We start from the raw sequence: 250,351 nt of genomic DNA on the forward strand, positions 1-250,351 counted from the left end.
AGGCAGGGCCAGGTGGTGCAGCCCTCCCTGAAACTGTGGAGACGGGGGGGTCACCAGCTGCCTTGCCGAAGGGGGACCCCATGGCATTTACACCGACCTCAACAGGGTCATTGGATAGTGCGAGGCTAAAGATGCGTCTGGCCCGCATGAACAGGGAGCGGGAGGATAGAAGGGAAGGAGAAACCCGTGAAGCTGCAGAAAGGTCTCAGAGAGCTGAGCACGAGCAACAGCTCGCAATGCGCAGGCTCGAGCTGGAATTCCAGTTGGAGACGGCCGTTAGGCTGCGTAAAATGGACCTAGAGTCTGGCCAGTTACAAACTGTGGCAGCGATCTCCCCTGCTCCTGTTCTTTCTCCAATTGAGGCAGCACCGGCCTCTACTGCCAGTAGCGGTACACCCACCTCCACTATCTCTACAGCACCACCAGGTAAATCCAATTTGTTCAAACACATTGAACTCCCTCCCTTTCGGGAGTCAGAGGTAGATGAATTTTTCACGACTTTTGAGCGTCTTGCTGGCGTTCTAAATTGGCCAAAGCAGAATTGGACCACCTTACTGCAGTGTAAACTAACCGGTAGAGCACAACATGTAATGGCATCCTTGCCTCTTGCCGACAGCCTCGATTACGAGATATGTAAGACTGCTGTTCTCCGTGCCTACGAACTGGTGCCTGAGGCATATAGGCAAAAGTTTAGAAGCCGTCCGGGCTTTAGGAAAAGTTCCACTGATACTTTTGTAGAGTTTGCCAGGGAGAAGGGAGTCCTGTTCGATAAATGGTGTGCTGCTTGCAACGTTAGTGATTTTGCAGCAATCAGAGAGTTAGTCCTGCTAGAGGAGTTCAAGAAATGTGTTCCGGAACGGTGTGTTGTCCATCTTAACGAAAAGAAGGTCTCTCTGATTGCTGAAGCAGCGGTGTTCGCTGACGAGTACATGTTAACCCATAAGGATGTGTTTGGGACACCTCGTGGTAAGGGTCCTTCTGTGTCTGGTGCACGCCCAGATAACCGCACCTCTCCTGTGCGCACTAGGGAGGAGCGAGAATGTTACTATTGCCACGCTAAGGGTCATGTTGCGAAGGATTGTTTTCAGTTGAAAAGGAAGAATGGTGGTTCCCCCAGACCTGCTAATCCAAAAGCTATGGGTTTTGTCAGGACAGTTCCTGAGCAGCAGGCGCCCAACAGCCCTGTTCGTACTTACAGTGATGGTTTCAAGCCGTTCACCTTTGAGGGCATAGTGTCTTTGGTTGGAGAATCCAGCACTAGAAAGTCAATTCGTGTTTTGAGAGACACTGGGGCAGACCAGTCATTCCTGTTGACCGATGTGTTGCCTCTGTCAGATGCATCGTTTTCTGGATCATACAGTATCGCTCAGGGAATTGATATGAGTTTCATTAAGGTTCCACTACACCATGTGCTCCTTGACACAAAACTGGTTTCTGGCTGTTTTAAAGTAGCTGTGCGCCCTGCGTTGCCTGTTCCTGGTATAGACCTAATAATGGGCAACGACATTGCTGGTGACAAGGTATGTCCAGTGTTAGAGGTTACTGAACACCCTGAGGCCCAGGCTATGCCATGTGGCTCAGAAACCGGTCCAGTTATCTTCCCTGCCTGTGTGCTTACACGTGCACAGAAACACAAGTGGGGTGAGCCTGTTGACTTGTCAGACTCCATCTTGGCCACTCCGCTTTCTACTGATGTTCTTTCCCAAGGTCCAACTGGTCAGGCAAAGGCAAAATTTGAGAAGTCAGTACATATGCCGTCCATTAAGCTTCCAGTTTCTCGTAAACAGATAATTGCTGCACAGAAAACCGATCCCTCTCTAGACCATTGCTTCAACTTGGCTATTTCTCCTGTGGCTGCCAAGGGTAAGCCAATAGCTTACTTTGTTGAAGATGACTTGCTAATGAGGAGGTGGTCGTTGCCTGCTGCAGCCGGCGTGGATTGGGGTGTGGTGACTCAGGTGGTTGTGCCTACCCCCTTTCGCCACCAAGTGCTGTCACTGGCACACGAGACCCCTTGGTCTGGTCACTTAGGAATCACTAAGACCTACAACAAGGTGTTGAAACATTTCTTCTGGCCTAAGTTGAGGACCTCTGTTGCCCAGTTTTGTAAAACCTGTCATGTCTGTCAGATAACAGGTAAACCTAACCAAACCATCCCCGCAGCTCCTCTCTGTCCTATCCCAGTAATGGGCGAACCTTTCAGTCACGTCATAGTGGATTGTGTTGGACCACTACCCAAGTCCCGTAGTGGAAATCAGTATCTCCTGACTCTAATGTGTACGGCCACCCGATTTCCCGAGGCTATTCCTCTTCGCACTATTACTGCGAAAGCAGTTGTTAAGGCCATGACGAAGTTTTTCTCTACTTTTGGTTTTCCCAAAGTGGTCCAGAGTGACCAAGGTACTAATTTCCTGTCCCGTGTGTTCAAACAAGTTCTAGGGTCTCTCGGAATTGAGCACAGAGTCTCTTCCGCTTACCACCCTGAGTCACAAGGGGCACTAGAACGTTGGCATCAGACATTAAAGTCAGTACTGAGGAAATATTGTTTGGAAGTGGGTAGTGCTTGGGATGAGGGTGTGCCTTTTGCCTTGCTGGCACTACGAGAGGCTGTTCAGGAGTCACTGGGCTTCAGCCCCTCAGAGCTGGTTTTTGGTCACACAGTGCGAGGTCCACTTCAAGTTCTGAAAGAGCAAATCCTGTCTCCTGACAAATTCACTAAGGCTACGAACATGTTGAAATATGTGAGCCAGTTTAGGGAGCGCTTACGTAGGGCTTGCTCTCTAGCTAAAGAAGCACTTGCCACCACCCAGAGTACTATGAAGAAGCGCTATGATAGGAGTGCTGTTGCACGATCCTTTTGTGTTGGAGATCAAGTGTTGGTCTTACTGCCTATTCCAGGTTCTGCATTGTCCGCTCGCTTCTCAGGTCCCTACTCGGTGGTGGAGAAGTTGAGTGACACCGATTATGTTATCTCTACTCCTGAACGCAGGCGCAGCACCCGTGTTTGTCACATCAACATGCTCAAGTTGTACCATGCCAGAACTCCAGATCCATCTGAGAGTGGTGTTCCACTTGTTTCAGCTGTAGCTTCAGTTTCCACTGTGTTTAACACTGCTCCAGATGATGATGGTCTTAAGCTTAGATATGCACCTCAGCAGTGTGCCAGGCTGGCTAATTCAGAAATATTGGCAGACCTGTCTTCCCATCTTGCCCACTTGCCTGTAGAACAACGTGCGGATGTTACTCAGTTAATTACAGAGTATTCGATGCTCTTTAATGACACCCCTACTCGCACCTCAGTGATAGAGCATGACATAGTTGTGAGTAATCCTACACCCATTCGACAGCATCCGTACCGTGTCAACGCCACCAAGCGGGCAGCCATGAAGAAGGAAGTACAGTATCTGTTAAGTAATGGTCTAGCAAGACAGAGTTCCAGTCCGTGGAGTTCACCTTGCTTATTGGTGCCAAAATCTGATGGTACTCCTAGGTTCTGCACTGACTTTCGCAAGGTCAATGCAGTCACAGTACCAGACTCCTATCCTCTCCCACGGATGGAGGACTGTATTGATAATGTTGGCTCAGCTCAGTTTGTGAGCAAGCTTGATCTGCTGAAAGGTTATTGGCAAGTCCCCCTAACAGCCCGTGCCTCAGAGATATCTGCGTTTGTCACTCCCGACGATTTCCTGCAGTATGATGTGTTAGCTTTTGGCATGCGAAATGCTCCAGCCACTTTTCAGAGGTTAGTTAACACTGTGTTATCTGGTATTCCCCACTGTAATGCTTACTTGGATGACTTGGTCATCTATACAGACACCTGGTCAGAACACATCCACATCCTGAGGATGGTGTTTGACAGGTTGAGAGAAGCTACGTTAACTGTGAATCTGGCCAAATGTGAATTTGGAAAAGCCACGGTTACTTATCTGGGTAAGGAGGTTGGCTTGGGAAAAGTGCGTCCTGTGCATGCAAAGGTAATGGCTATTATCGATTACCCGGCCCCAACCAACAAGCGTGAGTTACGCCGATTCGTTGGAATGTCAGGCTACTATAGATCCTTCTGTCGTAACTTTTCCTCGGTTATGGCTCCTTTAACCAGCTTGCTTAGTGCTACTAGACAGTTTGTCTGGTCCTCGGAGTGTCAGCATGCCTTTGAAACGGCCAAAGCGTTACTATGCAGTGCTCCTGTTCTCGCTGCCCCAGACTTTGCCCTACCCTTCAAAATAGAGGTAGATGCAAGTGCCTTGGGGGCTGGGGCTGTATTGCTTCAAGAAAGTGCTGATGGAATTGATCATCCCGTCTGTTTCTTCTCTCGTAAGTTTACTAAGCCGCAGTTGAATTATTCCACCATCGAGAAGGAAGCGCTGGCCTTATTGTTGGCATTGCAGCACTTTGAAGTGTATGTTGGGTCCAGCTCTATACCGGTGGTTATATACACTGACCACAACCCATTGGTTTTCCTGGCCAGAATGTATAATCAGAACCAGCGGTTAATGAGGTGGGCCCTCATTATCCAAAACTATAACCTAGAAATTAAGCATAAGAAGGGCGTAGAGAATGTTCTGGCCGATGCGTTGTCGCGTGCATAAGTGTACGTTTTTGTTTTGTTTGGTAAGTTTATTTGTATATATATAACTAAGGTAAGAACAAACTTAGTGTAAGTTCGTTCTTGTTGGTGGGCGTGTTACGTTCCACTATGGTTGCTACTGTGGTTTTCTCCTGTCTATCTCTCCCCTCTGTCACTCACTACAGGTCTGAAGTCACCAACCCATCAGCTGTCCATCAAACTGTTACCTGGCCCCGCCTTCATCCAATCACCACCATCTGCTGCCTATAAAAGGCTGGGTTCCACCTCAGCTCACTCTCTCACCAACATTTCACCTGTATACAGCTATATGCCCAGAGCTAACCAGAAGCTACTGAAATTGTTATACAGTTAAACCTGCTATGTGTATGCTGCTGCCTTGGGACAGGAAAGACAGAGGCCTCTGTACATAGCCATCACGTAGGAAGAACATTGTTAAGCACACTAGGTAAGGGGTGTTTGCCACCTATGTATTTTGACACTGGTCATTGTTAGTGTAGTTAGGTAGGCAGTCTTTTGTTTTGTACTAGTTACGATTTAGTCAGGTAGTTAAGCTGTCCTTTGTTCCCTAGCTGTTTTGTTTGTTATTTTGGCAACACCCGAGTCCCCTGGTAGTGGCTTACTTTTGTTTTGGTTACATCTTATGCCCTGTGCATACTTCCATGTACATATTGTAAATAAGACTGTTGCAGAGTAAAAGCACCTAGCACCTTTTGCTCAACCATTGTTTCGCCTCCATTATTTGCACACCCTTGCTCAACAATCCGTTTTTCCATCCTGTGTTACAAACCCAGACCTAGACCCTAAAGGGTTTTCGTAACAACATCAAATGCATAGAAATAGTAATCTAGGATCACAGGTAAACCATAACCTATCACCAGTCTAATGGTATAACAGAAAAATCTATAATCTGTTCATTGAAACTATACACACTATGCCAGGTCTACAAATGACCTGGCATCTGTCTACATAACATGCTGTCTAAATTACAGTTTAACCTTTACATAAGCCTGCAAGGTCGCTACGGCAAGTGCTGCAGCTACGGGCTACATGTTTTAATCAACACAGTCATAATTGAGATGAATTATCTAACTTCTTACCGGTTCTTCTTACCAGAGAATTTTGATGTAACCATATCAGTAAGTGATGACTCAACAGCTGCTATGAGATAGTGTGTGTGTGTGTGTGTGTGTGTGTGTGTGTGTGTGGGTGTGGGTGTGGGTGTGGGTGTGGGTGTGGGTGTGGGTGTGGGTGTGGGTGTGGGTGTGGGTGTGGGTGTGGGTGTGGGTGTGGGTGTGGGTGTGGGTGTGGGTGTTGGGGTTAGAGTTAGGATTTGGCATTTAGAGGTCAGGTTTAGGGGTTGGGGGTATAGTTTTCCCATTTTTTACTTAGTTGTGTGGTGATGTTACACACCGAAAAATAGCTGTTGTTTGGCAATTTTCAGCAATTTTCAATGCCGTCCTAAAATGTTGAGGTCCTCACACGTATAGTACAAACGTGCATGTGTGTGTGTGTGTGTGTGTGTGTGTGTGTGTGTGTGTGTGTGTGTGTGTGTGTGTGTGTGTGTGTGTGTGTGTGTGTGTGTGTGTGTGTGTGTGTGTGTGTGTGTGTGTGTGGGTGGGTGGGTGTTGGGGTTGAGTTAGGATTTGGCATTTAGAGGTCAGGTTTAGGGGTTGGGGGTATAGTTTTCCCATTTTTTACTTAGTTGTGTGGTGATGTTACACACCGAAAAATAGCTGTTGTTTGGCAATTTTCAGCAATTTTCAATGCCGTCCTAAAATGTTGAGGTCCTCACACGTATAGTACAAACGTGCGTGTGTGTGTGTGTGTGTGTGTGTGTGTGTGTGTGTGTGTGTGTGTGTGTGTGTGTGTGTGTGTGTGTGTGTGTGTGTGTGTGTGTGTGTGTGTGTGTGTGTGTGTGTGTGTGTGTGTGTGTGTGTGTGTGTGTGTGTGTGTGTGTGTGTGTGTGTGTGTGTGTGTGTGTGTGTGTGTGTGTGTGTGTGTGTGTGTGTGTGTGTGTGTGTGTGTGTGTGTGTGTGTGTGTGTGTGTGTGTGTGTGTGTGTGTGTGTGTGTGTGTGTGTGTGTGTGTGTGTGTGTGTGTGTGTGTGTGTGTGTGTGTGTGTGTGTGTGTGTGTGTGTGTGAGTGAGTGAGTGAGAGAGAGAGAGGTAGGGGAGGTGGTCTTTGTTTCCACTTCCTGTTGTCTGTTTGAGCTGACAACCACACACACTCTTATAATAAGCTCTGATCTTTTGTGCCACCACCACTACAAACCCTCTACATTTATACATAGAGGTTATGTAAAACCACCTAGGCAAGGCAAGCCATGCAGTTCTATATTTGTATTGCACATTTCAACAACAAGGCAATTCAATGTGCTTTACACAGAACATCAAGCAAAGGAAACACAATTATACAATGACATTAGGATGCATAAAACTAAATAGGCTACGTAAAAAAGTAACAGATACAGTTACAGTGCAGATGAGAAAGAAAAAGAAAAGTATCTCAGTCAAAGGCAGCGGAAAACAGAAAGGTCTTTAGTTGTGTTTTAGAAGAAATAAGAGTAGCAGCAGACTTGGGAATTTGCTTCATCTCTCTCTCAGCTAGGGGGTCCTTGGACTGAAAAACGTTGAAGACCCCTGATCTAGAACATTTCATTTTGGACATAATGTGAGACCACACGTAATGTTATGAAAGTGCCCCATCTTGTGATAACGCAGAGGTACTACCACCTATAACTCTATGGCACATTAGACTGAGAGTGAGAGTACATATTGCTTCAGTCATCAAATCAATTTCTCTAGGCCTACTTTTTGCATTTTAATGGATGAAATTGTACCCATCATAAAGCAAGCCTGATAAAAGTATAAAACTCACAAAATTCACCAGAACACAGGAAATTACATCTACTCTGTTTAAAAGTTTCGCAAACTACTACAACACCAGAAGGAGCACCCCCCCCCCACCAAAAATAACCTACATAGCCTCAAGACTATCATAGAATAGATGTATTTTATCGAGTCAGCAATATTTTAATGTTGGCAGTTGTGACTAATATTAAAATCCCCATTATGCTGCTTGACATTTTTTTCACAATTTAATTTCAAATATATAGTTACAATTATCTAGTTTATTCATAGAGTTATAACAAGTTTATTGCACTTTTAGGATTTTATCTCGTCATCGGTCCGTCCCATAGAGTTATAAAATATCTAGAGGGCGGACTGCCCCACCCCCAGCTATTCATTTCAATGAAAGTTGCTCACTGGCGTTTGAAGCACCCAGAAGAACGCTTAACTTCTGCATTTGGGCACCAAATATGGGTGCCCAAATGCGTATGTCCCGAGCACCGAGCAGGCGCACTAGAGTTTTAAGCGGTGGAGGCATGCGCAGTGGCGTTTTAGATGCAGAAGTATTGCAATCCCAGATTTGACCACCAGGCGACGGCAGCTTCACTGTTCTACCGTGGCTCTGGGGGCTTGGTCCGTCCTCGATAAACTTCCCCACTGTTTCCTGTTAGCAGCAGCGGTCCGACGGAAGCTCAAACCTGCTGTGTAATCGTGTGCAAAGAAAGAAGCCTTGGGTTTTTGTCGTCAGCAAATATAGTATTTAATACATCAAACATGCCTGATTATTTAGGCGGTGATCAGAGGAAGGTGAAAGAAAAAGAGGAGAAAGAAGATGGACCCATCAGAGGTACGTCTTAAGGAATGTAATTTCTCTAATAAACTAAACGTCAACATTGTTAGCTACTAGCCAGCTAGCTAACTAACTAACTAACTAGCGTTTAAGGTGATTGATTCGAGGTGTAACAGCCACAGGCCAACAGTTAGTGATATTATACACTAACTTTATGTTGTGTTTGGGCTTTAATAACGTTTAATAACACAATTACGTTGGTATTGTGTACAACCATTGGTGTGAAACACCTATGTTTTGATGCCACTTATCTTATGTCATTCATGGTGGTTAACACGTAAAATAATTTACATAACATTAAGCAACAGAAATGCTTTAATCTACCCCCCCCCCCCGTGCATTCCCATAGCAAACACTAATTTAAGAATAAAACAATACACAAAGCCAACGCACTCTGGGAGGTCTACCCCATATTTCCATCTACAAGTACCTAATTTTTATGTTCAGACGATCCCGGATTGGACTTTTTTATATAGTTATTAATATATAGTATATATATATAGTAAATTAACTAGATCGACCAGCTGTTGACTCTTTTGTGAGATTTCAGACTAATTTTTGTATTTTCTCTCCATCTTCAAAACAGCTTTGGATGAGGGAGACATTGCCTTGTTGAAAACCTATGTAAGTATAGTGACCTATATCTGAAGACGTTAAAAAATCATTACGAAGTTTTAAATTCCCAATTGAGTCGCTTTTAATTTCACGTTTGTCTTTTGTCTACAGGGCCAAAGCACATACTCCAGACAGATTAAACAAGTGGAGGATGACATTCAGAATTTGCTCAAAAAGATCAATGAGCTGACAGGTATGTGGTTTTAATTGCATGACAAGTAGGGATGCAACAGTTAATCGATTATAAAAAGTAATCGATAATATAATAGAGTAATTGATAAATATTTTGGGCATGTCATTATAGGCGATATGATTATTGTTAAGAAAATAATTAATAGTTGCAGCCCTAATGACAAGCAATCTGCTGTGTCTAAAGAGTGTTATTCACTGTCATGTTGTGGTTTCTTTTTTAGGCATCAAGGAATCGGACACAGGCCTGGCCCCTCCCGCACTATGGGATCTGGCAGCTGACAAACAGACCCTTCAGAGTGAGCAGCCTCTGCAAGTGGCAAGGTATAGAGAATAACCTAAAGCCTGATTTATTCATTTGTTTTAGATTTTAGTTCATCAACTTGAGTGATGTAGACAATTGTGTGTATTTTTTATGATAACTAAACGGCATGTGGTGAATTCTGTGCAATTGAAGCTGTTTATGTTTGTGAACAGATGCACAAAGATCATCAATGCGGACTCGGAGGACCCGAAGTACATCATCAATGTGAAGCAGTTTGCCAAGTTTGTGGTAGACCTGAGTGACCAGGTGGCCCCTACTGACATCGAGGAGGGCATGAGAGTTGGGTAAGGCTGAAGTGGCAGAGAGATGGCGTTATGCTTTAACCACATGAACGCTTGCATCTCTTTTCTGAGCATTTCATAATTGATTAACATTCTGTGAAAATAACCCATCTACAAGCTCACAATGCATCGTGTTGTGAGCTTGTAGCTTGGCTATTTTCAGCAAAGAGATGTGGTGTAGAGAAGGGAAAAAAAAGAGGGCACCAAGTATAGACTCATGGGGGACCCCGGTCAACTTAAGTATTTGGATCAAGTGGTTAAATGAATATAACGTTATTTGATATTAGCGTTTGGGCTTAAGTATTAGTCTATTGGCAGCTGAAATAATAATGAAAGTTCAAATAATGACCAAATGTATTTCTCTTCCAGTGTTGACAGAAATAAGTACCAGATCCACATTCCCCTGCCTCCTAAGATCGATCCAACTGTAACAATGATGCAGGTGATGAAGAATCCCTTATGAAGAATTCCCTGTCGCCTCAATGTACAACATGTTGTTTAGACAGATGCTAGGTCCATTGTTTACTTTGTATCCTAGTTTCTTTGAGGCACGACTACATTGTTCTCTCTGCACTCTACTTATGTGACTATTTACCTTGTTTATTGACTAGAGTGCATGCTTACTCTGCTTAGTCCGATCTTGCACTTATGTCGATCTGGAGCGTCGACTAAATGCCTAAACATATTGTGTCATTATAATTGGCTCATATAATGGGCTTATCTTGTAGCATTTGGTATTTTGACAATTATAATGATGGAAGAAAAAGTAACCACAGTCACCCTGGTGACCCTATTTTGGGTCTTCATAGGCTAGAATGTTTAAATGGTGGATACGGCCAATCCACAAGTTCACAACTTGTGAACTTGCAGATGGATTATTTTCACTATATTATATATATTTTTTCACTTAACTGGTTAAAATAGTAGCATCTGGAATTTTGGTTATTATAATTTGTATTCTTTTTATATTAACACTCGTCAAATAATGTGTCTCCATATGTTACAGGTGGAGGAAAAGCCTGATGTGACTTATAGTGATGTGGGTGGATGCAAAGAGCAGATTGAAAAGCTCAGAGAGGTGGTGGAGACTCCTTTGCTCCATGTAAGTATTGAACAATAGTCTTCACCCCCACACTCCTCACAGTTACATTATATCCATACATTGTTCAGTGTCCATCGTCTTTCTGCATAGCAGTTCTTGTCTATTTAAATATATATTATTTTCGCTGTCAGGTGCTAGGTTTGTTTACTTGACCACTTTTCCTGTTGTTGGCCGAATATAGTTCATGCTGCTTACTCAGATCTTTCACTTAACAAGTCACTCTGGATAAAAGTGTCTACTAAATTACAAAAGTATTAATTTCAAACCCCTTATGTTATTGAGAGTAGATTGAGAATCTGTCTAGGCCCCATTGACCTTAACCCATTGAGACCTGAAGCCGATTCTACATGTCTCCTAAATCTCAACAGTATTCTCAAAAACGTATGTTTCTATATCAGTGGTGCTCAAACTTTTTCATGTCAAGGACCCCCAAAATTATATGTATTTGGCCACCGACCCCCATCAAAATATTTTGTTCCAGGGACCCCCCAGAAGCAAAGATTTGAGTTAAAAATGTTCGCTTTAAATATATATATTCAAAGATTTGCACACATTTTCACGATTTTTCAAAAATAGCAGATCTACAAGCTCGTAGCGCGGCACTCGGTGCCGCGCTATGAGCTTGTATATCTGCTATTTTTGAATAGCCCAAAGTGTAAAATAATGCTTTTTAGCTCAAATCTAAAAATGACACAGTTCCAGGTCTTAATGGGTTAACAGAGCAGGGAAAAGATGCCGTCATGTGTCCCCCGCCCCCCCCCCTCATCAAGACTTTTTTTTTTACACATCTTGTGGGAAATATTGCAAACTATGCACCATGACCAAAATGTCTTTCCCATTTCCCCCTTGTAGCCGGAGAGATTTGTGAACCTGGGCATTGAGCCTCCTAAGGGTGTGCTACTCTTCGGACCCCCTGGCACAGGGAAGACCCTCTGTGCGCGAGCCGTGGCCAACCGCACTGATGCCTGCTTCATCAGAGTCATCGGATCCGAGCTGGTCCAGAAGTACGTGGGAGAGGTGAGGCTTTTGCACACACATACAGAGTATAGTTGACAACGGTGTAAGCGGTGGCTTTTTGAATAAACTTTGTTTGACGTTGTCTAATTAAATATTTTCTTTGCAGGGAGCCAGAATGGTGCGTGAGCTCTTTGAAATGGCCAGGACCAAGAAGGCTTGCCTTATCTTCTTTGATGAAATTGACGCAATTGGAGGTAGCATTTTCTTCAGTTTTATTTCTAATATATCTAATCTAATCGTATAACCACGTCTTCTAAGCAGTCTTCATTGGAGCATACACTGAATTGTACTTTATTCCTTCATTTAGGTATTTTATAAAACAGCTCAGTGTTGTTGTAGTGTCCCCATTCCTCTTGTGTCAAACCCATAATTATCATGGGAAGCAGACAGAATTATCCCATGACAACCCTGACATTTTCAGAAATTGTAAACCTGTATCTAGTGTCTAGTAATGGAGACAGAAAGACCATTTGCATGAGGCTGTTTGTCACAGCGGTCAAAACCGTGTATATAGAAACACATAATCTCTTCTGGATATACTTCCTGTGTTGCTCATAGTCTTCCGTCATCTATGAAAATGACAGGTGCCCGTTTTGACGATGGTGCTGGTGGGGATAACGAGGTCCAGAGGACCATGCTGGAGCTAATCAACCAGCTGGACGGCTTTGACCCACGTGGCAACATCAAGGTGCTGATGGCCACCAACAGGCCTGACACCCTGGACCCGGCCCTCATGAGGCCTGGCCGTCTGGACAGAAAGATTGAGTTCAGCCTGCCGGACCTGGAGGTGGGTGCCGTTAGAGTAGGACATGGTGGCCCATAAAAAATTTATTATAGACTTTTGACTGAACAGGGACAGAATCAAATAACGTTGCCTTCGTACTCTATGATAAATACAGTAAATGGGATACCATTATATTGGATTTGTTCAATTTACTTGAGGAAATGTACAATGTAATAATGATTATTTTATGGGTTACTGCTAGGTAATGGCAGAGTCTCTGCATACATTTAAGAACCTCTCCTACCATCAGTTGTACAAAAATGGGACATCATTTCCAAAGTGGGTTTTATTTTTATTTCAACACAATGGTTTTGTGTTTCAGGGCCGCACACACATTTTCAAGATCCACGCTCGCTCTATGAGTGTGGAGAGAGACATCCGCTTTGAGCTGCTGGCTCGTCTCTGCCCTAACAGCACAGGTAAGGAAGAGAACGGCACTGTAGAGGAACTGATGTATCCATGACTTCACTTTGGCCACAAGGGCGCAGCACCATATTGTTTAACCCATTAAGACCGGGAACGCATCCGTGTCATTTTAGAATGCTTTGGCTATTCAAAAATAGCAGATACACAAGCTCATAGCGCGGCACCGAGTGTCGCGCTATGAGAGCTTGTAGATCTGCTATTTATTTATTTTTACGTGAATTTTTTTTCAAATCTTTGAATATATTTTTTTTCAAAAAACTGTTAGGATTTAGATTGTTTTTTGTTGAATCGGCCTCAGGTCTTAACCCATTGAGACCTGAAGCCGATTCTACATGTCTCCTAAATCTCAACAGTATTCTGAAAAACGTATGTTTCTATATCAGTGGTGCTCAATCTTTTTCATGTCAAGGACCCCCAAAATTATATGTATTTGGCCGCGGACCCCCATCAAAATATTTTGTTCCAGAGACCCCCCAGAAGCAAAGATTTTAGTTAAAAAAATTCGCTTTAAAAGTATTTATATTCAAAGATTTGCACACATTTTCATGATTTTTCAAAAATAGCAGATCTACAAGCTCGTAGCGCGGCACTCGGTGCCGCGCTATGAGCTTGTATATCTGCTATTTTTGAATAGCTAAAGTGTAAAATAATGCTTTTTAGCTCAAATAAAAAAATGACACAGTTCCAGGTCTTAATGGGTTAATGGGTTAAGTTGCAGAAATGCCTTATGCATACATTGCACTGGGAATGAGTTTCAAGTTTTCACTATAATGCACATCTACACACCAAAGTTCACACATGCTATGCATACAACAAACAGGGTCTTGTATTATCATGACCTGTATTTGCCCCATACATTTTTGTGTCCATGTGTATTCCTTTCAAACACCAGGCAGTATGTGTTCTACGTTATAATATATTATGATTTGTGTTCAGGTGCTGAAATCCGCAGCGTGTGCACAGAGGCCGGCATGTTTGCCATCCGTGCTCGCAGGAAGATCGCCACAGAGAAGGACTTCCTGGAGGCAGTGAACAAGGTCATCAAGTCCTACGCCAAGTTCAGCGCCACCCCCAGATACATGACCTACAACTAAGCTCCTGCGTTAGGCTTTGTCTTTATTTCAATTGAGCTGAAACAATATTCTGTCTCTTTTGTCGTTCTTGCTCTGCTCATTTAACAAATAAAGTGTATTCTATGTGTGATCTTTACATCAAAAAAATGTTGTATGATTTTGTTAATTAGCACTAATGTGTATTTTCAAATATAAAACCATGTTGGTTTATATACATTTACAGCACACATAAAGCATCAATAATAGAAAGATTTTGACAGCACTACAGAAGCAATGAATAGTGTTGCACAGCACAGTGACTAACAGCAGTGCGTTTGTAATACATCTTTACTAATAAAGTTAAAAGATGTGCATTAACAAAGATGTTGGATATTTCTCCATGGCCTTCATTCCTGAGTGTTGTGTGGTATTGATTGACATCAACCTGTTATTATCCCTATATTTGCAAATCGTATAACCACATGTAGAATTTGGGGCCCAATAATGGAACACTAATGGATCACACAAGAAAGCTTGACAGTAAAAGAAAAGATTACCATTATGGAACAAGAATGCGACTGCAATTTGCCTGTTCTATTCTGGAGACTGGGTGGAATAGACCATATTCACACGGCGGCCATATTGGAATTTAACATTGAAAGTGCCACCCTGTTGCCATGGCAACCGGGGTGGCACTTCATTGACTTAATAGCAACATGGCCGCCGTGTGAATATGGTCTATAGAGGATTTTGCATTGGTTTAGCAATAGGCTACATCGGGTCGGCAACCTTTTTTGACATTGCCATGTTTTTATTTTCTTGATAGTCGGTGTGCCATAACATGTTTAATTATGACACATAAAAATGTTATATCTCCAAACAGATTTTGATCGTCCATATACAGAACCTTTATTTATCTCCTTTAGAAATATCAGGATGTAATGATCATTAGACTCGGAGCAATAACCCACCTATCTCACAGACTCCCTCTCCAGTCAGAGTTTGAATGAATGTAGAATTATGTGCAGGATGTAATTTGCATACAGATCTGAGGGGACTTTATTTAACTGACTTAAAAATATTTAATTTGAAAAGAAAAATCCTTTCTCACACTTATGCCAGTGATCTCCCTCCCCTGGCGGTGCGTAAGGTTGCCCACCCCTGGGCTACATCCTTCCAGCCTCCAGGACTATGGTCAAGATGAGGATGTTGTGATTTACATATTGGGAAGCAGGAGTAAAGTACCAAAAGTAGAAAGTACTCATTATGTACTCACCTCTTCAGGAAACACTACCCTTCCTCCCTGCCTGACCTACTTGTTGTTAACTAGTTGTACGAACGCTTGTTTTCTATTGCTGTATTGTTTATTGGATTATTGGATTGTTTATTGGATCTTGTTTAGTCGATATACTTATTTGTTTTAGCTCATGCTCATTTGATTTAGCTATTTTGTCTCATCTGTTTAAGGAAATAGGTAGCTGATATATTGCACTTTTACCTTAGCGCTAGGTATACTCTTGGTTGCTTGTTTATGCAGAAAATGCACTAAAGACTTCTGGTGATTAGTAGTTTTCGTTCCCTACCTATGTTGAATACACTTATTGTAAGTCGCTTTGGATAAAAGCGTCTGCTAAATGACTGTAATGTAATGTAATGTAATTATGCAGAATGTCCCTTTTCACAAGTTTTAAAATGTATAAAAAAAACTTAGAAAAATAGCAGATCTACAAGCTCATTATGTGTTGCATCGCAACACATTATGAGCTTGTAGATCTGCTATTTTCAAATGGCTGAAATGTATGTGGGGCTGAAGTGGTCAATGTATGTTTTGTAATAATCAAAATCTATGAAGTAAATCATTGTAGTGGAGTAAAAAGTACAATATTTGCCTCTGAGATGTAGTGGAGTAGAAGTAAAAGTACTGAAAATTGGAAATACTCCAGTAAAGTAAAAAAATACCTCAAAATTGTACTTATAAGTACAGTACTTGAATAAATGTACTTAGTTACTTTACACCAGTGAGGCAGACTCCGGTTAGGTTTAGAGACGGCGCACTCCGTGAGGGTAAACGAAGGTACACCGGTAGTGACGTTAGCGTGAGTGACGTCAGTTACCCGCGTTTGTTGAAGGAAACAACACAGCGGTTTGGCGGGACTTCTGTAGGAAGACTTCTGATCGGTAAAGTAACGTAAAATAAAAATCAATATGGGTTGATGTATGAATTATTGTTGTTGGCCAACGCTTAGGAAAGCTAGAGATGTGACTTGTATAAAATACAGTACCATGGAATACTGACAGGAGGCACCTTTACTGTCATGGTGGTGGAGTAGCTTCCCAGATCCCCTAACGAACAGCATAGTGCTTATTGTTTTCTTGCGGATGATTATGAGAGGAGTGCAACTCAATGTACTGTATTTCAATAAATGTATTCTATCGTTGTGAGTGACGTCGTGTAACCAAAATTGGTTACAGGATAGGTGGCCACTTAGCTGTAGAATACAACTCTCGTAGACGTATTTATGATTCTGACGTTTTCAATCTACGAGAGTTGTAGGGTTCGACCCCCATGGACACGGGGACTTTCAGCACTATACTCCGTAGACACTCCAAACATGTACAAATTGAAAATAAAGGTGCTTACCCCCACGCCCCAAATGTTACCTCTCGCTACGGGGTAGTAGTTTAATGTAATAATCCATATCTTTCAATAAAGAAGTGTTTTAATTCCGTCCGTGGCCGAACGCCATTTTTTCACCCTCGTTTACTTCCTGTTTACATTGAGTGTAATTCCGGGTTTCACCAGATGGGCGCGTCACTACTGCCCATTGGGAACTTCCGACAGAATCAGCCACAGACGGCATTAAAACACTTCTTTATTGAAAGATATGGATTATTACATTAAACTACTACCCCGTAGTGAGAGTTAACATTTGGGGCCTGGGGTTAAGCACCTTTATTTTCAATTTGTACATCTTTGGAGTGTCTACGGGGTATAGTGCTGAAAGTCCCTGTGTCCATGGGGGGTGAACCCTACAACTCTAGTAGATTGAAAACGTCAGAATCATAAATACGTCTACGAGAGTTGTATTCTACAGCTAGGTGGCCACTAGGGACATCTGGGCACCTCGATGTAAAATTGGCTATTATGTCCAAAATGTTAAAAAATATATATATATTTGAAAAATTGTCTTAAGTAATGTTAAGTATACATGATGTGAACATGCCGGTGCATCATTATCAGACAAAATGTTATCCTTCAACTTCTTGTTTATGCTCCAAAATGACTCTATATACAGGTTTTGTTTTTAACAAGTGTAGAGATATTAGACCTTAATTTTCTAATGTTTAAGCATGTCCTAATCATGTATACATTACTTAAGACCATTTTTCAATAAAAAAATAAACATTTTGGACAAAATAGCCAATTTTACATCGAGGTGCCCAGATGTCCCTAGTGCCCACCTATCCGGTTACCCCAAAAATCTAGTCTAGCAACCATCAGTCCCATGCCACCCTACCAACCAATGACACAGATTGCATATTGTTTAAACATTATGTCATTAGTTAAGGACATATGCCACCTGCAAGCGATTCTGTTTTATGTTGGTTATTTTTTGTGCCAATCGATTTTCTTTTCCACTGGAAACGTATACTTGGGATCGATTTTGACATTTGAAAGTTAGACTCGATCAAATACATCTATGATAGTCTTGATCCAAGGCTAGCATGGGACCTTTTTTATGGCTGTAGTTTTACAGGAGGGGAATTTGATTAGCATGTACAGACAATACTGTTCACCATTGACACACATACCCAGTACTTTTCATTGGATTATAGCTGCAGCTGTAATGACCTTGGTGAAAGTGGAGAGACCACAATACTGTTGGGAACAAATGTGATTGACGCCTCTTGCTAGGAAGGCCAATGTCATGTTCAGTCAATGCATCGTTTTCACAAACGTGGCATAAACTGTTAATAAACTGACAAAGTGACAATACTGTTGACCATTGACAGTACTGTACCCAAATTGATTGACAGTGCTGTACCCAAATGCTTTGAATCAAACATACCCACTATTAATTTGATTAGCTGCCTACAGCTGACTGAGACAAGACTGTTGGCTGACTTGGCTCACGCAATTTTCGAATGCTTCTTCAGTGGTGGAAAACATACTCGCATGTTTTACTTACTGTAACTAAAAATATCAATACTGCAATGTAGAAACACTCTGTTACAAGTAAAAGTCATGAATTCAAAATGTACTTGAGCAAAAATGAGCCAAAATCTACATACTGTAGATATACTGATAATAGCTGAAGTGGTTAGTGTATATTTTGTAATCATAATCAAAATCAACAAAGTAACTAGTAACTAAAGTTTTCAAATACATACAGTGGAGTGAAAATACAATATTTGCCTCTGAGATGTAGTGGAGTAGAAGTAAGAGTATTACAAATTGGAAATACTCCAGTAAAGTAAAACATACCTCAAAATTGTACTTCAGTACTTGAGTACAAGTACTTAGTTACTTTCCACCACTGTGCTTCTTCCTAACATTTGAAGATTGTGGAACAATTGTGTGTCTTGACAGACTATGCTGTGACAGTGACACTTTGTGAAAAGGGCCTATTAGTGTTTATTCACAATGCTACCTGCTATCTTTCCACATCCAAGCCAGTTTATTCTACATGGCTTTCTTCCAGATGATTTATATAACACAAGCAAGGGGTATTTTTTTTACATAGCAAATTAATCTATTCAATCCGGGAACGCATCTCTGTCATTTTAGATTTGAGCCATAACCATTATTTTATACTTTGGCTATTCAAAAATTGCAGATCTAGAAGCTCATAGCTGCTAATTTTGAACATCTGTGCAAATCTTTTAACTCTTTCAGTGCCAAGAGTATTTTCATAAAGTACTCCCCCAGTGCCAGCAATTTGCGTTTTTTTGTTGTTGTAATTTTTCATTCAAATAAATGATCTGATTGGGTTTTTAAACCCATAATATAGTTCTACCAGTAGAGAGCAACAAATCGACACATTGATGACCTCGCTGGCTCACTCACCCCCTCCCAAACAGGCTCACGTCATATCCGGTCATAACCGGATGTTGACATTTTCGACAATCGTTGATTGGGCTAAATTACGATGCGATACACGACTACGATGACTGATCGTCACCCAGACCAAAGAGAGTAGACGTGGACCTCTCCGTTCGCTTTTTATACCGTGTGAAAAACCGTGACTTTCCCTATTCTGGCCGAAAATCAATTTTTACATCCGGCTCCGGGTCAGTCTGAAGGAGTCAGGAAGCGAAAGTGATCATGAAAAATAAACAGAATAGCGCGACCACAGTCAAAAGTAAAAACTCGGGATTTCTCGTGCTGGCACTGAGGGTACTCGGGGAAAAACTCGGGATATCTCGGGGCGTGGCACTGAGAGAGTTAATACATATCTTTTTAAACAACATTTTTAATTCAAATCTTTGCTTCTGGGGGTCCCTGGAACAACATATTTTTATGGGGGTCCGTGGCCAAATGCATATAATTTTGGGGGTCCTTGACATGGGAAAGTTGATATAGCAACATACTGTTAGGATAATGGATTTAGAAAATCTTTTTAGATATGTATTTGGCCGTGAACCCCCATCTCAAAATTAATTGTTCCAGGGACCCCCAGAAATAAATATACTATAATATAAACAAACATTTGTACAATATTTATGGAATAAATGACTTGATTGCAATTTTAGGTAATAATACCATGCTGACATTTTGACATAATGGCTTGTAAATGTGTGCTCTAATCACCGTTGTGTTGCCCCACCATTAGACACAATGCAGTTCAACAACAGCAGAAGAAAGAAGTTGATTGCAAATCATCAGACAGAGCTCTATGGACATTGTCTACAATTCTATGGGCAGCCGCCTTTAGAAAACATTTCACTCAGCGAGTTTGAGACATTTGCTGTTGAAAGACTGAAATGTAAGAGCCACTTGACATGCCTGACTTAACGTTTGAAATGTGTTCTCAGAATGATACTAAGACCAATTATAGGGTTAGGCAATGTGGTTCTTGGACTTCATGTGCCCAGCCTGCGAAAAATATTTATGATGTATGACTCTGAATTTGGGCAAGGTTTCAGTCCGAACTGAGCTCCATTGAATTCCATTCTGCAATTCAATATTACAAAAAGTATAGAACATCTGTGAAAAACGTGTAGGTACCTCCGTTACCTGCTGGGAGTGCCGGACACACTCACTCACTCACCCTAGACGGCTAGCCTCCTAAGGAGCCACACTGTAAAAAAAGGCAAAATGTTCCTTGAAGCCCATTTTATATTCCATAGATGAAACATGTTAGCTTAAAGATCAGTTCTTGTCGGCAAGTGACATGGTTTAGCGATGAAAATTAAGCTTTACAATGCCTAATCAGACTTTTGTGATGAAATGTAAAGTAAGCTTTATAATGCTTTTTGTGATGAAATGTAAAGTAAGCTTTACAAATATGCCTAATCAGACTTTTGATGTCATTGTAGTGTTGAAGACTGTTGAGAATTTGGGAGTGAGCTATGTGAAATCAACTGAGCAGTACACAAAGAAGCTGGATGCTGAGCTGAAAAACCTCAACTTTCCCTACAGAACAGAGGCTGTGAGTATAGTAATTACAGTAATTATGTCCACAATACATCACATACATTATAGACAGAGCCGGTAAATGTAATGTCGAGTCTATGATTGCATACCATCTTTTATCAATTACGGACAATAACTCCAATAAAAATCCACCAGGATGATCGAAAACCTCAAAGTGGACCAAGTGAATATGAAAAACGAAGAAAAGACCATATCTCCCATTTCATACTCAGACTCGCCTACTGCCAAACGTAAGTGGAATTTTATTTTCTCAAAGTTGTAGTAGCAACATTTTTTGTAATGCTTTAATGGTGTGCACCGAAAACTAGCCCATTTACAAGCTGACAACATGAAGACATAGTATACGTATTATGGTTTACGGTTCTCAATTTGCCTTGACTGATTTCAGGCATTTGGATTCCACAGAGGCCAGGCCAGCATGTCTTTCTCTTGGCTTGTTGTGTGTCGGTTTCAGGCACCGAAAATAGCGGATCTACAAGCTCACAACACGTATATGAGTTTGTAGATTGGCTATTTTCACAGAACGTGGAAAGTATAAACCAGGCACAGCCCTAACCCATGTGGTTGGCTGGTAAAGTCAAGACCTACCAAGACCTACCTACTACAGTAATAGGCTAAGGGTCTCGGATATTTCAGAAACCAAAGGCTTAACCCATTAAGACCTGATACAAATGTCTCCTAAATCCTAAAAAAACAACCTATGTTGCTATGTCAGTAGTGCTCAAACCTTTTGATGTCAAGGACCCCCAAAATTATATGTATTTGGCTGTCGACCCCCATCTCAAAACCTTTTGTTCCAGGGACCCCCAGGAGCAAAGATTTGAGTTTAAAAGGTTTGCTTTAAAAGCATATATATGTTCAAAGATTTGCGGCACAAAGTGACGTGCTATGAGCTTGTGTATCTGCTATTTTTTAATAGCCAAAGTATAAAATAATACTTTTTAGCTAAAATCTAAAATTACACTGATGCTTTCCCGTTAGGTTGAGCCTCAATCTGCCATTTCTTCAATTGGTTGGCTGCATGTAGAACAGCATAAACACATCTATACCCTATAGAATGTATAACGATAATACCAAAACAACCAAAATTTATATTCTTTTACATATTGCGCTAATTGTTTAGGATACAGAGTGCTGGTGTAGGGGGGACCCTTTCACACTGTTTCACAAATCACAGATTGGGACTTGGCCTAAAAAAATTCAGTCGGGATGTTAATTTTGTTGCTTTAGTTTAATCCCATACTATAAGTCTGGTTCATGAGATTGTTTGATATATGTCAACCGTTGATAAAGTGTTTGGTTCCAATCTGTTGTTAAAGGGAGGATCTCAGGCGATGGTTCATACAGCAAGAAGTTGACCTCTTCCGCTACCGTTTCAGTGACCTGACCTCGAAATACAAAAGTGAATTTCTGCACCGGAATAACCTGCAGTATGATACGGTGAGCCTGAGCCTTGTGAAATATAGACCGTGTGCATTGTGTTCCATAACATAATAAAATTAAATGGATACAGATTGCGATTTTTATTGCCAGGGTATGTTTGCACCTGCTAGGAATGCTGGGTGACTTTGGTATAATCGGTGTATAATAATAGCAATGTATGTACAATATAACATATGCAATGTACATATTGCACAGACTTAGATATATTTCATAATCTGTGGTGACGATGTATTAAATATTTATACATTACCTCAGCCCATCATGATTATAAATGGTGGGTTATTTAAGTACAGTAGTACATGATAGCTTTGCAGTCAATAGGTCTTCAAGGTATATGAATTGGCAATGATTAAAATGCCAATCTTTTTTCACTTTGGTGCAGGACCGGTTAATAAAAGAAAAATCCACACATCTAAAATCATTTGGAATCCTGGTTCCTCACCTCCTGGTTAAGCCTGATTAATACTTGCTGTACAACGGAGTATACATTAAGTAAAGTATAGATAAAATGTATGAAACATATCCTAAACAATATGATGCCTGATGTTATCCTGATGTCAGATTTAATCTACTGACTTGATTTATTTGGGAATGTTGATATTGTACTGAGATTACTTTCAGTATTTCAAATATTTGCCACCAGATGGAGCTGTCTGATCACAGTGTATGTGTTGGTTGGACATAACAATTAAGATAAAGATTTGTGACTAATATTAATCAATTTTTATCTAAGATACTTGAATTGGCACGATGTCAGATGCAATTAGGCCTGAACATTATTATTTTTTGCATCCAAATCAATTAGATTTTACACTGAGCAGTAAACCCATGGAAATATGATCCAAATCCCAAACAGGGTCTCCTTTTAGATGGTAGTTGACAGATTAACACTCGCCTTTTATTTTATTTTAGTGGTTGGATGATTCAGCTGTCCTGAGCAACATAAAACAAGCACAACAATGGTTGGTTCAATTTGTTGATTCAGACTGGAAGGGGAACAAAAATGATGTCCTCGACTCCGAAATAAATCTTGTTTTGGGGTCAACAGACTTCCAGACATTTATTTTCTTTTCAGTCAAACGGAGCTTTTCAAGTCCTGAATGAGCTGGATGTGCACAATGCACAGTCTGCACTGTTGACTCAATTTGTTGACCTTCTACGTCAGTGATTCTCAAACATTTTCATGTCAAGGACCTCCAGGTTGGTTTGTATTTGGCTGGGGACTCGTATCTGAAAAGATTTTGGGCTAGGGAACCCCATAAGAGAAGAGTTAAAAATGTTAAACTTTTAGTTTTTAGCAAGATTTTTCTAAAGGTTTTAAAAAAAAAGCCGATCTACAATCTCACAACACGTCGCATCGTGACGAGTTGTGAGCTTGTAGATATTTTGTAATAAGTCTAAAACAGGGTTAAAGTGGTAAGATTGATTTTGATTCTATATTATAAACTAATATTGCTCGCAAAGCCCTGAAACCCCCTCAAGGACCCCTGGGGTCCCCTGACCTCACTTTGAGAACCACTGCTCCACATTACACACAACCACATCACACATCATCGCCAGTGTCGACTCGAGCAGCACAAGGTCAAACCCAGAGCGCTCAGGAAAAAAAGATTCCACAATCCCAGAAGATCAGATAGCGGGGAAGTGACGGCACAAGAAAAGGGAAAGAGCTTAGTAGGTTTTTTTCCCCCCTCACTTCTTAATTGAGACAAGGTAGGTTAGATTGAGATGGGGGGGCAGATAGCAGAAGGGAATCTGATTAGGGAGGCGAGGAGGATGTGACGTACTTTGTGAAGAGAGTCGTTTTTAGGTTACAATGGAGGACTCAGTTGGGCATGGTCTCCAAGTCCATTTATTTTCTGCCTGTGTAGGTTTCTGAGCCTGACATTCGCCATTCGAAACTGTGTAAAACAAAAAGTGGGTGAAATATTTTTTCTTACAAGCTCATATCGTTTGTAGTGTGGTGTGGTAGTGTACAAAATTCCCTATATATTACATTTATTGTCTTTATTCATTTAGTGCAGGAGTGCTTTCAGGCACCCTGTAGTTATTCTGAGGACCCAATTTTCACTTTAGTTGAGGCTCCTGTTTGGGCACTCCCAGTAAAAGAGGACCCCAGTTGTTGTTTACAGTTGTGCTTCCCATATGCAGCTACACACACATGCACTTAAGAATGCGTTCTTGACAAAATACCATTCATCACAGTGTATGTTTGTGTCTGCCAACTACAATTCTACATAAAAACCCATAAACTGTCATCAAGTGCATGCATGCTCTCTGACCGGAGCCCTGTGGTGGGCATAGCTTCAACCCCTCTGAGCATACAGTCCTCTTTTAAAATCTACAATTTTCCACAGGTAGCTTTGTGAACTTGAAGATCGGCTATTTTCTTTTTTTATGTAGGACAAATTTGAATTTTTGGGGAAATTCCTTTCGCCTATAATGTCATGCCCCAAACTATAAAAATCCTGAATTTATAAAACACAAGCCTGACAGTGTGTTACGCAACTGTCTTATTATCATTATTATTATTTTTATTACGGGTTGAAATTGGTTAAAATAAGCTAGTGTGTTCAGTATTCGGCAAAATGCTGACATGAACATAGCTACGTTGAAGTCCAATCACTTTCAAGTGTTGCAGCCATTGGAAAATCACTCTTTTCATTTTTCTTTAGCTTTAATGCAGCTCATCAGTTTGACAGAATGTGTGTACATCAATAATGCCACATGATCACCATTGGCATCAAAGTTTAATGTATTTACACAAGTTCTCCCTTTGCAGTCCGTCGTGGAATTTCATCAACTTGATCAATGTCTCCCCAGATTAGTGCAGATGAAAAGGGAACCCTGGTGGATAAACTCGTCAAATCCAGCTTCGCTGTCAGTGGAGCCAATGTGGAGGAGCAAGACTTCTACAAAGTGAGTTACTGATCTCTCTTCTGCATTAACGAAAGTTATGGAAGTCACTCACAGTTCATAGAAACTTGTTTTAACACATCGAAATCCCTCCACATAGTACTTGTAGTTTTAACCCATTTAGACCTCAGACCTTCTCACACGTTCAAGAATTTTCAAAAATGTTCCAAAATGTACAAGCTCGCAGCGTGGCACGAAGTGACACCCTGTGAGCTTGTAGATCTGCTATTTTTGAATAGCCAACGCAAAAATCTAAAAAGACAGATGCTTTCCCGTTTTTAATGGGATAAAAAAGAACACTCCCAGCGTTAAATTAAGACTGATTTCTTTGTGTGTGTACCGGTATGCATATATCCATACAGTTAGGTTAGTATGCTTATTGAAATGTCTTCATTAACACTCCTCATCTTGTTCCAAAAATATAGGTTCCTTTTCAAGATGCTTTGGATCTAGTAAGGACCAGGAAGGTCTACCTGAAAGCAGGCTATGCGTACATTCCTCAGCAGGACATTGTCACCATTGTTCTCAATGACTTCCGCACAAGACTGTCTAAAGCTCTTGCAGTAAGTGACCCTATCACTGCATTACCTCTAATTACATTTTTGTTGTTTTGTTTTTTTTTGTGGGGGGGGGGGGGGGGGGGATTATAGTGGGCTTATTTGCGCCCTGACTGTCTGGTGCGTTGTCCTGAATATACTTAACCCATTGAGACCTGAAGCCGATTCTACATGTCTCCTAAATCTCAACAGTTTTCTGAAAAACGTATGTTTCTATATCAGTGGTGCTCAATCTTTTTCATGTCCAGGACCCCCAAAATGATATGTATTTGGCCGCGGACCCCCATCAAAATATTTTGTTCCAGGGACCCCCCAGAAGCAAAGATTTTAGTTAAACATTTTCGCTTTAAAAATATCTATATTCAAAGATTTGCGCACATTTTTCACGATTTTTCAAAAATAGCAGATCTACAAGCTCGTAGCGCGGCACTCGGTGCCGCGCTATGAGCTTGTATATCTGCTATTTTTGAATAGCTCAAAGTGTAAAATAATGCTTTTTAGCTCAAATCTAAAAATGACACAGTTCCAGGTCTTAATGGGTTAACATGAACTATAAAAGAAAGTGGGCCGCACTCCGAAAAAGTCAGTTTATTTCTTTTTTAATCATCCATTTTATGTCGTTCACAGCCACAAAACCTTTTAGGCCAGCGTGTGTCACTGACGAAGGCCGGTGGCATAAAATGGATGCTTACTTTTTCTGAGTGTGACAGTCTTGCTTTGATTGTTCTCTAGATTTTATAGTGTGAAAACATGTTTGGCCAATACACAAAAATAACATTTTGTCGGGAAATGTATTTACAGTATTTCTTACTGTTTACTGATATCTTATCTTCCCAGAAACATTCCATATTGTAGCATAAACATCTAGGAGTTGATCCATGTCATCAATGGATTTCTCGCTGTTTCAGAAAAGTTATGCCATGTTCGAGCAGTGAGGCTGTGACTATTGGCACCATGAAACCCTTTAGACTGTATAAAAGCTACATTTGCATAACAATAACGCAAAAGTGATTGTGTACAAACTGCAACCATTACTGGAATAATTACTGGCAAATTTACAGGTTGGTCTGCTAGTGACTAGTGCTAGTGACAGTCTACCTGCAGTTTTGTGAAAAATGGTTGGCTCCCTTTTCTACAATTTTGTTTACTCGAGGAAAGTAATTGCTGTACATCGGATGACGTAGACCATGACATTAAGAGTGTTTATGATTAATAATAGGGCCGTTGGGTAGTACCATTGCAGCAGAATGAGTCGCAGTCCTTTTGTTATGAATATTCATTGGAATATCTTCTTAAAATATTTTGGTAAACTTTGGTAAAGTTATATGTGAAGAGTGGAGTTCTCAGCTGTTGTAGAAGTGTTCATTTACATAAAAGACACAATGTTACCACAAAGAAGGCACACTTATACACTATGTGAACGCTAACGTGCAGCCATGGAGATTAGATTGCAAGGAACAAGTAGTAAAAGCGGCATGTAATTTTTTTTTAAATGATTTTAATTCAAATGTTGTCCAATCTGTATGGTAGAGTATGTTAATACAATATAACTTATACAATTGGGGTGATTGTAATTCATCTCCCTGCTCTCTTCTATTGAGACATTTAGATCGTGTCAAAGGTCATATCTCACCTAGACACAGGATCTGACTTGAATTCTGACCTGGTGGTCAAGATCCAATTTATCCCCTGAGCAAGCAGGCAGGCTCCATTAGCTCAACGATAAAATGTCCAGGAAACCGGGTTCAGATCCGGGGTAGAAGAGGAAAGTTACATAGTGCAGCTTTAAATGAGAATGAGCCAGGAATGGGTAATATATATAGATATAGAAGAATGAATGAATGAATGAATGAATGAATCAGCCAATTTAGGGATAGGGCTTTAGGTTGATTAAGCCCTTAATGCGTAGTTCTTGGCATCTCTTGCCAAAAAGATTGTATTTGCACACATCTGTCAAAAGGATAATGACACACAAAAGCCCGAGATCTTAATTCTACATATTGTCCTTTAATAATGTTTACTTTATACATGTCTGCCTCCATACTAGAGTAATAAAAAGAAACCTCAACATATGAACAAAGCAGCACATACTGTAGCAAATCACAAACACAAAATTACACATATTGCACATTACACAACCAGGGATAAGAACACCACAAAGCTATTGCATAACCCCTGCAGTCTCAAGCAACATTATTAAAAATGTAATTGCGGTAGGCAATTAAATGGTTGAGGTTACCTTGGGGTAACCTACATCGTCTACCAGAAGGTAAGAGCTCATACTTAAGAACATATTCTCTGTGCTAGCCTGAGTGCTGACTGCTCAAGCATTGACTGGAGGGGGTCTGGTGCTCATTCTGTTCAGTCTGTACTCTGTGCCAGACGAACAAGGCAAACCTACTGTACAGTGGGCATGCTATGTGTTACATCCCATACCTCATTATTAGGCCTGAAACTATTGATTATTTTCTTAGTGATTATTCTATTGATGGCTTTTTGAATCAAGAGCACTTATTTTTTTGTACATCAACGATCAATCGATGCAAAAAGTCTTAATTTAAAAAAATATATATATGTATACACACACACACACATATACACAAATCCACAGACACGCTGCCTGTAGGCAGCCATAGCTGCGGTGTCCACACCGCAGCTATGGATTCATCTATATATATATATATACACACACACACATAGATGCAGTATTTGATGCATTGTGAGCTTGTAGATCGGCTGTTTTTGGTATTTAAAAGTTGATTATTTTATTAAAATATATCTGTTAACCCATTGAGAACTGGAACGCATCTGTGTCACTTTAGATTTATTTGGCTATTCAAAAATAGCAGATATACAAGCTCATAGCACGGCACTCGAGCTTGTAGATCTGCTATTTTTGAAAAATCTTGAAAAATGTTTTTTTTTTTTTTTTTTCAAAAAACTGTTAGGATTTAGGAAACATTTTTAAGAATCGTCTCAGGTCTTAATGGGTTAAATCGATTTGTTCGATTAGCTTTTGGCACCCCATACTGACTATGCTCTATAATACAGCCTTGTAGAATAAAAAAAAAAGGTATCCTTCTCTGATCCATGCACCCTGACTCTGTGTAAAAAAAAGTATAATCTCTGCTTCCAGCTAAAGCTGTTCTTCAAGTGAACATACTTTTAGGAGCAGACCTGATCACTGGACTATGATCCCCCAGTGATGTAGTATCCAGAGCCATCCTCTCAGACTTTCCTCACATTTTAATACATAAAACCAGAAAAAGCACAAATCTTGTCTCCTCGGCACAGAAAGGTTTGAGAACTACTGCTTCAGAAGGCATTTGTAGAATCAGCCTCAGATCTTAACCCATTTAGAGGCCCATTAAAAAAAATGGTATTAAAAAATGTAAAAATAATTCCTGTTGCCATATACATATGATATGATATATTGCACTTTTACCTTAGCGCTAGGTATACTCTTGGTTGCTTGTTTTTGCAGATAATGCACTAAAGACTTCTGGTGATTAGTAGTTTTCGTTCCCTACCTATGTTGAATGCACTTATTGTAAGTCGCTTTGATAAAAGCGTCTGCTAAATGACTGTAATGTAATATACATAGCAACATCTAAAATGACACTGATGCTTTACTGGTTTTAAAGGTATAACAACATATTGGCTTTCTTAATGGGTTAAGACCAGATAGTTGGCATCACATCAATACATTCTGATCACGTCACTGCACACAACTTTATTTCAATGAAACGAGCTGAAGGACTTTATTGCTGTTGTTGTGCAGTAGACACACTATTATCCATCTGATTTGTTTGCCACTAATCTGTGGCTGTTCAACGTAACTTGTCCCTTTTTGGTTCTTACCAAAGCCACACTAGAGGAAAGGGCTTTAGCTGCATGGGGAAGGTTAACAATGCAAAGCATTTCGGTTGGCAGGCCAGATGGAGAGACACTGTTGGATCAACCAGTGAATCTGAAGTGATGAATTCAGTCTAACTTCCTTGTTTTTAAGAGTTCACTGTTATAGCAGTCAGACATCATCTATTCCATAGGTTTTGATGAAGCGTTGTTTCATTATTTACACTTAGAGTGTTCTTGAAAAGAAATATTTGCAGCACCTGAGACGGGAATTTAGACCTGGTTATTTCTATTTTTACTACTATAAAACTGTTGAAGTTAGGAAGTTAAAAAAAAAAAAAAAAAAAATATATATATATATATATATATATATATATATATATATATATATATATATATATATATATATATATATATATATATATATATGTATATGTATATGTATATGTATATATATGTATATATATATATATACACACACACAGTGTATATATATATATATTCTATAAATGTCATTTCAGGATGGGTAGTGAACCGTACCAGCCAAGATGTTGCTATCTTTTAATGCTCTTGTACCATACTCAAATGGGTAGATTAATTTGTCATTTACTTTGGGCACCGGTACATACCAAGACTTACTAGTTTCTGTATGTTAATGTTGAAATGGATTACTTATTGGAAAATGCCTCCTACAACATGGTGTTATTCTATTTGATGGTTAACCCTTTAAGACCGGGAAAGCGTCATTTTAAGATTTATTTTGGCTATTAAAAAATAGCAGATCTACAAGCTCATAGCGCGGCATCGAGTGCCACGCCATGAACTTGTAGATCAGCTATTTTTTGAAAAATCGTGAACATTTTTGCAAATCTTTGAATATATATATATTTTTAAAGTGAACATTTTTAACTCAAATCTTTGCTTCTGGGGGATTTTACTAAATGTCTTCTAAATCCTAAACAGTTTTTTTTTTAAATTATGTTGCTATTTATCAGTGGTTCTTAAACTTTTTCATGTCATGGACCACCTAAATTATATGCATTAGTCCGCGGACCCCCGTCTGAAAATATTTTTTGTTTTTTTTCCTAAAGAATAGCAGATCAAGCTCATAGCGTGGCACTCGGTGCCGCACTATGAGCTTGTAGATCTGCTATTTTTTGAATAGCCAAAGAAATCTTGAAATGACACACAGATGCGTTCCCGGTCTTAATGGGTTAAGAGTTGAGCTGTGTATCCACCAGTGAAGGTAAAATCAAAACATTAAGCCTGCACACTCCCAAGGAGAGGTGAATACCCCCCCCCCCCTTCTTTTAACCATGTGAATATGACAGCTGGTAGCTTGGCAGAAGCTGTCCTATTTGTGGGAATACTTGCAGTGGAAACCGTCTATCATACATACTTGTATTGCACTGAATAACCCAACTCTGTGGGGAAGGACAAATCGGTTATGAATAAAACCCCCAGTAAATGAAATGCAACTATTGTGGACAATGCTAAGGTGCCCGGGTAGCACAGCCTGGGGCAAAGTACCTGTTCACCATCGCAGTCTAGATGTTCCAATCCACTGCAGTGCAATGCATCCACCTTGGCCGAGTGTTTATATACAAACCCAATTGGCTTTAGACCTGTCACAATCCTATATTAAAATTGTCTAATGGGAGGGAGAGAGGGTGGGCGGACCACAGCCACTATGACTCAGTCATAACCATAAACAAACCCCAATACGCCCATATGCAAGAATTTCTCTATGACTCAGACATAACCATAAACAAATCCCAATACGCCCATATGCAAGAATATCTCTATGACTCAGACATAACCATAAACAAACCCCAATACGCCCATATGCAAGAAGGTCACTATGACTCAGACATAACCATAAACAAACCCGACACCCCCATATATATAGGCGCATATGGAGATCCGGTTGGCCGTAGCCACAGATCCGACTGCTCTGCCCATATATGGTCATGTACATAATATGGAAGCGACCGACTTCCAGAGCTTGTGGCCATTTCCACTATTTTTAAAAGTATTTCAAATTGTAAAATGATCAAATATGGCCTATTTTGGCCATAGTAGGCTACATTGTTTGTTTTGATTGTTGGTACCGGTCATTGTGAGTCGTTTCTTTGTATATTCAATTTATTTCTCATATCTGCACTGTGCAATGTTTGTTCAAAAAGCCTAAAAGGCAAACACAAATGTAATTTTTATTTATATATTCCTATGTTCATTGCCCAAAAAAAAGCGACTCTTCTGCAGCAGCCTGGGGCTCATCACCGGCAGGTGAGCCAGTAGGCAACAATAGCAGTGCAACACAGAGATGTGTGGGGAGTCGTGCTAATTGGCATAACGACTAAATTGGGAGAAGAGAGGGGGACGATAATTGGCTACTCTAAAATTCCCCACTTTGTTGGAGAACAGTGAGGCCACCGAGAGAACACAGCGTTTGTTTGACGTAGAGTTGACGTAGAGTTGAGCAACGTATCCACCAGTGAAAGTGAAATCAACACATTTATTATGCCAACACACTTCCCAAGGAGAGGTGAAGGCCTTCTTTCTTTTTTAACCATGTGAACAACATGACAGCTGCTAGCTTGGCAGACGGCGACCCTGTCCTATTTTTAGGAATGCGTACGGTAGCTCCTATCATCATACACTTATATTTCACTGAATTTCGCAGGGTGGGATGGACAAATAAATAACTTATTTGAATAAAACCCCACAAACTGAAATGCAACTTTTGTGGCCATGACCCTCGTATGCTCTGATGGTGCTGAGTTAACGCGAAGAAGCCAGGCAGGAACCTTGTATCTCCATATTTCATCTTTTTTTATGGTTGCCCTATTTATTATATACTTTGTTACATGCCAGTGTTGCTTAAAAGTAGCAAAAATAGCAGATAATAGCTCATTAGCCAATTTTGATACATGAGGATAAAGTTGAAACTGTGGGTGTGTGTGTTGTGTATGAGTGTCTCTGTGTTTAACAACAAAGATGAGAGAAAAGTTTGCACTCTTGTTAATCAACTGTCCCAAAAAGTATTCCCGTCAGGTGCGTAAAGCCAAACAAAAGACTAACAAAGGGTTTGTCCACAAAGGCTCGGCAGATGCAAAAATATGTGTTTTGTTAATTATCCATATTTGTGAATTTGTAAATTGGATCATGCTGTTTTTCTAGTGATTAACAATGGTGATGTTCTTTAATATTAGATTATTCATAAGATGTCTTTTTGATCTGTGTGTGTGTTCTGAGCACTGCAACATGAAGGATCCTCTGATTGGCTATCATGTCCCTAGGACACTGGTATAGTCTTTACTTTTCTTGGCAGACTGAGGAGGATTTTTGTAATGAAACCTGTATCTGCTCCCACCTACCCTGGCCTGTACACCCTTTTTGGTAGCACTTGCTATGCTCGTGTGTGAGCACTCCTTTTTGTCTGTCTGTGTTCCTAGATAATGCCCAAATATAGACATGTCTGACGTCGCAGTACTCAGAAAAACGACTAATGCACATCCTCCGTTCCTTGGTGCTGAGCTAAACTGTAAGAACAGTAACATAAGAACAAAGCGGGGCTAGCAACTCACTTTATTAATGCTCCAAAGGTTATTTATTTATAACAAACAACAAAGTTTTTCAAGTAAAAACAGGAAATGACATCTTTTTATACAAAAATTAATAAATTGGTTTGCACTGCAGCCCCACCTTGTGATCAGGGCCGTTACCAAGACTTACATGATTTCTTTATAAACATTTCATATATGACAACAATTCAAACATTTTTTAGAAAGAAAAATATATTAAAACCACCTAGCTGAGAGAGAGACAAAATAGGGACCCCCCCCCCACTATATATATTGAATTAGATTGTGTTGCAGATTACATTTATTCTTAGATTTTAGAGTACTGTAGGTTCATAGACTTGTTCCAATATGTTGGATTCATGTTAAACTGCATTTTCAGACGGTTAACCTTTGAAACCCTCAATATTTAGTCAACTTGACCGTTAGCTTTTTCTTTTTCCCTCTACGGCAACTTGTAGATCTGCTATTTTCTGCTAATGTTCCCCATCACACACAGATTTTGGCGGACCCCCTGTAGTTACTCTGAGGACTCCCTGGGGGTCCCGGACCCCCTGTTGAAGACCCATGGTACATACGTTAACTTACTTGCTACTGGTGAATGGTGTCCTACTTTAACCACTAACACCTTAAATACTTTGTTTGGAAAATATTTTTTCGCCAGGTTAAAAGAGGTTAATTCCAGAGTGAGTGACACTGTCTGCTTTAAGCATGTATTTTATCCCATTGTTATCTTATATCTTGGCCTTGGATTCCTTGCACTACGCAGACAGCTAATGTACAGGTCTGAAAAGGCGGTGGGCGCCAATTTAAATTATGGCAATAGAAAGCTGCATGAATCATGCTCATCCCTGTTGGCAATGCAAGCTTACTGTTAATTTTCTTGTCACAGACTCGGTTGCATAATATATGCTCCACTACCCAAGAAAACATGATGGAATTCTGTGATGGGGTGAGGTGGAAAAAAAAAAGTCACTTGTGGAATAATGAGACTGAGTGCATAAGCCACTGTCTAGGTTAGCCAGACATTGTTAGGAGTTGCCTATGCAAAAATGACAAAATTGCAGTATGTTATGACAACCAGACAGTGTCTTTTTCAGATGAGACTTAAGATTGGCTTGTAGTTTTGCTCTTATGGAAATCAATGATAGATGCCCCAATTTGACAGATTTAATTAGTCAATTGGGCCAAGTTTATATCCAGTTATTTTATTATTTAACCACCTAAGCCTACGAATATTGCAGATCTAAAAGCTCACAACCTTTTGCGACGTGCTATTCTTGCTTTTTTTTTTTACTCTTTGAACATTTGCACCTATAAGTATCATGCCCAAAACAGCTAGGACGCCAGGTTGAAAGTGGTTAATAGCACTGACACTTTAATAGCACTGACACTTTAATAGCACTGACACTTTAATAGCACTGACACTTTAAATAAATGGAAAACGGGAAGAGATTCTATATTTTTGGACCCTAGTCAACATTGTGAATGCGTCTCGCAAATCACCACTTCACCAAGTCGGTGTCATTAAATCTTGCACCGAATATCAACAGAATAAGCTGCCTGCTGGGAATAAGTTGTTTACTGGCAGCACTGACTCCTGATTCAAAACTGAAATTGTCAATACACTAATTAACCACACCAACGCTAATGCATGCTCATTAACCACACCAATGCTCAACACACCAGCATAAATATACAAACTGATCAGGAAAGTTGCTGGATTTGTAAAAAAGGAAAGGTGATGATATTATCACCTCGTTGTCTTATATCATGTTTTATGAAATGACTGCTGAAATCCAATGCAAGTCAGTGACGGCAGTACCGTAGTGAAATTGAATGGGATTTATTTTATTTGATCAAAACCTGACTTTTCAGGATTTAAAAAAAAAAAGTTTAATGACACTGGATAAATGTGATGAATATGGTCATTATGTGATCAATGTCCTATATACTGCATCATATGACGCTATTTTTGAAAATGTTGAAAGATTTCTGGGATAAGGAAAGGGTTCAGACTTGATTTCATTTCATTGACGTACTGTAGTTACACTACTGGGATGAATTATTTGTTGATTTGCTCATTGAAATGCAGAACAAATACCTTTTTCCTTAACGCTGTGCAAAGTGTGCATGCCAAGAATGAGAAAAATAACTGTTCTGATGGTTAAATATGCATTGGTTGCACTGGGAGAGCGGTCGTCACATTGAGGAAAATATTCCCACTCGTCGGTGGCATTGATGAGGTCGCTCCTTGTGAGCAGCCTGTGCTTTTCCCTCAAGACACTGACTTGGTTATGGATTTATTCATTCTCAATACACTGTAGATTGTGAATTCTAATTATTTGTCTTTGCCTCATGGAAAGAGGACAATGTTGAAATATTAACCACATGAACTCTAACATCCCTATCCTGGGCATGTCAATAATCATGGGCAATAATAATAGGCAAACACGTGACGAAAATAGGATAAATGTATTCTTCAAGATTGTATAATTTGCCTCTGTATTGGGAAATTAGTGCGCACCAAGTATTCTGTATAATGGTATATATTGCAGTAATGTGTGCTTGTCATAAAATCCAAAGGCACACTTGCTGATGCCTTACGGCACAGCAGTGTGCCTCGCCACCCCTTTTGGGAACCACTGTGTTACAGAGTATGTTAAAGTTGTAGTGAAATTAAAAATATGTTTTTCACACTTTTAGAGCATATCCGTGGCGTGGTCATCATATGGGCATACCTAGTCTGGGAGACTTCGGCTCAGAGCCTGGACAGCAGAGGCGCGGCCACTGCGTTCTGATTCAAATCAATAGCTAATGAAGAAAAGGGGGCGGGATCCACATGCAGTGGGTGTTGCATGTAAATGGGAGCGACGGGAAGCAATTTCTCCTTGAGAAATTGCGGCCGCCATTGTTGTGTACTGCTGTTTGCCTCTCGTCGGACTGTTTAGACGAGTTGCACAGCTCTCAGACCGGTAAGAGGCGTGTCCGCTCAGATTCTGAGCGTAAGTTACATCCCGCCCACAAATACCAGGGTTCTGGCCCAGAAGTTTCCTCCCCCCTCCCGTTTGTATGCGAGAGCTGGCGAAAACTTCTGGGAACTCAGATTAGGGCATACCTAACAATAGATGCCAAAATAATTGAAAAAACACAATTTTTGTGTATTTTTATATCAAAAGTCCCTAAAAAAAAAAAACTGTTCTCTCCTCCGCGTCATCAGTGCCCATACCCTAGGTGGGGTTGGTGAAAGGGCCTTTCTGTGTGGAGTTTGCATGTTCTCCCCGTGTCTCCTAGGGTAGTTAATACCCTCACAAAAACATGCAGTAATCCTGGTCACTATACTGCCTCCCCCTGGTCAGCCAGGGCGCCTGATGGAGGGGAAAGGAACTGGTTGGAATAACGTGTTCCTTCCACGCGCTACGTCTAACCAGGGAACCTCCCCCCTGTCGGGTGATAAGAAGCGGCCTGCTTGCTCCTCATGCATTGAAGGAGGCATGAGCTTCAGCTTGGGCTCTCCCTAGGCTGGCAGAGGGAGAGTAGCGCCCAGGATTACATAGGCAATTGGCACTGGGTGAAAAAATATGGGTTACAAAATCGTAGGATAAAAATTATAGTAAAAAAAAAAAAAGTCCCTAAAAAGCCAATCTTAACTCTTTGACTGCGGACGACGCGATAACGCGTCAAGTGCTACTTTGTCCAGTTGGCCGTCGACGCGCTGGACGCGCGTTCATTGTTTAATCTCTGATTGCGCTATGCTGCTTAATATTCAATGTTATTCTCGAGTTCCACTTACTTCACGGACATCTGCATCCGGTTTCATGACCTGGATTCCGTTTCCGGTTTTTGATTCTTTTCCCCAGTCATTTTCGTCCAAAATAGGTAAATAAACGGTCTTTCACACGGTATGACGGACAAACGGACAGTTTCTCTTCTATAATCTATGGTCTGGGTGACGATCAGTCATCGCCGTCGTGTATCACGACGGCATTTTGGCGATCAAAACAATCTGGGACGACGTCACTTCCGTTTTCATGTTTTTCCCTGTCTAATCTATCAAGAAGGCTGAGAGAGACCCAACGACCTGATCAAGCAGTCATGTGCTGCAATCTAGTGGCGGATTTGTGCTGGGTCTTTACATTATGTCCCCTTAAATTATTTTCATGAGAAAAATTAAAAATATAAAAATAAAAAAACACGAAAATTGCTGGCACTGGGGGAGTACTTTATGAAAATACTCTGGCAGTCAAAGAGTTAATTACCTCCTGTAAACGAAAACGTGCTGCGTGATGACATAACGCAGCTTTCATGAATATAAATGAATCTTGATTACATGCACCTGTTTGATTCCCATAGCTGCACGTTCTTCAAACACAGCTCATTTTAATTACAGAGCTACTCCGTTTTGAATCTCATTCAAGATGACATCCAGACGGTGTATTACTCATTTTAAACTTAATCTGCACACTAAAATATATATCTGAAAACATTATAGGTTAGAAATAAGCCACGTAGTAGCAAACGTGCTTAACTGGTCGTCTCTCTCTCACTTGTAAACAAACACTAGCCCTGGTGCGCACGGCTGAAATGATTGAGATTCCAACGTCCCATAGCCTGAAGAGATGGGACCTTCTGATTGGTTGAGAGTCGGTTGAGACGACGTTTCAGACTGAATCTTCAAAATAAAATGACCGAAAATGTCAATGCACTGCATCTTTAACCCATTAAGACCTGAGGCCGACTCTGCAAATGAATTCTAAATCAGTAATTCTCTACAAGTTCATACATAAAGCCCATAACTTCCTGGTTAACGTATTTTGGTAAATCGCCTGTATCTCGCCTCCTGTGTTTTACAATGTATTTTTTGGCGAGACATGCTATTTGCAACGGGCTATAACAAGCAAAAAAGGTGGTCGCGATGCCATTTTTTTTTCTTTCGCGGAAACACAGTGAAACCGCCCGTGATTAGCAACGATCAGGGGACCGATCATACTGGAGATAAATATTCTGTGACTACTTGAAAAGGTAGGAAAATTGCTGGCAGTGGATGATTTTATTTATGTATTTATTCCTGCAGTGAATAAGTTAATGGGTTATGCCTCTGATGTACAGCAGCATCATGTGTTTTCAAACATTCTTTTGAAGGCAAATTATTTATTGAACAATCTGTGGTGGCACTTTTGTCTTCACTGCAAAATAACTGCAGCTGTAAGCGCGAAGGTCCCTTTCAGCGTATGACCGGTCTACGTAGTTTTGTAACATAAAGATGAAACGGGAAGACACTATATTATAGTGTTTCAGTTAGGGCCTTTGTCCAGACGACAGCCACTGTAAAAGACTTGCACACTGTATAACATGCCTACCAAACTGATTGGGAACTCACTAGAAACCCGAGGAGTCAGCGATACATGCAGGAAATGAATATCCACGCCGACCACAATCCTTTTTGCGCCAATAACTGCTTGTGACTCGTCTAACCTTGAGTCTCTACAGTCCATTAGACTCTCATCATCTGCCAACATGTGGAAACAGCAGACAGCCATTATGAAAAGTGTTGAAATATCCCCCCTGCGGGATATAACCTTCACCGTCTGATAAACCACTGGTTCTCAAACAGACAGACCCTCAGACAGGGTTGCCAGATCTGCTTATCTTAATTTCCCCACAAGATTTTATTTGAAAATAGCCGATCTACAAGCTCACAACGCGTCGCGAGCTTGTAGATCGGCTATTTTCAAATAGCTGATGTACATGTTAACCCATTGATACCTGGAATGCATCTGTGTCACTTTAGATTTCTTTAGGCTATTCAAAAATAGCAGATATACAAGCTCATAGCGCGGCACCGAGTGCCGCGCTATGAACTTGTAGATCTGCTATTTTTGAAAAATCGAGGAAAAAAAAAAATTGGGGTTTTTTTTCAATTTTATTTTTGGATTTAGAAGACATTTCTAGAATCTTCTCAGGTCTTAATGGGTTAAAGTACTCATGTGGCCCATAGTCGCTTCTTTTGGGCTGGTTTTCCTAGACCTGGTTGCTTGTTTCTCTCACAGAATCTGGCAACACTGCCCCCAGCTCGAAATGTATTTGGCCACGGACGGGTGTAGGGTTAAAGCGGTTAAACTGATAGTGACGCTATACTAACAAATGTTGCTGGTGACCCCCTGGAACCCCCCCCCCCCCCCCAAGGACCACCAGGGGCCCCTGGACCCCACTTTGAGAACTTTGAAGTTAAACGCACACAAAAAAACACATGGAAACTGATCCAGCAAATCAGATTTGAACCACATTCCTAGGTGGTTTGAAAGGCAATAAAAAAATGTTATACTTCATTGTATGACAGTGTCACTCGCCGAAAATAGCCGATCTACAAGTTCACAACACGTTGCCCTGCGATGCGTTGTGAGCTTGTCGAGCTGCTATATTCGGCTATTACTGATCTGATCACTTGCAAATAACAGTCGATAAAGACCTAATGAAGATCAGCTTTGAGAAACAAACACATTTGCATGCAGTCTGACTCTGAACAAAGTCATTTTGGTTACTTGCCCAAGTGACTGGTAGACAAAATGTGAGTGGTTGTTTACCACCTTGAAGTAGGTTAAATGTTGTATGTATGTTTTTTTTTTTTTTTTTTTTGCAAGTATAAAACATTTCTCCTCTTTGATGTACTGCAAAACATAATTTAATTCAAGGTTCACTGTGTTTAACTACATTCCACCCCTCTTTTCTTCTCTTGTATGATGTAAATTAAACATTAATAATTCATAGCATAGGCCTATGAAAAATAGCATATTTAGCATATTTGTGCGAGTGAACAACAGTGTGCACACATTTAGTGATCTACAGTATGTATCCCTTAACAATTTGAACTCCAGTGCGTATCTCCACAGTTTGATGGGCTTTAATGCCAACTCGACAATTATTATTTTCAGATCAATGAGCATCTGAAAAGGACTCGGTTGTCACCTGTGGCTTGGCAAGTAGCCGACATCACCAAAGATGGTGCCCCAGAATTATTGATACACTTAATAAAGATGAACTAATGTGGAGATACTGTACAAGTTTACCATAGCGGAGCCTGCTCGGTGGTCGAATAATCGTTATTAACCAGGTTAAATCACATGGAGATTTCCATCTCTTTTATTTCAAGTTGGCCCTGGGGCCTTTACTGCAAAGCCCTGCTTCACACGTGCACAGTTACACACATTCACTCCTGGGAGCTGCCCAGTTCCAACCACGGTCTGATACTGTTGGCCACTGAGCAGCTCCACTGGAGCAGTGGAGGTTAGGTGCCTTGCTCAAGGGCACTTCAGCAGTGGGTGTTGGCGAGTCATTGTCCACAGTGCCCAACCCGATTGTTCCTGCCGGTCCAGGGGATTGAACCCGGGGACCTTTTTCAGCCACAAGCACGCTCAATAGTGCAATGGTTATTAGGTTCAGGTTGTGGATCAGTTATTTCTGGCAAGTGAACACCATCGTATTGCGGAGTATAAATAAAGGCTTTATATTAGTCTACTGTATGAACTTGCACTATGTGCTTTGAATTAGTCTAATAGGTATGAATTAACTGGGCTTCAACGTTTTTCAGGCTAAGGACCCCTTAGATCAGGGGTTCTCAACCTTTTCAGGCCGCGACCCCCAAAATAATGATATTATTTCCCGCGACCCCCCGCATGCACGCGCACATTTTTTTTTGCGGTTCTGGGCGGATTGGGTATGTTTTTTCCCGGTTTTTGGTTACTTTATTTCGGTTTTAGGGTTAGGTTATTTAATTATAATAGCTTATTTGATAATTATTAGGGTTAGGGTTCCTAATGTTAATAATGAAATATTTTTATCTTGAATTTAGTAAATTAACTGATAAAACATGAATTAATAATAACATAAAAAAATATTTTGTTATAAACTTTTTTCATTTTTTTTTTCACATTCACCAAAAAATCTGGCAACCCCCCCCAAATTATTTGGCAACCCCCCTGGGAGTCGCGACCCCCAGGTTGAGAACCACTGCCTTAGATGAGAGAGAGAGATGAAGCTACCTATTGGATTCATTTTATCACATTGAGTGCCAGAGGTTTTTTAAAACGGAGTACAGCCAGTGCCAGCGTGTTTTTTTATTTTTATTTTTTTACCCTTTTCAAGTAGTCACAAAATATTTTCCATGATCACCGTCCTCACGGTGATCCCCTCATTACACACACAGGGGTCTCAAATCCGTTCCATAGTTGCAGCCAGTTGAAAATACATAGTAAAAAAGACAAGTACACAGGAGCCGAGATACAGGCTTTTAAAGTAATAAGTTAACCAGGAAGTGGATAGGAGTCTAAATCTTCGAAAAATGACATCTCCTGGTGCTGTGAAGGAAAAAAAATTTTTTTTGTTGAAAAAATAATAATATATATTTTTTAAATGGCCATAGCCGTTTTTGACACTCAATGGTTGGATTATGAAAGACGTCCAGGGCCGCGAAAATAGCCGATCTACAAGCTCACAACGCGTCTGCGACGCGTTGTGAGCTTGTAGATCTGCTATTTTTGGCTAATGTTCCACCCAGAATAGGGATGCGAGGGTTCAAGTGGTTAACCCATTGATACCTGGAACGCTTCTGTGTCACTTTAGATGCCTTTGGCTATTCAAAAATAGCAGATATACAAGCTCATAGCGCGGCACCGAGTGCCGCGCTATGAACTTGTAGATCTGCTATTTTTGAATTTTTTTTTTCCAAAAACTGTTAGGATTTTGATTTTTTTTAAAGAATCGCCTCAGGTCTTAAAGGGTTAATGTAAAAATAAAGGCCCTATCACACAAAGATTTGGCGGCCCCCCCTGCAGTATCTCTGAGGACCCCCCCTAGGGGTCCCGGACCCCCTGTTGAAGAATTAATCAATGAGACTAAGTTCTTTCTTTTGTCCCAATGGAAAGCTTACCCTCTGGGTCCAGTCGTTATTTGGTGGTAATAGACCTCACACACCTGCCTTGTTTCAGTATCAATTCATATCTTCCACTGCTCGCTCATTTTTTCCCAAACGAAATTGTTGTTTTTTGTGCATTCTGTGACTGTCCTATGTCTGTGTAGCACTTTGGAACTCATGTCTAGAGAAGTGCTATATAAATAAAGTTATTATTACTGTGGAATAGGTTGGTCATCCTCTCCAAGCTGAAAAAGAAACATTGTTGAGCTCAGCCTCTCTCCCATTTTCTGGCAATTACTCGGATCACTAACTGCTGGAATGGTATAACGTTCCAAAAAGTGTGCCATGCCATTGTATCAGTTGTGTTTATTATAATGGCCATTCAGTTCTTATGGACAGCAAAAAGGGGACATCACAGGAAATGTGTCATTAAGCCATTCATTCCGGGAAAGCATCTGTGTCATTTTAAGATTTCTTTGGCTATTCAAAAAATAGCAGATCTACAAGCTCATAGCGCAGCACCGAGTGCCGCGCTAGAAAATCTTGAAAATGTGTGCAAATCTTTGAATATATATGTTTTTGAGTGAGCATTTGTAACTCAGGTCTTTGCTTATGGGGGTCCCTGGAACAAAATATTTTACAAATGTTCGCTTTAAAAATGTATATATTCAAAGATTTGCTCAAATTTTAAAGATTTTTCAAAAATAGCTTGAGCTTGTATATCTGCTATTTTTGAATAGCCAAAGAAATGTAAAATGACAGATGCGTTGATTGATTGCTTGAATATTTTATTAGGCAAACATTTTAAACGGCACAATTACATTTATAATACTTTGTATAAAAGGTCCATCCAAAAAAGTCCTTGCGGTCTTGTTTCCATTAGGGTCCTTGGTATTCAATTCATAGGATTGAATGGCTTAAATGGGCGTGAAATTGAAAGCAGCTTCTCCATATGACTGGATTTCTGTTCCTGGCCACTTTAATGTGAAGAGACAAATATCTTTAGCTTTAGATGCCCATCACGTTTATGTTCTGGTGTCGAGCAGCAGTCATATTCATTAAGGAACTGGCAGATTAAACAAAACAATTACAGCTAAACGAGGAGGGATGTCCACACAATGCCTTTTTAAAGACACAGTACGTGATGTTTGCCACTTAAGCCCATAGACCGTAAAAAATATGGACGACGTCACCCATTGGTTTCTACAGACCGTAAATGAAGCCGATTGTTCAGGAACGTACAATCCGCCATCTTTCGTATATACCATTGGGCACGGAGGAACTTAAACGCTATTGCTTGAGACCAGACATGTGACAAGGGAACCGGAAAACAATCCCCAAAGAATGCTATTGGTTGGGTAGCTTGTCAATCAAGAGCGGGGGCGGGGAATGAATGCTATTGGTTGTGTAGGTTGTCAATCAAATCATCCCGCCCCTCCTGGAGCATAGCCTACTTTATCGTCAAATATATAGTATTTATGACAATTTTGATTAAGGTAAGAAAATCTAGTCTAAAGTTCGTCAAAAACCCATCCGCTTACAATGAGAGAATATTCTTTCTGACACCTGCAGGCCACCTACAGGCCATTCATATGAACTGTCTCTCTTCCGTATCGGCCTCATTGTAAATATGACTGGCCCCTTGCTTAAGCCCTATGTACTTCGTCGTACAAGGAATAGCAAACGTAGTGGTGGAAAAAGTACTACAATTCTTTACTTAAGTAAAAGTACCAATACTGCAATATAAAAATACTCTGTTACAAGTAAAAGTCCAGAATTAAAAATGTACTCGAGTAAAAGAACAAAAGTATTGGCATCAAAATGTACTTAAAGTACCAAAAGTAAAAGTACTAAATATTTGAAAATAGCCGATCTACAAGCTCACAACGCGTCGCGATGCGACGCGTTGTGAGCTTGTAGATCTGCTATTTTCAAATAGCCTAGGTATAAAATGGGGCTAAAGTGGTTAATGTATGTTTCATTATATCATAGTTTATATCTGAAAAGTAACTAGTAACTAAAGTTTTCAAATAATTGTAGTGGAGTAAAAGTACAATATTTGCCTCTGAGATGTAGTGGAGTAGAAGTAAAAGTATTGGAAATTGGAAATACTCAAGTAAAGTACAAATACCTCAAAATTGTACTTAAGTACAGTACTTAAGTAAATGTACTTAGTTACTTTCCACCACTGAACGTAGGCGATCTACAAGCTGACATCACATCGCGATGCATTGTGAGCTTGTAGATCTGCTATTTTCACCATTTTTGAAAATGTCTGACTTATTTCTATCATTGTTATTTTGCCTATTATGACATTTCCAAAATAGGGAGGGATTCATCCCTCCCTGAATGCATGCTTTTTTTTTCTTCACAAAATGTTCTTGTTTTGTTTTGTCTCTTTGTTTGCTAAGCCTTATTCAGGAGATCTTGTACATAAATACAACCGCACAAATTATATCCCGGTCGTTTTCTTCTTACCATTTCAAACCATAGCATCCTGGTTTGGTAGTGTTGTTACCAGTGGTGTAAAGTAACTAAGTACATTTACTTAAGTACTGTACTTAAGTACAATTTTGAGGTATTTGTACTTTACTTGAGTATTTCCAATTTCCAATACTTTTACTTCTACTCCACTACATCTCAGAGGCAAATATTGTACTTTTACTCCACTACAATTACTTGAAAACTTTAGTTACTAGTTACTTTTCAGATATAAATTATGATATAATGAAACATACATTAAACCACTTCACATCGCGATTTCATAGCCTATTTCATACATAGGCTATTTGAAAATAGCCGATCTACAAGCTCACAACGCGTCGCATCGCGACGCGTTGTGAGCTTGTAGATCTGCTATTTTCAAATATTTAGTACTTTTACTTTTGGTACTTCGAGTACATTTTGATGCCAATACTTTTGTACTTTTACTCAAGTACATTTTTAATTCTGGACTTTTACTTGTAACAGAGTATTTTTATATTGCAGTATTGGTACTTTTACTTAAGTAAAGAATTTGAGTACTTTTTCCACCACTGGTTGTTACTTATAATGTCAAAGCAATTTGAACTTTTGAAATGTCAAGAGAAATGGCACCGTTTTTGGGTGAATATCCAATATCCCCTCGATTCACCATTTGCTGTATGTCATCTCTGTACTCGCTCTCTCCGCATGTCCTGTCTCTCTCCATTAGAAATGCCCCCCCAATATTACTTATCTCATTGAGTGCCTTTCACGTGTTTCACGTGTTTTACCGCTATGGTGCAACGTGCCAATCACGTGCTTCACGTGTTTTTGAAAAAATAATTAAAAAAAATGTTTTTTTTGGGGGGGGGAAAAATGTTCAGAACCCAAGATATCATTATCAGAAGATTTGCAGCTCCACCCACCCCTTGTTTAACTTATAACTGAAAAAGGCTGCATCTCACTTCCTAAGCACTTCGAAAAAAATCACACTGGCCAGAAATAGCCAGAAATAAATCTGGCACTCAGTGAGTTAAAACATATTACGGCCTACTAGGCTGACCACAATTGGTATATAGGGTTACATCTGAGGAAGGTGGTGTACCATGTACCGTAACTAGGTAATTAGGGTTAGGATCCTTTTTTTTAGGATTTTAACGATTCCGGTTCCTTAACGATTCCCTCGTAACGGTCCGATTCCTTAACGGTTCCCTTTAATGATTCATATAGGGGGCTCCGAATGGACCCTAACAGGTCTGTAACTCTGAGAGTGTACAAATGGAACTAAATGGACCCTAACAGGTCTGTAACTCTGAGAGTGTACAAATGGAACCAAATGGACCCTTACGGGTCCATTTGGTTCCATTCGTACACTCTCAGAGTTATGGTGGTCCTTGAAATTAAAACGTTTGAGAACCACTAGTATTGTACCGTAATTGTATAGCAGACGTGAAGTCCACATAGCCAGCTCTGACAGTGTGATAAAACCGGTTCTCTGAAACTGTTCCAAATGTGATGGAACCGATTGCTTGTTCCTCAATGTTGGATCTGGTTCCTTCCTGATTCTTCTGGATCCCAACCCTGTCACTGATGCTAAATGGAATCACAGTCAATCACTGTTTCACCTGGGCGGATTACCTTGCAATACTTTCACCTGGTTTATTTGATCCATTCATTCCCTTTGCTGTTTATGCCGGTCTCTTTATCAACAAAAGTCCACAACAAGAGAGTATGTTTCAGAAATGTACCGTTTAGATTACACCTTTCTTATGCGATTCATCATTTCCTATGGAAACCCAGCTATTCTGTTGTGGTTCACGTCCTCGACCATATTTGCCTCTACCCCGATTAATCTTTTTTTTACGATGATCTTGTTGCTGTGCTTAACAGCACTTAGCACTTTCTGTCGAGCTTTTTTTCCCTTCATTTTGACTTTATTGAGCGATGGTGGAAAAAAATTACTTATATCTATATCTTAGAATAGATAATATCTATTTTTTTTACACAAAACAAACAGAACAGCATACGCAGAGGGGGGGGGCATGAGGAGGCATGAGCTTCAGCTTGGGCTCTCCCTAGGTTGGCAGAGGGAGAGTAGCGCCCAGGATTACATAGGCAATTGGCACTGGGTGAAAAATATGGGTTACAAAATCGTGGGATAAAAATGTATCTTAAAAAAATAATAATACAAATAAAATAAAAAGCATCCCTTCCTCCCTCCCTCCCTCCCCTCTCCCACAAAGAAAAATACATAAATAAGTAAATAAATGGAAAAAGAACAAGCGACAAGAAAGAAAATAAATTACACACAGAAGACATCAACAACAACATTGACATAACCGGACAATGGAGAAAAAAACAGAACTCTCCATTGTGCTCGTTTGAACATTTGTCACAGTTCAAGCTTATATTCCTGTTAGTCAAGCTGACTAGGATAGAAATGCTTTGTGTGTGCACAACCCCGCTGAAGGTGTTCGTTCGGCCGTGACCGGCTTTTACTCAAGTTATCTATTGTAGCATTGAGGTACTGAATCGTTCTACTGAAATGTTCACTTGCCTTTTTATAAATGGTCTGTCGTCTTGTGGCACCATTTTACATCACTCATGTAATGCTTGTCTTTTCTTTTTTTCTCCCCTTTTTCTTTCAGTTGACAGCCCGCTCTCTGCCAGCTGTGCAGTCTGATGAACGACTCCAGCCTCTGCTTAACCACCTCAGGTAATTGCCAATATTAGCATGTGCTTCCCCTTCGTCTGCGTTATTTTGTTAATGTTGACGATGGTCTATGTCCACTGTCAAACGGTCATGTCATGCAGTGACACAAGCTGAAAGACGACGTGCCCGTTGTCGAAGTACTTACTGTAGTCTAGTGCCCATTATCATAGTACTTGGACGACAGTATATGACGTCAGTACTATGACCATATTGATGGGATCTCCATGCATGGCCATAAAGAGGCACAGACAGATACTGCAATTTGTGGAATTATCTCCATATATGAGGATTTGTCGATTTATAGATATTTTTGGAGATCTGCTGATCCGACCGACTTCACACCGAGTACGGCACTCCCTTGGGACCAGCCAAGGGCAATTTTGTTTTGAAAATGCCAGGTTGAAAGTGTTTAAAAATCTGGACACATCGGCTGCATAATTGCAGATACCCACTTTTAAAAAATCTAATAATGGCTGATATATCGGCCAAACCAATATATCATTTTGGCTTTAAAATCTAGTTGTGCATTTAAATGGCCTGACTGAGGCATTGGCCTTGTTCAACACCAGTCATCTCTTAGATATTCTATGCACAGGCTGAGCACAGAAACAGGCTGATTGCCGGAGTCTGTTGCTCTGTAATGAAGACCAAAACATTTATTTTGATAGGCCTTGTCATGCTGTCTGAATGAGGTTTTTTTTTGCAGTAGAAACTCAAGAAAAATGTCAGCCATTCGTTTCAGGGTGCTACATTCTTAACACATTGAATGCCAGTCGCGTAGATCTACGCGAACCTATTTAAAGCCGCAGCGTGCCAGTCGCGTAGATCTACGCGAACCGCCGATTCCCATTGAAATTGCCCCAGGTGCACTTTCCGATTTTTTTTGATCCATTTCCGTTTCCGGTTTCCGGTCGGAAACAGAATTATTCGGGTTCCGTTTTTTTCGATCGTATCCGCTTCCTGTCTGGGATCCTGTTTAAAACTCGATTTTCTCGGTTGTTGTTTTTCTCCTCGCTGATCACTGTTTAGCGTTGATCCACTGTATCTTCAAGATGGCGGCTCGGATTTGGAAACTATTTTCGCTGGCCGTTTCTCACAGATCCGCTGTGTGTTTAGAACCAAATGAACGCGCACTTTTAACTTATTTAGCGAGGTCTGTGGCGACATGAAAAAAACAATAAAACGCTGGCACTGGTGAGTACATTATGAGATTAAACTCTGGCATGGAATGTGTTAATACAGTTGCTCTCAGCCGACTGGCAATGTGCACCCAATAAGAAAATGTGACCCTCATTCTTCTACCAGTCACACTTTGCTCAAAACACGTTTTGATTCATGCTCACTCACTGGAAAGTCTTCATTTTTAGTTTTGCACTCTAAATTGAATCAAATTCACCAAGTTGCATTTCATAAGTGAAAGTACCGTAGTTGCGTACAAATTGGCCTTGTTCCTTTTTTAACCTTTTTTAAGACGGGGAACGCATCTGTGTCATTTTAAGATTTCTTTGGCTATTCAAAAATAGCAGATACACAAGTTCATAGCGCGGCAACGAGTGCAGCGCTATGAACTTGTAGATCTGCTATTTTTTGGAAAATAGTGAAAATTTTGGCAAATCTTTGAATATATCTTTTTTTAAAGAGAACATTTTTAACTCATTTTTAACAAAATATTTTGAGATGGGGGTCCACGACCAAATACATTAAAAAAACCTTTTAAAAAAACTGTTAGGATTTAGAAGACATTTGTAGAATCCCCCAGAAGCAAAGATTTGACTAAACAGTTCTGTATCCAAGTTCTTTTCCAAAACCTGAAACATTCATATACTGTGTCTGTATAATATGTACAAGAAAAGCAGACACAGGATTTACATTGGTAAGAGATACCAATTGTGATATCATGTAATGTATGGATCATTAAATGACTTAAGTATCCAAATACATTTGTAAATAGAATATTTAATATTTGCTCTATTAATTCCTGTCCATGATTACTGGCTAGAGAAATAGTGTTCCACTTTTGCCGGCTCTTTAACCATACAACTCTGTGCTTTATCATTGATATTATAATAGCTCTCGTCGTCTTAACCGCTGTGTCACGCTGGTTTCGGTTGTTCGACACCACTCCACCACGAGCTGCTTAAATTTGCATTAACCTTTTTATGGTTACCGGTGCGGGGATGTTAAGCTTGTGCGCGTGTGCTCAATATCACATTATTTACGGTGTATTAAGGGACCTGACATGCGCACTGTTTTATACGTGTGTGTGTGTGTGTGTGTGTGTGTGTGTGTGTGTGCTTTTCACATTTTTGTGAGTATGGCAACTTTCAGTATGAAAGCTGTGCATTCGTTTATACACGAGGCCCCTGGGGAAGATGGTGTGAACTTCCATGAGTGTTACACTCTCGTGGTGAAACTGTCAAGTGAAAAGAGTGTACCATTGTGTATTAGAGGAGACATGTGGTTGTCTAACTTGTCTACACCCTCCTCTCTCTGTCTGTCTCTCTGCTTCATGGGTGACTTTTGGAAAAACGGTCTCTTTGTCACTTTTTAATGGTTGTCACCAACTTTAACACATTAACTGCCAAGACCGTAGTCCTACGGGCCGTTAAATCCAACTGTTAAGTGCCGAGACCGTAGCCCTACGGGCTGCGGTCTTTTCGCGCATGCGCGGTCCGGGTGCACTTTCGGAATTTTTTTGATCCACTTCCGTTTCCGGTTTGATGACAGGAAATAGAATTATTTGGGATCCGGTTTTCACGATCACGCCCGCCCTCGTTCTACAGACGAAACTGAAACTCAATTCTCTTCCTGTAGTTTTTTCTCCTCGCATTTCACTGTTTAACGTAATCCGCTCTAACTCAAACATGGATGCCCCGTTTGACACGTGGTTTTCACTGGGAGATACAGGGAGATCGCGCGGATGTAAACAGACTGTGTAGCGCTCAATCTTAAGGATTTTAACAAGATCTATGGCGACATGAAAAAAACAAAAAAACAACAAAAACACCTTGGCACTGGTGAGTACATTATGAGATTAGCCCTTGGCAGTGGATGTGTTAATGGGACAGCCTCTGTCACAGGGATTTGCCTCTAGTTTCAGCAATTTCCCTCAACAGCTTTGCAATTAAATCCTGACTGTCAACAGAGGACTTTGGTGTTCTTCTACAGTGTTGCCTGTTGTGGCTTTTCAACCGTTAGGCCATGTAATGTAGTCCGGTGTCAAAATTGCAAGCATTTTGGATATCTGAGATAGATTCCTCTAATAATATCTATTGATTCGTTTCTGTCATTCATTTTATCAGTGACTGTAGTAAAATAAAATAAAACCATTTGGACACTATCCTCATGCAAATGGACCCAAAAGCCATTCCAGGTTTGAAATTGTGTGAATTCACATTCAAAGACACAATCGTCGTGTATTTCTTTGTTGCCTCTGCCTTGTACAGTTGAGTGCTGTTTTTCATGTCTTTCTTAAGCCTAATTTCTGTGACAGTGACATACAACTACATATAAATATCTTTCTCACTGTTTATGAAATGGAGCTTAATGCACACTGGAAATATGGTGGACTGGTGGTAGCCTGGATCTGACCAGAAATGGCAGAATTGTAGTTGATTACATGTTACGTTATTTTTACCTTGCATTTTCACTTCTAGCCATGCCTATGTGGGCCAGGACTACAGCATCCAGAAGAGTGTGGGGAAAATCTCCTTGGAACAAATTGATGGGGTGAGTTTATGTTGACAGCTGAATCCTAGAATAAATACTTTAATTCTCTTCTCTAATGCCACTTAGGCGTCGGAGAGATTCTAAAAGTCCAGTTCACTTCAAAATTGGGGTTATATCGGTGTTAGGAATGTACAGTGGCATGTAGTACCCATTTAGTATGAATAGATTGATTACATTGTACAAGCATCTTACTCCCAACTTGTGGTACTGACGGTACCGGTTCACATTATACTTTCTACTAAATAAGAACTTTGACTGCTTCTCTTAAACCCAATGTACTAAGTTCACCAGAGTCCCCCAGGGGTCTGTATGGGCCCCCCTCCTTTTTTTCCTCTACAGCAGGGTTCACTTCTCAGACTTAAAAAAAGAAGAATATATATATAAACACACACACACAATATACATGTTTGACCTTTATTTATACAGGTGAAATCCCATTGAGATTCAAGATCTCTTTTACGAGGGAGCCCTGTTTTGAGACCAGGACCCCATTGTATGGTGGAAATATTTTGGCACACTTGATTTATAGTAACTGTTCACCCCAGAATAAGGACTCAGAATAGGGACTCAGAATAGGGACTCACAACGTGTCGCTTCGTGCCGCGTTGTGAGCTTTCAGATCTGCTATTTTCACTAGTTTGGGTCCCGGGAAAACGTCTTAATTTCTCTTTTGGGTCTTCAGCTAAAAAGTTTGGGAACCACTGCTTTAACCAATTTAATCGGGGAACGCATCTGTGTCATTTGAGATTTTAGCTAAGGACTTGTGCGATCGTTTCAAAACTAAAGGTTATAGTGATAAAGTGCTGAGTGTTAACGTACAGAGAGCTCGAGAGAAAGAGAGGTCTAGCTTGTTAACTCCAAAACCTGCTCGTGCAGGGGAGTCAAAGATAGTTTTGTCCACTACCTATTCCCCTTTGTGCATTGATATTAAGAATTCTGTGAAAAAATACTGGTATGTGTTATCGAGTGATCCTAATGTGGGTCATGTTTTCAAGGAGCCCCCCATCTTTGCACACAAACGTGCCAAAAATGTGAGGGACTCTCTAGTGAGGGCAGACTGTTATGTTCCACCACAGCATTTTATGTCAGATTTGCCTACGGGCAACTTTCCGTGTTACAACTGTGTTCATTGCAATGCAATGATCAGAGGGAATCATGTATTGCATCCACATTCAGGAAAAAAGATTGATGTTAAAAGCATCATCACCTGTAAAACTAAGTTTGTGGTCTATCTGCTAAAATGCCCTTGTGGCCTTTGTTATGTGGGTAAAACCAAAAGAGAACTTAAAGTTAGAATTTCAGAACATAAAAGTAATATTAGAAACAAGGATGAAAAATCACCTGTTGCTAGACATTTTAATGCGGTGGGACATGAAGTCTGTGCTTTAAGGTTTCAGGGTATTGAGGCAATATTGCCCTTAAAAAGAGGTGGGGATCGTGAAAAACTTCTATTGCAACGAGAGGCATGGTGGATACACTCTCTCCAAACAGAACACCCTAAAGGTCTAAATGAAGAACTTTTACTAGGTTGTTTCTTATAGTATTTATTGTGTGTAAAACAGACAGAGCATACCACTTGAGAGTGAAATTAGTTTATTTTGTAGAGCAATGAATTGATGATGTGACAATGAATGATTAATACCTCTTTTTCAAGTGACACTGTGTATACTTCGGTATTTAAAAAATGTGTTTTACATTTTTTATAAATGTGCAAGTCTTGAATGAAATCTGAGTTTGTCTTTATGAAGGAGTACTGAGGGACTCGCACAGACTAAGGTTGTAAAACTGCCGCTTTACTGCAAAAAAATTGTGCTCTAGGTAATAATTATTTTCCTTTCTTGCCTTTCTTTTTTTCTATATATGTATTTTCTGTTTTATGGTGACCCTTTGTGTTAAAAAATGACTGTCTTATTTTGTTGTTACCCGGACCGCTCTGTGCGTTGCACCAAGGTCCCTTTATAAGTGACACAAAAACAGTGTGATGTCATTATACGCTGAAGAAGGCCTCTGTGCCGAAACGTCCGGTTTGACGCTGTTGCTGGGGAGCTATGACCTAAATAAATAAGAGCCTAAATGGACTTAAGTGAGTGCTGGCATTCCTTTCTATGAACTTTATCTGCCTGAGCCGTGCACCCTGTACTTTGGTACTTCGAAAACTCGTCTCATGAGTGCTTGCTTCCTTCCTTTTCAAGATTTTAGCTATAACCATCATTTTGTACTTTGGCTATTCAAAAATAGCAGATCTACAAGCTCATAGCGCGGCACCGAGTGCCGCGCTATGAGCTTGTAGATCTGCTATTTTTTTGAAAAATCTTGTCATATCATTTTGAGCACCACTGATATAGACACATAAGTTTTTTCAGAAACCAGTTGGGATTTAGAAGACATTTGTAGATAGGGTTGAATGGGTTTAAGTGGTCTGAAGACTAGAAAAGCGCTGTCTAAAATGCAGTCTATTTACCATTCCTGTTGCTTTGTGCTCCAGTCTCCTCACGTGTGGCTCGTTTGCCGTCTTTCAGCTCGCGGTCAAGTCCTACCCGCTGTGTATGAGGCAGCTCCACCAGGCCCTGAGAGAGAACCACCATCTCCGTCATGGCGGCCGCATGCAGTACGGCCTCTACCTGAAAGGCATCGGCCTCACGCTGGACCAAGCGCTGCAGTTCTGGAGATCGGAGTTTGTCAAGGGCAAAGTGGACGCAGACAAGGTAACGGCGGTAGCATTGATACCGTAATGATTCCTTTTACCTTTTTTCAGTGGTGGAAAGTAACTAAGTACATTTACTTAAGTACTGTACTTAAGTACAATTTTGAGGTATTTGTACTTTACTTGAGTATTTCCAATTTCCAATACTTTTACTTCTACTCCACTACATCTCAGAGGCAAATATTGTACTTTTACTCCACTACATTTACTTGAAAACTTTAGTTACTAGTTACTTTTCAGATATAAATTATGATATAATGAAACATACACTAACCACTTTAGCCCTATTTTAAACCTAGGCTATTTGAAAATAGCAGATCTACAAGCTCACAACGCGTCGCGATGCGACGCGTTGTGAGCTTGTAGATCGGCTATTTTCAAATATTTAGTACTTTTACTTTTGGTACTTTAAGTACATTTTGATGCCAATACTTTTGTACTTTTACTCAAGTAATTTTTTTATTCTGGACTTTTACTTGTAACAAAGTATTTTTATATTGCAGTATTGGTACTTTTACTTAAGTAAAGAATTTGAGTACTTTTTCCACCACTGCCTTTTTTAGATCTTGAAACCTTTTTTTTGGGGGGGGACATCCAGGAGGGGGGGGGGGACGTCCAGATTCTACGAAACTCCTGTGTGTGTGTGTGTGTGTGTGTGTGTAATGAGGGGATCACCGTGAGGACGGTGATCACGGAAAATAGTTTGTGACTACTTGAAAAGGTAAAAAAAAACGTTAAAAACGCTGGCACTGGCTGTACCCTGTTTTAACACATTGGGTGCCAGCATTTTATAATAACAGATTGCGTTCGGTGCCGAAATCTCACCGTTGAGCTGCGCAGCGCTGTTTAAGCTGTAGACTCCACGACGTGCATTCCATGTGAAAAAAAGCATGCCTCCATTTTGCCCGATGGTCCTGGCTAACGCCTGGAACGATAACATCTCTCACGCGAGTAACAATGGCGGGGCGATCGTGCATACAAAATGAGTCGTTTTCCCCAGCGTAAAAAGTTTCGGAGTTAAAGGGGTTTTAGAGAAGGAGATAGAACGGAAGCGGATGGGAGCCATGTTTTTTGACACGGTGATCCATCTGGCCTATCCTTCTCAGAATCACCACGGGTGATCCCAGAGCTGCTCCAGCCCCTCCCGTGTGGGAAAAAAACAAAAAGACACCAAACACGGTTCAGACCGTGTTTGGCACCAAAGCGCTACTATGTGAATACACGGTTCAGACCGTGTTCGGCACCCGATGTGTTAAAAAACCTCTGGCACTCAATGTGTTAAGCGTGCCGAGAGAACGGTGTAGTGCCTCATAGAAACTAGGATACCAGGTTAACAATGAACCTAGCATCTGTCTTAATAACATGCTATGTAAATAGCATGCTTAACATTTGAGGTCAAGAAAAACAATACTACGAAATAACACCAGAAGTGGCAAGAAAGGATAAAAGGAGAGTGAAGTGCTAGGGGGTGAGGTGGAATCTGAAGAGTGAGTCTGCGGTTCTGACTCAATGGGGAGTTTATACTACTGTGTGGAGGCCAGCAGGGAGAAGAGTCTAGGACGTGTAAAGAGTTGTCCAGGTTGTTTAAGGGAAGGCTTGTACAGCATTGCTGTGTTAGCTGATCTAATCGAGCGGAAAGGGTTGTAGGATTAGATCAAGGTATGGGGTGCTATGCCTTTGGTTGCCTTGTAGGCTTTTTAGTTTTGTACTCAGTGCAGGCAGAAACAGGGATTCAATGAAGGCAGCGGAAAGGTTTGGCACACTATACTGTATATCTCAATATGTAATGGGCAGATTATCATGAAACTTGAGTGTATTCAAGCTCTCCATGGTATGAACCCCAAGCATTTGAGTCAGCCCATGAACGTACCTCTAGTGTCACCATCTCAACGTCGCACACAAGATATCTCATAGTCTCACAGTAGCCAGCCGATTCTATCCATCAACGTGTGGGTCACAACTATTGAAAAGCTACCGAGCCAAAGAAGATTCCCTGGACTTTGTCTGGTAAAACCCGGACATGTTGACTTTCAGATCTTCCATCATAAGATGTTTGGTCTGACCCCGTGAGACTATAGCTCAGAATGTAATAGGCAGATTGCAGTATGAACCCTACTGACTTTGGTGACATGGCGCCATCCTTTGGCCAAAATGTCTGGTTGGCTGTAGGCTGTATGTGGAAAATTTGATATGGGCTTACTCCTGTTGGAATTTGAGCTAAGAACTGGACCATATTAAAGTAAATAAAATAATTCTTGTACCAAATAAATGCATTTAATGAAGAGTGGCTGCTTTGAGTGATTTTAAAAATAATCACTTGACAAAAGTTGTCTGTTTTGGGAGAGTAAGCATCCAATGACGATAACGGTATCTGCCTATGATATCCCTATAGAGAAATGAATTAGTACTTCTTAAAGTTTACATTTGTAATATCAAGTTGATTGTGTCATGTGGTGTCTGGGTTGGTTGGAACACACAATCATTCAAAGTGCTGCATTTGTCTTTTATCGTGTCTACTTCCAAGTAAATTTCACAGACTCAGCAGCCGTATGAGGCAGTATCTGTCCATCTACCAGAACTTACAGTTTTTCTTGTCATATACTATCCCATTACTCTTACTGGATAAAAGCCTCACGGCAAATCCTCTGGCAGTCATGCAACGACACTCTTCAAAGTGTCCCATTTCCAGGGTGACTGGGCTCCCTCTGTCTACCCTCCCATGTGTAACTGGAATGGGCAGCAAGCAAACGTCCAGCACCGAGTTCCCATCACGGACTGCTGTGCTGACCAGTGATGGAAAAAGTACTTACATTTTTTACTTAAGTAAAAGTATCAATACTGCAATGTAGAAGTACTCTGTTACAAGTAAAAGTCAGGAATTTAAAATGTACTTGCGTAAAAGTACAAAAGTATTGGTATCAAAATGTACTTAAAGTACCAAAAGTAAAAGTACTAAAATGTTTGAAAATAGCAGATCTACAAGCTCACAACGCGTCGCATCGCAACGCGTTGTGAGCTTGTAGATCGGCTATTTTCAAATAGCCTAGGTATGAAATAAGATTAAAGTGGTTAATGTATGTTTTATAATGTCATAGGCTAATTTATATTTGCAAAGTAACTAGTAACTAAAGTTTTCAAATAATTGTAGTGGAGTAAAAGTACAATATTTGGCTCTGAGATGTAGTGGAGTAAAAGTAAAAGTATAGACAATTGGAAATACTCCGGTAAAGTAAAAGTACCTCAAAATTGTACTTAGGTACAGTACCTGAGTACATGTACTTAGTTACTTTACACCACTGCTGTGCTGACCAGAGCAGAGCTCTCAACGTTGATGTATGTGTTGTGTCAGCGACTGCACTTTGTGGCAGGCTGAACAAAGCCTAGCCATTAGTATGCGGCAGGCAGACGGAAAAAGATGGGGGGCAGCGATGCTGAAAGGGAGGCCTGGGGGGGGGGGGAGACACGTAATATTAGACTAGAGAGGGAGAGAGCGAGAAAATAGATGAAATCAACTTGATCTATCCATGTTTCTTTCTGTGGAGGCTAGCCTATTCATTTTGGACGAGTGTCTACTTCCACGACTTGTGAGTTTAGCACATATTGCCTTTGGGTAGGTCTTCTTTTAAACGGCTTGTTTTCCTGAGGTTAAGTTGAGGTTAATTCTCCTGCAACTGACACTTCTCTATTTACGTTCAGCACTAGTGGTGCAACTGGTAGTCAAACTAATCGATTTAATCCATTATAATACAAAATTGTAATGCATTTAAAAAATATATATTTCTAACTATACTGTAGCAAAAATGCAGATCTAAAGCTCACAATGCTATTTTTTGTGTGACACCTAACCGTATGTACCACGAAGTAGAAAATAGGACTTAATGATTAATCAGACCGATCGATTTAGTCAACACATTTTTTTTTTTTAAACTTTCACTTTGATTTGTTGTATAAAAACAGAAATATATACAAAGAAATGCACCTCGATTATTTGATTAATCAAAAAAGTAATTGATTGTATTGATTGAGCTTATAAGGAAGGAAGTGCATACATTATAAGTAAGATGCTTCTAAAAATGTCTAAATCAGCTTTCTGAAAAACATGTTGCTATATCAGTGGTTCTCAAACTCAATGTCCCAAGACCCCCAAAATTATGTATATATTTGGCCGCGGACCCTCATCTCAAAATATTTAGTTCCAGGGACCCCCAGAAGGAAAGATTTGAGTTAAAAAATGTTCACTTTAAAAATATATATTCAAAGATTTGTCACAAATGTGCACGATATTTCAAAAATAGCAGATCTACAAGCTCATAGCGTGACACGAAGTGACGCGCTATGAGCTTGTAGATCTGCTATTTTTGAATAGCCAAAGTATGAAATAATAGTTAAAAGTGTGTAATATCTAAAATGACACCGTCACCGATGCTTTCACGGTTTTAATGGGTTAATACACATTCATTTCAATCAACTTTATTTAATGTAACTTAAAAATGTACTATTAGTTCAAAATCCATTGCAATAGTAGAGATCCACAGCTCTGAGAATTTGGATCTCCAGATCCCCCCCCAAAAGTACAAATTCAGTGAGACTGTAGGTAGAATAAACACAGGAGCAGTTTCTGCTGATGCGTGCTGTGGTTGCCCACAAAGTGCCCCTAAACATAAGGCCTAAGTAGGGGAACAGACTGCTTACCTCGTTGTATTGTCCTGATTTTTAAAGTGAACGTGCCAAGCACAGTTCTCCTCTGAGAAATGCACACTTTCATCACAGCAGTGTTGTGATAACACAGGTGCAGCCCTACTGGCCTGATTTTTTTATTATTTGTATTTGAGGAATACGTAAATTATTTAGTCATGTCATGCGTATCTTCAATAGTAAACTAAGCAGGGAATCTTAAGAAGAGAGAGCACGGTACCCCAGTGTGTGAACATGTGTAACGTCAGCTATGTACCAGAGCTCTCTTATCTTCTAGATATCAAAGTCGGGTTGTAACATTCGCAGAACTCCTACTGTGGGGAGTCAGGGACCTCCGTGGGTGAAAACTACGCATCTTAAACACTGACTAGCGTACTAAAACCTTGTGCACCTCTAGTGTGTTCTAATATTCTCTTTGCTAATTTGGTGTAAATGAAATATGGCAACCCATTTTTTTCCAGGGTTATTGAAATATGACATGTATTCTGCCGCACTTCATTATGTTGGCATATCTATTGGCAAAGTAATATCAACCCCCACGCCTATTGGCAGAGTAATATCAACCCCCACCTGGGCTTCACCCATTAAAACCAGGAAAGCAACACTGTCATTTTCGATTTTTAGCTATAGCAACATACGTTTTTCAGAAAACTTTTAAAAGATTTAGAACAGTGGTTCTCAAAAATAGCAGATATACAAGCTCACAGCGGCTCACTTCGTGCCATGCTGCGAGCTTGTACATCTACTATTTTTGAACATTTTTGAAAAATCTTGAAAGTGTTTGAAAAAATGTTTAATAATTTCGATCCTCTCTTCTGGGGGTCCCTGGCTGGCACTAAACATTTTCAGATGGGGTGTCCATCGCCAAATATATATCAATTTGGGGGTCCTTGGCACGAAAAAGTTTGAGAACTACTGATTTAGAAGGTATTTTGTAGAATCGGTCTCAGGTCTTCACTCATTCAGTGCCAAAAATATTTCTGGCTATATCACCCCTGTGCCAAGGCCAAAAATACATTGTTAAAAAAAAGGGCTTAGGAGCCGAGATACAGCCTTTTTCAGTAAGAAGTTAAACATGAATTGAATGGAGCAGCAAATCATCATATCTTGGGTTCTGAACCTTAAAAAAAATAAAAATAAAAAACGTCTCAGACATCATTGGCACTCTGGGCTTATGAAAAACGTGACGCCTGCGACGTCATTGGCACTGAATGAGTTAATGGGTCAAGAGATCTTCTGACTTCCTCGGTAGCTTCCTCAGAGGTTTTTGTCCTTCTAATGCTTTGACAGCACTTATTTGGGCACCTTTGTATTTGGGCACAATACAAAGGTGAAATACATTTGACTTTCCTGCAGAACTGCTTACAATAATACTTTGACTGACATTGTATGTATGCATCGATTCCGAGCCAACAATATGTTTTGTTTTGCTAGAGAGTGTGCACCGGTACAAAATAGGATGTTTTGGGTGAACTATGCAGATAGATGGACCATTGCAGCACACAATTATGCATTCTTGTTATCTAAATGTCACATGTGACAACTGTGAGGTATAAGGCATCTATTAACCCATTGAGACCTGAAGCCGATTCTACATGTCTCCTAAATCTCAACAGTTTTCTGAAAAACCTATGTTTCTATATCAGTGGTGCTCAATCTTTTTCATGTCAAGAACCCCCAAAATTATATGTATTTGGCCGCGGACCCCCATCAAAATATCTTGTTCCAGGGACCCCCCAGAAGCAAAGAATAGAGTTAAAAATGTTCGCTTTAAAAATATTTATATTCAAATATTTTCACACATTTTCACGATTTTTCAAAAATAGCAGATCTACAAGCTCGTAGCGCGGCACTCGGTGCCGCGCTATGAGCTTGTATATCTGCTATTTTTGAATAGCCCAAAGTGTAAAATAATGCTTTTTAGCTCAAATCTAAAAATGACACAGTTCCAGGTCTTAAAGGGTTAAGAAGGCAAATGTAGCACAGACACCAGAGCAGAAAGGTGAGAAAAGAATGTACTTCTCTGATCAGTTACTGCGGGTATCCACAAGATGATAGAACATCTATTTCAGCTTTTAAATGGACAACTGTAATAAGACCAGATCATTTTACAACCCACTAAAGGTAGCTACCTTTCTAAAATACTGACACACAGTGTTAATACAATAAGCAGGTCTCAGGTTTTTTCCCCCCAGCCCAGTAGGTTAAGTCCCACAACACAACCCATGGCATGGTAATACACAAACTGCAGTGGGATGGACACTGCTCTCTACTGGTCTGGTACAATGGTTGTTTGTTTTCTCCCTCGATTTCAACTAGAATTAAGCAGTGTTGTCTATGATTAACCCATTCAATCCGCATCTGTGTCATTTTAAGATTCAAACATAGCAGATATACAAGCCAAACTTGTAGATCTGCTATTCTTGAAAAATCGTGAAAATGTGTGCAAATCTTTGAATATATATATATTTTTTAAAGCGAACATTTGTAACTCAAATCCTTGCTTCTGGTGGTCCCTGGAACAAACATTTTGAGATGGGGGGGGGGGGGGCGGTCCATGGGCTAGATACATATCTAAAAATGTTTTCTAAATCCTAACATTATTTGTTGATGCTTCTGTGTGTCTGAATTACTTTGTTTTAACCATGTTCAGCACTTTGGTCGGCTTTTGGCTGTTGAAAATGTGCTATACAAATAAAGTTTGATTTGATAACTGTATGTTTCTATATCAGTGGTGCTCCAACTTTTCCATCTCAAGGACACCCCAAAATGATATGTATTTGGCTGCGGACCCCCATCTCAAAATATGTTGTTCCAGGGACCCCCAGAAGCACAGATCGGAGTTAAAAATGTTGGCTTTAAAGGCCAGACCGCACCAATGCAACTCCTTGCAACTGCCATTGGGGATAATGGTTGCAAGGAGTTGCATTGGTGTGGACTGGCCTTTAAACATACACTGTATATAAATATTCAAAGATTTTCACACATTTTTCTCGATTTTCTCAAAGAAAATTGCAGATCTACAAGCTTGTATATCTGCTATTTTTGAATAGCAGATATCTTAAAGTGACACAGATGCGTTCCCGGTCTTAATGGAAGGAATCAGCCTGAGAAACTAGACTAGGGCTCTGCCTGCTTGAATCAAATGTGACCGTCTGTCTGCTATAGCTACATTTCCAGACTGAACTCTTCCTCGATTGAACCGCTACGTTCTTCTCACTAAATTATTCCAGTCACTTAGCAGCTCTAATCTCCGTTTCCATCTTGCTGTGTCTCTAATGCCTCTGTTGAAACATTAGTTTTGGGGCGCTTGTTTTGCAGTGTGCTGTTGATATATTTCTCATAGCTAAAGGAGAAGACAGGCTAGACTCTGTGCTCCATTAGTAAGAGGCCATTCTCAAAGAAGGAGCCCTATACTGGAAAAAAATACATCTTTATATATCTTGGTGGTAAACTGGTCCCTGGGCTAAGCAAAATGATAGCCTGAGAATGCAGAATATACGTGTATGTAGGAGTAATGTATAGCATTTTTAGAAATGCTATTAGTCCATTACTGCTGATGAATTACTAGTAATGTATATATACCGGTATGTAAAAACAGCCTGTATTTAATAAAAATGTAAAGTAGGCCACCCTGCACTGAATGCTTTTGTGATTCACAAAACCCACCCACCACAGTCTGTAATCTTATGTGGTTTATTATAGTTCCCATAACGGTATGCTTTTGTGAGACTGGATATAAACATCCAGTTACTATGAATAAGTAATATCCTATTACTGTGAACATTTAGGATCAAACTATATACTCACTTTTATATGCCATGGAAAACGTGTTTTTTAATGTGTCCGTTTTCCTTGTGGTGCAGCACCAAACAAGTTGACTTTATTTGGGTTACAGATTTAACAGTACTTTACCTTACATTCCTACAGGGTTTAAAAATGCCTGTAATGCTTATTAAAATGGAAAGTGTTTTTGCACATGAGATGGAGTGGGGCAAGAGCAACATCAGTGTCGGAGTTTCAGACTTTGCCTAAGGCTGTGCCCAGTTGACATGTGCACACACACACACACACACACACACACACAGACACACACGCACACACACACACATTCTGGCATCCATAATCCCTTTGAATTGTGTCCTAATTCTCTCTCGCCATTGCCTCAGGTTTGAACATATATCTTGGAGAGGGAGATGCTGCAGTGACGGAGCTCCATTAAGCAAATATTAGCACAGCTGTATCTTTCACCATTTGCATCCTCTGTGTTAATACTCAGCAATCCTCTTCATCTCAGCTACAGAATATCAAGTGATATCCAGGGATATGCCACACATTGCACATTGCATAGGTGTTACTTGTATATCGATCCTTTTAAATAAGTGGTTATCAAACTTTTTTGTGTCAAGGACCCCCATTTACAAAGATGTTGTGCCAGGGACCCCCCATGAGAGAAGATTTGTCGAAAGTTTTTGAAAATACTGTAGCATATCTACAAGCTCGGAGCGCTTCGCATCGTGACGCGTTGCGAGACTTGCCTGGAACCCCCTCAAGGACCCCTGGGCGTCCCGGACCCCACTCTGAGACCCAGGGCTTTAAATTACAGATTTCCCTGCCTTTGGATTTTAAAATGCATACATTTAATTTGTTACCTAAATATAGATGAAATATAGAGCTTAAGCTTGTAAATGTAAGACCGTTTGTAAGTATCAATTTTTCCCTTGTTAAGCAAGAAGTTCTAAATCTTGGTTGTTTTGGCTGCCTGGACAAAGGCAAGAATAATTTAAGTTAATATCTTCCCTATGTCGCACTCTTTTCCAAACTTTAATTATTATGGTATAATATGCAGTAAATTGTCAGTAGTGAAGCTCTTAAAATGATTTCAGTAGAGTGTGGGCTGATCTTAAATCTGGATTTAGCATCTTAAATGTGTAGACCCATCCGATAATTAATATTTGATTGGTTAGTTTTTATAGATGGTAATAATAGCCACGGTACAAGTAGTCACATTGTCAAGTTCAATTGTTTTATTGGAGTTTTGATGGCCTCTGTCAGTCGGGTTATTAATGCAGGAAAGCTGTAATTCACATTTCTTGATGGAACATATTAAATGTTCTCACCGTGAATGTTGAGTATTGTGACCAAAGTCAATGTTTTAAACACAAACCACAGATTTTTGCACATGGCTGTAATTTTCTAAATAATATTCACACGCACTGATGATTTGCATTTTTTGTGCTGTAGATACGGTTCAGTTTTTCTCTGAATAACATTATTTTCTTTTTTAATGAAAGGTCCTTTTATAGTTTCCCTGAATTCAAGTCCTATTGTAGCGTCATCTCAACCGATTTTAAAAAGAAAACCTGGTGGAAAGTAACTTTTAGCACATTTCAAGCACATTTCAACAAGGCAATTCAAAGTGCTTTTACACAAAAAGAGTATTAACTCATTCAGTGCCAATGACGTCGCAGACGTCACGTTTTTCATAAGCCCAGAGTGCCAATGACGTCTGAGCAGGGGCGGATATTTGCACTAGGCATACCACGCAGCTGCGTGGAGCCCCGAGGGAGGGGGGCCCCCACCTCCCCCCTAAAAAAAAAAAAAAAAAAAAAAAAAACTTTTTTTTTTTTTTTTTTTTTTTAATTTGTATTGATATGAAATCGCAATAAAATACAAAACAAACACAAACAACATACACAAACAAAAAAAGTATCAATACATCTACGCATCGTTTTGAAAGGAAACAGATTTCTGGGGGCCCCTTGACTAACGGGCCTATGGAACAATGTGTGTTCTCTTTCTCATCTTTGCAGAAGGTGGGTAAGTAATTAATCTAGTGCTGACAGTGGTGGAAAGTAACTAAGTAAAGTACATGTACTCAAGTACTGCTATTTGAAAATAGCCGATCTACAAGCTCACAAGTGACTACAGTAGCGGTCTTAACTGTAGGCAAGTTTAGGCAACCGCCTGGGGCCTCAAAAGTCAGGAGGCCTCATGAGTAGGGATGGTAGGCTACTGAATGGATGCGTGGAGACGGTCAGGACGCACAGCGTGCACCTCTGTCAATATGGTAATGATAGACACCAGTTCTCTGGTTGAGATTCAACATCAAGTGAAACGCTGCACATAACCAGTGATGGGTTAGATTTAAAGCCTATATTCCAGTTTATAATGCGCGGAAGCCAAGCAACACTTTTGACAGAGAGAGAGGGGGGGGGGGGAAATTAAGAAATACTATATTTTAAATAGTGAAAAATACAGAAAATAGGGGAAAATACATAAAATCTCTAATCTGTGATTCTAATGTGATTAATGTGACCCCTACAGTCAGTGAAGTCCAGTGCTGAATGTGACAAATATTGAGACAAATAGGCTATAACCCAATACATAATTTTATGAAATAAATGGGTTATATTTTACAGATAGTTACACTATTCTTGTACTATATTAAAATTAAGTCATCCTTAAACTTCAAGTTAAATTAATTATTTCTGTGGACTTAAAACTCATCGTTTTATTTGATGGCCTTCTTTTTGATTGGCCTTTTACAGGCCCTACCAGCCTGTAGGGGGAGGTAGAGAGTAACATATTATAATACCAGCCTGTAGGGGGAGGTAGAGAGTAACATATTATAATACCAGCCTGTAGGGGGAGGTAGAGAGTAACATATTATAATACCAGCCTGTAGGGGGAGGTAGAGAGTAACATATTATAATAGCAGCCTGTAGGGGGAGGTAGAGAGTAACATATTATAATAGCAGCCTGTAGGGGGAGGTAGAGAGTAACATATTATAATAGCAGCCTGTAGGGGGAGGTAGAGAGTAACATATTATAATAGCAGCCTGTAGGGGGAGGTAAAGAGTAACGTATTATAATACCAGCCTTTAGGGGGAGGGAGAGAGTAACATATTATAATAGCAGCCTGTAGGGGGAGGTAGAGAGTAACATATTATAATACCAGCCTGTAGGGGGAGGTAGAGAGTAACATATTATAATAGCAGCCTGTAGGGGGAGGTAGAGAGTAACATATTATAATAGCAGCCTGTAGGGGGAGGTAGAGATTAACATATTATAATAGCAGCCTGTAGGGGGAGGTAAAGAGTAACGTATTATAATACCAGCCAGTAGGGGGAGGGAGAGAGTAACATATTATAATAGCAGCCTGTAGGGGGAGGTAGAGAGTAACATATTATAATACCAGCCTGTAGGGGGAGGTAGAGAGTAACATATTATAATACCAGCCTGTAGGGGGAGGTAGAGAGTAACATATTATAATAGCAGCCTGTAGGGGGAGGTAGAGAGTAACATATTATAATAGCAGCCTGTAGGGGGAGGTAAAGAGTAACGTATTATAATACCAGCCTGTAGGGGGAGGGAGAGAGTAACATATTATAATAGCAGCCTGTAGGGGGAGGTAGAGAGTAACATATTATAATAGCAGCCTGTAGGGGGAGGTAGAGTAACATATTATAATACCAGCCTGTAGGGGGAGGTAGAGAGTAACATATTATAATAGCAGCCTGTAGGGGGAGGTAGAGAGTAACATATTATAATAGCAGCCTGTAGGGGGAGGTAGAGAGTAACATATTATAATAGCAGCCTGTAGGGGGAGGTAGAGAGTAACATATTATAATACCAGCCTGTAGGGGGAGGTAGAGAGTAACATATTATAATACCAGCCTGTAGGGGGAGGTAAAGAGTAACGTATTATAATACCAGCCTGTAGGGGGAGGGAGAGAGTAACATATTATAATACCTTTGCTTTAAGTGAAATGTTGTTGTCTTAATAGATGATATTTAAAATGCTCAAATATTAATAATAATCTATAATATATTGATAATAATAATAATAATCTATAATCTTATATAGATTATGATTATATAGATATAGATGATTATATATGACAAAATATATAATATATTTTTGACAAAATATATAATATATTTTGTCATGAAGACAGTAAAATATGATGACCTATTAGATGCTGAGCCTGTAGATAACATTTTTTTTGGAAAATCACCTATATCTCCTGGCAAATTCATTGGAATGTGGAATTATATTCATTTCATTCATAAAATACGCTTACTTACAAAGCTGCAGGAATCACTGTTTTAATTTAATTTTCTAATAAATATTCATGTATAAGGCCAACAATGTATGCTTTATTTTAAGATATTCTTTATTTCCACTTTGAAATTGCACAATAAATAAATAAATAAATAAAGTGTGGGGTCGCCAAAACAATTCCACCATAAAATGGGGCACCCGACTTAATGTTTTGAGGGCAAAAATAATGATTAATTAATTAAAAAAATAATAATAATGCAACATTTTGCAAATTTTTTTATAGTAAAAAATGGCAAATAAGTTAAGGGATAATGGGCCCTAAACTGCAAAATGTAGGGGCCCTAAATTATCCCATAAGGGATAATGGGCCCTAAACTGCAAAATTTAGGGGCCCTAATGCAAAATTTTTTTGCGCGCGCGCTTCGCGCGCGCGCAACGCATGGCAAAAAAACTCAAAAAAAATCCTTTTTTTTTTTTTTTTGAAAAAAAAGGTTCAGAACCCAAGATATGATGATTTGAAGATTTGCTGCTCCATTCACTTCTTGTTTAACTTTTTAACTGAAAAGGCTGTATCTCGGCTCCAAAGCACTTTTTTTTTACAATGTATTTTTGGCCTTGGCACAGGGGTGATATAGCCAGAAATATTTTTGGCACTTAATGAGTTAAAGGGAAATTTTGCCCACGGTTTTCTTACCTTTTCTATGATGTTATTATATCTTAGGATACAGTAAAACATTTTCATAACTACATCCCGGGTCCGCCACAGCTTAAAACGCACGCCAATAGGCCTTGCGCTACTGTAGGTCGCGTATTTTAATAGCTTTTTTTTGCGTATTCTTTCTGGTGAGATCTGACGTTCATAGTGACAGAACACTATGCAACGTGATTGTCTTGAATGCTCCCCACCGGAAGTCTCGCTAGACGAGATTGAAATCTCGTCTAGCGAGACTTCCGGTGGGTCATGTCAAGAAGTATTGATGTACAGATATGGGTTATTACATGATTTTTTGAATGATGAATATTTAGGTCTGTGATACCACCATGAAAAGCAACACATTTCTATTTGGTGTATGCATTGCTTAATCTTTATGATGTGATTTCTGTTTCATGTGTATGTGCGTGTGTGTGTGTGTGTGTGTGTGTGTGTGTTTCATGTCTGTTTCATCATGTGTATGTTCATGTCACATGATTACGCAAAGGATACATATGGAAATAAAAGTCGAGTGCAAAAATAAAACGGAAAAATAAGAAGTGTACAGGAAATGATTGAAATAAAACCTCAGTAAATACTAATAGACAGCAGAAAGCAGAAAGGTTTTCATCACTATTTTAAAAGCAGTGAGTTCTCAGTTGTAGCAGACCTGCAGTACAGTATTCTGGGAGTTTTTTCTAGATATGTGGTGCATGGAAATGGAACGCTGCTTCTCCACATTTTGTTCTGACTCTGGGTTCATAAAGCAGTCCTGTCCCAGATGACCCGAGAGGTCTGGATGTGTCTGATGTAGCACAAGATCAGAAATGTGTTTTGGCCCTAAACCATTCAGTTCTTTATAAAGCAATAGTAGTACTTTAAGCAGGTTATTTCAACAGACTTGGCTTTGTCTTTTCTTTTTCTTTTTTCAAATGATTTGGCACCAACCAGTGACAGAAAGATATCGTACAACCAACGCCTCTCCTTTCGCAGTTGGCCAATTCTGTCATTCTCTTATCTTCTCTTGTGATAAAATAGGGGGAACTTATCACCCCCTTCTCAAATAAATATTGGATGAGTCTGAACAGTTTGCACCACATATCCACCCCCCACAGCAACCTTTTAAAATAAATAATTAGTTTTTGTTTTTATAGATGAGTAAGTGGGTGTAAAGATCTGATAACTGTAATGATATGATCCACTTTGTCGGTATTACTATAAGGACTGGAAAGTGAAATATTTGCTCAAACCATTTGCTATGACATAAAGATGTGGCTTCACTGATTGACGTTCAGCAAAGGGTGTAAATCATTCTGTCTGTTACTGTTAATGTTGAATTATGTTTTTCAGAGATCTCGGACCTGAGAAATAACATAATAAATAAAATAATGTATACATTTCTGCAACGGTATGACATCTTACACTATCGTGTGGTTTAAAAAGTACAGGCAGCAACAACCAATATAATGAGAGGGAAAGAGGGCCACGTTATCCATACCTCGGTCTCATCCGTCTGCAGTGTGGCTGCACCTCTACAGCAGGTTCCCTCTAATAGCTTGATATTTCATTGATGAAAACACACCCGTCACAGACGACATGATGTACGACGATGTCTGTTTTTTCACCCCAACCTTGCCTTCTCTCTCTCTCCCACTCTGATCCTCACTAACACCCCTCTCTGCCTCTCCGTCTCCCCCTCTGTCTCTCTTTTCTAGTTTGATAAAGCGTATGCCTACAGCGTCCGTCACATGTTTGGGAAAGAAGGCAAGCGGACAGATTACACCCCCTACAGTTGCATGAAGGTGATTTTGTCAAACCCACCCAGCCAAGGCGACCATCACGGTGAGTCAGAGAGCTGTGGGAGAGATGGCTATTACACGTTTGATGAGCCGATTCTGCTCTCAATTATCGTTGGCCTTGGCCAGGAGTGACGCAAATGACTGTGTGGTTTTTATCATCGAACAAAAATAAAATCCAAGTTGTGTTTAGTAGGGCTGCAACTATCGAGTATTTTCTTAGCGATTGTTCTATAGATTTACTTTGTCGATTTAATTGAATGCATTTTTTTTATAATTGACTAAATTGATAATAAGCTCCATTTTATACTCCGTACAAAGCGCTGTGTTGTGAGCCTGATGCACTGCACACCTTATGACTCAAAATGTAAAGTGAATAGAGTCAAACGGCTTGTAAAATGATTCATATTCATAAGTTCATATTAAATCAACTCGATCAGCTAAATCAAAGTGATGTGTCGTCTCTAGGTTCTTGTTGCCTGGGGGTTGCATCTTAATTTCTCTCTCTTGCCTCGCTGTGGTGCAGCTCAAGCCATGGGAAATAATGGATTTCAGAGCACAGCTGTGAGCTCATGTGGACGTTTTAGAAATGATTACTCTATGGCTTTTCCCTAGTTTAACTTTAAAAAATCAGCCGAAATCTATCCGAGAAGATAATAGCCATGGGTTTAGTGCTACTGGGGGGGAGCACATCTGTACCACTTTTTTCCCTCTACACCAAATCTCTTTGCCAAAAATAGCCGATCTACAAGCTTTGAGTTTGCAGATCTGCAATTTTCCCCCACTTGTGAGAGGATCTATAGATGGATGGCAATGTCTACTGGTTCAAACCATTTAGCTCTGGTTGGACTGTTGGACTCATAGTTTTGTTTAGACAAGTTAAAACAACCCGATTTGGAAATGGGGAAATTGTTATAATGTTTACCAGTAGGAAATAATGTAATGAGGCTATTATTGTCTATTATTACCGTACCATATTGTCTTTCAATGTGTTCTAATGCCTGCCAGGGTTTATAGGGTCCCCTCAGTCAAATCTGTCCATTTCTAGCACTGGCTTGTGATGCATATTGTCTCTGTCTCTTGGCGGATTACAGCTAACATGTTTAATCATTATTTTTTCCTAGGATGCCCATTCCGGCACAGTGACCCAGAGCTGTTGAAACAGAAGCTCCAGGCGTATAAGGTCTCTCCCAATGGGATTAGTCAGGTCAGTATTACCCCTGTCTAGACATCTTCAGATGGACTGCCAAGCCCCCATTCCAGCCACTGGGGATGGCAGGGCCATGATGACAGTGGCCTGCCTGACTCTACAGTGAACATGATAGAAAAGATATGCCGTTATTGCGGGGCCTGATAGCCCAGTGGTTAGGGAGTACGTACCATATGTGCGTAGGCTCTGATGCCTGACGGCGAGTCCCTGGTTCGACTCCCCGGCCAAGCAGACCATTTGCTGTATGTCACTCCGATGTCCCTACTCTCTCTCTCTCCCTCTCCTTGTTTCCTGGCTCTCTCCTTGTTTCCTAGGGCGGGGGGGGGTATCCTGTTAACCCATTAAGACCTGAGGCCGATTCTAAAAACGATTCTTCTAAATCCTAACAGTTTTCTGGAAAACGTATGTTGCTACGTTATATCATTTGTTCTCAAAGGTTCATGTCAAGGACCTCCAAAATTATATGTATTTGGCCGCGGACCCCCCATCTCAAAATATTTTGTTCCAGGGACCCCCAGAAGCAAAGATTTGAGTTAGAAATGTTTTTGCTTTAAAAATATATATAGATTAAAAGATTTTCACATACAATTTTTCAAAAATAGCAGATCTACAAGCTCATAGCACGTCACGAAGTGAGCTTGTATATCTGCTATTTTTGAATAGCCAACCAATGTGCTATAGCTAAAATCTAAAATGACACCGATGCTTTCGGTTTCGGTTTTAATGGGTTAAAGCTAGACCATACATTTATTTTATTCATTACATTCTGGATGTTGTACAAACCGTAGCAAATTGCACCGACTGGCCATTCAATACACCAAATCCCCCTCTGCACCAAATCTCTCTGCCCGAAAACAGACGATCTACAAGCTCACAACCCCGTCGCAAGAAGATCTGCTATTTTCAGCGAATGTTTACCTATTTTCGCAGAATGTTCGGCTATGACAGAATAGGGACGCTAGGGTCCATGTGGTTCAGAATATTTTCAGGACATATTTATAGTAGGTTGGCTTTGTAAGCTCTTTCAATTATGTCTATCAACATGTTGAACTGGGTTCAGCGGTTCAGGCAATAAAAATTACTTTAAGTATATTTTCTTGCCGTATATTCTCCAGGAGTTATGAACCTTCAAATGAACATTAAAGTAATTCATGGTTCATTTTTAATAGAGCAATAAAGTCTTATATTGAGCCTGGCATGAGTGAGGGTATGATTTAGATTATAATCTAGTTTCACAAAGTACTGATGAATTTGTGACTCCCATTACAGTTTTCAGTACAAGGTAAGAAATTATTAGTAAAAAATAAAGTGTTGTAGGGCTTGTTTTAAATTAAACTAGGCCGCACCGGAAATTCTTCTTATCTTTCTGTATGTGTCCCTTTTATGCCCATATATGGAGTCCAGGCCAGTCTATGATGTCATATTGATGACATCAGCATAATCCATATGGGGATTTGCGGATGTATTAATGTTTTTGATATTTTTTGGAGATCTTTCAGATCCAACCGACTTCCCACATGGCGCATCACACCCACGCACGGCAGGGTTTGAAGTCGGTCGGTCCCATAATATGGTCATGACCATATATGGGCCGTCAGATTGCCGGTCTCTGGACAAGCGGTTCTCCATATATGCCTCTATATGGGCGTATCGGTTAGATCGGTGGTTCTGGGCAACCGCCTATCCGACCTACTCGACTCCGGGCGCGGCAATCCCTCAGGTCGTAGGCGACACACACGTGGCGAGTTTGAGGTCGGTCGCCCGGACGGTTCTGGAGATACGTGAACTTCAAACGGACGTACAGAGATTTTGCACATTTATTGTAAGATTTAGAGATCAGAAAACGGCTACATAATGTCGCTGTTTTTTTTTAAAATAGTTTCGTAAATGGTATGACTTGTGCTGAGAAACTAGATACTTTTCAGTCATCTCAGGAATGGTTTCACGAATATTCACAACCAGTGGTGTGAAGTAACTAAATAATTTACTCAAGTACTGTACTTAAGTACAATTTTGAGGATACTTTTACTTAAGTAAAACATTCGAGTACTTTTTCCACCACTCTTCACAACCAAATGTCTTTTAGGAAGTTCTTAACCACTTACAGTAAGCCCTATTTAAAAAAAAAAATCTTTCAAAATGCATGGCTGTAATGACCAGTGACGCCCAGTGTAAAAGTCGTTAAATATTGATTTTGCTGTAATGCAAGTAAGCCATTGAGGACTGGAAGAACAAAACAGCACAGATAGCTAATTTAGGTGAACATCTAACCCTCGGGGGACTCGTCTTTCATCACATTTAATTAATCATCCAGCTTCTGTCCCCTTCAGCACCAGCTTTGCCATACAGTAGAACCTTTAGTGTGCGTCTGTCCTTGTGTGTGTGTCCGTGTGTGTGTGTTATACAAACACTATGCATGGCTAAGCCTTGCACCATGTCAAGTGTTTAGCCTGCAGACAGCCAGAAATGCCCGATAATTAAAAATCAAAGAGTGATTTGGGTGCGAAACAACTCAGCAGGAAGCGATTAACAAGCATTCTCTCTCTCTCTCTCCCATGCCCTGACCAGGACTAACGATAGCGCTGCAGGCCAGAGTTCATACACTGCTCTTTACTAAAGATGAGCCTGCAAGAGCATGGCTTGCCACTAGTTTCACATCAGACTTTGACACACAACATGTACACGTTAATTCATCTAAATGCATTCATCAGTTCACTGTTAACCCATTCAATCCGGGAACGCATCTGTGTCATTTTAGATTTTAGCTATAACCATTATTTTATACTTTGGCTATTCAAAAATAGCAGATATACAAGCTCATAGCGCGGCACTCAGTGCCGAGCTTGTAGATCTGCCATTTTTGCAAGATCTTTTAGCAAATCTTTGAATATATATATTTTTAAAGCAAACATTTGTAACTCAAATCTTTGCTTCTGTCCCTGGAACAAAATAATTTACAAATGTTCGTTTAAATAAAATGTGCTAGGTGCCACGCTATGAGCTTGTATATCTGCTATTTTTGAATAGCCAAAGAAATCTAAAATGACACAGATGTGTTCCCGGATTGAATGGTTTAAGGTGACTGGAGGTGTGATGAATAAACAATCCGAAAAAGTGTGTATGTTTTGCATCAAAATATGAATTTGGTTGGCGCCTCATTCATCCTGATTGATGCTTTTATTCGAGGTGTAACACGTACCTCGTTCCAAATCAAAGTTACATCGTTTATCACTGCATAATATTTGCGTTGTGTGCGGATGTACAAACATTTAGAAAAAATATATTTTCAGCCGATTTAATCACATTGGGAGAAAAAAAAGCCCTCGGTGCGTAAGATCCTTTGCTCTTGAGTAGAAGGGTCATCCTAAAGGACCACGTTTTTACATGAATCTTATTGTTTTATTGTGAGGAGGTGTGAAACTTCTCAATGCGATCTGTGTCCCGAGAGCTCGGCCTTTTGTGGTAAAAATGGTTGTGCTCTCTCTCTCTGCCGGATGATGTGTTTTGCATAAAGCTTTGACCCGTAACCCTCAATTTGAGAATATTTTATGTAACACAGCTCTAGGGCTGGATTCTGAACCCCAGCATCACATCCATGTGGCAGGTGGACTAACTGGTTAAACCACCAGCGCATCCATTTAATCGTATTTTCATAGTTGTCCAGTTTAATTCTACACAGCCCATGGCAATGCGAGTTTCAAAAGGCCATAAGGTTATCTGGATGTGTGAAAGGTCCTTTACATTTTTATACGAGAGAGAGCGAGAGACCTGCGTTAATTGGCATTTAAGAAAATATATCTTTCAGTGAGTTTGACGTAGCGAATTACATTTAGCCTAAAGCATACATCCTATGTGTAAGGCGATAATGAACTGTAAGGCAGTCATTGAGAAATAAAACCGCTTCAGGGTGATTCAAGACCTTGAATCTCCCTGAAGGGGTTTTATTTCTCATTAATGCCTGCCTCGCTGTTCATTATCCTGCTTATTACACGGCCTTGACGGCTACTTAATAAATCACTCGATAATCTGACACACAGAATGTGACAGGGACAGACGACAGCCGAGGTTTTAGGTCAAAAGTCGTCTTTATTTCCATGCGACCACATATTGCTTACCACGCGTCTGTTGTCACGATGTGGCAGACGGCCACAGGAACACAACATAAAATCCAGATAAAAGCGTGTCATGACAGAGGCTGTCTCTGTCTGAACGTGTGTGGGGATGAGTAATGTAGCCTGAGTGCATCGATTTACAACAGGTAAACATGCACAGTAGTCACACCTAGCTCTGGGTCCGTTAATTTGACTAAATCAGCCATTCCCCGTCCTACAAAGTACAACAACAAAAAATATTTTATTGATTTTTAGAAAGGATTCCGTTGCTTCCACTTAAAGACAACATTCCATTAGACTGTACAGTTGTCACAGGTGTTGTGAATGAACTGATTGTGAACATTCTGTTATTGAGCACTGTGGTTTGCAATTAAGGGTTAAGACATGGCATGCATTCCCCGTAATACCCACTTTTAATGTTCTCCTCTAATGCATGCTATTAAAGGTATCATGACATTCATTTTAACTTTTTTTATTTTCAATGTTTTATTTGGGGTTTTATGACCTCAATTACACCCAAAAAACCTGAACTTAGAACATTCAGTGGATTTTCTGTGGTCTGGGGTTTTCTGAATAGTTAGGCTGAAAAGTAATCTGAGCTTGGCCCTTCGACAGTGAGGTCACAGTCGATTAATCCCGCCCACTCTCCTCCTTGCCCCTCCCCTCCCCTATCCTTTCCTTTGTGGGGGGCGGAGCAGAGGCGATGATTGACAGGCAAAATCCCTCACCAGCGACACCCGCAGGCAAAGATTTCTTTTTTCATTGCAGTTGAAAAGGCTTTAGAAATGTGAGAGAAAAACACCTGCCATGGATCACTGGAATGGAATTTTCACTTAAAACTTTTTGTACACTTTTGAAGGACCAGGACAAAGACTTTGAATGTGGTGTAAAAGTGAATGTCATTAAACCTTTAAGTAGCGACCGCTTTATTTTTCAACACAAATGCTCCATCCATCAAAAAGACTTTGAGGTTGCTTGGCTGTTAGCCAGTGTTTTTTTTTTGTGGTCAATCTATTTCTATCCAAAAGTCATATTTCAGTTCCAATAACCTGTACTCTCTCTGTCTTTGATTCTTCTACAGATCCTGGAGCTGGTGAAGGGGATGCACTTTCAGCTGGCGTGTCAGAAGTACTTTGAGTTGACGCACAATGTAAGGACATCTTTCATTTGGCTGTAGACGTAATTGGAGCTGCTTGTGTCAGTCTGGGAAATGGCCTCGCAACTTGAGCATGAAGGCTCGAGGCAAACATTTTCATGTCAAGGACCTCCAAATTGATATGTACTTAGCCCCGGACCCCCATTTAGTGACAGGGACCCCCATAAGAGAAGACAAGTATTTTATTTTTTTTATTTTTTTTCAGATCTACAAGCTCACAACGCGTCGCATCGCAACACAAACCTTATAGATCGGCTATTTTCGAATAGCCGAAATATAAAATAGGGCTTAACTATTCCACAGTTCTTCATTTTAGCTGGGGACCACCTGAAACGCTCAAGGACAGCCGGGGGTTCCCGGACCCCACTTTGAGAGCCACTGTTCTAGAGGAACTTTAATCAACATTATCATTAACTGGCTGTCTTAGCCACTCAATTAATTCGTATAGGTTTATTATAGCATTTAGAATGATTTAAGCCCCTATGGAAGTTTATTTGATGTAAAGCTTTTTACTTTAGACCCCCTGAGTCATTCCCCTTTCATTGACACTCAAGATTGCTAGTGATCAGTCCCATTTAGAGAGCTGAAAGGGGAAATAGACACGCACAGGTGTGTGTGTGTATGTGTGTGTATGCACGCACGTACGTGCGTGCCCCTGCGTGTTAAAATAGTTCTCAGCGAGCAAGTAATCTAGGGAGATGTTGGCGATGATTGCCTTTTTAACTCATGCCCTTTCCTTCCTGGAATGATTGGAAGCGACAGAAGCATGGATAGAAGGTGGATATAATAGCACCTAGGACGTGTACTATCTGATAAGTGACAGTTCAATTTGAAACCTCAAACGGAAGCTGTCTTTGAAGTAGATCTGTTGGGTACACTCCAGGCATTTTCACCGTCGTCGCTCGTGGAATTACTGCCTTCGGGAACTGAGTTGATATTCTTTACGCCTCAGTCTGATAACAATGAGCGAGTGCGTAAACAAGCCCGTTTTTTTTTTTTGCTGTCACGCCCGCGTTCCGTGTTCAAACAGACATGGCCGTTCTCGGGGGCCGTTTTACACAAAGTGTCGCTACGCTAGCCACTGAGTTGTAGCCCCGTTGTCTGTTTAGATGATGGGGATTGTTGCGGTTTTGAAATGCAGTCTTATATCTGCTATTGAAATGCAGTCTTATATCTGCTATTTTTGAATAGCCCAAAGAAATCTAAAATGACACAGCATGCGTTCCCCGGATTGAATGGGTTAACCGCAGTCTGACACGCACACTAACTCAGACAAAATTTGTCTGAGTTAGTGTGCTGAGGCAGTCAGCCCGCTGACTGCCTCATTTAACCCATTGATACCTGGAACGCATCTGTGTCACTTTAGATTTCTTTAGGCTATTCAAAAATAGCAGATATACAAGCTCATAGCGCGGCACCGAGTGCCGCGCTACGAGCTTGTATATCTGCTATTTTTTAAAAATCGAGGGAAAAAAAAAGTGGGTTTTTTTTTCAATTTTTTTTTAGGATTTAGAAGAAATTTCTAGAATCTTCTCAGGTCTTAATGGGTTAATGAGGCAGTCAGCGGGCTACCTGCTGTCATCTGTACTGGGCAGTACAATGCTTAGATGTGAGCATCAGAGGCACTAGACGTTGTATAAGTTACTGTATTTAAAATGTTGGCTATATCTAGATGCCAGTGGTGTAAAGTAACTACGTACATTTACTCAAGACCTGTACTTAAAGGGGAAATCCACCCATTTTCAATATTTAACTATGTCATTAATATAGCATAAAGGAGTTGTGTGGAAATAAGAAAAAATTAAAAAAAAAATTAACATTGCAAAAAAATGTAACATTGCAAAAAAATTAACATTGCAAATTACACCATGATGAGTCATCACAGTGTAATTTGCAATGTTAATTTTTTTGCAATGTTACATTTTTTTGCAATGTTAATTTTTTTTTTAATTTTTTCTTATTTCCACACAACTCCTTTATGCTATATTAATGACATAGTTAAATATTGAAAATGGGTGGATTTCCCCTTTAAGTACACTTTTGAGGAATTTTTACTTGACTGGAGCATTTCCCATTTTCTATACTTTTACTCTTCTACTCCACTACATCTCAGAGGCAAATATTGTACTTTTACTCCACTACAATTACTTGAAAACTTTAGTTACTAGTTACTTTGCAGATATAAATTATGGCATTATAAAACATACATTAACCACTTTATCCCTATTTTATACCCAGGCTATTTGAAAATAGCAGATCTACAAGCCCAAAATGCGTTGCGATGCGACGCATTGTGATCTTGTAGATCTGCTATTTTCAAACATTTTAGTACTTTTGGTACTTTAAGTATATTGTGATGCCAATACTTTGATACTTTTACTCGAGTAACATTTTGAACACAGGCCTTTTACATGTAACAGAGTATTTTTATATTGTGGTATTGATACTTTTAAAGCACAATATCTGAGTACTTCTTCCACACCACTAGTCTAGATGCTAAGAGACATCTAGACATAGCCAAACCATCCCCTCTCTCACCCCGCCACCATCTTTTTAGATTACCTTTTTTTTTTCTGTCTCCCCACTCCGGTCATTTTGCCAATTCCCCTTGAACAGTGGTGGAAAGTAACTAAGTACATTTACTTAAGTACTGTACTTAAGTACAATTTTGAGGTATTTGTACTTTACTTGAGTATTTCCAAATTCCAATACTTTTACTTCTACTCCACTACATCTCAGAGGAAAATATTGTACTTTTACTCCACTACATTTACTTGAAAACTTGAGTTACTAGTTACTTTTCAGATATAAACTATGATATAATGAAACATACATTAACCACTTTAGCCCTATTTTATACATAGGCTATTTGAAAATAGCAGATCTACAAGCTCACAACGCGTCGCGATGCGACGCGTTGTGAGCTTGTAGATCTGCTATTTTCAAATATTTAGTACTTTTACTTTTGGTACTTTAAGTACATTTTGATGCCAATACTTTTGTACTTTTACTCAAGTACATTTTTAATTCTGGACTTTTACTTGTAACAGAGTATTTTTATATTGCAGTATTGATACTTTTACTTAAGTAAAGAATTTGAGTACTTTTTCCATGACTGCCCTTGAACAATGCACTGCAAAACAGTCCCTGTTGCTGCAGTGCCAACCCCCCCCCACAGTTGATCCGTGGAGTGTGTAAGACAACCACATGTCTCCTCTGATACACGTGGAACCCTCGAGCTGCTTCTTTTCAGCTGACGGCGGAGGAGTTTCACCAGGAGAGCGTAAAGCGAGTCCTGCTGACCCTCCTAGTTCAGCTCCCTGCCGACAGGCACCTCCACCAACCTTTTTTTGAGTCGCCAGTACAAAGAACACAACCCCCCCCCCCCCCCGCCGCCGGCTTCACACGCACAAACACGGGCCCGGTTGCGTTTCATTGGAGCACTTGGCCAGGCCCCAAGGCACCGTGGTGGAATCGAACCCCAGTGGGAGCACCTTAACCCCATTAACCCATTGAGACCTGAAGCCGATTCTACATGTCTCCTAAATCCCAACAGTTTTCTGAAAAACCTATGTTTCTATATCAGTGGTGCTCAATCTTTTTCATGTCAAGGACCCCCAAAATTATATGTATTTGGCCGCGGACCCCCATCAAAATATTTTGTTCCAGGGACCCCCAGAAGCAAAGATTTGAGTTAAAAATGTTCGCTTTAAAAATATATATATTCAAAGATTTGCACACATTTTCCCGATTTTTCAAAAATAGCAGATCTACAAGCTCGTAGCGCGGCACTCGGTGCCGCGCTATGAGCTTGTATATCTGCTATTTTTGAATAGCCCAAAGTGTAAAATAATGCTTTTTAGCTCAAATCTAAAAATGACACAGTTCCAGGTCTTAATGGGTTAAAACCTGGAACGCATCTGTGTAACCACTTTAACCATTATTTTATACTTCTTGGCTATTTAAAATAGCAGATATACAAGCTCATAGCGCGGCACCGAGTGCTGCGTTATGAGATTGTAGATCTGGTATTTTTTGAAAAATCTTGGAAATTTATGCAAATCATTGAAGATATATACAGCGAAAAAAATTTACTCAAATCTTTGCTTCTGGGGGGTCCCTGGAATAACATATTTTGGGATGGGGGTCCGCGGCCAAATACATATCATTTTGGGGACCCTTGACATGAAAACATTTGAGAACCACTGATATATAGAAACATACGTTTTTTCAAAAAACGTAGCAAAAGATTTTAGTTAAAGGCATACTAGGTAACGTTTTCAACAAAACTAAAGTTAAATTGTATATCTTTTGTGAGTGGCAAAAGTTTCACAACACCCACTCCATGAATTTCACCCCCGGAAGCCTTTTATTTATATATTTTATATTGAACGTGGACTGGGGGGACTTTCCCGGGGAAATGACGTCATCTGGCCGGAAAACGGAGGTGGAAATGCACTGGTTTCCTGTTTGGCCAGGAACTACCGCAACGGTTTCCTGTTTGGCCAGGAACTATCGCGCTAATAACAAAAAGGAACCTCACGCTGATTTTAAGAGAATGTAGGATTAGAAGATCGAAAAAGAACAGAAAAACAAAGCACAGCTCATGGTAACTAATGCTCCACTGGCTAAGAGAAACGATCCGTAGATAGTATAAAACAATTAAAAGATCGCTTTTTGAAACGCTTCCGGCTTCCGGTGAAAACGAATGGAATTCTGGGTAATCGAGGACCACGGAAATTGTATGCAGTGACGGTAGTGACCAGCAGAGGTTGCTAAAAATCGTTATTTGTGAATTTGCATTGTACAACTTTAAAAATGTTCGCTTTAAAAAAAAATATATATATTCAAAGATTTGCAAAAATGGTCATGATTTTTCAAAACCAGCAGATCTACAAGCTCATAGCACGGCACTTGGTGCCACGCTATGAGCTTGTAGATCTGCTATTTTTGAATAGCCAAAGAAGTCTAAAAATGTCACAGATGTGTTCCCGGTCTTAATGGGTTAACCCGTGTGCCAGCAGCCAGACTCCCCAACCATGCAGTGTGCTCAGTCTGAATGACTGAAACCTATTTACTTTCCCTTTAATTCTGTTGCATTTACTGTACAAACAGGTTGAAGACGCTGCGTTCTCGCTGAGTCACCCGAACCAGTACTTCATAGAGAGCCAGAAGCTTCTGGGCGGAGGAGGGAAGGAGATAAAGCGTGAGACGGACCCCCCACAGAAAGGGCAGGAAAACGCTGCCTCCAAAGGAGCTGTTGTGACCCGTGAGGCGCCAGCGCAACCCGTCCAGGACGTGGCGGAGATGACCGAGGACCTGGATTCTTTCTTCCAAGATGCCTGAGGATTTTGCCTTTTTTCCTATCTTTTTTTTCTTTTTTACAAAACTGATTAGCCAGCCAGTCATATCGTATGGTGGTTCTGAATGGTCATGTCCAGAATGTTTGTAAAATTGATAATAAACATCCTGTAATAAAGTAATAAAGTTGCATAAACTGCTCATTATTATTAATTATTAACATTGTGGAGCTGTATTATTTGCTAGCTTACATTTGGCATCTAAAGACGCACACAAACACACAGGCTGTCAAAAGTTTTTTTTTTTTTTTATGTATGTAATCACGTTTAATTTACTAAATACATTCATGATAAATGTATTTAACAAAAAAAAAGTATTCATGTACCGTAATTTTCGCACTATAAGCCGCACCTGACTATAAGCCGCAGCAGCTAAATTGAATGTTTGGAACATATATAAGCCGCACTGGACTATAAGCCGCGGATGTAAAATCCATAGATTTAGGAGGTCCCCTAGTGGCCGTTAGCTGTAAAAATCCATAGATAAGCCGCACCGTTATATAAGCCGCAGGGTCGAAAAATGGGAAATAGTCCGAATAGCTTATAGTCCGAAATTTACGGTACTCAGTTTTAGTCATTTGGTAGAACTTAGGTGGTGGTTGTTTCGATACCAGTATCCGAAAAGCTGCCGATACCGCCCAAGACCCTGGTATCGGTATCGGTGAGTATGGCAGTCTATGCCAATCTGATAACACAGAATGTATCACATTGATGACAATTATGTCGTTTACAGTAATACATTATTTAGCATTTTTAATGCCTCAGTTGATGTTACTCTTCTTACTGCACTATTTATTTACTTTATTATTTTACTAACTTGTAGCTGCACTTTCTATTCATTCCTAGATCAGTGGACCCCATATAACTCTAGAGAGTTACAGACCTGTACTGTGTGTAGGGGTCCATTTGGAACCCTGAGGGTCCATGGACCCCACTTTGAGAACCACTGTCCTAGATTTTTTGTTTTTAACCCATTAAGACCTGAGGTTCCGATTCTACAAAATGTCTTCTCTAGATCCTAACAGTTTTTTGAAAAAACTTATGTTGCTATGTCAGTGGTTCTCAAACTTTTTCATGTCAAGGACCCCAAAATGTAATGTATTCGGCCGCGGACCCCCATCTCAAAATATTTTGTAGAAGCAAAGATTTGAGTTACAAATGTTCGCTTTAAAATTGTATTCAAAGATTTTCACACATTTTCTTCATTTTTCAAAAATAGCAGATATACAAGCTCATAGCGCGGCACTCGGTGCCGCGCTATGAGCTTGTATATCTGCTATTTTTTTAATAGCCAAAGTGTAAAATAATGCTTTTTAGCTCCAATAAAAAAATTACAGATGCGTTCCAGGTCTTAATGGGTTAATTTACTCACTGGTATCGGTTTGGTACTCTGTATCGACAGGAATCTGTAGTGTATCGGGGAAGGAAAAAATGCTATCTCTACATCTCTACTTGAAGGACACAGTATACATCTGTTTTCATCTGGACGCATCCTGCTTTATATACAGATGCTTCATATCCAGTCTCACTGAATTGTACAGTCAAGGACGTCAGCACTTCATGACTAGAAGTTTTACTAACGTTTGCTGGAGTTATTTTTCCTCGCAGGATCTTTGTGCAGTTTATTTATGTACTTGGATAGGAGGACATTACTCTATGCATTCATTGAAGGTCACCCACTGGAAAAGTAAAGAGCCAAAGTGCTGGATGTTCGAACACATTTTGAACTATTACAAATTAATTGTCTCCGCCAGGCCGAAGGCGTGGCAGAGACTGTTTTGCACCCTGTCTGTCTGTCCGTCCTTGAGTGTGTGTCTCTGTGTGTCTGTCTGTGACCAGCTAATCTCCGGCACCGTTGGGCCGCTCGCAGCGAAACTGCTCACACACTCCCTGGATGCCAAAGCAGATCCTCTGCCCCACATTTTTCAGATCGGCCTGTTATAGCACCAGCAGGAGGTCGAGTTTTGCAAAACATTTTTTTTTAATATTGGTTCTACAGATTTTGTCAAAATTTCACGCAAATCGGTACACATGATCTCTATAGTCATGTGATCAAGATGGATCTGTTTGATTTTTCATATTCCGTCTTGATTTGCTAAGATTGACATCAAAATTTTGCAGGAGTGGCCCGTTTTAACAAAAATGCCTCGAATCACAAACGCAGCGTCCGATTGCGGTGAAACTTTGCACGCACATTTTCACTACGTTGAGGAGCAAATGCCACCCTATAGACATTGCTATATCATAGCACCATCTCTATAGTCATGTGATCAACATGGATCTGTCCGATACTTCATATTCCATCAACATTGCTGGCCCACAATAACATACCTGACCTGTGCTCTCTAAGGAACACTTTTTCTAGTAATTTATATTTATGTCTAAGCAGTAAATGAGTTGGTGCTGTACATGTGCTCCCATAATCATGTGTTTTCTCTTAGTATATGAATTATATGTGAATTTAACGTTTTTACAGTTGAGCTAATAATTTGCATTTGAATTAATAAGTTATGGAAAAACATTAATTTATGTGTTTAGTCAGGGCAATTGTCAGATGACACTTGTAGTTATATGGAACTTTTGCTATTAGTCATTCTCTTTAACTGTACCATCTTTGTATGCTAGGGGAAAATATGTTTTATAGAAGTGAGCACTGCACCTGCATCTCACAATCTTCATATTTTAGACCGTAGTTCATTAATGTCTCTCATGTTTAAATTTGAGCCACCAATTTTATCACAAGGCTTGTTTTGGGACCTGTGCTGCAGCTGAAGTTAAATTAGTTTTTTAGGAGCCAAGCGTAGTGCTTGACAGAGATGGTATGTGCAATATAATAAGGCTGTATAACCATGCACAGTCAGGCTACTGCCACCAAGAGACCTTTATGTTTAATATTTGGTGCAGCTTGGCTGCATTTGACAATAGTTGGCCCTTTATTCGTAGGCAGTGTTCATTAGCTTACTAGGACCAGGTCTGCCAATTTTAAATGAATTTACAATGCCTAGCTAGGCATTATATTTCACTGCTTTTGTATTATTTATGGGCAGCCATTATTTTGAGTACTGTATGAATTCAATGTTTTTTTTTACGGATGTGTTTTTATGTTAGGTCGATAAGGAATTCAGTGAAAGGGTTAAAATAATGTTTATTATAACATAACTTATGAAGGCTAACCTATAAGACTTGTCCGTGTCCATATGCAGGAATTGTTTTGACCAGAAAATGTCTTCGTCAGGTCAAGATAATGACCCATGACCCTTATCTTGACCTACCTCTTCATATCAACTGAATATTAATGCAATAGAAGAAATATATCAGTATGGTTCTGTATACACCCAATGCCAGGTGGAAGATTTACTAACATGTTTTACTTTTTTAGTAAAAGTCCAGTATTAAAAATTTACTTGAGTAAAAGTACAAAAGTATTGGCATCAAAATATACTTGGAGTACCAAAAGTAAAGGTATGCATTATGCAGAACTTCCCATTTCGCAAGTTTAAAATTATAAAATCCTTTGAAAATAGCAGACCTACAAACTCACAACGCGTCGAAAAGTGACGTGTTGTGAGCTTGTAGATTGGCCTGGGTTAGTAGCAGTATGTTGACCTTTTTTTCTCCAGTTTTATGATTAGGTACTCTATACAGTAGATAAGCCTGGTGACGTGAGGTTATCCTTTTGGAAAGCCTGGTGACACTTGTCTTTTAGTTCCGTCTGAGTCGATTAGCTTGTTTTTGCAGAAAATGCACTTAAGACTTCTGGTGATTAGTAGTTTTAGTTCCCTACCTATGTTGAATGCACTTATTGTAAGTCGCTTTGGATAAAAGCGTCTGCTAAATGACTGTAATGTAATGTAATGTAGCCAGTGGTGGAAAGTAACTAAGTACATTTACTTAAGTACTGTACTTAAGTACAATTTTGAGGTATTTGTACTTTACTTGAGTATATCCAATTTCCAATACTTTTACTTCTACTCCACTACATCTCAGAGGCAAATATTGTACTTTACTCCACTACAATTATTTGAAAACTTTAGTTACTAGTTACTTTTAAAATATAAATTATTACATTATAAAACATACATTTACCAATTTAGCCCTATTTTATACCTAGGCTATTTGAAAATAGCAGATCTACAAGCTCACAACGCGTCGCAAAGCGACGCGTTGTGAGCTTGTAGATCTGCTATTTTCAAATATTTAGTACTTTTACTGTTGGTACTTTAAATACATTTTGATGCCAATACTTTTGTACTTTTACTCAAGTAATTTTTTAATTCTGGACTTTTACTTGTAACAGAGTATTTTTATATTGCAGTATTGGTACTTTAACTTAAGTAAAACATTTGAGTACTTTTTCCACCACTGCCTATGTTGAATGCACTTATTGTAAGTCGCTTTGGATAAAAGCGTCTGCTAAATGACTGTAATGTAATGTAATGTAGCTAAGTTAAGGTTGTTCCTGTTTAGTTTCCTTTTTTGTTATGGCTGACGGCCACCCTGAAGATACAGAATTTTAGTAAAAACCTTTACGAACATTAAAAACATTGTAAAAACCTTTACAATGTATGCGACTGCACAGAACTAAACTAAAATAAGTCGCGAGAGATGGGCCAGGTCTATTGTGTGACGCGCTACAAACAAAAGGAGATTCACTTGATCCAAACGATGCGTGTTAAGGGGTTTATTAAAGCAACAAAAAGGAACGTAATTAAAGGTGCTTAAACTCATAGCAAGGCGATCACAGTAATCAAAACAATAAAGCAAAATAAAGTATAAAGTGTGTCTTTGTTGCCGTTGGATCTCGTGAACTGGGAAGAGGCAGTGGTGGAAAGTAACTAAGTACATTTACTTAAGTACTGTACTTAAGTACAATTCTGAGGTATTTGTACTTTACTTGAGTATTTCCAATTTCCAATACTTTTACTTCTACTCCACTACATCTCAGAGGCAAATATTGTACTTTTACTCCACTACATTTACTTGAAAACTTTAGTTACTAGTTACTTTTCAGATATAAATTATGATATAATGAAACATACATTAACCACTTTAAACCTATTTTAAACCTAGGCTATTTGAAAATAGCAGATCTACAAGCTCACAACGCGTCGCATCGCGACGCGTTGTGAGCTTGTAGATCGGCTATTTTCAAATATTTAGTACTTTTACTTTTGGTACTTTAAGTACATTTTGATGCCAATACTTTTGTACTTTTACTAAAGTAAATTTTTAATTCTGGACTTTTACTTGTAACAGAGTATTTTTATATTGCAGTATTGGTACTTTTACTTAAGTAAAGAATTTGAGTACTTTTTCCACCACTGCCAGGGGAGTACCACTTAATCATTGTGTTTCCCCCACCTTGTTTCAGATGGCATACAAGTATTCTGGCACAGAGGCATGTCTTCGTTTTATTCATTTTTCTAGGATGATGATGAATACCGTACACAAGTTATTCTGTGCTCTGAAATCCGTGAGTCTTTACATGAGACGGTAACAACCAACTTGAGGGCAATTAAATATTGTACCAAGTTGTAATGCTATAATGGAAGCAAGAAAAGATGATTTAGTTCCTTTGGGGATTCCACTCAAATTAACAGTGTTACTCCACACACATTCATCTTCATTGCATTTCAACAGAGCTGGCAGACTAGCCCATTTAGACCTGAGGCCGATTCTACAAAATGCCAATAGTTCTCACACTTTCAACATTTTTCTGTTCTAAATAGCAGATGTACAAGCTCGCGGCACGGCACAAATCTGCAATTTTTGAATAGCCAACGCAAAAATCAAAAAATGACACAGATGCTTTGCCGGTTTTAATGGGCTATAAGGGAAATGTGTTTGTTTCAAGGTAATTGAGTTTCAGTAGATGTAAAGTTCCTCATTCTTCAGTGATGTGAGGAACTACTTCACAACAGCAGCAGATTACATGGGTCTCCGTGATGGATGAACTGCTTGCAACACGCCGCAGTGGCAGCCATGCATGAATAGATGCAAAACTGCCACATTCTCTTCTTTGAGGTATTTCACGGCCAGGTTCCCGTGTCTCTTCGCCCAAGGAGATGACAGTGGATGACGTTTCAATCCACAAGCCTGCACGACGGTGTCCTTTCCAAGAGGGCTGATGAGGCTCAGAGAGAATGTTGTCTGATGGCAACAGCCAACAGGAGGAGGAAAGCTTTTTGAAAACCGTTCCTATACTGTCATGCTGGGTGTCCTTGTCATTTGTCACAGTAATACAAGACTGTGAAAGAGCCACAAACAAAACCCTGTGTCATACCAGCCGTATTACTGATATGCTAAGTTCTCCAGTGGCCAGAAAGGCCACGATGGCTGCCAAACACAGTGAGTGTCACATGGTCAGGTTTAGAGACACCGTGCAAAAAAAGGAAGAAATCAAAAAAGTCTGCCACTTATGAATGAAACCAGGCAGCAACTAATACCTGAAAGGCCCTGAACTTTTTGTTGTTTTCAGTTAGCTTTCTCCTCCCCCCTATACCTCTTTGACCAGAGTCTCCCAGGGGTCTACAACAGTGGTTCTCAACCTGTGATTATTATTATTATTTTTTAACTGTTACACGTTAAAATTGAAGCTGATCAATTATCTTTGTGGTGTTCTCTGTCCTGATTAGATCAAATTGATATCCCAACCTGAAAATGATGTCCTGTTTAAGAGCTGGATAGACAGGGAGACCCCTGTTACTGAGCAAACACTCTATTGCAAGCAATAATTACAGTAATTGGAATATATTATACTGTAGGGCTGTAACTTTTTAACAACAAACTTTATTTCAAACAAAACATATCACTTACCTCCCCTTAAACTACTGTAAATGGGTCACTTTATTTTCAAGTACATGCTGAGTCAGAAATCATTTTTTTAATACTCAAGGTCAAGCTTACAGTGTAATTAATTAAACCTTTTCCTGACAGTTCCTATTTTCAAGTACATACTCACTTCAAATATAGATTTCTGACATTAATTAATGACTTGGCTATCCACAATGTACTACAGTACTGTAAAAGGAAGGGAAAATGTGTTTGTTTCAAGGTAATCGGGTTTCATGCAGACATAAAGTTATGTAAAGCCTGCTACATTAGTATCTGATTTAATGCTGATTCACTACACAATGTCTATATCACAGCATCATGCAACAAGATACTGTCTGTTGTCAGTATGCAAATATGCACAAACATTGCAGTGGACGAGCATCAAAGAAAGCCCTATTTTTCCATCGAGGAATCAAAATTCAAAAGTTCTTGTCTCAGATTTCAAGGGCATAACTAGAGGGCGACGCGGTACACTCCATTTGTAAATCCATTTGTAACTTTGACAGTGTACAAATGTAACCAAATGGACCCATACGGGTCCATTTTGGCTACATGTGTACACTGTCAGAGTTAAATTAACGCTGAGCATTTTTACTGTGTGGGAGGTATAGCTGCTAATTCCCAGAGGTGCCCTGTTGTGGACGCTTATGGAGGACAAAATGAGGAAAACAAATGAGTCTTTCCTCGTCGCCTCATTCATCAGAAGGCAGCTTTCTGGCATCTCTGGCTGGCTGAAGAAATGGGAGAAAAAAAGGGAAAGAAAACATGCAGAGCTGACAACATTCTGGGCAAAGGCTGAACCAAGTCCTCTGTGCTTGAGTCCTAAAGTCATCCCATTGCAGATTAGAATTCAACCCGAGTACAAGGCCATTCTAGCAAGTCAGTCTTTGTTTCCTCTGGCTATTAAGACTCAGGTGGTTGGGTACACACACGGCGCACACACACACACACACACACACACACACACACACACACACACACACACACACACACACACACACACACACACACACACACACACACACACACACACACACACACACACACACACACAGACTAACCGTAAGCCTGAGAGAATAGGAAGGTCTTAAGCCTTCCTGTTAAAGCCTTAAGCCTTACATTTAAAAGATGACACTGTTGTTATAGATCTCAGTGTCTGTCTGTCTGTTGTTGAGAGAGTGAGAGAGAGAGAGAAGCAGACACACACACTGAGTGACAGAGACAGAGCAAGAGACCTTTGCCTTTCAGGCAGTGAAGATGAAGATGAACACCTACAATAACGTGGACATACAGTACTGTACTGTAGCGATACAAAAGACACATTTTCAATCAATACACTTTTGAACATTTAATTAGTGAGTATTTGATCCTTTTTTATTTAGTCTATAAGATACCTCAAAAGCTAATATTTGTCTATTGAGGATTTATTTCTTTGTGTTAAAAGCTCTAAAAGCACATCCCCAACAATGCCTTTAATAAGCCATCAATGTATTCCAATATGTTGTACCTCTTAGCTATTTTAGTTCATCTAGAGATCACAAGATCACAAACTATGGGTCCGGAGTCGGGACCCTAAATGGGGTCATGGGAAGATGATGGTGGGGTCACACGTTGACAACTGAAAACCAATTAACCACTTAAACCCCATATGGTTGACCGGAGTGCCTCATGGCTCTGTACTGGTGTATTTTCTGTTATTGTGGGGAAAGCTTTAGCAGAAAATAGCGATCGACAAGCTCACAAGTGAGCTTGTCAATCTGCTATTTTCAGTAGATCGAATGGCTTTAGTAATAGGGCTTAAGTGGTTACTTTACGTTTTGTAATAATTATCTAAATCTGAAAAGTAACTAGTAACTAAAGTTTTCAAATAATTGTAGTGGAGTAAAAAGTACAATAATGTGCCACTGACATGTAGTGGGATAGAAGTATAAGATTGAAATACTCAAGTAAAGTAAAAGTACAGTAGCCGCCTACTTGAGTAAACCACTGTTGACATTCCTGCCCATTGCAAAATTGGAAGAAAGAGAAAAAAAGAGAACACCCTGTGGCTGTTTGTAGACTGCTCATTATATTAGTTATTTGCGCATTTGTCTCATTAACGTGACGATGCATGAGCCACTATTCGTGTGATTATAGCCTCACTCACAGACTTGTCTCTCTCTCAAGCCTCACCTGCAGCCATGTTTTCACAGTCACATCATATCAGCCTTTCATATTGGAACACCATGCACCTCTGTTTGGTTAGCACGGTTTAATCACAACGGCACAAACACACGCACGATGGTTTCACCCCCTGGTTCATGTTGGGATATACAGTAGCCGCAAGCAACTCTAAGATCCTATTTTTAATATCTGGAATCTAGAGTTGCAATACCAACCCTTGACAGCCCATACATCCAAACAGAAACGTCCTATCTGATTGTATTAAACAACGTTAAGCAGGAGGACATATAGAAAACGAGTGCTTCCAAACTCCAACACTTAGAAAAATAATCACCTGCACAGAATTTATTAACAGAAAGTAGCTCATGACATGTCAATGGTGGATTTTTACGAAACAAAAACTTTGCAGATAGAAAGAGGATAATTCAAGCTTTCCGTACATCATCTGCAATGTTGGTGAGTTTAACATTGTTTAATACAATCAGATAGGACTTTTCTGTTTGGATGTATGGGCTGTCAAGGGTTGGTATTGCAACTCTAGATTCCAGATATTAAAAATAGGATCTTAGAGTTGCTTGCGGCTAGTTGGGATACATTCTTACAGGGAGCAGTAGCATTGAATGCACCAGTCGCCAGCAGAGGCGAGGGTTGTTTTCATTGTCTTACTTGCACTGTTTTTTTAAAATTTAAAGTAAGGGAATAAACAATGCTATATATTGATTACTAACATCCACACCTTTTCCACTATTTAAAGACTGTCTCTGGAATGTTGTATAACATAAAAAAATACCAATATATAAATATAAATACAGGAGACAGTTACTGGTCTGGCTATTTGCTAGTGTATGACATATACAAAGATTTACTATCACATCTCTTGACATGACTCATCTTTAAGCTGATCACTGCCTTTTAGCTGAGACACATTCTAACATCAAGTGGGAAAGCATAAGTAGCGTTGCCATTGGGCAACCTTTCCAGCACCGCAGAAAAGTCTCCTCGACTTCCCCAAGCTGTCGGTTAAGTGGATCCTGTCACACATATTAAAAACAAATCTGCTGCAATGTGTGACACATCAAAGGGGAAATGGAAACCAACCCCCTGTTAATGGAGTGAATTGTGGAAGCTTGAAGTGGAGGATGTTAGTGGGCCATAATGGCACTGACAATCAACCGACTGAGTGGATGTGGATGTCTTTTCTTTTTTTCTGCAGGGGGTGTGGGGGGGGGGGGGGGGGGGTGGGGATGTAGGCAGCGGTGTAATGTAACGAAGTACATGTACTTAAGTACTGTACGTAAGTACAATTTTGAGGTATTTTTTACTTTCTTCAGTATTTACAATCTTCTATACTTTAACTTCTACCCCATATTGTACTTTTACTTCACTACAATTATATGAAAACTTTAGTTACTGGCTACTGTGTAGATTTGGATTATTATTACAAAACACACTAACCACTTCAGCCCTATATATTTCAGCCATTTGAAAATAGCAGATCTACAAGCTCACAATGTGTCAATGTGTCACAAACGCATTGTGAGCTTGTAGAGCGGCTATTTTCAAAAGATTTTGTTATACATTTTGAACTTGTGAAATGGGACATTCTGCACAATGAGTACTTTTACTTTTGGTACTTTAAGTATATGTTGATGCCGATACTTTTGCACTGTTACTCAAGTACATTTTTGAATACGGGGCTTCTGCTTGTAACAGAGTATATATCTACATTGCCGTATTGATACTTTTACTTAAGTAAAACATGTGAGCACTTCTTCCATCACTGGGGTGTAGTAGAGCTCTGTATCTTTCTGACGCTCCACAACCTGCCATTCAGATAGCACTCTGAACAGATCAGAGATAAGAACTGGAGGGGCGATGTGATTGTGAGACACCAGACCGAGGAGCAATCACCAGGATTTCCCCCTTTGACATTGATAGATTGAGGAGCCAGCTCCCGCGGAGCGAGCCTGCAGATTGGCCCTTTGACATTGACAGATAAAAACAAGAAAGGTTGTTTTGTTTTTCATGTTAAGCCTCTTAACGGGAGCATCGTGATAAGTTCCAGCAAGAGGAAAAACCTTTGAAAAATCAATCATTGTAGGAAACATTCGTTCACCTTGCAACTGTGCTCGTTAAGACACAAGAAATATATTCTTGGTTCGAGCAAATGTTAAATACGATTAAATTGATGCGTATACGTCAAAATACAAAAAGGTGCATTTGGTGAAAACATGCCAATCATTTAAGAGGCTAATAAATAACAACAGGTTATTGTTCTTCGTCAGCTCATTAATTTATTTTTCCGGGTTTATGTCAGCACATCTGTGAAAAACATTAACTACAGCACTTTATATTCGGTCATGAAATCTACCATTGAGATGGAATCCAAGGGGAGATGTGAAAAAAGATCTGGGCTCTTTAAAGGTGAAAAAAGATGAAACAGGAATGACTTGCGCATGCTTTTAGAGGTGATTATAGGGCTCAAGGACATAGTCACATAAAATGTCACAATAATGCAACATTTCTTTTTTTTAAACTGCATTAGATTAAAGCCCCATGTGCAGTGAGCAATGCTGCACATTTTATGTTTATGAACAAAACTTCCTTTTGGATAGTTGAGTTAACCGTCATATAAAAATGGTTTATTGTTTGTTTATTTTAGTAAACAAGGCGTTTTTGGAGCTGTACAGCTTGCTTTCCGAGGTGCAGGGGTAGAATATCAGAGCTCTCACAGCCGCGTTGGGGAATTGGGGTTTGTCACTGCTGACATGCATTTCCTTCCATCTTCACACAGCCAGGGTCTACAGCAGCACTCAGGAGAATTGCAATGAGGAGCTTCCAAGAGTAAAACAGATGCAGTGTAAAAGATTGCCTGTAGCCACACACAAGCACACAGAAGCACAACTGGACACATCTGACAGATCTTCCACTGCACACAGTGACTGATGGTCACATGGTCTTTCTCTAACCATGCTTCACATGGATGTGGCTGCAAGATAGTAATCACTATCTCTCACTTGTCTATAGCAGTAGTGGTTCTCAAACGTTTTCACGTCAAGGACCACCAAATTGATATGTATTTTGACCGCAGACCGACAAATATTTTGTGTCAGGGACCCCCATAATTTTAGAGAAGATTTGTGCTGTTAAACACGTTCAAAATTATTCAATTCTTTCCCCACAAAAGCTGCAGTATAAGATATGTTGATCTGAATTTGATACTGTATTGATGGACAGATTCTGGACCCCACTTTGAAAACCACAGTTCTAATTATCATTGTCTATCGGCTTTTTCAAGAGAACCTTACATATTTCATGTCACTTCCACCTGAATGGTAATGTTTTTCATTCATATCAAACGCCAACAGGTGCAACGTGTTTTCTGTGATTCTCTGCATCATGTGCCTCATGGTGTACTCTCATTGTCACTTCCGTGTGATGAGGAGCGTGAGCTCCAAACATCACTCAGGCACTAATAATAATAATAATAATAATAATAATGACAATAATTTGATAAACCATTGCCCTTTGTCCATATTTTTGAAGGATGACAACTTAAAGGGGTACTTCACTTTCGGGCCGGGGACACATTTAAAAAAAATATTAAAAATAAATGAAAAAAGTTATGGAAAATTCATGGCCCCCTCACGACACGCAGTGTCCTACTAATGTGTGAGGGGGCCATGAATTTTCCATAACTTTTTTCATTTATTTTTAATATTTTTTTTAAATGTGTCCCCCGGCGGAAAGTGAAGTACCCCTTTAAGTATTGTTGGTTCAACATTTCCTGACACCTCTTTTGAATACATTTTCAATAAACTGTTCAATCAATCAATCAATCAATCAATCAATCCTATACTTGTTTCTCTCTACACCAAATCTCTTTGCCTGTTTTCGTCTATTATGACATGCCCAGAAATGGGATGCTAGGGTTCATGTGGATCAGTATCCTGGACTGTAGGGTAGGAATCTAAGTATACTAGGAAACAGGAATTACTCATACTGTACATGGGAATGGCTGGGATACACAAATAGCCGACACACCACGATTTCATTCTTTCAAAGCCGTTTAGCATTTTGCTACCGTTGAGGCATCATGACAGGGGAATCATGACTGAAATCCATGCAGGTCTCAGAGAATGTTAATTAGAAAATGTCAAAGATCTGTTTCCACACTTCTTTCACGGGTTGCCTTTTGTTCGGTCCTGCAAATAATTTGGACTACCCCCCCCCCCCTCCCCCCTTCCCCTCCCCCCTCCTAAAGCCCCAGGGGTTGCCACATTGATAAGGTGAGGTCAACGTTAGCTCGTAATCGACTTCAACAGCTTATTGCACTCACACACCCTGGGGTATTTTAGCATAGAAACAAAGCATTGTGGTGGAATAATATGGGGACTGGTGAGTAAAATTGCTGCTAGAAAATGTTCCTTTTTAAATCCAAGGTTTATAGAATAATTTCATGTCTATTGTTTCGGCTGGGTATTTCATACAAGAAAAGATAACGGTGAATAATGGGCGCTGCAGTTTTCATTATTGAGACTATTACAGATTACAGTGTAGATCCTAGCTTAGAATTTACACTAGGACACTTATCAATCTACCAGTTGAATGAGAGACAAAATGTAATTTAACCAAATTAACCCTAGTGCCCCTATTCTAGGCATGTCATAATAGAGGAATATTCTACAACAATAGTAGATCTACAAGCTGACAGTGAGCCTGCCAGACCCCTGGGGGCCCCGGTCAACGAAGTATAGAAATAGTGGTTAAAGTGATTATAATGTATTGCAGTCTCGCCGAGTTAAATGAAACTTATGAAAGGTGATTCTTTCTGCCAGACTCCTTTGGAATTTATTTAGGTTGTTCGCTGAATCATGACCCAGTTGCGATGTTGATATCTGCATGCAGGCAGGGAGACTTCTTGTCGAGTCCCATTAGTTATTAATATATATTTTTTACCATAAAGTGTGGTGATGTATAATACACATCATCGCCATGTTTTATTCAGTTCCAAGCACTGACTGTAGGTTCTATATGAGAAAATGTGACACCTCCTCTTCGACTCATTTCACTTGTTGGTTGTGCGGGTGGGCACTCTATCTGTGAACGTTATGTGGGATGACGCCGGATGCTTTTCATTTAATTACACACGCTGAGCTATAAACATGACCTTGGCTATCAGCGGCTGAATCAATAGCTGACACTTCTCGTGTGGGGTTGGATGGATCACTGCACCAGCCTGAGCAACAGCTCCTCTACGTAGTCTTGTCATACAGATCAAATACAACCACTGTGCACTTCTCCAGCTGTGAAAGGAAATACATTAGAAGCTAAAGTAAACTGCCTCATTATGGATGTCTCCGAGTCTCGTCAGCTACACCACGGCGGCGTCACCTGTCAGAGCAGCATTTATCTGACAGGACGCGCGCGTGACACTGAAAGCAATACATTCTATGCGGCAGAAGAGAGAGAGAGAGAGCATGCCATTATCGGCGCAGCACTTCTTTCTAGGCGACATCAATTTTTTTGATAAAGTAGATTGGCCTTTTGGCTTTTCATTATAGAATGATTCAATTGCAAATGAAAATTAAGTTTGTATTGTGATAACGATACGGCGGAGAATTGGTATTTTGACCCTGTAATCGACTAGCCTGGTAAACCCCCCTCCCTCCGGAAATCTCATTTGCATTTGGTTTCAGGAAGGAGGGTCTGGGATTGCTCACAGAGTAAAGCTGCCCGAACCGCTGCGCATACGAACCAATCAGCGGCTGCTAGGGGCGGGATCATCCAATCACCTGCCTAGTAGCTTGAAAAAATGAAACTCCGTCTGTCATCGATTCTGCGCCCGGAGTCTCAGATGCAAGTACGCTGTGAAACAAAATGTGTGTCGCAAGCTTCTTCCATTTGATGGAGTGAGGTTAGTAATCGACAGCAGCACATAAGATGCCAACAGTACACAGAATATGAGAGGAAGAGTTGATGAGGGATTTAGCCATGCTGGCTTTCACTTTAAGATGTGATGACATGGTGCATCCATAAATCAGTCAAGTCAAGCAATTAAAAAAAAAGTTGTTTAGTTGTCACCAAATACTTTAGAGACCAACTGAGGACATCTACAAATACATAAATGATGCTAGCAACATAAGGCGTGAGGCAAAGATATCACAATAACCACATTACAGTAAGATATATGAATCCAAACAATTGTGTGTGTGTGTATTTTCTTTTTTGTTACTTTCAGTTAAAATAAGGAAAAATTACAATGTTACTTTCCGTATCAATTAACACATTTATTTATTATATAAATTGTATTACGTTTGTGTTACTTTCACAAAACACCCTCAAATGAAGTGCAAAATGATTGGACTTTTAATCTTATTAAAGTTTGCCTTTAATGACATGCCCAAAATAGGGGCACCACGTTGGAAGTGGTTAAAAAAGAATAAAAAACTGAGGTTTTGAAAGTAATGCATTTCCTTGAAGAGAAATACTTGTAACCCAATAAGCATGGAGAAAAATATCAAAATTCTGTAGCTTGAGGGCATATCATTGCTGGCTACACAGACTCTTGTCAACAAGACTTGATCTTGAGGATGAAGCCTGCTGCAGGCAGTAGACTTTTTGAATGTGTACTTTAGGATTCAGTAGAATTCCTTCTCCATCTGGCACCTGACCTGTTTATCTCAGTAACATTCAGAGAGAATTTAGAGATTGATTACAAATCTATTATTTCATTAAATTATCGATTACATTTTTATTTTTGATTAAATCAATTAGTTTAATAAACTGTTGCACCCCTAGATGCGAGCTTCCTTCCATATATCAGCTATACAACAGACAGTGTGACAGACAAGCTTGCAAGCTTGTGAAAGATGCCAACCACGGCCTGTTTCAGATGCTACCAGGTGGCAGGAGTAGCCACAGAGCCACTAGCAGCAGACTGCCAAGCAGCTGGTTCCCCAGGACAATCAGGTCTATAAATGCAGGCCAGAAAAGAGAAGAACCAACTGTGTAAACACTGATTCCCTCTACACCAAATCTCTTCACCGAAAATGGCCAATCTACAAGCTAACAACGCATCGTGTTGTGATATTATAGATCTGCTATTTCCCCCAAATGTTCGCCTTTTGTGACATGCCCAGAATATGGACGCTATAGGGAGTAACAGAGTGGTCATTTCATAAAAACCCGATTACCCGATTAAACGACCCGATGAAAAAAATATCTAAAATAGCCTGTCTGCAACTCACACACAACACAACGCTTTGTGAGCTTGTAGATCTTCTATTTTTGAAAACATAGATGTTCGTCTATATAATGGCATGTCCAAAATACGGAGGCCAGTTATAAAGTGATTAATGAATGTATCGTTGCAGAAAGTAAACATGTGTCCATACGTTTCAATCTAAAATCAAATCAAGAATAAAATACCTGTATTTTTTATGCGAAAGCTAGGGGGTGGCAATTGCCATCCCTGGAACCCAAAATTGTGCTCCTGGGGAGTAAATAAGTCCCATTTAGATTAGTGCAGTATGGTGACATCTTAGATGTGTGGGGGCTACTGGTGAGACCATTTTTGGTTGTGGGGATGTAACTCTATGGTGTTGTCATGACAATTGGTCCATTTATTGAAAGCTGATATAATGACTTGATTGGTTGCACCTTGGAGAGATTCACACACAAACTCCAGAAGATAAATAGACAGCTCTTGCTAAACAGGGTCAGAGTCAGACCTTTAGGAAGTTACAGGGGGCAAAGGGGACATGTCAAGGGGACAGCAATGAGCACGTTTTCCAGCTCGATTCACAGTAGATACATATGTGTGGAAAAAGAGCAGGAGAATCATTTATTAAATAGACTGACATGGCATATTTTCAAGTACTTTCATGCATACTTTCATGCAGTGCGATGTTTGAATATTTGCCATATTCAGCCATTATAAAATATTGATCGTTGTTCCTTATATTCCATATTAGTGATTTGATGATGGCTCACACCTCTGAAATCAGAAGTGTGTCTATTGAGTTACTCCTGAACAGAAGACATATTGCCTGCAGTCAGCTTTATCAGAAGGGGTGCCAACTGCCAACACCAACAGGTTAGTTTCATCACAAGTTTGTCAACATTTGTGCCTTTGTACCTGGATGTTGGCAATGAACCAACACTTGAGATGATACCAGAGGTATTATTGCAAACGAGCTAGATAAATATTTACAGTATGCACCATTTGATACTCCAATTAAAAATGCATACATTCTTATAATAAATATAGATTATTACCCAGGCATTTGTAATTGCCCCAGGTTATCCAAGGGGATGGATGATCGACTGCGCTCCAGGAACTACGGCAACAAACAAACGTCGTGCCACTGGGATTTCCCCAAAAAGTGTGGTAAGGGAGTTGACTGAATACATTATCTCTCAAATGTAATGATGCAACCACTAGTAAAATCAGCAGTCTATAATATACAGTAAGCAGGCTGTATCCAAAAGAAAATTGCTGCTTTGGTGGGAGGCACATTTATTTTATTTTAGTCCTACTGGCAAGAGGGAGACTCTAAGGATGACAGTGTTGTTTGTTCCAAACTGCTTAGGTCTAGGGTTGGGATCCTTCAGAATTTGAACGATTCCGGTTCCTTAACGATTCCTATAGGGGGTCCCAAATGGACTGTAACTCTGAGAGTGTACAAAAGGAACCAAATGGACCCTTACGGGTCCATTTGGTTCCTTTTGTACTCTCTCAGAGTTATGGTGGTCTTTGAATTTTTTAAGTTTGAGAAACACCGGTATTGTAATTGTACAGCAGACCATAACCAGCTCTGACAGTGTGATAAAACACGGTTCCGGAAACGGTTCCAAATGTAATGGAACCGATTCCGGTTCCTCAATGTTGGATCCGGTTCCCCCGACACGGTCGAGGCAGATGGCCGCCCACCCCATAGAGCCCGGGTCTGCCTGACGTTTCTTCCAGTTAAAGGAGTAGTTCACCCAAAAAATTACTTATTTTCTATCAGTTACACACCCGATGTATCCTTGAATTCATGTAGATTTTTTGTTTTTTTGTCGCATTCCTAAGCCAATAATTTGATGACCGGCGGAGTCTCTGGTAGGAGACTTGCAGAGGCTCCTACCGGAGACATTAGCATCTTTCAGCCGGTCATCAAATTATTGGCTTAGGAATGCGACAAAAAAAAAAAAAATCTCCATTAATTCAAGGCTTCATGGGCTGTGTAATTTATAGAAAATGTGTACTTTTTGGGGTGAACTACTCCTTTAAGGGAGTTTTTCGTTGCCACTGTCGCAAATGATTTGACACTTTAATGTAAATGTATGGAATTGAATAGACATACAGTAGAGTTTACGGATTACAATCTGTAGTTAAAAGTGTGTCTTCACACTACCACAAACAAAACGGACATATAGGAGGGGTGCTCAACCACAGAGACAAATGGATATAGTCTGTGGCTCTTTGGACTGTTCAGTCTGAAATGCAACTTTGTACTGTAGGAGAGTTGCAAGATGTTGCACAATGTCTCATGCTGTCTGGTATTGTGCTGTTCACTGGATCACAGACTGCGGGGTGCACGCTTCATCACAACCGTATCAAGACATATTACAATATTAATGTTTCAAATCCACTGAAAAATAAGAATCAGAGTCAGTTTTATTTGTCACATCACAGTTTTACTGGTGTAAAAGCAGTGGGTGAAATTCTTCATTTTGTGTGCACTCTATCGTTTTAGAATCAAATAAAAAACGATGTCAAAACAAAGAAAAGTTCCCATGGCAGACAGCATGCACTCGTCCTATCGTCGCTGTTGGGGGAAGAAACCTTGTATCACCATATATCAACTTTTAATGTTTTTTCAAAAACGAATGCCCTACTTTGCCATACAAGAGTATCACGCAAAAGTAGTGAAAATAGCTGATCTACGTAAAAGTTCACAACACGTTGCATCGTATTTGCTACACGTTGTGAGCTTGTAGAACTGCTATTTTTGAAAAAACATTACAATTATGAAACTGAAAGTGGTTAAGTCTGGGTTTTATAAATATATCTATTTTTTAAATATTTTTTATCCCACGATTTTGTAACCCAATTTTTTACACCCAGTGCCAATTGTCTATGTAATCCTGGGCACTACCTTCCCTCTGCCAACCTAGGGAGGTCAGGGCCGAACACATACCTCCTTCAATGCATGAGAGCCAACTGACCTTCTTATCACCTGACAGGGGAGAGTTTCCTTGGTTGGACGTAGCGCGTGGAAGGAACACGTTATTCCAACCAGTTCCTTTCCCCTCCATCAGGTGCCCCGGCTGGCCAGGGGGAGGCAGTATAGTGACCAGGATTACTGCATGTTTTTGTGAGGGTACCTACCCTAGGGGACACGGGGAGAACATGCAAACTCCACACAGAAAGGCCCTTTTGGGTTTTATAAATATTTAAACAATAAAGTATTAACATGAGCTCAAGTCTGACTACTTGGGCAACAATCAGCTGCGTGAAATGGAAAACTGAATTTCCCCCGTGGGATCAAATAGGTCTAAATTATTATCATTTACTGTAGCATAATCACAACATGTACAACTATACATCCCAATGAATTCAATATGCCACACACACATCTTGCTACCACGTGGGCATGATATTCTTCATTTAACATGTAATGAATACAGGCACCCCAGCTCTACTGGTTCTAACATTACAAATCAGTAGATAATTACCTAATCATGTATCAAAGATGCAGTCCATGACAACATGCAATATCATTGTCGTCATGACAAGGCAAACGATAGCTAAGCTTACAGTCAGGTTGAAAAACATCCTTCACCTTTCATTATGTCAATCCATCCTGTTGTCACTGATTCTCTCATCTCATCTAAAACTGGGGAGAAAAACGTGTTCATTTAATATTATTCACAAAGTGAGAAAAGGTCAAATCATAGTGTATAACAAGATCTCTGTTATGAGTGTACTTTTTTTATTTTAATGAGTGAATCTTAAAGAAGCAAAACCTTTATACACCTGCAGCAACAGATGCGTAGGAGAAAATGTCTTCAGATGCTAAAAGTATTTTGATTGGGAAATTTCCAATTAAAGTATGTTGTATTTATCTATCTGAATACAGTGTGTGGGAGGTTTTTCTTCCACTATGAGAGAATCTTGAACTCCCTTACATTCAGCCTATATATTATGAGCTACTGAAAGTGATCGTACAGTGAAATGTTCTGTAAGATACAACTGCAGGCTAACAAACCAGCATAACCGCTCAATTAACTGTAATGGACCCGCATGACTTGTTTAGTAGAAAGAATGGTTAGCCATGCAGAGCACACCTTAGCGATAATCAACTGTCCCAGGAAAGACTCCAATGAGCTGACGCGCTGGCTGCCTCCGAGTGAGAAAGCTACAGTTTGACTCAGAATAGGCTATACAGTAGTAACAGTACGTACAGTAAAGTATACAGCAGCACACAACTTCCTTGAGGTCTCGGCTCACCCTGAACATCCCCGCATTCTGTCACGACGCTTGGGTCCCAGCCAGCTGTCAATACAAGGTAAAAAGAAAGGGAAATCACCAACAGATGTCAAGGAGTCTTGACACTGCACACAGTTGCACACTATATTGGCGAAGAACTTTTCCTCTTGCCTAATGCCAATTTCCATCTTGGCTTATCTAGCAGCTATTTAAACAGCTGAGTGCACTCAGTTACCTGTGCTTGGCTGGGGGAATTGCTGTGTATTTGAACTATAACTGTGCGCTGCTTTGCATCATTGGACTTTCTGGCTATCTACGTGCTTCCATGAGAACACTTCCAGCTCTTTGTGTTTCCAAATATAAAGGAAGATAAATGGTGTGCTATCCTAGCAGAGAGACCCAGTGTGGATGTGTGTGTCTTTGGACAAATGAATTAAGCAAAGGCCTAAATTATAGATACATGTTGTGATAGAGGCAGGCAGTCCACCCCCGAAGCGGAAATGGGTAATCTTGAATTCCCATTTCTTCCTCGAAGAAGATCTTAGGCAAGCAAAAACAATATTAAATATTTTTTTAGTAGGAACGGTTGTGCCATTACGTTGGCTCCCCACATTTGTTCAGTGTTGTTTTGACAGGAAAACTAATTGAGAAATAAAATGGCTCGTATAAAACATTGCGCTGTCCTCTACACACTATGCATGCCTTGCATATAAACTTGGAGCTGCCCTATAGAACACACACATTCACTGAACTGTTGTGATGTTGCGTGTGTTCATCTCATGTTAATCACCGCATAGCAGTGGTGGAAATTAACTAAGTACATTTACTTAAGTACTGTACTTAAGTACAATTTTGAGGTATTTGTACTTTACTTGAGTATTTCCAATTTCCAATACTTTTACTTCTACTCCACTACATCTCAGAGGCAAATATTGTACTTTTACTCCACTACATTTATTTGAAAACTTTAGTTACTAGTTACTTTTCAGATATAAATTATGATATAATGAAACATACATTAACCACTTTAACCCTATTTTATACCTAGGCTATTTGAAAATAGCCGATCTACAAGCTCACAACGCGTCGCATCGCGACGCGTTGTGAGCTTGTAGATCTGCTATTTTCAAATATTTAGTACTTTTACTTTTGGTACTTTAAGTACATTTTGATGCAAATACTTTTGTACTTTTACTCAAGTAATTTTTTAATTCTGGACTTTTACTTGTAACAGAGTATTTTTATATTGCAGTATTGGTACTTTTACTTAAGTAAAGAATTTGAGTACTTCTTCCACCACTGCCGCATAGCATATGCAGGGCTCCTGACGCCGGTGCCATTTATTACAACTAGCGCCTCTCTCAGAAAGCAGCATGAGGTATGAGCGGTGTCTATAACAGTGACGTGCATTCAGGTGGCAGGGACAGGCCGGGCAAGCGAAATAGCTGTGACATCTGGCCTGCGTGCCAGCAGCAGGCCACACACTTGCCTAATGAACTATCATGTTCATGTTGGCAGCACTGGGTGACCCATTTATTAGCAAATTTAGGACACACACGGGGGGGGGGGGGGGGTATAATTCTATTTGATAATTACAGCTTTGCTTCCAGGGGCTGGTTGCACCACCTCACACCAAGTCAAACTCAGCCTAGTGATAGCCTATAACGTATCTTTAACCCATTAAGACCTGAGAAGATTCTAGAAATGTCTTCTAAATCCTAAAAAAAAATTGGAAAAAAAAACCAATTTTTTTTTCCTCGATTTTTCAAAAATAGCAGATCTACAAGTTCATAGCGCGGCACTCGGTGCCGCGCTATGAGCTTGTATATCTGCTATTTTTGAATAGCCTAAAGAAATCTAAAGTGACACAGATGCGTTGCAGGTATCAATGGGTTAAAGCGTGGTTCAGACCAAAGATTTGCGATGAGGCAAAACCGTTTTAAGTCTGATTTGGTTTACCTTTATTAATCCTTTGTTATTGCTTGCATTTATTCAAGGGCCTTTCCATAATTTAGATTTAGACATTTTGTTGATTCTCGTAATTATTAAAATGTCATTCTGATTTTTGTACTTGTACCTTGGTTTTGATAAGTGCTCTATATATAAAGTTTATTATTATTAACTGTATACTGATGATTTAAAAAATGATTCTGTGGACATAATGACAGATGAAACGTGTGTCTTCCGTTCAACCTATAGTACACCTTTAAGACCAGAGTTCAGCCTCATGTGTGGGTGGATAGCCAGCCAGTATGGTGCTGTAATTGCCCTGGGCTCACTGACTGTCACTTTCACCTCCAGTTATTATCTGTCAACATAGGTCTGACATCACGGGTGCAGGTTGCTTGACGGGGGTGAGATGCTGTCAGGAGAAGCAGCGTAGTCGCAGACAATCAGCTCATCCCTCGGATTATGAGAGTTTTCTGAAACCGGGGCCTCATTATTCTTAAGTCAGCCATTTTAATAGGCCTGCTATTGTCTACATGTACATAACAACCAGCTGGAGCAATTACAGTAGAAAGAATAACATGGGTGTAATGTGTAGAGGTTACGCTGGAAAGCAAGTTGTGCTATATAACAAAATGCAGTTTACACACATGCACATAACATTTGATCGCACGGTAAACAAGACCAATTAGAATGATGATGAAATGGTACTGTACATTTCCAGACAAATTAAAGTCCAAAGCTAAAGAGCAATGTCTGTTTAGCTTTCAGAATTGAATTACTGGTATTCAGATGTGTGTTGTGCGTCAAAGAGGTGGGAGTTTTTAATTTAAAATGCATACAGTACAGTGTGTCAAAAAAAGTCTGTGCCTCAATGTAATCTGTTGTCCTTCTATCATTGTCACGTGTTTTGATAGTCTATCGAGATGAACAACTACACTAATAATTTTCACTCTACTAATGAATCTTATTTCTCATGAAACACAATGGCATAATATGAATTACTATACTAGGTGGACACAAGTGAATGAGTGCATAGAAATAAAACAGGTTACATTATGATTATGTGGCTTGTGCTGAAGCATTGCTAATCCCGGTCAGCTTCCTACACGCTCGTATATGAAATAAATTGGCTCTGTCTGCCATCCAAGTCAAATTTCAACTGTGTGCGTTTGCATTATCAGAACAATTCAGCCACATGTTTTCAAATGCAATCATATTCCATAGGTATGATGCCTGTAGAAGCTCTATAAATAAACTTGGCAACGGTGGTGGGGAGGTGGGCTGACAAAGGAACACAATGTTCTGCCCTAACCTGCTGTCTAGCACCGGTTGATGGATGGAGCATCCTGTAGGTCCACATTCTGTAGGAACCAATGGCAAAAATATGCAAAAAGATATCTGAAAACATTTTAACACATCTGGCGCAATTCCGTTTCTTGTAAAAAAGAAAGAAATAAGGCAGTGATCACACTGGAAGTGTTTGGTGTTTTTGGGGGTGGTCCATGTTGCACCATGCCCACTTGCCCAGTGTTGCCAAGTTTGCTTATTATAAGCGACTTTGGGCTTGTTTTTCTGTAAAGTCAATTCAATGTTGGTAGTTGCGGGTTGCAGTTTATTGGGCTTGTTTCTAAAGTATAGTTGCTGATTTGGGCTTGTTTCCTAATGTTGTTTTAAACAGTTGTTCTCAAACTTTTTCATGTTGAGGACCCCAAATTATTTGTCCGCAGACCCCCATGTGTATTTAAAAAAAATCAAGATGTTTTGAAAATAGCAAATCTATAAGCTCACAATGCGATAGGACGCGGTGTGAGCTTTTATAGTCTATTTTCAAAAAAGTTAATAATATTCACAAATGTGACCAGCCCTACTAAAGTCACTGAAATGTGACTCTTCAGTGAAATTGATCAATTACTTTTCAACTGTAACCAAACTGTTCGAAGTATTTCCTCGTCATAGGACTCTCTCAATCATCATTACGCTACAAGCTTGTACTGTATGTCCATCCACAACTCTTACTGACAAGTTCTATATTGTTGCTGTCGGGCAGAAACCTTGTATTTCCGTATTTCACCTTTATGTTCTTTTCCTTACCCTAATTCGTCGTACAAGAGTGTCATGTAAAAGTAGCGAAAATAGCAGATCTACGAGCTCACAACGGATCACATTGCGAGCTTGTAGATCTGCCATTTTTGCTACTTTAAAAAAATGAATAATAAGACAAAGTGTTTAAGTCTATGTGTGTGGGTTACATAAATATTTAAGCAATGAAAAGTATTGACAGAACTTGTGACTAAATAACTACATTGGATCCACTGACTGGAACACAGGTCAAATTTTCCATCGCGACGCGTTGTGAGCTTGTAGATCTATTTTCAAACATTTTAGTACTTTTACCTTTCGGTACTTTAAGTATATTTTGATGCCAATACTTTTGTACTTTTACTCAAGTAACATTTTGAGCACAGGCCTTTTACTTGTAACAGAGTATTTTTATATGGTGGTATTGCTATGTGGTATTGTGGTATTTTACTTAAGTAAAATATCTGAGCACTTCTTCCACCACTGCAAACATCACAGGAAGGAGCTGCTGTTTACTGGCCTTGGACAGCTCTTTGTGCCGGTATCTATCATGCTCTAACCCAGCTTGATCCCTTTAAGAGCTGCACTTACTGTTACTGACGTTTAAGTCCTGACTTGCACTTGTACTACTAGGATGTGGATCAACTTTAATAGATGCCTGTTTAGGATAACTGTAGCGAGACTGCACTTATATTCACACCAACTCATCCAGATACTCACTGTTGAAGGGCTGCTGTCAGACTGTAGTGTATAGCCTATATTCTATTCATTCTCATATTCACTCTTGATGGACTGTACACATAATACATAATACATTCTTATATTCGTTGTAGATCGTCGGTACTTACAGGATATTCATACATACTGTAGGCTATATCCAGTGGTGTAAATTAACTAAGTACATGTACTCAAGTACTGTACTTAAGTACAACTTTGAGGTATTTTTTACTTTACTGGACTATTTCCAATTTTCAGTACTTTTACTTCTACTCCACTACATCTCAGAGGCAAATATTGTACTTTTACTCCACTACAATTATTTGAAAACTTTAGTTACTTTGCAATTATCAATTATTATATTATAAAACATACATTAACCACTTAGCCCTATTTTATAGATAGGCTATTTGAAAATAGCCGATCTACAAGCTCACAACGCGTAGAATTCCAGACTTTTACTTGTAAACAAGTATTTCTACATTGCAGTATTGATACTTTTACTTAAGTAAAACATTTGAGTACTTTTTCCACCACTGGCTATATCCATTGTTGATAGACTGTACATACTGTATAAAATTCATGTTCAGCGTTGATAGACTGTTAGACCTGTAAGACTGTTATTAGACCAATGCATGCATATATCCACCTGTATACTCATTGTATATATGTACATGTATTCATGTTCACTATACATTTATATTTATTGATAGACTGTATACAAATGTTCACTCATTCAGAGATCCAGTGCAGATCATCTACGGCAGGGCCAGCAGTTCAATTTAGATGTTTTTGTTTTTATTTGTGTCGCTCAGCCAGTAGAGCACTCACTTTTTGACCACAAGGTCATGGCTTTGATCAGGGGCACCTTCAACTCAGCATATATATATATATATATATATATATATATATATATATATATATATATATATATATATATATATATGGTAAGTAGCATGGCTTGGGGGCAGCAAGTTGTATGGTAAATACTGGGAGCTGAATGTATAGGTGTTGCACTCCACCTCAGCAATCCATGTCCCAGGGGTCTATAGCGCACTGAAACGGGGATGGACTCCTGTGCTATGCTCTCGGCAGTGGTGTAAAGTAACTAAGTACATTTACTTAAGTACTGTACTTAAGTACAATTTTGAGGTATTTGTACTTTACTTGAGTATTTCCAATTTCCAATACTTCTACTTCTACTCCACTGCATCTCAGAGGCAAATATTGTACTTTTACTCCACTACAATTATTTGAAAACTTTAGTTACTTTTCAGATAAATTATCATTATTATGAAACATACATTAACCACTTTAGTCCTATTTTATACCTAGGCTATTTGAAAATAGCCGATCTACAAGCTCACAACGCGTCGCATCGTGACGCGTTGTGAGTTTGTAGATCTGCTATTTTCAAATATTTGAGTACTTTTACTTTTGGTACTTTAAGTACATTCGGCCAATACTTTTGTACTTTTACTCAAGTAAATTTTTTATTTTAGATTTTTACTTGTAACAGAGTATTTCTATATTGCAGTATTGGTACTTTTACTTAAGTAAAGAATTTGAGTACTTTTCCCACCACTGGCTCTCGGCTAATACCGACAACAACCCTCTCTGGCTTACTTACTTGCTTACTTATTCTTATTTATCTTGGTTTGGTTCTTATCTCTTGCTCTTACCTGTATCTCTCCTGTGTTTCACTCTTACTGCTGTTGCTGCTATGACACCTGAATTTCCCTCCAGGGGTCAATACATTTAGTTTATTATCTTATACATTTAAATGTTATCTTGATTTTTTGGCTAATGTGTGAGAGATTAGTGAGAGTAGAGGAGGTCACATAAGTTGAACATACTTTGCAGGCTTTGGAATTTCATCTTGAAGCTTAAGGTTTATTAATCCATTAAGACCGGGAACGCATCTCTGTCATTTTAGATTTATTTGGCTATTTAAAAATAGCAGATATACAAGCTGTGAGTTTGTAGATCTGCTATTTTTTTTTAAATCGTGAAAATTTGTGCAAATCTTTGAATGTATAAAGCGAAAAAATGTAACTCCAATATTTGCTTCTTGGGGGGGGGGGGTCCCGGGAACAAAATATTTTGAGATGGGGGTCCGCGGCCAAATATATATATTCAAAGATTTGCACACATTTTCAAGATTTTTCAAAAAATAGCAGATATACAAGCTCATAGCGCGGCACTCGAGTGCTGCGCTATGAGCTTGTATATCTGCTATTTTTGAATAGCCAAATAAATCTAAAATGACAGAGATGCGTTTCCGGATTGAATGGGTTAAGGAAATATATTTGACTGCCTTTGGCCGAATGCAAGCGCTGGCATACGAATAACTCTCACCCAGCCACACAAATCACTTCAGTCACAGTTACAAACACACAGGTTCCATGAAATTCAGTTCTGGAACAAACTTCCTGAGCCTTTCAGATCACATTTGGTCAGTGAATATGTTTTTTCAATGTGAAGGGCAATGAATAGAATTGACCCCTTTTAAGTACTGTATTGATATCAGTATGTACTATGTAATTGTCCATTAAAGACAAAATGATATACAATACTTTACATAGCTAGCTTCTTATGGGCATAACATAAAGGGCAAACATTCCGGCAAAATAGGCAAAGAATTGTCGATCTACAAGAGCTTTCAGAACGGCTATTTTAAGAGATTTGGTGTAGAGACAAACAATTAGGGGTCATAGGGATAGGGATCTTCAACAGGGGGTCCAGGATCCAGAGTTACTAGGGGGCCGCCAAATCTTTGTGTGATAGGATTTCCTTTTACATTAACCACTTTAACCCTAGCATTCCTATTCGGAGGTGTTGTGTGAGCTTGTAGATCGGCTATTTTCTGTAAAGAGGTTTGGTGTAGAGGGGAAAAAAGAGCAGACTAAGTAGGCTACAGAGTGAAAGTCTGAGACGCTATCTATGAAATCTATGAAAAACATGTAGTGGGGGTCCCTGCTTCATGTCTCTCATCTAAGGGGTATAGGGTATAGTGGTTAATCCTACTTTTTCTCTTGGTGGATTCATAGTATTTTTTTTGTAACCTCACTTCCCCTGCCTTGAATACAACCACGTTTTAAAGCATTGGCACTGACACCAATTGAAATAACAGGTTTGAATAATCTCACTTGGGGCAGGGTTAAAATATTAACCGATTCTAGCTCCATCTCTGGTGAAAATATATCCTTCAAATTCATTAATGGAATAGTCTAGTATCTAAAATGCACTCGATGAAAGACATGGACAGTATTGTTACTGTGTAGCCTATAAGTAAAGCTGACTTCAAAAACGGTATAATAGCAATGGTAAGAATTACCAATTGACTCTACATTTTAATCATGATATAGGCGGTTTTCAATTATATCAGACCTGTCAACAAGCTAAAGGATTAACCTCAGTTCCTTGCTGTCAAATTGGCAAAATGATATGCCTATGTAACACGAGCCTCAATATTTTCCAGACTATTTGTTTGTAATGTAGATATGAAGGACAGGAATACTCCCCCCCCCCCCCCCCACCAACATATGTTCTATGCAGCACAACTTGAGATACCTACCAGGGGCTCATTTGCACAAACGGCTGATTGATGATGTGCGTCCGCCATCCTGATAGGTCAACACAATCCTCTGTCCCCGGAGAGCGGCTTCGTGCGCATTCAGCACTGGAAATAAACACATAAGCAACAACTATTACAGTGTACTATAATTTAGCTGCTGTCGGGCAGAAACCTCTTATCTCGATATTTAAACTTTTTGTGTTTTATTTCCGTAAATTAACGCCCAACTACAGCATCACGCAAAAGTATATTATTATTTTTTTTTTTAAATCTAAAATTGCAGATCTACAAGCTCTAAAATGTTCTTTTATTTGAATCCTGAAAAGTAACAGTTTTGGACGTATGAGGTTTCCACCCGAGAGAGACAATTTGCAATGCTTGTTTAGAAATAGGCATCATGTGAGCGTAGCAGAATATGAGAGTGCATGTATAGCAGTTGAACGGTAACACTTTGAAACTAATTTAGTTCACCAATCATTGAAGGATTAACCCATTAAGACCTGGAACGCATCTGTGTCACTTTAGATTTCTTTGGCTATTCAAAAATAGCAGATATACAAGCTCATAGCGCGGCACCGAGTGCCGCGCTACGAGCTTGTATATCTGCTATTTTTGAAAAATCGTGAAAAAATATTTTGTATATTTTTTTCCAAAAACTGTTAGGATTTAGAAACCATTTTTTGAATCGGCCTCAGGTCTTAAAGGGTTAATGCGGCTAGTGGCTCAGGCGGTAGAGCAGCTGCTGCGTGGGAATCGTAAAGGGGGACGCATGCATGCTACCATTTTTCGGTGATCACCCTCTCACCACGGTGGTTTGAAATTTACAACATGACGTCACTGAGCCGCGGTGAGTAAGCAACTCACCGCTCACCTCAACACTTCTCTCTGTTTTTACTGACCAAAATCACCGGACTATGAGCGCCTAGTATCCACCGGACTATGAGCGCCTAGTATCCACCGGACTATGAGCGCCTAGTATCCACCGGACTATGATCGCCTAGTATCCACCGGACTATGAGCGCCTAGTATCCACCGGACTATGATCGCCTAGTATCCACCGGACTATGAGCGCCTAGTATCCACCGGACTATGAGCGCCTAGTATCCACCGGACTATGAGCGCCTAGTATCCACCGGACTATGAGCGCTAGTATCCAAACCACCGTTTCGGTGGTCACAAACGGTGATGGGGTGACCACCTCATTTGGTAGCATGCAGGGGCCTTTAGGTTCCGCGGTTCGATCCCCCGGCTCCTCCTGGCTTAGTATCGAAGTGTCCTTGAGCAAGACACTGAACCCCCGAAGATTGTGTGTGTGTGTGTGTGTGGCTTTGGATTAACATTTACATTAATGTTTTTAACACAATAACGTATTCAAATTAAACTATGGTGAAATGTATTGCACAGACTATCATGCACCATGCTGAGTCAAAATACGACTTGACAGATGATCTCATCTTATTTTATAATGTTTTGTTAATTCTAGCAAAGCAAATGATACCTTAATATTTAATTAGATTTGCACTTATATCATTCCTTAATTATGCTATGGTCATTGAAAATGCAAACTGCAATGCCTGCTTGCAGTCTGTATAATTTGACAGAATTACAAAGTAACTGATTACAACCACAACTGATTAATGTGCTTACGGAGTCTGCAAAGTAGATTCATCACGGCACTATTTTGAAGCAATGGGCAGCTCATTCCTAACTACGGCACATTTGGGTAGCTTGTGAGCATTTGATCTAATTTGAGAATTTAATTATTCTAATCTATATTGATCCTTTCAAAATGAGCAATTACCACTTTGGCATCCGGGTGAGGGAGAAATTAGATACAGATGGGTACCAAGGACAACACAGCAACTGCTGCTAAAAATGACCCCAATTTTAGCTGATAGTGATGTTGGAAATATGGCTTGAATTTTACAAAGAGCAAAATGTCCCTTTTATGAAAGGCATAGTACACACTAGAACATGGGTTCCCAAACTTTTTCATGTCATGGAAATAATATTATAACATTTGGTGCCATGGACCCCATACAAGATTTGTGTTGTTAAAATGTTCGTTTGTGCACATTTTCGTACAATGTTTTTGAAAATAGCTGATGTATCTAGGTTTAAAGCGGTTAAACTGATTTTGATGCTATATTAACACAATTTTCTGGGGTCCCCCTGGTACCCCCTCAAGGACCCCTGGGGGTCCTCGGACACCACTTTGAGAACCAGTGAATGAAAACATAGGTTACCAAACGTCCATGCTGACTACGACATGTTTCAAAATCTTTGAAATTTGCTGTCTTGTGTGGAGTGCCTGTACATGCACACCTATGACATAAGACAATATTTTAACCAATCTCTACAGTAGAGTATGTTAATGCAATATAACTAGCATCTGCAGTGGTTGGAGGCGGTCTATCTACTAATTAATTCCATTGAGAAATGTAGACCCTGGTGTCAGACACTGACCAGGACACTGACCGGTTGACAGTGTCAATAAAGTTATATGAAGTACTGTAGATGGAGCACTGGATTGGACACTCGATGCGCCGCTTCTAGTTTAGACAACGTTGCAATTACCTCTCTCTGTCAGGAGAGGGAGACAACTGACATAACACTTATGGACTGTATCTTTAATGTTAAAATATATACTCCTCCAAGAGTGGAAGTCTACATTTTAAGTCGCTTGCAATTAGTTACTTGCATCAACTGTGTTATGTAATGGCATGTGCACGCACGCACGCACCCACGCACGTATGCACGCACGCGAACACACACAGTTAACCAAATCATTTTATAGGGTATTAAGTCCTGGAAATTGTATTGCTTTTTCTTATCTTCTGTTACAGTATGTAGCCATGGCAAAAGGCCATTAAATATACTGTTTTATTTATTTTCACAGAAAATGTCAAACTTGTCATGCTAAACTAAAACATATTAATCTTGTGCAAAATACTGTGTAAGGATAACTGGCATATAATATTCATATTTTTTGTGGATAATCAAATCTTAGTGCTACCTTTTACGGATTTAAGAAACGCTCTTTGGAATTGGATTTATTTTCTGCACAGATAATCTCATAGATGTGGAAGTTCCCACTGAGCTTGAGCTTGTGTTAACATACCTCCAGCGTTTTCTGCCAACTGCCAGACTGCATTCTTTCAAATGACCAAGGTCCAAGACTACAGGGCAAGGGGGAGGTTGACATCATTCTTTGGAGGATAGTATTGACATAATCTTTCTGACCTTCATTATGTAGCTTGAACTTTCCATCTACCTTCACAGCCTCGGCCAAAATGTTACATTGAAACGAACTAGCCTGATACTGTAACCAGCAGCAAATCAATCTTTGCCAAGTAAAAAATGTACATGCTCACAACACATCACACTGACACGTTGAGCTTGTATTTTACGTGAGATATTTTTGAATTGTCTATACTGTATAAGTGTATATACAGTTTTTCAAATTGATTACAATTCATGTATCACTTTTTGACAAAATATCAGTCAAAAATCAGTAATCAGACAGTGGGCTAGGACTATCCAAAATCTGGACTGCATCAATATATGGCATTGTTCTGGCTCTAATAAAGACATACAGCTGATACTGGATCAATATGTGTCTTTCAAAGACACAATGCATTATTAATCAACAGGTCAAAAATAAAATAAAACAAAAATCTAGTAAATCAAAATCTGTGATATTGCTAGTACTGTATACACAATTGAATAATGCCTTTACCTTGCTTTACATGTAGGTCCACACAGCCTCTTATACGTGAGGTACATTCCAATACATCTGGAAGGGAACGGTCTCTTCTAGGATGTCTCCAGCCACAGACGGTTTGATGGGCATGGGATGGAATTAACCATATGCCAGTGTTCACTCCATCATCTGATCTCAGACCACAGTTGAGAAATTGATGGGAGATTCGGGATCCACCACTACCCAGGTATCTGCCAAAATAAAGCAAAGAAGTCAACTGTCCTGATATCAAAACGGCAATTTGGTGCTAAATATCATCATCACCCTACACCCTACATTGATAAACAAGCAGTTTCTCTGCATAATCATTTCCGTCTCTGCGGTTAGAAATGCTTCCATCTCTCATCTGTTTTTAATATTTATAGAAATGTACTGTATGCCATACAAAGTCCAGTAAAGGGGAGTTTCCAGACTAAGGAATAATGATGTATGCAAATAAAGAGAGCTCTATCCTCTGCCTAAAAGCAGGATACTATATGCTTTCCACCGCTATACACAGGCATAAAGCAAAGTCTTGATATAGTATTGGCGCATTATAAACCGCTTACTTCGCCATAGAATAAACCTTAACAAATGTACAGGGTGTGGAGGGATATGATCACGTTAGTTCACAGAGATGTACCTCTTTTGGTGTATTTATACAGTACTGGTGAAAGCACTTCATGTAGAGTTCCAGAATGGCATCTCCACATCACAACTCCCAAAACCGGGAAAGCATCTGTGCCATTTTAGTCATTTTAACCACTTTAACCATCATTTTATACTTTGGCTATTAAAAAATAGCAGATATACAAGCTCATAGCGCGGTGCAAATCGTTCTTTAAAGCGATTTTTTTTAACTCAAATCTTTGCTTCTGGGGGTCCCTGGAACAAAATATTTTTAGATGGGGATCGGTGGCCAAATACATATAATTTTGGGGGTCCTTGACATGAAAATGTTTTCATAAAATTGATTTAACCCATTAAGACCTGAGGCGATTCTTTAAAAAATTCTAAATCCTAACATTTTTTGCAAAAAAAATCTAAACATTTTTTTTTCACGATTTTTCAAAAATAGCAGATCTACAAGCTCATAGCGCGGCACTCGAGCTTGTGAGCTTGTAGATCTGCTATTTTTGAATAGCCTAAAGAAATCTAAAAGTGACACAGATGCGTTCCAGGTATTAATGGGTTAAAGGACATTTGTAAAATTGGCCTCAGGTCTTAATGGGTTAACAGAGGCACAATGGACCCTCCTTTCAATAACTTCCGATGGTCCATTTACCTGAGATGCTTCCTGTATGGTTATCTTTTAGCCCTGCTAGTGGCTGTGCTCTTAAGAATTAGAATTAGCACCACTTTGGCCCCAAACATAATAAAAAAGAAAAGAAAAAGGATTGCCATTGAATTTGATGTGGTCCTTAATGCTCCACAGTAGAGTCCTGCATTAGGGTCCCACGGGACCCAAAGCAAATCTCACAGGAGCGACCCTGCCGGTCCCAGAATAACCAAGGAGTATTGAGGAGGTCAGATACAGTGGTGGAAAGTAACTAAGTACATTTACTTAAGTACTGTACTTAAGTACAATTTTGAGGTATTTGTACTTTACTTGAGTATTTCCAATTTCCAATATTTTTACTTCTACTCCACTACATCTCAGAGGCAAATATTGTACTTTTACTCCACTACAATTACTTGAAAACTTTAGTTACTAGTTACTTTTCAGATATAAATTATGATATAATGAAACATACACTAACCACTTTAAACCTATTTTAAACCTAGGCTATTTGAAAATAGCCGATCTACAAGCTCACAACGCGTCGCGATGCGACGCGTTGTGAGCTTGTAGATCGGCTATTTTCAAATATTTAGTACTTTTACTTTTGGTACTTTAAGTACATTTTGATGCCAATACTTCTGTACTTTTACTCAAGTAAATTTTTAATTCTGGACTTTTACTTGTAACAAAGTATTTTTATATTGCAGTATTGGTACTTTTACTTAACTAAAGAATTTGAGTACTTTTTCCACCACTGGTCAGATACGACACTTTCTAGGAATTGGGGGGGCAAACTGAAAGTTTTATGGAATGCACTGAAGCCAATGAGCAGTATAATGTAACGGGTCCATTTTGGTTACATTTGTCAATTAGTGACAGCCTAAGTGACAGTCACACGGAGGAGGAGAACGTAATTCCGAAACGTTATTACCGACAGTCTAATCTAAGCATCTATTTATTCATATTGATCAGCAGTTAGCGGGGGCGTCTCTGTCCGAGCTAGCCTGGTAAACCCTCCCTCCGGAAATCTAATTTCTATTTGATTCCAGGAGTGAGTCTGGCCTGATAGCCCATTGTGGGGGTTTCTAGTGGAATTACCAGCTAACCGAGCCTATCAGCGTCGTCGCACATCGTTCTGTGATTGACAGCGACAGTTGGCCAATCAGGTGGCGAGTTCGAGTGAGCCCAAAACACGAACGGCAGCCATCTTTTTCTGTCCGCTATAATCTCCGCGATTTTTTGACTTCAAAAAGCTCTCTAACTTCTATTTTGAGGCACGGAATTTACTTATAAGATATCGTTTGGATAGAATTTAGTTGTTTAACTTCATATATGTGGTCAATTAATCATGACAAAGCCTATTTAAAAATAAAAATTTAGAGAACCGGTAGGGGTGGCCAGTGACACCCATGTACCCGAATAAGGCAACCCATTTTGGGCTTGGCTGTCTCAAAAGTCCCGTTGACGTCACATTAGACTGGTGAACTGCTGATTGGCTGAAGGGGAAAAAATATCATTGGCTGAAGGGGTTGTCAGTCAACGGTATTACTTCCGCCCAACTCAGCCTGCAGCCAATATTGCAGAATGGGCGATCAGGCCAGACTCACTCCTGGAATCAAATAGAAATTAGATTTCCGGAGGGAGGGTTTACCAGGCTATGTCCGAGCCTCTGTGGTGCTGAAATTGTCCAAACTTCACTCCCTCTCCCTTTCTATGCTGTCTTTTTGTTCGTATTTGGGTCCCAATGAAAATATTGTGGGAGCAGGCGGTACTTAAACCTTCCTGCGTGTGGGAGCGGGCGGTCAAAAATAAACTGTGGGCGTGACGAGTTGAAACCATGGTCAGTAATCCAGCGGGGGCAGGTGCGGGATTAACCCATTAAGACCTGAGGCGGCTTCTAAACATTTTCAAAATCCTAAAAAAGAAAATCGGAAAAAAATATTTTAAAAATAATTTTCACGATTTTTCAAAAATAGCAGATCTACAAGCTCGTAGCGCGGCACTCGGTGCCGCGCTATGAGCTTGTATATCTGCTATTTTTGATTAGCCTAAAGAAATCTAAAAGTGACACAGATGCGTCCCAGGTATCAATGGGTTAAATAAAAGGTCCCACGCAGGGCTCCACAGCAGATGAACCCTGCTGAGCACCTTCATGCTCCCCAGAGGATGGACCGTATGGATTTTGGTGACCCCATGTTCTTTGTTCTAGTGCCTCGCCGAATTACAAAATTCCACTTGCGACAATACAATATGTACGTCACGTGCATGTAACTCAAAATGTAATGGCCTGATTGGTATGAAACTTGCTGAGCAAACCTGTGTGGCGGATGAACCTTTCAGTGAGCCCAGGATGTTTTCTGTAGTGCCACCCTCAGGCCAAAATGGTAACTTCGCACACAAGACATCTCATAATCTGTCAGGCACATTGCATGATGAATCCTACTGATTTTGGTGACCCCATATGGCCTTACCTCTAGAGCTTGCTTCAGTGAATATACGACGTACCTCCCCCTGCCCATAATTCTGCCAATAATAGCAATGTTTTTTGTCCCAACTGGGTTCTAAGGATGGCAACGTCTGTCGGTTCAAATATCTTTGTTTCTGTTTGGTGTAAAAAGCAGCACAGCCTCTATGGCAGGGGTGTCAAACTAATTTTAGGTCATGGGCTGGAATCGTCAAAATATGACTTCATGCAGGCCTGATTACTTTTTGACTGTGTGTGCATGCGTACTCCCAACTGACAACTTTTTGACTGTGTGTGCATGCGTACTACTACTCCCAAATGATTACTTTTTGACTGTGTGTGCGTGCGTACTCCCAAAGCTGAAAGGCACCTAGTCATACAGTAGTATTTGACCATAGCACACAAAACACAATGGGTTGCATTTTTAGGATACTGATTTCAGGTCTAGGACTAAACTGGAATGTGTATACTACATTAGTTTGCTTTGTCAGAGTGTCAGCACTGTCCAAGTCTCCAACTCCATTTGAGCATACTGTGGGTACCGTGATGATGGCTTCCCTCCCTTGTTCTTAACCCATTAAGACCTGAGAAGATTCTAGAAATGTCTTCTAAATCCTAACAGTTTTTTGAAAAAAAAATTTAAAAAAATATTTTCGAGATTTTTCAAAAATAGCAGATCTACAAGTTCATAGCGCGGCACTCGGTGCCGCGCTATGAGCTTGTATATCTGCTATTTTTGAATAGCCAAAGACATCTAAAGTGACACAGATGCGTTCCAGGTATTAATGGGTTTGAACAGTCCAATTTCTGCACGTAGCCTGGTAGCAGCTCGTCTCAGAATGAATATAAAATGATTTCCTGTCTAGGAGAATTTGTTGAGATGTGGGGGCACGGGGATGTCTTGTGTAGCATTGATCAAGAGTCACTGGTTTTCTACTAAGTCTTCAACAGGGGGGGGGGGGGGGGGGGGGGGTCGCCAAATCTTTGTGTGATTGGAACTTCTTTATTACATTGAGCACTTTTTTACATTGAGCAAACCTAGAATCCCTATTCTGAGGAGAACATTCGCTGAAAAGCAGATCTACAAGCTGCGAGGCGTTGTGAGCTTGTAGCTCTTTGCCGCTATTTTAGGCAAAGAGGTTTGGTGTAGAGGGAAAAAAGAGCAGACCAAGTACAGAGCCAACGGTCAAGTTTACTAAGTATATGAGGGTTTAAGTGATTAAATGTCTGAAAATGCACATGAACATGAATCCAGCATATTAATAGAAAAGATCATGTGTAAGCAAACGCACAAAAAAATACATTTACACAACACTGATGATAGTTCTGCCAAACAAGTTTATAAAGCCATCGATGAGTTTAATCCTCAACATAATATTATGATATGTAGTGGGGGTCCCTGCTTCATCTCTCTCTCAGCAAAGGGGTCCTGCTATAGGGTAAGGGTATCATAACAGGCGAGGGGAATATACTGACTTACCTTTAACTGTCCTCCTTTGAATTGACCAGATCACAGAACAGTGTGTTACATCTGAAAGAAAAAGAAACACATAATAATTATGATTGGGCAAATGATGGTGATACGAATTAAGATGAAAGACTGACTACAGTTGCAATACATTTATAATAAACAGACTGCATGCAACGTGTAACAAAGGATGCATACATTTAATTACTGTAAAAAAGTAAACCAATTCGCAGGTTAAATTTCGGTATTATGACCGTTTTGATTTCTAGTTATATCACTGATGTGCTGTTTAGTTTGTCTTTTATTGAAACGTGTGTTATGTCACTTAGCACAATTTAGGTTAATTGCTTTTTGGATTATCTAGTTATAGGGGGGGTTAAATGGATACTTATTGGGGGGTTAAGAAGGGAAAGGTTTACTTTTTTAAGCGTAAGAGGCTATCATCGTAAAGTTAGAATTATTATTAGTGTTACCTGCTTAGCTTTTTAGTCTTCCTTTGAGTCCCGTGATCTATGCGCTTAATGAGCCGTCAGCGGTACTAGTCACAAAAGAGAATTTAAATAGCTAAACGGCCTTCAGTCGTTATATTTAAAACCATGAACAGTTGCAGTAGATATACAGTCTTCTCATGTTGAATAACAAAACAAAAAGCAGATTAGCAGACACCAGTGGGTTGCAGGTAAAGAAGACGGGCAACTAAGTATATCCTTGTTTTACACTCATTGACAACATACAGTATGAGTGTAAATAACAACCAATACTCACATACTTTACATTATGCTCTGTGTAGGAACCAGCTCCAAAGTGTCACCGCATTGAACAAGTTGTTAGAAGAGTACATGGGGGACGTCTTACCTCGTTAAACGCCATATCATTCTCAGAGTCATGCTACTGTAGTGCAAACCAGTCAATCAGAATATCTGTTTAATAATGTAAAACTAAGAAGAATAGATTAAGAAAATCAGTTTATTTGTTTCTGAACAGTTGCTCTCCACTATCATTTATAAAGTTATCCAAGACTCAGTGGGCAAATTAGAATAGTATAAGTTATTGTGATAAATTATTCATCAAGTAAATTTGTTGCTTTTGTTATGGAATGTTTTAGCCATCACCTTTATGCTTCCTAAATACCAGTTAATGGCCACCTATTTAGAGAGGCTTCCACATGTTGCAGTATGTTGTTTTATTAAATGCTTTATGTACAAATACAGATTAAACACAGAACAAAGCACGTATTATAAATTACACATTGTCATTGTACGGTATAGAACAAATTCATTTCGACCCCACCCCCCAAAAATAAAATAAAATATAATGCCAAGATCATTGTCTAACATCTTAGAACGTTTCAAATGACGTTGGATTAAATGTGTTTATACACTAATGTACAGTAATCAAACCATCAATCAATCACAAAGTTCTGGAACAGTTGCATGATTTAAAGTTGAGATTTAGATTTAGATATAGTTTAGATTTTTTTGCACATTAAACCTGTTTATGTTCTTGTAGGAATGGAGACTTGAGGAGACAATGTGTGCTGTTGTATCAAAAAACGCTTTAAACGTTTTAACAAAGGTGTTTTGACAAATGTCTGTTTCATTTAATGGATTTCTTCAGGGCGAGCCACACTGTCAAAAGTATGTCTTCTCCATATCTATATGAGTGTTCTGTGTTTACACAATGTGTAATACATTTCTTCATACGGTATGTTAGTAAGAATTAAACATTAGTTTTGAAAGATTTAATCCAGTTTGTAAGTGTAAAGGAATATGTAATTATCAAACGATACAAAAGTCATATATACTGTACACATAGTTGTTCTCCGGTACAAGAACAGTTTTTGCATTATTCCTGACATTTGTAATGGGTAAACAATATATGTTTACATTACGTATGTTTATGATATTCTAATATTATTTGCAAAGTCAAATAAATATGGGCAGTAAAACATTTTGCCTCTGTAGAATGCAGGTATGCCAGAGGTGGCTAAAGGTGTCGAGACTTAATAATGTGTTAACATCCAAGTATCTTCATAATGAACATTATTAACCTTGCCTGAAATTATGGTGAAGCTACTGCTGGGTTTCTGTTGTCTACTTTTGAATGAATGACCTGAATGAATCACTTACAACCCCAAAGGAATCCATTAAAGCAGTGTTTCACATTATTATTACAGTTATGTGGCAGGCTCATCAAGAAACTGCAGGGTGACAGAGAGTGGAGAGCACCAACATTTCAGTAGCAACAGGGGGGGGATGTCTGCAACGTTCTGAGAGCCACCGCATTATGGGGCAACAAATGAAAACTTCTCAGTTTCTATCACCTCAGGTAAGTTTAACCCATTGAGGCCTGAGGCGATTCTTACAAATGTTTTCTAAATCCTAAAAAACGGTTTTTCGACAAATCAGATTATTTTTTTTCAAGATTTTCCAAAAATAGCAGATCTACAAGCTCATAGCGCGGCACTCGGTGCCGCGCTATGAGCTTGTAGATCTGCATTAAAACAATCAATGCCCATTGTTTTAGGATATTTTCCGTTCTAAAAAGTCAGTAAATTTTATTTAAAAAAATCGAAATACTGATGTTGAACAATAAGGGAGTATATGCTAAATGGCGTTCCTTGACGAAATGTCCTGAAGGAGGTGGATGCAAAAGGAAAGTCTGTTACAACATTTTATGAGGAATCTTTTGAAGTTGGAGGCCAAAGATTTGGAGCACCTTCAGTATCTTCCATAGGGATGTTCTCTGTAGCCCGCCCTTGCCAGCCGCGTTGCTGGAGCTTTAAGACTTAAACGGGTGGTCGCCCATTCCTCCTCTGCAAAAATAGGAATTTGAAATAAATTGAGTGTTTTAAAAGTATTTATTTAAATTCCATCCATCCACACTTTCACATGATACAGCATTTATGACCCTCTACACACCACAGTGTGTGCGCGCACACACGCACGCGCACACACGCACACACGCACACGCACACACACACACACACACGCACACGCACACGCACGCTAACCAACCATAAGTTAGTTAGTATGTGTTCAAAACCGCTCACCCCCTTGTTTTACTGTTTCTGTTGATTTCCCTCTCGGACATAACTTATTTTATAGTTTTTTCCTTCAAATTGTTTTCCTAGGAAACTTTTTCGCAGAGAATGACATGTCCACGACAGGGAGAAAGTGTTTAAAATATGACACAGCGGCGACATATCTCAGGTCATCAGGCAGATAGTTCCAGAGAGTAGTGACCATAGTGACTAAATGCACCTTTCAGTAGATTTAGGAGTGGGCAGTTTTCAATCCATCAAGTAAGTCAGTGTACCTTCCTATAATTTGAGCTCTCTCCCATCAGACCAAGGACATTCAAGAGATACTCTTTTTCATTTTAGGCACTGCAGGGGCAACTGCTGCTCACACCACAGAACATTAATTTACAACGCCCCTCCTTCCTGTATATAGGACCAAAAGATCTGATGGATTTTAACCACTTAACCCCTATAGTACAGATACGTCAAATAGCCGAGCTCACAATGCATCACAATGCGATGCTTTGCTTCGGCTATTTTTGCTGAATGTTCACCTATTATGCACCGTGAAAGAGGAACGTTTCGGTCCGGAGACTGGGTTATGGCATGCCCAGAATAGGGACGCTAGGGTTCATGTGGTTATAGACGGTGGTGGACAAAATACTCAACCCCAGTACTTGAGTCAAAGTATAGATACTCCTGGTCAAATATTACTCAACTACAGGTGAATGTTGCTCAGAAAAGTTTGTACATGACTTAAAGTACTTTTAAAAATACTTTTCCTGAAATTTTCCAGACCTTTCAATAATAGTCGAAATAGCAGATCTTCAAGACCACAACATGTCACGATGCAACATGTTCTGAGCTTGTAGAACTGCTATTTTCACTATACTACTATATTATTTGTAATAGGGCAACAATAAGTGGTTAATTCATAGTGTACTCTTTCCCTTGTTGTCAAAACTAGTCAAAACTATAATATTTGTCTGTGAAATAGTGCAGTGATAAGTATCCCAAACAAATACTCAAGTAAAGTAGACACTCAAGAAATGTACAGTAGTCAGATAAATGTAATTCATTACCGTCCACCACTGGCTAAAGAGCCAAGTACATAAAGCTGTCCAGCTCTGGGACATATAGCACACAGCTTTAGGTCCAAGTCAAGGTTTATGGGGCAGAAAATCAAATCATTGCCTTTTGTTTTGGTTTCTTCCTCATTCACTGGGTGGAAATGAATGGTCTTGCAGGCCCGCTGTGAAAACCAGTTTATGTGACAATTGTAAGAGACGAGTGCTTCTCTGGGAAACGGAATCTCGAATTGCCCCATGAGGGCAGTGGTGCAAAAGGCAACTCACTGATGTAGTGGCATCTTTTAAAGTGGGCATCAGTTAGGCTTCTGGTCTGCAGGTTGGCACATTTGCTGTGCTAGTCAGTTCCGGCCTATAGCGGGGCTATGTGTGATGCATCTAGCTGCTCATGGATTAGATTGCTTAACCCAAACTGCAAGGCTGTTTCTTTATTCATTTGCTTGTGCAAGATTTCCTGTTGAAGTGCAGAATGGGCAATACCCAGTAAAATACTTAAGTTACGTTAGTAACTGATAATTAACGCTGAGAATTTTACTGTGTAGCCAGTCTTGTTTGGCCAGCATGTTGTCATGAAAGTCCAGTATATAAGTTAAGTAGTCCCAAGGATGTTTTCAAAATGCTGAAAATGTCTCCATGATTTCAACTAATTACACAGAATTGAATAGTCACGGTACTTTGGTGTTGCGTGTCAATCAGTTAGTTCTTTGTAATTGAACCCTTTAGACCGGGAACGCATCTGTGTCATTTTAGATTTCTTTGGCTATTCAAAAATAGCAGATAGATCTGCTATTTTAATTTTTTTTAAATGTGAAAATGTGTGCAAATCTTTGAATATATATTATGTATATACACATTTTTAACTCAAATATTTGCTTCTGGGGGTCCCTGGAACAAAATATTTTGAGATGGGGGGGGGGGACACATATGCACACATATTCACTATTTTTGAATAGCCCAAAGAAATCTAAAAATGACACACAGATGCGTTCCCGGTCTTAAAGGGTTAACAGTGCTTTTACTTTACTAGATAGAATACAGTGGTAGGAGAGAGGCAGAGCATTTGAGGGACGGACTTAAAAACAAACGGGTCAGAATTCGAGCCTCTTAAGTTGTCGTAAATTGTCCTCTCACCAAATTAACTTTCCTTACCATAGTTGTTGTAGGTCTCATCATTGGCTCCGTGTCCATATTCATAATATTCTGAAATACTAAAATATAAAAGTTGGAAACAAGTCTAAACAGGCCTAATGTTGTTATATAATCCTTTTAGAATATGCTGAATTAGTGAAATTCTGGGCCAAAAACTATTCATACAGCTACAGTACAGTACTTCAGTGAGGCACACAATGATGTTAATTATGCAGCTCATTAATAATGGTAAATGAGTTAAATATAAATTGGATTAAACGTATTGCTTATTGTTGGCATTATAGATGGCAAACACACCCAGGATTAGCACAGAAAACATAATTAATTTATTAAATTCTGATGATGTTGTTATGAATGACTATTTGATCCGTTCAATATTAGTTAAATTCAGTGCTGTTTGTGCAGCTTTTAAATCCTTTAAGAACACAGTACACTGTGACACAAATAATCAGACACCATTCACTGTCAATAGACCTTAAAGAATACGATTCCTCGGTTGCATGTCTCGTAACTAACGTATAGCTAGATGGGATGTCAGAATGACAGACACCCTATTTGTTTTCACATGATGATCATTAGAGCATTGTTTCTCAAAGTGGGGTCCGGGGACCCCCAGGGGTCCTTGAGGGAGTTCCAGGGGGTCCCCAGCTAAATGATGGATATTGGGAACCAAATGGAATCTTATGGGTCTGTAACTCTGAGAGTGTACAAATGGAACCAAATGAATCCATTTGGTTCCATTTGTACACTCTCAGAGTTAAATTGACATTGATTTTACAATATAAATTGGGGTCCCAGAGATAGAAATGCCATTAAATGGGGGTTTGTAGCCTAACGCATGTCAAGCTGGGGGTCCTTAAAATTAAAATGGTTGAGAATCACTGCTAGAGCCGTAAAAATCTCCTCTTATGGGGGTCCCTGGCATATCTTTTCAAATGGGGTTCCGCGGGCTAATAAGTGTCAATTTGGGGGTCCTTGACATGAAAAAGTTTGAGAACCACTGCATTAGAGGAAGTTCCTTTTTTAGGCCAAATATCATTCATGGAACTCATTGATTCACCTCTTTGACTGACTGACTTTGTTTTCTTCGTAGCTCTCGTAGCTCTCGTCGTCATATTCTCCATCGTAGCCGTCATCGTAAGCCTGTGGACAAAGTGGACAGTGCACAGAGTTTGATATGAAAACGGTCAATGATTTACTTCCACAAGCAAAAGTTCATCCACACCAGGAAAGGAAGGGACGTGAAGTCGTGTCAAACAGGGAGTATTGATTAACCCATTCACTCCGGGGACGCATCTCTGTCATTTTAGATTTCTTTGGCTATTCAAAAATAGCAGATATACAAGCTTGTAGATCTGCTATTTTTGAAAAATCCTGAAATTGTGTGCAAATGTTGGAATATATATATATTTTCAAAGCGAACATTTGTAACTGAAATCTTTGCTTCTGGGGGGTCCCTGGAACAACATATTTTACAAATGTTCGCTTTAAAAATATATATATATTCAAAGATTTGCTAAAATGTTCACGATTTTTCAAAAAAATAGCAGATCTACAAGCTCATATGAGCTTGTATATCTGCTATTTTTGAATAGCCCAAAGACATCTTAAAAATGACAGAGATGCGTTCCCGGATTAAATGGGTTAAGGTTTGCAGGCGAATAGATCGTAATAGTGCAGACCTAATTGACAGGATCCCAGCCAACTCACTCATCGATCCAAACTATTGATACGTTGCTGCTAGAGAAATGTGTGCAACCGCTCTGCAAATGTTAAACATCAATACAAATGGCTGAATGGCAACCACAATGCAGCAAGTGTGGCTTAACATTAAGTATTTATATGATGAAATATGATGGCACCAGTTCAACCTATTTATTGTACAATGAATTGTTATTACCTGTAGGCCTACATTACACACATACACAAAGTACTCTCTGTTATTAATGAGACTATAGTGTATGTACGGCTGTTACTATAACATGGTCCTCAGTTTAGCCTCAAGTTTTCTTTTAGGCTGATCTACTGTCAGAATCCCATTAGTTTTTGGAACAAATCAGTGTTTATTGAAGGTATAACTGTAAAGGTGAAGCGCTTTCACAATTTGATTAAAACCTTGTGTTCTGTTCTGTTCTGTTTTTTCTAAAAGAAAAAAAATATACAATTTATTGTCTTCACCCTGAAACTCCATATACGTATATACATATTTTATGTGAAGAATATGTACATATGTGCATATTTCATGGAGTAAACATGCTACCCTGAGGGGTGGAAACAGTTGGTAAAAAAACATTATGGTACATATGAATGGTACATATCACACCTGTGAGCACATACAGTACACACACACACACACACACACACACACACACACACACGCACACACTTGTGTGTGGTTTCTTTGCTGAATCAGTTATGCACCCAGGCATGCAATGCTCATTTGGTATGTTCTTGCACTCTATTTCAATGACGTGACGCGCACGTCGCTTAACACCTACACTGCAAGTCACACAATGGACAATTGATATGCATCTAGGCTTATTCCTATGTTAATTCGCTAGATGTGAGTCGGGAGCCTTTGAAAACTTTGATGAGGTGCGAATTTAAAGTAGTTTTAAATCTCTGCGTGTGCCTGCGTGTGCCTGCGTGTGCTCCTGGTCAAATAGGCAGTGGTGGAAAAAGTACTCAAATTCTTTACTTAAGTAAAAGTACCAATACTGCAATATAAAAATACTCTGTTACAAGTAAAAGTCCAAAATTCAAAATGTACTTGAGTAAAAGTACAAAAGTATTCGCATCAAAATGTACTTAAAGTACCAAAAGTAAAAGTACAAAATATTTGAAAATAGCAGATCTACAAGCTCTCAACGCGTCGCATCGCGACGCGTTGAGAGCTTGTAGATCGGCTATTTTCAAATAGCCTATGTATAAATTAGGGTTAAAGTGGTTAATGTATGTTTCATAATATCATCATTTATATCTAAAAAAGTAACTAGTAACTAAAGTTTTCAAATAGATGTAGTGGAGTAAAATAACAATATTTGCCTCTGAGATGTAGTGGAGTAGAAGTAAAAGTATTGGAAATTGGAAATACTCAAGTAAAGTACAAATACCTCAAACTTGTACTTAAGTACAGTACTTAAGTAAATGTACTTAGTTACTTTACACCACTGCAAATAGGTTCCGGCACGGCGTGCAAGGCCGTCCAGTGAGCATTGCACCCCTGTATGCACCACATTTTAGACTAAATACACAGCCCACCCCCACCATGTTATAGGCTCAAATTATGGCACAAATTATAAAAAAAATGCCACACACACTTATTCCTGAATAATAATAACAATAATAATCTTTATTTATATAGCACCTTTCATGACATAAATGCAGCTCAAAGTGCTTTACAGGTTGAAATACATAAAATAAAATAAAGCGAAAGTGCTTTACAGAAAAAGCAACACAATTCAACAACAAAGCAGAGGAAAAAAAAATATCGAAGCAGTTTTAAAACAATGGCATAACAATAAAGGCAGAAAATTAATAATAATAGCAACGGTATTAAAATAATGACCAAAACAAAAAGGCAGTGAATCAAGCAAGCAGCGAAGACATAAACAACAACGCAGCGACATAAGGAAAAAGATCAACTAAAAAGAAAGAGTGAAGAAGTAAGTCTTTAGCTGTGCTTTAAAGCTATCTTGGGAGGGGGGCCTGTCCGCTGTGTGAGTGTGTGCCAAACTTCTGAACGCATCAATTGCGTCGCTGATAAACATCAACATTTACGCCCTCGGACTAGAGGCCTTATTCTTGTTCCAAGATAAACGTGATTTATTCCCCCCGTGTCTTCATTATATTGGATCTTTTCACATAAATCCCCCCCAAAAAAACCTTTCACTGTTAGTGATCTAGCTCACGACGTGCATTGCTTTCAAATCCCAATAATGGGTGTTCTTGACCCGACTAACAGCGTCAACGTTAACCCATACGTGAACAGAACGCAGCACTTTAACCCTTCAAGACCGGGAAAGCATCATTTGTGTAATTTTAAGATTTCTTTGGGCTATTCAAAAATAGCAGATATACAAGCTCATAGCGCGGCACCGAGTGCCGCGCTATGAGCTTGTAGATCTGCTATTTTGGAAAAAAATACGTGAAAATGTGTGCAAATCTTTGAATATATATATAGGCCTATACATTTTTTAACTCAAATCTTTGCTTCTGGGCGGTCCCTGGAACAAAATATTTTGAGATGTGGGGGTCCACGGCCAAATGAAAAAAGTTTTATAGCAACATACGTTTTTTCAAAAAACTGTTAGGATTTAGAAGATATTTGTAGAATCCCCTGAAGTAAAGATTTGAGTTAAAAATTTTGGCTTTAAGAAAAATATATGCAAAGATTTGCACACATTTTCACGATATAGAAAATAAATAGCAGATCTACGCTATGAGCTTGCATACCTTCTATTTTTGAATAACCAAAGAAATCTTAAAATGACACACAGATGCGTTCCCGATCTTAAAGGGTTAATGGATTATCATGATCCCGAATTATGTCAGCCAAGTGTTGTTAGTTTTGGGATTACTTGTTAAAACCAGGCCGACTCCTCCCTGGTGTGGGACATTGTGTGCAGCAAAGCAACCCAATAATACAAGATCCAGTGTGCCTTTATATGAACATGGATTGGATTGGACTCAATTAAAAGTTGGGGATTATGTCAGGGATTAAGTTGTTCAGAGGAGCTAACATTATTTTCATTCTGTGTTGAAGGCATTTCATATTCTGATGGGATGAGCAGCCTACAGTATAGTACATATCTCACTAATTGGCCATTTTGTAAGCATTCCCATATGACAAAATGAAAATTGGCTTAACTCTTTCACTGCCCGAATTATTTCTGGCTGTGTTTGCCCAGTGCCAGGATTATCTTACCTTTTCAAGTAGTCACAGAATATTTATCTCCAGTATGATTGATCCCCTGATGGTTGCTAATCACAGAGGGTTTTCAGGTGTGGTTTAACGAATGTCAACGAGGTCATTGTGACCTCGTTGACATCTGTTGTTTGATGTTTGAAGATGGCATATTTCACTCAAAAATACATGGTAAAAAAATTTTGATTTTTTTTTTCTCCGCTTATTTTTTAACATCGAAGTGAATGGAGCAACAACTTTTTGGATAGCGTTATCTCCTAGTTCCTTTGAGATACAAAAAAAATAAATATATATATATATTTTTTTTTACATTTATTTTAAACTCGTGATAACTCGTTCTTGGCACGTCACTCTGACTCAGACTTAAACATAAACAAACCCGATACGCCCATATATAGGCATTTCACTATGACTCAGACATAACCATAAACAATGTATAGGGCATATATATATATATATGGAGATCTGGTTGTCCAGAGCCACAGATCCGACCGCTATGCACATATATGGTCATATGCATATATTGGACCGACCGACTTCAAACTCGGCTTGCGTTTGCGAGTTGTTCGGATATACAGTTATCCTGAACCGACGATCCGACCGGTACGTCCATTTATGGGCATATATCCGGTTGTCCAGAACCGCCGATCCAACCAATATGCCAACATATTACATAATATAATATGTTGGCATATTGGTTGGATCGGCGGTGGATCGGCGGTGATTTGCCCATACCCTGTATATTGCATGCCAATATACAGGGTATGGGCAAATCAGGGATTTCCATTTAAGGGCATAAAAGGGACACAGGTAGACTGACAGATACAGAGATCTCCATATATGGGCACAAAAGGAACACAGACAGACGGGTACATTGGGTAAGACGTAGGTGTGAGGGCCACGTATAGCGGCACAAACCTTATAATAACATACCCAAAATGCAGATGCCAGTTTGAAAGTGGTTAACTGTAAAGCTTCCACTTGGTTTAGTCATGTACAGCAGTGGTGCTCAAACGTTTTCATGTCAAGGACCCACAAAATGATATGTATTTGGCCGCAGACCCCCATCTCAAAATATGTTGTTCCAGGGAACCCCCCAGAAGCAAAGATTTGAGTTACAAATGTTTGCTTTAAGAAATATATATTCAAAGATTTGCACAAATCGTCACGATTTTTCAAAAATAGCAGATCTACAAGCTCATAGCGCGGCACTCGGTGCCGCGCTATGAGCTTGTAGATCTGCTATTTTTGAATAGCCAAAGTATAAAAGGTTAAAGTGGTTAAAATTATTGTGACGCTGTATTAACACATTTTGCTGGGGACCCCCTGGTACCCCCCCAAGGACCCCTGGGGGTCCCCGGACGCCACTTTGAGAACCAATGATGTACAGTGTACTGTATGATGATATTTGAATGAATTGCAAGAATGTGTAGTGATATATTGTTACAGTACAGTTATAAGTTATTCCTCCATATTATTTTCCTCTAAAGTCTGTGTTTCATTACATAAGTATAATATCATGTTGATAGTTAAAAAAAACTCTTAAAGGAGAATTCCGGACATTTTAAGTGTTGTCTTTGATGTGTCGTTACTCACCTACCGACGTAAAAAGTGGCATTGTTTTTTTCCAGAGATTCCCCTGTCGTCATTTTTTCAACCCCCTCCGTTGTCATAATGGGAGCGCGTGGCTTAGGGAAATTCGTCTATTATAACCGATGCAAAGTTATTTTTTTCTCTACTACTACTCATTGTAGAGTCTCATGATAGTCAAACATGCGCTGAAAGTTCCTGGCAACACCTGGCACCTGGCAACACCAAGTTGCCAGGTTCTGGAGAGAAACAAGCAACCAGTGTTAAATCGTTCGGCAGTAGCGCTAGCCTCTCAGGAACTTTCAGCGCATGTTTGACTATCATGAGACTCTACAATGAGTAGTAGTAGAGAAAAAAATAACTTTGCATCGGTTATAATAGACGAATTTCCCTAAGCCACGCGCTCCCATTATGACAACGGAGGGGGTTAAAAAAATTACGACAGGGGAATCTCTGGAAAAAAACAATGCCACTTTTTACGTCGGTAGGTGAGTAACGACACATCAAAGATAACACTTAAAATGTCCGGAATTCTCCTTTAAACCAATCAGTTTTCCTTTGGGTGAAATGTTGATGGGTTGTAATGTTCATTGAACAAATGCATAACTGTGTCGATACAGTATTAGGCTACCGGGTGCTGTAAGCTTGCTAGAGCACTGATATCATATCTGTGTGGAGAATACATAGTTCTAACCTGAATACATTTATACTGTAACTGTAAGTGGGTCTTAAATATAATATTCTGCCTTGCAGCATTTTCTTAATACAAATACCATTGATCTGTCTTCTCAGCTTGCTGCACTTTACTCTGAATGGATTTTGAAAGCGACTGCGTATAAGTGCAGCCCCAGATAATGAAGCTTGGTTCTTACAAGTCTGACACTTAATTGGAAAGACAATTAACCCTTTAAGACCGGGAACGCATCTGTGTGTCATTTTTATAGATTTCTTTGGGCAATTTATGTTTTTTAAAGCGAACATTTTTAACTCTGTTACAACTTCTGGGGGGGAGGGGGGGGGGGGGGGGAAGTTGGTCCCTGGAACAAAATATTTTGAGATGGGGGGGTCCACGGCCAAATACATAAAAAAAAATAAGAACTGTTAGGATTTAGAAGACATTTTGTAGAAACCCCCCAGAAGCAAAGATTTGAGTTACAAATGTTCACTTAAAAAATATATATATATATATTCAAAGATTTGCACACATTTTCACGTTTTTTTTCTTCAAAAACAGCAGATCTACCAGCTCATAGCGCGGCACTCGGTGCCGCGCTATGAGCTTGTATATCTGCTATTTTTGAATAGCCCAAAGAAATCTAAAAAAAAATTCACACATAAAATGCGTTCCCGGGTCTGAATGGGTTAAGACTCGTCCTATTGAACAAAAGCGGGGAAAATAAATCACGTCTTTTCACACCAGTGGTATAGGGAGCTCGGTTTAATTAGGACACCAACATCGTAAAGGTCCTCATGCACAGTGTTCCATTATTATGTTGAAACCCTGTATGTGACGGATCTTCATAGAGGCGCTGGCTGTGAATACCTCTATCATCACACAAACAATGGGGAGCTGCGGTTCTTTGTCTCCGTTTCACACACCACTTCAGCAGCTTGTACTGTAAAATCCTGAGTGTTAAAGTTGTACAATGCAGATTCACAAATAACGATTTTTAGCAACCTCTGCTGGTCACTACCGTCACTGCATACAATTTCCGTAGTCCTCGATTACCCAGAATTCCATTTGTTTTCACCGGAAGCCGGAAGCGTTTCAAAAAGCGTTCTTTTAATTGTTTTATACTATCTGCGGATCGTTTCTCTTAGCCAGTGGAGCATTAGTTACCATGCTTTCTTTTTCTGTTCTTTTTCGATCTTCCAATCCTACATTCTCTTAAAATCAGCGTGAGGTTCCTTTTTGTTATTAGCGCGGTAGTTCCTGGCCAAACAGGAAACCGTTGCGGTAGTTCCTGGCCAAACAGGAAACCAGTGCATTTCCGCCTCCGTTTTCCGGCCAGATGACGTCATTTTCCCGGGAAAGTCCCCCCCGACATCGTTCAATAGAAAATATATAAATAAAAGGCTTCCGGGGGTGAAATTCATGGAGTGGGTGTTGTGAAACTTTTGCCACTCACAAAAGATATACAATTTAACTTTAGTTTTGTTGAAAACGTTACCTAGTATTACTTTAACCACCACATGAACCCCATATCGTCCCTATTCTGGGCATGTAGTAATACTGTAGGTGAACGTTCAGTGAAGATGGCTGATCTACAAGCTCACAAAATGCGTCGCAACTGTGAGCTTGTACTGTAGACCGGCAATTTTCTGTGCAGAAATTTGGTGTAGAGGGAAAAATAGAGGGGCCAACAAAGTATATAGGGTTCAAGAAGTGGTTAATTTAACACTGAGAGTGAAAAATTGACTTGTAAGGGTCAAATTAATACTCAGGATTTTACTGTGTACAGTGGGTTAGATTCCATTGTGGTCGTTCGCACATTCATGTCATTAAGTTGAATTCGGCAGGCAGAGCCTACAGTCTTTCCCCAAATACACAGTATAACAGTGTAGGCTGTATACATAACAATGGTATTAATGTCATTAATTAAGACCCAAATGTAAGACGTTGACATTGGGCAACATAAAGTTAATATAGTTGGATTGACAAATTACACTTGCATTCCTGTGATTTTCAATTAGGCCTATAATGTCAGCACACAATATCTGAACTAAACATCCTGTAATTCTCTTAGTGAGTCTCATAAAGAACACAGGGCAAGCTGTGTCTCCATTTGTCTGAATTCTTACACTTGACACAGACTGTGCTGTGTAACACAACGTACAGTTGGAGACTTTCTATCCAACTCTTGCTTCTGTCAACCACATGAAGCTCTAGCATCCCTATTCTTAGCAGATCTACAACGTCTCGTTGTGAGCTTAGATCGTCAAATTTCGGCCAAGAGATTTCTTGTAGAGGGGGGAAAAAAGGAGGGGGCCTCGTACAGTATAGACTCCGGTCCCCCTGGGTGTTTAAAGTGATTAAATAACATCTACTGGAGGTAGTGTGTTGAAGGTAGTTCTGCATGAAGTATTTTCATCCCCTATAATTGGCTAATCTCACAACTGTGAGCCCGGCAGTATAGCCAGCAGATATTCAAGGCATATCTTAAAAGTACCCCAAGCACTCTAATTTTATTTTATTATTCTCTAGGTGTTTTCGTACAGCCTATAAGTACAGTAAATGCTATACACATGAAAGAGCAACCGCACTGGGGTTCACACAAACTTTTACATATCTTTTATGTCAATGAAACAGATGATACAGGGAGAATTTCCTCCATTTTCAAAGTATGACCTTGTGCTATTTCGACAGTCAATGGATTAAACTTTTTTTCCCCCCTCCTCAAAGCCTCCCAAAGCTCTGTGTTTAATCACATTACGACACTGGCTGCATAGCCTCCGTACGGCTGCTGCGCTCATGCTTGAGACCGAGCAATTCATCTTGTTCTGATGCAAGTGATTTGTGCAATTTATGGTCTGCTGTAAAAAGGTGCAATCTCACCCTCCACACCTTTATCAACGGTAGCCTATTCACAAAGAGTAGATTTGAATGGATTTGGGCAAAAACGTCACTCTTTAATAGCAATTGTATTTCACCATCCTTACAGCACAGTGCATGGGGTGTCAGTGATCGACGCTTACAAAAACTTCCCACCCCATTACTTTAACGAGGATTTGATTAAATAACATATTGACTATAGAGCCTGAAATCTGTGCCTGAATTGTTGAGTTGGATTCCTCTAATGTGAATGAAGCTAAGGGAATAGCTGCATCACTGCCGGAGATCTTTAACCCATTAATACCTGGAACGCATCTGTGTCACTTTTAGATGTCTTTAGGCTATTCAAAAATAGCAGATATACAAGCTCATAGCGCGGCACCGAGTGCCGCGCTACGAGCTTGTAGATCTGCTATTTTTGAAAAATCGAGATTTTTTTTTTTTTTTACATTTTTTCCGAAAAACTGTTAGGATTTAGAAAATGTTTAGAAGCGGCCTCAGGTCTTAATGGGTTAAAGATGTGTCTCTAAACAAAGCAGGGACAACTGAACTTTCGACCTGAACTTTTAAGTTCACCAACATGCATTTGAATTAGTCCCGCCAGTGGCTCTAAGAATGGCTGTCAGTCTATCCGTCCGTCCATCCATCCCTGAATCACTTTAGTCCCAAACAAGAATATTTTGCTGTGAGCCTTTATCTTCCCCGAAGGATGAACCCTACTGATTTTGGTGGCCGCCGCCACCTTTCCTCCAGTGTTTTTCAACCGTTTTGGGGGGATAACCAATGCTATCCAATATCCAGGTCTCCTACCAGCCCCCATCAATTAGAAATGTGTCTGATAGTCTGCCCTGAATATTAATATGTATTATTATTCTGGGTATCATTAAAAAGGCATGTCATTGACAGACAAATAGCAGATTTGATATAAAAAAATTCCGTTGGAAAATGATTATCATTAGTTTCCCAGGGAGCAAAAGAAAGACATACGTGGCCTATTAGAATGGTACGGCCTGGATTACCATTATATGAGAGTTCAAACAATTATACATTTTAAATGTAAACTATATAATTAGGTCTTGACAATATATTAAAAGGCAATAATGTGGCACAGATTTTGCATTAATGGTTCCAATGAAAAATGATAATTTTGTGGTTTTGTAAATCCTGCCTAACCTGCCGCAATGGATTCCAACACAGCGCATATATACTGTACAGTAAGCATCATTCAGGGACTTTCCGTCCATAAATGGTGCTGGACTTATTTAATTTTTTTCCGCATTACTTCGGGAAAATACTTCCTCCCTATTGAAAGGCACTGAGGCAACATTTGCAGGCTGTTGCACAATACACTGTGACCCATGTGGTGGTCTTCGGGCGCTATTGGACAATACACTGTATAACACCGTCACAATCTTTGCACCCATCCAGACATTTAAATAATATTCTTATCTTTTAAAACATGTGACTTGAATTTGCATTTCACTCCAAAAAAGTGTCTTTTGCCAGTATAGCATTCCTTCAGCCACGGCTAAGCTCGTAACTCAATGAACCCCAAACCACAGCTTTTTGGTAGGAATAATTTCCTCTTCTAAAAGAAGAGCAAGAACTCGGCATCTGCCTGATTCCATGAAACATTTGATGGCCTGCTTGTCCACGCTCCCCAGGTGCTTGGTGTTGTTTTGGCTGATGCGGTGTGGACAAGCACACGACACACACCATGCGGTTAACTAAGCACTATGATGGCTCAACTCTCTCATCTCTCTGAGTCCACAGACTGTATAGCTAATGAACAAACGCAGAGACGCGCCCCTGTCTTGCACACGCGCGTTTCAAGAATGGGGAGTCGGTCATTCAGAATCAGACAGTATTCCACATCCGCTATTAAAGGCTTTCCGGCTTCCGTAAATATTATTTACACATAGCAATTTTACACCTCATAACGTGTGGCAACATAAACAGAGGCAGCGCAGTGCCAGTGGTCTGTTATTGAGAACAGCGGCCTGCTATCAAGAATCAATAGACTGACCAGTCCGATTTGAGCATTCAACCAAGCCATGTAATAAAGTTAAGCAATAATGCCTCTGGGAAACGCACCTCAGGCCTAGAAGGCCAGCCATCAAAGGCTTTGCGTATCAGACATGCTCATATGCATCCTGCAAAGGAATCCAAGGTTGTCAACGAACAAAACAAAACAGCTTTTACTCAAATACCGTACGTTATTAAAGTTTGGAGGAAGACCTTTCAGGACTTGTTTGGGGGCACAAGCCTATAGTTGGAAATGATGTGATTTGCTATGGTTACAGTCAGACACTATAGGGTGTAGGCACAATGAAGGGCATTCAGTAGCTTTCATCCTCACATAACATGGTGTAACCAAGGGATGGCATGCCCCAGGAAAGAAATGGGGGGCTCATTGCTTTACAAAAGGCCACACACACACACACACACACACACACACACACACACACACACACACACACACACACACACACACACACACACACACACACACACACACACACACACACACACACACACACACACACACACACACACACACAGAACTTGCAATATGAAATGTCATGGCCTTGTGTTGTGATTTGAGTCGTTGCAGATAACGGGCTCTATATATACAGTACATACACATACAACCTCATTACAGCTAATAGCCTACACATTGTACCAAACAAATAAATAAACGTTGAAACTTGAAGTCTGCCTTGTTTCCACAACAAGCGAGTTGCTCAGACCAAGGCAGCCACGTGATCATTCCGAAACGCTGTAATTCATTCTTTTCTCCGACCAGGACATATTATATATAACTTATGTGGTGTGAAGGTGACAATGACTGTCCCAATTACAGTGAGGAGAATTTAACCCATTAAGACCTGAAGCCGATTCTACAAATGTCTTCTAAATCCCAACAGTATTCTGAAAAAAACAATATGTTTCTATATCAGTGGTGCTCAAACTTTTTCATGTCAAGGACTCCCAAAATGATTTGTATTTGGCCGCCGACCCCCATCTCAAAATGTTTTGTTCCAGGGGCCCCCCGGAAGCAAAGAATAGAGTTAAAAATGTTCGCTTTAAACAATATATATTCAAAGATTTGCACACATTTTCACGATTTTTCAAAAATAGCAGATCTACAAGCTGAGCTTGTATATCTGATATTTTTGAATAGCCAAAGTGTAATAATACTTTTTAGCTCAAATGAATAAGTGACACAGATGAGTTCCAGGTCTTAATGGGTTCCGTTCATTCTTATCTTATTCTTATGTGTGTTGGCACATAGCTGTACTTAGGATAGAGAATTCCTCTGGACTGTACAGGCATAGACATGTTGTTTTCGTCAGTGTCTGATACTAAGGAGCTCCCTTTTTAATTTAATTAAATTTGAGCATATTTGTGCTGTGTGTCGAATTATTAGAATGTGTACACTGCACTACTTGGTCAGCTCAGGTGGCGATGTGTTGTGCAGAAAAGAGAAGCATTCAGTCCTTCTCAAAATTAATATAATACACATTTATTATTCATAAAGGGGAAATAAAACTTGTATTGTTTACAGCATTTTATAATTGGCCTGAAGCCAAACGTACTTTCCGACCCCAATATCCTCTAACGTATATACTGTAATGTGTATCTTCCCTGATAATATGTAATGAATGACAATACAAAACAAAATATAGCTGCTAGCAGCAATACGGGGGCCAAGGAATGCAATGGGCAATACGCAACTTGAGAAAAGCCATTACAGCTGAGCAGAGTTCTGAGGGATTGTGGATATCATAATGTATCTCCTTATTATGTTGCTTATAATGGCATATTTCAAACACTTGTTAAAAATGTAGTCATCAAGACACAAGTTTGCCTTCATGGACAGATCCTAGTATTCTAATTAGGCTATAGTTTTTCATCACAATTCCTTGCCAGCCGGTTTAGCCGTGGCCTGGATCCGAACCTGTGACCTTTTGTTTCACAGGTGTTCCTTCTACCCATTCAACTACAACAGCCCTGTTTAAATTTGTTGCAAAGCATAATGTTTTTACTTCTGGCATGCGCCATGCCCATGTTTCACTAGAACATGTCACAAAATCAAAATAAATACTGCCAAAATGCCATTTTATGTTGTCTTTAAAAAGTGCACATGCATTAATTAATAAAGTCATGATTTCTTTGCGGCAATTAAAATGTAGCCTGGATAAGTCAGGGTTTGAACCAGTAACCTTTAGACTGATAGGTAGACACTCTACCGACTGAGCCATTGGAACCACAGTATTAGAAATGAGAAAAAGGAGCTGATGCATAGATTTCTTTCTTAGGAGCAGAAGAATAATTTTCATAAAACTGCTATATTCATTGGTCCCTGGGGGCTTCATTTTGTCACATACTAAGCTCCTAAGTCCATATATAGAAAGTGTTGTGCAGATTGCTCAAAAGTAATTCATATTATTTCAAATGCCGGAAGATCTAAGGGTCAGAGGTCATATGTCAAAGTGACAAGAAGTTGTTCGTCATGAGGAGACGCATGTGTAATGAAGTTTCATGGCTGACGAACATTTTTCAATTGATTGCTACAGTATAGTGCCACCCTTTGGCCAATGGTTGTGAGTTTCGTGACTTCGCCGTTTGGCATAGCCCTCTACCATACTGCCAAGTTTCGTAAAAAAATACTGCACGGTTAAGTCAGAACTGCAAAAAGTGGCGGAAGAAGAATAAAACTAACAAAAACAATACATACAGTATCACACCTGGATCAAATATAAACCTCCTTTCAGAAGGCAATCATCATTCCTTCCTTATATACATAGGAATTAATCTGTTGACGCATATTGCAGACTGGTGGAAAGAGACATAATAACATGCTAAATAGAAATAGGCATTACAAAGTAAGGCATAATACCGCTTAAACCCTGTATTAGTTGACCAGAGTCCCCCAGGGGTCCATACTAGGTCCTCTCCTGTTTTTGTCCTACACTAAATATCCTCGCAGAAAATAGGCGATATACAAGCTCACAACGCATTGTGTTGCAATGCATCATGAGCTTGTAGATCTGCTATTTTTGTTGATTCAAACTGCAAAAACGGGAGGGGGGATTCTGGACAGCAACTCCTACAATCAGGAAATTATGAGACAACATGAGGATTGACACGTTTCACGTTTCACTGAAAGCTACATGGAAACCCACTCACAGAATTTGGTCTTTGCCAAACATGAACACGAACTCACCCATAACACTTGTGTGTAGACTACTGTACAACGACACCCCACCAGGCAGACCTATTGTAGCTGCAACAGGCTCCCTAACAGAAAATATATTATGCGTTTGTAAACCATTGCCATCAGTCCTGTCTTACATTAAGACTATGGATTTCATCCAACCTGCAACAACATCCATCTGCTGTGGATAGTTAGTCTTTATACACCAACACCAACAAGAGGAGGACAGCTGAGTTTTATTTCTACACATATAAGAACAAAGCTCTGCCAAGCAAAGTAGACTGTGTTGGCTGTAAACTACTTCATGTTTGAGAAGAATTTCTTTCTGCAGATGTCCCCCAGTATGTTGGACTGTTCGAGCAGGATAAGAACCCATTCCTACAATACATTTCAACATACAGACGGTACATAGACTAAATCTTATTCATACAGTACATACCTCCACTGAGACCTCCACAATTTCATGAACACACAGAATGCACACAAACAAACACCGCCCGCCTGGCAACTTCAACTTTGAATAACCCCAAGCTGTATGTGTATGTGTATGTGTGCATGTGCGTGTGCATGTGCGTGTGTGTGTGTGTGTGTGTGTGTGTGTGTGTGTGCGTGTGCGCGCACCCCCCACAACTTGAACTTTATATACTGTAGTATGTGTATATGAGAGAGAGAGAGATTGATTGATACCTGGAGGGGATCGAACTATTTGAGTGATTTGAAAATGCATGAAATATAATAGGTACAACCCTTTTGGCCAGGTGACTTAGAGCCGTTTCACACTCAGGTCCCGGGTGCGCACTCCAGACCGCTTGGCTAGTGTGAATGTAGCGAATCGACCCGCGAAACGGATCACCGTTCCGTTCCCGAAACCACCTCGGGAGGCAGTTTCGGATCCGGATCATGCGTTTTCGGGTACGGTAGCTGCAATGTGAAAGCAAGCGTACCGTTAGACGGAAGTGGCCCGCTATTTGGAATAGGTGACGGTATATAAACTCGACAAAAACAGCCAACAAAAACACGTCGCAGATCAATCCACAGGGGTTCAACCATGGCCGTAACATATCCACACCAAGCAGTAGCACAGCAGAGCAGTGCTCTCTGTAGGCTGGAATCCAACCGTTGCGGCATCCATCCGTTGGCTGCCGCATGTGTTGGACGCCTGTATGTTGGATCATGCCGTCTGTCAGCGCAGCACCGGTTTGAAAAAAAGAAAAAAGACACACCGACATTCCATAGGCTAAATCAATGCATTTTGTGATCGCATCGCACAACTAATAGCCTACTAAAACTAACGGGGAATACCAGAAAATAATAATATTTTGACATACGGGAGAAACGGTTGGTGCGGATATTTAAATTGGATCTCTACTACATATCTTTGCTGTTAGGAAGAAACCCTGTATCCCATATTGCAACTTTTAATGCTTTTTCATCATAAATGAATGCCCTATTGTCATACAGTGTCACACAAAAGTAGCAAAAATAGCCAAGCTACAAGCTGAAAATGCGGTGCAATGCGACACATTGAGCTTGTTGATCCACTATTTTTGATATTACAATATAGAGCAGATAACCACACTGATCTTGCATTGGAAAATAAATTTTTTATTTTAAATATGAACAAAGGCAGGAGATGCACGTCCCCACAGTTCTTTTTTACACACAGTGCTGGACCCACAAATCATAAATAAATAAAAATAAAAAGGTGAGTCTGCACATAAACTGCTCTAGTCTTTTTAAATTATAACCAAAGCTCTAAAGTTAACGTTTCTCCCATGTAGGGCTAATAAATTAATACATAAAATAAGGAGACTCTTTTTAAATAACCAAAAGTGAACTTTCTCTTATTATTATTATTACTTTAGAGACTATGGCAAGCGCGATCCTATCGCACACCTTCCTACATGACCAGCTATGGCTTTGCAGTCCAGAGGATGAGATTAAACAACAGACAGGCAGCGTTGCGGAATGCGTTTGTGTCAACTGTACTTGTACTTTTCTTCATAGAGAAAAAGAAGAGCACAGGGCGCATATATATATATATATATATATATATATATATATATATATATATATATATATATATATATATATATATATATATATATATATATATATATATATATATATATATCATTCAGTCCGACTTCACTGTAGGCTACTATAGTTGCCTTTTCATTTTGTACTTAAGCTGTCGTGAAAGTTTATAATATTTAGAGAAATTTAAAGTTTCAAATGCAAAAGTAGTAGTAGTTGTGAAGGTTAGTAAACTGTACATTTAGACTGAATGTTTCCTGTATCCTCATCTTGCGCTAATGCACACAAGTGTTTCACCAGGTTTTGAAACCCTATATTAATGCGAGCCCAGCACAAACATTGTCGCACAGTTGATGACGTCTGTGTCCACAGAAGAAACACTATGTGCATGCCGCCACCTATAGGATCGGGGGTATATATGCATGTGTTCTCTGGCGCGATTGGATCTTGGCCAATGTGAATGCAGGCCACTGAGGGCACCATTCGAACTGGGAAACGTTTTCAATGAAAACGGATCCAGTGAGAAACCGCCCTTAGAAAGTTCCTCCCAACCTTCACTTTATGGATTAAAGGATGTTATGAATCATCTGACAATAGAACAATTTCACTAGAAGAGTTTATGTCCTGAAATTTTGCAATATCTGGCAGCGGGCCTTTTCTGACTTATAAGGATAAGATTGATACTACTAGTGTCCTCCCTCCAAGAAAATTTACGGCATTTTTTCCTTAACTTTTTTTTAACCCTATATAGTACGTACTTAACACATTTACCGCCGGGCCCGTAGTTCTACGGGCCGTTAAATCCAACGGTTAAGCGCCAATCCCGTAGCCTACGGGCTGTGGTGCTTTTTCCTTTTTTTCGAATTTTTTTGTTTTTTAATTTTCTAGGGGGACCATTTTCAGTGTAACACCACCCGATCTCGACCGGAAGTGCGATCACGTTTTTTGTTTCCCGTCTGCCTCCATTCTAAGTCGTACACAATAACCCCTGTAAAAGCCCCTGTAAACATGTAGTTTTTCATCCTCGCATTTCCCATGTTAACTTAAACGGTCAGAACTCAAACATGGCGGCTCCGTTTGACACGTGGTCTTCACTGGTAGAAGCAGTGAGATCTCCGCGATGTTTACAAACAGTGCACAGCTCAATCTTAAGGATTTTAACAAGATCTGTGGCGACGTGAAAAAAACAAAAAACAACAATAAAACGTTGGCACTGGTGAGTACATTATGAGATTAACCTCTGGCGGTCAATGTGTTAATGACTGGAGTCCCCTAGGGGTTTATACTAGCCCCTACTCTTTTCTCCACTACACTAATATCTTTGCTGAAAATAGCTAATCTACTCACTCTCTCTCCCTCTTAGCTGTTTTCGCAGAATGTTCGCCCCAGAATAGGGATGCTAGGGTTCTTGTAGTAATTTCTCTCTCTCGCTCTCTCTCTTGGCTGTTTTTACCCATTAAGACCTGGAACGTATCTATGTCATTTTTTGATTTGAGCTAAAAAGCATTATTTTACACTTTGGCTATTCAAAAATAGCAGATATACAAGCTCATAGCGCGGCACCGAGTGCAGAATCGGAACCTCAGGCCTCAATGGGTTAACCAAATGTTTGCCCCAGAATATAGTTCATGTGGTTAATTATTATTCCCCCTTTCTCTCTCTCTCTCTCTCTCTCTCTCTCTCTCTCTCTCTCTCTCTCTCTCTCTCTCTCGTTTGCCTGATTTGTTAGGTTAACAATAGGGAATCTATGTATATGCACGATTGATGTTATTTTTGAATGTTAAAATCATTGTGTAGTGGAGCTCCGAGACGGGCCTACGGGGTATACTGTGGGTGGAAGAGAAGAAGACATTAGTTTGAGGGAATGTCTGAATCTATGTTTATGGGTTGTGTTGTAAAAGAACACAAAGGCCCTTGTGAAGGAATCATTTTCTTTTCATTTTGACATACACAACCTTATCGCTTTGTATCAACGGTAAAAAGGAGCCTCTTGAGCCTGCGTTACAGTTCTTATGATTGCGCACATTCTTCTCACATGCCTCAGATTCGTTCTGCAACCTGATGCCAGTGAATGATCGATTGCTTTGTTTTCTTAAGTAGACACAGTTAATTAACGACACTGTACAAATATTGGCAGATCATTATCAGCTGTTTATTGACAGCTGTGCGCGCCTCAAAATGTCTTTGTATTTAATCACAATTAAAGTTACAGAAAAACTGAAAATAATTTACTCACAAGAAGGCAGCTGTTTGAAGAATGCATTCATCAACTATCCATGCAAGACTTATCAATTGACCATATGGGAGGAATGGATGAACTGTTGCATTAACCCCACACTGCTTCTGATCACCCATGCATACATGCACACACTGGTTATACTCCTGGAACATCTGGAGTTGCTTCACTTCAGTTCAGTTTGAAATCCCCCCCTGCCCCGCTTTCGTTGGTAAGATACTGCAGTTGTTTTTAATCAATACTATCCTTTAACAGGAACAATAATGGTCAATGTCACTGTATCAGTTTTAAGAGAGACAAAGACAACAAGACAGTGTCCATTAATCACAACCGCCTCTGGAGAGATCCCGGCTCCACGGCATAAACACTGGTCTAAATTCACCAGGGGTCGTGGCACTGGCAAACATACATTAATATCTGAACCAGTCCCACAGAGCGGGCCTGACTCACATACAATGCACTCCTGAAATGTCAAGGTTATTAAATGGTGGAAGTGCCAAGCCAGTGAAATGCATAACGATCAATTTAGGCGTGCAATTGGTGTTTTGGTAAAACACTAGATAGGGCGACACTTCTCATGCAACATATAAACACAAACATGTTGTTTGTATTCAGACAATCCGTATCAAATGATGTTGAAATTAGAAACAGAATTTTTGAATAGTGAACATTGTAGCAACACCATATCCCAAAAATACCAGCACCATGTTACAGTACATAAAAGTAGCCGTTTCCAGTATTCAAGCCAGTATTCAAGACTGTGAAGTCTACATGAACTGTACTGAAGGATTATTTTTTTGGCCTAATTAGTATTCTGTAATAAACTTTCTATCTGAAGTTAATAAACTATTCTGCATAGCAAAATGTGGAAGAGCCTACATTTGCACTATTCATTAAAATTAACAAGCCAGCATCATTTACTCAGTAAGAATAAGTTGTTTTAAAATAGGCCAACAGCGAGAGTGAGTTGAGAGAAAATAATGTCTTGACCACTTTGCACTCCATTTGCTCAACCCCCGAAAATCTTAAGGGGCACGCTCGCTCAGTTATCTACATGCAATTTCTTTAATGGCTGCCACGTTTAGAAGAGCTAGTGAAAACTTAGCGTCTGAGTGAAGGCTAATCTACAGTATTGTTTTTATACACATTTATACTGTAGACAAATATCGTACACAATAGGAGTCTAAATACTGAACTACTCAACTTGATCAAAATGGTTTGAACCGACTGACATTGCCATTCTGGCTGAAAATGGAAAAGAAATCTAATCCTGTGGATCTTGGGATCCACGTGGGAACGGCGAGGCTCCAATGCGTATCTCAATGACATCAGTCATCTTTTACATTACCTTTCAGCCCGATCAGAGAAGAAGGTGCAAAAACAATTCCATGGCAATTCAGTCAGTAGTTTTCAAGATATCAGGCAGAAACCTTGTATCTCCTTATTTTGAGTTTTTGTGTTTTTTTCCCCTGTAAATTTCCCCTAATTTGTAGTACAGAAGTGTCACGGAAAAGTAGCAAAAATCTACAAGCTCACAACTGGTCGCGTCGTGGCACGTTGTGAGCTTGTAGATCTGCTATTTTTGAAACATTTTGAAAGTGAAAGTGGTTAAGTGTGTGTGGGTTTTATAAATACTGAACCAATGACGTATTAACACATTGAATGCCGAAAACGGTCCGGACCGTTTTTGACCCAATTCTATTTTTATACATGTGGGCCACGTGGGGCGCTAAAACGAAACTTTGACATCACCCAAGGAGTTTCTGAGAAGAATAGGCTGGATCTGGCTCCATGTCAAAAATCCTTCCGGTCGGCGTTTTCAATGTTATCTCCTTGACTAAAAGCTTAATATCTCCATTTCTTTTTAACGTGGTGGAAACGAGCCGTTTTCGATCGGCGATCACGCTGCAATGGAGGATCGCGTTAGAAATATTATTGTTCCAGGCGTTAGTCGGGACCCTCCGCCGTCTCGCACGCACGCTTTGTTTACATGCACTTCCGCGTCAGGGCTTCTACAGCACGAAACGTATAACGCAAGTGGATGGAAGAAATGCAGGCACTCAACGTATAATATTTTAATAAACCTCTGGCACCCAATGTGTTAACAAGAGCTTGTAACTATTGGATCCATTGGAACGTAGGTTTTTTTTCCCTGAAAAGTAACGCTTTTGGATATACAAGGTTTCCACTCGACAATGACGATATGTTGTTTGGGACCAAACTAGTGGACTGAGAGATGGATCGACCGACGTAGCCTCCATAGCGCCCTGACACTAGCTTAGTGGGGCTAAAAATACGTTATTTTTGTCGTACAACTCTTATCAAAGGGGTCGTACAATGAATTATAAATTAACCACTGAAGGCCTAGTATATACTTTGTCGTACAATGAAGAGCGTAAATAGCAGATCTACAAGCTCACAACGTGCCATGATGTATTGCATTGTGAGCTGGTAGATCTGCCATTTTGGCTATTTTTGAAGATTTGGGAAAATGTAATGACATAATGCCCACAATGGGATGCCAGGTTGAACGTGGTTATGCCCGCCTGTCCTCACAAAGACAGCCTGGTTTTGTGCTCCATAGAAGTGTGTATGTGTATGTGTGTTCCGCAGGATTTTAGTGGATGAACAACAAGAGGTGAGCCATCCTGCACTCCTGAGTGGTAAAAAATACCCTGACCCAATGTACGCAGGTCTCACTACAACAACACTCTGGGAGAAACACTTTCAAAGATAATTGAGTACAGGCGTAGAGGATAAGGCAAGGTGAGGGGGGGGGGGGGGGGGGGGGGGTGTGTGTGTGTGTGTGTGTGTGTGTGTGTGTGTGTGTGTGTGTGTGTGTGTGTGTGTGTGTGTGTGTGTGTGTGTGTGTGTGTGTGTGTGTGTGTGTGTGTGTGTGTGTGTGTGTGTGTGTGTGTGTGTGTGTGTGTGTGTGTGTGTGTGTGTGTGTGTGTGCGCGTGCGTGCGGGGGGGGTACAGGGGTCGGAATAGTGAGAAAACATTACAATCATAAATTATAAAGAATGCATTGACATACAGCCACTCTCATCTTCTCTCTTTTCATGTAGGGAAGGTCCAAAATGCTGTCCACTCAAGTTTAGAATCAATATCACCCTCTAATAGATACAATTATGGATATTGTCACAGTATCAGTTTTATGAGAGACACTGACAACTAGACAAATTCCATCAATCAAAACGGTCTCGGGAGAAATCCCTGTTACACGATAAGCATACACACTGCATGTCGTCCTCAGCGAGGCAAATTGGAGAGAGTTGGCGATGTAGACGCCCTGCGTTTTGCTGATCTGTTACTGTGCTCCACAAGATGAAAGAAAAACAACCAGCGTTGCAATATCATGTACACTTCAAGTGACGGTGTGGGGGGGGGGGGACGTAGACAATTGTGTGCAGAGAAGTCTCGCTACACTGGAACTCTTTTAAAGAAAATCGAGCACCGATGTATGTAGATAAATACAGCATAGTCTAGTGCGATTTGAGGGAGAAAAGGTTCAGGACAAACTCGCCATTACACAATCCCCTCGTCTCACCCCTGTCCTTCCAACCTCCAATTACACAGAGAATAAATCTGTCTAGCTTCTTTTTTTTTTTGTACTCGTCGGAAACACACAGGCTCTCCATCCGAACTCAATTTGGTTTGGTAATGAGGCTGTGCTTGTGCATTTCCCCATGCTGTAAAATCCTCAAGTGTTAATTTAACTCTGAGAGTGTACAAATGGACCATTTCGCGTCCATTTGTACACTCTCAGGGTTACATTAACACTCAGGATTTTAATGCACACAGCGGGCAGACCAATCTGCAATTGCCAGCACACATAGCAGGGCTTTGCTTCTGCCGGAAAGCTCTTGAGGAAATTGACTGGGGAAAGTGTTGCCTCTTTTCTCTTGGATGAAACTTGGGAGCTTCTATCACCTTGTGGGTTTCTCAACACGACCTTGAGAATTCACACAATCTGAGAACACGCATGCTAATAACTTGACTATTTTCATGCCGAGTAAAGATTCTAAAACCATTCCATTTTAATGGCCATTGGTTTAGATAGAACATTTGTCTGTCGGTCCGTCCAGCATTTGACTCCCAAACAAGATATCTTGAAAACTACTGGCTAGATTACTATGGAAATTGCTGTGCAACTTCATGCTCCCCGAATGATGAACCATACTGATTTAACCCATTAAGACCTGAGAAGATTCTAGAAATGTCTTCTAAATCCTAAAAAAAAATTGAAAAAAAACCCCAATTTTTTTTTTCTCGATTTTTCAAAAATAGCAGATCTACAAGCTCGTAGCGCGGCGCTATGAGCTTGTATATCTGCTATTTTTGAATAGCCTAAAGAAATCTAAAGTGACACAGATGCGTTCCAGGTATCAATGGGTTAAGTGAATCCTCTAGCACCACCATTATGGCACAATGTCCTCTTTCACACAAGATACCTTCACATCTAATGGGTGGATTGCCATGACAATTGCTGAGCACATTCATGCTCCCCAGAAGATGTTCCCGACTGATATAGATGATCCCATGGCCTTTCCTCTAGCACCACCCTTAGGCCCAAATGTCACTTTTGCACACAAGATATATCATAATCCAATAGGCGGAATAGCAGGGTGAACTCTAGTGACGATGGTGATCCCATGGCCATTCCTCTATAGCGCCACCTTTTGGCCAAAGTTTCCGTTGGGGTGTAATGAGCAGCACAGCCTAGCCTCAGGGCATGAAAGCGTATTAACTCATTCACTGCCATAGGACGACTTTGACGACTTTTTTCCAAAGGCCCAGACTGCCAAGGACGACTAAAACGACTTTTGAAAAAGAAAAGTTTTGTTTTTCTCACAGAACCCAAGATATTGTGATCCGAAGATTTGCTGCTCCATCCACTTCTTGGTTAACTTATAACTTAAAAAAGCTGTATCTCGGCTCCTGTGTACTTTTTTTTTTAACTATATATTTTTGGTCCAGACATGCTATTTTCAAAGGCATACAACAAATGCCAACGAGGTCGCGATGACCTCGTTGACATTTGTGAAACCACACAGTGCAACCCTCAGTGATTAGCAGCCATCAGGGGATCGATCATACTCGACATAAATATTCTGTGACTACTTGAAAAAGGTAAGAAAATCAAAAAATCGCTGGCAGTGGGCAAACGCGGCCAGAAATAAGTCTGGCAGTGAATGAGTTAAGTGGCCTGCGGGTCAGGTGCAGCCTGCACTGACCCCTGTCATAACATGGTATAAAGTGCCCAAAGTGAAGAAAACGTCACAGCACAAGCTTGTTTGTGGTGTATGTTTTTCTAACGGACTCTTGAGTCTGAACTGATTGACAAGTTGCGATGATGAGAGCCTGTCCATCTATCACTCCCACCCCCTTATACTCCATCCCAGGGGTCTTCAACAGGGGGTCCGGGGACCCCTAGGGGGTCCTCAGAGTTACTGCAGGGGGTCCGCCAAATCTTTGTGTGGTGGGGACCGAACATTAGCCGAAAATAGCAGATCTACACGCTCACAACGCCTCGCAGCGCGAGGCGTTGTGAGCGTGTAGATTGGCTATTTTCGGAGAGTCGGTGTACAGGGAAAAAGAGCAGGCCAAGTACACACAACGGTCAAGTTGACTAAATATTGAGGGTTTAAAGGTTAACCCCTTGTCCCCTGTCAGGTGACAAGAAGGTCAGTTGGCTCTCATGCATTGAAGGAGGCATGAGCTCGGCCCTGGGCTCCCTAGGCTGGTGGGGGGAGTGTAGCGCCCAGGATCACTTAGAAAATTGGCACCGGGTGAAAAAGGGTTACAAAATCGTAAAAAACAAACAAAAAAGAACTGTCTGAAAATACACATTAACATGAATGTGTACTTTCAGACAGTTCATATTTAATCTGCAACACAATTGTATACAATACTGTATGTATAGTAGTGGGGTTCCTGCTTCATCTCTCTCTCTCCGCTAGGGGGGTCCTTGGCCTGAAAAACGTCGAAGACCCCTGCTCCATCCTACTACTCCTGCCCAAAACTCCCTGCTGACAGTTTCCGCCCCCCCCCCCCAGCCCATAGGAGTTTTTGCAGTGACAAATATCCCCCTCCCCTGAACACGGGCCAATCGTGTTCGTATTAGACGCTCGACACCGCGGTGGATTTAAAACCCTATCCAACGTGGTGGCGAGCAGCTACTTTACCTCCGCGGCCGCCCGAGCGCCATTCATTCGCATTCGTTCAAGCGGATACTCGCATGAATGATTATAGGAAGCATAATTCAAAGAACATTATTGCCGCCTATCTTTTTTTCCCCATTATGGGCTCAAAGACTTACGTAGTCGTCGTACGTCTCGTGCGTGATTGATAAGAGCGGGATCCTGTATCCCGGATTGGCAGACGCGGTCCTGGCTCGTGGAGCTTTCACCTCCCTGGATAAACTAGGAAGGGTGCTGTGTTTCCCTGCTGCAGCCCGCACCACTGCTGCACCCCTTCCTATACCTCCATGACTCCTGGGGAAACAGTGGTGGAAAAAGTACTTTTATTTTTTTACTTAAAGGTAGGGTAAGTGATTTGCGTTGGTTAAAATAATTGTTAAATAGCTCTATATTCTGATAGTACTCATTGCTATAGAGTGTTTGTTCAGTATTAGGAGTCTCCTTGTCTCTCCACCTCTTTATTAAACAGAAAATGCATTTTCGTTTCAGTTTCAGTTTCATTTCCAATTTTATCCAACCAGGACAGAGAACTCAATCAGGATACAGATTAAACAAGTGAAATTGGAAGTGATGACACTAAGAAATGAGCATGCAAAATTTGAACTGGAACACTATACAAATTAAGCTTAAAAATGGGTACTTTCTCCTGATTGGCTGAGATTTTGACACCTACCGAAAAATGTTTTTTCTGTTTATTAAAGAGCTGGAGAGACAGGGAGACATCTGTTACTGAGAAAACACTAGCAATGATTACTATCAGAATATAGTATTTTAACCTTTTAACAAAATACTTTTTGTTTTAACCAAAAAATATCACTTACCCTACCTTTAAATGAAAGTATCAATACGGCAATGTAGAAATAGTAAAAGTCTGGTAAAAAAAAGACTTGAGTAAAAGTACAAAAGTATTGGCAAGTACCAAAAGTACAAGCACTCATTACTCTCAGTACTCATCACGTTTCACAATCATGTATACAAATGTATTAAAATATTTTTAAAATAGCAGATCTACAAGCTCACAATGTGTCGCTTTGCGACGCGTTGTGAGCTTGTAGATTGGCTATTATCAAATAGCCAAAGTAGGCCTATATATAGTGTTGAAGTGGTTAATGCATGTTTTATAATAACAATCTAAATCTACAAATTGTAGTGGAGTAAAAAGTACAATATTTGCCTCTGAAATGTAGTGGAGTAGAAGTAAAATTAGAAAATTGAAAACACTCCAGTAAAGTAAAAAAAAAGTATACTTAAGTACAGTACTTGAGTAAATGACAAACCTTCTTCATTTATATTTGTATAACCTGTATGTAAGAGCTTTATTGATTTGAGTGCATTAACCACCTAACCACACGGACCCTAGAATCCCTTTTCTGGGAACGTTCGTACTAGGCGAACATTCAGCAAAAATAGCAGATCTACCAGTGCACAAGCAGATCCATGAGCCTTTTCTGGTGGTTCTGGAAAACTGCCTATGTGACGCCTCTCTCGGGTCATCTGCAACGTGCGTGGTCGAATTTGAAGTCGGTCGGTGGAACGGTTCTCGAGATACGTGGATTACAGACGTAGATTCCTTGCATTTATTGTAAGATGTTGAAATTCTTTTTAAAGTTTAGTTTTTTTTTTATTCTTTAGAAAATGTATGAAAATGCTGTGCCCAGAATTTAGACTCCAGGTTGAAAGTGAATAATGTAACCGATGAGTGACGTCAATCAATGCTAATAGATTGATTTATTGAAGTATTTATATAGTACAGTATGTCTGTTTCACTCCTTTGTAAACATGACTTTTGGACACGCCGTAAAGTACTACTTACTTTGATTACCCTGATGATGAAACAACGCGCTTGCACAGAATCATGGACCCCATCTTTCTCCCATTTTCCGCGGAGTCTGCACTTATCGGCACCGAGGGCGGCCATCATTTCCAGGAGTTATGTGCACAGAACGTGCCTCAGTAGACACACATCAAAGGCAAATGGTGCTTGAGCCCTGGTGCCTGAGCCCGAAATGAGCATCGTGGGAATGGAGACGGTTTTGTGTTTTATGTTTTATGTTTTATCTGTCGACCAAACATCTCCAGGAGTGCCGGCTGGATTTAGGGTCACAATGAGGTCTATTATCCCATTCAATCCGGGAACGCGTCTGTGTCACTTTGGATTTCTTTGGCTATTCAAAAAAATATCAGATATACAAGCTCATAGCGCGGCACCGAGTGCCACGCTATGGCAGATCTGCTATTTTTGAAAAATCGTCAAGATGTGTGCAAATCTTTGAATATAATATTCTACAAATGTCTTCTAAATCCTAACAGTTATTTTTTAAACAACTTATGTTGCTATCAGTGGTGCTCCAACTTTTCCATGTCAAGGACCCCCAAAATGATATGTATTTGACCGCGGACCCCCATCTCAAAATATGCTGTTCCAGGGACCCCCCAGAAGCACAGATCGGAGTAAAAATTTTTCGCTTTAAAACATACAGTATATATATTCAGATTTGCAATATTTTTCAAAAATAGCAGATCTACAAGCTCATAGCGTGGCACTCGGTGCCGCGCTATGAGCTTGTATATCTGCTATTTTTGAATAGCCAAAGAAATCTAAAATGACACATCTATGCGTTCCCGGTCTTAAAGGGTTATTTTGAGAAGTTGCATTTTAACGGATGCAGGGAGGCGAACACTATCTACTCCTAGCAGATCCTTCACGAGGTTGCAGTCCCATTGTGAACCAAATATAAACACTCCAAGGAACTACATGGTGCATATTTTTCATGGAGATTTACATTACCATAAGGAGAAAATCTGGGGAGGGAGTTGGTAGCGATTTTAAAATTGCCAACATCAAATGCTGCGGCTGTACTTACTGTACTGTAGGTTCCCGAGTTAGAATAAGGTATGATGCTATGATACACTTCTTAAAGGGAACCTTTGTCGATTTTCGACCTAAATCCCATTGTTCTGAGGTGAGTTGAACATAATATATAGTGTGGAGAAAAATAGCCTGTGTCCGGAGTTTCTACATGAAATGAAAAAGTATCTACACCCGATGACGGCAAACGTCGTTTGGCAACATTTCCCATTAAGGGATGACCAGACCAAAAACATATGGCTCAGGTAGAAAATACACATAGGTAGTGTCTTCTGAAAAATGACTTGTAACTTAACTGGCATACACCAGCCGGTTCTACAGAAAGTAGGTTAACTGATGTGCTAGATATATATTTTTTTAAGTCCAAGATTCCACTGAGCTGTATGGTAGATCATATTTGTTTGCAGAAAAGGCAGGTAGAAAATAAGTAGTTCCTTCTGAAAAAGGAATTGTAAACTTAACGGGCATACCAGCCAGTTCTACAGAAAGTAGGTTAACTGTGCTAGATTTTTTTAAACCAAAGTTTAAGTCCAAGATTCAAACCGGTGAAATGAATATAGTCTTTTGCGAAATAATATACTTATTTTCTTATTATACATTCATGTACATGAATAGATTTTGTATAGGCCGCTACCGTATATCATTTTAGAATGCCTTTTCTAGTCAAAAATAAAGACATGATTTGTGTAATTGCAGTGAAGTACAGTGAAGATATATAGCCTACATACTTAGGTGTAAATTCGGTGGAGGAAATAGGAAAAATGTATTCCTTTTGTAATTCTGGGAGTGTGCAAATGGAATCAGATGGACCCTTATGGGTCCATTTGGTTCCATTTGTACACTCTCAGCGTTAAATGAACACAGGCTTTACAGAGTATAGCAGTGGTGTAAAGTAACTAAGTACATTTACTCTCAAGTACAATTTTGAGGTATTTTTACTTTACTGGAATATTTCCTATTTTCAGTACTACTCGACTACATCTCAGAGGCAAATATTATACTTTTACTCCACTACAATTATTTGAAAACTTTAGATACTAGTTACTTTGAAGATTTTGATTATTATTACAAAACATACATTAACCTCTTCAGCCCTATATACATTTCGGCCGAACTAAAAGCTCACAATGCGTCGCATCGCGACGCATTGTGAGCTTGTAGATCGTCTATTTTCAAAAGATTTTTATACATGTTATACCTTTTTGAAAACTTGTGAAATGGGACATTCTGGACAATGAGTACTTTCTACTTTTGGAACTTTAAGTGCATTTTCATACAGATACTTTTGTACTTTTTACTCAAGTAAAATTAGAATTCCGGACTTTTACTTGTAACAGAGTATTTCTACATTACAGTATTGATACTTTTACTTAAGTAAAAAATATGAGTACTTTTTCCACCACTGGAGCATAGTTCTGTTATACCTTGTGGATACGGTGGAGGTTGGTCGTAAGCTCCGTACAGGAGGAGCGCTGGTCCTTCGACTTGACTCATCAGACCCATTCAAGTAGGACAGTTCTCTTAGCTGCTGCTGTCTGATCTCATCATTGTAGTCCTGTGGGAACAAAAACAGTGGTGGAAAGTATACCTTAAGTACTCTTGAGTATTTCCATTTTTCGATACTTCATACTTCTACTCCATTACATCTATATTATATCTCTATCATATTTTTTTACTTTTTACTCCGCTACAATTATTTGGCAGCTTTAGTTACTTTAACTTTACAGAGTTAAATTATTACAAAACATGCAAATTATTATTACAAGACAAACCACAAACAAGCCCTATTTTATACCGCTATTTTCCAAAAAGTTTGACTTTTTTTTCCCTTTAATTTCTTCTTTAATTAACTTTAAGTGTTTTTTGATGCCAATACTTTTGTACTTTAACTCAAGTAAACTTTTGAATACAGGACCTTTAGTTGTATTGTATAGTATGTCTATACTGTGGTAGTGCTACTATCCACTCCTACCACTGGGAACAAAACACACAAGTGTCTTCACATGAAGGGAAACAAGGCCATTTGTCTTCAAAACACAACAGGAAAAAAAGCCTATCATTGAGATTAAAAATCTCTTTTACAAGAGTGTCTTGACCAAGACAGGCAGCAGCACATTATCCCATTAAGACCCGAAGCTGATTCTACAAATGTCTTCTAAATCTTAACTGTTTTCTGAAAAAAACGTATGTTTCTATATCAGTGGTTATGGACCCCCAAAATTATATGTATTTGGCCGCCGACCCCCATCTCAAAATATTTTGTTCCAGGGACCCCCAGAAGCAACGATTTGAGTTACAAATGTTCGCTTTAAAACAATATATATTAAAGGATTTGCACACATTTTCACGATTTTTCAAAAATAGCAGATCTGCAAGCTCATAGCGCGGCACTCGGTGCCGCGCTATGAGCTTGTATATCTGCTATTTAAATAGCCAAAGAAATCTTCAATGACACAGATGCTTTCCCGGTCTTAAAGAGTTAAAGCTACGATCCATAACTTTCATGTCCCACCTGGGGTTTGAGCCCGGGTCCCCCACACGTGCACAGAACTTACTATTGCTATTGAGCTATAAGACAGAAAGCCCCGTTTGGTGGAGGATATATTGCGCTTTGAGCTTCATGCGGCTAATTCGATGATCTCGTCAACCATGTAGTGGTCCTCCTGCTCGACCACAGGATCTAAATGTTGCAGCTTTAAACGTGGTTGCAGCCAAACAACGTGTAACAAAATCATTGGTGGAAAGTACTTAAGTACAATTTCGAGGTACTTTTACTTTACTGGAGTATTTCCAATTGTCAATGCTTTTACTTCTACTCCACAACATCTCAGAGACAAATATTGTACTTTGACTGCACTCACAATTATTTGAAAACTTTAGTTACATTGCAGATTTTGATTATTATTACAAAACATACATTAATCACTTCAGCCCTATGTACATTTCGGCCATTTGAAAATAGTCGATCTACAAGCTCACAGTGAGCTTGTAGATCTGCTATTTTCAAAAGATTGTTATACATTTGAAAACTTGTGAAATGGGACATTCATGATGAGTACTTTCTACTTTTGGTACTTCAAGGACAATTTGATACCAATACTTCTGTACTTTTACTCAAGTACATTTTTAATTCCAGACTTTTACTTACAGAGTATTTATACATTGCAGTACTGATACTTTTACTTAAGTAAAAACCTTTAGTGCTTTTTCCACCACTGAACAAAATACAGGCATTAAAAGTTCTACTTCACACAAGTGCATAATATAGATCAGCAGAATCAATCAAATGAGCCAAAAACTAAATTCAGCATAGCGTGCAAGATCAAAAAGCAAAATTTGATTAGCTCGAGAAACATCGACGGCCTGATTTGCCTTGCCTCCCATTCCTTGAACATCGTTTTAAAAAAACATCTGGTTATGCTTGTTCCCTGAGATTTAAATCCATTTGCAATGAATTCCAAGCTGAGGACACAGCATGCATAAAAAGCCCCTTTTCTGCTTGCAACAGCAGCAAATGTCGTCAAATTAAAACTCTCGACACACACGGAAAATACAACGTTTTGCTGAGCACTGATTATTTCATTGAAGAATGACATGGTCAGCCTCGGTTTGGGTGTCCAGCCTGTTGGCAGGTTTTAGAATAATGAACTAGATGAGAGATCGTTAATGTGGGAACAAAATGAGCGAAGAATCCAACAACTGTAAAGCCCAGTTCCTCAGGGCTTCTCAAAGTGGCGTGGCACCCTAGGGTGCCTTGACGCAAGTCCAGGGGTGCCTCAGAATACTTTGATAATATTTGGAATTTATCAATGTCACTTCAGCTTCAGCTTAACCACTTAGACCCTCTTAGTAAAAGGGACCCGAGTTTAAACTGTACTTGGTGCGTTCTTTTTCAGCCTACAGTAGCCTACACCAAGTCTCTTCACCAAAAAATAGCAGATCTACAAGCTCACAACGCGTCACAACGTGCCGCGTTGTGAGCTTGTAGATCGGCTATTTTTGGTGAATGTTACCCCCAGAATATGAATGCTGGGGGTTAAGTGGTTAAACGCCAAGTACAAAAGTTATTTTCAATCTGTCCTCATGGAAACAGATATTCTCTCCAGTTTTCCTCGTAACATACGTACTGTATCTTCGGGGGAAAGATTTACATATTTACGTACCGTTAATATGACAAAAGGTGCTATAAAGTAACAATGTAATTCAGGGGTGCCGTGGATTACTGTTTAGTTTCAGTACTTGCATACTGTACCATACTGTACGTTCAACATAACCTTTCAGTATAAATCAGAGTGTTAAAGTTTGAGAACAATATTTGTGTTTTCCCTGCCCCCGTCCATTGAGTTGAGACAGGTGGCGCCATCTTGAGAGGTTTTCGATTACTTTCAATGGTGTGACGTCACAATTCTTATGATTTTTGTACCGATAGGCAATTGATTGACATTGTTACTTGGGTTGTTGAAAGAGTGGACATTGTTATTACTAGGAATACCAACCTGAACTTCTGACATGGGCTATTATGTGGCCTGCTTCACATTTCAATAACCTCAACTTGTCCAGCCTCCTCTGCCTCAGTCACATCACAGAGATGAGAGACCATAATCAAACAGCCCTCTCTTATTCTTCTTCTGATCGTCATTAATGATAAGGTTTAGGTTAGAACAGGGGTCTTCAACAGGGGGTCCGGGACCCCTAGGGGGTCCTCAGAGTTACTACTTTGTGTGTTAGGATTATTGTTTTAATATTAACCACTTGAACCCTAGCATCCGTATTCTGAGGAGAACTTTTGCCAAACATAGCAGATCTACAAGCTCACAACACCTCGCACTGCGCGGCGTTGGTGTAGAGGGAAAAAAAGAGCAGACCAAGTACAGAGTGAAAGGTCAAGTATTGACGGTTCAGGTGGTTAAATGTCTGAAAATACACATGAATCCAACATGCACTGATGACACTGCTGTCAAACAAGTCTATGAAGCTATCGATGAAATATATGAAAACATTTTAATCTGTAACACAAGTGTATACAATATGTAGGGGTCCCTGCTTCATCTCTCTCTCTCTCAGTTAGGGGGCCCTTGGCATGATAAACATTGAAGACCCCTGGGTTAGAATAACACTGGCAGTGGGAGGTTGGGATCAGGCATTGCGCTTGTATGCCTCTGCCAACCGTTTGGAGTTTAAATCCATGTCTGTCTCATATACTGTAGTGAGACTTGAACTTGAAGCAATTTAATGAATGTGATTCGTGAAGTCACAGTGACCTTGACCTTTGACCACCGAATTGTAAACAGTTCATCCTTGAATTTGTGTCAATGGAATTTAAAGGAAATTCCCTTCGGGCATTCCTGAGCTAGCATTTTTCATGATAATGGGACGTAGGCTACATATGGACGCATGGTTGTGCGAACAACCTGATAACATAATTATTGCCTCAGGCCAAGGCTATTGCATTGCCGGTGGAGGCATAAAACAACTTTGCTGAAGAGGGGAAATATTTCGGTCATGTTATTGTTGCACTATGGTGGTTGAAAAAGCTTTTCCTGAATGTCTCAAACTTGGCACCTTTTATTTGGCACCTTTCTATTTTGAGACCGCTTATTGGACTAAAATGTGCTGCTTTTTGTTAAATTCAACAAATTACAGTTCGGATTGGAGGATGGTTTCAAAACCGGAGGTTATCATTTTCTACCTGGTCTGCTACGGCACAGGATGTAGTAAAACAATATCTCCAGTTTATAGGCTATAATCAATTTCTCTATTCACTAGGAGTAAAAATCATAATATTAAATAAGGGTGCCCTTTCATATAAATTACTACAGGAAAAGCAATTTTCTCTTTTTCTTTATGCACTTTATGCATTTCCAACAATTTTATGTAAAAGATAATTGCAGTCTTCTCATGGTTCTAAAGCATTCTGTCTGTACTTGCCATCTAATACGATATGGATGAAAATCGCATAGCAGATAACAGGAATGGATAACACATTATTCATTGTCTGACAATGAATAATATAAATTGGGGTTATTTCCTACTGGGGTTATTTGTAAAGCCTGTAATATTGATATAGGTATAATGATATCTGAGAAATTGAGAATATCAGCCTTGCATAGATAGCAGATTAACCTTGACTGGCTTTACAGAGGTCAAAATGTTATAACATTACACGGTGGGGAAAAAAAGGCAGCATTCGCACACTAAATGCTGTGCAAAAATCGGATTTTCTATCGCAAGACCTTCTTCAGGCATATGGCCGAAAACTTGCAATAAAAAAAAACAGATTTTTGCACAGTAGAGTCCCCTTTGACTCCAGCACCTCACCCGAGTTTACTGGCAGATGAGCGGTGTTTGTTTTTCACTTATCTGTATAACATTACACAGTAAATTGAGTTAGTTATTAACTCATTTAGTGCCACTGGACGTAAAATACGTCCGTTCTAACAAACGCAAAAATTTGAAAAACATGTTCAGAACCCAAGATATGATGATTTGAAGATTTGCACTCCATTCACTTCTTGTTTAACTTTTTACTGAAAAAGGCTGTATCCCGGCTCCTAAGCACTTTTGTTTTACAATTAATTTTGGTTGTGGCACTCAGAACCAAAATTCCATAAATAAGCATGGCACTAAAAGAGTTAAGAGCTGGAACGCATCTGTGTCACTTTAGATTTCTTTGGCTCTTCAAAAATAGCAGATATACAAGCTCATAGCGCGGCACCGAGTGCCGCGCTATGAGCTTGTAGATCTGCTATTTTTGAAAAATCTTGAACTTTTTTTTTTAGATAAAAAAAAAAAACTGTTAGGATTTACAAAACATTTTTAAGAATCGCCTCAGGTCTTAATGGGTTAACTCTGATAGTGTAATTGCAAGAATCCATTTGATCACATTACAATGGATACATTAATGAGAATTTGACTTGTAAACAAAATAATAATAATAAGTTGATCAAGAAAAATATTTCAGTTGGAAATAATTGTCATTTTGTGGGACAAAAGGGTTGTGCAATGAAGCATAAATTAGCCTTAATAACATTTAATCATTAGATACTCTCTAAAGTAACAGTCGCCAATATGAGCTTTTCCCGGTTGTAAAAGTTGAGCTGTAGACACAGCGGTATGAATGAGTAAATACAGAATGAAAGAGACAGACTTGATATGACCTGGGGAGCCAGTAAATGAGATCCATTATGATCACACATGTCTGTTGTTTTTCTGTTTGTTATCCTGCATTCTGTGGATAATCAAGCTGTTTGACTGAAATAAATGCACTCATGCGTATTCCTCTAAGGCCTTGAAGGATAATGGGAAATTATTTCATTATTTCAGTATTAATTAAGAAAATTCCATAATTCCACCAGTTACATTCATGAATAAACACACAAATAACAATAGAAAGGGCAGCTCTGCAGAGAGCATATCTCCACCGGGTGGTCTAAGCAGGGCCCATCCATGTCTGTAGGATGGGCCTGTAGGTTGCGGGTTGCAGCCGTCAGGACCAGAGGACGCTGCAGGAGGAACTGGGATTTCCACCACCACACTTTTCACATTTGTGACCCAACTCTGGTCAGAAGTGAAAGTGGTTTTGGAGGTGAGCTCTACAGAGGCCACTCAATTTGCAATCTGGGAAGCCATTTGATGCAAAAAATATAAATACATTTAATCTTTGAGAGATTACTCAACTTGTGATTGCAAAAAGATGTGCTCAGATTATGCGTTCATGATTTTTGTTTGTTTGAACAAAATCTGACAAAATACTGACAGCCATGAGGCCGATTTAAAATCTTACTGGCAGCATGCACAAGAAATTTGGCGTTGATCGGTCCAGTGGTTTTAGTGATACCACTGGATCATTGTGAGCTTGTAGATTGGCTATTTTCAAATGGCCGAAATGATATAGGCCGGAAGTGATTAATGTATGTTTTGTAATAATAATCCAAATCTGCAACTAACTAAAGTTTTCAAATAGTTGTAGTGCAGTAAAAGTACAATATTTGTCTCTGAGATGTACTGTAGTGGAGTAGAAGCAAAAGTATTGACAATTGGAAATACTCCAGTAAAGTAAAAGTACCTCAAATTATTGATAGTTAGGAACTAAATGGACCCTTGCAGGTCTGTAACTCGGAGAGTGTACGAATGGAACCAAATGGACCCTTACGAATGGGGGTCTGTGGGTCCTAAAAATGAATACCCTGAGAACTGGGGATCCTTCAAATTAAAAAGTCTGAGAGCCACTGGGTTCAAGGGGCAGAGGTTATGTGCTTGTTGGCTCCGTCCTGTGCCCACAGGGAGCAGTACACGGTCACCTCCAACCGCACACCTGGAGCTAGTTGAGCTCGTCGGGTCACTGGCGTGCAGAACTCGCCGCATGCTGCTTATCGTGAGAGAGATCAAGTACTGGCACTGTAGTGACCCGTGGTCCCTCAGTTTGAGCTTGCTGATTGATTGATGAGCAAACGGGTCAAATGGTAGAGGCTCCCATTAGAGCAGAGCTTTTCCTTCTCGCCCGGTTTTTCTGTTCTGCTGACAAATAGCACAGCCTCTGGCTACACCGCTCAGCAGGGAGGTATACTGTGTATGCCAGCTGTGTACAGAAGACGGATTATTGTAGGACTGACCACATATGGCATGAACTCTTACTGCTACTATTCCATTACTTGATATTGCCAGTTTAAAATCAGTGGTGGAAAAAGTACTCAGATATTTTACTTAAGTAAAAGGTATCAATACTGCAATGAAGTACTCTGTTACAAGTAAAAGTCCAGAATTAAACATTTACTTGAGTAAAAGTACAAAGTATTGGTACTGGTACTTAAAGTACCAAAAGTAAAAGTACTAAAATGTTTGAAAATAGCAGATCTACAAGCTCACAACGCGTCGCGATACGACGCGTTGTGAGCTTGTAGATCGGCTATTTTCAAATAGCCTATGTATAAAAAAGGGCTAAAGTGCTTAATGTGTTATACTATAATAATTGACAATTGCAAAGTAACTAGTAACTTACATTTTCTAATAATTGTAGTGGAGTAAAAGTACAATATTTGCCTCTGAGATGTAGTGGAGTAGAAGTAAAAGTATAGACAATTGGGAATACTCCAGTAAAGTAAAAGTACCTCAAAATTGGACTTAAGTACAGTACTTGAGTAAATGCACTTAGTTACTTTACACCACTGTTTAAAATCTTACTTTGATACTTGAACTACAGTGTGTGCGTTTTCCAGGTCAACAAGGGGACAATAAGTTTGAACAAAACTGCACACAGTATACAGTATGCATGCATGCATGCATACAGTACACACTTTGCATTGTTTGCAAGTATGAATATGTCTGTCTGTCTGTCTGTCCCCCCAGGGGTATGCACTGTACCCCTCCTTTTTATCCCCTTTACACCAATAGGCTCTATGCACAGCAGCCATAGTGTGAAGAAATTCACAGGTGTTGCCAATGATACTAATGAAGGCTCTGTTCCATTCTGGTCAAACAGAGTCAGGGTGCTGATGTTGTGCACGTTGGCTCACTGGAAACACTCTGCTACACCAGTGGCGTCTAAAATTGGGGTCCAGGGACCCTCATTTTTTCCTTGAGGGGGTTCCAAATGACCCCTTGCGGGTGTGTAACTCTGAGAGTGTACAAATGGAACCAAAAGCACCCGTAAGGGTCCATTTGGTTCCATTTGTACACTCTCAGGGTGGATGGGTCCGACTGATTCAAACCGCTCCCGAGTACGATTGGCCTCTCCCAGCTGGCCAACATTCACATTGGCCAAGATTCTTCCGTACCCGAGAACACTTCATTCAACTAATTATGGTAAATATGTGCCTCATGGGGGCGCTGTGGAGTATGGGGCTTTGGGATGATGAGAATGTCATTCACAGAAGAAGAGTCACTTGTCAGAGTTTAGAGTTAATAATAAAGTTTGACTGTGTTCCTGACGCTGTCATGAGTTATAATATAAACAGAACAATTATACACAACCAAAGCAGTGTGTGCGCTGGTCTTTGAAACCTTGCAATGTAACGTCGTCTGTAATTATCGCTTGACAGTGATGTCACTGACGCATCCTTGGTATTTTAGCAGTGACGTCACGGACTAATCCTTGCTATATTTGTCCTAGCAGCTAGCAGCACTCGCTACACATGTTTTTTTTTTTAAATGTTTTTTCACTGCTTGCGCTACTCAAACACTAGCGGGATTATTATTTCTTGTAAACATTCAAGTAGAACTATGAGAAGATATAACCCAGGTAAAATAATGTGTCATTATAAAAATATATAAATGATATACGATTAGCAGTCCACTTCCTTCTTTTGGTACGGATGGATTCACATTGCAGCGTTCCGTACTCGAGTACGCATGATCCGGATCTGAGACTACCTCCCCAGGCGGTCCCCGGTACGGTACGGTACGGGGATCCGTTTCGGGGAACGTTAGGCAACATTCACACTCTGCCAAGTGGTCCAGGGTGCGCACCCGGGACCATAGTCTGAATCCGCCCTCAGAGTTATGGTGGTCGTGGAAATTAAAAAGTCTGAGAACCACTGTACTACACTAAATGGAACAGAGCCTTCATTAGTATCATTAGCAGTGGTGGAAAAAGTACTCAAATTCTTTACTTAAGTAAAAGTACCAATACTGCAATATAAAAATACTCTGTTACAAGTAAAAGTCCAGAATAAAAAATGTACTTGAGTAAAAGTACAAAAGTATTGGCATCAAAATGTACTTAAAGTATCAAAAGTAAAAGTACTAAATATTTGAAAATAGCCGATCTACAAGCTCACAACGCGTCGCGCTGCGACGCGTTGTGAGCTTGTAGATCTGCTATTTTCAAATAGCCTAGGTATGAAATAGGGCTAAAGTGGTTAATGTATGTTTCATTATATCATAATTTACATCTGAAAAGTAACTAGTAACTAAAGTTTTCAAGTAAATGTAGTGGAGTAAAAGTACAATATTTGCCTCTGAGATGTAGTGGAGTAGAAGTAAAAGTAATGGAAATTGGAAATACTCAAGTAAAGTACAAATACCTCAAAATTGTACTTAAGTACAGTACTTAAGTAAATGTACTTAGTTACTTTCCACCACTGATCATTAGTAACACCAGTGAAGGAAGTGATAATATGGCTGCTGTGCATAGAGCCTATTCTCTTTGCCGTAAATACCCAATCTAGAAGGTCACAAAGTGCCACGTTGTGATGCACTGAGAGCTTGTAGATCAGCTATATTCTGCAAACGTTCGTCTATTTTCATCGAATTCGAGTTCGAGTTCACCTATGACGTGCCCAGAATAGGGATGCCAGGGTTCATGGGGTTAAACAACACATCACAGACTGTCCTGGCACCTGTGTGCACGCCAACAGTAAAGTAACTCAATGTTACTTAGGTACATGTACTCAAGTACTGCACTTAAGTAACATTTTGAGGTATTTTTTCTTTACTAGAGTATTTCCAATTTTCAATATTTTTACTTCTACTCCACCACTACATATCAAAGGCAAATATTGTACTTTTACTCCACTTGAATTATTTGAAAACTTTAGTTACTAGTTACTTTGTAGATTTTGATTATCCTTTCAAACCCACTTCAGACCTATATATGTATACTTTGGCAATTTGAAAATAGACGATCTACAAGCTGCTATTTTCAAAGGATTTGTACACATTTTATACATTTCAAAACTTGTGAAATGCGACCTTCTGCATAATGAGTACTTTTACTTTTGGTACTTAACATGATGCCAATACTTTTGTACTTTTACTCAAGTAAATTTCTAATACCGAACTTGTACTTGTAACGGACTATTTCTACAATAGGGTATTGACGTGAGTACTTCTTCCATAACTGCACACCAATTAGAAAGCGAGGCAGCAAGTCTAACATCATTTAACACGTCCTGTTTTACCGAGGCAATGCAACAGGGCTGAACATACTAATGAACACATATTTTTGACTTGTTCCATCCAGTATGGACTTGAATAGTGAATCAGTGTGGTATAATTCAGGTAATGAAATCAAACGGCAAAAGAAAATACCGCATGGAATACAAAATGCTGACCATAAGTGGGACAGGCTGAGGCGGAGTACGAAGTCCCCATTAGAGTGAAAAGTGGTCATCTATTCTGAGGCATATTGGCTCTGTTGATAATGTAAAGTATTCACACCAACGTTTTGTTGTTTGTTTGTTGTGTTTGGGAAACCTCGATTGACTCCCAACACTATCAGGGCCACAATTACATTAATCAAAGGTGCAGTGCAAATTGCCCTGCGCCTTAAGTGGTTTGTGCTGGTAAGGTGCACTGCACGGAATTAATGTCTGATTTACGAAGGTAGCAGCTAATTACTCAATCGCTGAATGGGACCGCCGCCTTCTAGCCACGCTCTGCATTTGAAGTAGAGCTTAACCCATTAAGACCTGAGGCCGGTTCTAAATCTTAAACGGTTTTGTGAAAACTTGCGTTGCTATATCAGTGGTATCATGTCAAGGACCCCCAAAATGATATGTAGCCTATTTGGCCGCCGACCCCCATCTCACAATATTTTGTTCCAGGGACCCTCAGAAGCAAAGATTTGAGTTACAATGTGAAAATATATATAAGTTCATATTAACTCAGGTTAAATTGTTGGACGAAATGGCTGAGAAAACAGTGTACTTGTAGCCAACTGTCTGTTTTGCTAGGAGGCCAAAGTGGAATTTTTATTTAAAGTAGCCTATTTTTATCTGAAATTGAGCAGAATACACCAATTTAAAATGCATTAATGTTTCTAGGAAACTCCATTGGACTCAGAACACAGGCTTTTAAAGTTTAAGAACAGCAAAAAAGTCACATTTATAACCGGTCCCTTGCGACTCGCCAAAACACACAATCTGCATACAGCACCTGCATAGCATGTGGAGAGTGTCACATCAAGTGTTCTTTTCATAAATACAGATCTTTGTGTAGATTTTTGCTCAGCATATTTTTCATGTGTATCCAGATGGCAGATAGTGTAGGCGAGCTTCAAAGTCAAAGTCTTTGATTAAGCTTAATTAATACCTTGTTCTTCAACAGAAATGCACGCCAAAAATAACAGATCTACAAGCTCACACAGGCTTGAGAGTAAATATTGTGTGACTGTTAGTCTCTATAGGCTATATCTGTCATTTCTTGATTTGCGTGTTTTCGAGACTGATCGGAAATCTTGTCTCCTTGCTACATTTACTGCCATATCCACTACACTAAAACACTACACTACAAGAGCCCTTCAATATAGCCTGCCTGCACCAATTTGCACCTGTTTTTAGAGGTGGACAAATTCTATGCAAAACTGATCCTCGCACAATGTGGAATCAACCACACTCATATCTCCTCTCGCTATTTACGCGACTCTCCCTTAAATGCATACGCACACAAGGTGCAATTAAAATGCTAAGTAAACTGCGTTTCTAGGCTTTTTGCACCTTACATGTAATTAAATGTTTCTAGGTGTAGAATGTGTCTGAAATGAGGCGCAAAAGGCTTAGTAAAAGGCCTCAGGTCTGATTCAGTAATGATGGTAATCATAGTCTATGGAGTATAGACACCACAATATTTAAATATTCCTCAGACTTCTCAAAGTCTGACGAAGAGCCTCGTGGCTCGAAACGTTACTCACAAATAAATAGGTCTGGTGTGCGGATTTATTTTGCTTATATGCAAGTTCATCAATTCAACAAATCTGTAGACAAATATATGCAGTACCTACATGTATAGAGAATATGATGGTGTCTCTTTAAGCACATGAACCCCAACCCCTATTCTGGTCATGGCATAATAGCCGAGCATTCTGTGAAAACGGGTTAACAATCGGTGAATATAGCCTATCTATTAAGCCTATTTATATGAGCTCGTAGATCTGCTATTTTCGCTATTTGACGTGCAACAAAGTATATAGGGTTTAAGTAATTAAGTATACCCTCCTGTTCATGAATATGGATCTTTCCTACAAACAGTGAGTTGTGTGACAGTGGCTCGCTAAAGTAAAACGTGTGACTTGGCCGTCTGGGAGGGTTGGTACTACAGTATATAATGAGCTGTGCCAGGCGGGTGCCACAGCTCCAATTGATCAGAGACTCCCCATTCTCTGTTTGTTTTGTTTTTTTATCCCACACAGCAATGGTGCAACCAACAATAAACATCAGTCAGTGGCAGTCCTGTGAGAAAACTCACAGCTTGTTGATGAACACGGTTGAAGGATAGAGACGGCACAAACTTGGAAGCTAATGGGGCTCACGATAAATGAGCACAAAAAAACAAACAAATAAAACAGACAGCGCCAACTGACCAAACTCAACATCCTTGTAGAAACCAGGCTGTTGTTTTAGTCTGACCTTGAACTCAACGATGTAGGTACCTAATAAGCTAAACCACAGAGTTTTTACAGCAAGGTATGTGTCCAGAAAAGAGACGGGCAGGAACACGTTTCCCTTCTTTGAGAAATAAGTGAATACACCTCTGCTGGTCTTCCCTTGTCTGACAGACGGTGAGGGGATTTGCTGATTGGGGTGTCAGGGAGGACATGCCTTGGTCTACTCTGTGCAGCAGCGGTAACGGAAGCAGACGTGTTATAAGACATTGGTTCTCAAAGTGGGGTCCGGGGACCGACGGGGGTCCGTAGGGGGGTTACCAGGGGGTCCCCAGCAAAATTTGTTATAGCGTCACAATCATTTTAACCACTTTTTTAAACCATATTTTATACTTTGGCTATTCAAAAATAGCAGATATATACAAGCTCATATGAGCTTGTAGATCTGCTACTTTTTTTTAATCTTGAAAATGTGTGCAAATCTTTGAATATGTATATTTTTTAAAGTGATTTTTTTTTTACTAAAATCTTTGCTTCCAAAATAATTTCAGAGGGGGGGGGTGGGGGGGGTTACGGCGAAATAAATATACATTTGGGGGTCCTTGGCATGAAAAAGAACCACTGTTATAAGAAATACATTTGATAGTGGATACTCGATACTCTCGATGGTGGAAGAAACAGTAAGTACACTCATACAGCACCTCTTCCTGTAGGCATTGCACAATTGAAGCACTATAAATATTTACTGCCTAGACTCAGGGAGGGTACACACTATGCATATTAATTACTGCTAAGTGCTCCAGGCCATACGTTAGAGGAGCCTGGGAGAGGGTTCCATACTACACTTGTTAATTGTGGAATACATTATATTTTCTTGTTAGCAAGAGCATGCAGTTTAGAATTTGCGGTCCCGGTGTCTCTCTATGTGCCTTATATTTGAACTGTTGTGAGCATCGCTTGGTAATTTGATTAAGTCATTATCTTCACTTGTGACAACTGTACAAATTAATCGGCTCGACTTAGCGCATTTGTAGAAATTATCATTATGCTCCCAACAGGCGTTGAAATAAAAATTATAATTTTCATTTATATGAATGTTCGGTGAAAACAATTTCATTTAAATTCCAATGGAGTACACTTGTGAGTTTTAAAATTGAGCCAAAGCCTCTTTTCCCAGCCTTTTATTTTCCCAGTGACGGACAATTTTTGTCAGCCAAGTCGGCTTAGAACTATGTATTAATCCCCCAGATAATAAAAAATAGAAAATACACACTTGACAGAGTAGCTGTCAAGGTGGAGGTGAAGTGGTGACGCTTCAAAAATGCAGTCATTCCCATTACCTGGACAGAAAAAAAAGTTAATGTAAAGATTTAAACTCACTGGAACTAGGAATTTCTTAATCTCCTCCAAGGCGTGACTCATGCGGGAGTAAGCCTCTCCAGGCGGTGCAAAGACTTCAATTAAAACATGAAGATCGTTACTCAAATGGGCATATTTAGCCTCCCCACTGTCCCGTAACTCTTCTTCCTGCGGATGAAAGAAAACAGATCAAGTATTGCTGTCCACATGAAGAGAACTGACATGACATAATATCAGAATATTTTATTAACCCATTTAGACCGGGAACGCATCTGTGTGTCATTTTTAGATTTATTTTGGGCTATTCAAAAATAGCAGATATACAAGCTCATGAGCTTGTACTGTAGATCTGCTATTTTTGGAAAGAAATCGTGAAAATGTGTGCAAATCTTTGAATATATTATGTATACATTTTTAACAAAATCTTTGCTTCAGGGGGGTCCCTGGAACAACATGTTTTTGAGATGGGGGTCCGTGGCCAAATACATATAATTTCGGGGGGTCCTTGACATGAAAAAAGTTTGAGAACCACTGATATAGCAACATAGGTTTTTTTCAAAAAAACTGTTAGGATTTAGAAGATATTTGTAGAATCCCCAGAAGCAAAGATTTGAGTTAAAAATGTTGGCTTTAGAAAATATATATATATATTTGCACAAAATGTACAACATTTTTCAAAAATAGCAGATCTACAAGCTCATAGCGCGGCACTCGGTGCCGCGCTATGAGCTTGTGGATCTGCTATTTTTGAATAGCCAAACTTAAAATGACAGATGCTTTCCCGGTCTTAAAGGGTTAATTGTATACATTTCATTTTGGTACACAATTTTTGTGTACCTTTAACGGACAAAGTAATAAATACATTCAAGCTCATTGTACCTGCTCGTTTTACTTCACTTGCATCCTTAAGCATATTATAGAAAACTTTCTTGTACATGCCTGACTAGTGACTACATCTCTGCCCTACAACTTCAAAGGAAACTTCTGAGCTTAACCCTTTAAGACCTGAGAAGATTCTAGAAATATCTTCTAAATCCTAACAATTTTTTGAAAAAAAAAAACAAATTTTTTTTTTCCTCGATTTTTCAAAAATAGCAGATCTACAAGCTCGTAGCGCGGCACTCGGTGCCGCGCTATGAGCTTGTATATCTGCTATTTTTGAATAGCCAAAGGCATCTAAAGTGACACAGAAGCGTTCCAGGTATCAATGGGTTAAATTGTTCTGCTGATGCTGGAAGAAATTATTAATATAATAGTGATTTTGATGATAAGGAATTTTTCTATAATCAGCCTTAAATTCTGGAATTGGGGCGTGTGGAACTGGAGCGCATCAGTCATGGTTTGTGCTATCAAAGAAAAAGCATTGTTGACATTTTTGTTGCATGATCATTTATTATTGAAGCGTCGCTAGAGCTCGACTAGCTCGTCCAAAATGCCAGGACAGCATGAGGACAGAATAAGGCACCAGTCATTATGTCAAAGTCTTACAATTGCAGAGGGATGCTAAAAGCAATTCAATAATGAGTTTTGCCAGGATTGCAATTTAGTGTTATCTCTTATTGCGCAAACATCTTTTGTCTCAGCAGACGTTCAGACATTGAAGAGGCTTTGATGTGAGAGATTCTTGCATTTGTTTCCTATAGGACCATAACCTGATTACATTCCCTGACAACCTGATCTAGTTAGTTTCAGGTGCATTAAGCTATATATATTCTCAAGTATTGGAGTGCTAATTGTCTAATCTGTCTTATTGCGAACGCGGGAGGAGGCGCGCCTCCGACCAAGTGGAGCTTACTATGTAACCCTGCTTGGGTTGTGTCTCTGTGTCTCTGTGTCTCTGTGTCTCTGTGTGCACTGCCTGTGTGCACTGCCTGTGTGCACTGCCTGTGTGCAGCTCCTCTGAGATAAGTAAATGTCCAATTTAGACGTACCATACATCAAATGAAAGGTCTTTGAAAACTGAACACACCTGTCAAGGTTGCGTTTAAGCCCGCCCCTTCCCCCGGAAGCCACGCCCCGGAGAAGGCTCCTAAAAACTCCCCATTGAAACCCCATGTTAAATGAAAAGTGCCCGAATCGCTCCCAAACTTTTTCTACCCCCCCTAAGTGGGGGTCTACGAACAAATACTTCGGGCTCGGATTTTGGCTCCGCCCCCCGGAAGTGGGTGAAACAGGCACTTCAAACACTTTGTTGAATTGTTCAAAAACATTCAAAGTTTTTTTTTTGTGAATTTGTATTTTTCTAAGATGCTCCTTTTAACGCAGAATTTTTTTCTATTTTTTATATATTCTTTTATTGGTTACTTTTTTTTAGATGATTTCTTTTCATTATTATTTTTTTTTTTTGCCGTTCGCTTCCCGCGTTCGCGCGTCTTACTTGTCTGTCTTATTGTCTTATCTTGTGTCCTGACTATTAATTTCCATTGCTGACGAAGAAGACGGACTATGCACTTACAATCACTTGAACATTGATTCTGGACGACTACAGGGGCTTACAGTATGTTTTGGCCCCAGTTTTTCCTGTGCAAATTAAAGGGATAGTTCACCCCCAAAATGATCGATTACTCACCCCACGGAGACTTGAATTCATGGAGATTTTGGGGTTTTTGTCGCATTCCTAAGCCAATAAGCCAATGACCCGGCGGCGGCTCCGGTAGGAGACTCAAAGTGTCAACTTTGAGTCTCCTACCGGAGACATTAGCATCTTTCCGACAGTCATCAAATTAATTGGCTCAGGAATGCGACCAAAACAAAGAAAATCTCCATGAATTCAAGACTTCATGGAGTGTGTAATCGATAGAAAATTTGTACTTTTTTGGGTGAACTATCCCTTTAATGCTCCCAAGAGGAAGATACATGTTGATTTGCGCCAAGCTTTGAAATGAGTGAGTGTATCTGACTGCTTATTCTTCTGACTGCTTATTCTACCAGACACAAATGTGTGTGTGTGTGTGTGTGTGTGTGTGTGTGTGTGTGTGTGTGTGTGTGTGTGTGTGTGTGTGTGTGTGTGTGTGTGTGTGTGTGTGTGTGTGTGTGTGTGTGTGTGTGTGTGTGTGTGTGTGTGTGTGTGTGTGTGTGTGTGTGTGTGCGTGCGTGCGTGCGTGCGTGCGTGCGTGCGTGCGTGCGTGCGTCTTTCTTTTATAAACAAATTGACATGAAAAGCAATTAATAGATTTCATAATCGACTAAATAAATTAGTCTGATTAAGCTAACCATGTATTATACTTCGTTGTACAATGGTGGCGTACAAAAACTGTGAAAATAGCCAATCGACAAGCCCACAACTGTGAGCCCAAACTAGTTCAAAGATTTAATTTGAACTCTGAATTCAGAATTCATTTAATTTATTTTTCTTTTCAGAAGTGGATCTCTGATAATAAAATCAAAGAAAGAGGTCCCGCTCCACTGTTCAGAACTTGCAAAAAATGCTCTTCGTTAAGTCGACGTTTCGGTCGTTAGACCTTCATCAGGACAGACTTTTTTTCTTTTCTTTTGTATGTCTGAACATACCTGGAATTTATCTCTTTAAGGTCGGTGAATACAAATACTGTTTGAAAACAGTTTAGAAATGTTTACAAATGATTTCCAACAATTTAATCAAAAACTAAGTAAGCATAAAGAACTGGACTATGCCGTTTGAACTGCCAGCAACAATACAAGGATAAATTGGAGAAGGATCTTTATGTGGGTTGTTATGTTTAGTGACACAGTCCAATGCCAAAACATGTAGGCAAGACACAACAAAGGGCACATCCGCTCAAAGGAGGGGATTCGAGTTTCTAAATTAACTTTGCCCTGTGGGGGGAATATGTGATGATGACAATAATGCTTGTGCATTAACATGCATTACGAGGCTTCAGTTGTTGTCTCCATTGGCAGTCAATCAATCCCCCCCCCAAATCTGAATATGCCCATAATTAAAATCATATGACTCCCTATATGCCAGATCTCTGTTTTACATGCAAATGATTGATTGATCAATCTCCACTGCCTGCAAGGGAGAAAGGATTAAAATGTGAGTAGTCCCATGTGCTGCAGAGGCACTTGTTAATCCTCTTTAACCCATTAAGACCGAGAACGCATCTGTGTCATTTTAAGATTTCTTTGGCTATTCAAAAATAGCAGATCTACAATCTCAAAGCGTGGCACCGAGTGCCGCGCTATGAGCTTGTAGATTTTTGAATAATCAAGAAAATTTGAGCACATCTTTGAAAATATATATATTTTTAAAGCAAACATTTTTAACTCAAATCTTTGCTTCTGGGGGGATTCTACAAATGTCTTCTAAATCCTAGTTTTTTGAAAAAAAGAAAAGAAAATGTGTTGCTATTATCAGTGGTTCTCCAACTTTTTCCATGTCAAGGACCCCCAAAATTATATGAATTGTGGCTGCGGACCCCCATTTCAAAATATTTTGTTCCAGGGACCCCCCAGAAGTTGTAACAGAGTTAACACATCGGGTGCCAAACACGGTCTGAACCGTGTTTGCGCAGAGTAGCGGTCCGGTGCCGAACACGGTCCAGACCGTGAAATATGTCTTTTTGTTTTTTTCGTTTTTCTCCACACGGGCGGGGCTAGAGCAGCTCTGGGAGTACCCATTGTGATCTTGAGAAGGATAGGCCAGATAGATCACCGGAAAAACAAAAACATGGCTCCCATCCACTTCCTGTCTATTTCCTTCTTTAAAACACCTATATCTCCGAATCTGTTTCCGGTGGGGAAAACCGGTCATGCGCGATGCGCGATCCCCCCCCATTGTAACTCGCGAGTGAAATGTTATCGTTCCAGGCTGTAGCCAGGGTCATCGCGCAACATGAATGGATGTTTTTTTTTACATGGATTTGCTCCTCGTGGAGTCTAGAGCTTTAAACAGCAAAGCGCAGTCAATGGGGAGAATGCTGGCACCCAACGTAAGTTGTTATGAAAAAATGCTGGCACCCAATGTGTTAAAAATGTTCGCTACGGACAAACAGATATTCAAAGATTTGCACACATTTTCACGATTTTTCAAATAAATAGCAGATCTACAAGCTCATAGCACGGCACTCGTGCCGCGCTATGAGCTTGTAGATCTGCTATTTTTGAATAGGCAAAGAAATCTTAAAATGACAGAGATGCTTCCCCGGTCTTAATGGGTTAACCTCATATTACCCTGCTGGGTAGGGTGATAATGTGTGTTCAGGGTAGGGAGCCTGTGACATTGCTACAATTGGCAATGTCAATCAATAAAGCTAGTTATAAAGCTAGAATCCATACATTTCATGTTCCCTAATAATTACAGTACAGGAGGTGCCGTAACTGTAGCACCTGGGATTTGAACCTGGGTCTACACCGCATGGGGAACTAAACATCTGGTCTACCGTTCATCTAAGAAGATGTCCCCACCTGTCCAGAGGAGATATTGGGCTTATGAGCATCAGGCAGAGCTACTTGTCAACCTGGAGATGTCCTACCCTACCTACCGTCAATTTATCAATGGAAGAGTAAGGAGACTACCTCCAACCATTGCAGATGTGTTCGTTGAGTTGTATTAACATATTCTACCATACAGATTGGTTACTTAAAACACAGTTTTTATTTTCATTTAAATAAGTCCCCGGATAGCAGCTTTAAAGATACAGGCACATCAACCGTTAAAACACAGAAAACAACGGCACCCTCATTTTGTGTTGTGTTGATGTGGTTAAAATGTCTCAGGAATATTGTTCCAGTTTATTTTCTGTCAATTGTGAACAAAATATCTCAAGACATAATGCGAGGTTCCTCACCAACTTTGATTTGGATGGTACTTCGTTTTTGAATGCGATACGTGTTCTGCAGTTTGTTCCCTCTGTCTCATCATAACTGATTTCCACCCTAACGGTATACAACTCAGATGGCACTGAGTTGGCACGGCCATCATCACACCACCCTGTCTGACGACCACTGTAGCCTAATATCTCTCTTGGACCAGGGGGATTCCCCTTTGGCGGGCCAGTAGATGTTTGGTCTCTAATGTGGGAGACCCAGATTCCATCTACAGCTGGTTATTCTGACCTTAGCCTCGATCTCCAGGCTTTTATTGCTTAGTTTTGCTAAAAAATAAAAGCCTGGCCCATCCATAGCCTGTACTGGGTATGAGGAAGTGTTTCATTTCCCAACCAACCAGAGTGCAGTGGGCGTCACTCGTAATGTTGTGTTAACGGGGCGGGGGTTGACGGACAGATCGGTGAACCAATGGGATCATGCGCAGTCTCTCGCCGGCTCTATACACCCGCCCCTTTATACACGAAATCAGGAGGGTTGCAGCAGGCTATTCTGACCTAAATCACATGAGAAAAGGCAAGAAATACGTACGTACTTCCGCCGAGATTTCGGACATACGCAGATATTTCGTGAACGTTTTGGAGACATTCTATCAGTACTATGACGTCCTATTGATGACATAAGGATCATATGAGGATTTGTGGATTTATAGATATTTTTGTTTGTTCGCTGATCCGACCGATTTCATACCGCGTGTAGCACAGCTCGTAGCCACGATGGAATTTCTTATTTTATAGAGCAAACGAACGTCTCAACCTGGGTTGCCAGATCTGCTTATTATAATTTCCTCGCAAGATTTTATTTGAAAATAGCCGATCTACAAGCTCACAACACGTCGCATCGCGACGCGTTGTGAACATATACATCAGCTATTTTCAAATAGCTGATGTATATGTTAAAGTGCTCACGTGGCCCCATAGTCGCTTCTTTTGGGCTGGTTTTCCTAGACCTGGTTGCTTGTTTCTCTCCCAGAATCTGGCAACACTGGCTCTCAACTACCAGAGGCCTACTCTTCCATTGAGAAATGTAGACCCTGGTGTCGGGTAGGACACCGACTGGTTGTCAAGTGCAGTAGTGCCACCTGAAGCTCACAAACCTAGTATCTCCCCTCGCCAAGCAGGAATTTTGATCTCCCACGTATAGGACAATGAAACTCACGGATTACACCTTTAACGTCCAGCTCCGCATTCACAAAAGGAGGTTTAATTACGGCGAGTCTATTGTCATCTCCTGATACAGTATGTTACCTTCAGTAGTGTAACTCTATCAGAGAGCACTGAGGCCCGTCATGACCTTGGCTAAGCTCTCAGATCCAGCGCTCTTATCCTGTGTATACACACGGATAAGGCTCGCTCCAAGGGCTCCAACAAGCCAGCAGGATAACGTCGCTGTGGGGTTGAAACCTTGTATGTCCAAAACCGGCACTTTTCAGGAACCTTTTGTTCCAATGGATCTCATTAGGCCTGTCAAAAAAAATCGATTCGTGAATAAATCGCGATTCTTAATGCCACGATTTTTTTAATCGTTTCAAATGTTCAGAATCGATTTTTTTTTTTTTTTTTTTAATGAAAATTTTTTTTTTGACCCAAAGACCAAGGAGATATGATTTTTTGAAGATTTTTTTGAAGAGGTTGTACCTTTTTCACTGGCACTTTGTCTGAAATAAATGTCAGAAAGACTGACTGACATGATCTGGCTGCATTGAAGTGTATGATTCAACTTTTCATGGTTTATATTGTTCAGAATTGTTTTAAAATGTTCTAGTATAATTAAAGCAAAACGATTTGGGGAAGAAAATCGCAATAAATCGCAGAATCGAATCGAATCGCAATTAATGGCAGAATCGCAATTTAAATCGAATCGGCACCCTAGGATTTAATCGCGATAAATCGCAGAATCGAATCGAATCGCCATTAATTGCAGAATCTCAATTTAAATCGAATCGGCACCCTAGGATTTAATCGCAATAAATCGCAGTATCGAATCGAACCGCAATTACTCACAATTAATCGCAGAATCGCAATTTAAATCGAATCGGCACCCTAGGAATCGATTTTGAATCGAATCGTGAGGTAAGTGAATCGTGACACCCCTAGATCTCATGTAGTTATTATTAGTCGCAAAGCTATTTTCATCGGTTAAATATTTATAAAACCCACAGACTTAACCACTATAACTTTCACTTTCCAAATCTTTCTAAACACATTTTACAGGGTGGTAGGGCTAATTTATGAAAACAATACTTAAATATGGAGATATAAGGTTTCTGCCCGACTGCGATGATAAATAGCTTCAGCAGAGAACTTCATTGGCCACGATGTGTGCTATAGTGTTAATAGCATGCTGTTGTGTAGTTGTCTTTTTCTCTAATGTTTGATTTAACACACTGAATGCTATTAATTCCACACACTAGCTGATGTCTTGATATACTGTATTTCACATTGTACAGTTGGGATTCTTTATTTGTATGGGCACTGCCATAGGGGTATTTCTCTCACGTTTTTTTTATATGTTTTGACAATTTGGCCAATGTTTGACAGTTTTTTTTATAGTATAGTTTGATGATTACCTTTGATGCAGTAATGGTCTGATGCAGTAATTGCTGAGGTATTAAAAAGTCCTTAAATTGTCACTTCACTGGTGTCATCTGGGGACCCCCCCCAATCATGTGGGGACCCCCTGGGGGTCCCGACCCACAGGTTGAGAACCACTGTATTAGTTAACCATTTTCAATCTGGCGTCCCTATTTTGGGAATGCTATTATAGGCACTTTTTTTCCCCCTACAAAATTCAAAGAATTTCAGAACATTACAAAAAGAGCCAAAATAGCAGATGTACAACATGTCACATCGGGACACGCTGTGGGCGTGTAGATATATTTTTGATAGATATAAGTGAAGTACATGTATTTACTGTATTTATCAATGTGAAGCAATACTAAGTTGTAATCTTACCTTGCCTTTATCCCTCATTGAACCTTTACCCAGGATGGACATCTTTGCTCCCGTTTCTTCTTGTAATCTTTTCATGGAATTTCCCCGTGGTCCCAGCAGCTTCCCAACGAAATTGAACTGAAACAGAGGGAAAAGGATGGTTGATATCTATCTATTAATTACTTAAACCCTATAGTAAACTGGACCCAAGTTGGGCTCTGTACCGTTTTTTCCCCTGTCTACACCAAATTTCTTGGCCAAAAATAGCCAATCTTGCGACAGGTTGTGAGCTTGTAGATCTGCTATTTTTGGCACATGTCCCGCCTAGAATATGAATGCTGGGACCCAAGTGATTAATATAATATACAAAAATGTTACATTATTTACAGTGAGATTTTATCTTTTTCTGGGTCGTCCCTTATTTCCAAGGTCATGGCGAGAGAGTATGTTTTACCCCCTGTCCGTCCATCCATCCGTCCGTCCGTCCGTGTGTCCGTCTGTCAGCAGCTAATCTCTGGCACCGTTGGCTTGATCGCAGTGAAACTGTACACACACACTCCCTGGATGCCAATTCAGAACCTCTGCCCCAAATTTTCACATGGGCCTGTTATAGCGCCACCAGGAGGCCGATTTGTGCAAAACCCATTTTTTTATATTACTCCTACAGATTGTATCCAAACGTCATACAAATCGGTACACAGTATCTCTATTGTCATGTGATCAACCCGGATCTGTCCGATTTCTCATATTCCATCCTCATGGGCTAAGGTTGGCCTCCAAAGTTTGCAGGATTGGTCCGTTTTGAACAAAATGCCTCAAATCATGAACGCAGCTTGCAATTTCGTGAAATTTCACACGCACATTCCCATTAGGCCGAGGAAGAAATGCCACTTAAAATGTTTCAAATCTGCCTCATGGTGGCGCTATAACAGGCCGATTCGTGTTTTTACCAATAACTGCACCGATCTGTGTAAAACTTTGTTTGCACACTCTCTAGAGGCCAAGGAAAAACCTTTGCCCTGCATTTTTCACATTTGCCTTTTATAGTGCCACCAGGAGGCCGTCTAAAGTAAAATAATTTTTTTGATATTAAGCCTTCAGATTGTATCCAAATTTCACCTAAATCGGTACACATGATCTCTATAGTCATGTGATCAAGACGGATCTCTTTGATTTCTCATATTCCATCCTGATTGGCTAAGATTGACATCTAAACTTTGCAGGAGTGGCCCGTTTTGAACAAAATGCCGCAAATCATGAACCCAGCGTTCGATTGCAGTGAAACTTTGCACACACATTCGCACTTCGTTGAGGAACAAATGCCACCCTTTTAACATTGCCCTATTATAGCGCCACCAGGAGGCAGATTTTTGCAACACTTTTCTTTTTTATATTACTCCAACACATTTTGTCCAAACATCATGCAAATCGGTACATATTATCTTTGTAGTCAAGTGATCAAGATGGTTCCGTCCGATTTTTCCTATTCAATCCTGATTGGCGAATTCCGAACATTGCTGGACCACAACAACCTACCTGACCTGGTGGAGACCATGTATATAATTGTATTATAATAGCTCCTAAAAAAAAAAAAAAAAAAAAAATCGTTTGGTTCTCTTTCCCTTGATTAATCATTAACCTCCCCTTACTGCATGTAGAACTTTCACTGAATATCTATTTTTGCCTCCTGGCAGAGATAAGCACTATATTGACCACACTACTGGCTTTATACACTAAGTTAAACCTTTTTTTATGAATAAAAAGTAATTTTGTCCAATCTGTATGGTAGAGTATGTTAATACAATATAACTTATACAATTGGGGTGGTTGTATTTTGTCTCCCTGCTCTTCTATTGAGACATGGAGATCGTGTCAAAGGTCATTTCTCACGTAGACACAGGATCTGACACAAATTTTGACCTGATGGTTAGGATTACATTTATCCCCTGAGCAAGCAGGCACGATTAGCTCAATGGTACAAAATGTCAGCACTTGCACAAGAAACTGGGTTCAAATCCGGGGTAGAAGACGAAAGTTACATAGTGCAGCTTTAAGTGTATTTATGAAGCACATTTCATACAACAGCCAGCAGACTCAATGTGCTTCAAAATGAACTAGACTTATAGGAGCCATTGTCAATATTCATGCACCAGTCCTGTATCATTGATCATTACAGCGTTAGTCCTGGCAATTCTCTTTTGAATGTTATAAATGAGATCTATAATATACTCAAGTAGGCCTACTGTACTTAAGTACACTTTTGAGGAGTTTTTACTTTACTGGAGTATTTCCCATTTTCAACACTTTTACTTCTACTCCACTACATCTCAGAGGCAAATATTGTACTTTTACTCCACTACAATTATTTGACAGCTTTAGTTACTAGCTACTTTGCAGATTTAGATTACAATCACAAAACATACATTAACCACTTCAGCCCTATATATATTTCGGCCATTTGAAAATAGCAGATCTACAACCTCACAATGTGTCACATCGCGACACATTGTGAGCTTGTAGATCTGCTATTTTCAAAAGATTTTAATACATTTTTAACGAAATGGGACATTCTGCACAATGAGTACTCTTTAAGTGTATTTTGATGGCAATACTTTTTTACAAGACCTTTACTTGTAACAGAGTATTTCTACACTGCAGCATTGATACTTTTACTTTTTTAAGTAAAACATTTGAGTACTTTTCCCACCACTGCTAGGTGACATATGTCATCATGGTCACAACATACTGTACATGATGTGACCATGATCTCTTCATCTCGTGGCCACTACAAATGTCCAACGAGATCCAAAGCTCTGGGACAACTGTTGTTTTTTGTGACCATGACAGAGAGTGAACCATACGGTGACATCTCCTCTTCTGTAAGCATCCATCAAATCTTGGGCTCATATAATTGCTACATTACCATGAATGTCTCTGAGAGGTTTTAATGAAATGTTTTTAAACGTATAACCGCATGAACCCTAGCTAGCATCCCTATTCTGGGGCCAACATTCGGTGACTCGGTAGACTCGGTTCCCTGTCATTACCCTTCCTGTTACTCTGTGTGTGTGTGTGTGTGTGTGTGTGTGTGTGTGTGTGTGTGTGTGTGTGTGTGTGTGTGTGTGTGTGTGTGTGTGTGTGTGTGTGTGTGTGTGTGTGTGTGTGTGTGTGTGTGTGTGTGTGTGTGTGTGTGTGTGTGTGTGTGTGTGTGTGTGTGTGTGTGTGTGTGTGTGTGTGTGTGTGTGTGTGTGTGTGTGTGTGTGCGTGCGTGCGTGCGTGCGTGCGTGCGTGCGTGCGTGCGTGCGTGCGTGCGTGCGTGTGCGCGCGGGCGATCCAAAGGTGCAATTTGACAGGAGATGCAGTTGGCCCCAAGTTATTTGCATATTTTAAATTAATATTGTGGGAAATATCACTAGATTAGGTTTTATTTTTATTTTTTAGAATTAATCTCATCCAAAGTATTTTTTATTTTAGGGTAAAACCATCTGTCCTCCACCACTGACTCAAATCATAAGGTGGCAGCAAACTTAGAGATGCTGCTTTACTATCTCCCACTAGGACAGTAGTTCTCAAACGTTTTTATTTCAAGGACCCCCATAACTCTACGAGTGAACTAAATGGAACCAAATGGACACATAAGGGTCAGCAGCTGATTACATTAAATAAATTCACACCCGCTCTTTTCAGAACCAGGTCATCTTATCTTGTACCACATGTTGAAACTCTCAGATGGTCCTTGACTTTATTTAATGTCCCGCTTGCACATTAACTTTCCACTGGGCAAACCAATGTTGGTTTGTGGGTATATAAGGACATGAATTTGCCCAATATTCTGAGAGAGACTGTTTCAGCATGAAGGGCTGTGGGGCTGTGCTTGTTTTACTGTTCTGCCTGTCTGAGGCTGGGGCTCAGGGAGAGAGTGGATGGGTCAACGAGATAGAGAGCCATGTTGAACCAGGTACCCTCTTACAACCCGACCTCTGGGCTGAGCTGAAAGCAGTGAGAGACATGGTGCATAGCCTGGGAGCCACCGTGGTCGAACAGAGAGAGAAGCTGAGGAACATGGAGTCCAGGGTGGCAGCCAGCGAGGGAGAAGCCAACGAGCAGAGGAACTTGGTGACTGATCTCCGGGTGGAGCTGAGCGTCACCAAAAACGAAATGGAAGGAATGGCAAAAGAAAATGCAGGTTAGGATGGTTTAGACTTTAGAGGCAATATGCATCTTATGCAAAAGATGCTTGAAGGAGTTGTACAGGTCCAGGCTGAAATGTATGTTTAACATAAATTTCTTCTAAATATTTTTCAGAAATGGCTGTGAAATTGGGTGCTAGTGAAAGCAAGGTGGAAGCCCTTACGACCAGACTGGGAGTCAGTGAGGGCCAGGTGATGGACTTGAAGAAGGAAAGTGAAGGTAATTTGAACAGTGGGAGCAGCTAGGTAGAAGCAGGCAGTGTTGAAACATGTTGTTACAAATGTTGTTACATGTTTTGATCTTCTAATTTACTGTATATTTGATCCATATAATCCACATGGGAAAGTTTATCCACTCAAATGTGACGGCATGAGTATTTATGATTGACTTACGGTAATATTAATATTGTGTTGATTTCAGCCCATGGTGCTCAGCTGTCTACCATAAAAACAGAGCTAACTGCAACTGAGAGCCAAGTAGAGGAACTGTGGAGTAAGTATATGCAAACATTATGTTCTACAATGAAGACTGAATACTGAAAATGTTATTCCACAAAAATGCATAGAAGAAATATATAGGTCGCGGAGCATGCACGCACGCTGCGCACGCGTGCATGTGCCCTGGGCAACTGTCCGTTGCCTAGGGCGCATTCTGACATTAACACGGCCCTGATCTCAGAATGTCTGTCCCACTCTTACTGAACTTAGTCAACTAAGATCCTACTGTAGACTTACTGAATATTCACAAACTCACAAGAATATCAATAATGTTCTATTGAGTACTGTAGCAACTGTTTAATTTGACTACTTTGTCTTGTTGAAGTTGCTAGTTGGATGTAAGCTGCTATACTGTAAGACAACAGTTTTAATACATTTGATTGGTATATTTGCTTAATAGTATATATCATATAATATTATAAACAATATGATAATGCTCCTGTGTTACAGACAAACCAAAGGTGGCCTTCTCTGTCGGTTTCACAAATTCTGGATACGTTGGACCATTTAATGTTGACACCACTCTGGTCTACACCAAGGTCTTCACTAACATCGGCAACGCTTACAATCCAGTTACAGGTAGGTGGTGATTGGGCCCTACTGGGACTGGGCCCTAGGTGGACCCAATTAGGCTATTCTATGTGGTACCGAACCTTATTCGACAGACAGGGGGACAGACACACAGGGACAGAGAAAGAGGGGAGGACAGGACACTCAGCGTTGCCATGTTCTCTGCTTATAAGCGGATTTGCCTTACTTTTCACCACGGTGTTGCCATGTCCAAAAATTATAAGCGACTTCGCCCTACTTTCACACAATACTCTCGCTCACACTGTGAGGTGGCTGCAAGTTGGATCTGCGATCCGAAGTGTACGACACGTCACGCTAGATGTGAGGGCCGCGCAGCGGCCCGAACTTCTAGTTTAAATCAATAGACAGGATGAGATGAGAGAAGTTTAATGTCATTGGTTTTAATTAACAATGTTTTAAAACAATTGTTCTCAAAAATGTTCATGTCAAAGTGTCTCACTCAAAAAAGTGTCTCATCACAATGTGTTGTGAGCTTGTAGATGTGTCATTTCTCATAGCCTGAGTATACAATAGGGTTACGGTGGTTAAACTGATTTTGATGCTAACACATTTTGCTGGGGACCCTGGAACCCCTCCAAGGACCGTTAGGGGTCCCCAGACCCCACATTGAGAACCACTGTTTTAAAAGGTGTCCTGTTTTCCACAATATGGTGGGATGGTTTATTCACTGTGTGTGTGTGTGTGCGCGCGTGTGCATGTGTGTCCTCTCACAGGTATCTTCACATCACCATTGAAAGGAGCCTATCTCTTCAGATTCACTGCATTTACTGCCGCCTCATCAGGGTATTTCCGTATTCAGATGTATAAAAATGAGCAGAGACTCTTTTATAACATTGGATACAATGTTGGTGGGGGTAATGAATATACATCTAATGGAATGATCATAGAGCTGGAGGTGGGAGACGTAGTTTACATGCGTTTACCTAGTGAGAACAAGCTCTATGATAACTCAGAGAACCACAATATACTCAGTGGTTTTCTGCTCTATACTATGTAACACTGGTACCATTACATTATAGAGATGAGTGTTTGTTGGCATCCATAAGGCTCATATTCATCCTGTCAATAAACACATATTAAAAAGCACTGTTGACAGTCTATTGTATGTTTTACAGATTATTATAACGACTATAATATATCTAGAAGGTGAGTGATGTGTTTTGTCTATATATGGCACATGCCGTATATGAGAGAACCATCTGGATTATTGAAGACACAGACATTCTTAGTGAAAGATGTAAGACCTTACAAGATGCATCTTTTACATTGTCTGATATTCTTTGTTTTTAGGTCAGTGGAGAGAATAAATGCTGGACTTACTGTAACACAAACACCTTTAGACAGAACAGAAAACATTTGTGGTTTATGTCTAGTGAAAAAATATCAATCAATTTTAAGTCATTTCCTTTACCCCAACATCTCAAGGCACACTATAAATCCATGTGTATCACAGTCTCAGAATATTGATAATATTAATAATAATATCTGGATGATTGAATAAGCATTTATGTAACTGTTACGACCCGGCCTAGGGGTCACCAAATATAAAAAAGTCGAGATCGAGACCAGAAGAAAAAAAAAAATCATATTTGATAGAAAATTTTCAAATCAGCCTCATGGTGGTGCTATGACAGGCCGATTCGCGTTTTTACCTATAACTAAACCGATCCGCTTGAAACTTTGCACACTCCTTAGAGGCCAAGGAAAAACCCTTGCCCTGCATTTTTCACATCTGCCTTTTAGAGCGCCACCAGGAGGCTGACTTTTGTAAAACAAATTTGTTGCTATTATATTACTCCTTCAGATTCTGTCAAAAAATCACGCAAATCAGTACACAGTATCTCTATAGTCATGTGATCAAGACGGATGTGTCCGATATTTCATATTGCATCCTAATTGGCTAACATTAGCTTCCAAAGTTTGCAGGATAGGTCAGTTTGGAACAAAATGCCTCAAATCATGAACGCAGCGTGCGATTTCCGTGAAATTTCCACTATTCACACTAGGCAGAGGAAGCCACAATAACCTACCTGACCTGGCGTAGACCTGTGCTCCGAGGAGCACTTTTTCTAGTTTTGATTTCAGATACGTGGTAACCTCATACTTTACGCCCAGGATTCAGATTCAAAAATAGCAAAAGTAGCAGATCCACAAGCTCAAAACGCCTCACTTTTCGAGCTTGTAGATCTGCTACTTTTGTGTGACACTGCAGTATGATCAAGTAGTAGGGCATTAATGTACGAAAAAACTAGGACTGGGACTCGATTAAAACATTTTATCAAATTAAAGGTAGGGTAAGTGATTTGCAATTATTAAAATAATTGCAAAATGGGTCTATGTTCTGATAGTGCTCGTTACTATAGAGTGTCCTGTCCATATAAGGAGTCTCCATGTCTCTCCAGCTCTTTATAAAACAGAAAATGCATTTTCGTTTCAGTTTCAGTTTCATTTCCAATTTTATCCAATCAGGATAGAGAACTCAATCAGGATATAGATTAAACAAGTGAATTTGGAAGTGATGACACTAAGAAATGAGCAGACCAAATTAGAACTGGAACACTATAAAAATAAAGCTTAAAAATGGGTACTTTCTCCTGATTGGCTGAGATTTTGACACCTACCAGAAAATGTATTTTCTGTTTATTAAAGAGCTAGAGAGACGGGGATACTCCTGTTACTGAACAAACACTCTATAGCAATGATTACTATCAGAATATAGTGCTTAAACCTTTTTAAAAAATACTTTTTGTTTTAACCCAAAAATATCACTTACCCTACCTTTAATTAGAGGCTTTGTAATTAATTAATCGCAATTAATCGCATTTTAATCGCATATCAATATTTGACCTGAGAACAGTGAAACGCATTTTTTTCAAATGGATTTTGGCATACGTCTTTAAGTAGGCCCATGTACTCAAGAACTGTACTGAAGTGGTATGATCGGTCCGTCTGAAACTCGTCCAGTGAGAAACGTTCCACGGTGCAAATATAGGTGCGATTAAAATGCATTTAATTAATTGATCGAAATTAACGCGATAAAGTCCTGGCCCTAGAAAAAACACAAAAAGTTAAAATATGGAGATAAGAGGTTTATGCCCGACAGCAACGACATGTACAATGACTAAGGAGTATTGCACAAACGGGTGCTGGGCATGTATTCCCGACTTGCATGGCGCCCAAGTAGGCCGGCCCCTTTCTAGTAATGTTAATATCGACAGATGATTACACTAGGGAACATAACTACCTTCCACCAAAAACAAAGTTATATGGACTTACTCAAATGAATCTATTGATGGCATGATATACTCAAATTAATCTATTGATGGCATGATCTTTTTTTTATATAAAGTAAGTTGTTTAAGGCATACTCCAGCAGTTTTGATCATAAATATTTTGCAACAAATTGACACTGCAGCAACGATGAATTGGTTTGCACCGAATTATTTCCCCCACAGTTGTATTTATCAATGACAAGTACAAGCAGCAATATGTTGTTGGGACTTGTTCCGCAAAATATCCTAGACATAATAATATATTAAGTAAGAGAAGAAATAATAATATAATAATACAAAATATATATACAGTAAGAAAGAAATTTAAGATCTTGTCTTAGACAAGTACATTAGCTTATCAATATGCAGCAGTTCCAGAAGTATACAGTATACTGTACTTATCTAGCTGTGCAGGTAAAGATCATCTGCATATCTAAATCAATAGCTGCAATATCACAGTCGAATGTGCAAGGAGTTGAGCATGTACACAAATGAGACTGAGAGTCATTTAACCCAATCAAAAAGTGCAAAGGAGTCAGCATATACATAGTCATTTGTCGGTGCAATTTCCTATTTTTTGTTTTCATTTTTGTTGTCCCTGTTTAGTGATCTGAGAGCTGCCGGGAAAAAAGCTTTTGTTCAGCCTCGAGCCCTTAGCTGTAAGAGCATCTCAAGCATTTCCCATTTCGCATCATCACAAACAGTTCATTGTGAGGATGATGCTTGTCCTTCATAATCCTTTTGCCCTGCTCAAGCACCTGCTCTCGTATAATGTCCTTCAGAGACGAGAGATGTCTCCCTGTGGTGCGTTCAACCGCCTTCACCACCTTCCGTAGTGGAGAGCCCTGTCCATACCAAATTTTTTATGACATTTTCTTGAACATGGCAGATCTACAAGCTCACAACGCATCGTGATGCGACACATTGTGAGCTTGTAGATCGTCTCTTTTTTAAAAGCTGATGTATACAGTATAGGTTTAAAGTGGCTAAACTGATTTTGATGATATATATCATCACATGTAGCTGGGGACCGCTTGGAACCTTCTCAAGGAGCCCTGGGGGACCCGGTGCCCACTTTGAGAACCACTGCACCACACTGTATAATGCATGGGAAGCAATCGCTGGTAAAAAAAAGCTAGGTCTAAATCATGGGGTTGCATGGGCATCCCTGTCTGTAGGATTGACCGGTGAATCCCGAGGGGCTTCATGGAAACCCACACAAACACATCCATTCATATTCTATGCCATCGTCCATTCACTCCACTGAGTGCTGGTTTGAATGTGAACCCCAATGAATCATATCAGAGGAGTGGGGCGGCATGATTTAGCACAGGACTGGTCCTGGCAGCATCTCAATTGTCCAGGTGCGTTATCGGTTCAGTACTCTACTACTTTTCAACCACATGGAGAAGCTAACATTAATGGGTTGTAACAGCCCATTAAGACCGGGAACGCATCTGTGTGACCACTTAAACCATTATCTTATACCTTGGGCTATTCAAAAATAGCAGATATACAAGCTCATAGCGCGGCACAGAGAGCTTGTAGATCTGCTATTTCTTTTAAATTGTGAAAATGTGTGCAAATCTTTGAATATATATATTTATTTTTTTAAAGCAAAGATTTTTTAACTCAAATCTTTGTGGGGTCGGCGGTCCTTGACTTGAAAAAGTTTGAGAACCACTGATATAATAGTTTTTTCAGAAAACTGTTAGGATTTAGAACATTTTGTTGAATCGGAACCTCAGGCCTTAATGGGTGAAGATTGCCGATCTATAAGCTATAATTGTTTTACGTTTTGAACAAACTTGCCAAAGGGACGCCATGGTTAATGTGGTTAGCATACATTTTTAATTGATACATTGTGATCGGCTATTATCAAACATAAATATCAAACGTCTACATACCCTATACCCCCAGGGCTTTCCACTAGATCCTGTGGTATTATAAAATTGCAGATCTACAAGCTCAAAATGCTTCGTAAAACACGATGCATTGCGAGCTTGTAGATCAGATATTTTTGCTGAACTTTCACCCCAGAATAGGGACGCCATAGGGGTTTATGTGGTTAATTCAGTCTGACCAGAAGCAGGGATAAAACATAATCCCCACCGGTGATAAGAATGAATGAACAGAGGAGGGGATATCAAAAGCAGAGGCGTGGATTCCCTCCCCCATCCTCCCAGCAAATGGAACCTTGTATATATGTGCCTGTGCTCCATGTCTGCAGTCTCCCTCTACAGTCCACAGGACACCAGACAGCAGTATTGAGAATGAGACAAAAGCCATGCACGCCGTCCATGCAAACTGGGAAGAGAATTATTATTATCAGTGGTGGTAAAGTAAAGTACATTTACTTAAGTACCGTACTTAAGTAAAATATTTCCAATTCCTTTACTTCTACTCCACTACATCTCACACCAAAATATTGTACTTTTACTCCACTACATTTATTTGAAAACTTGAGTTACTAGTTACTTTGTATAAAAACATGCATTAACCACTTCAGCCCTAAATACATTTTGGCCATTTGAAAATAGCCGATCTACAAGCTCACAATGCGTCGCGATGCGACGCAAGATTTTTATACATTTGAAAACTTGAAATGGGACATTCTGCATAATGAGTACTTTAAGTAGATTTTGATACCAATACTTTTGTACTTTTACTCAAGTAATTTTTTTATTCTGGACTTTTACTTGTAACAGAGTATTTTTACATTACAGTATTGATACTTTTACTTAAGTAAAACAATTTAGTACTTTTTCCACCACTGATTATTATAATATAATTACACGAATTCAATTTCCGTTCGACATGAAGAAATAATATTGTAGCGTCCTGGGGTGTGTCACTGGACAGGAGAAGGACTTCCCAGCGTTTATTGTTTCATTGTTGTGTTATTGAGTTGCTATTTGGTATTTAGGTAATGTGGGTGTTATGTTGCTTATTATTATATCATTTATGTCATGTGTTAATAGTTGGAAACCATGGGTGACGATGAGGTTAGGGGAAGTGATGCCTTTCCTCTTGTCTCGCTCTACTTGTGAGCTTGTTTGGAGCCAATTTGTGTGTGTAAGCCACAAATAAAAGATTTCAACAGTTTCCTGTTGAAAGCAGATGTCATGGTTTTTCCAGGGGAATGAGCAACCCCCTTGGTCTTGGACAGTATTTCCTCATGATGAATGGCAAATGCATTTGTCTCACCTGTAACAACTGCGCAGCGATAGCGAAGGAAGGGAACTTGGAAACATTTTCTGACAAACCACAAACCATTTGACAAGTTGATTCTCAACCAGCAACGTGACAGATCATTTTCTCAAAGCTGGTTGGTAAAGTTATGGCAGCCACTTAACACATTGGGTGCCAGAGGTTTATTAAAATATTATACGTTGAGTGCCTGCATTTCTTCCATCCACTTGCGTTATACGTTTCGTGCTGCAGAAGCCCCGACGCGGAAGTGCATGTAAACAAAGCGTGCGTGCGAGACGGCGGAGGGTCCCGACTAACGCCTGGAACAATAATATTTCCAACGCGATCCTCCATTGCAGCGTGATCGCCGATCGGAAACGGCTCGTTTCCACCACATTAAAAAGAAATGGAGATATTAAGCTTTTAGTCAAGGAGATAACATTGAAAACGCCGACCGGAAGGATTTTTGACATGGAGCCTCATCCAGCCTCTTCTTCTCAGAAACTCCTTGGGTGATGTCAAAGTTTCGTTTTAGCGCCCCACGTGGGCCACTCGTATAAAAATAGAATTGGGTCAAAAACGGTCCGGACCGTTTTCGGCACTTCTCGTTTGGACCCTCAAAAACGGTCCGGACCGTTTTTGGCATTCAATGTGTTAAGGCAGCCGCCTATTGTTTGTGCACGAGAGGAATTGCTCACACAAAGAGGCAAGAAAGGACCTTTTCTGTGCGTTCATGGACTTTTTTGCTAAAACGGAACTTCACCTGTTAAAACTTGTTTGTTTTCATAATGATGCACGTCACTTGAGTCTGTGTTTGTTCACATTACGTTTTTCAAGTCAAAGTCCGATCACCAGTGACAGATGACCTGTTGAGATGAGTTTATTGCATAGTGAATCCAACGTGCAATGCATGCATACCCGGTTAACCAGAGATTGCTTACAGATAAATAATTCACCATATAATTCACCAATACCAGCATTACCAGAAACGAAGTGAGAAAAAATGTATCCACTGAACGGATCCGCGAATCAGTTCAATTCCAGGCTAGACAGATACAGAGATCTCCATATGGGCATATCTGTCGGATCTGCGGCGCGATGTGTGATAGTAAGTTAAATGTTCTCAAATAGGAACTTATAAATATCGGTCAAAATATCAGTATAGTCTAGGAATCTCCAAGATCAGGATCGGCGTCGGACCCAAGAATCTGACATCAGTCGGGCTCTACACACGTTCACAAAGAAGATCTCGAACGTTGCCACATTATACGTGTCTTGCCTTTTTGCGAATTGCAACCAACTAGCCTGACTTTAACCCATTAATACCTGGGACGCATCTGTGTCACTTTTAGATTTCTTTAGGCTATTCAAAAATAGCAGATATACAAGCTCATAGCGCGGCACCGAGTGCCGCGCTACGAGCTTGTAGATCTGCTATTTTTGAAAAATCGTGAAAATTATTTTTAAAATATTTTTTTCCGTTTTTTTTATTTGGATTTTGAAAATGTTTAGAAGCGGCCTCAGGTCTTAATGGGTTAATGGACTGGCAGCAGGTTCCCGGTGGCAGCTCTCACACTCAGGGTGAGACATCGCCACAGAAGACAGTTTTGTGTGGCTGCAATAGACCTTTTCACACCCGACTACATAAAGATTATAAATGACTCCAGGTTTATTTCCTGTTGCAGTGTTTGTGAATATCAGGAGCTGACAGGAAATAAACATGGACACAAGCTGTATCCTAGCAACGCAATTGCACCCACGAGGTCTAGACGGCAACAGATGTGAAATTGGATTTCATGTGATCTTTCTGCAGGACCCATTTTCATATTGAAGTCCATAAATACCTGCTTGCATTATTTCTTTAAAATGTTTTGCGGCATACATTTTATTCTGTGGTATTGTGTTGTCACCTTTTGATAACTGAGAAGCTGTCTTCCTTACTTATTAACACATTGGGTGCCAGAGGTTTATTAAAATATTATACGTTGAGTGCCTGCATTTCTTCCATCCACTTGCGTTATACGTTTCGTGCTGCAGAAGCCCCGACGCGGAAGTGCATGTAAACAAAGCGTGCGTGCGAGACGGCGGAGGGTCCCGACTAACGCCTGGAACAATAATATTTCCAACGCGATCCTCCATTGCAGCGTGATCGCCGATCGGAAACGGCTCGTTTCCACCACATTAAAAAGAAATGGAGATATTAAGCTTTTAGTCAAGGAGATAACATTGAAAACGCCGACCGGAAGGATTTTTGACATGGAGCCTCATCCAGCCTCTTCTTCTCAGAAACTCCTTGGGTGATGTCAAAGTTTCATTTTAGCGCCCCACGTGGGCCACTCGTATAAAAATAGAATTGGGTCAAAAACGGTCCGGACCGTTTTCGGCACTTCTCGTTTGGACCCTCAAAAACGGTCCGGACCGTTTTTGGCATTCAATGTGTTAATCTTGAATTTTAACACAAAGTAGTCAAAATGTTATTTATTTTTGTTTATGAAACAAGATCTAATGCATCATCATCAATATCATCAGTATTTCCCATACATTAGGTTTTCATTACTTTTTATGTGCATAACACTTCTCCCAGTCAGAAGCTTATCTTGTATTTTGTTATTAAATATATACAGTTAAAAGCAACAGAATCAATCAATTTGCAAGTGTCACGCATGAGCAGCATTTCTCAAACATACTTATTCTATGTTTGTGTTATTCTATTATTCTAATTGGCAGCCTATAATAAAAGAAAGCCTTAATTGGAAAAGTCCAAAAAGGTTGCCCATCCCTGGTCTTAAATTGTATGGGTATACTTTGCATAATATGTAATATGCAGAAATGCTTTTTGTAAAATGTCAGACACATTACTTAATGAAGGGAATATGAAGAGCAATTTCCCTTTCTCTTGAAAGGAAAAGAAAAGATTATATTTGAAGAACAGGTTAATGAAAAGGAATGATTGTTGGGTCAACAATTATAGTCTTGCATTCCGTTCACAGTATCTCAAGTGAGGGAGGAAAAATGCATAATAAATCAAAATAATTGTTCCCAATACAGCACATTACAGAGGAGAATAGGTTTCTTATTCGAGGCACAGTACAGTTTATGGTCCTCTGTCTGTGTTGAACAATACCCTAGCTAGTCATGTTACACGCCGGTGCTCCGGTCATCCATGTAGTATAGAACTACATTAACCCTTTAAGACTGGGAACGCATCTGTGTGTCATTTTTAGATTTCTTTGGCTATTCCAAAATAGCAGATCTACAAGCTCATAGCTCGGCACCGAGTGCCACGCTACGAGCTTGTAGATCTGCTGTTTTTGAAAAAAATAATCGTGAAAATTTGAGCAAGTCTTTGAATACATGTATTTTTAAAGCAAACATTTGTAACTCAAATCTTTGCTTCTGGGGGGATTCTACAAATATCTTCTAAATCCTAACAGTTTTTTGAAAAAAAAAAAAAAAAAAAAAAAAAATATATATATATATATATATATATATATATATATGTATATGTATATATATATATATATATATATATATATATATATATATATTATATATATATATATGTATATATGTTGCTATAATCAGTGGTTCTCAATCTTTTTCATGTCAAGGACCCCTAAAATTAAATTATATGAATTTTGGCCACGGACCCCCATCTCAAAATATTTTGTTCCAGGGACCGCCCAGAAGTTGTAACAGAGTTAAAAATGTTCACTACGGAAAAATAGATATTCAAAGATTTGCACACATTTTCACGATAAAAATAAATAAATTGCAGATCTACAAGCTCATAGCGCGGCACTCAGTGCCGCGCTATGAGCTTGTAGATCTGCTATTTTTTGTATAGCCAAAGAAATCTTAAAATGACACAGATGCGTTCCCGGTCTTAATGGGTTAAGAACATACTGTAGACACAAACCCATCATGTTCCAGGGAATGCACCAGTGGTCGTGCCAACATGCAGTGAAAAATAACGAGTTCCTTCTCAGTGGGAAAGTAACTGTGTCCCCGATCGAAAAGCTCACAACACAAGCTTGTGGATCGGGTATTTTCTAAAACCTTACAGATCTGTTATTTTCTACAAGCTCACTCTGCGTCAGATTGGGACGCATCGTGAGCTTGAAAATCTGCTATTTTCAGTAAGTATAAAGTAAAAATTAAGCATCAGTTATACTATCCAGATAACAAACTATCTGCTTCGGGGCTTACAGTATATTTTACACCGACTAATAAAATATGACAAGGTTTAGTACCAGGCACTGTTCAATTACTTGACCTCCAAATTTTCTTTGATGAGCTGATGCAATCTCTAGAGCTAAAACAGATGTTCAGCTGCCCATTGTAACATAACCTGGTTGACTTAATGATATTAACCTTATAGCAAAGTGTGGCGGAGAAGATCGTAACTCCTCAGCTGTGCTGTGCTGCTGCAGATCACACACAGTATTCAGGTTATTTACAGTAATTAATCAACGCCGTAACATCTTGAGATGCTTAACTCTATGAGTCATTTAGACTATGAGTTAAATGAGGGATTCAATGACTGATTCGAGCGACTGAGCTGGCATAAACCAGGCTTTTTTTTTTTGCACGTTTACAGTTAGTCCAAAATGTTGGGGCACATTTTATTTTAAATTTTTAGAGTAGCCAATTCTTTTGAACCCCTTTTTCTCCCCAATTTAGTCGTTATGCCAATTAATTCCTCCCCACAGACATTTCTGTGTTGTCACTGATGTCGTATCCTACTGACTCACCTACCAGTGAGGAGCCTCCACCAGGAGGACGTATAGAGCCTTCGTCCCAGTCCTCCCGCCCAACACTCCCCGCCGACAGGTGCTGCCCTAGCTCTGAATATAGCCTAGAGCGGCCCCTTAAAGATGGAGTGCCATGATATTTTTCAACCCTAAAACCTGATCATAAGGTATTATTATTATGTAAGGATTTTTTTCAACAAAAAAAAAGTGTACAGTAAGTGTTAAAATGTTGTTTTTATGTAGACACACCCACCAGTGCATTAAGTATACCTGGTTCTCACCTTAGCACCTCCTCCACCACCTTAGCACCACCCACCTGTCCTAGTCCCTCCTCCTCCTCATGCACACACCTGTTGTGTTATGATAATGAGGGGGAGGGTGTGGGCTTTGTGATGTCACTAAAGTGCTGTTTCTCTATTGGCACGATTGACCCTCAAGGTTTCAGCCTCCAGGAAGAAACTCCAAATAGTCAGAGAAGACATAAAACACCATAAAAACACCACCGGGGGGCTTAATGAAGTTCTATCAACCTCATAGACACATGAAAAACAGAAAAAGTGCAAAAACATGGCACCACCTCTTTAAGGCTATGGTACAGATGTGTCGTTCGGAGTGAAAATAAGAAATACACTTTCGCTACTCACCAAAACAAAGACGGTTTTATGGAGTTGAAAGCCAACTCTACTAAGTGGGAACACTCTGAGCCATCCCCCTCATGTCTAAAATACACTTTTTGGCCAAAATGTAAAATATCCCACCGGACGGAGAGACACTTCCTGGTTCAGAGATGTTTTTTACGGAACAGCGCCTCTAACGTTGCAGCGCAGAATAACATCCAATGATACGCTATCTCAAGGTGTAACGCGGTCCTCTGACCTGTGTGGCAGTAGTGAGTTGGCACCGTGATGGCGCTGCCGAAGATTAAAAAAGCAAAGAAGTAGTGTCTCTGTCCGGTGGAATATTTTACATTTTGGCCAAAAAGTGTATTTTAGACGTGAGGGGGGTGGCTCAGAGTGTTCCCACTTAGTAGAGTTGGCTTTCAACTCCATAAAACCGTCTTTGTTTTGGTGAGTAGCGAAAGTGTATTTCTTATTTTCACTCCCGACGACACGTTATGTACCCTGTGGGTCGGCTGCATTGGCTCATCGGTACCATAGCCTTAACCCATTGATACCTGGAACGCATCTGTGTCACTTTAGATTTCTTTAGGCTATTCAAAAATAGCAGATATACAAGCTCATAGCGCGGCACCGAGTGCCGCGCTGTAATAGTGGGGTTTTTTTCCAATTTTTTTTTAGGATTTAGAAGACATTTCTAGAATCTTCTCAGGTCTTAATGGGTTAAGGGGACGCGGCCCACTCTAGGCTATATTCAGAGCTAGTGCTGCCCCAGCCAGTAGGAGTACGTGCAATGACCAATATCGCGCTATGAGCTTGTATATCTGCTATTTTTGAATAGCCCAAAGTGTAAAATAATGCTTTTTAACTCAAATAAAAAAATGACACAGTTCCAGGTCTTAATGGGTTAAAATGCACAATACCTTCCATATTATGAGCTTAACTGCTGCACTAGTAGGAGTACGTGCAATGACCAACATCACCCTCCCCGTCCGGCTTCCCTCCCCCGAACACGGGCCCAATTGTGTTCGTGTGGACGCTCGAAAAAGCCGGTTGCACCACGCGTGGATTCGAACCCACAACCTCCGTGGTGGTGGGCAGTGACTTTACCACTCGAGTGCCCTTGGGGCCCATTCTTTAACTGAAACCGGCAAGCATGACCACATCTTACCCATTCTGGCTACTTTACACTCCCTGTTCGCTTCAGAATTGATTTTATTTTATTTTGTATTCAAATCATTGAATGGTTTGGCGCCTCGGTACCTCTCTTGACCTTTTACACGTCTACCTGTATTACTCCTTCAAGGGCATTGCGGGTCCACTGATCAGCTGAAACTCGTTGTCCCAAAGACAACAAGTTTCTCGCCTTAAAGGAGTAGTTCACCCAAAAAATTACTTATTTTCCTACCGGAGACTCCGCCGGTCATCAAATTATTGCCTTCGGAATGCGACAAAAACTAAAAAATCTCTGTGAATTCAAGGCTTCATGGGGTGTGTAATTGATAGAAAATAAGCAAATTTTTGAGTGAACTCCTTTTATACCTTGGCTTTTGATCCCACTTGAGAGTTCTGTGGTCTCTGCCTAGATTCACTGGCTATTGACGTTGGTGTGTTTTGTATTCATAGTCACATCTCTTTTTGTTTCTTTACTGTGTTTTTCTGTTTTTAGCTTATATAGCCTCAATCTGGGAACCCAGCGCCAAATGAAAAGGAAAAACAGCGCCCTCTGCTGTTTTTGACTATCTCAGTTGGCTCTGGGAGGAAGTTGACGTAGCACCCGTGCGCAAAGGAAACCGGGGTTTTGGTCTGCCTTCACCCTTTCACTTCCGGTGGTGCGACTATGTTTTCATTCCCACTAACAATATTTCTACACGGAACACTAACACCACTTCTCCCAGAGAACATGGATCGTTTTGGTTATAAGCCCACTTGTTTCTATGATGAAAGGGCAAGTTAAAATGTGAATATCTTTCCGTGGTTTTGTCTGCTCCGCGGACGCTACTGTTAAATTAGTTTCGTTTTGTTTCGAGTGGGGAAGGATCGACGGACACGTAAATCCCGCCCACTACATTTGATTGGGTAAAGCGCGGCCTGCTTCCTGATCTGAAGGCACGCCCACTTGTAGGCAAGTGCGTACGTGATATGACGAACCCCCCCGACAGAGTCAAACGCAGAGCAGAATCTGTTCTTGAGAGATTAGTAGCCTATAGCCTAGAATATGTATTTTTTTTTATTTCTTGTGCAGCACTTTGGTAAGCTTGCCTTGAACACTCAGGATTTTACAGTGGAGATCGTGAGTGTGTGTTGGTGGTTCTCAAATTTTATGAACTTGTAAAGATAAAAGTTGTTTGGCTTTAATGTCCCTTCTCGCACGGGAGACCCGGGTTTGAATCCCAGCTATTATATAGGCCTATACTGTGTTTTGTGTATGTGAAAGAATACGGTGATTGTTTTAGTTTGTTGGATAATACATTTATACATCAAAATGGTGATATAAAAATGGGATTAGGATGGTGTTGTTTATGTACAGGTTGTAGGTTGGGTTGGTTGATTTCTCAATTTGATGTAGCCAAATATTACAGTATGTACAATAGTATATGCGTGCGCGTGTCTGTCTGCTAGTTTGTTCGGTGCATGCCGTTGTTAGATCGCTGAGTTGAGGAGAACACAGGGATTGCTAGACTTGGTCCTCTAAAGTTTGAGAAGCACCGGGTAATAGCTAGTACTGTTCACACGATGCAGCCAGCATTACAAAAGCACACCTCTGTCCTTGCTCTCTCTCCTCCTCCTCCTCTGATGTAAATGAATAAGGCATAGAGCCGGCCCGTGGCTGTCTTACTTCACAGGAGCTGCTTTGACAGGATCCTACAGCTGGCAGGGAAGCTGGAGAGCAGATGGTCGCTGTGGCGGCAGCGAGGAAGCCCTCTCTGGGCGGTAGAAGAAGAGGGGTCTGCTAATGAATGTCGGGAACCACTCTGAAGCTCCATGGTGGGCAATTTGTGCATTATAAAGATGGTTCAGTGTTAAATGAGGTCTGAAATAACGAAATGTGCCTCCTACGGTCTAGACACAGATAAGCTATATAGAGTGGGACATAGTGTGATGCTAATGCACCTGAGGCTTTGGTTACATGAGATAAAATGACACAACAAAAGTGTATGTATGAAAAATGCCTTTGTAACCTTTTTAGATCACCAAAAATCTGTTTCTTATGTCAGAATTCAATCGTGTTTACAGGTGCAAAGAAGTGGGTGTTTTTTTTGCGCAAGCTCCATAATTTTGTTGTTTTTCAGAAAGGGAGAAGAATAAAAAGGAGGGGGAGAGGGAGTTTTAAGTTGATTGGGCTTATATAGGAGGGGGTCATGTCTGACCAAATGAATATCTAAATAAGCAAAAATTAAAGGGGGAAAAAGCATATTTAAACTAGAAAAAGTGGTCCTCGGAGCACAGGTCTCCGCCAGGTCAGGTAGGTTATTGAGGCCTCCTGGTGGCGCTATAATAGGCCAATGTGAAAAGGGTGCCATTTCTTCTTAGGCCTTGCACGGCAATCGGACACTGCATTCATGATTTGAGGCATTTTGTTCAAAACAAGCCACTACTGCAAACTTTAGATGTCAATCTAAGCCAATTAGGATGGAATATTAAAAATCAAACCCATCCGTCTTGATCACAAGACTATAGAGATCATGTGTACCGATTTGCGTGAAATGTGGATGAAATCGGAAGGAGTAATATAAAAAAAAATGTTTTACATAAGTTGGCCTCCTGGTGGCGCTATAAAAGGCAGATGTGAAAAATGCAGGGCAAGGGTTTTTCCTTGACCTCTAGGGAGTGCGCTTACAAAGTTTTACACAGATCTGTGCAGTTATAGGTAAAAACACGAATCGGCCTGTTATAGCGACATGAGGCTGATTTGAAAATGTTCAAGTGGCATTTCTTCCTCGGCATAGTGGAAATGTACGTGCAAAATGTCAAGGTAATTGCATGCTGTGTTCATGATTTGAGGCATTTTGTTCAAAACGGAGCACTCCTGCAAACTTTGGAAGCCATTTTTAGCCAATCAGGATGGAATATGAAAAATCTGAAAGACCCGTGGGCAAAGGTTCTTCTGTGGCATCCAGGGAGTGTGTGTGCACAGTTTCACTGCGAGCAAGCCAACGGTGCCGGAGAGGTTATCTGTCCTGATTGGATGAAAAGTGTAACCCACCTAAATTCTGTTTATTAAAGAGCAGGAGAGAGAAGGAGACCCCCCGTTACTGAACAAAGACTCTATGACTAGTATCGGATTGTCGAGCTTGAACCTTTTAACATTAAACTTTTTATTTTAGCCAAAAAATATCACTTACAGCTGCTTTTAAGTGGTTAAAAGGAATAGGATATTTTAGGGCATTCATACAGTACATTTCCTAGATGTGCAAATGTTTCTTAGGTGTGCTTCACATGATTAATATTCACATTAATCGGATTTCAAGATGAATATTCATAAGACACTCACACTACAGTACAGTAGGTACTGTACACAAGGTCTTAGTGTCGGCATAAAAACATGTAAATGACCAGAATATGTACAGAATATGTAATGTTAACCTAAGTAAGCCCTGTGTAGAAAATGTTTGATGAATTATGTATGGAACATGCGCATTGCACATATAGGTATGCATAGGGCAAAGATATAGATAGAGCTGGGGATTAAAGGTTCATAGTTGCACCAGGTAGCTCTGTGTGTGTGTGTGTGTGTGTGTGTGTGTGTGTGTGTGTGTGTGTGTGTGTGTGTGTGTGTGTGTGTGTGTGTGTGTGTGTGTGTGTGTGTGTGTGTGTGTGTGTGTGTGTGTGTGTGTGTGTGTGTGTGTGTGTGTGTGTGTGTGTGTGTGTGTGTGTGTGTTAATATATGTTCAAAAAGAAAATCCATTTTTTTAAAGCCGATGCCCGTTAGGAATGATGCGTTAGGAATGATGCCTGTTTGTAACTTTTGGTTATGCAATACACATTGTACTCATTGTACCCATTGTCACACCCGGGTTCTCGGTGATACACACGACAAGGTAATCGGTTCTACGATCCTTGAGTTACACCCCCCCCACACACACACACACACACTCAGCGACTATTTTTGCCACGCAACTTAGTCAAATGACGACGTATAACACAGGGCTTAAGTGGTTAATAAATGTGCATAATGTGTATGTAGTTGTTTACCCGTTTGTGTGATTGTATAGGCACAGCTGACTCTGAATGTATGGGTAACAGGGAGACAGGCAACTGGTTGCCTGGTGGAAAAAGCTGTCCGGGGGCCTGCTGCTCCGAACCTTGAGGCTGCTACGGTACCGTATACTACCAAGACGCTATAGCAGCTGAAGCAGTCCATGGTTGGGGTGGCGGGGGTCTTTGATAATCCCACAGGGATTTACTGGCACACCACAGAGCTCAGTGTGAAGCCCATCCTCTGTCAACACATTTTGGATGTCTGCGCTTAGCCCCGAATGACAAACATGATCCTACCGGCGTCCTCTGCCTGACGTTTTCTCTTGAGGACGCGCTAGCACAAAGCGGTGCACAGGCCACTAAGGACCGCGAGAGAACATTCTGCTGGACACACAGAGGACCCGAGGCTCTTATCAAGTGTGTCCCAGTTTTCAGCTTGTTGTTCATCTGCATCCCCAACGGGCCACGCTATGCCCTCTATGTTCTCCTCCCGGGTTGGTAACAGGTGTCAGTGGACTAGTTGCATTGGAGGTCAGCAACCTGCTCCTTTGTCTTGCTGGAATTGAATCGCAGGTGGTTCTTCACCCAACAAATCTCTCCTCCAGACTCTCATATTCCTCTTCACTACTCTGCTTCATCCTAGAGGTGATTCATCAGAGAGCCTCAGAGACTACACAGTAAGGGGCCGTACGTGTCCACAGAAAGCATTTTATGAGCGGAGGAGCGCTTTTGAATATCACGTCCACACGGTGCGTTTATTGACGCCGACGACGTTCGAACCCGTCATCTGTACAGTGGCTGTGCTCAAACGTTATGTCCTCTCTGCGTTTTGAGCACAAATAGCCCAGCTGAAACAACGGTAATGGACTTGGTTGTGGTTTCGATTCAACGATAGGTCGTAAATGACCGGGTTGTCAGGCACAGACAGATAGGATCAAATGAGCAGCACTCCTCTTGAGTCCTCTCAAAAGTTAAACTATTTTGTGTTTGAAGCGCTCAGGGCGCTCCGCCAAAAAAACGCTGGACGACGACGAGAGCGCTGAATCGCTGAAATGCCATGACAGACTGGCACTGGCAGCTCGACGAATGCTTTCTGTAGACACGGCCCTTAACAAGAGAATAAATACTGAATGTAAATTAATCTGAAATCCACATGCATCAGCCTATAAGCACCCTAAGAACAAACCTCCTGAATGACCTTGAACATGAATGACTTTTCACAGTGATTCCAGCCTGGCCCAGTGGGAGTGAAAAATATGATGACACTTTCCACCCCCTGTGTGATCCCGCTATGACAATGTGTGCAGGGTTCAATGTGTCCTTCAGTAGAGGTCAGAGGTCATGTAAGACCAGATTCTTGATGGTCCTCCTACAGCAGGGGTTCCCAAACTTTTCTACGCCAAGTATCGCCAAATACTAGCCGTATAGCCTCTGCATAGCTGCGACCCCCGATTGCAAAATCTGCCAATCTACAAGCTTACAACGCAGCGCGATGCAACGCATTGTGAGCTTATAGATCTACTGTTTTAGCTATTTGTTTTTGAAAATGTGACAATAATGACATGCCTAAAATAAAGATGCCATGTTGAAAGTGCTTATACTGGCACAACAATATATATAATATATATATATAATATATAATAGTTTTTTTTGTTTGTTTGTTCTTCATCCCCTATCCTTTCTAATTGACCTCCCTGGCACACCCTGGTGGGAACACTTTGAATCCAATCCAGCAATAAGCATTTATTCCATAAATGGAACAGTATAAAGATTTGAGAGCTTGGATGTGTTTTACTAGACAGTGTCTTCTCCTTCTATTCAAATCAAGCAGATGTCAGAGACATAAGGATGCCTGAGCGATGGCAAGGGCTGCAAATTGCCAACTTCTCAAGATAGCTTTCAGGATATTGCCCAGCACCCAGGGGTCAGTGTGTATAGTGGCCACTCTAGAATGCAGTGCACACTGGGTCCTGAGGTTGTTATACTGTCAGGTCAGCCAACTGTGCTGTTGGGGAAACCCAGGTCATGCATGATCTGGGGACTAAAGCCTGATGGTAGAGGTTTAGGCAGGAATGACCTGGCAGGCATGTGTCATACAGCATTCAGTATAGCGAATAAATAGTCCCACAGAGCTTAACCCATTAAGACCTGAGGTAGATTCTACAAATGTCTTCTAAATCCACTAAAACTGTTTTCTGAAAAACCTATGTTGCTATATCAGTGGTTCTCAAATGTTCTCAATGTATTTGGCCGCGGTATATTCAAAGATTTGCACACATTTTCAATAATTCAGTTAGACACTTCAGCTCAGGATTAACCATTTACCATTTATTGCAATGATATTGCATTCATCTTGGCGGTGTGACTCTGCTCCTACTGATACTACAGATTACCTGCGCAAGCATGAGACAGAATCTGAGATCACAAACCCCCCAGAAGCAGTGCATGAGATACAGAGTTATGCATCAACATAGAACCCTTCAAGGCATACATTAATATACAGATTAACATACAATCCACAGAAAGAAACATTAAAATATTGAGCCCTTTAAAGACACCTGTAGGCCTATCTTAAAGCCCTTCAAGATACACAGATATAACCACCTGAATGACCTTGAACGTGAATGACATAACATCATAGCATCCACTGAATCACGCATTTACTTAAATGGTATAGGAGGAGGCTGGGGAGGTGGAGGGAGTTTGAAAACAGACAGGAACGGCTGTGACCAAGCTGAACATGAAGTGGTGAACAGTGATCTGCTTAAATAGACCGCCTAAGTGAACCATTAGATTGAGGGCGTATGCGTAAGCTTGTTAGCAAATGGGAATGAAGGAGCTGAGTGAGTTCATTGTAGATGGTTAAAGTGTTTACACAGAAGATTTCAGAGTTTTAATGGGTTAATGAATACAATTTAATTTCGTCCAATCTGTATGGTAGAGAATGTTAATACATTATAACTTATACAATTGGGGTGGTTGTATTTTGTCTCCCTGCTCTTCTATTGAGACATTTTGATCGTGTCATGTCTCACCTAGACACAGGATCTGACACGAATTTTGACCTGATGGTCAAGATTCAATTTATGGAGGGACGCTGTGGGCGCTGGGGACGCTGTGGGCGCTGGGGGCGTGTCTTCTCCTCTGCGTCATCAGCGCCCATACCCTAGGTGGGTTTGGCGAAAGGGCCTACTCTGTGTGGAGTTTGCATGTTCTCCCCGTGTCCCCTAGGGTAGTTAATACCCTCACAAAAACATGTAGTAATCCTGGTCGCTATACCGCCTCCCCCATGACAGACAGGGCGCCTGATGGAGGAGAAGGGAACTGGTTGGAATAACGTGTTCCTTCCATGCGCTACGTCCAACCAGGGAAACTCCCCCCTGTCAGGTGACAAGAAAGGTCAGTTGGCTCTCATGCACTGAAGGAGGCATGAGCTCGGCCCTGGCCTCCCTAGGCTGGTGAGGGGAGTGTAGCGCCCAGGATCACTTAGAAAATTGGCACCGGGTGAAAAATAAGGGTTACAAAATCGCGGGATAAAAAAATAAAATAATAAGATTCAATTTATCCCCTGAGCAAGCAGGCAGGCAGGCTCTATTAGCTCAATGGTAAAAATGTCAGCACTTGCGCAGGAAACCGGGTTCAAATCCGGGGTAGAAGAGGAACGTTACATAATGTGCAGCTGTAAAGAAAGTGTTAATGATGAAAAACAGCGTGAGGCTATGTGGGCAGCTTGGAGAGGTGTAATGCACGGTATAGTCAACCCATTCAACACATTAACATAACTGGGTTTGCTGCATACTTTCATGTCATCTAGTCCAGAGGTTCCCAACCACCGGTCCGCGGACCGGTGCCGGTCCGCGGGACATATCCCGCCGGTCCGTGAGAAGACACCCAGGAATTTAGGGAATTTGGGTTTTGTGTGTTTTTTTTTTTTTTTTAAATCATTAAAGTTATTATTTTAAACAAAGCCCAATAACAATTTCAACCCAGCTGCGCATCTATCATTAACATATCACAAACGATACAAATATATTTGATCAAAACAAATAGTACTTGTAGACTTAGATCCATTATTTTCGCTGCGCGAGGCGGCACCCAAGCGCACTGAGGTATAATTTCTTCAGCAGCAGGGTAATAGAAAGAACAGATCTGCAAGCTCACAACGCATTGCATCAGGGGGCGTTGTTTACAGCTGTTTAGCTTGTAGATCTGTTCTCCGCCCGACGCGTGCTCCGTAACGTCACTTAACAGCGCCAGACCAGTGTTGACATGTCCGTTTATTATAAGCGACTTAAAACTCAAAATATCGCCACACGTGTCAGTGGCACGCCTCGCCTTAGCAGAGTAACCAACAGAGAGTGAAGTTGCTTGTAAATATTAGTAGGTTGAAGTTTTTTTTGAATAGCCCATGTAGCCCAGGTTTAAAGTATGTGGCCGGCTGGCCGCTTCTTTTGGGCTTGTTTTTCTTAGACCTGGTTGCTTATTTCTCTCTCAATCTCTGGCAACACTGTCTGCGACTGACCACAATGCATTATCATAATAGTTGGAGTAATTATCAAAAAAGATGCAAAAGCAGTCAACACTAACACACTTCTTCACTGGGCCCACCAAGGCAGATAAAAGGCCAAATGAAGGCGAAAAAGAGGATGAAGGAGCTAAGAAAAAGAAAAAGTCCACATTCAATCGCAAATATAACAGCTCCTACATCCAATACGGCTTCACCGCAACAGGTGACGAAGATGCCCCGGAGCCATTGTGTGTGTTATGCGGGAATACGTTGGCTAATTCAGCTATGAAGCCATCAAACTTGAGTCGTCACCTCCAAAAAAATCACCCGGAACACAAAGATAAGACAGTGGCATTCTTTGAGGAAAAAAAACGAGGACAAATAAGCCAGCAGCAGACAATTAAAAAGACAACTTCAGTCAATGTAACTGCTTTGAAATGCTCATATTTGGTGGCAAATAGAATTGCTAAATTAAAGAAGCCTTTCGACATTGGAGAGAGCTTGATACTTCCATCCACAAAGGACATTTGTCGAGAAATGTTTGGGGAATCTTTTGCTAAGAAAGTTGGGCAAATTCCTCTCTCTGATAACACAGTAAAAAGGAGAATTGATGACATGGCTGAGGATGTTGAGACGCAGTTATTTGAAAGGATTCGTGCATCTCCATGGTATGCTATTCAAGTTGATGAGTCAACTGACGTGGAAAATAAGGCAATATTACTTGCTTATGTCCGCTATATATATAAAGATGACTTGCAAGAGGATGCACTGTGTGTTTTGTCACTCCCAACAAAAACGACTGGAGAAGAAATCTTCAAAGCCTTGCATGAATATGCTACTGATAAACTGGACTGGGCTTTCTGTGTTGGTGTGTGCACTGACGGTGCTGCGGCGATGACTGGCCGCCTGTCTGGCTTCACAACTAGACTGAAGCAGGTTGCCCCGAATTGTGAAGCCACTCACTGCATCATTCATCGGGAGATGCTGGCAAGTAAAAAAATGTCCCCCGAGTTGAACAGTGTATTGAGTGAAGTGATCAAGGTAATCAACTTCATAAAAGCGCACGCGCTTAACACACGTTTATTTGAGCAAATGTGTGAAGAGATGGATGCAGACCACAAGCGGCTCCTTCTACACACAGAGGTTCGATGGCTATCCAGGGGTAAGGCCCTTAACAGAGTGTATGAACTACGACAGCCGCTGCAGGTGTTTCTTAACGAGAAGGGCTCTGACCTGGCCAAGCACTTCGCAGATGAAGACTGGGTTGCAAAACTGGGGTATTTGTGTGATATATTTACACATCTGAACGAACTGAATCTGTCGCTCCAGGGGAAAATGACAACAGTCTTTAAAGTGGCCGACAAAGTGTCTGCTTTTAAATCCAAATTAGATTCATGGGCAAAACGAGTTGACAAAGGTGTCTATGATATGTTCCATACATTTGCTGAGTGTGTGGGAGAAAGACAACGCAGACCCCTATCGAAACTGCTGAGCAACCACCTACGTTCGCTGTCAGCGGAGTTCCAGCGCTATTTCCCCCCAGAAAAGGACCCGAGGACTGGGAATGAATGGATACGTGATCCCTTTGCTTCCGACGCGTCAACTCTAACAATTGAACAAGAGGACAAACTGCTGGAGCTAAAGAATGACGGAGGATTAAAAACTTTTTTCACGTCGCATTCTGTCCCATCCTTCTGGATTAAAGTGAAGACGGAATACCCCGAACTATCCACACTAGCGCTAAAGACCTTGTTACCTTTCCCGTCTACGTACTTGTGTGAGGCTGGCTTTTCAGCCATGACAGCCACCAAGACCAAGTTTAGAAGCCGATTGGATTGTACAAATACACTTCGTTTGTCTTTGACCTCCATCACACCACGCTACGAACTGCTTGTATCGGGGAAGCAGGCTCAGGTCTCCCACTAGTGGTGAGTTATTATTATGACCAAAGTTGTTCCTGCCTGCCTGTGTATGTGATGTTGCAATACTGTTTTTCAACGTGATGTCAAATCACTAATTAATTACTACTACTATGCAATGATGTGATGTTGCTATACTGTTTTGATGTCAAATCACTAATTCATTACTACTGTGCAATGATGTGATGTTGCAATACTGTTTTTCAACGTGATGTCAAATCACTAATTAATTACTACTACTATGCAATGATTTGATGTTGCTATACTGTTTTTCAACGTGATGTCAAATCACTAATTAATTACTACTACTATGCAATGATGTGATGTTGCTATACTGTTTTTCAACGTGATGTCAAATCACTAATTAATTACTACTACTATGCAATGATTTGATGTTGCAATACTGTTTTTCAACGTGATGTCAAATCACTAATTACTACTACTATGCAATGTTGTTTGTATTGGCGAGTGTGTCGTCTCTCTGCTTTTAAGCTGTGTTGTATTTTTTTGCTATTGGTATTGCTTGCAGTATGTGACGTTGCAAGACAGATTGTATTGACATGAGCGTGTCAAAGCTTATCCTCGCCGGGCCTACCGACAGCGGTAAATGTTGTGGTGTTGTTCGCGATTGTGGCTTGTGTCTCTGCATCAGTTGTAGGCCTACATCTTTTGTATTTTCATACTGTTGGAGTAAAAGTCTGTTATACACTCTCAGACCGTGTCTTTCTTACATCAATAATTTAGCCCCAACTGGCAGTGTGTAATATGTGTCTAGATGTAATTGTAGCCCACCCATCACATATATGTGACATATATATGTTACATATATTTCCTTGCCGGTCCGCGAATTTTTCCAGAACTGGCAGCCGGTCCCTGGTATCAGAAAGGTTGGGAACCCCTGATCTAGTCGACAATGCCGTCCTTGATCTGTCAGTCGAAAAAGACTTGGCACCGTAACATCAAATATACTTCTTAGTACCAACTTTCCATTGTTGGGACAAATATGCCACTACACTATTAGATAGCTGAATTGAAAAGGCTTTTCCATGCGACATAGTTATAAATATGTTTGGTTGCAGGCATAATTAACTAGCATGCAATCCGAAAATGAAGGGATTAGTGTGAGGTTATGAACTGCTAATCTATTTGTCTATTTGAGTTAAAGAGTGTGGACACTACTGATTGTGAATAATAAAGCAGAATGAAATGGCAAAGAATGTTGAAGGGAAGAAAAATACATCTCATTAACACTGAACTGTGGTCCAGATGGACTAATCACATAGAGGCTGAGAAAGCAAATAAGATATAATTACTTCCTATTAATTCTAGAGCAGTGGTCTTCAACTGGGGGTCCGGGACCCTGTAGGGGTCCTCGGAGTTACTACAGGGGGGTGGCGCCAAATGTTTGTGTGATGGGAACCTTTTCTTTTTTTTAACGTTAACGTCTTGAACCCTTTCGTCTCTATTCTGGGGGGAAGATTCGCCGAAAATAGCCGTTCTACAAGCTCACAACGTGTGGTAGCATGAGCTTGCCTTGTAAATCGGCTATTTTCGGCGAACAGGTTTCCAATCCAATCCATTCCACTTTATTTGTATAGCACATTTCACAACCAGGGTTAAGGGTTTACAAAGTGCTGTACAGAAAATCATGCAAAATACAAGCTAAAATATGCTAAAACACAGAAAACACCATCAAAAACACAGAAAACAAATAAGACATAGACCACAGAAAACTCTCAAGCGGGGTTAAAATGCCAAGGTGTAAAGGTGTGTCTTAAGCCGAGATTTAAAAGTATCAATGGTGGGGGCCCTTTTAACATGGGGGGGGAGCGCATTCCATAGGGTGGGGGCTATGGCAGCAAAGGCTCGGTCGCCTCTGGTCTTTAATTTGGTCCTTACTGTGACCTCGAGACTTAGCTGGCCAGCAGACCGCAGTGACCTTGGGGTGGTATAGACCTTTATGAGGTCAGAGAGGTACTGAGGTGCCAAGCCATTCAGGGATTTAAAAACAAACAATAAAATTTTAAAATCAATTCTGAAGCGAACAGGTAGCCAGTGGAGTGAGGCCAGCACGGGCGTAATGTGCTCACGCTTACTGGTTCCTGTCAGGAGGCGTGCCGCAGAATTTTGGACTAGCTGCAGGCGTGCCAAGGAGGCTTGATTTAGCCCGACATATAGCGCGTTACAGTAGTCCAGACGTGTGGAAATAAAGGCGTGAATGACTCGCTCAAAATCATTGAAGGACAGAACTGATTTAATTCTGGCAAGCAGTCTCAGATGGTAGAAGCTGGAGCTGACCACAGCATTAACCTGTTTATCCAATTTGAGCAGATTGTCAAATTTGACTCCAAGGTTGGAGACAACAGGTTTCACATAAGACTGTAGGGGGCCCAGATTGGTGGGTATAATGCCAGGACCACTAGGCCCAAACACTATGACCTCTGTCTTTTTTTCGTTTACACTTAGAAAGTTAAAAGCCATCCAGGTTTTAACATCATTTAGACAATCTAGAAGTGGTGTCAGGGAGCTATTACTTTCCTTTTTTAAGGGCATGTAGATTTGAGAATCATCTGCATAGAGATGGTATGAGATGCCATGCTTCTTAAAAATTTGTCCCAGGGGGAGAAGGTAAAGGGAGAACAGTATAGGTCCAAGGATCGAGCCCTGGGGGACTCCGGAGGACAGGGGCGTGGAGGATGACACAAAATCTCCAAATTTGACTGAGAAACATCTCTCGGATAGATAAGACCTAAACCAGTCTAGGGCCGTGTCTGTGACACCAACACACTGCTCCAACCGGGAGATTAGAGTCTTGTGATCCAGAGTGTCAAAAGCAGAGGTCAAGTCAAGGAGTAGCAAAATAGCAGAGTTACCTTTGTCAGTGGTCAATAGCACATCATTGAATACCCTCAACAACGCTGACTCGGTACTGTGAAATGCTTTAAATCCAGATTGGAAGACATCAAAAATATTGTGTTCCTGCAGGAAAGACTGTAATTGAAATAAAACAGTTTTCTCGAGGATTTTAGAAATTAAAGGAAGCTTTGAAATTGGTCTGTAGTTTGCCAAGACAGAGGTATCGAGACTGGGTTTTTTGATTAGTGGTGTCACTACTGCTGTTTTAAAGTATATTGGTACAACACCTGAGGCCAGACTGCTATTTATGATGTTGTGGACACTAGGCCCAATGGACTCCCAGACCTCCTTAAAGAGGTGAGTGGGGATAGCATCAGTGGGGCAGGATGAGGTTTTGAGTTGCATGACCAGTTCACTGAGTTTAGAAAATGACACAGGATTGAAATGATTAAAGACAGTTGTGCAGGTGACAGCCAGAGATGGGTCTAGGGCAGGGGGGGAGATGTGTGCTCTGATGGTTGTGACCTTATCTACAAAAAAGCAGAGAAAATCCTCAAAGACCTCAGAAGATGCCTCCAGACAAGTAGGTTGGGGAGGATTTAACAGCTGGTCAATAGTTTTAAAAAGAACACGTGGTTTATCCACATTTTTAGAAATAATATCAGAGAAATGCCTTGTTTTTTCAGCTTTGACAGTGCTCTGATAGTTTTTCCAACACTCTTTTAGAATATCATGTGACACATGGAGCCTGTCTTTCCTCCACCTGCGCTCAGCCTTCCGACACTCTCTCCTGGCGGCGTGAGTTGTCTCGTTTAGCCAAGGCTCCGACCTGGGTCTGGGGCGTATGGCTTTAAACGGCGCAACAGTGTCGAGAATGCCAGTACAGGTGGATAGAAAAGAGCTTGTCAGTTGATCAGTGTCTAAGACGATATCTAAACCATTTACAGCCTGAGCTGCACTAGTAAAAGCAGAAGAAAAGAGTACAGCAGTGGCGGGTTTCAACACACGGCGCTGGCGTGCGGGAACGCAAGCGTTAAACGTGTCACAGGGGAGTACAAAGTCGAATGTGACAGGGAAATGATCCGAGCCAACTGGAGCACAGACCTGGACATTAGAAATAGGCAAAGCATGAGAAATGACCAGATCTAACGTGTGCCCAAGTTCATGTGTAGGCTCAGTGACGTGCTGAACAAGGTCAAAGGCATCGAGTACATCCAAGAAGTCTTTAGACATTGGTTTAGAGACACAACAAACATGGACATTCGTGTCCCCAACAATTAGCAGTTTGTTGTACTTAATCCGTACACTGGCCAAGAAGTCAGATAGTTCCTTAGAAAAGTCCTTATTGTATTTCGGCGGGCGGTAAATTACCGCACAGAGAACCGGGTCGGAGCGGCGCAGCTCAAACAAACTCAATTCAAAGGAAGAAAACGACAGCGGTGCCAAAGGCTTACAATAAAGACTATTTTTAAAGATAGTTGCTATTCCTCCTGCGTGGCCTGTCATCCTAGGAGAGTTTATAACAGTACAGTCAGGAGGTAATAGATCGGTGAAGGCAGCAGACTCACCCGGCTGCATCCAGGTCTCCGTCAGAAACAGAAGATCCAACGTGTGTGAGGAGAACAAATCCTTCAGGATAAAGGTCTTATTCCTAATCGATCTCGCATTTAGCAAAGCGCATCTGGTTGTAGCGAACACCGGGGCATCAGCCGCACGAGCCGCCCGGCTCAGCGGCTTGAGATTGCCGTGGTTAGCTCCACCAAGACGCCGGGGGCGAGGCAGAACAGAGCGCAAGCCATGGAGCTCTTCATACGGATCAGTAACAGGTACCAGCCAGGTACGGACCAGGGCTGGGGCTCGCCGGGAGATGAGGCGGCGGATACAAGCTCCATAATCCTGGGGAGCGTTATGGGAAAACTGAGTGGGTTCGGGAGCGATCGCAAGCCAGGCTTTGACCCGAACTAGCCGGCCTGCTCGAGTCCCTCTTCGCCTGTGGCGTTTTCTCCTCCGGGGCGGCGGATCCTTGGCGTGCAACAGGTAAGCGGGGATGTCTGCAAGGAGGTGCGGGGGAACAAAGTTTCTTTGTTCATCCTGGCCAAGTTCCACCAAATAGTCCACGGAAACCTTGATTTGCAATAACTCCAGACGGTCATAAACCAGGAGAGAGTCGATGGTCCTTGTGACAGACGCACACAAACAAACAAACAAACAGCAGGAGGGCACACAGCCTCAGACGGCCAGCCAGACACACCGGCGCCATCTCTCTCTCAACCTTCAGTTTCACTGCAATCAGTGCCAGTTTAGTTTATGTAGAGTTTGGTGTAGAGGGAAAAAATGCAGACCAAATACACAGCCAACGGTCAAGTTGACTAAGTGCTGTATTAAAGGTTTAAGTGGATAATGTCTGAAAATACACATTAACATGAATACAACATATTAATAGCAAAGACAACGTGTAAACAAATAAAATAAAATAACATGAATTTACACAACACTGAGTCTATGAAGCTATCTGAAATCTATTAAAAAGTGTAATCGGCAACACACTATGCAGTATATATTATGCTGTTCTAGAGGCTGACAAATTACTTAATTAGCCAAAATCAATATAGATGGGACTACTATACTAAGTTGAACACACAATAAAGTTTTATAGCACCATTACAACAGATATTTGCAGTCGGAACAGCAGATACAGCCTTTTAGGTAGAGAAAATAAAGAATTCAAAAGTCACTGTCCATCTCTTGCTATCCCCTGACAAGCAACCACCACTCTTAAATAGATGAATGACAGGTAGTCAATGTCAAATTCAGCACAATGCTCTTTTTTTCTGTTGTCGCTCAATTTAGTCAATTTAGCCTTTGAAGGCTTGTTACATAGTGGAGGAAAATAACATTGTATCTATTGTAGTACCCTATATCATAAACAACTTTGTGTAAAACAAAGTTATGACACAAACAAACACCGACTGACTGTTTGCGAAGTGCAACTGTGATTCTATTGTACAAGTACTTAATTTTTATCCACTTTTCTGAAGCTTCTACAGCATTCAGCTCTTATCTAACTCAAACACCTTAGGCCTTTCTTTGGGACACTACAATTCTCTGCGCCACAATAGAATGTTTTCTATGAAGAGAATACAGCAGTACCACTATGCAAAGGTCACAATAACTGAAGAGTGATAAGCTGAATAGTATGGGCCCCAAGGGCAAAAGACGATTTATGAGCTGTGTACAGTACCTGGTCAATATCTTTTAAATGGGTCATATTTTTACAGCATGGCGCGGAAAGCGGCCTAGCTGTCTGTCTCTATCTCTGTCCCCACAAAAGTAGACCAGCTCTCATTGCAATGTACATACATAGCCGGAAGATGGTAGGGGGTTGCAGGGTGTGAAGCGCAAGTGAAACCTAGATGCACTTTCAGCACCATGGACAGCAATAGCTCTCACATAACACAGTTCACAGTCACAGTCAACATTTTAACCCATTGAGACCTGAAGCCGATTCTACATGTCTCCTAAATCTCAACAGTATTGTGAAAAACGTATGTTTCTATATCAGTGGTGCTCAAACTTTTTCATGTCAAGGACCCCCAAAATGATATGTATTTGGCCGCGGACCCCCATCAAAATATTTTGTTCCAGGGACCCCCCAGAAGCAAAGATTTGAGTTAAAAACGGTTCGCTTTAAAAATATATATATTCAAAGATTTGTACACATTTTCACGATTTTTTAAAAATAGCAGATCTACAAGCTCGTAGCGCGGCACTCGGTGCCGCGCTACGAGCTTGTAGATCTGCTATTTTTGAATAGCCCAAAGTGTAAAATAATGCTTTTTAGCTCAAATCTAAAAATGACACAGTTCCAGGTCTTAATGGGTTAAGATACATAGGCTTTGTTTTTTCTATTAACCATTCATTACCCCCCCCCCCCCCCTCACTCTGGTGTATGCAACGAAAAGCAAGACACCTTTGATTGACAGATAAACATTATTTGGCACAAGAAATTAACAATCAGTCATAGCAGATTATCTATTTATCTATACAGAAATCTATTTAGAATTAAGTGACTATTGGCGCACGGCAGCCCGTCAGAACATAATATACACATAATAAATAGGCCTGTTTTCTTTTATTCCCCTACCCCAGTCCCATTATTATTTATATGAATAACGTAACAGATTTCTTTTTGCATCAATATTCATTCATTCTCAACCTTCTGGGGGTTGGGCAAAGTGGGGGTGCGGCCGCGCCCATAAGCACTTTAGTTCCCGCGGCTATGTGTCCATACAGCGAACCACACGCAACACCAAGCTCAGCTTACACCTTTGGTTCTCAAAGTGTCCTTGGGGTGGTTCCAGGGGGTCCCCAGCAAAATGTGTTAATGTAGCGTCACAATAATTTTAACCTTTTATACTTTGGCTATTCAAAAATAGCAGATATACAAGCTCATAGCGCGGCACCGAGTGCCGCACTATGAGCTTGTAGATCTGCTATTTTTGAAAAATCTTGAAAATGTGTGCGAACATTCTTAACTCAAATCTTTGCTTCCGGGGGTCCCTGGAACAAGATATTTGAGATAATACATATCATTTTGGGGGTCCTTGACATGAAAAGGTTTGAGAACCACTGGCTTACACTACGTGCATACAGTGAAACAATAAGGCCAACAAGTCCACTTTATCAACATTAGCACACAATGCTCCCGTTAACACATCACTGGTGAAGTGCAGGCAACAATGCACATCACTGCAGCCCAATGTACGGTAAGGATGGAAGAACGTGATTCTCCCCCTACAGCAGCGCTACTCAACCCGCGGCCCCAACGCAGCGTCTCTGCGGCCCCTCATGGTCAATATTTATTTTATTTTATTATTATTTATTTTTTTACTTTAAAGATTTTAAGCATAAGATAAAAATATATACTGGTGCATCAATTGTTACAGGTATAATGCATAGTTTTCTATGCATTTCGTTTTTTTGGGGGGGTTTGACCCCAATTTTTTTCGGCCGCACGGCTTTGCCGCGCGCCCAGGATAGGTGTCCCTTAATTCATCCTCGGGATCCCCCAGGATGAAGTGGTTAATTTAGCTTGGGAGTCTGGAGCTCGCTGCTAGAACTGTTGCCCCCCCGTGCCCTAACTCCAGATAAGCAATTGAAGATAGATGAATGGATGTCTTGAATAAATTAAAGGAATTCTCATGCACCCAGTCTCAAGTATCACACTGCTGGACCCTGCACAGCTAGGCCGACAGTATCAAGTACTTGAAAATCCATTTCATGCCTTCAGGTTATAAGATGCTAATCAGTAAACAGTCGGTGTCTGTAAACAGCAGAGGAAAAACAAACTTCAACCAGCAATGTTGAAAATAAATATGCTCATCATCATCTTAATGGGGCTTTAGGCTGAGTAAATAATTATCTCGCAAACAATTTGAACAATATCTCAAACATGCCCTGTGAATATATTATTGGTTTACACGAGAGCACAGAACAGGCACGGCTGCACCTGCTCTCCCCGTTTATGTATGACACAGATGAACCTGGTTTTTGATTGGAACGTGCCTCTTGGAAATAATTATAATAAGCTTTAAATCATAAGCTTTTCAGAGATTATAGCTTACAGTGTGCCGTTAAGGAGAGTCTTCCATTCTTGGCGAGCGTTAAAATGAAAGGACAAGCATTAGAGGAGAGAGAGAGATAAAAGGGGGTAATAATGGATGAATCATGTCTGCTTTCTATTCTTGTTACATGGCACGTTTAGCAGGCTACATTTAAACCCAACTACGGCCCAAAGGTTGCCATGCATTTAGTGTCATCCTGTGATTGGCTGACTTTACTATGGCATCATAATCATTTTCCGTTTGTGTTTTGAAGAACAAAATTGGCACTTTTAATAATCAATACTGAAGCACCTATACTGATCAGCATCAGCTACAAGCACTTACACCTACGTTCGGCCACCTGAGAGAATTGGATTAAGATAATCTAGATAATCTTGCATTTATATGCATGTAACCAGTGGTGGAAAAAAGTACTCATATGTTTTACTTAAGTAGAAGTATCAATACTGCAATGTAGAAGTAGGCCTACTCTGTTACGAGTAAAAGTCTGGTGTTCAAAATTTACTTGAGTAAAAGTACAAAAGTATTGGTATCAAAATGTACTTAAAGTACCAAAAGTAAAAGTACTGAAATGTTTGAAAATAGCAGATCTACAAGCTCACAACGCGTCGCGATGCGACGCGTTGTGAGCTTGTAGATCGGCTATTTTCAAATAGCCTAGGTATAAAATAGGGCTAAAGTGGTTAATGTATGTTTTATAACGTAATCATTTATATCTGCAAAGTAACCAGTAACTAAAGTTTTCAAATAATTGTAGTGGAGTAAAAGTACAATATTTGCCTCTGAGATGCAGTGGAGTAGAAGTAAAAGTACTGGATATTGGAAATATTCGAGTAAAGTACAAATACCTCAACATTGTACTTAAGTAAAGTACTTGAGTACATGTACTTAGTTACTTTCCACCACTGCATGCACCACTCCAGATGCTGTGAAAATGGTTTGAACAACGTTCGATAAGAAAACAGGCCTGGGTTGCGGCGTAGCGTGGTGGTCCAGGCACCCTGGGGTAAGTTAGCGTTGCATAGGGGACTAATTCTTTAACCATGTTAAACCCTATATACTTCGTTGACCGGAGTCCCCCATGCAGGGCTCTATACTAGGCCCCCTCCTCTTCCCCCTCTGCACCAAATATCACAATGCGTTGAGTTGTGACACGCTGTGAACCTGTGTAGATCTACCATTTTCCCCCGAACGTTCACCTTAGAGAAGGGGACACGAGGGTTCATGTGGTTAAATTGAGCTCTGAGTGATGTAGCGTGTTTGACACTGATCAAATAATCCACCGAGTGGAAGCACGTGGCCACTGGTAAAATAATTTGGGATTTTCACCAAGCTGTCGCAGCAACAGTATGGGGAACCAAACTGAATCCTATTTTCAGCCGGCGGGTCTCTTGACAGCTCAGCAGCAAAAGACCTAACAATAGAGTTCTGATGCGCAACAGCCGGATTTATACAGTCCAGCGGGGGGTAGGGAAAGTGGGGTTTGCAATCCACCACCAGTTGATACCGTAGCATTATTTTACACTTTGGCTATTCAAAAATAGCAGATCTACAAGCTCGTAGCGCGGCACCGAGTGCCACGCTGCGAGCTTGTAGATTTGCTATTTTTGAGAAATCGTGAAAATGTGTGCAAATCTTGGAATATATATTGTTTTAAGGCGAACATTTTTAACTCTATTCTTTGCTTCTGGTTATGGATATTTTGAGATAGGGGTCGGCGGCCAAATACATATAATTTTGAGGGTCCTTGACATGAAAAGGTTTGAGCACCACTGATATAGAAACATACGCCTTTTCAGAATACTGTTGGGATTTAGAAGACATTGGTAGAATCGGCCTCAGGTCTTAATGGGTTAAAACATAAAAAAATACTATATCATTTTCTAAATAGCATAATTTGTATAATGCTGGCTGTACGTTTATACATGAAAAAGGCTGGTTAAACGTATTGGGTGTTGTCAGTGCTGTGTTAACGTGTTATTAAAAAGTTACATCTTCACAGCAAGTGCCACATTCCATCATAACCCATGTCTCTGGTGTTGGCCAGAGACATGAATTGTGTCACAAAGAATTTAAACTTAATAAGGTCTGTACATCTTTCAAAGTGCTTCTCATGCATTTCTCTGGGAGGGCACACGATCAAAGGGCCGATACATGTAACTAATTATAACACTTTGTAATTGGTTGCATCTTGTCATTAAGATTTAAGACAGTGACATTGTAGCAGTATGGTGACAGTAGTACCGTGGGTGCTGACAATGCACAACTACTGTAGGTCACAGTAAATGCCCTTCTTTGCATACTTTGTGTAACTTGTGTTATGTTAATTAAACACAGTCAGGATTTCGAGGCAATATAAATGGCAGTTTTGCCAACAACTATTAGCAGGATTGTCTTCATCCTTTCTTTAATTAGTGGGCTCGCTGGTCTCATTTTGACTCTTGACTTCATTGATTTAGCTCCGGTGACTTTACATCCCTGATTAATGCAATCTTTCCTATCAGCATTATCACAAAATGTTCTCTGCATATTTTGCCCTGGTAACACTTTAAAATAGTGTTATCTCCACCAGGGCTGAAGACAGGGCGGCGAGTTATGTTTTCGTGTGTGCGTGTGTGTGCGTGTGTGTGTGTGTGTGTGTGTGTGTGTGTGTGTGTGTGTGTGTGTGTGTGTGTGTGTGCGCGCACCGATCAGCATCATATTTCTTGTGCACGCTAACAGACAGTAGGCCAAGGAACTCAATCCCCCAATATTTTTCACTTGGGTCATTGACACGACAACTATGTTATTTTTGTGAATTCATAATCTCAGACCCACCGTACCTCCAGGCCATGGGATGTGTGTCCACAAGTTTATGAAGTGCAACTAGCCAATCAGGCTCATCTCAGTTGATAATATATGCATGTACAAATATATTTTCCAGCAAATCTCCTACATAAATGAACATTGTTCTTGTGAAGTAGTTTTATCGTTATTGTTGAACATTAGAATTGCTAATGCTCCAAGCAGAGGAACACAGTGAAATCCTGTTAATTTAACTGTGAGACTGTACGGATAAAAAAGACATTTCGCTGCAAGCCTGCATTTGATTAAATCCATCATACATTTATATAAATCATAAATGTGACAATGTGTAATTCATTCACTTCAGTGCAAGCTGTCATACAGTAAGTCAGAGAGAACAGAGGTGGTATGAAGACAGAGACCAGTGTTGTTACAAATATGTTAATGCTAATTTGGGGCATGCATAGTGCCAGATTTGTGTGTGAAGCTTGCAACATGGGTGTGGTGTGGTGCAGCCACAACCAGACATGTTACATTTCACATCACACCACCTACGAGTATACGTTTAATTTGTCTAATTTCGTGTTGATTGCTAGTTACACCAGAATTGGTGACTTAACGAAGTCTGTCACTCTAGTAGTCCCTGTTTTATATGCACAGCATATTGTGAATTAACCTATTGAACCACTTTATGGTTTGTGCACTTTAGTTACATCCTACATTTTATTCATTTACCATGTGATATGTTCTGCTGGACAATGTTAAAATGAAGTTGATAATATGTGACTGCTACTGTCACTTGGACATTCTTTGTGACTACTAAATTCATTTTGATCAAGTGAATTTGGATATGGATATGGGTCCTGCAGCCATTTAAATTCCCGGGCTAATTTGTATTCCCAGTCTGCCCCTGTACAAGCATAATTGATACAAGGCATTAACAATCAGCATCCTTTGTCAAAGCCATGTCCTTCTCCCCATTGCCCTGTGACTTTTCTTATAAGCACACAACCCAGAATCACAAGCCCCAGACAGACAGAAACATGGAGGTAGGTATAGGGCATGCTACCTGGCAGAGGTTTGCGCTGTACTGAGCACATCCTTTTAGTATTATCTTATTTTATATGCTCCTATATACAGTACCTTCTATTCTATATGTTCATATCTTATATGTTTTTGTCATGTATGATCTTTGCTTGTATGTTATGCTTTTTATTTTGACTTAAAAAGAATTATCCCACGATTTTGTAACCCTTTTTTTCACCCGGTGCCAATTATCTAAGTGATCCTGGGCGCTACACTCCCCCCACCAGCCTAGGGAGCCCAGGGCCGAGCTCATGCCTCCTTCAATGCATGAGAGCCAACTGACCTTCTTTTCACCTGACAGGGGGGAGTTTCCCCGGTAGGACGTAGCGCATGGAAGGAACACGTTATTCCAACTAGTTCCCTTCCCCTCCATCAGGCGCCCCGGCTGTCATGGGGGAGGCGGTATAGCGACCAGGATTACTACATGTTTTTGTGAGGGTATTAACCACCCTAGGGGACACGGGGAGAACATGCAAACTCCACACAGAGTAGGCCCTTTCGTCAACCCCACCTAGGGTATGGGCACTGATGACGCGGAGGAGAAGACACGCCCCCAGCGTCCCCGGCGGGAATCGAACCCAGGACCTTCTAGCTGTGAGACAGCGCTACCAACTGCGCCACCGTGCCCCGCTGCTTTTTATTTTGAAGCGCATTGATTCTACCAACACATTCTCATACCAGTGATGTTTCAGAGGGTACATGTGATGTCCCATGCTGACGGGCAGTGGTGTAAAGTAACTAAGTACATTTACTTAAGTACTGTACTTAAGTACAATTTTGAGGTATTTGTACTTTACTTGGGTATTTCCAATTTCCAATACTTTTACTTCTACTCCACTACATCTCAGAGGCAAATATTGTACTTTTACTCCACTACAATTATTTGAAAACTTTAGTTACTAGTTACTTTTCGGATATAAATTATGATATTATAAAACATACATTAACCACTTTAGCAATATTTTATACCTAGGCTATTTGAAAATAGCCGATCTACAAGCTCACAACGCGTCGCATCGCGACGCGTTGTGAGCTTGTAGATCTGCTATTTTCAAATATTTAGTACTTTTACTTTTGGTACTTTAAGTACATTTTGATGCCAATACTTTTGTACTTTTACTCAAGTACATTTTTAATTCTGGACTTTTACTTGTAACAGAGTATTTTTATATTGCAGTATTGATACTTTTACTTAAGTAAAGAATTTGAGTACTTTTTCCACCACTGCTGACGGGGGACATGATGATTTGCGATTTCGTCACTACGCAACTCGAACGCCGCTGGGTCAGCTGAAGCGGACATCGCAAGTTCACGTCCGGCACGGCGTCTCGCTTGCCTGTGGCTCGCTCGCCGGTGCTTCTCGTGGCTCAAGTCAGATGTTGTCCCATGCACTATACAAATAAAAATAAACTTGGCTTATAAACTACAGACATGATCTTAACTCTTTGACTGCCAGAGTATTTTCATAAAGTACTCCCCCAGTGCCAGCAATTTTCGTGTTTTTTATTTTTATATTTTGAATTTTTCTCATGAAAATAATTTAAGGGCACATAATATAAAGACCCAGCACAAATCCGCCACTAGAGTGCAGCACATGACTGCTTGATCAGGTCGTTAGGTCTCTCTCACCCTTCTTGATAGATTAGACAGGGAAAAACATGAAAACGGATGTGACGTCGTCCCAGATTGTTTTGATCGCCAAAATTACGATGTGAGACACGACGGCGATGACTGATCGTCACCCAGACCATAGATTATAGAAGAGAAACTGTCCGTTTGTCCGTCATACCGTGTGAAAGACCGTTTATTTACCTATTTTGGACGAAAATGACTGGGGAAAAGAATCAAAAACCGGAAACGGAATCCAGGTCATGAAACCGGATGCAGATGTCCGTGAAGTAAGTGGAACTCGAGAATAACATTGAATATTAAGCAGCATAGCGCAATCAGAGATTAAACAATGAACGCGCGTCCAGCGCGTCGAGCGCGTCGACGGCCAACTGGACAAAGTAGCACTTGACGCGTTATCGCGTCGTCCGCAGTCAAAGAGTTAACAAAATATGTTTATTAATCTTTAAATAATTATTTATTAGGCCTACTCACTTCTTCAGCATGTATTCATTTGTGTTTAGGTCCTCTGATGGAAGGCCAGATGAGGCCAGCCGTCAGTGCAGGGATCTGGGTGGATATAGTAGGTGGCTGACTACTAGTGTTGTTAACTGGTGATGTCTTTTCCAGTACCGATGATGTTAGTGAGAATAGTAGAGTAGGAGTTGGCAACTGAGTGGGTTTACTTGTACGTAAAGTTGTTACACAATTATTAACAAATACTTAACAAGTCATCAGTAAGTAGTTTATTAACCCATTAAGACCTGGAACTGTGTCATTTTTAGATTTGAGCTAAAAAGCATTATTTTACACTTAGGCTATTCAAAAATAGCAGATATACAAGCTCATAGCGCGGCACCGAGTGCCGAGCTACGAGCTTGTAGATCTGCTATTTTTGAAAAATCGTGAAAATGTGTGCAAATCTTTGAATATATATATTTTTAAAGCGAACATTTTTAACTCAAATCGTTGCTTCTGGGGGTCCCTGGAACAAAATATTTTGATGGGGGTCCGCGGCCAAATACATATAATTTTGGGGGTCCTTGACATGAAAAAGATTGAACACCACTGATATAGAAACATTCGTTTTTCAGAATACTGTTGAGATTTAGGAGACATGTAGAATCGGCTTCAGGTCTCAATGGGTTAATAGCTTGTGAATGATCTACAACTATTTGTAAAGCATATTAGTTAGCTTTTTCATTCATATGTTTGCTCATAGTGTTTTGAAACATCATGACTAATAATGGCGACACCATACCAAAAACTGAGGGAAACGCACACACACACACAACTCAAACACACATGCGCGAGTGTGTGTTTGTTGTCTCCGATTTTGTCAGATGTAATGACGGGGGCTCCAAGGATAAAAGCTTGGGAATCACTGAAATAGATCCCACATCCAAAAGTGCTCAGAGCGCTAGAAATGCCATTCAAAGCGCTCGCAATTTGCATTACAAAAACACCAGAAGATTTTCAAACAAAATCTATGATCAAGACAATCCCATAAGAAAAACATAGTTTCTAAATCTTCTATTATTCTCATTGTAGAATTTGTGTCTCACAGCACTCAATTAGTTTTCCAAACAGCAAGTAACATTAGGACATGGACAGTGGGTTTCAGAAAGCTTTCTTTTGATACTGTATGAAATGTCTACTATTCACAGTGGTGGGCCAGATGGCGAGTATTACAGCAAACAAACTGTTGCAAATCAAGCTGCACTCCACAGGGGACAGCTTGCATGGTATTTTGAAACTATGAAGATGGATCATGGTGACATCAAAGATTATACCCTGAGATACTACAAGAAAATCTGGTCTGGTAGCTTGTTTTGTGGTAATTTATGAACACTAGACCATACCCGTCCGGGGATACACACACACACGCACGCACGCACGCACGCACGCACGCACGCACGCACGCACGCACGCACGCACGCGCGCGCACATGGTCGGACCCGCACGCTCGCTCGTGCGTCCCGTCGCCGCGTCCTGGACCCACAGCGAACACACACACACAGCCGCTCATAAACAGTTCCAACACACACACACACACGTGCGCGACCCGTCGCGAACCCACAGCGAACACACACCACCGGACCCCTCGCACCTGGATTAGAACATTGCACGTGTGAATCTGCGTGCTTGTGGCATGAAGATGATATCCAAAGCGCCCTCCCCCTCATGAAACGCCGTGTGTGTGGACACAGGCCGTAAATGAAAGTCCTTTGCAGTGTTCTCTGTGTAACAGTGGCCAGTTTGCAGTTTGATCATTCATCCCATAGCTTGGGGCACTATAACCTCCCATAGGCCAAACTCAGATTTTCCGGTGTTGACATAAAAGCGTGAATAAACAGCTTACATTTTGGAAAAAAACAAAAACGGGCGTGTTTATTTGGTGCATATGCTAATGGAGAATGGCCGTGTGCAAATTCCGATCAATTGCTCCAGCCATTGAGGAGAACCGGGCAGGACAGATTCTGTCCACAGAGGTTTCTGTAATTATTTATTGTGAGAGATGATCATCTTTGAAAATGAAAGTCATCATTAATCAAAACACAGATTTTTACAGAGCATTTTCAAAATGGCCTATTACCAAACTGTACTGTATTTTCACTAACTATAGGATTTTGTTACTTTTCATCCAAAGATATTTCTACATATTTGAGTATATTCCAGCTCTAATTCCATCCCACTGAAGACTCCAAGACTAAAATGGGTGTTTCCATAGAAACACATTACAGGGGAGAAACATCGTTGCCAGTTAATTTCACAACCTGGCTGGAGTGGATAGGAAAACTTCTCCTTGCAGACATGGGATCCAAATTATTTTACATTTGTAGTAGCAGTATTCTGAAGATATTATTACTTATTATTTTGGAAGAAACCGCTTTTGGCTGAAATTGCTGGAAAATATTCATTTTAGCAACGCTGATTTTCCTTTTATGCTCTTTAACAAAAAAGAGCTTGTAAAACAGAGAAAGATAAGACACAGCGACAGTACAATAAAATGAGATGCCGCCATGCATTGTTAGTTGAATCTGCATTAGTCAACAGCCACTTTTCCACTGCCTGCCCATGGCGGGAATGTTGCCCCATCATGTTGCCACTGTTCTGTGTATAAAGCAGGGCCGTCATTTGGGCTTCCAGGGGATGGCAATTTCCACTGCCTAGCTTTCACATTTAACCTCAAAATGCAGGTCTTGATTCATATTTCCTCCAAAACTGAATGTTTTTGCTGATTAATCTAATTTTAGAAAATAGCAGACATACAAGCTTACGCTTGTAGGTTGTAGATCTGCTATTTTCATAATTTTACACCACCATTGTACAACAAAGTATTAAGTGGTTAATCAGACTAATCACTTTATTCGGTTTAAAAACAAAGTTTGTGATATACAGTATAACAAATTCTCCCCAAAAAAAGCAAGATCAAGTTATTGGTTCTAAATGTCGGTTTTGATTTATTTCTTGTTAATTTCCCAGCCCTTGCAAATTCCTACTACTGAGAGGAGCTGCTACATAAACCTCACTAAAACAGCACAAATACACTGATAAGTCACCCTGGAGTGTGTCTGATTCAGAGTAAGCAGGAAACTTGTATGTCTTCCATTGTTCCAATCAACATAAAGTAGAAAGAGAAAGCAAAGGACTTTAAGTCTTGTGTTGGAGTGTTTCTTACCTTTGGATACTGTTGGATTGGAATAAGAACTCTTTCGGAGAGCTTGATATTTTTATTACTGATGATATCTAGATATTTCTTCGTGTCGTCATCATCTTTTCTTGATTCGTTGGACTCATACTTTTCTATTTCTGGAGTAAAAAAAAAGAAGGAGAAATATATGAGCAAACACATATCAGATAACTAAATAAATAACTATTTTTTTCACCTGAAGACAGAGTACCTCAGTCTGCATCAGCACAAGCCAGACAATTTTTTTTGCTTCTACACATTAACCCATTAAGACCTGAGGTTAAAAAAAATAAAAATAAAATCACGATTTAACAAAAATAGCAGATCTACAAGCTCATAGCGCGGCACTCGGTGCTGCGCTGTGAGCTTGTAGATCTGCTATTTTTTAATAGCCAAAGAAATCTAAAATGACACAGATGCGTTCACGGTCTTAATGGGTTAAACTAGATAAATAGTAATCTCTCAAGAACAGATTCTGCTCTGCGTTTGAATCTGTCGGGGGGGTTCGTCATATCGCGTACGCACTGGCCTACAAGTGGGCGTGCCTTCAGATCAGGAAGCAGGCCGTGCTTTACCCAATCAAATGTAGTGGGCGGGATTTACGTGTCCGCCGATCCTTCCCCACTCGAAACAAACCGAAACTCATTTAACAATAGCGTCCTCGGAGCAGACAAAACCACGGAAAGATATTCACATTTTAACTTGCTCTTTCATCATAGAAACAAGTGGGCTTATAACCAAAACGATCCATGTTCTCTGGGAGAAGTGGTGTAGAAATATTGTTAGTGGGAATGAAAACATAGTCGCACCACCGGAAGTGATGCGCTGAAGGCAGACCAAAACCCCGGTTTCCTTGCGCACGGGTGCTACGTCAACTTCCTCCCAGAGCCAACTGAGATAGTAAAAAACAGCAGAGGGCACTGTTTTTCCTTTTCATTTGGCGATGGGTTCCCAGATTGGACAAATAGTGAGCCATCAGCTTCACCTAGATTTGAAACTACGCAAATGTACTGGAGCACTTCAACCATTTTCAACCTACAGTATATTCATATAATTGGTTCTTACTAATGTTCATTGTCTCCGCCAGGCTGGACGGCCAAAGGCCGAAGACAGTTTTTGCCCCTGTCCGTCCATCCGTGTATGTGTGTCAGTCTGTGATCAGCTAATCTCCGTTACCGTTGGACCGATTGGCGTGAAACTTTGCACGAACACTCCCAAGGCCAGGGAAAAATCTCTACCCCAAACGCTTTAAATCAGCCTCATGGTGGCGCTATAACTTTTTTAGCTATTTCTTCAAAACCATGTTTTTGTTTTCTATTCATACAGATTTTGATCAAAACTCACAGAAATTGGTACACATTATCTCTGTGGTCATGTGAGCAAGACGTAAGTGTTTTTGCATTTTTCAGATTCCATTCCGATTGGGTATGATTGGCTTTAAAAATTTGTGGGAGAGGCTTGTTTTGCCTAAAATGACATACTGTACGATGACATAGTGTAGTATGGCAACAAACAATATTTGTACAAGTCAAGCAACGCAAAAGCCATAATTATTCCCATACATGTGCAGCACAAAAAATAACAATAAAACATTAAAACTACAGAGTAAAACTAACCCTATGCACTGCAGGGAACCCACCTCATATACTGTACAATGTCTATTGTCTCACATAATTAGTGTAAGATAATGAAAAAAAGGCCATTACCCTTGTGGTGTCAGGGAGTTTATTCCACCTTTGACAAGCCTGATAAGAGAATGCTCTTCAACCAAGCTCTAATTTAAGTAGGTGGCTATCACCTGAGGAGCCGTCCCTCTGTCGGTAGCTAATTAATACTCAACAGGATGAATAATTATAAACCTGGACTGCACTCGCTAAACAAAAATGCAATAAATTTGAACACAGTTTGGCAAGATCCTCTCTTTAGACTGCCGATGTACTTTATAGTGCATGTACTGTATCATAGATTGGATGAAATAGAATATAGATTGTTTCTAACTACTGTATACGTTAAATTCAGATTTGAGTTTGATGTGCGTATGTATGTGTGGCTCCAACTGTTCACAAATGAATGAGAGTGAGATATGTATGTGTGTATATATATATATATATATATATATATATATATATATATATATATATATATATATATATACGCATGCGCGCACGCGCACACACACACACACACACACACACACACACACACACACACACACACACACACACACACACACACACACACACACACACACACACACACACACACACACACACACACACACACACACACAGCTAGGAAGAGGCTGTTGTCAGTAGCTCCAGAGTGCATCCGCGGAGAACCACAGTATGCTGTCAAATCCTCACAATTTGGCTAATGATCAATATGCATAGTCTCCTGTGTGGAGGTATTGCATAATTCATGCGTCAGGCTAAATTAATCCAATCACTGTATTTTGAATTATGCTCCAAGAGAGTGATCCAGGAGAGGTCTCGTCTCCATGATGTACGACCCTCTGCGTATCCATAAATCTAGCTTAACGATCTCTCAATTCCAAACTGTTCAGACATTTATTCATTGCCGTTTTCACGACTGCCGTTGAGGTGGACTGGGGTCATACTGTACGTGAGCTTTTGTTTGATGCCTCACTTCTCTATTATTAATCACGGGAAAATTAGGTGCCTGAAAATTAGACAAAACAAACGATGAAATTGCCTGGGTGGGTCACGGCGAGAGAGTTCTGCTTAACGTATACGCTGTTGTGTTTCTCGCTGAAAAGAGCCGATCTGACAGCTCACATAGTTGTTAGAATCGCTTCCATTCATCTGTATCAAAACAGCCTTAATGAAATGAACAGATATGTCATACTTCATGTTCATGTCATCGTCCACACTCTTTTAACCAGTGGTGTAAAATAAGTTATATACTATTTACTCAAGTACTGTATTTAAGTACACTTTTGAGGATTTGTTTCCCCCCAATTCCTACTACTAATACTTTTACTTCCACTCCACTAACATCTCTGAGGCAAATATTGCACTTTTTACTCCACTACAATTATTTGACAACTTTAGTTACTCGACACTTTGTATGATTATTATTACAAAACATACATCAACCACTTCATCCCTATGCACTTAGGGCGGTTTCAGACTGGGTTCGTTTGAATCAAACCGTTCCCGAGTACGCTTGGCTGGCCAGCATTCACACTGGCCAAGATTCTAACGCACTCGAGACCATTTTCATTGAACAGTAATGGTAAATATGTGCCTCATGGGGGCGCTGTTGACTATGGGGCTTTGGGAGAGCGAATGTCATTCACAGAAGAAAAGTCACTCTAGAGTGAATAATAAAGTTTGACTGTGTTCCTGACGTTGTCTTGAGTTATAATAACAACAGATCAACAATAAACATCCAAAGCAGTACATCCGATCGTCAGTGCAGGAAGGATCAGGCAGAGAGTGACTGTGTGACAGCTGTCAAAACCCGCCGCTGGCTACTGCTTGCAATCCGACTAGTGACATAAATACACTAATATCAGCGTATCCAATCAATAAAATCCAATGGCCATGTGAACATGAATGAATAAAGGTCCAAAGTAAAAAGGTGGATAAAAGTTACGGTGTTAAAATGATAAAAGGAGCCTGTTTGTAGAGGAGCAGCTGGTGTCAGCGTCTGCCTCTGTCAGCGTGGTGACACATAGGACAAATCACGCGACCACACATGTGTTTTTTGTTTATTATTTTTCACGGCTCGCGCTACTCAAACACTAGCGGGATTATTATTTCTTGTCAACATTCAAGTAGAACTATGAGAAGGTATAACCCAGCTAAAATAATGTGTCATTATAAAAAATATATAAATGATATATGATTAGCAGTCCACTTCCTTCTCTTGGAACGGATGGATTCACACTGCCGCGTTCCGTTCCCGACTCCGCAGCAATCGGACCCGAGACTAACTCCCAAGGTGGTTTCGGGTACGGTACGGTGATGCGTTACGGGGAACGGTTCGCTACGTTCACACTACCACAACATCTGCCATGTGGTCCGGGGTGCGCACCCGGGACCATAGTGTGAAAGCCCCCTTAGGCTATTTTCAAAGCATTTTTATTCACCTGTTTCCTAGGCTGTGTGTTTTCCACTTCCTGTCGATTTCATTGGATATCATTGGTCATCTGACCAGTTTCATTGGATTTCATTGGATCAAATCGACAGGAAGTGGAAAACACACAGCCTAGGAAACAGGTGGATACATTTGAAAACTGGTGAAATAGGACATAGGACTGTCTTTTATGTTTTGTTTTGTTTTGTTTTATTTTATAAAGTGATATCTGTAACTGTTTTGAAGTATCCTCAATAAAAACAAAGTTATAAAAAAAGAAATAGGACATAGGACATTTTTAATACCAGACTTTTACTTGTAACAGAGTATTTCTACATTGTGGTATTGGTACAAAATGTTCCACCACTGCTTTTAACCACTTTCAAGCTGGCATCCCTATTTGGGGCATTTAGGGAAATTAATAAATAAATACATTGTTGAAACATGTTTCATACATTTTCCATCTACATGCTCACAACGCACCATAATGCCACGCATTTAGTTTAGGGGATTGTACTGTAGATCGGCTATTTTAGCTATTTTGGAAAATCTTTGAAAGTATAAAATTAAGTATATGGCCTGCTTTAGCCATAGTAAATTATTTATTTTGATTATTGCTTATTGGTAGCAGTCATTTCTTTGTAGGCTATATAGTAATAATATTAAGTTAATAAGTTATTTATCATATCTGCCCTGCATTGCATTTCTTGTTTACAAAGTCTGAAGTGTTCCAATGTTCAATGCCAAAAACACAATGGAACCATTAATCACAATTATTTTGGATGACAAACATCAACTAAAATCACAACAGCCCTAATTGTTTCACTTTTGTAAGAGTCTCTAAATTGGAACACAATCTCCTTTTTTCTCACCATTTCTCCCCAAAGACTAGTGGCTAAACTAATCTGAAAATAGAGGACGCTCCAAGGAAATGAACCTTTAAAATGTCTCTCTGGACACGTGTGCGCGTGCGTGTGTGTGTGTGTGTGTGTGTGTGTGTGTGTGTGTGTGTGTGTGTGTGTGTGTGTGTGTGTGTGTGTGTGTGTGTGTGTGTGTGTGTGTGTGTGTGTGTGTGTGTGTGTGTGTGTGTGTGTGTGTGTGTGTGTGTGTGTGTGTGTGTGTGTGTGTGTGTGTGTGTGTGTGTGTGTGTGTGCGCGAGAGAATTTGCCTATCCAAAGTCAAAGCTAGAAACTGCATTGAAAGCTGTTCACTGAGGCAAGTCAGAGTTGCATTATTATATTTGAAGACTGCTTTATGGTGCCATTGCAGTCCAACAATACGCTATTAAGAGGCCAATTGGGATTGCGCCAAATGCATTAAACTTTGTGTGCTGGTATAATTTTTTTAATCCCGCCTGCAACTCTGAGGTTGTGCTGTAAAAAAGGACTGTTTGTGTTTGGAGTCAAAGAAATCAGAACAGAAGCGCTGGCTCTTATAGTTATACACAAGACTGCTTCCTGGTAACTGTTTTGATGACCTGTCCACCCTTTTATTCCCTGAGCCCTGCTGATGGTGTACATTCTGACGTGCAATATGGCAATGTTTGTTTTTATCACAATTCCCAAAAGAGCGGGGGAAAAGCTCACGGAGCACACGCCTTTGAAATGATTGTATCGTCGCTGTCGGGCAGAAACCTCGTATCTCCATGTTTCAACTTTTGATGTTTTTTTTGGGGGGGGTTAAATGAATGCCCTACTTTGTTATACTACAGTGTCAGACAAAAGTAAAGAAATAGCAGATCTACAAGCTCGCGATGCGATACGTTGTGAGCTTGTAGATCTGCTTTTTTTGTGTGTTTCTGTGGGTTTTGTAAATATTGAACCAATGAAAAGTATTAACCCATTAAGACCTGGAACGCATCTGTGTCACTTTTTCATTTGAGCTAAAAAGCATGATTTTACACTTTGGGCTATTCAAAAATAGCAGATCTACAAGCTCATAGCGCGGCACCGAGTGCCACGCTATGAGCTTGTAGATCTGCTATTTTTGAAAAATCGTGAAAATGTGTGCAAATCTTTGAATATATATATATTCTTTTAGAGCAAACATTAACTCAAATCTTTGCTTCTGGGGGGTCCCTGGAACATCACATTTTGAGATGGGGGTCCGCGGCCAAATACATTTTGGGGGTCCCTGACATGAAAAAGTTTGAAAACCACTGATATAGAAACATAAGTTTTTCAGAAAACCGTTAGGATTTAGAAGACGTTTTGCAGAATCGGAACCTCAGGCCTCGATGGCCTAACAAGACCCGGTGACTAAATAATAACTACATTGGATCTATTTGGAACACAGGTTATTTTTTCCATTTCCTGAAAAGTACCCGATTTCGGACATACAAGGTTTCCGCCTGACAGCAACGATATACATACATACAGTATATAAAACAATTTATTCTGTGTTGCGCAAGATACTGTAGCAGAGGAAATTTGGGACAGTTTGTTGACATTTGTGAATACAAACCAAGTCTCTAGATAAAAGAGATGTGGGAATGGCTTATTATCCCGTAGACAGCATTACCAAGAGCAATTCGGGGGCACAGTGATACTGAGTCTCCCCCAGGTGATTTCACAGTACACTGGGTACATGTTCTGGTTCACTTCTGGATGTGCTGCAATGAAATAAAGCTCATTTCCATGCAAAACCACAGACTCCTCTGGCTCCGATATACGGTACCACAAAGTCAGACTAAAGTTTTGTTGTTCGAGTTACGGGTTGTCTCTTTACGGCCTTATGAATTCTATCAATTACACACCCCAGGAAGCCTTGAATTCATGGAGATTTATTTAATTTTGTGAGCCACGACTCAATTGAGTCTCCTAATTGAGTCTCCTAATTGAGTCTCCTAATTGAGTCTCCTAATTGAGTTTCCTAGTACAGACTAATGACCCGGTCATCAAATTATTGGCTTAGGAATGCGACAAAAACTAAAAAGTCTCCATTAATTCAAGGCTTCATGGGGTGTGTAATTGATAGAAAATAAGTACTTTTTTGGGTGAACTACTCCTTTAATATGCTGAATGCTTTAGGAAGTCTTTTCACAAAATGAAAGTGAATTAAAATAGGAATGTTACAATTATTTACAGTTAAAAAGAGAGAATATTGATGTAAATCGTGAAACATTTAATTGATATTGATTTGAGACTTATTTTCAGTTGTATTGGCTAACAAAAGTTAAGAAACTGCATGGTACTACAATTAAATGCTTTGCGGCTAAAACAGGAAGTAAGTTGTTTAGTGTATTAGTGAGCTGTGCCAAGTGAATGCCAAAAGATTGTTTTATGTTTTTGTATGACCCCTTTTTTTCAATATAAAGCAAGGCTTTCGTTTCATGTTCCGACGTCCTGTCAAGTAATTTTGAAGGTAGTTAATCTACAATTAAACCAGGCTGCTGACACGGAGCTCAACAGTGAATTATGTCATCTTAATAACAACTACAACACATATTAGCAACAACCTATTTGGTTGGATAGTTTGAACTACAGTACTATAATATAATCCAGTCCTAATCCACATTTGCTGTGTGTGTGTGTGTGTGTGTGTGTGTGTGTGTGTGTGTGTGTGTGTGTGTGTGTGTGTGTGTGTGTGTGTGTGTGTGTGTGTGTGTGTGTGTGTGTGTGTGTGTGTGTGTGTGTGTGTGTGTGTGTGTGATTGTGTGTGAGATAATATCATATTTCAAAGGGCAAGATCAAATGGTAATATACATTCTTCTTCTAAGTTTTTAATTCCACGTTTAACTCCAAAGATTAATGCCACCACAGGATTCTCCTAAGATTATAAATGCAATGACGCTGACTTGAAAAATGCTGTTAATTACAAATTAGAAGGCAGGCAAACTGTGTGTGAGTTATAATCATGTTTTGGTTGCATACATTTCCCAGCAAGAATGGAAATGTACTGCAACTTCAACTGTTGGTGACAGATGTCAGCACAGCGGGGTTTACAGAAAACGCAGAGGCTGATGGATACAATAAAGAGAGAGAGAGAGAGAGAGAGAGAGGTTGAGCTGTACAAATGCATGTTTTCCTATGTAGAGTAGCAGCTGCTACATTTATTGATACAAGTTGACAAGATGTAGAAAGCTGTTGTGCTAAGGTCCACACAGTATATTGTTGCTGTCGGGTAGAAACCTTGTATGTCCAAAACAACAACGCAGCGTGTTGTGAGCTTGTTGTAGATCAGCTATTTTCATTACTTTTGGGTTACACTCTTGTATGATGATATAGGGCATTAATTTACGAAAAAACGTAACGTTGAAATAAGGAGATAAGAGTATTCTGCCCGACAGCAGCGATATTATGATTTTGGAATGGAACTGTGGTCTGCTTTTGTAGCCCTTGCTTCAGAGACTTTAACGGCAAGTTTTCCTACCATGTATAGCAACTAATCAGACCCTTTCTGATGGCTTGTTCTATGGAAATACACAATGGGGGGAAATGCACTACTCTATTATTTTACAGTAATACAGCTGTTAAATTAAGCCATTAACTAGGGCATCACTCTTTGAGATGAAACACAGCTGAGCTATTCTTAAAAGAAAATACCAGTCACTCTGAGTTGCTTGCCTCTCTTCGATGACTAATAATAACTCCTGTGCTTCCCCACAGTCCCCACAGCAACCAAGGACACCTCTGTTGCCTTATTGAAAGTTATGAATAAAAAATGGACCGTCTCGACAATAACCGATCTACAAGCGTCTACAAGATCTACAAGCGTCTACAAGATCTACAACACGCTGTGCTGCAACGCATTCCGAGCACGTATAGATTGGCTATTTTGGTATGAATCAGGCTTAAGGTCCTTGGCAAGGCCATTCTGGCAGTTCCAAGGTCTAGAGTCTAGACTCTACAGTCAGGACTGAAGGCAACTGTTAAGGGCCCTGAGGCTTTGGGACAACCTTCTTGAGATTACGCTAGACATCACTGTCTACTTTTAAATCTCTTCTTGAAACACATTTTTATCGCTTTTGCCTAGAATTCTCTTTTTTTGCTTGTTTTTTTTAATGTTTTATTGTTTTGTTTCTGTTATATACGGCAGATTGTTTATGGCAGCCGTGAAGCACTTGTGTAAATTTGGTTTGAAATGTGCAAATAGCCTGGCGAGTCCAGCCCACAAATTCAGTGAGATTTAAGATGATAATATCATTGCTAGAATGATGCCTGTGGCGTGTAAATTAGGAACTATCTAGTATTCAAAAGGAGCAGTTCACTGGTCTGTTTTCCCCGGTCCATCGGTGAACATTTTTAAGATAATCACAGGTTATTTTTTTTACCCTCTGTGAGTTACAAGTTATCTGACCTAAAACTGTAATGTCACATATGTGCTCTGCTGACAAGCATTATTCAAATCAAGTGGAGATATAAGAAATAGAAACACATGGCTAGTCATTGCTTTCTTTGCCAGTGGGTGACTCAGGTGTGTGTGTGTGTGTGTGTGTGTGTGTGTGTGTGTGTGTGTGTGTGTGTGTGTGTGTGTGTGTGTGTGTGTGTGTGTGTGTGTGTGTGTGTGTGTGTGTGTGTGTGTGTGTGTGTGTGTGTGTGTGTGTGTGTGTGTGTGTGTGTGTGTGTGTGTGTGTGTGTGTGTGTGCGTGCGCCAGCGGAAGCGTGTTTTCTTTCTATGGGTCTGTGTAGCTAGATAGGCCTGCATGCACTGTGCATAATGCACCTTGAGATAAGGCTTGCTGTCCTGCCAAAAGGTACCTTTTATAGCACTGAGTATAGATTTCCTTCTGCAGGCTGTTCAGTTGCATCTACGCTGTAGCACCACTTCAGGGCAAGAATGCAAGGTGCGGTGAAAGCATTATTTCCATAGCCATCAAACACAGAAATCTTTATCATTAATAAGCCTCATTCTGAGCTTCCATTATTGAGATGATTCATGGCAGGTCAGCTGTTTTATCTTGTGATATTGATCTCTTTATTATGTGTAGCTACACAAGCTAATTAATTTAACTCACTAAGTGTACAAATAGACCTGTAAGGGGTTTACTGTGTAACTGACCTTGTAAATAGATCTTTCTCTTAACCGTGATATAAATTCCCACTGTTACACAGGTCACATGCAAATATTTAATCAACAGAATGGCTGTCTGAAATAATGACTTTTTTCATATAAAATAATAATGGTCCTTCTGCTCAATGTAAACAACTCTCAGGTTGCTCTATTGGGTCCCCAATACGCCAAATCAGCTTATTAATAATAATAATAATAATAATGATTAATAATAATAATAATAATGTAATCTATCAGCAGACATCAAACACATGGCTAGAAATATAGGCAGGTTTTTGTTTAGATTTGTGAACATTTATGCATTTAATTTTGGAGTAGAGGCAATCCAGACAGACATGAATAGGCATAAATAATGAAGAAAGTATAGATGTAAACACAACCTTGTTTTGATGGGTCTTGTTGGTTCCAACTGAGAAATATTCAGATTTCCAGGATCTTTAACACCTTGAATTATTCATGCTTTTGTTACTTTGTGTTTAGACTATTGTAATTCCCTCTACTTCTGTCTACATCAGTGCAGTCAAAATGCAGCAGCAAGACTTCTAACTCAATAAGGAGAAAGGAGGATTAAGGACCAGTTTGCCTCCATTTTAGACAGACTGCTATTAGTTTGAACAACTTACGCCCTAATAAGCCTATTTTATACTTTCTTGTATTGATGGTGTATTGCAGCTAAAATAGCTGATCTAAAAGCTCACAATGGGTCATGATGCAATCCGTTGTGATCTTGTAGATCTGCTATTTTCTTAAACTAGGGGTCTGGCCGCTATAATACACTTCCCTCACATTTAGAGTTCGGGCCGCTATTCGAACCTATGTCGCACCACCGATCTGACTGATATGTCTGAGTCATAGTGTCGGGGGCTTTGTCAGCGTACCCGTTGTACCTGTCTATCTGTGTCCCTTTTGTGCCCATATATGGAGATATCTGTATATGTCAGTCTACCGTTGTCCCTTTTATGCCCATATATGGAGATCCCTGACGTCATCAGTATATGCCCATAAATTGGCATGCCCATTTATGGGCATATACTGGTTCGATCGGACGTTCTGGACAGCTTGGATATCTATGCCTATGGACATATCGGTCGGATCGGCAGTTTTTCCATTGGTTCAATATTTTTTTAACCAACACACAGACGTAAAGGGTGTTCAATAGCTTGATTTGTGAAAAAAAAAAATATATATATATTTATATTATATATATATATTTATATATAGTATATATCGGTCGGATCTGTGGCTCTGGACAACCTGTGGGTTTGTTTATGGTTATGTCAGAGTGACGTGGCCGTGGTCCTGCCTATATATGGGCGTATCGGGTTTGTTTATGGTTATGTCTGAGTCAAAGTGACGTGGCCGTGGTCCGCCTGCCCGCCTGCCCGCTGTCCGTCCGCCCACACGCCATTAGCCAATTTTAATATAGGATTGGGGCACTTTTTATTTTACAATTTTCACCTATTTTTACCATTATGGCCAACATAGGTGGACACCAGGTTGGAAGTGGTTAGAAGTGATTTGTTTTATACATTTTAAGCTGGTCTTCCAGATCTATGCTTCAGCTGTATATCAGATCTGTAAATCCCTTATGAGCCGGGAAGCGGCTGGAGGTCTGCTGCCAGAGCCCTTTTAGCTGTCCTGAGAACTGAGCTTATTACAAAAGGTGACCAGGCATTTGCTGCCTGTCAGTGCTCCCAGGCATTACAAGGCCCTGTCAAAAGGACTCATTTTTTAAAGCCCCATTTAAGACATACCTGTACAGGAAAGCCTTTTTTATGAAGAAAGCACATAATTCTTTACTGCCCTATTTTTAGCTTTATTTTCTTCAGTGTATGATTTGAATGGAAAATGTAAATAGGTGGATTACTTGGTCAAAGTGTTTTTTTGTTGTTGTTTTTGGCGGTGTAGCCGCCCCTATAAGTGGGGTTGGGACACCTCATTAGTACACCCTTTCCTGCACTGTGATTGGCCCATAATAGTACACCCCTCTACATTAGTACACCCCTAGCTGTACTGTGATTGGCGGACTCTATTGGCTGACTTTATTCAGCACTGTGATTGGCTAGTGAGACACATAAGGAAATTGATAACCTATAAATAGGACTATGCACTTAAAAAAAATATATGTTTTTTTTAAGTGAGCTTCCATCACTGTGATGACCACTGTGATGACCACACCGCCCACGTCACACTGGGTGTGATTTTTTTCTGTATCTGTGGATCTTTGGATCATAATGTCTCAAATGAAAACATTATTACCTAATACCTACATCAGCTCAACAACAACTATAGTTTCAATGATGTAAACATATTTTGAGTGGTGGAATACGGATATGTCCATAATGGCGTTTTGTACGCACATTTGAATTGCACTTAACCACTTAAACCCTATACTGTACTTAGCTAATCGGAATCCCTCAGGGGCAGGCCCCCTCCTTTTTTCCCTCTACACCGAATATCTTACCCGAAAATAGCCGATCTAAAAGCTCACAATGTGAGCTTGTAGAACGTCTATTTTTGCTGAACGTTTGCCCCAGACCCCAGGGTTCATATGGCTTGCAGATCTGATATTTTCACGGTATATTCGCCCCAGACCCTATGGTTCATGTGGCTTGTAGATCTGCTATTTTCGCTGAATGCTCGCTCCGGAGTACGGACCCTCGGATTCATGTGGTTAAGTAAATGTGAGCTGCGAGAAAATAACGGTCTGATTCTAAATTCTAAAACTCTGACCACCTGGATTCCTGAATTCAAACCCCTGCTCTCCTGCATGGGAACCATATGTATAATACCTAGGGCAGTAGTTCTCAACCTGTGGGTCCCCATGATTTTCGGGGGTCCCCAGATGACAGTAAAGTGACAATTTAAGGACTTTTAAGACCTTTTCAATACCAAAACAAAAAATAAATTAAATGAAAAAAGTCCATTAGGCATAAAAAGTAATCAACAAACTATACTATAAAAACTGGTCAAACATTGACCAAATTGTCAAATGATATAAGAAAGAGGCAAACATTTTGAAAATAGCTGATCTACAAGCTCACAACGCAACGCGAGAGCTTGTAGATCAGCTATTTTCACAATATGCATCTGTGGAACCGATTCAAACTAAATGTAATGAATGCCTCAACTACAATTCCAAGTGCTTGTCAGGGTGGGGGGTCCCCAGATCAAATAAGATGATTTTGGGGGTCGCGGCCTGAAAAGATTGAGAACCACTAATCGCATGCATATTGGTGTCCTTTATGCGTCTATGTCACAAACTACCTCGAGCCCATTGGTTGAGCTCTGAACTCGTGAGTCCGATCTTGATTAAACTTGCAGCCCCCCCCCCCCCCGATGCTTGATAGGAACCCAAACATCTACCACCCAACCAAAGCGGAACCCCAAAATAGCCAAGGCAGCAGATATTAGAGCAGCTGGAGGGAGAGGAAAAAATGTTTTACAAACAAAGTTCAAAGTTCATGAAGAGTGTTATCCTGTTAAAGAGGCAATTAAGGACCATGGATGGCTATGTTGTGTACATATGTGTTTGCATAGATTGTTCAGTCAGTTTTAAATTGAGTTAAAGTATGGTGTTTAAGATGTGCGATGTTTACTGTGGGTCGTTGGACTAAATTATTCATTCTAGTCACTGAGTACTTACATTTGATTTGGTTAGAATTATTAGGCCATTTTGCTTTTAGTGTTCTGTTGTGTTTTCAGAACCACACATACAACCCAACTGTGAATAAATGGCACTTAGCTGGCATCCAGCCTGTTTATTGGACTCAGTTGATACCGCCACAGCTCTAACCAGGCTCTCCACAGTGATTTGACTTTCACAACCAGTTTTCACAAGCACAGGTCTCTAGCATGGTTTGTCCTTTGACTGAGCTATAGATGTTAGTTGTTGTTTTTTTCCCCCATGTGTGGAATCCAGGTGGTTACACTTGTATGAGAGAGCTGAGAGCTCACAGCCAGGGCTAGCCTGGTCCTCTTTTAAAGTCTCGGCTTTAACACCACAAGGGGTCCATTCTTTTGTTGCTTTGGCCCACATAAGCTTGGGAATGCAGTGCACCTCCTGAAGACATTCGACATTTCGAACCACCTTTTGACAGACAGACCTTTACTACTGTATATTTTGTCCCATTGTGCTTGTTTTTCTCGTTTGTAATTAGTGGTAAATGCTTTCTTAATTGGTGGAATTGTATTTTTATTCTCTAAAATACACTTAAAAAGATAGTTCATCGATTAGTCACCCCATGGAGATGGGATTCATGGATATTTTTTTGTTTTTGTCGCATTCCTAAGCCAATAATTTGATGACCAGTGATGACCAATTTGATGACCAGTGATGACCAATTTGATGACCAGTGATGACCGGTAGGCAGTGGTTCCGGTAGGAGACACAAAGGAGACTCTTTGTGTCTCCTACCGGAACCAAAAGGAGACTCTTTGTGTCTCCTACCGGAACCGCTGCCGTCATCAAATTATTGGCTTAGGAATGCGACAAAAACAAAAAAATTACCATGAATTCAAGTTCCTTTAAGTCTGTTTTAAGAAGTGCCACACTGCCTCTGTTGGGTGAGATTTTAAACTCCTCATGTCCTCAAAGAACAGGCGTTGCTCTAATGACTATAAATCTACTGAGACACATTGTTTGAGAAATGCTATGCATTACATACTGTATTAATAGTACATGTATTCCATATTCATGTAGTACATATTAAACTAATATGCATGTTGTGGATGGTGAACATAATCTTTGTGCTTGGTGATAAATTGCTTTGAATACATAAAACTGGATGCTGTTCCACTAAATTGTGCATGATTGTGCATATCTCATATGTGCATAATTTGCTGTGCTTGTGTGATGTATTTTTATTTCATTTTATGTCTTGCAAGCTGAATTTCCCTTATGACAAAACGAATGTATGGTTTAATATTGTACCTGTTTTTATCTGAAGGTCTTACCAAACAGACCGAAATGTCATGTTTTCAGCATAATAGTGTTGAGCAACCTTTACTCTCTAAACTTCATATTGTACCGTAACCACGTAAACCCTCGCGTCCCTTTTCTGGGCATGTCGTAACGAACAAACCTTTGGCGAAAATATCCAATCTACAAGCTGTCAGGGAACGAGTTGGCCGGAAGGAGAGACACAGGCCAACTACAGAATATATATATATAATATCATATTATGCTAACAATTAAAGGATTGCAGGCTGGGGTTTAAGTCTACATTGAAGTGAATTTGCCAAAAGAAACGTAACGGATGACCCACTCTACATTACATGCACCATCACTGTAAAACAGTCATCCTCTGAAAAGTGGACACTCCATTTTTACACTTTCAGAGTTAAATTAACACTCTTTTTTAGGGATGTTCGATGTTGACTTTTTTTTTACCGATAACCGATATACCGATATTGTCCAACTCCTAATTTCCGATACCGATATCAACCAATACCGATATATGCAGGCTTTTTCACCAAAAGTCAACTAATTGTCAGGTAACAACATCACATATCTAATAAAATAAAATAGCTATAATATCAATATAATATCTAATACATCTAATATAATAGAGTGATGTTGTTAGATTTTCAATAAAGTGAGTCCCGGGACTCGCTGGTTGCCATTTGAATGAGTCCCACTAATCTTAGATTAGATGTTGGCCTATTTGACAGTGCAGAAGCAAAATTGCTCTGATGCCTATAACATTAATGAGTGTCAACGAGCGTCAGCTGGACCCAGACACACACACACCTGCCCTCTGCAGTGCTCTAATTTGAAAGTGACTGAAGTCTGTCTCATTTCTCTGCAAAAGCACTTGAATATGATGGAATATGATTAAGGATTACTGTGATTATGGTAAACTCACATTTCATATCACACACACCATACAGTAAGAACTCCTGTAATTTATTTTTAACAAAAAAAATAAACTATTTTCCAATATAGATTTTTATGCTAATATCGGCCCTATAATATCGGGAGGCCGATAATATCGGACATTCCTACTCGTCAATGCATTCGGGCAGGGTAGCTCAAAGGACATCACAACACAACATCCTCACAACATCCTCTCCCACCAGAGAGTATTCCCCTCTGATGGAAATATTTGATAACTTGTAAGGTGTAAATGTGCAAAGACATGTTGCATGATGCAACAGTTGCAATAGTAGAAGGATCTTTGAGTAGTCCTCAAAATGGTGTAGCTATAGTGATCTTATTGCAGATACCGATTTGTTTCTTTCAGATTTCTGAGATGCTGAGATTTTATTAAGGCACAGTAAGACGCGAACGCCCACTGTTTAAGATGTATTTCTGCATCAGGTCGCAGAGAGTCCAGAGTGTGGGTTTGCTGTTATTTATGCACTGGGGTTTTTGGGGTAGTTTTTTTGTTTTTAAACAATGTTCTCTCGTTGTGTCAAGGATGAGGTCAACGGCACATTTCCAGCTCTGGTTCATAATAAATCAAGTTGAATCTGATGCAAAAGATGCAGTTTCTGGATAATTACGTTACTTTGGACTCATTCTAAAATACCATTTCTAAATGAGTTCTTTAATTTGTTGTTAAATGCTGACAGACTCTAAACGTGACTGAAACTGAGCCTACCTCTAAGTCGGTATAAGGCTATGGGTTCAAATTGATTACATGATCTTGTATGACAAGTGTGTAGATCTTCAATCTTTTGTTGCTATAACAAGCTCATCGTAATAAGTATCCATGTATAGAAAATTAAGTGTTATGCAAATGATCCTTTAACAGCTGTTCAGTGTAACATAATTCTGTGTATAAGTCATGTGTTGTGCTCCTTTAGTTTCTTGTGGCTGACACATAGTGGCACAGTACTGTACAGAACTGTTGATGCACACAGTAAAGTCCTCAGTGTTGATGTACAGTAACTCTCTGAGGGTTAATTTTATACAGCACCAGAAACACAGACCATGCACTTTCCTAAAATCTGAAATGTCATAACGCTGATAATATTTGATTATGCTTAAACATGACAAAACTCATATTTAGCTAAAGGCAGCTACAATATAAGAAGGCACATTTTGCCTCTTAAGGTGCACTAGTAGCCTAGTACCTTTTGGCTCAATACAGTCATCACATTAATTGATAAAACACAACAACAACAAAATGCAAAAATCCTGAAGCTTCCTTTAGGTTGAGTGAATGTTACCAAATGTAAATTGAATGATGACGTGCAAGTTTGAAATCCGATCAATCTCACAATAAATTTGTGAGATTGTTTAAACAGGCTAAATGTCCCTGATCTCTGTTACTTGTGACACTGAAGGTGGACTGGTAGTCAGAAACATTGATTCCTAATCGAACCAAATAAATAATGTAAATGTTGACCTTAGAGGGCAGTCTTTTAGGTTGGGTCTGTTCTACCACTCTGAGAGGACACATCAGGAATACAAGAACTCTCGCCCCAAAACAGGCTCGCCCCAAGTCAAATCCGACGACCTAGGAACGGTCGCCACCATGTATTCCAAAACTTAACCTGCAGTAAAACTATGGCTAAACCTAACCTTATTCCTAAACGTAATCTTAGTAAAACTATGGCTAAACCAAACCTTATTCTCTAAACATAACATCAGTAAAACTATGCCTAAACTTAACCTTATTCCTAAACTTAACCTCAGTAAAACTATGCCTAACCCTAAACGTATAGCCTAGCCCCCCACCCTTGAACTGTTTACTGTACATATTTTCCTTTTTCTTTTCTATATATAATCGTTTCTTTTCTAACTGTTTATATATAAGTATATTTGTCTGTCATTAAATGTTTCAATGAATTGAGTACAAAGGACCCCAATGGAAACGAGCCATAGGCTTTCTTGGTTTTAAAATCCTCTTAGCAGACCTTGTATTGAAGTTGAACTGCACTTTCCTGTGCTTTTTTTTGGCAAACTGCTGATAAAGTATTCAATCAATCAATCAATCAATCAATCAATCAATCAATCAATCAATCAATCTTGAAAATAAATGGGGGCGACTGTGTTTTGTGGCGAGGGTTCCGGTTACCCGCATCAGTAGTTCTAAGGCTATTAGGTCTGATTCACTTTACTTTCTGCACGCTGCGTTTCTCCACTGATATTAAGAAGAAGAACATATTGGGCAAAGTTATGGATTCTACAGCTAAACACCAGGACACATTTCTAAGTCAAGGACGAATTAACAAACCCTATATAATACAGCATGGTTGCTTTGATTTATTGCCGACACTATCACTGAGAGAATCGCTAATCACAATATGCAAATCAACGATGTTCACTCACAATACTTAAAACAAACAAAAAAGGGGGAAAAGGAAAAAAAGAGCATAATATTCGACCTGAGCTTACCTTCTTGGACCAGACGCATCGCGTGCACAAAGGAGGGGTCCAGGGTGTCCTTCTCCACCGTTAGTTCAGGTAAGTACTGGTCCTGATGCATTATTGTAGCGGTACCTCTTCACCGTTGGAGCAGGTGAGACGACACGAGTAGAATGAGCGTTGGAATGCAAGTCTACTCCTCTGGATCACAAAGTCCGGTAAGACTCGATCAGCTGCAGGGAAACCTAACGATCTTCTTCACACAGATCCACGCGATCGTACGTTTGACTGAAGAGTTGAATGAATTGAGAGGTGTGTGTGTGTGTGTGTGTGTGTGTGTGTGTGTGTGTGTGTGTGTGTGTGTGTGAGGCTCCCATTCCTCAGCACCCTGTGCTCTCTCCTCTCCTCTATGCTCAGCACCTCTCTCTCCCTCTCAGAGCTGCAAACCGTCTAGAATAGATGATGCTCCCCGCCCCTCCGTATTGGCCATATCATCCTAGGACAGGAGTTTGCTGGCAAGACATCTTGATATCTGTCCAGGACAGGGTTGCCCAAACGCTGGGTAGGGACCCATTTGTGGGTCACGGCCACGTTTTTATGAGTCGCGAGTAAATTTCCTTTTAAAGTATGATTTCAAAAGATTAAAGGAAATGGTAGGTGATATTTTTCGGTCAAAACAAAAAGTGTTTTGTTAAAAGGTTAAAGCTCTATATTCTGATAGTAATCATTGCTATAGAGTGTTTGTTCAGTAACAGGGGTCTCCCTGTCTCTCCAGCTCTTTAATACACAGAAAATACATTTTCAGGTAGGTGACAAAACTTCAGCCAATCAGGAGAGTAGCCTACTCATTTATCAGCTTCGTTTTTATAGTGTTCCAGCTCCAATTGTGTCTGCTCATTTCTTTGTGTCATCACTTCCATTTTAACTTCTTTAATCTGTATCCTGACTGAGCTCTAGACTATCCTGATTGAATAAAATGGGTATCCCGACCTGAAAAATGCATTTTCTGTTTAATAAAGAGCTGAACAAACACTAGCAATGAGTACTATCAGAATATAGAGCTATTTAACACTTATTTTAACCAAAGAAAATCACTTAGCCTACCTTTAATGGGGGGGAAAGTTGCATCAGCAATTTTCAGAGATAACAAGAATATCACTTTTTTTTTTAAAGAACTGCATAATATATGGGAAAAAAAGAAAGAAACCTTGAAGGAATAGCCTAATGAAAATAGCCGATCTACAAGCTGTGAGCTTGTAGGTCGCAACACGTTGTGAGCTTGTAGATCTGCTATTTTCACTAGTTTGGGTCGCTGGAAGACAAATTCCCCTTTTGGGTCTCAAGCAAAAAAGTTTGGGAACCGTGCACTGGTCCAGGACACTAGTACATGCACAATTGAAGTTGCACTTAGCAGGAACCCAAATTCGATTTAGGCAAATATAGTGTCTCTTTTAAAGAGGTGGTGCCATGTTTTTGCACTTTTTCTGTTTTTCATGTGTCTATGAGGTTGATAGAACTTCATTAAGCCCCCCGGTGGTGTTTTTATGGTGTTTTATGTCTTCTCTGACTATTTGGAGTTTTTTCCTGGAGGCTGAAACCTTGAGGGTCAAATGTGCCAATAGAGAAACAGCGCTTTAGTGACATCACAAAGCCCACACCCTCCCCCTCATTATCATAACACAACAGGTGTGGGCATGAGGAGGAGGGACTAGGACAGGTGGGTGGTGCTAAGGTGGTGGAGGAGGTGCTAAGGTGAGAACCAGGTATACTTAATGCACTGGTGGGTGTGTCTACATAAAAACAACATTTTAACACTTACTGTACACTTTTTTTTTGTTGAAAAAAATCCTTACATAATAATAATACCTTATGATCAGGTTTTAGGGTTGAAAAATATCATGGCACTCCATCTTTAAATATCAATGAATTGCTCAGATTTGCTCGCTCTATTGACATTTAGAGAGCATTTCCACCAAAACATTAAACTATTAATGGAAGCCTACTAATATTCCTCTGAATAACCGTTGAGAACTGACTGACTGACTGATAGATGCAGAGTAGTAGCCTAGCCCTACTACAAATGTGGGTACATTTTATATATATATATATATATATATATATATATATATATATATATATATATATATATATATATAAACGTTGTATTACCCAGAGTCAGCGTAGTATGCACAATGATAATGTCATTGACAAACAGCTCTAACATTAGTTCAGCTGCACCAAGCAAATTACAATGTGGTGGTGGGCCACAAGGGCGAGTGTGTAAATGTGATTGTGTTTGAGGTAATTGGTACTCCAGTAATCTGCAGAGCGGGCTGCTCATTATTGTCATTTCCAGGTTCTGGGTCTCCCAGGTTCAGGAGACAGACCTGCACCTGAACAGAATGTAGCCAGTGTCGCTGTCCAAGGTGCTGCTTGGTGCACACATGGCTGTTTTTCATTGTGATTTGTAATTTAACCCGTTAAGACCTGAAGCCAATTCTACGATGTCTTCTAAATCCCAACAGTATTCTGAAAAAACGTATGTTTCTATATCAGTGGTGCTCAAACGTTTTCATGTCAAAGACCCCCAAAATGTATTTGGCCGCCGACCGCCATCTCAAAATATTTTGTTCCAGGGACCCCCAGAAGCAAAGATTTGAGTTAAAAATGTTGCTTTAAAACAGTATATATTCAAAGATTTGCACACATTTTCACGATTTTTCAAAAATAGTAGATCTACAAGCTCGTAGCCCGGCACTCGGTGCCGCGCTATGAGCTTGTAAATCTGCTATTTTTGAATAGCCAAAGAAATCTTAAAATGGCACAGATGCGTCCCCGGTCTTAATGGGTTAACCTCAACTTCTTTTTTACATGAAAGGTTCTGCAATTTCATATAGTCCTTATGTGTTCTAAAGACCTTAGACATGGAAATTAACCATATTAAAGCTTTATTGTGTAAACTAATGTGTATTCTTTAGCGAATAAAATGTTGTTTTGTCCAATCTGCACGGTAGAGAATGTTAATTCAATAGAACCTATACAATTGGGGTGGTTGCGTTTGGTCTCCCTGCTCTTCTATTGAAACATTTAGATCCTGTGTCTTGGTTAGACATGACCTTTGACACCATCGTGTTTCTGGTTTGACAAATTTTGGCCTGAAGGTTACTCCCCAGAGTAAGCATGCAGGCTCTGTTAGCGCAGTCGTTAAAATTTCAGCACTTGTGCAGGACACCCAGGTGCTAATCCAGGGTAGAACAGGTGAAGTTATTTTAATAATATAATACTGGATTTTTGCTTCACTTAAAGTAGGTCTATGCCATTTTGCTTAAAGGGATAGTTCACCCAAAACATTTCTTTTTTTCTATCGCTTAGTCACCCCATGGATATGTTTTTGTTTTTGTCGCATTCCTAAGCCAATAATTTGATGACCAGCGGATGGGTAGGCAGCGGTTCCGGTAAGAGATACAAAGGAGACTCTTTGCGTCTCCTACCAGAACCGCAGCCGGTCATCAAATTATTGGCTTAGGAATGCAACAAAAAATATATATATATATATCCATGAATTCAAGTCTCCATGGGGTGACTAATCGATAGAAAAAAAAGGGGGTGAACTATCCCTTTAACACATTTTTGAATGGCTAGTTTGGTTACAAAATTATTGTTCAAAGCCTACTTTATAATGACATTTTACGATTTAGAAATGACTGCATTATTTCCTTCTTGGAGCTGAATGAGGTGATATTAACCACTTAAGAACTATTTGAAAAATCTACAAACTCACAACGCATTGCAACCCAAAATGTTGCATCCCTCTGTTGACGTGACAAAAATAAGCACACCAGGTTGAAAGTGGTTATGATGAGTTTGCTCTCTTTGCCAAAATGTAAAGCTGTTAAAAAAAAACAACAACACACATAACACCACCTGAACCGGAGTTGATGATTTTACACCAAGTGCATCCATTTTATGGTGATATCAGCACAGACTGATACTGAGAAAAGACACCAACTAGACTCTTAAATTAATTACTAGTGAAGGCTAAAGATTGATCTACAATAAAGCGGCACTATGTAACTTTTTATGAATAAAATGTATTTTTTTCCAGTCTGTATGGTAGAGTATGTTAACACAATATAACTTATACAATTTGGGTGGTTGTATTTTGTCTCCCTGCTCTTCTATTGAGACATTTAGATTGTGTCAAAGGTCATGTCTCACTTACAGACACAGGATCTGACACAAGTTTTGACCTGAAGGTCAAGATTAAATGTATCCCCTGAGCAAGCAGGCAGACTCTATTAGCTCAATGGTAAAAATGTCAGCACTTGTGCAGGAAACCTGAGCTGATACGTATTTAGGATTGTTGGATAGTATTTTATTGAAATGTGCTGAACTGGAGATTTTATTTGAGCTGTATAATGTTCCAGCATTAAAGTGAGCATTAATAGTTTAATATCATACAGGAGGCCAGTGGAAGTTTAACAGGCTTGTCACATCACATCTGGTGACATTCAAGTTAAGAGGCTATCTCTGTGTTTATGATTATCTTCACTGTCGGGCAGAAACCTTGTATCTCCATATTTTCAACTTGTTATGTGTCCCCCCCCCGTAAATTAACCCTGCTTGGTCATTCTACAGTGTCACACAAAAGTAGCACAAATGGCAGATCTACAAGCTCACAACGCATCATGACAAGTTGTAAGCTTATAGATCTGCTATTTTAGCTGGGGTTTTTGAGTGGTGCCAACCACTCCTATATTTGACCATGTGTGTGTGTGTGTGTCTGTCCGTCTGTGTGTTTGCGGACGGCCTCAACATGTTTGTGTCTGGCCTCAACAGCTGCAGCTGATTGCAACACAAAGATGCAACCAGTTACACTAATTAAACACAAACAGGAGTGCAACACCTGCACATAATGAACTCATCAAAGGCACCACTCACTTCAGACTGGGTGTGATTTTTTTTGGAGATTTTGTAAAGTGAAAGTGGTTCACTTTAACCAATGAAACCATTGTGAACCAATGAAAAGTATTAACAAGAGCTTGTGATTAAATAACTACATGAGGTTTCCACCAGACAGCGACAATATTTGAAAACTCCTTTTCATACATTTTTTAAATAAAATGATGTCTTCAGTACGACTGTATTCTCATGTTCAATATTGAAGGTTTCTTTTTTAGTAATCGTACCCAAGTGCAAATTTGTTGTACAGATGAGAGATTCAGCAATCCAGAGATAAAAGCGCGTGTGCGCGCGCACACACACACACACACACACACACACACACACACACACACACACACACACACACACACACACACACACACACACACACACACACACACACACACACATTTTATTTGCATATTTTTGAAATGCATACCAAAATATATCCTTACGTTGCAGCTATGCGGAGTAAAGAACTGATAGGTTGAGTTGAGACTCACCTACCTGTAGCCTACGTGACAATTTGGTTTAGAGAATGTTTTTTTTTTGTTGCAGAGAAAGGTTCCCTATCCATGACAGAAGGGAAGTAGACCAGATTGAATAAAAGGCAGATAAGAGAGAGGCATAATGGTTTTATCAATGAGAAAACAGGACAGTTTTCTGAGACAAAACACCCTGTTGAAAGTTAATTTAGTCTGCAATTATTATTATTATTAGTTTTATGATTAGTATTAACTGTATTATATTTTTATTATGAGCTCAATCTATGATCATGTCCTTTGTTTTTGATTCTCCTCCAACTCCTCAACAACTGGGCGCCATGGCTGGATTAATTATTGTGTAGCAGACTCACAGGGACTGTATGTATCGCCTGCAAATTTCATATGGTCCTCTTCTCATGTTTACTTTGGCGCATGTTTGTGTACAGAATATAAAGTGAAGGTGCAATACTGCATATTGCCCTGGGGGGTGAGTCAGTATAGAAGAACATAATGAATCTGATAAAATGCAGTTTACTTTTACCGTTTGTGTTTGTCAGAAAATCCAATATCCAACCCACCAGATTGTGACTCAACTCATCCCACTCATCATTGGTCATCCCAGGGTCATTCTTGCAGGTGCTGCTGCAACATGGTTTATTCTTTATTGCTAATGGTTTGTTTTTTTCCTTCTGCTTTCAATGCAGAGCGTATAAGTGTGATGTTGTTTTCATCTGCTTATAGATGTAATTCCAGGATGGATGAGCAGGCCAGAATGAAGCCAGTATTATTATTGCAGTGCATGCTAGGTGATACATCAACCACTTTCAACCATGGCGTCCCTATTTTGGGCATATCACTATAGGAAAATAGTAAAACATTTTTTTTAAATAGTCAACAATAGCGAAGATAGTAGATCCACAAACTTCATCACGCATTGTGAACTACTGAGCTTGTAGATCGGCTAATTTTGTTATTCTAATTAAGTATGTACATGGCTTAAGTGGTTCATATTTTTTTTTATAGTTCATTCACTCACTTTAATCATACCCTATGTACATCCGCTATTTAAAAATAGCCGATCCACAAGTTATTTTTATAGTCTTGAACATTTTTGAAACATTTGGAATATTTGAAATAGGCTACATACCAAAATATAGGTAGGTCCATCCTTACGTTGCAGCTATGGAGTAAAGAACTGTTGCTCGAATAACAAAAATAGCTGATCTACAAGCTCAGTAGCTCACAATGTGTCATGATGTGAGCTTGTAGATCTGCTATCTTTGCTATTTTCTTTTTTTTAAACTATTTTTAAAACATTTTGACTATTTGCCTATAATGATATGCCCAAAATAGGGACACCAGGTTGAAAGTGGTTGATGTAGCCTATATCACCAAGCAATTGATGACAATGATGAAAACTATGAGCATTTCTATTATTACACATGCTGTGCAACCTTTCTATGACAAGACAAAACAAAGAGAAATGGAGACATAAACAGCTCTACATGTTTCAATGCTGATGTGAACTTCATACTTTTTTTAAAATGATTTTTAGCGTGTTGTGTTGGCTTTTGTTACTATTCATTGTTTTGTTGCAGTTTTTGTCAGTATATTTCAGTATGAAACGTGATGTTCAACTGCAGAGTATTTTTATAAGGCAGGCCATAAACTATGGGGTTTCACAGCTCTCTAGTGGTCAAAGTAGAACATTGCTATATTCACTGAAATCTAGTCGTGGATATGCATGTTCATTATGGGCTCCGTCCTGGATTGATTCGGGTGTTTTCGCAGCATTTGGTTATAGATTAGTTTTTTTATGATCTAAAGACAGTTTCCTCCCATTCAGAAGCAGAACATCAAGTAGGCTAATTATGCTTGCTTTGCTGTAATGTACAGAGTTTGCTTGTACAGCTAGTATGGCCATGTGTATATAAATTGTACAGGACTACAGCCTCACAATCTATGGTTGTGTATGTGCAATTTTATTTCCTTTTACATTATTTTATTCTATGCTATTTGCACTACAGTTTCTACAGTATTGTTTTTTCACAAATTTCTTTTTATTATGACTTTTTGATGTTCTTATTGTATTTACATTGTCATACTGTATTGTGGCGCATGTGACGATAACAACTTTGATCCTTGAACCTATTGGCCCATTTTGTGGAACAAATACCAAACCCTCAACATGGAAACAATACTGACTCAAATGTAACGCGCACTTTCAGTGTGCTTCAGTGTTCTTTCAGGTGAAATTCATTTGAAATGAACGACTTCACCCCATTTTCAACCTATCTTCATATAATTGGCGCTCACTAATGCTCATTATAATATGGTACCATTTTGGTCTACTCGGTCTGTGTCTCATAGGAGGGATGTGAACGGTTCTGAAACCCGCCTACCAGTGACATCATCGATGGGGAATCCAAACTAATAGAAACTGTAGTCTTTCTATTCCTGGAAAGTTAGCATGCTATAATGGAAGCCATTGTTTTCGCATTAATAAAAAAGAAAGTGGTAGGCGGGTTTCTGAACTGTCCAAAGCCCTCCTATGAGACACAGACCAAGTAGAAGAAAATGGCACCATTTTATCATGAGCATTATTTAGTGAGGAACAATTATATGAAGATAGGTTGAAAATGGGTGAAGTCATCCTGAGAATTGTTTTTCCACTGTGTTTTTCTTTACTCATCTGCATCCCATGAAATGTGCATGTGATAGCCTACAGTTTTGTTCTTCATCAGAAGTTGTTGGAGTGTATAACAGTATACAGTGTAGGTCTTGTTATTTGACACTAATTAACTTTATTTACTTTAGTTTGTGTCTCTTTTTTTGTTTCTATGTTTATCTGTCATGAAAACATCTATTTTCAAGAATTTATTTTAACTAGCAATGAATACATGATCAATGATAGGCAGTGAACAACCCGCAGAGGAACCATGACAGCATTTCATTACTGGTAGAAATGTAATAATCCACACTATTGCTCCAGGGTAAACAGTCAGTGCCTTTCCCTCCTTCTGGTTTTAAGTCAATAACATCCAGTGCATTTTCTCACTGAAATTAATGTTGCTCAGGATGGAAACCTAGAGTCTCTGCTCCATGTAGTGTCTTGTGATTTAGCACTATAATACAATTGAATTGAATGTTGAGCATTCGTTTCCTGCATGTAGGTTTAATAATGATCTCGATGAGAATTGAAATGTGCATAGTTGACTGCAATGTGCAGTGTCTTAATATCTCCTCTTAGGCCTATCTTTAGTATTAAGGACCTTGCTACGTGTCAGGTAGTTAAAGGTTTTTTCTCAAGAAGAATGGTTATCATTATCAATAGGT

General features: G+C 40.1%; 3 protein-coding genes across 4 annotated transcripts; 2 read left to right on the top strand and 1 right to left on the bottom strand.

Moving 5' to 3' along the window:
• Positions 1 to 8,122: 8,122 nt before the first annotated feature.
• psmc2 (proteasome 26S subunit, ATPase 2) lies at positions 8,123 to 14,651 on the top strand. Its single transcript, XM_080449797.1, has 12 exons — positions 8,123 to 8,283; positions 8,873 to 8,910; positions 9,013 to 9,094; positions 9,315 to 9,414; positions 9,568 to 9,699; positions 10,066 to 10,138; positions 10,703 to 10,798; positions 11,651 to 11,815; positions 11,922 to 12,009; positions 12,400 to 12,602; positions 12,922 to 13,018; positions 13,962 to 14,651. The coding sequence occupies exons 1-12, from the start codon at positions 8,211 to 8,213 to the stop codon at positions 14,117 to 14,119; spliced, it is 1,305 nt and encodes a 434-aa protein (XP_080305923.1). The 5' UTR covers positions 8,123 to 8,210; the 3' UTR covers positions 14,120 to 14,651.
• Positions 14,652 to 16,197: 1,546 nt separating this feature from the next.
• prim2 (DNA primase subunit 2) lies at positions 16,198 to 80,835 on the top strand. Of its 2 annotated transcripts, none has more exons than XM_080450428.1 (14): positions 16,198 to 16,255; positions 19,912 to 20,064; positions 20,618 to 20,730; positions 20,871 to 20,965; positions 22,055 to 22,175; positions 25,002 to 25,097; positions 25,520 to 25,657; positions 47,113 to 47,180; positions 50,834 to 50,906; positions 53,426 to 53,611; positions 68,780 to 68,906; positions 69,985 to 70,067; positions 75,264 to 75,332; positions 80,454 to 80,835. In XM_080450428.1, exons 2-14 carry the CDS (start codon positions 19,917 to 19,919, stop codon positions 80,682 to 80,684), a joined length of 1,548 nt encoding a protein of 515 aa, XP_080306554.1. In that variant the 5' UTR covers positions 16,198 to 16,255; positions 19,912 to 19,916; the 3' UTR covers positions 80,685 to 80,835. The 2 variants fall into 2 exon arrangements, with proteins under 2 accessions (XP_080306554.1, XP_080306555.1); XM_080450429.1 differs by having other exon boundaries at positions 16,215 to 16,260.
• Positions 80,836 to 121,173: 40,338 nt separating this feature from the next.
• Positions 121,174 to 241,753, bottom strand: khdrbs2 (KH domain containing, RNA binding, signal transduction associated 2; the record flags this gene model as incomplete). Its single annotated transcript, XM_080448671.1, has 9 exons — positions 241,617 to 241,753; positions 223,145 to 223,275; positions 176,784 to 176,900; positions 168,046 to 168,192; positions 153,773 to 153,903; positions 149,599 to 149,773; positions 124,773 to 124,855; positions 123,713 to 123,771; positions 121,174 to 121,268 (listed from the first exon to the last, which is right to left on the bottom strand). The coding sequence occupies exons 1-9, from the start codon at positions 241,705 to 241,707 to the stop codon at positions 121,174 to 121,176; spliced, it is 1,029 nt and encodes a 342-aa protein (XP_080304797.1). The 5' UTR covers positions 241,708 to 241,753.
• Between the last annotated feature and the right edge of the window lie 8,598 nt (positions 241,754 to 250,351).

This window comes from Gymnoscopelus braueri, assembly GCF_963280865.1.
Source record: "Gymnoscopelus braueri genome assembly, chromosome: 14".
NCBI lineage: Eukaryota > Metazoa > Chordata > Actinopteri > Myctophiformes > Myctophidae > Gymnoscopelus > Gymnoscopelus braueri.

Coding starts and splice junctions, on each gene's coding strand:
- psmc2 (XM_080449797.1), top strand. CDS start 8,211: ATGCCTGATTATTTAGGCGGTGATCAGAGGAAGGTGAAAGAAAAAGAG. Junction 8,911..9,012: donor TTGCCTTGTTGAAAACCTAT/GTAAGTATAGTG, acceptor TTTTGTCTACAG/GGCCAAAGCACATACTCCAG. Junction 12,010..12,399: donor TGAAATTGACGCAATTGGAG/GTAGCATTTTCT, acceptor TGAAAATGACAG/GTGCCCGTTTTGACGATGGT.
- prim2 (XM_080450428.1), top strand. CDS start 19,917: ATGCAGTTCAACAACAGCAGAAGAAAGAAGTTGATTGCAAATCATCAG. Junction 20,065..20,617: donor TGCTGTTGAAAGACTGAAAT/GTAAGAGCCACT, acceptor ATGTCATTGTAG/TGTTGAAGACTGTTGAGAAT. Junction 25,098..25,519: donor AGGAGCAAGACTTCTACAAA/GTGAGTTACTGA, acceptor CCAAAAATATAG/GTTCCTTTTCAAGATGCTTT.